Source organism: Plecotus auritus (assembly GCF_963455305.1).
Source record: "Plecotus auritus genome assembly, chromosome: 7".
Lineage (NCBI taxonomy): Eukaryota > Metazoa > Chordata > Mammalia > Chiroptera > Vespertilionidae > Plecotus > Plecotus auritus.
The window spans coordinates 936250-1205036 of NC_137774.1; the positions used below are offsets into that span (position 1 = coordinate 936250).

General features: G+C 67.4%; 9 protein-coding genes across 23 annotated transcripts in view; 4 read left to right on the forward strand and 5 right to left on the reverse strand.

Moving 5' to 3' along the window:
• The first annotated feature begins 33161 nt into the window (after nt 1–33161).
• Nucleotides 33162–57606, forward strand: SLC38A10 (solute carrier family 38 member 10). Of its 2 annotated transcripts, XM_080681972.1 has the most exons (17): nt 33168–33570; nt 36517–36634; nt 40248–40293; nt 40891–40984; nt 41151–41294; nt 42368–42492; nt 44404–44506; nt 45184–45366; nt 46135–46246; nt 46727–46833; nt 48876–49038; nt 52253–52420; nt 52738–53151; nt 53633–53755; nt 54219–54242; nt 55725–55895; nt 56084–57606. In XM_080681972.1, the coding sequence occupies exons 1-17, from the start codon at nt 33472–33474 to the stop codon at nt 57097–57099; spliced, it is 3210 nt and encodes a 1069-aa protein (XP_080538098.1). In that variant the 5' UTR covers nt 33168–33471; the 3' UTR covers nt 57100–57606. The 2 variants fall into 2 exon arrangements, with proteins under 2 accessions (XP_080538099.1, XP_080538098.1); XM_080681973.1 differs by lacking the exon at nt 54219–54242 and having other exon boundaries at nt 33162–33570.
• Nucleotides 57607–59851: 2245 nt separating this feature from the next.
• On the reverse strand, nt 59852–60761 carry NDUFAF8 (NADH:ubiquinone oxidoreductase complex assembly factor 8). The gene is made up of 3 exons (XM_080681140.1): nt 60643–60761; nt 60406–60516; nt 59852–59970 (listed from the first exon to the last, which is right to left on the reverse strand). Exons 1-3 carry the CDS (start codon nt 60724–60726, stop codon nt 59941–59943), a joined length of 225 nt encoding a protein of 74 aa, XP_080537266.1. The 5' UTR covers nt 60727–60761; the 3' UTR covers nt 59852–59940.
• Nucleotides 60762–61001: 240 nt separating this feature from the next.
• TEPSIN (TEPSIN adaptor related protein complex 4 accessory protein) lies at nt 61002–68758 on the forward strand. 2 transcript variants are annotated; one of them, XM_080680120.1, is made up of 13 exons: nt 61002–61122; nt 61953–62025; nt 62280–62371; nt 62531–62624; nt 63932–63999; nt 64122–64200; nt 64296–64367; nt 64614–64817; nt 65469–65643; nt 65748–65861; nt 65981–66059; nt 66224–66358; nt 67180–68757. In XM_080680120.1, exons 1-13 carry the CDS (start codon nt 61075–61077, stop codon nt 67723–67725), a joined length of 1779 nt encoding a protein of 592 aa, XP_080536246.1. In that variant the 5' UTR covers nt 61002–61074; the 3' UTR covers nt 67726–68757. The 2 variants fall into 2 exon arrangements, with proteins under 2 accessions (XP_080536246.1, XP_080536245.1); XM_080680119.1 differs by lacking the exon at nt 61002–61122 and having other exon boundaries at nt 61681–62025; nt 67180–68758.
• A 1818-nt stretch (nt 68759–70576) lies between these two features.
• CEP131 (centrosomal protein 131) lies at nt 70577–85862 on the forward strand. Of its 2 annotated transcripts, none has more exons than XM_080681178.1 (26): nt 70577–70709; nt 72030–72231; nt 72738–72847; nt 73275–73389; nt 73605–73732; nt 75574–75681; nt 76175–76330; nt 77419–77536; nt 77912–78028; nt 78435–78564; nt 78815–78909; nt 79320–79499; nt 79907–80080; nt 80291–80416; nt 80827–80952; nt 82115–82231; nt 82437–82539; nt 82942–83143; nt 83422–83529; nt 83617–83734; nt 83848–83922; nt 84587–84729; nt 84811–84988; nt 85117–85313; nt 85540–85600; nt 85673–85862. In XM_080681178.1, the coding sequence occupies exons 2-26, from the start codon at nt 72046–72048 to the stop codon at nt 85745–85747; spliced, it is 3246 nt and encodes a 1081-aa protein (XP_080537304.1). In that variant the 5' UTR covers nt 70577–70709; nt 72030–72045; the 3' UTR covers nt 85748–85862. The 2 variants fall into 2 exon arrangements, with proteins under 2 accessions (XP_080537304.1, XP_080537303.1); XM_080681177.1 differs by having other exon boundaries at nt 70589–70724.
• Nucleotides 85863–87789: 1927 nt separating this feature from the next.
• On the reverse strand, nt 87790–88678 carry PVALEF (parvalbumin like EF-hand containing; the record flags this gene model as incomplete). Its single annotated transcript, XM_080680865.1, has 3 exons — nt 88461–88678; nt 88234–88369; nt 87790–87988 (listed from the first exon to the last, which is right to left on the reverse strand). Exons 1-3 carry the CDS (start codon nt 88564–88566, stop codon nt 87790–87792), a joined length of 441 nt encoding a protein of 146 aa, XP_080536991.1. The 5' UTR covers nt 88567–88678.
• A 5543-nt stretch (nt 88679–94221) lies between these two features.
• Nucleotides 94222–118459, forward strand: AATK (apoptosis associated tyrosine kinase). Of its 4 annotated transcripts, none has more exons than XM_080682002.1 (14): nt 94222–94874; nt 103882–103989; nt 106157–106301; nt 108126–108205; nt 108496–108614; nt 109197–109284; nt 109900–110033; nt 111172–111256; nt 111743–111864; nt 112578–112727; nt 113034–115539; nt 115673–115811; nt 116026–116217; nt 117058–118453. In XM_080682002.1, the coding sequence occupies exons 3-14, from the start codon at nt 106277–106279 to the stop codon at nt 117087–117089; spliced, it is 3672 nt and encodes a 1223-aa protein (XP_080538128.1). In that variant the 5' UTR covers nt 94222–94874; nt 103882–103989; nt 106157–106276; the 3' UTR covers nt 117090–118453. The 4 variants fall into 4 exon arrangements, with proteins under 4 accessions (XP_080538128.1, XP_080538127.1, XP_080538130.1 ...); XM_080682001.1 differs by having other exon boundaries at nt 94223–94874; nt 117049–118459; XM_080682003.1 differs by having other exon boundaries at nt 94672–94874; nt 103882–104015; nt 117049–118459.
• Nucleotides 118460–118950: 491 nt separating this feature from the next.
• On the reverse strand, nt 118951–163836 carry BAIAP2 (BAR/IMD domain containing adaptor protein 2). 6 transcript variants are annotated; one of them, XM_080677210.1, is made up of 15 exons: nt 163650–163835; nt 153880–153955; nt 152843–152929; nt 139783–139844; nt 139414–139485; nt 138776–138913; nt 129464–129616; nt 127809–128033; nt 127457–127658; nt 126863–127064; nt 126561–126629; nt 125823–125985; nt 124871–124905; nt 122798–122842; nt 118951–119315 (listed from the first exon to the last, which is right to left on the reverse strand). In XM_080677210.1, the coding sequence occupies exons 1-14, from the start codon at nt 163701–163703 to the stop codon at nt 122815–122817; spliced, it is 1566 nt and encodes a 521-aa protein (XP_080533336.1). In that variant the 5' UTR covers nt 163704–163835; the 3' UTR covers nt 118951–119315; nt 122798–122814. The 6 variants fall into 6 exon arrangements, with proteins under 6 accessions (XP_080533336.1, XP_080533339.1, XP_080533334.1 ...); XM_080677213.1 differs by having other exon boundaries at nt 118952–119315; nt 127457–127538; nt 163650–163836; XM_080677211.1 differs by lacking the exon at nt 118951–119315 and adding an exon at nt 122432–122505.
• A 10924-nt stretch (nt 163837–174760) lies between these two features.
• On the reverse strand, nt 174761–180725 carry CHMP6 (charged multivesicular body protein 6). 3 transcript variants are annotated; one of them, XR_013961067.1, is made up of 9 exons: nt 180582–180725; nt 178654–178763; nt 178478–178565; nt 177932–178018; nt 176940–177005; nt 176640–176720; nt 176085–176136; nt 175354–175604; nt 174761–175107 (listed from the first exon to the last, which is right to left on the reverse strand). XR_013961067.1 is itself a non-coding variant. In XM_080677687.1 (8 exons), exons 1-8 carry the CDS (start codon nt 180642–180644, stop codon nt 175549–175551), a joined length of 603 nt encoding a protein of 200 aa, XP_080533813.1. In that variant the 5' UTR covers nt 180645–180725; the 3' UTR covers nt 174764–175548. The 3 variants fall into 3 exon arrangements, 2 of the variants coding, with proteins under 2 accessions (XP_080533813.1, XP_080533814.1); XM_080677687.1 differs by having other exon boundaries at nt 174764–175604; XM_080677688.1 differs by lacking the exon at nt 180582–180725 and adding an exon at nt 179517–179610 and having other exon boundaries at nt 174764–175604.
• A 2212-nt stretch (nt 180726–182937) lies between these two features.
• Nucleotides 182938–268787, reverse strand: part of RPTOR (regulatory associated protein of MTOR complex 1) — a 97931-nt gene continuing 12081 nt past the window's right edge. The window contains exons 2-35 of one of the 2 annotated variants that reach the window (XM_080677685.1): nt 249951–250053; nt 246640–246722; nt 230957–231115; nt 229646–229792; nt 228635–228810; nt 224519–224578; nt 212898–212998; nt 212405–212549; nt 211051–211126; nt 209267–209368; nt 206747–206830; nt 204784–204894; nt 204400–204474; nt 201779–201844; nt 201396–201587; nt 200984–201124; nt 200577–200694; nt 199719–199859; nt 199333–199491; nt 199005–199123; nt 198212–198315; nt 197616–197799; nt 197042–197149; nt 193672–193777; nt 193370–193484; nt 193115–193239; nt 192268–192372; nt 190868–190915; nt 187493–187599; nt 186685–186812; nt 186160–186246; nt 185473–185589; nt 185236–185365; nt 182938–184682 (exon numbers count right to left, since the gene is read on the reverse strand). In XM_080677685.1, coding sequence (XP_080533811.1) covers nt 184614–184682; nt 185236–185365; nt 185473–185589; nt 186160–186246; nt 186685–186812; nt 187493–187599; nt 190868–190915; nt 192268–192372; nt 193115–193239; nt 193370–193484; nt 193672–193777; nt 197042–197149; nt 197616–197799; nt 198212–198315; nt 199005–199123; nt 199333–199491; nt 199719–199859; nt 200577–200694; nt 200984–201124; nt 201396–201587; nt 201779–201844; nt 204400–204474; nt 204784–204894; nt 206747–206830; nt 209267–209368; nt 211051–211126; nt 212405–212549; nt 212898–212998; nt 224519–224578; nt 228635–228810; nt 229646–229792; nt 230957–231115; nt 246640–246722; nt 249951–250053 — 3891 coding nt within the window. In that variant the 3' untranslated portion in view covers nt 182938–184613. The remainder of the gene's footprint in view (nt 184683–185235; nt 185366–185472; nt 185590–186159; nt 186247–186684; nt 186813–187492; nt 187600–190867; nt 190916–192267; nt 192373–193114; nt 193240–193369; nt 193485–193671; nt 193778–197041; nt 197150–197615; nt 197800–198211; nt 198316–199004; nt 199124–199332; nt 199492–199718; nt 199860–200576; nt 200695–200983; nt 201125–201395; nt 201588–201778; nt 201845–204399; nt 204475–204783; nt 204895–206746; nt 206831–209266; nt 209369–211050; nt 211127–212404; nt 212550–212897; nt 212999–224518; nt 224579–228634; nt 228811–229645; nt 229793–230956; nt 231116–246639; nt 246723–249950; nt 250054–268787) is intronic. The other variant, XM_080677686.1, reaches the window with a different exon arrangement.

Sequence of the window (268787 nt, forward strand, 5' to 3'; positions counted from 1 at the left end):
TGGTCTGGGTGCGTGTGGGATACAGCCCATCCATGTGTCTCTCTCACATCGATGTTTGTTCCTGTCTCTCCCCCTCCCTTCCACTCTATAAATCCATGGAAAATATCTAGAGTGAGGATTAACGACAACAAATCAGCATCCAAACGGTTCCCGTCACAAAGACACAGGGCTTCCCACTTCTATTTCCCCTGAGCTCTCCCCACTGACCCCCCCACCCCCCCACACTCACACCCCCCCACACACACCCCTCATACACCCCCACACACTCACACACCCCACACACACCCCTCATACATCACCCCCACACTCACACACACCACACCCCCACACACACACTCACACCCACACCTCATACACCACCCCCACACTCACACACCCCCACACACACCCCTCATACACCACCCCCACACTCACACACACCCCTCCACACACACCCCTCATACACCACCCCCACACTCACACACACACCCCCACACACACCCCTCATACACCACCCCCACACTCACACACACCACACCCCCCCCACACACTCACACCCACACCTCATACACACACCCCCACACTCACACACACCACACCCCCCCACACACACCCCTCATACACCCCCACACACTCACACACACACCCCCACACACACCCCTCATACACCACCCCCACACTCACACACACCCCCACACACACACCCCTCATACACCACCCCCACACTCACACACACCACACACCCCCCACACACTCACACCCACACCTCATACACACATCCCTACACTCACACACCCTCACACACACCCCACACTCACACACACACACCCTCACACACATGCCCTCACACACACACCCACACACCTACACACCCTCACACACACACACACACCCACCTACCCTCATACATACACACACACCCTCACACACACACTCACACACACCCCCCACACACCCTCATACACACACACACCCTCATACACACACACACACCCTCATACACACACACCCCACACACACCCTCACACACACACCCTCATACACACACACACCCCACACACCCTCATACACACACACCCTCATACATACACACACACCCTCATACACACACACACACCCTCATACATACACACACACCCTCATACACACACACACCCTCATACACACACACACACCCTCACACACACACTCACACACACTCCCTCACACCCACACCCCCCACACACCCTCATACACACACACACACCCTCATACATACACACACACCCTCATACACACACACACCCTCACACACACACACACCCTCACACACACACACACCCTCATACACACACACACCCTCACACACCCTCACACACACACACACACACACCCTCATATACACACACACACCCTCACACACACACTCACACACACCCCCTCACACCCACACCCCCCACACACCCTCATACACACACACACCCTCATACATACACACACACCCTCATACACACACACACCCTCACACACACACACACCCTCATACACACACACACCCTCACACACCCTCACACACACACACACACCCTCATATACACACACACACCCTCACACACACACACACACACACCCTCACACCCACACCCTCACACACACACACACCCTCACACACACACACACCCTCATACACACACATACACACACACACACACACACACACAGCCCGGGTGAGGTCACGGGCCCTCCCTGACTGGCGGGTGTTGCCGGCTGCCCCTGCTGGAGCCCAGGCCTCCGGGTCTGGTGTCACCTCTTCCTGGTCTCTGCTCTTGGCTGCCGTCTGTGTGTTTCCCTGGGTGGATGTATCCGGTCCTTTCCTGTTCTAAAGGCCCTCACGGGCCCGGCGGGGGCTGCTGTGGCCCAGGGCGTGGGTTCATTCACATCACTGTTTCTCTCTCTCTCTCTCTCTCCCTTCTCTCTAAAATCAATGAAAATATTTAAAAACATATTACAGAAATAATGCAATGTCACCGTCGTCTTCCGGCGAGTGGTTTTCCTACGGCCTGGCCCCGTGGCCTCTGACCTCGGGGTTCCTTTTAAATAACGCGACTCGGAAAACGATGGGCCTCGTTCCCACGTTGCTTCCCTTCCCTTCCCTTCCCTTCAGAGTTCTCGGTGTGAGCACCCCGCTCGCCCCGCCAAGGCTCAGCTGTGTCTGTGCTTCTCCACGGCCCCCTCTGGGGTATTTTCTATTTCAGTGTCCGAATGTTTTACATCCCAAAATACCTAGCTGACTTTTGGAAAGTGTTTTTCCCCCAAATATATTTTTATTCATTTCAGAGAGGAAGAGAGAGAGAGAGAGAGAGAGAGAGAGAGAAACATCGATGAGAGAGAATCTCATCATTGGGCCTCCTGCACGCCCAAACCGGGGCGCGTGCCCTGACGGGGAATCGAACCCGGGACCCTTCAGTCCACGGGCCCAGGCTCTGGACAGTTTTTAAATTGAATTTTTAAAATATATATATATATATATATATATATATATTTTTTAAATATATTTTATTGATATTTTACAGAGAGAGGAAGGGAGAGGGATAGAGAGCTAGAAACATCGATGAGAGAGAAACATCGATCAGCTGCCTCCTGCACACCTCCCACTGGGGATGTGCCCACAACCAAGGTACATGCCCTTGACCGGAATCGAACCCGGGACCCTTCAGTCCGCAGGCTGACGCTCTATCCACTGAGCCAAACCGGTTTTGGCTAAATTTAATTTTTTTTTTCCTCCTAAATATGTAAATACGATATCCTTGTGAAAATGTGTAGGACACATAAACGCATGAGGAGGACGGAAAACCCCCAGCCTCTGATCCCAAATGCCTGGCTCTCTGACTGCAGACAGGCCCTCGCTTCCGGGACGCGTGGGAACTCGCATTCTGGCGCGACCACCTCCTGGTTTCCCCCAAATGTTTGCCTCCACGTAACCAGGGAGGCGTGTTGTTCTTTCCAGCTCACCATATCCGCTTCCCCGCCATCCGCAGGCCGACCACTGAGCCGAGGCTACATGTTCTGGGGTTTTGTCACCCCGGCTCCCTGCGCGCCCATTTCTGTACTAGTTGGGGGGGGGGTATTAGTCAGCTGTTGCCCCAGCGATGCTGCATAACAAACACCCCGATGTCCCGCGGCAACAGCAATCGCGGCTCTGCACGCTCGGGCTGCGGGTCGGGAGGAGGCGAAGCGGGCTCGCGGACACCCAGGGCGCGGCGCCGCCCCTCGCCGCCCGCCCATTGGCCAAGACGCGCACCGCCCGCGTCTCCGCGCAAACCCATTGGCCCGCTCCCGCGGTCCAGACAAAGGGAACGGTGGCGGCGGGCGGTGATTGGGCGGGGCGAGGGCGGGGCAGAGGCGGGGCGGAGGGAGGCGGGCGGAGCGCGGGGAAGGAGGAGCGCAGCACCCCGGGCAGGGGCGCAGGCGGGAGGACCTCGGGGCGCGAGGTCGGTGGGGGCGGGGACGGAGGGGGGGCCGTGAGCTGCGGAAAGACTTGGGCGCGGGGCGGAGCCGGGGCGGAGCGCCTCCACGGGGGCGAACGCGGCGCCCCTGGAGGGCGGTGGCCGCGGGGCGCGGGGAGCCCCGCCAGCCCCTCCGCCCAACACCCCTCCCGCCCGGGGGCTCCAGCCCGGACCTCCGGCCGCCGCCTCGTTTTCCCCGAGGGCTCCGCGTCCGGTCCGTCTCCGCATCTCGGCGGGAACGTGGGAAGGTGGGAGCCCGGCCCAAGAAGAACCGCTCCTGGGCCTGAACCTGCAGCCGTACCGCAGCCGGGCGTCGGGACGCGCCGCTCTCCAGCGTCGGAGCCCCCAGACCGGTCTGCGGCCGCGGGGAGCCTCCGCGCTCCCTCGCCCGGGGAGGAGGCGAGGGCCTTGGCGCTGGAAAAAAGGTCGCGGCGCCGGGACTGGAAGCTTCTCGCGCTCCCTGCAGAGTTGGCTCGGCGGGGTGCATCGCCTGGGAGGGAGGGACGCAGCGTGGGGCGACCGGCCGGGCGGGAGTGGCTTCTGGGGGTCCCCACGCCAGCGGTGGGCCCTCCAGGCAGCCCTCGGAGCGCCGCCAGGTACGTGTTTTCCTTGTTTCCCGCGCGCCCGGAGCGCACTCGGTTTAGGGAGCAAATAAAAACCCGGCTGGTGTGTACGAGCCTTTCCCTGCAAACGTGTCTGTCTGCGGGGCTCCGGGAGCGCCGCGGGGCTGGGTAGACACCGGCCGGGTGCGCCCGCAGTCCCGGCGGCAGGTCGGTCCCACTCCACCTCGGGGCTGGGCGCGGAAGGAGGGCGCCTTTGGAAAAGGTGGTCCCTTTTCTCCTGGTTCTTTCACTTCTTCCCAGAGACCGTGCGCCCTGCCTAGGCCCGCCGCCGGGCCGGTGGGGCTTTGTTCCTCTCCGCCTCTCCCACCCCAACCCCTGGGAAACCGCTCTGGCGGGGGGGGGGGGGGGTTAGAGGGAGCTCAGAATGGGGAGACCCCACCTTGGCCCCATGCTGACTTGCAGCTCCCCCTTGTCCAGTAGTAACCCCTCGCAGCCCCAGGAACTGGGGGCTTGAGGATTAGGGGACGCCCAGGGGTTCTGCTTTTCTGAGGGGTGAGGGGGAGGACCGGCAGCCGGCCTGGGGTGGGCTCCCTCCCCTCCCCCATGCCCACTTCAAACAAAAGAAGACTCCTTGGGGAGTGTTTTTGGGGGAGAAATCGGAATGTGAACCTGTAGGGTTCCCCCTTCCCCCCCCCCCCGCCCTTAGGACGGGACTGAGTCTTTACAACAAAGGGGAGAGGATTGGAGAGGGTCGGAGGAAAGGGCGCGTTTTTACTTGGGGGGGGGGGCTTTAGGAGAGGGGTACACTTTGGCTTTCTCCCAGATGGAGGGGCCTTAGGTAACCTTACGCTCGGTCGTGTTTGGAGACTTTTCCCAAAATGAGGAGCCTCCTCCTGGGGACGTTGGAGGTCTGGCCTCCGGGCGGTGGGGAGAGAAGGAACCCCCCTGGAGCGAACGGACTCCTTGCCCTGGGGGAAGATTGAACACGAAGGGGCCTGAGAGTTCAAAGGGAAAGTAATTTTGTGTCCTTTCCTCCCCCCTCCCCCAATAAGTTGGAACAAAGAGCCGAGAGGGAAAGAGCCGAATGGGGAGGCGGCTGGAACTGAGCGCGCTGTTTCTGGAAAGGGCCTCACCCCGCTTCCCGCGCAGCCCCCACATGTTCCCCGTGGAGTTTGGGCTGGAAAGGAAAGAAGGCCCGCCCAGAGGGGGTTCTGTCCAGGCGCCCAGCCTCTGGGACCCTCTCCACTCGCTCCAAGGTCAACCGGCCGGGGGAGAAGGGCGCCCGGGGGAGAAGGGCCCTCCCCGGGCAAAGCGCGCCGTTTCGGCTTCCACTTTCCGGGGGACAGGGACGAGGGGTGCGCGGGATCCCTGATGCGCGCCTTCCCGCTCACCTTGCGGGGCGCGCTCGGGCGCAGACCCGCATCCACCGAAGGTCCGGACCCCACTTCTCCCGAAATAACTCCCGCCACCGAGGCCCCGGGTTCCGGTGGAAAAGGCGCCGAAGCCTTACGGGTTCCCGCCTCCCCCGCATTCTGATTGCTCCCTTGTTTCTAGGGGAATTGTGGGTGGCGGACACTAAAGTGAGTTTCCATTTTGGATTTAAAAACACGACGAAGAGTGGCAGCCTCGCTTCTGTCTCCCCTCCCGGAGGACCCCTTTCGAGCGGCGAGCATGGAACCGGCCTCCCGCCGCCTCCGCCTCGCTCTGCGGGGCGCACCCTCCGGCCTGGCCCGCGCCTCCACGGCTCCCTTCGCGGCAATTTCGGGGAAATTTCTCCTCCTCCCGCCGCCCAAGGGCGTGGACGGAAGGCTTGCCCGCGGTGCGCCGGGTTCCGTGCGGATTATGCGGGGCTAAACCCACTGGGGGTCGCCGCCCCTACCCTAGCCCAGCTGTGGGGTGCCGAGCTGGAGAGTGAGCCCTCGGGGCGGGGCGGGGCGGGGGGGGGACAGCGCTGGGCACCAGCCTGGGGCGTCGAGGGCCCCCCCACTGCACTGGGGGAACCCCCACCGATCCTCTCGCCGCTGCCTGGCGGCCCCATCCCCCACCCTCCTCCCTTTGTTCGCCTCTCCGGACACGGAGTTGGAAGTGGCAGGAAAAAAAGAATTAGATGGAAATCAAAGATAAAGGGGTGCGCTGGCCGCCTAGCCAGGCCTGGCCGACACTCCACCGGCGCCTCGTAAATCTTAGGGGCCTGACAAAGGCCATGGCCCCAGGGTACCTGGGGATTTCGGAGCTACTGGGTGACCTCGCTGTCTCCCCAACACCGCTATTCTGAGCGAGGGCAGAGTGTTCTTGGGGTACTCCCCCCCACCCCCACTTCTGGCCAGCGCACGATGCCCCAGCTCCAAGCCTGGAATCAGTTAATTCTCAGGAGTAGATATTGTCGTGGGGGGTGGGTGGGGGGATCTGGACAGTGAGCAACGGGGTGGGGGGGGCAAGACCCCTGTCCGAGGAAGGGGAGCAAGTACCCCCACCCCCTTGTGAACCAAATAAATATCAGGGTGCAGTATTTCCCCTGCCTCAGGAGGGAGAGGTGGGGAGAGCCCAGGAGGCTGGGGGGCGGGCGACTCCTTTGTCTGGCCCAGCCAACGCGCGTCTGGGCCACGGAGCCCGGGCCCTAAGGCCAGAGGAGACCTCGCGCTTCCAGGCACCGTTCCCCGCCCAGGTGCGCAGGCGGCGGCCGGGACCTCGGACCGGATCGGGCTGAGCCACGCTGCCCCCGCGCCGTGGACCGGAGGCGCGCGCGCGCTGGGAATACCGGGGCCCACGTGCGCCGCACCCGGGACTGCGCCCAGCCGCCCGCAGCGCGGAGACAGCCGGATGGGAAGGAAGGAAGGAAGGCCTGCCCGCGGGGGCGGTTGTAAAAAACGCGAACCAATGGACAAAATAGTCACCGCGCTTTGGAACACGGAGAAGAGGTGAGAGAATTTCAACCCTGGTCCTGCGGCCGCGCCTGGCCTCCGGAGAGGAACGGGAATGTGGCCACATGGAACTCCCGCCGCCGCCGGGAGCGAGCGAAGGGTCCCCGGCCGCCGCGGAAAGTAACCTGATCGCCTCCAAGTAGCAGCTCCGAAGGGAGGCTGGAGGCCCAGGTAGTTTCCTTATAACCCGAATTTACAGTGAGCGCGCTCCTTTATGGATATGATAGATTAGATTTCACAACTTAATTCCCCGGAATGGCTCCGTTTAAGGACGCTCCGGCTGATTTTATTACGCCAAGCCAAATTGGATGTTTGTGGTCTTAAGGAAAAGCGATGGTGACATAAAATATATAATTTTTAAAGGAAAAAAACAAAACAGCGGGTTCGACCCCCACCCTCCTTTCTCCATCCCTCCTCCACACCCGGTTCCTCAGTTTGGGGGAAAGACCGAGAATTATTTGTTGATTTCTGTCGGAGAGACAGGAACTCACACCCAGGAGGGGGGCAGCCAGGGGAGCGCCCAGGGCCTGGGCACCTGGAGCCCGCCCCCCCCCCCCCCCCCCCGCCATCTCCCGGGTCCTGTCCTTCATCGCCAGGTACCCACCCTCCCCAAGCCGTGCAGGCCGCCTGCATGTGGGCCATGTACCCCCGAAGGCTTGGGGGCGCTCCCTGCTTCCCCAGATCCTGAAAACGTCCAAGTTCCTCCCAGCACCGGCTCTGGCGCCCGTCAGCCTCCCCTGGCAGCGCACCTGGCTGGAGAAGGGCACAGCCAGGGCCCCGCCGGCCCACCGCGTGGCACCCGCATGGGAAGGGCTGACGGCTGCGCCCCACAGGGCCTGCCCCACGCCCCTCGGTCGGTCGAGGGCTCCGCAGGGTGCAAGAGCTCTCTCCAGCGCCGCTGCCCAGGGGAGTGGGCGTCGGGGCGCAGAACTTTCCAGACCCGGCCTCTGAGCAGCCCCTGCACCTCCCTCCCTGCGTCCTACCCTCTGAGGATGGAGGCTTGGATGGCCCAACGCTGACCTCGCGCTACTGCCCGCTACTGCCCGCGGCTCATTCTGTCACTTCTCATTAAGAGCCGCCTCCTTTCTCCCGACGGCGGGGCGTCCTCTCTCTGCCCCCCAGTTATTAGATGGTTTGCTGAAGCCGGATTTCGCCCCAACCCCTCCCAGAGGATCCTGGGGCCGAAGGCAACCCTCGCTTGGTCCCTTCCCTGTCGGTTGGAACGAGGTGGCGGGGCAGGGCCTTGGCGGAGACCCCGGAGGGAGCCAGGGGCGCACCCCATCCTCCCGGCCGGCCGAGGGGACTGACCGCAGGCCACGCACCCAGAGCGGGCGGCGGCGCCGGGAGAAGGCGCGCGTGCCGTGCACGGCAGCTGTTCTTTCCAGAATGCCTGCTGCTGGGGGAGGGTGACCATTATTTTTGTCGTCGCCACAGCCTCCTGGAAGAATCCTGGCCTGGGGAAGTGTGACAATGGCCCAGCGGTTCCGGGAGGCAAGGCCCCTCCCCTGCTTCTCCAGGGGCGCCTCTGCCCCAGGCTGCTGCGGGGACGGGGAAGGGGGTTGGGGGGTGTACCCCGCAAATCCACCTCCTCCTGGGGTCTCGTCCCAGTTACTTCTGGGAGGGGGCGCAGCGTTCCGAGCCCCAGGGAAGTCAGTAGTTAGCCCCCGCGTCCTGGGGGCCAGGGAGACGGGGCCTTCCCTCCACCCCCGCCTGCACCCCCCAGGCCACCCTCCTGCACCCCACCCCGTCACCACAGTGTCCCTTCCCCAGGAATCCGATCCCTGTTTGCTTATGGGGTCAGCGCTAGCCCAGAGGCAGTTAAAGATTAATGGGCCTGGGGGCGGGGGCCGGGGCTGGGAGGGCGTCCGGCCCAAGTGGTGTCTGCTGGCTTTTTCAGTTTTGGGTCCCTCCCAGGCAGCCGGGTCCCCCACCCCCTGCCCTGTGGCCTCTGCACTGTCTCCGTTGGGTCCTTTGTCCCGTCTGCCCCACCCACAGGGCTGAACCGCGGGCTCAACGGGGCAGCAGCTGTGGGCTCACCTGTTGGCCAGAGAGGAGGCGGGGAGCTGTGGGCAGCAGCGGGGACCAGGCCTCCTGCAGACCCAGGGAGATGAGGGGACTCTGGCCCCCCGGCCCTTCCCCCAGTGGTCCCAGAGCCCCGGGGAAGGGAAAGCAACCTGCGGCTGGTGTGGGCCTCAGCCCTCCCTGAGCCCCCTCCGTGGTCAGGAGGGGCGGGGGCGGGAGGAAGGACCGCGCCCATCCATCACTCAGGAGGCGGGCTCCGAGGGGCAGCCCACAGGACCTTCCCGAAGCTCCTGTCCTGCCCATGAGTTATTTGCATTTAAGCGGTGCCAGGTGCGTGGATGTGACTGCCACGCCGGCCGGCCTGCACAGATGACAGGAATTGAACTTTAGTCCCCAGGCAATTAAGGCGGCTGGGACTGTACTTCATTAATGGTTGTTATGCAATAAAAACGATAAAATGGCCCCTATTTGCGATTTGAAAATGCAATTTATTTTAATTTACGTTGCTAAGTGCTCGTGGGGCTGGATGGGGGGCAGCCGGGCATCCCTGGAAGGAGGGAGCGGGAATGGCCAACGTGAAACCGGACCGGGACAGCGGGGGCGCGGGGGGCGCGGAGGAGCAGGCTGCGGCCTCGGCTGGCGGGAGAGGACTCTCCCTCTGCCCTTTAAAGGGGTGAAAGGTCTCCGGGTCTGGCCCTGGAGCCTGAGCCAGCCGCCCGCAAGCCGGCGAGGCAGGGTGTCCCCCGGGGCTCCGCGACCTTGGGCACAGTGGCTCTCCCAGCCCGCTTCCCGGGCAGCGGGGCGGTTCCTCAGGCCCGGGAGCAGCCTGCCTGCTGCCTCTGGGACCCCCAGTGCCAGGAGGCCTGCCCGGCGGGCCCCTCTCCTGCCTGCATGCATGGATTCTTCCGTGGGGGGCGGGGGGGGCACATCCTGTCCAGGTGCGGTGCACCCAACCAGGACCCAGGCCGGAGGGTCCGGCCTCGCAGATGAGGGCAGAGCGGAGCCCAGCTCACGGAGGCCCGGGGCGGTCTGGAGCCCTCTGGAAGGGGTGGGGCCTGCCTTCGCACAAAACGGGGAGCGAAACTGGGCGGAGGACCCGGGCTGGGGCCTGAGGCGGACACCCACCATCTTCCCCAGGCGGCCCTGGGCCTCCACCACCAGCTCCCGACACCGAGAGCCTGAGCCAGGCACCCCGCTCAGAAGTCCACCCTCGGCACTCAGAACCAGGGCTCCAACCTGTCACCCCCCACGACATACACACACAATCACACACATGCACACACTCACACACATGCACACACTCACACACACACTCACACACGTGCACACACATACACGCACATACATACACACTCACACACATGCACACACTCACATACATACACACTCACACACATGCACACGCTCACATACATTCACACACATACACTCACACACATACACATACACTCACATACAATTACACACATGCACACGCTCACACACATGCACACTCACACATTCACACACGCTCACACAATTATACTCACATACACATTCACACACAGACATACACTCACAAATACACACTCACATGCACACTCATACAGACACATACATACACATTCACACACATACACATTCACACACAGACATACACTCACAATTACTCACATGCACACTCATACAGACACATACATACACATTCACACTCATACACACACATACACATTCACACATACATACACTCACACAATTACACACATACACTCACAATTATACACTCACAATTACACACTCACATACACACACACTCACATGCACACACATGCACACACATACACACTCTCACACACATACACACACACACACACACACACACTTAGGAGACGCTGCGGCGCCAGGAGGACAGGCTGACGCGCACTGCCCCCTCCTGCCACTCGCCCGCTGTCGGGGTGGGTAGAGGCGGGTGGGGGGCGTCCTCATTCCTCTGTCCTCTCCTCCAGCCTCCTGAGCACCGTGGGGTCTCCCTGCCCCCTTCCAGCCTCCGCTTCCCTCTCCCTTCTGGTGCCTCCGCGTGCTGAGTTAATTGGCAGACTTTCCCAGAAGTAAACTTGGGTGGAAATTAATAATTTCCCCGGCCGTGCACTCATTACTGATCAGCCAGCTGGGAGGGGGTCTGGGGCAGAAGGACCCCTGCACCCTCAGCAAGAACAAGGTCTTGGGGGTCTGGGGCCCCCGTTGGGCTGGCGGAGGCTCAGGACGCTGCACCCCCCGGAGCGGGAGGCATGGCACCGTGTGGCGGGGTCCCCAGCAGCCCTTGGCCGAAAGCAGCTGCTCTGCGGCTCCTGGCTCCTCGGCTGGGCCTTGGGCACCTTGTGAAAGATACAGCTGGGCAGGGTTCTCACCCGCCGAGTGGCCTGGGGGTGTGGGTGTGGCCAGATGGATCTGACCCAGGCAGCCCGAACTCCACCCTGAGGCCCACCCTGAGGCCGGGATGGGCTGCAGGGAGGCAAGGGGGGTGCTCTTCACCCAGGGGCGTGTGTTGAATGGATGATGGATGATGGATGGATGGTTGGTGGATGGATGGATGGATGATGAGGTTTCCTAGGAGCAAAGATGGTTTCCTAGGCCCATGGATGCTTCAGGCTGCCTGTTGGCCGCTGGCCTCACAGGCCCCACCCAGACATTGTCCTTGGAGAGCCAGAGGTCAGAGCCCACCCCGAGGGGGACAGACGAGGGCTGGGGAGGGGAGAGAGGGGTCCCTGGCCTCCTTCTGCAGTGACCAAGCTCACAAGGGACATGAGAAAGACCCCTCCCCCAATGAGGGCAGGGACATGTAGGGGGCCCAAGGATGCACCCCCCCTCCAATCCAGCCGGCTCTGCATCTCCAGGAGGTCAAATGTGACCAGAATGAAGCAGGGGGCTGGGTCCGATGAGGGGGGGGGCACAGGTGAAGACGGGGCTGTGGAAGGAGGGCAGGCCCATGTCCTGGGGGACAGGTTCCCAGACGGTAGCCACCCCTGGACACGGCCTCTGCACCCCCGGCACCTTGGCCACCCTCTGTCCACCCAGAGCAGCGCTGACCTCTGCAGCCTCGGTGGCTGTGTGGGCCCGCGTTCCAGCACCAGGGCCTGCCTCACGCTTTGTCCGAAGGCTGCGGGGCCCTGGGGCAGGAAGGGCGGGGAGAAGGAAGAGAAAGTCTGGCTCCGGTGGCACCTGTCCCGCCTTAGCACCTTGGGTCCCCACAGTGAAGACGAGGCACAGAGAAGTCAAGTAACTTGCCCAAGGCCACACAGCAGGATTCGAACCAGGTCTGCTGATTGGGAAGCCTGTCTCTGTCCGTGACAGGACCCAGTCCTCCCCGCAGGTCACAGGACAGGCCCCGCCCCATGGCCTGCGCCAGGCCGCTGGCCCTGCTTCCCGGGCTCGGCTGGCTGGGTTGGCTCGGCAGGGCACGGGGGAAGCTCCATCTGAGGGCATCGTGCATTTCGCTGCTTGCGCCCACAGGGTGCCCCTGGGGAGGCCCAGGGCGGCCGACGCGTGAGGCCCCAGCTCATGAGGCAGAGTCTGAGGGAACCCCACGGCCTCAGCCCCGCCCTCAAAGCAGGTGCTCCCCACCCTGCGCTGTGGAGGACCCGGGATCCGGGTTCCAGGCCTGGGCGAGCCAGCTGCTGTGCCAACCTGGGACAGAGCCAGGCCGGCTCCGACGCCCTGGCCCCCGAGGCCTGTGTGGGTGTGGGAGGGAGGCCTGGGCCCGCACACCTGTCCCGCCCTGGGCCCTGGGGTGGGGTTTCCCGTGGGCGCTGGAGCCGGGTCAGCTTTCTCGCCTCATGGGGCAGGGCACATGGGCTCCCGCCAGCGTGAATCACCACGTGGCCTGCGGGCTCCTGACGGGTGGGAGGGGACCAGGCTGGGAGCACCCTTGCTGGGCCGGGGGCAGGGGCAGTGCCCATCCACTCAGCACCTTCCTCCCTCTCATGCAGGTCCAGTGGCCCAGGCCCTCAGGCCCCTCCCTGTGAGGTGGGAAAGCAGATGAGGGGAGGGCGCTTCCCGAACCTGAGCTGTCGGGGCCTGACCGGCCCCAGAGCCGGTCCGGTCATTCATTCACTCAACCCGTCCCGTCAGTCCCCGGCTCCTTCCCCCGATCTCGTCCAAGCGTTAATGTCTGCGAAATCACAGGTGCCATGTGTCAGTTTAGTTTTTCTTTTATTTTAAAAGTATATTCTTTTTTAAAAAATATATTTTATTGATTTTTTACAGAGAGGAAGGGAGAGGGATAGAGAGCTAGAAACATCGATGAGAGAGAAACATCGATCAGCTGCCTCCTGCACACCACCCACTGGGGATGTGCCTGCAACCAAGGTACATGCCCTTGACTGGAATCGAACCCGGGACCCTTCAGTCTGCAGGCCGACGCTGTATCCACTGAGCCAAACCAGCTAGGGCTAAAAGTATATTCTTATTGATGTCAGAGAGGAAGGAAGAGGGAGAGAGAAATAGAAACATCCATGAGGAGAGAGAATCATGGATCGGCTGCCTCCTGCACGCCCCCTCCTGGGGATGGAGCCCGCCACCCGGGCCTGTGCCCCGACCTGGAATCGAACTGTGACCTCCTGGTTCCTAGATCGACGCTCAGCCCCTGAGCCGCTGCGCCGGGCTCCGGGCTCCGGGCGGTGAGGGGGGGCGGTTCCCTCACACACGCTGAAGGAACCGATGCCTTCGGCCAAGTGTGCCAGGCCCTCTGTGGCTCCCGCCCCGCCCAGCAGCCCGAGGAACCGCAGCCCCTCCTCGGAAACTCGGACCCCGGGGGCCGTCTGGGAGGGCCTCTCCCGAGGGCGCCCGGAGCAGCAGGCGCGGAGGCAGGACCCCGGGGTGGGGACTGACCAAAAAAAAAGGAAGGGAATTCTGACATTATGTCTGGAAGGACGTGGATGAACGTGAGGTTTCCTGTGCTCAGCGCAAGAATCCAGCCCAGAAAGAGTGTGTGATTTATCTCAGTTTCATGAATACCCAGAACAGGCAGATCCCGGAGACAGAAAGTAGCCGAGGGGTCAGGGCAGAGCGGGGAGGAGTGGGGGGGGCAGGAGGGAGGGGGGGTTATTGCCCAATGGGGACAGCGTTTCTATTCTGAGCGGACGGAAATTTTGGAAATGGTGGTGGTGGTGGTGGTGGTTGCACAACGAGAGGACGGAAGCCACTGGATTTCACACTTACGCGTGGTTCCGCAGCTGGTTTTCTGGGATGTGCATTTCACCCTGATCAATGACTTGAAAGATGGGAGGGGCTGCGTGGAGGGGCCCCCTGGGGTGTCCCCACCCCACCTCCTTGGTAGCTCCCCTGCTCGGCAGGCCCAGCCTGACGGGAGATAAAAGCGACTCCCTCCACCTTCTTACGCGAAGACGGACGGGGCGGATGGGGAGGCCCCGACCCAAATAAGGTTTGGGGGGTCATCTGCGGGGTTTTGCACGCGTCGCTGCCCGGTGGCCACGGGGTTGCGTGTCACCTGCCGAGTTCCGGGGCTGTGCCGTCCTCTCTGCTCTCGGCCTCGTGGTGTCTCTCTTTCCCCCACGGGAAACGTGCGGGCTGGCCGTGGCCTTGGCCGCCGCCGTGTGTGTGAGCGGCGGGGGACACGCACCGGCTCTGGGGGCTGCTGAACAGCGGCTCCCCCGCGGCCTCCCCGATGCCTGGCCCTCGGGGCGAGCGCCCGTGGTCGCTGGCTTTGTTCTGTCACAGAGCTCCACGCTGAGTCCTGGGGGCAGAGCAAAGGCCTAGCTTGAACCGCCCCGCCATTTCCAAGCTGCTCTGCCTCAGGGCGGCTGCCTAGTGGCCGAGCCTGGCTGTCCTCCTCTGAGGCAGGGGTAACAGTGGCTTCCCAGGAGGGCGGTGAGCGTGAGTGTGGGGGAGCCCTGTTAGCGAGGCGCCTAATGCCCGTATGCTCTCACGGGGTCCCCGGTGGCCCCGCCGGTGCGGTCAGCTGTGGGGGTGTCGCCCCTGCACCCCAAGGCTGCTGGCTCCATTCCTGGTCAGGGCACACGCCGGGGTTGCAGGCTCAGCCCCTGGAGGCAGCCGCCGATGATTCACTCTCCCATCCATGTTTCTCTCCCTCTTCCTTCCTCTCGCTCTCAAAACTGATTTTAAAAAATCTTTTTTTAAAAAAAGGGGGTTACAGCCCTGACCGGTTTGGCTCAGTGGGTAGAGCGTCAGCCTGCGGACTGAAGGGTCCCGGGTTCGATTCCGGTCAAGGGCATGTACCTTGGTTGCGGGCACATCCCCAGTAGGGGGTGTGCAGGAGGCAGCTGATCGATGTTTCTCTCTCATGGATGTTTCTAACTCTCTATCCCTCTCCCGTCCTCTCTGTAAGAAATCAATAAAATATATTTTTTAAAAAAGGGGGGGTTACAGGTGAGGTGTCTCTGTAGTGGGTTGAATGGTACCTCGCCCCCCCAAAAAAAGGCAGTCCCCCTGGAAGCTGTGAACGTGGCCTGCCGTGGACACATCATTGCCCTCAAGGCCTAGCTCAAGGCCACCAGGGGCCACCAGGCTCCGGAAGGTCAGAGCTTCCGGCGCCCCCCCCCCCCACACGCACACCCCTCATCCACACCCAGAACTCACACTTGTCGTCGGCTTTGTCCCCTCCCCCAGAGCTGCGGGCTTCCTTCTGAGGGCTGTGTCCGTCCGACCGGCCAGCAGTGTGCACAGTGCCAGCGGGGACCTCGGGCCGAGCCAGGGGTTGGATGTCCCAGCCCCTTAGCCATGGGCCCCGGCATGTCTGGGGGACTCTGTGGACGTCAGCCTCCCTGCCGACTAACTGGGGACACCCTAGCTCCCTTGAGGGGTGTTGGAATCACTCCGCTCATTTGCCAAGAGGCCTGGGTGGGAGCCGTTGTGTGTCCTTATTCCTGTGGGCACACATTTCCGGAAGGAGCGAAGGCCCAGGGCCACGGGATGGATGGTCAGGGCGGAGGGAGGATGGGGACTCCCTGGGCCCCCGGGCCTGGGCCGACCTCTGCTGACCTGGCTCTGGCCCCCGTGCCCTGGCCGACCCTCTGGGGCCGGGGTGCGCCGTCTTGCAAAGGGCTGGTGCCTTCGAGCTCTGCCCCCCAGAGTGGGGTGGGGGCCACAGAGAGAGGAGGAGTTCCCACCGTGTCCCCCACTTGCCCTGACGGTCCTCACCCCCAACAGGAAACAGGTCTGGCAGTGGCAGCCTCGGCCTGGGCACCCGGGTTCGAGCTCCGGGCTCCCGGCCCGCCGGCCCCGCGGGTGTGGAACCGATTTATTCGGTAGCTTTGCCGCTGATTAGTTGCAGGTGAGTGGATGGCACGTGGTTTGTGTTGTAACAATATTTTGGGACAATTAGATTGAAACCACATTGTTCGAGGCTGCTGGCGGCTTGCCGCAGCACTGCACTCCGCATGCCCCTGCGGCTCCCGGCTGGCCGGCCACCCCACCTCCTCAGCCCGGCCTGAAAGGCAAGGGGCTGGGGCCCCTTCTGCAGGGGCCTCCCAGCCTCACCCCCACTCAGGCTCCCCGCTGGCCTCCTGCTGACCTCAGCCTCCAGCTGTTTCCAGAAACAGCTGCTTGGAGCCTTTCCCGGGCAGGTGTGTGTGTGGGGGGGTTCCTGGGGCCCAGACAGGGAGAGCCAGGCTGGAGAGCCACCCATTCCCCCCAACAGCATCTCTGCACCTCCCTGTCCCTACCCAGCAGGGAGTTCACTAAGCACCCCATCCTGCCCCAGCCCACAGCACCCCCAGACTGCATGCTCCTGGAGAGGGGGCCAGACCTGTGACCGGATGGGAGGAAACAGCCAAGTCAGTCGGCCTGGCTGCTGGGTGGGAGGGTCTGGCCCCCCCTCCCCAATCCCCACCCCCTCACGGGCAGGGGAGACAGGATGCAGGTCATCCCCGCACTGAGGGTCCATGCTCCCTCCCTGCTCCATCTGGAAATGGGGCTCAGGGTCCATCCTGTAAAGGATGGGGGCTGAGAGGGGGCCCTCGGTCCAGGCCCAGGTCAAGAAGGGGGTCGTGGACAAGGCCCGAGCACAACGGGGTGCACAATGGCACCCAAGACCCGCCCCCGCCCTGGGAACAGCCAGCAGCAGCCTGGGAAGGTCACGGAGAGTCTGGGGCTCGTGGGGGATGGGAAAACGGGGTGCAGGGGTGGTGCCTCCTGGGGTAGCAGCCTTAGGGGCTTTGCAGAGGAGCTGGGGTCACACTTCAGGCAACAGCCCTGCCTCAGGGCACCTGGGACAGCCCCCGGGGGTGGGGGCCGCAGCACCCTCACAGCCCCACAGCGCAGGGCTCCTGGGGACCTGGGGGCCGTGGTGGTGGCCAGGCTCAGCCGGCGCCCCCCCCCCCCACGCCCACACACACACCTCATCCACCACCCAGAACCCCATCGCGCGGGGCAGGAAGGGAGGGAGGCGCGTCGAGGCCACCGGGCCTGGTAGACAAGGGCTGAGGCTCGACTTTCCTTCCGATTCCAAAGCGATGCTGTGGGGGCCGCTCGCCTCCCCAGTCCCTCTCCCGGCCGGGCTGTCAATCACAGTGCCTGCTCCAATCAGGGGCGGGCGCGGAGTCCAGGCTGGCCAATCGGAGCAGGCGACGTTTGACCACGTGACGCGGGTCTTCCCTGGGTGGGACTCGGGCCCCCAGCAGAGGGCGCAGGGCGCGGAGGGGTGGGGCGGGCGCGCAGGGGCCTGACCTGCTCCAGCCTAGACCCCCCTCTGCACCGCGGGTTTCGGGGCGTCACGCAGGAGAGAGGAGGTGCGCAGGCTGCCGACGGCACGAGAGGACTTGCCAGGAGCGGGGCGGTCCCCACCAGACCCTGGACGCTGGTGAGAAGGGCAAGGGGCCTCCCCACCGGCAGAGGGGAGCTCCCGGGTGGGGCGGGGCCCACGCTCGGGTGTGAGAGGTGCCCGAGGGTAGACCCTGGAAGGACCCGCAAAGGAAGTCCTTCCCAGGATCCGCTGGGACCCCTAAGGCTCACCCCCTAAGGCTCACATGCCACCCTCCCCCCCCGCCCCCCCCCCCCCCCCGCAAGTGTCTGTTTCTGTAGAAACAGAAGCACGGGGCCGGGAACGGGAGCGAAATGGAGATGTCAGAGGAAGGAACCCACCGCCCCGGGTCGCAGGGGTGCAGCGGGGATGTGCCCGGCAGGGCGTGAGGGGCCGCGGTGGGCCCGCCCGCATCCCCTGGTGGTCGGGTGCCGGCTCCCCGCTGCCTGGGTGCCCTGCGGGAGTGAGGTCAGGAGACCTCCTCGCGCCTCAGCATCCTCATCTGCAAGCCGGTCCCCCAGCCTCCTCTGCCAACACCTTGCTCACTTCCTGCCATCTCACCCCAGTCCCCCTGCCCCTTGCCCTGCATCACCCGGAGGCCTCCTTGTTTTTTAATCTTTATTGTGGCAAATATTGCATGTCCCCTTTATTCTCCCGTTGACGTCAGCTTACAGCCCGCCCCGCCCCGGGCCTCCACCGCCTGTTATCTGTGTCCACATATGCATTAAAGTTCTTTGGTTGATCTCGTCCCATCCACCCACCCACCCCTTTTTACAAAATACTAGAGGCCCCATGCACGAAGTTCGTGAAAGGGGCTCGGCCCTTGCAGCCCCGGCTTCGTCCGGAAGGTCGTGCGGAAGGACATCCGGTCTAATTAGCATATTATGCTTTTATTATTACAGATAGATTTGTTTTCATTGATTTCTCTCTGAAATCAATAAAAATACATTTTTTAAAAAGACGTGGGGGGGGGGGAAGAGAGAGAGAGAGAATCATTGATCAGCTGCCTCCTGCATGCCCCCTCCTGGGGATCGAGCCAGCCACCCCGGCATGTGCCCTGACCTGGAATTGAACCCTGACCTCCTGGTTCACAGGTGGACGCTCAACCACTGAGCCACGCGGGCCGGGCGGGAGGCCTCTTCTTTGATAGGAAGGTGCAGTCTGCGTTCCCTTTCAGCTGGAGTCGCTGCAGGGCTTCTGGGTCAGCCCTCCCCCCCCCCCCGACCCCCCCAGCTGGGTGCCCAGCCCCTCAGCCAGCTGCCTGGTGGCTCCCATCTCACCCGGGTCCAGCCTGGCGCCTCGGGCAACCCCCCGAGGGGCTCTTGTGGTTCCTTCCCCTCCGCTGCCACTCACATCCCTCGTCCGTGAGCGAGGCTGGAGGTGACCATGGCCACAGGGGTGTTGGGGAACACAGCGAGTGCTGGGGAGAAACGGGAGTGGATTTGGGGCTCACTGGTCAGGGCTGACACCCTGGGGGGCCTCCCTCCAGCACCCTGTCTCTGGGCCCCAGCCACCTGCCCGTGGGCTCACCTGTGGGTGCCCACAGTTTACCTTGTAACTTCCAGGCGCCCGGGCCTGGCGTGAGCCCTGTGGTCAGAGGGTGAGGCAGAAACAGGCAGAGGTGCCCAGACGGCAGGCCAGGACCCGGGACGTGGGCGCCGGTGTCCCAGGTGGGCAGAGAAGTTGGTCTCTACACGGCTTTCCCAGAGGTGGCCCGAGGGAGGGGTGGGGTTTGTGAGCCTCATGTGTGCTCCGTCGCTTTAGAAACACCTGTAAAAGAAGAGGTGCACACCCGAGGGCCGGTGTCTGGGGACCAGAGCCATCACAGCAGTTTGAAAGGAAACTGTGATGAGGCCTCAAAACCGGGAACAGAAATTTTTTCATGATAAAAGCATCATTATCAACACATGTCAAAAGGCAGCGGACTGAGGAGGGAAATGCATGTTTCAACCACAGAGTGACGGCCGCACGGCTTCCGGTGCCACTGGGTGAACGGGCCGGCGGAGCCAGGGGGTCCCGGCACGCCCATGGCAGGGGCGGGGGTGTGGCGGTCCGAGTTAGCCGCGGAGCCGTGTGGCAGCGGCAGCGGCAGAGAAACACGCCAGACCCAGCTGGGCCACTCGTGGGCACGGCTCACACACAGCCTTACACGTGAGGGCTCATCGCAGCTTTCTCCGTTACCAGCCCCAAACGGGGGCAGCCCGAATGGGCCAGCACAGGGCCGGTACACGCAGGGCGCCCAGACGGCAGACGCCACCCAGACGGCAGACGCCACCCGGCCTCTGAGTCTCAGGGTCCTGGGCCGAGCGAGGAAGCCAGGACATCCCGTGTGACTCGGTTTCTGGGAACTTCTAGAAAAGGCAAACTCGCTGCAGGGACGCACAGCGGGTCTGGCTGCGGGGCTGAGGTCGGGCGGGAGGCTGAGCAGAGGGCCCACGGGAGCTTCCCGGTGCCGGGAGTTCTGTGTCTCCGTTGCGGGGGTGATGCCGAAACTCAGTGACCTGCACGCGCAAAATGGGTGCTTTATTGTCGCTGAGTCATAGCTTTAAAAAATAGATTTTAGCCCTGGCTGGTGTGGCTCAGTGGATAGAGCGTCGGCCTGTGGACTCAAGGGTCCCGGGTTCGATTCCGGTCAAGGGCATGTACCGTGGTTGCGGGCACATCCCCAGTAGGGGGTGTGCAGGAGGCAGCTGATCTATTTTTTTGACTCTCTCTCCCTCTCCCTTCCTCTCTGTAAAAAGTCAATAAAAGATATTAAAAAAAAAAAATAGATTTTATCGCCCTGACCAGCTTGGCTCAGTGGATAGAGCCTCGGCCTGCGGACTGAGGGGTCCCGGGTTCGATTCCGGTCAAGGGCACGTACCTTGGTTGCGGGCACATCCCCAGTGGGAGGTGTGCGGGAGGCAGCTGATCGATGTTTCTCTCTTGTCGATGTTCCTAACTCTATTCTTCTCTGTAAAAAATCAATAAAATATATTTTTTAAAAAAATAGATTTTATGACCTCCCATTTCTTGATTTCAGATAGAGACACGGATTCGGTGTTCCAGGCTCTCGGCCTCACTGGGTGCTCCTCGGACGTGCCCTGATGGGGACCGAGCCCACAGCCGTCCCCTTAGGATGACTCTAACCGACGACGACGGAACTGCCCGGCCAGGGCTCTTGGTCCGAAAGCCGATTAAACAGAACCCGGCGCGACGCCCCGGTCACTTACCAGGTGACAAAGGCCAGCAGGAGCGGCGGCCTCCAGCCTGGCCACGTGCGCCGGAAAGCGGGCGCTGCTCTGCGTGGCGGGGACGGTGCGGGCGCCGTTTGCGGGCGGCTGGCAGTAGCCATCACAGCCCGACGTGTGGGTGCCTTCCCACCCGGCAGTTCCTTTTGTAGGAACTTGGTCCTCCAGACACGCTTGCCTCGGGCACACGGAGCGAGGAGCCGGAAGAGCCAGCTGCCCCCGCGGGACCCTGGCTAGATGCGTGGAAACGGACCAGCCGTCCCCGGGGTCCGGGACGGTCCCGGGATCAGCACTGGAAATCCGGGTGGGTCTTGGGCAGCCCCAGGCCCCGCAGACCGAATGGCCGGCTGCCCTGAACACACAGGCACAGACTGCCAGGGAGGGCCAGGGAGACAGAAGAAGTGGCAAACGTGGAGGGCGTCCCTCAGGGAGGGAGGGAGGGAGGCCGCACACCCACAGGGCAGGTGGCAGGGAGCCATTCGCAGCTGCTGCCTGTAGAGGCGGGGGCGGGAGGGCCGGGGGGGGGGGGCGGGGGGGCGCTGCTGTCTCTCTATATCCCTCTGGGCCATCGGATTCTTTCACTTGGTGTGCGCATGGATTTTAGGGTGAAAGGTATGTTTTCTAGCCCAGCCAGCGTGGCTCAGTGGTTGAGTGTTGACCTATGAACCAGGAGGTCAAGGTTCAATTCCTGGCCAGGGCACATGCCCGGGTTGCGGGCTCCGCCCCCAGCAGGGGGCGTGCGGGAGGCGGCTGATGGATGGTTCTCATCACTGGTGTTTCTTTTTGTTGTTGTTAATCCTCACCCGGCGATATTTTCCCGTGGATCTTTCTGGAGAGAGTGGAAGAGCGAGGACAAGACATAGAGAAACATCGATGGGAGAGAAACACATCGATGGGTTGCCTCCTGCACGAGCCCCAACTAGGGCCGGGCTGGGGTGGGGGAGCCTGCAACCGGGGTACGTGCCCTTGACCGGAATCGAACCTGGGACCCTTTGGTCCGCGGGCCGCTGCTCTATCCACTGAGCCAAACCAGCTAGGGTCCATCATCACTAACGTTTCTCTCTCTCTCTCCCTCTCCCTTCCTCTCTGAAATCAATAAAATTTTTTTTAAAAGAAATATATATATTTCCTAAAGGAAATGTGACCTTGGTCTGCAGTCAAAGGCAGGTGGGGTGGGGGGGGGGGAACCCTGCGTTATGGTCACAAGGAGGCGGATGCTGGTAGAGGGGCCCAGGGCAGGGCAGGAGGACAGGACCTGGAGGGCGTCTCAGGACAATGGTCTAGGTGACCCGGATGGACCCCGGGCAGGTGTGTCTGTGGTCATCTGAGTGGCCGTCAGTCCTCCTCCTCCCCCGGAGGTGGCCCTTCCCGAAGATGGGTGCTCCTTGGACGTGCCCAGGACCCGCCTTCCGGAACCTGCCCCAGCCCCCCTGGCTGCCTCTGAACCCCTCACCATTAGCCGGCAGCCCCCCTTTCCTGCCGCAGCCTAAAAAAAACGAACAGCCCGGAATTGTTACGCAAATTGATGAGTGGGGCCCTCGCAGGCTAATTCCTGAGTCTTAATGAGTGGGAAGATGAGGTTTTTATTCATCACTGGGGCTTTTAAAATTACAGTAAAGTGGCCCACTTTATAAAGAAAAAATCAATAGCGAAAAGAAAACAGGAGTATGTAAATGGACAGAGTGACAAAAAGCAGGCCAATTACCCCCCAAAATGAGCCACAGTTATGGCTCCATTAACTCAATTATATTTTCAAAAGGATTTCTTCCATGCACCCCCGCCCCAACATGCCTGTAATTTTTACATCAACTTCAAGCCATTTAGTTGCATTAAATTATTTTGTGGGAGAGAGAGAGGTGTGTTTGGGAAGAGGGAGCCTCGGTCTTGTCCGGCCCCACTGGGGAACCCGGGCTGAGGTGGGGGGACCGGGGAGGGGGACCCCTCCCCAGGTGCCGGTGCCAGAAGCAGCCAGGTCTGCAAGCCCTTGGCCCGGTGGTCCCAGGTCCCAGGTCCCCTGTGCCCTGAACTTTCATTCCCGGACGGCTCCCGGCTCTGCATCCCCCAGTGGGCGGCCTTGTCCCCGCCAGGCCCCCAGGTGGGCACCTAACTTTGCTGGCTTCCTGACTTTCCTCTTTGTCTTGTTAAACAGTTAATTTTCTGGAGAAGTGGGCAAATGAAGTTGCATTGAAAACACCACCACCTCCGCGTGGCTCAGGGGCTGAGCGTCGACCTAGGAACCAGGAGGTCACAGTTCGATCCCTGGTCAGGGCACAGGCCCGGGTTGTGGGCTGGATCCCCAGGGTGGGGCATGCAGGAGGCAGCCAGTCCAGGATTCTCTCTCATCACTGAGGTTTCTCCCTCTCTTCCTCTCCCTTCCTCTCTGGAATCAATAAAAACATATTTTTTTAAAAAAATACCACCAGCAACGTTGGGGACTAAGTGGGGGTGTGCAGGCCAGGCCGGTGGGCGGGTCCTGAGCCGGGCAAGCTTTCAGCCTGGGGTCGCCTTAGGGTTGCACACACGGCCTGCCTGTGTCTGCGCTTCCCCCGGTTCTTAGACTGCCGGCTCGAGGCCCCGGGGCTGTAACCTGCTTTTCCTCCTCGGTGGCGCCCAGGGGGCCCAGCTGCCCTACATAACCGGGCTGTCCCGGCCTCCCAGGGAGGCGGTGCATGTCGAGGATGTGAGTGGAGAAGAGGAGGAGGAGGAAGAAGGCTGGGCACGGAGGGGCAGTCAGACGGCATCGCGGGGCAGGTGGCCAGGTCGCCGGGCCAGGTCGCCGGGCCAGGTCGCCGGGCCAGGTCGCCGGAGGGAGAATCTAAACCCAGCCAGTGGTGGGCAGGTGGGCGGGAGAGGCTCAGGCTGAGCAGTGGGGGTGGGTGGCCCTGAGGGGAAGGTGGGGGGACCGTGTGTGTGCACGTGAGAGACAGGACACCCAACTCTCTCTGCTTAAAGCTCCCAGACCCGGAAGTGTGAGCGCACAGGTGGTGGTGGGGCTGCTTGCGAACTCATCGTCCCCCCCATTTAGGGTGAGGTCGTGGGGCTTTGGCAACAGGCGGGCAATCCCAGGCCAGGGCAGTGGGTGCAAGGGCTGGGCCCAGCAAGGCCTGGGATCCTGGGAGAGGGAGACAGCTTCGGGGGGGTGGGCGGGGAGGGAGGGTTGGAAAGGCAGCTGGCGGCTGAGGGCAGCAGGCCGAGGGCAGTTGGGCAGGGCGGGGTCCAGAGGCCTCAGCTTGGGGGAGCAAGGGGGTGACGGACTGCCCGGTGCAAAGAGAGCTCCGTGATGCTGTGAGAACACCCAGCCTGCCCCGCACTCCCTCCCTGCCCTGCACCCCTAGGTGCCCACGGTCCAGGGGATCTGGGCAAGGAGGGACCCCCCTCCCCGGGACAGCAGCCTATCAGTCACCTGCCTGTCCGCTGTCGGCTCACGAGCCGGCCTGCCCTGCCAGCAAGTGGCCTCTCGCCCATGCGCTGAAAGAGGCTTTGTTCCACAGAGGCACGGACACCCATCACCAGGTCAGCCAGCTGGTCAGGGTCAGGCCCAAGGGCGGCTCCCCAGGGCCAGCGGTGTGGGCAGCCAGCGGCCCAGGCAGGGCCTGGCGTGAGGCCTGAATTCAGGGCCACCTCCCCCTTCTCAGCCCCTCAGCCCCGCTCGGCCTGGGGATCCGGAAGGAGCTGCCTTTGTCCCAGGATTGGCTGCGGTGGCATTGCCCCTCCTGTGGCCCCTGGGGAGGAGCCTGGGGCCCGGTGTCCCTGGGGCCCTGCTCTCGGCCGCTCTCTGTCACCTGCAGGGCAGGGAGCACCTGGCCAGGGGCCTGGGCAGCACAGCCTCTGCGCCTGGGGAGGGTGGCGGGGACCGGCTGGGTGCAGGCGACAGGCACCGGGAGCTGTCCCTCCGGGACCCAGCCGTCCAGCCCGCCCTGCGCACAGCCTCCGCCCTCTGCCCTCCGCCCTCCGCTCTGCCTGGCCTTCCTCTCTCGGTCTCTCCCTCGTGTCTCTCACAGCCTGTGGATATCTCCCATCTCTGCACCCTTCCCACCTGCCCGCCCCAGCCGGTCCTCCACGGTGGTCCGTCTGCTGGCGGGAGAGACTGCCCGGAGGCCCAGGCCCTGTTGATTGTGTCCCTGGCAGCCTGGATGCTGGGTCCCCGAGCAGCGCCCCGCCTGCTGGCCTTAGTCTCTAGCCAGGGGTCCTCAAACTACAGCCCGCGGGCCACAGGCGGCCCGCCGAGGACCTCGATCCTGCCCGCCGGGGGCCGCTGCCTGTCCTGCTTAACAGCCGACGCGTCCCGGGCCCGCAGTGCGCATAGGAATTTGTTCATAGTTTTGTGTGTTTTTTAAACTATAGTCCGGCCCTCCAACGGTCTGAGGGACAGGGAACTGGCCCCCCGTTTAAAAAGTTTGAGGACCCCTGCTAGGCTCTGTCTCCTCACCGCCCAGGCCCCCGATTCCAGGCACCTGTGCCTCCCACGGCTCTGTGGGCGCCTGGCTCCGAGGGCCCGGGCTGTTCGCACCTGTTCCGGTCGGTCCCACACGGACACGTGCGGTTCTCCGGCGCCTCCTCCCCATCCTGTTCCGAGGGGTGTTCAGGGCCTCGGGACCAGCCCCTCCTCCGTTTCTCTGGGTTTTCCCTGGAGAACAGACGCCTGACCCCCAAGGGGTGGGAGCAGGGACCCTCAGGTGGCGGGGGCTCTGCTGCCAGGGGGCCTAGAGGCCAGAGGGGGCCAGATGGACGGCCCAAGGCTGGGAGTCCCCAGGGGCCGTGAGAGGGTTTCCAGAGGTGGGGAGGTGGGAGGTGCCCCTGAGCGGGGCCCAGGCAGTCGGTGAACCACAGGGCCCTGCCCTTCTCCTCGGGCAGCAGCCGCAAGCGGGGTGTCCAGGCCACCCTGCCCCAGCCCAGGGCTGCAGGACCTGCAGGTAGCGGGGTCACTGTGGCGGGTGCTGCCCCACGCACCTCGGCCCCCCGGCTGGCTCACCCCTGTACCAGCTCCCCACGGGCCAGGAGGGCCTCCTGGAGGGCTCCGGCCGCCAGACACGGAGGTCCAAGCCCAAGGTCACCGCCAGTGCTCACTGCAGGAAGGGAGAGGGTGAGCGGGAGGTTACATGTGGAGGGAGGAGGGAAATAAAAAGAGATCACATTTTTAAAAGGTGCTCGAGCTGTCTGCTGACACCATCTCTGGTCTCCGTCCGTTTTATAGCCTCGTCCTGCCGGCGCAGGGGTGCGGGGGTGTGGGGGTGTGGGGGCTCGAGAGCCAGCCCCCAAGGCAGCCTTTGGGGCCCCCCACTCCTCCCCCTGCCTGGCTTCTGCTCACTCGGGGCTGTACAGGTGGTGAGTGCCCAGCCCCTGGCGGGGGGCGGGGGAGGGCACCCTTTGCAGGTAGAACCCCGAGGGCGGGGGGTGGGGGGGAGCCTGGCCCCGCCGGCAGCCCTGTCACTGCCATCCATCCCCCGACAGGCCCATTTCCCCGGGTTCACGGGGCCTTCCCAGCAGGAAGCGCGCTCTGCTCTGCTGCCTGGCCTTTGTTCCCAGCCTCCGCTCCGCCCGCCTCTGCAGGGCCGCGCCTCCTCCGTCCAGTGTCCAGGACCCGCCGAGGACATTCCAGGGGCCCCCCTCTGTCCGCTCCGCATGGGTCCCCGTGTCCAGCGGCCCTGCCCCCCATCCCCTCCAGGCAGGGACCAGGCTTGCCTCTGCCTCGGACACGGGAAGGCTAGTCTAGGGGTAATTCCAATTTCCAGGCCGGCCGAGGGGCCCCCCTGGCCACAGCCCCGCTGGCACCTGCACAGCCCCCCTGGGCCGGGGGGAGGATGACTGGGCGGCACCTGGGGGGAGGGCCTGTCCCTCAGCGGGGCGGGGGGGGGGCGGGCTGCTGCAATAATTGTTTCTTTCTGCGCTACCGCGGCTTTTTTTGTTGTTGTTGTTTTTTAATATATTTTATTGATTTTTTACAGAGAGGAAGGGAGAGGGATAGAGAGCTAGAAACATCGATGGGAGAGAAACATCGATCAGCTGCCTCCTGCACACCCCGCACTGGGGATGTGCCCGCAACTGAGGTACATGCCCTTGACCGGAATCGAACCCGGGACCCCTCAGTCCGCAGGCCGACGCTCTATCCACTGAGCCACACCGGTTTCGGCCGGCAGCTTTTGTTTTGAATTCTCCCCTGATGTTGGGGCTGAGCCCTCCTCGCACACCTGGGGGCAGGTGGGGCCTCAGCGGCGCCTCCTGAAATAACGAAAACCTTTGCGTGCAGCCGGCCAGCTCTCCTGTTCTGACGTGGCCCAGAGCACGTTTAGGGGACTTAGAGGACGTGGCCCGGGAATTCAGCTCAAGGCCACCTGGGCCCCACCTCTGCCAGGCGCTGGCCCCCATCCTCCCAAGGAGCATTCTGGGAACCTGGGGCCGTGGTGGCTTCCTCTGTGCCCCCAGGTTCTGCGAGTGGCGGGGGGGGGGTGGGGGGAGGGGGGGTTGGCTGCTGGGCAGAGGCCTGGCTTTGAGGTGGGGGCTCCGAGGCGGGGCTGCAGGGGAGGGGGAGCCGCGGATCCTGTGTTTCGGGGGTTGGGCTGAGGCATGAGATGGTGTGGAGCTGCGGCTGTGCGCTTTGTTTTTTTTTTTTTTCTTTTTTTAAAAATATATTTTATTGATATTTTACAGAGAGGAAGGGAGAGGGATAGAGAGAGCTAGAAACATCGATGAGAGAGAAACATCGATCAGCTGCCTCCTGCACACCTCCTACTGGGGAAGTGCCCGCAACCACGGTACATGCCCTTGACCAGAGTCGAACCCGGGACCCTTCAGTCCGCAGGCCGACGCTCTATCCACTGAGCCAAACCGGTTTCAGCCGCTTTGGTTTTTAATATATTTTTGTTGATGTCAGAGAGGAAGGGAGAGGGAGAGAGAGAAACATCAATGAGAGAGAATCATGGGTCGGCTGCGTCCTGCACGCCCCTTACTGGGGATGGAGCCCACAACCCGGGCCTGTGCCCTGACCGGGAATCGAACCCTGACCTCCTGGGTCCTAGGTCGACCCTGAGCTGCGCTGCTGTGCACTCTGAACCGTCTCCCGCTGCACCAGGCCGGTGGCCGCCCCACTCCTGCCCGCGTGGAGGGAGGCGGGGGGGGGGGGGGCCCTCTTCTCCTGGGCACGTCCGCCAGCTGGCGGCATCGGGCATGGGCAGGCCCACGGGGCTGTGTGGCAGGCTGGACGGAGCCCTGAGCCAGGGGTCGGGGTGGCCTGGCCGCCCTGCCTGGTGACCCTGCTCTCCAGCACGGCTGACCCTGGAGCCTCAGCCTGTCCTCACCGAGGCGGGCCCCCTGCCGACAGCCCGGTCAGGTGCAGGCAGTGGGGGCCCCCCTCCCGCTACCCCAGGAGGGTGGTGACAGCTGGGGGAGCCTGGGCTGGGAATCCAAGTGTGGGTGGCCCTGCTGGGGGCCGGGCCTGAGGCTCAGCGTTCCCGTAGCCCGGCATTCCACGCCCCCTCCTGCGCTATCTGAAAACTCCGCCTGTGTCTCAGCCCCCGAACCACAGCGATAACAGCACCAGCCCGCGCCCGCACACCTGCCGCTCCCCACACGGCCGCTCCCCTCCGTCCCCCTCTCGGCAGGGACTGTGACCGCGGGGCCCAGCGCCTGACCTGCGGAGGGGAGGTGGGCGGTGCTGGTCGGGAAGGGGGTCCCGGGGTCACCCCCGCTGTGCACCAGGCCCTCCCTCGGCGGGCCCCTCATTTCCCTCCAGGGCTGCGAGGGGGTGAGGCCACCGAGCTCAGATGCAGACGTTTGTGTGTCCCTCGGGTTGCGGGGGGGGGGGGGTGGCGGGGAGGGAGGTGTCTCTCACAGGCTCCTCCTCCGACGGGGAGATGGAGACTGAGGCTGCCACCCCTGCCCCTGGCCCCTCGCAGCCCCGGCCCCTCCCCCGTACCAGCCCCGGCCCCTCCCCAGGGAGAGCCGTCTCCCCTCCCACCTGTGCTCCCGGGCTCCATCGGACGAGGCTGTCAGGGGCCTAATGCCAGGCTCCCTCTGCCGGGCCTCTGGCCTCCGCACAGCTGTGGAGGCTGTCTGCCTGCCCCTCGGCCCAGGCATGCCCGCCCCTGCCGCCGCCGCATTCCTGCATTCCTCCCCCAGGCCGGCTGCTGCCCCCCTCGGGGTGGGGCGACCAGGGCGCAGGGGCCCAAGGGCTGCAGCTGCTGGATGGGGAGCCTGGATCCCGCCCAGCTGTGGCTCCCCCGCCCCCCGGGACTCCCAGCTGTGTCTGCCCCCCTCCACCGCCTGCTGTAGCCCGGGCCCCAAACCTGGCAAACAGGAATCAGTGACAGGCTCCCTCGGGGTCTGCTGGGGCCGCCTGCAGGGGCTCTGAGAGTGAGGGAGGGGCACGGCTTCCTGAGGTGGGGCCCTCTGACCTCCAGGGTCGCCCTGTCCCCTGCGGGTCACAGCTCTCCGGGGAGCCTGGGCAGGGCCCATGGGGATCATGGTGTCTGGACCAGCCCTGTTCGGGGCACAGCTCTGAGGGGAGACAAGAGCCCCCTCTGTGTCCTGGGGGGTCTCCCGGCTGTGGGGGCGGGCGCAGGGCGGGCTGTGCGGGCCAGGGTCTCAGCTCGGCTTCGCCCCAAACCGCCCGGCTGAGCTACACAGAGGCGGCCCTGGGTCTGCCTGGCTGCCGGGCCCAGTATCCTGGCTGAGGAGGCAGGAGCCGCGTGACCTGATGGCTGGGGGTCGGGTGCCGGGGCGGCCAGGGCCAGTGCGTGGCCTGCTCGGGGTGCATCGGGAGGATGAAGCCGGGCGGGGCGGTGCTCAGCAATGGCCGCACCGCTCCTGCGCCTGGTCCCGCTGGCGAACGTCCGGGTCCTGCCGTGGGGACCCCCCCCCCCCCCCCGGGCCCTGGGAATCTGCGCTGAGGCGGTGGGGAAGGGGCCGGCCGGGCCTGTGCTCGTGGCCCTGTGTCTGCACCTGCCGCTCTGGGGAACACGCAGAGAGCAGCCTTCCGTCTGCTGGAGTGCTTGGCCCCTTCTAATTGCGGGAGGATCATGAGACTCAGGCAGTTCCCTCCCGGCGGCCACGATGGTCAGGGACATCGGGAAGGTCACACCGTCCCTGCAGCTCGTCCAGGTTCCTCTCTGATGGGTCTGGGGACACACTTCCCATGTGGCTGCTGGGCAGGGCCTGGCTGCTGGCTCCCCACTCAGCCCGGGGGAAGGGGTTGCCCCGGTGGGGACCAGGTCTGCAGAGGCCACCCCAGACCCCCAGCGCTCGCACACAGGCCGCCTGGGGTTGGGTCCGAGTCTATGAGAGTGATGGTTGTGTCCAGCTCCCAGAGCCGGGACCCCAGCATCTAGCCCAGCCGTGGGCAAACTCCGGCCCGCGGGCCGGATCCGGCCTGTTCGGCTGTTCCATCCGGCCCGCAGAGCCAAAAGAGCGGAGGGTTCTCTTGCTCTCCCCTCCGCTCCTTTACTTTGAATTTATATTAGTTCACACAAACACTCCATCCATGCTTTTGTTCCGGCCCTCCGGTCCAGTTTAAGAACCCATGGTGGCCCTCGAGTCAAAACGTTTGCCCACCCCTGATCTAGCCCCTTTTCTCCCCGACGGTGCACAGCTGTGGTCTCCAGTGACCTAATGAGAAGTTGCTGTCTTTATTTATATTTAGACTAGAGGCCTGGTGCACGAAATTCATGCAAGAGCAGCCCTTCCTTCCCCCGGCTGCCAGCAGGCACCTAGGACTCGGGACCCGGACTTCCCTCACAGCCCTGGCTTCATCCAGAAAGCTGTCCGGTCTAATTAGCATATTACCCTTTTATTATTATAGATACGTTTTTATTGATTTCGGAGAGGAAGGGAGAGGGAGAGAGAGATAGAAACATCCACGATGAGAGAGAATCATTGATTGGCTGCCTCCTGCACGCTCCACACTGAGGGATCGAGCCCGCGACACGGGCATGTGCCCGACTGGGAATCGAACCATGACCTCCTGGTTCCGTGGTCGGCAAACTGCGGCTCGCGAGCCACAGGCGGCTCTTTGGCCCCTGAAATGTGGCTCTTCCACAAAATACCACGGCCTGGGCGAGTCTGTTTTGAAGAAGTGGCGTTAGAAGAAGTTTAAGTTTAAAAAATTCGGCTCTCAAAAGAAATTTCAGTCGTTGTCCTGTGGATATTTGGCTCTGTGGACGAATGAGTTTGCCGACCACTGTCCTGGTTCATAGGTCAATGCTCAAGCACTGAGCCACGCCGGCGGGGCAGGCCTAACACGTTTCATTTCCAAGTACCTCCCCGCTACCCAGTCATTCGCCACAGAGATGTAACTTTCCGGCGGGAAGGCCGGCTCCCAGGTGACAGGGAGCCCTCGTGGGCTGCGGGGCGAACTGAGGCCGAGCAGCACCTGCCAGCGTTCGTGGACACACGGGTCACCTCCGTGGTGTTTCTGCTAAAGGAACATAATTTTTTTTAATATATTTTATTGATTTTTTACAGAGAGGAAAGGAGAGGGATAGAGAGTTAGAAACATCGATGAGAGAGAAACATCGATCAGCTGCCTCCTGCACACCTCCCACTGGGGATGTGCCTGCAACCAAGGTACATGCCCTTGACCGGAATCGAACCCGGGACCTTTCAGTCCGCAGGCCGACGCTCTATCCACTGAGCCAAACCGGTTCCGGCTAAAGGAACATAATTTGAATCTCATCATGAGTATGGTTGGCAGAATAATGCCACCCCCCAAAGAGGTGTCCCCCTCAACTCCTGGACCCTGTGAGCCTATTACCTTACATGGCAAAAGGGACTTTGCAGCCCTAACTGGTTTGGCTCAGTGGATAGAGCGTCGGCCTGCGGACTGAAGGGTCCCGGGTTCGATTCCGGTCAAGGGCATGTACCTTGGTTGCAGGCACATCCCTGGTGGCAGGTGTGCAGGAGGCAGCCGATCGATGTTTCTCTCCCATCGATGTTTCTGACTTTCTATCCTTCTCCCTTCCTCTCTGTAAAAAATCAATAAAAAATGTATTTTTTAAAAAAGGGACTTTGCAGATGTGATTAAGGTACAGACCTTGCGATGGGGAGATTATCCCGGATCATCCGCATGGGCTCAGTCTAATCACATGAATTCTGAAAATGCGAAAAGTTTTCCTGGCTGGGTCGCCGAGGCGTTCACTTGGGGGCGCCTCCCCCCACCCCCCATCCCTGCTGCTGGCTTTGAAGTTGCAGGAAGGGGGCCATGAGCCAGGGAAAACGGCAGCCCCTAGAAGCCGGGAAGGGGAAGGGACCGCAGTTTACAACTGGCAAGAAAACGCTGCCCGAAGGGACCACGGTCTGCCCACGGTGACGATGGATGGGTGCTGGCGAAGCTGCTAACTTTGCAGTGATTTGTTAGGACAGAATGAAGAACTAGTCTCCCCGGGAGACATCCGACAAACCCAGACGGAGGGACACCCCGTTAGTTATCACGCACATGGAATGCATAAGAGCGGAGACAAACTGCTAATTAGAAACATGGGCAAGTGTGAACACGCATGTCACCCACTAGGACTGCCCCAACGGCATGGTTCAGGGGTTGAGCGTCCACCTAGGAACCAGGGGGCCACGGTTGGATTCCCAGTCAGGGCACATGCCTGGGTTGCGGCTCCAGCCCCAGTGTGGGACGTGCAGGAGGCGGTGGGTCCATGATTCTCTGTCATCATGGACGTTTCTATCTCCCCCTCCCTCTCCCTTCCTCTCTGAAGTCAATTAAAAAATGTTTAAACAAACAAAAACCAGCAGCTAATCCGTCCAGAAAGCAGCCGGTGCACGGAAGGACCAAGAGCAGACAGTTAAGGCCCCGCCCGCGCGCCCACACTGATTGACTGCTGTCCTCGGGTGCAATTGCTCAACTGAACGCCTGAAACCCAGCTTTTCCCCGGGAGGCGCGGCGCGGCCATTTTCCTCTTGCCCTCCACTTTCCTTCCCGAGGGGGGCTCTGCGGGCGAGTCCCTAGTGCCCCAGCCGCTGCAAAGCGGGGTTCAGCGGCGCGGCTCTGCGGGAGGCCAGCCCACGGCGAGCAAAGGTGCTCAGCTCCACGGCCGCCTGGCCCCGCCTTCAGACCCGCCCCCGTGACAGTGCCTGACCCTCATTGGCTCGAAATCCCCTAGCCCCGCCCCAAAGGCCACGCCCCCGCAGAACCGTTATCCCTTGCAGGCCCCGCCCATTCCTGCTCTTCTTGGTCTCGCTCAGTGTCGTCACTTCCGGGAGGAGGAGTCTACGGAAGGCGGAAGTGTGCGCCCGCGGGCAGCCCAGAAGCCGGGCTGAGGTGTGTGCCTAGTTGGCAGCTGGCGTCTCTTCCGGGTCTGGGCGCGGGGACGCGGAGGCGGTCGGCGGGAGTGAGTGAGCCAGAGACGCTGTCATGAGGCGGCCGCGGGGCCTGGCGGTGTCTGCAGGCTAACGGCCCCCGCCGCCTTCCCGCGAGGCCGCCTCCTCCAGGCAGCCGCCCGTGCCTGTCAGGGCCTCGCGCCCCGTGGTGGTCCCGGCGCCTCACACCCGGGCTCCCGGGCCCCCAGATCCCGCGCTATGACCGCGGCCGCCGCCTCCAACTGGGGGCTGATCATGAACATAGTGAACAGCATAGTAGGGGTCAGCGTCCTCACCATGCCCTTCTGCTTCAAACAGGTGAGTCCGGCGGGCGGTGGTCGCCGCCCTCTGCCCCGGGCCGTGCGCCCCGGGCCCGGTGGGGGTTTGCGGGCGGGATCCCAGGGAATTCCCTCCGTGGGAAGCTCGCGCGGTATTGGCGTCGGCAGCAAGCTCCGCGCGTCTAGTAACTCCAGCCCGAGCGCAAGGTGTAGCAAAGCAAAACGATCGTCCTTCCGGAACGGACCGTGACCAAGGGGCCGGTGCTCCTTTCGTTGCTATTTTTTAAAACTCCGACCCTCCCGCACTTGCATTCAGCAGCGGGCTCGCCAAGCCCCCGAGGCCGTGGAACGAGGCGGGGCGCCGGCCGCAGGTGGTTACCAAGTTCGCCAGGTGGAACACGTCCGGTCTGCGCAGCTCGCCGCAGGCAACTGAAAAACCCTGAAATATTAAAAAAATCAGTATCATGCCAATCTTAAATACCCCAGGAGAGCAAGTCACCATTTCTGACCTGTGGCTCCATTTAGCTGCTGTTTAAATCATCCCCAAATAAACAGGCCGAGGTGTGTGTGTGCGTGTGCGTGTGCGTGTGCGTGTGCGAGTGCGGGGCTGCTGCTCCCCCTGCCCACTGGAGACAGCCTGGGGGTGGAGGGTCTTGTGTGATACATCCCGTAGGTGGTAGAAAAAATTAAATAAGATGGACATCTTGGAATTGGAATGGGCCCCAGCTGTTTAATTTTAGAGTAAACAGACACGTTGCGTTTTTCATCCTTCGTGTCGTTTGGATTAAAAGAAAAGTTTTAATCTGGGGATTTTTGGATCCCCCACCTGCAGCCCTCCAGCCTGTCGGGGCGAGAGCACGTCTGATGTGGCCGGCGGGCATGTTGGCAGGAGCTGGTGGTGTGCGGGCAGTTGTGGGAAGCCCGGCTGGCGGCTCCTGGCAACCCCCCCCCCCCCCCCCCCCCCCGCAACATCTGTATGGGGTATTGCGCATCCCTGGTGGCTGGCCAGCGCTGGGTGTTTCTGGGAGGACTACATGTCCCAGGATGCATTGCAACTTGCCTGGCACAGAACTGCATCCTGGGTGGTGTAGTTGGCTGGTCGGGATGTGCAGGTCGCGTGCTGCCAGCCTTTATGCCACCGTGGCTGCCCACGGACTTGCGTGTGGGCCGTGTGGGGGCGCAAGGCCCCTGGCAGAGCATTTAAACACAGTGAGACTGGCTTACTCAGCAAGAGCCCAATGCTCAGTGGTGGAGGTTACCTGGGCGCCACAGACAGGACCGTCACCTGTCCCGAGGGCCTGGGGTCACCTGTCCCGAGGGCCTGGCCGAGTTAACAGCGTCCCCTCCCAAGGGGGCCCCTGGCTGGAGCATAGTGGGAGGCAAGTGGGCAGTTATGGGGGGGTGTCATTTTAGTGTGTGACATCCATGTCATTTTTATAAAGTTCATTTATTTTTTTGGTTTGGTTGATTTTAGGAATTTTGGTACTTTTTAAAAAATTACATTTTATTGAGATACTAGAGGATTCGTGCACCGGTGGGGTCCCTCAGCCTGGCCTGGGGGGATCGGGCCAAAAACGACTCTCTGACATCCCCTGAGGGGTCCCAGGTTGTGAGAGGGCACAGACCAGGCTGAGGGACCCCACTGGTGCATGGATCCATGCACTGGGCTGGTTTCGGCCGAATCCCCGCAGGCCAGGCCAAGGGACCCCACTGGTTTCCGTTTCTATGCCTGTGCATTGAGCATCTGCCCCCTGGTGGTCAGTGCACATCATAGCTACTGGTCGAACGGTTGCTTAGGCTTTTATATAGATAGATATTGTGCAAACCAAAAAAGTGCACAATTTTAGATGCACTCTTTTTAAAAATATATTTTTATTGATTTCAGAGAGGAAGGTAAAAGGAAAGAGAGAAACATCAGCGATGAGAGAGAGTCACTGATCGGCTGCCTCCTGCATGCCCCCTACTGGGGGTCGAGCTCGCAACCCGGGCCTGTGGCCTTGACTGGAATTGAACCTGGGACCCCTCCGTCTGCCAGGCCAGTGCTCTATCCACTGAGCCAGACCAGCCAGGGCTTAGATGCAGTCTTGAGGAATTTCCATAGAGTGAACAAGCACGTGTCACTAGCTCCCAAGTGAGGGAGCACGGCCTTGCCAGCACCCCTCCAACCACTGCCTCCCTGTGAAGGGTCGCCTGTTTCTGAGTCCATGGCAGTAGAATTGTGTCACGTGCTGTCTGGCTAGGCGTTCCCCTGAATGGATGTACCGCTGTCTGTTTATCCCTTTGCCGCTGCTCGGCACCCCGGGCGCTTCCTGTCGGGAACTCTGTGCACACACGCAGAGGCACGGACTCTGTGTCCGCGTTCACGGGGCATTCGCCTCCGAGGAAAGAGCCGGAGCGTCGGTCATGTGTGCACTCAGCTCCAGGAGCCGCCAGGAGGACATTCGGGTTGTTTCCTCGGTCTTTGGGTTTCAGATAACCCTGCCGTAAACGTGGGCACACGGGTGTTTGCACGAACACGTGTTTCCATTCCTCCTGGGTGAATCCCTAGGAGCGCAGTTGCTAGGTCAGGCGGTGGGTGTCTGTCTAACTCACGAGAAAGGCGTAATTGTCATCGCTAATCTCTTCCTTCCACAGTCTGTTTACCGCGTGGCTGCTGATCCGGGTGGCGGAAGGTGGCCCGCAGTGGGGGGTGTGGAGGACTGAGAGCGCGTGGGGTGTGCATTCGGACTCGGAGGGGCTGGGAGGGGGTGGCCCCTGGTGCTCTTTCAGGATCACACACAGAACTTAGGTCCCTGGACACGGTGTGGGGCCCACACCAGGGACTGGCCCTTTCAGTGCTGGCCGGGCAGGGAACGGAGCAGGCCCTGCGCCCACGGGCACAGGCTGGGCCGCCCGCAGAGGGGCTTTGGGGCGCCGAGAGGTGTGCAGTGTGTGCACTGAGGCCTGCGGCAGCTTCCTTTCGTCAGCGTCTCTCTTTCCCCTCCAGTGCGGCATCGTCCTGGGGGCCCTGCTCCTGGCGTTCTGCGCCTGGATGACGCACCAGTCCTGCATGTTCTTGGTGAAAGCCGCCAGCCTGAGCAAGCGGAGGAGCTACGCGGGCCTGGGTGAGGTGCAGCGCCTCCTTCAGGGCACAGGGCTCTTTGGGGGGGGGCCTTATGCCTTCACGTATTCACTTTTTTCCCACTTCCGTTTTGTTAATCCTCACCTAAGGATGTTCTTCCATTGGTATTTAGAGAGAGCAGGAGGGGGGGGGGCGAGACAGAGAGAAACATGGATGTGAGAGAGACATCGATTGCTTGTCTCTGCATGCGCCCGGGGCTGGGGATTGAGCCTGCATCTCAGGTGCATGCCCTCAACCGGAATCGAATCCGGTGCTTTTCAGTCTGGGGGCCGACGCTTTATCCACGGAGCCAAACTGGCCAGGGCCCTTCCACTTGATTATTTGTAATCTATATATTTGTATTGATTTCAGGGAGGAAGGGAGAGGGAGAGATAGAAACATCAATGATGAGAGAGAATCATGGATCGGATGAGAATCATGTAATCCTGCACACCCCCTACTGGGGATCGAGCTCACAACCCGGGCGTGTGCCCTTGACCAGAATCGAATCCAAGACCCTTCAGTCCGCAGGCCAACGCTCTGTCCACTGAGCCAAACCAGCCAGGGCGTCTACTTGATTGTGAAAGTGTGCCTTCAACAGCAGTTATTTTTTAATTTATTGCAGTTTTAAAAAACTGTTATTATAGTCATACTACAGGCCCGGTGCACGAAATTTGTGTCACTGATCGGCTGCCTCCTGCATGCCCCCTACTGGGGGTCGAGCTCGCAACCTGGGCATGTGGCCTTGACTGGAATTGAACCTGGGCCCCCCTCCGTCTGCAGGCCAGTGCTCTATCCACTGAGCCAGACCAGCCAGGGCTTAGATGCAGTCTTGATGAATTTCCATAAAGTGAACAAGCACATGTCACTAGCTCCCAAGTTAGGGAGCACGCCCTTGCCAGCACCCCTCCAACCACTGCCTCCCAGCCTGCACCCTCTCCAGCCCTCCCCTCCCCTCCCCTCCCCTCCCATCTGCAGGCCACGGGTTAGCACCCAGCCTGCACCCTCTCCAATCTGGGACATCCCTCTCACAATCCGGGACTGCTGGCTCCTAACCACTTGCCTGCCTGCATGTCTGATTGTCCCTAACCCGCTTCTGCCTGCCAGCCTGATCGCCCCCTAATCGCTCCCCTGCCAGCCTGATTGACACCTAACTGCTCCCCTGCTGGCCTGATTGCCCCCAACTGCCCTCCCCTGCTGGCCTGGTCTCCCCCAACTGCCCTCCCCTGCCGGCCATTTTGTGACAATGTGAGGGTGGCCATCTTGTGAGGGCGTGAGGGTCAATTTGCATATTACCGCTTTATTAGATAGGATACTTAGAAATTGAGGTGACACGAAAGGGTCTGGGGCACAGTCTCCCGCCCCCTGGTTTTTCTGTCTCCCCTCTAACCACCAAGTTCAGGCAGAGCCGGCAGCCCCCACCTCTCTGCGGACTTGCTCACTGCCGGCCCTGGTCCAGAGCGTCCTCGGAGCTGCCCGACAGCGCCCGCTCCTGCCCCTCCATGAGTGCCCGGGACATGCTCCCGCGCAGGCCTGTGGCGGGGCCACGGCGCCGTCTGCACCGCCTCTGTGCTCCCGGTGCTGTCGGCTGCAGTTCCCTTTCCTGTGGTCCTTTCCTTCCTCCCCGGCTTCCAGCGGCACTTCTGCTTCCTTCCTTCCTGCTTCCTTTCCGTCTGGAATGTTGGCGGGCAGTTCGGCTCGGGGACCGAGCTGAGGCCGCATTCTCTGCGCCCACCTCAGACCCTCGGGCTCTGTTCTGTGCCTGGGAAAGCCAGGAGGGAGCTGGCCCTGTGTGTGCCTGGGAACCTCCTGGCACCCGGATGAAAGCCCTGGTCCCCCCGCCCCGCCCCCCTCCGCTTGGCCCAGTGTGACCGGGACGCGGGGCCCTCCCGGGAGGCCCGCCCTGGCCCTGGGCTCCCAGCTGTCTCCGTGGAGAGGAAACGGGGCAGAGTTCCAGGGGACAGACAAGGTGACCAGCGGGACCCCGGCCCCAGCCTCGGTTTCCTTCCCGTCTGCCGCTGAGCATGGGCACCAGGTGCCGGTGGGCCCTGACCTCGGGCCTCACGGCCCCGCCTCTTCCTTTCTGAGGCGGCTGGAGCTGTCAGCCTGTCGTCGTCGGAGTCACCGAGCTAGTGAAATGCACCGGCTGCCCGTGACCCACAGGGAGACGAGCCTCGCCTGGGGTGAACTGTGCTCCAGCGGCCCTTCCTTCACCCGCACGGCCGGGGCCTGTGGGGTCACCCTTTTCTCCCCCCGAGGGCCTCTGGGCAGCGGGTTCCCGTGGCCAGTGCCCAGGAAGTGCCTGGCTGTGCCTGAACGAGGCAGGTGACCCTGGCTGGGCATGGCTGCCTGGTGATTCTTGGAAAGCCCCGAGAAGGCCAACCGGTTTGGCGAGATGTGAGCCCCGGGAAGGCAGGTTGCCTGTGGGCCTCCACGCGGCTGCCGGGCTCCTACCTGGGAGCCACAGCCCAGTTCCCACCGCCAGGAGCAAGGAGATGGGAGCCCACCATGGCCTCCTGTACGTCTTGGGCACCAAGCAGGCGGGCTCCTGCAGCGTCCCCGGGCCGGCCTGCAGCGTCCCCTGCCCGTGGTCACGGCTCAGTCATGGCCCCGCTCAGAAACGGAGAGACCAGACAGGGAACTCAAAAGCCCGGAGCCCGGGCCTGTGGTTTGAGCTGTGAAAACTGGGTGTGCTGGTCTGGGGGGACCAGGCCCCCGGCACCTCTCTCTGCCCGCAGCTTCTACTCCAGGCCGGCCTCCCTCCTGGTCTGGGGGGACCAGGCCCCCGGCACCTCTCTCCCTGCCCGCAGCTTCTACTCCAGGCCGGCTTCCCCCCCTGGTCTGGGGGGACCAGGCCCCCGGCACCTCTCTCCCTGCCCGCAGCTTCTACTCCAGGCCGGCCTCCTCCCTGGTCTGGGGGGACCAGGTCCCCGGCACCTCTCTCCCTGCCCGCAGCTTCTACTCCAGGCCGGCCTCCCCCCCTGGTCTGGGGGGACCAGGCCCCCGGCACCTCTCCCTGCCCGCAGCTTCTACTCCAGGCCGGCCTCCCCCCTGGTCTGGGGGGACCAGGCCCCCGGCACCTCTCTCCCTGCCCGCAGCTTCTACTCCAGGCCGGCCTCCCCCCCTGGTCTGGGGGGACCAGGCCCCCGGCACCTCTCCCTGCCCGCAGCTTCTACTCCAGGCCGGCCTCCCCCCTGGTCTGGGGGGACCAGGTCCCCGGCACCTCTCTCCCTGCCCGCAGCTTCTACTCCAGGCAGGCCTCCCCCCTGGTCTGGGGGGACCAGGCCCCCGGCACCTCTCCCTGCCCGTAGCTTCTACTCCAGGCCGGCCTCCCCCCCAGCAGGCCCCCCTCCTGCCGGCCGTGCGGGGCAGTCACGGCGCAGGACCCTTCATTCTTTTTTGAATGAAAAACCAACCTGCTTGTCTTCCCGGGCTTTGTTCTTGTTTTATGTGGTTTCCGTTTGTCCGTCACAGAGCTGACAAAAGCGTGGGACCAACATAGAAACGTGTCCCCGTACACACGCCCGGGAAAGGCCAGGCCAGGGGGCGTGGCCACACTGCCGTTCCCTGACCTGCCCCTCAGGCCGCGGGGCTGAGCACGCTCCTCTCTTCCGCAGCGTTTCACGCCTACGGGAAGGCCGGGAAGATGCTGGTGGAGACCAGGTAGGCGCCCCTTCGCGGGCTGCTCTGCCCCCCGCCCCCGCGGCTGACGGGAAGAAGCGCGTGCTCGGGCCCGCGTGGCCGGGGACTCGTACCGTGTTCCTGATCTGCTGCTTGCTAAGGACTTGAAAGTTCAGCTTATTGCACTTTAGAACGGGTCGCGTCAGGGTTGAAGGCCTTATTTACAAAGGAAAATTAGAAAATGGGAAACTCGGGACACAGCGCAGGGCCGCTCCTGGGGCTGGGTCCGGGCCCTGCGCACGGCGGCCTCGAGTGGCGTGAATTGGAAATGTCCTGTTTTCTCCCTTTGGAGCACAATGTAAGAGGCGGGGGACCGCACTCCCAGGCTCGCAGCCGGGGCAGCCTTTCCGGAGCCGCTGCTCCCCGCTCGCCCGGCTGCAGGCGCTTCTGTGGCGGCGGAGGCACTGGCGCCTGTGTGTTCCAGGGGCTGCACGGATGGGCCCGGGCCCCTCACGTGCGAGACCGCATCGTCCACGCGGCCCGGCCTTCGGGTGGCGGGTCGGCCCACGGCTGGGGCGCTCCAACCTGACTCGCGGGGAGCACCCCGAGGCCGCCCTGCGAACCAGATCCCTCTCGCAGCATGATCGGGCTGATGCTGGGGACCTGCATCGCTTTCTACGTCGTCATCGGCGACCTGGGCTCCACCTTCTTTGCCCGGCTGTTCGGCTTTCAGGTGGGGCCCTCTTGGGGTCTGCGGACTCGGCTGCTGGTGCGACACCCCGGGAGTCCCCGTCCCCGGTCCCTGACCTGCGGGAACGGGAGGGCGCAGGTCCTGGCGCTCGGGCGGGCAGCACGGGGCTTCCCAGGTGGCGCCTGCCCAGCGTCGCGCTCGCCCGCAGGTGACCGGCTCCTTCCGCGCGCTGCTGCTCTTCACGGTGTCGCTGTGCATCGTGCTGCCGCTGAGCCTGCAGCGCAACATGATGGCCTCCATCCAGTCCTTCAGCGCCATGGCGCTCCTCTTCTACGCCGCCTTCATGTTCGTGGTGAGTGCCGGGCGCCCGCTGCCTCCACGTGACGGGAAGGCAGCTGGGAGCTGGGAGGGGAGGGGAGGGCTAACCTGTGGCCTGCAGCTGGGAGCTGGGAGGGGAGGGCTAACCCGTGGCCTGCAGCTGGGAGCTGGGAGGGGAGGGGAGGGCTAACCTGTGGCCCCGCAGCTGGGAGCTGGGAGGGGAGGGGAGGGCTAACCTGTGGCCCCGCAGCTGGGAGGGGAGGGGAGGGGAGGGGAGGGCTAACCCGTGGCCTGCAGCTGGGAGGGGAGGGGAGGGGAGGGGAGGGGAGGGCTAACCTGTGGCCTGCAGCTGGGAGGGGAGGGGAGGGGAGGGCTAACCCCGTGGCCTGCAGCTGGGACCTGGGAGGGGAGGGGAGGGCTAACCCGTGGCCTGCAGCTGGGAGGGGAGGGGAGGAGAGGGGAGGGGAGGGAAGGGGAGGGCTAACCCCGTGGCCTGCAGCTGGGAGGGGAGGGGAGGGGAGGGGAGGGCTAACCCCGTGGCCTGCAGCTGGGACCTGGGAGGGGAGGGGGAGGCTATGCTTCACATAGGCCAGTTTCAGGTGGGTGTGGTCAGGGGCCCAGGTCTGGCGTTCGGTCACAGGGATGTGTTCCAAGTGGGCATTTCTAGTGACTGGATGGCAGAACCCGCGTGCAGTGGGAACGCAGGACATCGGTTCTTGCTGAGTGGGTGCCCCGGGCCTGGGCCTGACCTGCCCGTCCACCGGCAAGGTCAGAGTTAGGGTCAGGGGGCGCTTTCCGGGAGCAGGACCCGGAGGTCTCTCCTTAGAGGGCCGAGCCCCGGTGCGCGTTCTCCGCGGGCCTTGGCCATGAGCGCCCGCTCGTGGCGGCACCCACTGCTCCCCCCGGGGCTGGGGAAGGGCCCGCCCAGTCTGGGGGCATCCTGCCTCTGAGGCCGTGGAGTGGGCACAGGTAGCCGCATGCCTCACTGCTCACTGCCTGGCTCGGGCCCTGCAGCGGGTGCTCCCCCGGCCTCGCGGCCCCGGCGCCCGCGGGCGGAGACCCGGAGGGACTGACTGGTCCCTGCGCCTCTCTCTCCTGCTCCTGCAGATCCTGCTGTCCTCGCTCAAGCACGGCCTCTTCGGCGGGCAGTGGCTGCGGCGGGTCAGCTACGTGCGCTGGGAGGGCGTCTTCCGTTGCGTCCCCATCTTTGGCATGTCCTTTGCCTGTCAGTCGTAAGTGCCACCTGCGCCGGGGCCCGGGCTGCGTCCTGTGTGTCCGGGGGGGCGGTCGGTGCTGGGCGCGGGCCTCCTCCGTTTCCTGAAAGGCCTGGCTCAGGCTCCGTGTCCAGGCCTGTTCCATTGCGACCTTTGCCCACACCCCCCCCCCCCCCCCCCCGAGGGAGTGGCTGTGTTTTCATGCATCTTGTATGTGAGGAAGCTGGCTTGTTCCTCATGCTGACAGCATGGCTGGTGAGAGCACCGGTTTGCCAAGTCCCCGAGGGGAGCTGGCTGTGGGGACACGGAGCCGCCAGCCCATCGGATCCGCAGCGTCCCAGCATTTTGCCAGAAGTTAGCTGCTTGCGTGAGAATATCGAAAAGGAAGTTGCACAAACATTGCCTGCGGGCTGCCTCTGGGCGCTGTGCTGTCAGGCCTGTGTGCTTGTGTGCATGCGCATGTACGCGTGTGAGCGTGTGTATGTGTGCATGCACATGTGGGCATGTGTGCGTGTGTCGGCATCAGCGTGTGCCCTCCCCTGGCGCGGAGCTCTGAGCGCAGACCGGGCGGTTCCCCAAACCCCAGCAGCACTGCCTTCGCCGGCGATGGCGAGAGCCAGTCACCCCCTCAGAGGCGTGAATGCGGCGCGGACGGGAAAAGGCCATCGGTGCGCAGCGCTGGCAGAGCGCCCCCCATCGCTCTCGTGGGCGCGGTGGTGCCAATTGCAAGCCGGCGTGACACAGACGCGCTCCTCCTGGGCGCACACCCACGCGAGCCCGTCCCGCTCCCCGCCTGGTCTCTCCTGGCAGCTGCTCCCACTGCACCCCCCCCTGCTGCTCAGCCCCCGCCGCTGCCGGTGACGCCGCTGGTGCCCGGCTGCCTGTTCTTCCCCCCCCCCCCTCCCCCCGGTCTCATGTTTGCTTTCTTTTTCGTTTTGTTCCGTTAATCCTCAGCGGAGGACATTTTCCCGTTGTTTTTTTTTTTAGAAAGAGTGAAAGGGGAGGGGGGGAGAGAAAGAACACATCAACGTGAGAGAAACACATCGATCAGCTGCCTCCTGCACGTGCCCTGACTGGAGCTGGGGCTGAACCTGCACCCCGGGCCTGTGCCCTGACCAGGACTTGAACCGTGACCTCCTGGTCAGAGGTCGATGCTCAAGCACGGAGCCCTGCGTCCCCTCGCTTCGTAAGGCGGCTGGGGTTTGGCTCCCCTGGCGGCTGAGCTAGTCACCGATCACCAGGGACGTTCTGTCCTGACGCGCCCCCGCCCCGCTCCTCGGGCCTGTGACCCGTGCACACGGGCCACGCTGCCTCGGCCGTGTGGGAGCCCCACGGGGACCCCAGCAGCCGGGACCGGAGCCGCCGGCCCTCAGCACGGCATCCCTCTTGCTTTCTAGTCTGGACGCCCCCAGCCCAGCTCCTCCTCCGGGGCAGCCCCCAGACCTTGTCCTCGCCCCCCTTTCCACCTCTCCAGGAGAGCCTGGTGGACGCGCCCGCCCCACCCAGCGGCCGGGGACAGACACCGCTCCTCTGTCTCCCGCCTCCTGCCGCGCGGCTCCGAGTGCGGCCGAGGCGCAGAGATGGCGGGCGTCCAGGCGGCTTGTGTTTGTTTAACTTTCCAGTCTTTGGACAGCAGCGCTCTGACCCGCTTCCTGCTTCCCCTGTAAACCCGGGGCCCCGCCCAGCCCGCGCCCCCTGAGCCTCCCGCCCCCGCTCAGGCACCACGCCGTTCACTCGGGCACTTACCCTGCTCCCCGGAGGGAGTGGGGAGCCCCGGGCACGTGCCCAGGCCCCTCCCTGGGCTGCAGCCTCTCGGCTCTAAGTTCCCTGGTGGCGCGGGGGGTGGGAGGGCGGAGCTGGGGACCGGGTGCGTCCCAGGAGGCCCGCCTGTCCCTGGGACCTGCATGTGGAGCTGCCTGTCCCCCGCAGCCAGGTTCTGCCCACCTACGACAGCCTGGACGAGCCCTCGGTGAAGACCATGAGCTCCATCTTCGCCTCCTCCCTCCACGTGGTCACCGCCTTCTACGTCATGGTAAGGTCTGCATGCCCACCCCTGCCCGTGTCCCAGGCGGTGGCCGTGCAGGAGGGACGCCCCTCCCTCCAGCTCCTCGCGGGCCCCTGGCAGGGACGGTCTGGGCCCCGTGTAGGTCCGAGCCCAGAGGCCACGGGCAGACCTCCTCAGCTCACCCGGCCACTGAGAGCCGCTCGCCGGCAGCCAGGGGCGTGGATGGCGCTGCGGGGCGCGCTGTCCCCACAGAAGGGGGTGTGGGCAGGAGGGGCTGCACCAGTCAGGGACCAGCCCCCGCGATGCCCCTGTGGCTCCGTTACATCGCAGGGAGCTGTGAACGCGCCCTTCTGGCTCGATGCCCTGAACTTGGTGGTTTCGGCATTCTAGTCGTGTTTACAAATGGTCCGTGCAGGCGCCGCCCACCGGGCGTCTCCGCCTGGGGACATGGCTTACCCCCCGGTGCCTGGCTGGGGTTTCCAACCCCAGGAAGAGCTGCCTCCGCGTGCAGGGGGCGTGGGCCCGGGCCCCTGCCTTCCACGCAAGAGCTCCCTTTCCTCGGCGCCCCGTTGCCGTCAGGAAAGGGCGTGAGGGACACTCACCGTCGTGTCCGCCTTTCTGTGGAGGAGGGCCTTTCCGCGCACGCGGCGGGGGGGGTGGGGGGGTCTGGCTGCGGCTGCTGCAGGCGCCCTCTGTCCCCGCAGGTGGGCTTCTTCGGCTACGTGAGCTTCGCCGAGGCCATCGCGGGCAACGTGCTGATGCACTTCCCCTCCAACCTGGTCACCCAGATGGTCCGCGCCGGCTTCATGATGTCGGTGGCCGTGGGCTTCCCCATGATGATCCTGCCCTGCAGACAGGCCCTGAACACGCTGCTGTTCGAGCAGCAGGTGAGCCGCGTGCGGGGACGAACGGGGCGGCGGGGGAGTGGGGGTGTTCCTTCTTAGTGCGCTCTGTCCTGGGGGCGGCGCTCGCTTTGTATTTTCCTGCTGCCCCCAGAGAAGCTTCATTAACGAGCTGTTTCAGTGGGCACTGAACACCAGCTTTGGAGGAGAGAGACGGCGCCACACCGCAGGGACCGACGACGTGGGGTCAGGCCCAGGGCCCGTCCGTCACGCGCATTCTCCAGCCCCAGGGCAGCAGTGGGGGCGGGCTCGGCCCGGGTGGGCACTGGGCTGCACCGGGGCCTCGCGCGGTTGTGGACTGAGCATTTTAACAGTTTGACAAAGGACGCCTGAGCCGTCAGCACCCTCAGACCCTGTGCTCACACACGAGGAAACGCGGCATGGGGCGCAGGGGCGCTGGGGCGGGGGACACCACCTCCTTTCTTCCCGCACTGCTGCCGGTCGCGAGGTTCGGGTCCTGAGCTGAGCCCCCGGGGCGTCACGGAGCCGCGTCTGTGTGTCCTCCTCCCGTGCGGAGGGCTCTGTCCGGCTGCCGTGGCTGCTCTAAGGGGAAGCTAGGCCTTGCCACTGGCCTCTCACCCGCAGCTGTAGCTCTGACATCCACGCCTGGCCGCGGCTGCCCGTGCCTCCCGGGCCGGGTTGCGGGTTCCCGTCGCAGCTGCTTGGCCGCAGTGTGGGGGGGAGCCTCCGTGCTCGCCCCCAGGATGGCGGTGGGAAAGCGCCTCAAACCTTCTCCTGTCCCCTCCCTCGCAGCAAAAGGACGGGACCTTCGCCGCCGGAGGCTACATGCCGCCCCTGCGGTTCAAAGCGCTCACCTTGTCTGTCGTGTTTGGGACCATGGTTGGTGGCATCATGATCCCCAATGGTAAGTGGAGGGCCGCTCTGGTCCCCCCTCCACCCACACGACCCTGTCCCGTCCTCATCCTGCCGTGACCCATGGCACTCCGTGGCACCGGTCTCAGGGTCTGCTGCCCCGTCTCGGGGTCCCCCACTTGTGTCTGGAAAGCAGCTCCTCCCTCTCCTCCCTGTTGCCCGATTCAGGTGGTGCCTCCCCAGGGGAAGGGAGGCCCTGAGCTGGGCCCTGCGTCAGGCGCCCGCCCCTGCGGACGGACAAGCTAGTGTCGTCGGAACCCAGGGGACGGAGTGTGTTAGGGAGGGAACGAGGCACAGAGCGGGGAGCCGCCCGAGACGCGACAGTGGGCAGAGCGGCCTGTGGGCACCAAGGGTGAGGCCTGGCTAGGCCGCTGTGCCAGGCTGGCCGGGGCGCGGCGCGGGCTGGAGGCTCCCGTTGGGTTCCTCCAGGAGCCCGTTGTCACCCCGTCCCGTCCCGTCCCTCTGTCCCCAGTGGAGACGATCCTGGGCCTCACGGGCGCCACCATGGGGAGCCTCATCTGCTTCATCTGCCCGGCGCTCATCTACCGGAAGGTGCACAGGGACTCGCTCTTCTCCCAGGTGAGCCGCCTGCGCCGGCGGCGGAGAGGAGGGCGCTGGTGGCCTGCGGAGCTGCTGCTGCTCAGGGCACAGGTGCCGGGTCCCGTGGTCCCGAGGCCCGGGGTGGGCCAGGGTGTGGGGCCACCCCGGGCACGGCAGGTGCGGGGCACACACTGCGTCTCAGCCCTGGGTGCTCGGCAGCGACGCCGTGGCCAGCGCGGTCCCCGTGGCTGCTCCTGGCTGTGTGGTCAGCACTCGCTGGGAGCGGTGCGGTCAGGCTGACGCTGCGATGTTCAGGTTCACACGTTCTTGCTGACTTTCCCATCTCGTTTCTCCTCCTGGGGAAGGAATGCTGCCCCCTGTGGTGGGAGACTTTCTCCTAGTCCTGCCTCTTACCTGCAGCTGTTAGGAGGGACGGACAGGTGGAAGGGGGTTATATCTTGTTAAAGGGACCCTTTTTCTCGGGGTGCCCCCTTCTATGGAAACGCTCCTCTCCTCGGAGGCACCGTGTAGCCGGCCCAGCTTGGCGTGGGTCTGTTCTGGCACAGTGCGCTTTTCTCGGCCTGTTCCTCTCGGTCTCTCTGTCTCTCCCTGGAAGGCGTCTCTTACGACAGCGTACGGTTGTCTTTGTCTTGTTCCATCCGGTCTGTTAACAGGCGTGTTTAAGACTACTTACAGTTGATGTAATTACTGATTGGGGGGCGTGAAAGCTCCGTCTTACTCTTTGTTTCTCATTTGTCCCATCTGTTCTTGCTTATTTTTTCCCTCTTTGCTGTCTTTTGGATAAATCAAGCATTTTAAGTATTTGTTCTTTTTTTTAATTTTTTAATCCTCACATGATGATATTTCTTTATTGAGTTTTAGAGCGAGTGGAAGGGAGGGGGAGAAACAGAGAGAGAGAAACAGCGATGTGAGAGAGACACATCGATTGGTTGGTTGCCTCCCACATGTGCCCCAACCTGGGGCCGGGGATGAGCCTGCAACTAAGGTACGTGTCCTTGACCGGAGTTGAACCCGGGACCCTTCAGTCCACGGGCTGATGCTCTACCCGCTGAGCCAGACTGGCCAGGGCTCCAGCGTGTGCTCCTCATTCGCCTGCTGGCTGGTGTGTGCACGCCGCCCTCCCTTCCACGCGGCTGTTTAACGGGAAGCCTTGGCTCATTGGCGTGGATGGCAAATGAGTTGTTTACTTCTTCCCAGACCAGGCACGGGCCCAGGCCTCTTGACTCCACGCGCCTGCCTCTGGCCTGGGTGCTGCTGTGTACTTTAATCTTCATGTACTTCAGGCTCCCAGGACATCATGGTTCCAGGGAGTCAATATTGACTCCCATGATCCGTGCGGTTTCCTCGTTTCCCATCCTTGGCGCTGCCTCCCGCGGGCCTGCTGGTGTGTGGGCGCTGCCCGCAAGCACGGCCGGGGCTGGGAGGGGCTCCCACGTGGCGGACAGGACAGGACAGGACAGACGGCGCTGTGCGCGCTTTGGTGCGGTTGGACCTCGCTGGCGCTGGGGATGGATTTGGAGTCAATGTCTGTAAGCCCTCCCCGACCTGGCGTGGCCTCAGGACGCCCAAGGCAGGGACGGGGTGGCCTCCGCAGGCCCCTGTCCGAGTGCGCCCGCGGGCCCAACTGTGACTCTGGGCCTGGTCTTCCCTGGTGGTGGTTTGTAGGCAACAGCTGCCTTTCAAGTGTTAGCTCATCTCAGCTCCTTCCCTGGCGCCGGCTCCGTGGGGCGAGCCTCTGCCTCCTGACCCGGAGGACAGGGTCTAGTCTTTGCCGGCTGAGCCTGACGCCAGCTTCCAGCTTGGTGCACTGACGGGTGTGTGCCTCGCAAGCCCGCACGTGTGCGCACAGAGCCGCACTGACCTCTCTCTGCCAGCGCGGGCAGAGCCAGAGGCCCTGCCTGGGGGGGCGGGGCTCCGTCGTGGGCGGGGCTCCATCGTGGGCGGGGCTGCCTGCGGGCCCTGCCTGGTTCCCAGCCTTAGCTGCAGGCCCCCCTCTCCTCTGGCTCCCCTCTCGCGCCCCTTTTCCAACCGCTCTTGCTCCAGGGCCTCTGTCTCCCCAGGTGGTGCTCTGGGTCGGCCTGGGCATCCTGGTGGTCAGCACTCTCACCACCTTGTCCATGAGCGAGGAGGCCCCTGTGGACGTGGGCCTGGCGAAGGAAGCCCCCGGCGGTCGGCTTGCGGAGCCTGAGGGTGCGGTGAAGGCGGAGGTGGCCCAGCTCCCAGGTACGTGTCCCGCGGTCCACCATGGCTCAGCCCCCAGCCCCCGGGAGTGCCCTGCAGGACACGGTGGGGCGGTGAGAATGCGGGTGCCTGTCCCACCCAGGCTGGCTCGTCTGTTGGGTGCTGGAGAGGGCGGGCAGCCCTGTGTGCAGGGACAGGTGGCCGGTGGGACAGCAGGGCCGTGACCTCCAGGCCCCACTCGGGCGCTCACAGGTGATGGTTCGTGGGTGTCACTCAGTTTGCTGGGTCTGAGGCTGTAAATTTCAGCCAGGTTTCACCGGGTCAGCCAGTGGCGGGAGCGCCTGTGCTCCTGTCCTGTTCACCAGCTGTCCTGGTCAGCCCGCCTGCTGGTGGGGCGATGACCTCACGCCTCCCTCCGCGGCGGCCACCTTGCAGGCCCGGCACCGTGGGAGTGCAGGAAGGGTGGTTCTGACCTCCTTCAGGGCCTCCCCACCGCGGTGACTGACAGAAGAGAAGGTGGCTGGAGAGGCCGGCAGGAGGCGCGGTGGCCTCGGACTTGTTGCCGCCTCCGCCTCCATTGGGGACCTGCCTGGGCTTGGAAAGGCCCCTGCGGGGGGGGGGGGGGGGGGGCTCTGGGCCTTGAGGTGTGGCGAGCGCCCTTCCGCCAGAGGATCCCCTCGGTGGGTTTCCTGCAGAGACAACCCTGGGATGAGGCTCACGGCAGAAACAGCCACGTGCAGGAGCTCGGGGCGCCCGTGGCCGCTGCAGGAGTCAGGGGTTTGAGGAGGGAGGGTGTGAAGCCCGCCCTGTGGGCGCCCTCGGGTCCCTTGCTCCCTGACTGCTGGGGACGCCGCGGTAGGCCTGGCCGCGGGCACTGGTTCTGAGCTGTGCGTGTGCCCGGGCGAGTTTCTGGGCGTGAGTCAGCAGGGCAGCCGCGAGCAGCTGCGTCCGGTCGGGGCGGGCGCTGCCTCACCTGGAGCCAGCGCCACATCTGGTTCCCATCTGCTCCCGAGGCCGAAGCGAAACACATGGCCCTCGAGCCCCAGCCAGTGTTTAGCGCGTTCTCCGCTTCTCGCCGTCCTCCCCGCAGCTGACGGGCTGCCTCGCCCGAGCCAGCGGGCCTGCGGGCCTGCGCCGCTCCCTGGTCCTGACGTCTCAGTGGTAAACGGTCCCGACTTCCCAAGAGTCCTCGCGGGCCCTGAAGTGGCGAGGGGGGCCTGCCCTGGGCGACAGTGACCTGCACAGGGCCCAGCACTCGGGGAGCACTTCTGTGTCCGTGGTGTGGGAGCGGGTGGGGGAGGGGCGCAGGCAGGCGCAGGCTTTGAAACACAGCGTGCCCCTCTCCTTCTCCAGCGCCTGCACCCCGTATGCAGTGCTGGGGAGCAGCCTTGGGCTACAGCCCTGTACACCTTGTCCCCTTCCCGCAGTAGGGGTGGGAGTGGGTGGGGGGACAGGCCTGCTCCCGCTCCAGAACTACACTGCTCGCCGGGAAGTGTCTGCAGGTACCCGGCCACCGGCCTGCTGTCTCGGGAGCTCCGGCCTGGAGCACCTCAGGGGGCGAGTGCGTCCCTTGTCACCAGCTTCTCAGTGTGCAGGAGGCTGCCGACCCCCCGGATGCCCCAGGCAGGTTGGACCCCACAGCCTGGCCCAATGAGGCGTGAGCTCGGAATTTCCTAGGACTGGCTGCCCTGGCCAGTGCTTGCTGATGAGTCTTGCTTTGGTACTTGGAAGTCGTGACCTTGAGGATGAGTGACTTGGGCAGTGACCTTGAAGACCAGTGAGGTGCTGACCTTTGGGAGGCCGGGTTTTGCGCCAGTGCGGGGCACCCCCTGCTGGCCGCTCTTGAGTCCCGCGGTCTGCCCGCCTGGCGGGAGCAAGTGGGGCGCAGAGCCCGCTCCCCTGCAGCCCGGTCCACACCATTGTCCCTGCGCCCCGGCAGCAGCCAGCGGCCACACGGGCACTTCCTGTCTTCTGCAGCCGGCGGCCACGTCGGAGCCAGGCCAGGCGGAGCGCGGGCTGTGTGCGTTCCCTGTCTGGGTGTTATGTCAGTGTTCCCGTGGCCACAGGCGCTGCTGGCACTGTCCCCAGCGAGGAGCTGGGCTCGGCCTTAGAGACGGTGACCGTGGCCAAGGGCAGCCTGGGAGCGTGGAGTCCAGGCCTGAGGAGGTCGCGCAGGCTCCGGGCCCTCCACGCTGCGGTCACCGCCCAGCCGGGGGGCCGCGTGGAGCTCGCCTCCGTCCCACCCGTGGCTCCTGGTTTTGTGCCCTCTGAGAAGCGACCGCCCAGTGGCGACGCGGCCGTGACCGAGTGGGCTTTCTCCTGGGTGGTTGTACCCCATCTCCTGACGTGCAGTCTCTGGGCGACCCCTGATTTACGGGCGCTCGCGGGCACGTGGGGCGTCTGCAGGGGGTAATCACGTGGCAGCTGGGGACGCCAGGAGGCAGGACCCATCCGAGCAGGTGCTCCCCCTGCATCCCCGCTCGGGCCTCGGGCCTTGGTCTCCCCTTCCAGAGGGAGCTGAGGTGGCTGCTGGCTCGGGGTGAAATGTCCTGAAGCCCCCCGCCCCCACTGTCCGTGGTACGACTGCCTGACACACAGAAGTGTTTGTTCGTTTGATACGGAGATGGTTTCCTTCTAGGCTCCCTCTGGCCCAGCTCTGTGGGACCCTGGGTGAGGGGACCTGGGTGAGGGGACCCTGGGTGAGGGGACCCTGGGTGAGGGGACCTGGGTGAGGGGACCCTGGGTGAGGGGACCTGGGTGAGGGGACCTGGGTGGTGAGCGGAGGTGTGTGTGGGTGGTGGCTGCGGGATGCACCGCGGGAGGGGGCGGAGCAGCTCCCCGCTGTGGGCCTCGCTCTGCCCCTGCCCCCGCCTCGCACCGTCAGTAGTCAGAGCCAGCAGGGCCACAAGTCACCTCCCCAGGGCAGAAGCCCCCCTTGTTCTGCGGCAGCCCAGCCCCCAGCCCCTCAGCTGGCGGGTCCGTGCTGCCACCTGGTGGTCGCGGCCAGTGCTGCATGGAGCGCTGCTCCTCTGCGCCGGGTCAGGTGGGAGTTTCATCCTGACGGTGTTTTGTTACCAAAACCCTCGGACAAGGAGTTTCCCCGCGCTGCATCCCTGCCAGTGACTGGTCAGGAACGACTGCTCCGCCCTGCCACTGCCCTGGGCATGGGACTCCACTCCAGGGAAGCCCGCTGGCTCGTGCCGACTGGGGGCAGCCACGTGGACGCGCCGCTCAGCAAGCCGCTCTGTGCCTACAGGCCAGGACCCGGCTGCGGCCGCGGCCGCGGACACCCGAGACAAGCCGAAGCCGCCGCGGGAGAAAGACGAGCTGGAGCAGGCCCAGATTAAGGGCCCCGTGGACATGCCCCCGAGGGAGGGCGCCAAGGAGAAGCAGGAGGAGGCGCAGCTGGATCGGCCCGGGCAAGGTGGGCCTGGCGGGCAGGCGGGCGCAGGGTGCCGGGGGAGGGGACTCCCAGGGCCTCGGGTCTTCCCCTCAGCCCTGCCCACGCCTCGTCCTTCCTGCCCCCTTCCTCCTCTGGGTCAGGTGCCTGCTCTGCCCGCCCAGAGCAGCTGGTTGGCCACTACCCGTCTGTCATCTCTGGAAACATCCTGTCCCCACAGCAGCCAGAGCTGAGGCGGCCTCGCTGGCCTGGCCTGCCATCGGCACCGGCCCTCAATCCACAGCCCTGGGACGGGGCCCCTCCCCCCCCCCCACTCCGACACGCCCTCCGTGTCTTCCCAGGCGTGGCGGTGCCCATGGGGGAGGCCCATCGCCACGAGCCCCCTGTCCCGCATGACAAGGTGGTGGTGGACCAAGGTCAAGACCGAGAAGGAGAGGCGGCAAAGGAACGAGCATCCCAGCACGTGGACGACGAGGTTCCTGGGGGCAAGGGCCACGTGGCACCCCCTCTGCCGGACTCAGGAAGAGAGCGGGGGGCCCCGGTCGTGGAGCCCGAGGGGGATCTTCCTAAAGGTCCCCAGAAGGTTCCAGAAGGAAATGGTCCGCGGGCTGTGGAGCCCGTGAAGGAAGACCAGGAGCCGGTGGCCAGGGATCTGCACCCAGGGCCCCAGGCAGTGCCCCCCGAGGGGCAGGACGCCCTGGGGGCAGGGCCCGCGGACAGAGCGGACGGCGTCCCCGTACCGGACCACACCGCAGGTAAGCCGAGAGCGAGCCCGGAGGGAGCGGGCTTGCCTGGAAGGACCCAGGAGTGGGCGTGGGAATGGCCGGCCTGGCCTGTCCGGTTCCCTCCTCGCGAGGCAGGTGTGCGGGAGCAGCCCTCGGCAGCTGCAGGGAGCCTGGAGGCCTGGCAGCCACTGCGACCCTGTCACATGTTCGCCAGGCCACCAGCGCCAGGCCTGCGCTGCTCCTGTGTCCTGTGCACGGGGTGCGCGAGCGCCTGGCGGTGCCGGGTGGTCACACACCAGCTCAGCAGCCTGACGGCTCGTGCGTGTTCGGCGGTCAGGCGGTCCGCGCCGGCTCGCAGCCCCGGCCAGGAGATTGTTGAATATGTTTTATGACTTCCCTGGTAACCGCGGCCGAACGTAGACTGCTGGGGCGGGGGGAGTGCATCTGCCGCCTCTGTCCCTCCTCTGCCTTCCTTCCGCGTGTGCTGGAAGCCTGTCTCCACTGCGTGCAGGTGGGAAGCCCGTCCCCCCGGCCGCGCAGCCGGCAGAGCCCCGAGGGCAGAGGAGCTCGGAAGGCCAGCCTGGGGAGCATGCGGAGGGCCCAGCCGGGGACCCCGCCGGCAGCAAGCTGGAGGGTGAGGGCCCGACTTCCTCGCTGCACGCCCCGGCCCCGGGGACACCTGCTCTCCTTGCAGACCCCGAGCGGCGGGAGAAGCCGGGGTTGTCTGGGGGTCTTTGCAGGGGCCTTGGCCTCGGCGCCTCTCAGTGTCCTGCCGACCGAAGGCTGAGCCAGTGCCCGCCCCGCTCTCTCTGGCACCGCCACGGCCCGGGACCACTCTTTCTCCCGCCTCTCACAAAGCCAGCGCCTGCCGTGTGGCTCTCGGGACCCCTGCAGTGACCCTCAGAGTCCACATGCGGGGCCTGGCTCCCTGGGGTGACCTTCCCGGCCCCGCGCTGCTTGGCCTCTGGGCTTAGTCTCCCTGCGTCCTGGCGCCTCAGCACCCACCTCCGCTGTGGTTCTTGGACTCTCCCTCCGAGGAGACACTTCTCACGGCTCCTCTCTGCCTCTCTCCCTCTGCCTCTCAACGGGACGAGCAGCTGAGATCAAAAAGCTAGTAGCAGGTACGGGTGCAGACGTGTGTCCCAGCGAAGGCGCAAGGGTCGGGGTGAGCCCAGGGCTGCACGGGCACGCGGTCCCGTGACGGCCCGGCACAGAGCACGTGGGCAGAGCCCGGACGCTGCACACACAACCGACCTCCAGCCCTAGTTGGGGTCCCTGATGCCCCAACTTACCCCCTTCTCGCACAAATGCCCTGAGATGGCTCCCCAGTCTTAGAGGACCTGCCTCGGGGGAGAGGGTTGTGTAACTTGTGCCGTGTGCATGGCCTGTGTTCATACGTTCTGCACGTGTGTCAGCATCGGCAGCTCTCACCCATCTGCGGGGTGGTCCCCATGGGCTGGGGGTGGGGCACAGCATGTCCCCTCCGCTCTGCCTCATGTCTGTCCCGTGTGTGGCCCTCCCGGCGTCGGTGCAGGGCTGGTTCTCTGGGAGCCAGTGTGGCAGTGGGGCCAGCACCGCCAGAACCTGTCTGGGACCCCGTGGGGCCAGCCTTGTACACCAAGCAGCACATGGTCATGAGCCCAGGGTGCCGAGTGACAGGTGGCCGTGGGTCCTTGTGCTTCCCTCCCCCAAAGGGAGTGTGGTTCCTGACCCCACCCATGGCCGTGGCTTTGATTAGGCAGATGTCCCGGTGCCCTGGGGTGTCTGGGTGGGCGCCCGCTGAGGGTCCGTCCTCCCCGTGGGCGGCCTTAGCCTGTTCCTCACAGGCCGCTGCCTGCACACCCCTGCGCCCCCTCCAGTGGGAGGCCCCCGCAGTCCCTGGGAGAAGGCTGACCGGCACGGGCAGGCAGGCATTGCCGGGTGTTGGCCCTCCCACTGCAAACACGCCTCTTCCTTCGTGTGAGCTTGCCCACCGGGCAGCCCTGCCCAGTCCCGTCTGCCGAGCGTCTAAAGCCACACGGGCCGTGACCGCTCCGCACACGGGCCGCCCAGGGAGCCGCTCGCCCCGCCCGTGCTGGAGGCCCCGCCCGAGCTGGAGGTCGGAGGGAAGGGGCTCCCTACCCCGTGGAGGCTACAGTTGCAGGTGCCCAGTCTCGGCCTCCCCTGGACACCCCTGCCGCGTAGCCCCCGCAGCTGGCCAAGCTCCTGGCGGCGCCTGCGGCCTGTGCTGGGTGGGGCCGAGGCAGTGGGACTCTGCGTGGTGGCCTGTCCCACAGAGAGAGGCAGTTCTGTTGTTTTCAAATTTCTCACCTGGAGGAACTGTCCCGCAGGCACCAGCATTCTTCCCCAGTTTTCCAGCTTCACCACCTAGCCCAGGTGACACGGTGCCGCCGGGCCGGGGCCCCGGGGGCAAGTTGGGGTGCCTGGGCTCCGCCGGGGTGTCCGAGCCCCAGGCCGTGCCCGGAACGGCCCTGGCAGCCCCTCTGCCCCTGCGCCTCCTGGACCAGCAGGGGACGGCGCGCCCGAGGGCATCCTGGGAGGGCCCCGCAGCGCCTGGCAGCCTGGCCTCGGCCGGCACAGGCTCAGGCGGTGTGTCCCCCCAGACGCCGGCCGCGTGGAGAGGCTGGACCACGAGGTCCTGCTGCAGGTGATCAGGGAGCAGCAGGTGCAGCAGAAGCGCCTCCTGGACCAGCAGGAGAAGCTGCTGGCGGTGATCGAGGAGCAGCACAAGGAGATGCACCAGCAGCGGCCGGACGGCGAGGACGGCGAGGACGGCAAGTGGGGGGGGGGCTGAGGGGAGGCTGCTGGGGAGGGGCTGCGGCACACATGAGCGTGTCTCCTGCTTCGTGGGGTTGGTGGCCCGAGGCCTGCTGGGCACGTGTTGGTGGCAAGTTCCGTTCTTTCAGTCCCAGCATCAGTGCTTCTGCTCGCTCCCTGGCTGAACCAGTCCCTTCACTTACAGTGGACGCGCCGGCCGAGCCTGGGGTGGCCGCACCCAGGAGTAAGGAGCAGGAGGCCCATGACGGGGGGACAGTGGCGCACCCCCCCCTGAAGCCTTTGGAACCTGAGCTCAGGGCTCCCGGGCAGCCCCCTGCTCCGCCCCAGGGACACAGCCAGCGTTCCCTGCAGGAGCCCAAGGGGGCTGCAGGCAGAGCCCCCGCCGGTCCTCCGGGCGGTGTGGACACAGAGCCGAGGAAAGACCAGCTTGGCGCTGAGCCCCATGCAGCAGGTGTGCAGGAGGGGGCCCCAGAGCCCCATCTCGCCGGGGCCCCCAGGAGCCCAGAGAAGCCTGATGCCGGGGACGCCCCTGGACAGGGTCCGGACATTCCTGGTGGAGGCTCTCAGGAGAGGAACAAATCCCACAAGGAGGCGGCAGCCGCTGGTGCCCCGGTTCCGGAAGTGGCAGGCGCCCTGGGAGCCGGGGCAGGGGCTGGGCACCCTCCAGTGCAGCCCCAGCAAGTGAGCCAGGACCGGGGAGCTGCAGGCCCGCCCAGCAGGTCGGAGGGAGCAGGCCCCGGGGCCCCGGCTGGGTTACATCAGCCGGAACACCGAGCTGTCTCCGCCAGGGCCCAGGGAGGCCACCCAGAGGCAAAAAAGGAGGCCCTGGGCGGGGACCACGTGCCTGCCCCCAGGCAGGACGCCGCCATCCAGGCGCCCGAGCAGAAGCCAGACCCTGAGCTCGGGCCCCAACAGGCCGTGCCCGGGGCTCAGAAGCTGGACAATGTCAAACCGAACCGAGACCTGAAAGTGCAGGTTGGCGCCGACCTCAGGAGGAGACGGCGGGACGTGGCTCCTGTGGACGAGGGACCGGTCCCCAACGAGGGGGTCGTCATCCACTTTGACCCCCTGCCTGATGTGCGGGTCGGCGACCTCCGCAGCGCCCTGGACGCCCAGCTCCGCCAGGCCGCGGGGGGCGCCCTGCGGGTGGCCCACAGCCGCCAGCTCAAAGAGCTGCCCCGGGCCCCGGAGGAGGCCTGAAGCTCGCAGTGGCTGCCTGCTCCCGGTCTGCTGGCCTCTCCGGCCGCGGCCAGGCCACCGGGGAGCCGGGAGCCGGTTCTGGAGGCCGTGCTCGAGGGTGGTCTGAAGGTTCCACCTGACCTGCGTCCGCTTCCAGTGGCCTCTGCCATCACAACGCAGCTGAACTTGTCAGGTGACCGAGCTCACTGCGGCCCCCTCCGTGTTCTGAGACGGGGTCCGTGCAGCTGTGGGTCTGAGTGAGGGCTGGTCCGTCCAGTGCTGACCTGTCCCAGGCCCGGCTGCCGGCCCAGCCCTGGCCGCAGATCGGGCCTCGGAATTTGGTCCCACGTCCCGAGTTGTAGGAAATCTTAATGAACGTTCTGCCTTGACCACGAGGGCTGCTGCCTGTCTGAGGGGCCCGAGAGCAGCCGAGTGTACCCCCGCCCGCCACACGGCTCTGCTCCCGCGCTCCTTGTCCCCCACGTAACCGTGGGCTTTAAAAATAAAACCATTCCAGTCTGGTTGGTGAAGCGGTGTTGGGCGAGCTACCTGGAGGAAGGTGTGCGGACCGTAAAGGGCCCTCACGGGGTCGTGGAGGGAGACCGACCGGACCTGCACCGGGGCCTGTGGCAGTCGGGGCTGCTGCCGGAGCCTGTGGGCCCAGTGCCCGGCGTGCGGTCGCACACGCCGCCCAGGATGGGGCCTCCGCGCCAACAGCAGCCACTGGTGGGCGCCCTTCTCCTGGGGCTGCCAGGCTCGGCCGTCCCCGCTGGAGCCCGCTCACCTGTCGGGTTTTCAAGGAGCAGAAAAGCCCCTGGAGCCGCCAGCAGGTGGACCCGCTGTCCCATGAGCCCAGGGCCCTCACCGCTTTGTGGCGTGTGGGCATCCGGACCCCCCTCTGGGGCGGGGGTGCTCCAGCTCGAGCCTGCTGAGCGGGACCCGGCTGCCCTGGCCTCAGCAATGTTAGCAATGTTTTGTCCTCACGTGAGGATCTTTTTTTTTTTAAAATATATTTTATTGATTTTTTTACAGAGAGGAAGGGAGAGGCATAGAGAGTTAGAAACATCGATGAGAGAGAAACATCCATCAGCTGCCTCCTGCACAACCCCCACTGGGGATGTGCCCGCAACCAAGGTACATGCCCTTGACCGGAATCGAACCCGGGACCCTTCAGTCCGCAGGCCGACGCTCTATCCACTGAGCCACACCGGTGAGGGCCTCACGTGAGGACCTTGTTTCCATTGCTTTTCAGAGAACGTGGAAAGGGGGGCTGGGGGCGGGGAGGGAGGGAGGGAGGAAGGGAGGGGGGGGAGAGAGAGAGACACGTCAAAGACACATTGCTTGGTTGTGCCCGATGGGGGCGGGGAGTGAACTACCACCCAGATACATGCCCTCGCCCGGGAATTGAGCCCTTGACCTTTCGGTGCGCGGGCAGACGCTCTAACCACAGAGCCACACCAGCCAGGGCCGTTTTTACATGTTTATAGTTAGTTCTGTGCACTGGGCAGCTTGGCGACTACACATGAGTAAGAGGAATGGAATTTCCCGAGGCCGGGCTGACTCCTCCGGAGCCCTGGGTCTGGGGGAGTCCGGTGCCTGCTGCTCATGCCTGGGGAAGCGCCTCTGGACACCTTGTGAGGCCGCCAGAGCGGAGGCTGGTGCTTGGGGTGCGCCCGGCCGGTCAGCAGAGCGAGCCCGCTGTGGCCTGGGATGAGGCCCAGTGGGGAAGCTTCATCTGCCACCTGGAGGGGAGCTGGACAGGGTGGCAGGAGGGAGCACCAGGTGGGACAGGTGTGCCCAGTGGAGATGCCAAAAGCCGTCGGAGGTCAGAGTGGAGGGAGGAAGGGTCAGGGAGAAGTGCATGCCCCGGGCGGGACACCCCCTCCCAGCAGGAATGTCTCCCTCACCCCGGCGGGGGCAGGGGGCCACCGGTTTCTGTCCTGAGAGCCAGTGGTTGCTGTGAAACGACTACCCAGCAGCCCAGCTCAGAGAGGGCCGGCCGCCCCACAGAGCTACCAGGGACCGTCTCACCAAGATGGACACTCGCTCTGAGACCTGGAGGTTTCACCACTTGGGGAGAGTCGGGCTAATTCTGAGTTTTAAGAGGAGACAGAGGTGCAGGCCCCAGTTCTGGGGCTCAGGGACGCCAGGGCGGTGAAGCCCAAGGACCGTGACCTTTGTGCCCCTGGAGGGGGCTCCCAGCGATGGTGCCCAGGAGCTGCGGGCTGAGGCCCTGGGGGGCCTGTGTGTGTGGTTCTCAGGACAGGGCCCGGCTCCCATGCCCATCCCATGGAGACTGCGCTGGGCACGGGGCAGCCCCACACGTGGGTGGGTGGGGGAGGGGCGCCTGCAGGCTCGCTGGTCTGGAAGCTGCTGGGCTCCTACACCCCCTGGCTCAGCCTTCCTGCCCTCCGCGAAGACCCCAGCCCCGCAGGCCAAGCACCTGCGTGGGGCTGGCTGGGCTCCCCCTCCCGCTGTCGGTCTCGCAGCTTTGGCTCCTCCTGTAAACCCACAGGTAAGTCCAGAGGCGTGTGAGGTTCAGGTGACATTTTATTGGTGGGAATTCTCTAAAAAACGAGACCCCGGAGGCAGCGCGTCCCGCAGCCCACGCGGCCGGCGGGTTCCTGGGGGCGAGGCCAGGCCCTGCGCACCCCTGCGCGCAGCACCAAGACCCGGCGTGACCCGATGGGCCTCGGGCTGGTTCCCCGCGCCCGTTCTAACGCCCCGTGTGCGCGACGTGGGCCAGACCGCCCCCCCCCCCCCCCCCCCCCCCGTCCACGGCTCCTCCGGCGGGGCGGGCCCAGTCCCTTCGCCCCGAGGGCTTTGGGTGTTCCAGGCGCTGGCTCTGCGCCCTCGTCCGGCCTAGGGGCCTCCCTTCAGGGTCTCCTTGGCCTGGAAGATGAAGTGTCTTGTCTGAACCCGCTGTTCCCAAGTCAGACGTGGCTCCAAAGTAACGCCACCAGGAAAACGCCATCTTCCCGCAAGTGCCTCACAGAGAAGGGGGCCCGGGCCCCCGCTAGGACGCAGCGGGGCCGGGACGCGGGGTGTGGGGGTTCTGGGTTGAGCACCCCCCCCGCACCCCCCACCCTGACGACGGCACCACGGGGTTCACAAGGCGCTTTCACACGCCCCGTCACGCTCCCCACCTGCCGGGCACACGGGCTCGTGGCGGCGGGGTCGCGCGGGCAGGGTCGGCCTGCAGCGTCGGAAGCACCAGCGTGTGCCCGACACCGACCGCGGGAGAAGGAAGGGAGGCCAGCGGGACACTCCCCCGAGGCGAGGCGGGGCGGGTCTGGGCGAGGGCCGGGAGGGGGCGCGTCCACCTACCGCGGCGGCGAAGCAGCGCCGCAGGGCCTCGAACTCCTGCGCGCAGAGGTCCTTCCTCAGGCGGCCGCCCGGGGCCGTGGACGCCTGCACGCAGCGGCCGTAGGCGGCGGCCTGGGGACGGGTGGCGCGGGACAGGGTCGCGGCGGCCTCGGGGTCCGTGGGTCCCATGTAGCCCCCCCCCCCCGCCCCGCCTCCTGCCCCGTCCCGCAGGTGCTGCCCCGACCCGCGGCTCCTCACCTCAGCCCCACAGGCCGCCAGGCGCTCGGGGAAGGCGCGGAGGCGGCATCGCACGCGCCCCCACACCGCTCCGTTCCCTGACATGAGCACCTCTTCCTGGTACCCGTGGGCGCCGCCATTTTGGGTCCGTCCCCTTCCGGGAAACCACCCCTTGATAGGTTAACGCTTCCGTCCATCACTTTCTTCTGCTTTCTAATAGGTCAGGTTTCAGCCCTCGCCTCTGTCTCTCCGGAACCGCGATCTCCAGGAGCCCTATAATTGGCTGGTGGGCTGTCTGTCATTAATATGGGACTTCGGATTGGTTAAGGCTCAACTTGTTGACCTAGGTCCGCCTCAGGGCCCGCCCCCCGCGAGCGATTGGCCAACGGACCAGACCCGCGCGGTGATTGGAAGGGCTGGGAACGGGGGTAGGGCCGGAAGGTGACCTGCATCATGGCCGCCGCGCCGCTGCTGCGAGACCGGCTGAGCTTCCTGCACCGGGTGAGTGCGGGTGGCCCGACCCCGCTGCGCGCCGCCTCCCCCGCCTCGCCCTGGGCCACAGCCATCCGCCTCCCGGCCGGGGTCCCCGCGCCCCGGCCCCTCCCGGGCTCCGCGCCCCCCGCCGGCCCCCTCCCTCGCCCCCTGGTGTCGGTGGTGGGTGCACACAACCTGGAGTGACAGTCGGGCACGTGTGACGCTAGGCGGCTGCCTTGGCGCTGGGGTGTGCGGCCCGCACTGTGCCGAGTGTCCCTGAGGCCTGTGCCGCCTCCCGGCGAGGCGCGTTGGCGAGGCGCGTTGGGAACGGGCTCCGGTTCGCACCCCACGCTGGGGAGGCGGCGCGTCACGTGCACTTGTCCGGTTGCGCTGACAAACACACACAGGGGGGCCGGGTCCTCCTGGCCGCTTATCCCCGTGGGTCCGTTCCCTGAAGTCCAGCCGTGGGTGCGTCAGGCTGGGGGGTCGTGTCTCACTGCCCATCTGCTCCGGGAAGACGGACCGCGCCCGCCTGCCCGTCCTCCGCCGGGAAAGGGCTCAGCTCTGCTCTCGGCTTTGCCAGTCGGTACGCAGGTGTGACAGGGCCCCAGCCCCGCTGTCAGCGGAGAGGCCTGGGGGCCGTCACTGCCCGACCTGAGCCGAAGGAAGGGCGCCTCTCCGTGGCTCCCGCCAGCTGCCCGCAGCCAGTGGGACCATTGCTGTCCCCTCGGTCCCACAACGGGATGCGTGGACGCCGGTGCCCCCAGGAGCCCCTCAGGGATGGCCGGCCCCTTCGGTGGCCCCGTGGGCCCATCCGCGCAGCACCCACTCATGGCCCAGCTCTCGCTGCCTTCCAGCTCCCGATTCTCCTGAAGGGAACGTCCGACGACGACGTGCCGTGCCCCGGCTACCTGTTCGAGGAGATCGCCAGTATCCTCCCCGTGTCCCTGCGCAGGGCCCTGGGCTTCTGCCCTCGGGGTCCCGGGCCCTTTCACCGGAGCAACCAGGTGTGGGCGGGGCCTGGGAGCCACGTTACTGATGACAGGAGCCCCGGAGGCCCCAGGTGCCCGATGCTCCTGAAACCCGGGCCTGGGGTGGGGGCCTGCAGGGAGGACACCCTAAGAGGTTCGGTGACAGGGAGGCCGCGGTCAGCTCGCTCCTTCCCTAACCCGAGCGCCTTCCAGAAATCTCCCACGAGTCGCTGGGCAGCAGCCAGTGCCTCCTGGAGTACCTCCTGAACCGTCTGCACAGCGGCTCTGGCCGCGTGAAGCTCAAGGTGAGGCCGGGAGCGGCCGCAGACCCTCCGGGGTCAGGTCAGGTCAGGGCCTGAGCTCACACCGTGGGTGGTGAGGCGGGAGGGGCGGGGGGCAGCCGGGGGTGCCCCTGGGCCTGGCTCCGCCCCACGTGACCCCGCCCCACGTGACCGTCCCCCCAGGTGCTGAAGATCATGCTGCACCTGTGTGGCCACGGCTCCCCCTCCTTCCTGCTCATCCTCAAGAGCAACCCAGCCTTCATCCAGGAAGCGGCAGGTACCAGCCCGGGGGGAGTCCCTTAGCCCGGGCGGCCCCCACCCCTCGGAGCCCCCTCAGCCTTGCTCCCACCTGGGCCCTCTGCCCCCAGCGTCTGCTTCCTCCACCTGTGGGGTCCTCGTCTCCAGTGTCCGTGCCTCAGGGCCCGCAGCGGCTGCTCTCGCTAGTCAACGACCGTTCCTGTCGGTGCGCTGCTAGGCCGCACCGTCCCGGCTGTCTGTCTGTCTGTCCCAGTGCCCGGCAGGCACCCTCTGCTCGGCCAGCGCACAGCCTCCCGCCCATCCACAGGCTCTCTCCTCCCCAGGGCAGTTCCCGGGGTGAGGCAGAGGAAGCATAGTAAGCCTTGGGGGGCGAGGAGGGGGGGGGGGGGACCTGTGAGGCTTCCCCAGAGGGTCTGGCCTGTCCTGATCCGGCGCCAGGTGGGTCTGGGTGGAGCCACCCTCACCGCCCCGCACCCCCCAGCTGGGTGGTTGTGGGTCTCCCTGACAAGGACTGTGGGCACGTGGCCTGAGATCTTCCCCTCAGTGGGTGGGAGTCCTGGCCCAGGTCAGTCTCGGGGGTGCACCGCCCCCGGGTCCCCATGGGCCCTGAAGGAGTCTTTGGAAGGGCCTGCCCTTCAGGCAAGAACCACCTCACCAGGCCGCCCCCAGAGGGCAGCACCGTGGCTCCATGTGCTTGTGGGAGACCCTCCGCTACCACGGCCTGTGGGCACCCACACCCCAGTTGCCCCTAGGCTCGGCCCCCAGGGTGATGGTGGCAGAGGGGTTTGTGTGGGGCTGTCGCCCTCGGGGACGGGGATGTGGTGGTGCTGGGGTGGGAGGGACCCTGGGGAGAACGGCGAGCTCACACAGCAGGGAGAGCCGGCGCCTGGCCTGGCAGCGGGCCCAGGTTGGGGCGGGGCCCAGGGAGCCTTTCAGGGCGCCTTTGGGTTTCACCCTAAAGTCCCTGGGCATCTCTGAGGGGTTTAATTGGACGAGAACCCGTTCCTGTCACCTCGGGAGGGAGAGCGGGTTGAGGGAGGCGCTTAGGTGGCAGGTGAGGAGCGCAGGCGGGAGGCGGCGGAGGCCTCGCCGCTGTGGGTGGTGAGGGCCGAGGGGCTGCGGCCCTGAGGGGGAGCGGGCCCTCGCCAGGCTCCAGGGTACAGGAGCGACTTTGACCCGGAAGTGAAGTCACACGGGGGCCTGGAGGTCGGACCTGTGTTTCAGAAACTCACCTGGTGGGGGCTGGGCGGGAGGGCGCGCTCACCCGCTGGGGGTCCAGCCGGGATCTGGGGCAGCGCCCGCTCAGCCCGCCCTCCTGCCCTGCAGGGTTCACGGGGCCCCCGGACCCTCTCCACGGGAACAGCTTGTACCAGAAAGTACGGGCGGCCGCCCAGGTAAGCCCAGGACCAGCTCCCCGGGGACCCCAGCGGCTCTCCTGCTGGGTGGCCCTCAGAGGTGGGGGGCGGGAGCACAGTCAGATGTGTGGCCACACTGAGCGCCCTCACCTCCTGTCTAGGACTTGGGGAGCACCTTGTTCTCGGACACCTTGTCCCCCCCTCCCCCGTCCCAGCCTCCCAGGGCCCTGCCTCCCGCAGGTATGCAGCCCTGTCCAGCCCGTCACGGGGTTCCCCTGGGGTGGGGCCCAGGGGCCTCCTCTCCAACTATCAGGGTGACTCGGGTCCTCCCGCAGGCATGGGCTCCCAGTCCCGGGCCCAGAGCGCCCTCCAGGGCTTCGGCTACAGCAAGGAGCTTTGTCCCACGGGTGAGTGCTGGGCTCTGGGTGCGGGCATGGCGGCTGGGACGGGGCCTTAGGGCAGGAAGGGCCGGTGCTGACAAACGGGCACGCCTCCCAGCGCGGACGCGGGAGGGGGCGGGAGGTCCACAGCGGGGCCACAGGAGCGCGGGGCTCCGGCTGAGTCCAGCCGCCGTGCTGACCGGTGGTCACAGCTCGGTCCCTGGAGTGGGGGGGCTGCTGGGGCCGGCGCCATCTCCCGGTCGCTCTGTGCAGGTTCCACGGGGGAAGCCTTCCTCACCACCCTCCAGAAGGCCGCGGAGGTGGTGGCCAGCGCCGTGCGCCTTGGGCCCGAGGGCCCCGGCTCCCAGGGGCCCCTGCTGCAGGGGGACGCCTACCAGCCTGCCGTGACGCCTTCCGCCAGCCACGGCCACCTCGCCCCTGGGAGCCCACGCCCTGGGGCCCTCCCGGGTGCCCGAGGTATCGGGTCTGTCTTTCCCCGTCCGTGGGCTCCTTCCTGCCACCTGCCGGGCTGAGCGGAGCGGGGTTCCAGCTGAGGGAGGGGAGAGGAGGGCAGCCCGCCCCCCCCCCCCCCCCCAACACACTGCTGTGGCTCGGCCGGCCACCAATGGCTTCCCGCAGGCGCTGCTGCCCGGCGTGGGCTCAGGGTGTGGCACGGCCCTGGGTGGGCGGGGCTGCTGAGGCCGAGGCCCTGACTCCTGGGTGCAGGGCCCGACGTGGCCTGGGCCAGAGCCCTTCCGTCCCCGCGCCCGTCTGGGTGGCTCTGCCCGACGGCCCTCAGCCAGGGCTGGCTTCTGGCCCGTGCGTCCGGGGGGCTGGGCAGTGGCACAGGTTGACCGAAGGACGATGTGCTGTGAGACAGGAGGGGGTGTCCCCGAGTGATGAGGGTCTCCCCGAGCTTCTGGAGCTGCGGTGCCCAGCGCTGCCACGTCTCCCTGACCTGAGCCCCAGGCCGGTGTGTCCATCCTACCTCTGTGTGAGGGAGCACCCTGTCCACACCTTGGGGCGCCCTCTCTGGTCCCCTAGGTCCCCCAGTCTTGGGGTCCCCGGGAGGTGGGTGTGAGGCCAGTCTGAGCCCCCGGGCCTCACCCGTGATCCCCTTTCTTCCAGCCGCGAGCCACCAGCCAGGACAGGCGGGCGGGGGCTGGGACGAGCTGGACGGCAGCCCCGGCTCTCAGGGTTCTGGCCAGGAGAACGGCCGGAGCAGGGCCTCGGGCTCGGGGACCTGGTCGGGCAGTGACAGCCCCTCGGGGGCCAGCGGGGCGCCCAGCGACCAGGCTGAGAGGTGAGCCAGCCCTCGGCCCCTCCATGCATTCACTATCGGGGTCCCGCCCAGCGGGGCGTGATCTGGAAGGGCTGGCCCTTTGCCCACCCGCTGTGCCCCTGCAGGGTGGAGGCCATGGCCCTGAGCGACTGCCAGCAGGAGCTGAGCCTGGTCCAGGTGGTGACACAGGGGCCACGCCCCTTCCTGAGCCGAGAGGAGGCTCAGCGCTTCATCAAAGAGTGAGCCCCAGACCAAGGCTCCCTGCCCCCCCCCCGTCCCCTCCCTCCCCGCTCCCCCCTGAGGGAAGGGCCTGGCCGCCGTGCCTGCCCACCTGTCCTGCCCGGTGCCCCTCCCGCAGGTGTGGGGTGCTCAACTGCGAGGTGGTGCTGGAGCTGCTGACCCGCCGCCTGGGCAGGCCCGGCGAGCATGCGCAGATGGTGAGGTGTGGGTGGGTGGGCGGGCAGGCACGGTGACCCCCTTCCTGGGGTCTGCCCCGGGAGGGGGAGGGGGGGTGAGCACAGGGGGGCGGTGGGGCTGCCAGGAGGTCCTGGGGACTCGGCCTTCCGGGGGGAGCCTGCTGACCCCCCTCCCGTCCCCGCAGAGAGCCCTGGGCGCCATCGCCGCCCTGGGGTGCACGGACCTGCTCTCCCAGGAGCACGTGCTGCTCCTCGCCCGGCCGTGCCTGCAGGAGCTCAGCGCCGGCAGCCCTGGGCCCGTGACCAGCAAGGCCACCAAGGTGGGCGGCGCCGGGCCCAGAGGAGTGGGTGTGGGGACCCCCATCCCTCCAGTCTTTTCCAGACAGGCCCCTCCCTTCCCTGCCGCTTGCTGCCCTGGACAGGCCGTGCCCTAGAGCAGCTTGGGGCCTCCCTGCCCACGCTCACCCGCCTTACTGCCCAGCACCTCTGCCCTGGGGGTGGCTTCCTCTCCCCTGGTTCAGCTCCTGTGCCGCCTCCTCTAGGAAGCCCTCCTTGATTGCTCGGTGGATCTCTTCCACTTTCTCCACCTCGTGTTACAGTTCACGGGCCTGTGCTTGGCTCCCCAGTGGGCAGCCCCTCCCTGCTAGCGCCCAATTGGGGGGCCGCCTGGGCTCTCACTGGCCCCCGGCCCCCGCAGCCGGGCCCGCACCTCCCCTGCCTGTTGGCATCCCTCCGCTTCGTCCCGCTTCCTCTGTGGCCTTTGGAAGTTCAGATCCTTAGTCTCCAGTCCCCGAATTGTCCTTCATCAAAGCATCGGCCAGGCTGCGATGGCTGAAGGCACGCTCTTCCCCTGGGGCCCCTGCCTGTGCCGCTGGTCACGGCGGGTCTGCCGGCAGGGAAGCTGTTCACAGGCGTCTGTGGGCACCTGGTGTGCCCGGGGTGTAAGCAGCTCGAGGCCCGGCAGCCCTCCGGGGCTGGGGAGGCAGCGCAGAGCCGGCTCGTAGAGGGCCGACCCGTAGCCCGCTCCGCCCAGCGGGCCCTGCCCCAGGCAGTGCTGGAGGAAGGGCCGGAGAGGGCGGTGTGCCCTCTAGGGGCCCCCGGACCCCTGGGCCCTCACCCGTTCCCTCTCTCCCGCGCCCAGATCCTGAGGCATTTAGAGGCCTCCTGCCGACAGCACGCCGCCCGGAGGCCGCTGGCTGAGCCCCGCCCCGCCGCCCCCCGTGGGGGCCCGGCTGACCTGCTGACGGACGCTGTGCCTCTCGCCGGGGGCCCCGAGTTCCTCCAGCCTCTGAGTTCAGCCCTGCCCTTCCCCAGGGGCCCCGCAGCCCCTCCCGCCCTGGGTGGGCGCCCCCTCCCAGCCCTCGGGGGCGCCAGGAAGGCCGAGCCCCGACTGGCAGGTTCCAGAGATCAGGAGGCCAGACCCGAGCAGGGCCGGTCGGGCTCGGACGCTCTGAATGGAGGACCGGAATCCGGCCCAGGCCCCAGCGGCTGCCCGAGGGGCCCGGGGCCCAGCAGCGGCCACAAGTCCTTGTTTGCTGGCATGGAGCTGGTGGCCTGCCCCCGCGCGGTGCAGGCTGGGGCTGGTGCCCAGGAGCCCCCACAGCCCCCTTGGACGTCGTCACACAGGGTGGCAGCCCCAGAGCCTCCTGGCTCAGAGCCGTCGGCTTTCGCCTTCTTGAACTCATGACCCGACAGTGACAGCGCACGGTCCCCTCCGCCCTCAACCCCGGGGTCTGCGTCGGCCTCTCCCTCACCCTGAGGCCTCAGTCCGGGAGCAGCCCAGCCAGGTGAGCGCGGCGTGGACAAGCCGTCCAGGAATGAGCAGGAGCCACGAACTAGCCAGAGCCACGTGGAGGCGGGGAAGCAGCTGGCAGGACTCGCAGAGTGGGGGTGCACAGAGCCCCTCGGTGTCTGCAGGCCCAGGGGCTGAGCTCCGGTGAAGGTTGGCAGCCGGTGGGCCCTGGGCTGCTGGGCCTCCTGCCTCCCCGCCATCCGGTCTGGCGACCTGAGCACTGTCCGTCCGCACAGATGCCGTCGGGCCCCTCCGTGGGGAGAGGGGCCCCGCGGTCTCCCTGGAGGGGTGGGAAGGAGGGGGGTGGTGATTGAGCGCAGAGGCCAGACCCTCCCGAGCTGTCTCGGGGGGACGTGTCAGGAGGGGGCCAGGTGCAGACAGCCGGGCTGGGACAGTTGGACCCTGGGCTGCCTCGGTTCTCCCCTCCTCCCAGAGGCTGGCTCTCCGGCTTGAACTCCTGTGGCCGCAGGGAGGCGGGCTCAGAAAGAAGGGTTTGTGTGGCTTTGGAACCACTGCTTGGATCTCTGTGTTTGAGCTCAAAGCCCGCCCTCTGCAGGAGGCCATGGGCAGCCGCACCCCCAGCCCCCACCTGGGCCAGCCCCCACCTGGACCAGCCCCCACCTGGGCCAGCCCCCTACCTGGGCCAGCCCCCACCTGGGCCAGCCCCCACCTGGGCCAGCCCCCACCTGGGCCAGCCCCCACCTGGGCCAGCCCCCTACCTGGGCCAGCCCCCACCTGGGCCAGCCCCCTACCTGGGCCAGCCCCCACCTGGGCCAGCCCCCCACCTGGGCCAGCCCCCACCTGGGCCAGCCCCCTACCTGGGCCAGCCCCCCACCTGGGCCAGCCCCCTGTGTGACCCATGGGCGGGCGCCCTCCGCAGTGGCTGCTTCCTGCAGACTGTGCAGGGCGGCCTCCCGGGGAACTTCCTAAATAAACCGGCTGTCTCACCAAGTGCTTTTCCTTCTTGCGTGTGTGCGTGTGTGCGTGTGTGCGTGTGCGTGTGTGCGTGTGCGTGTGCGTGTGCGTGTGTGTGTGTGTGTGTGTGTGTGTGTTCATGCACTAGCCTTACTAAGGGGCACACTCGGAGGACTCCCCACGTTAGGGACAGCCATTATTTCTTTCTTAAATGTTTTGAAGAACTCCCCAGTAGAACTATCTGATCCTATAATTTTCTTAATTGCAAAGTTTTTAACTTTGAAATTCACTTTCTTAAGTAGATCTAGGACTGTTTGGGTCATATATTTCTTTGTGAATTTCACTTGTGTCTTTTAAGGAATCCATTTCATGAAAGTTGTCAAATTGTCCTTTTAATTTATGTTCCATCCTTCATTTCTGATATTGACAATGTTTTCCTCTCTTTTTCTTAGTCTGATTAGAAGTTTATTAAGATTGAACTTTTCAAAGAACTAACTTCTGCTTTTATTATTCTGTAGCTTTTGTGTTTCTACTTCATTGGTTTCTGCTCTTACTACCTTCAGTGGTTATATTTTTCTAGTTCTTCAAGGTGGAAGCTTAGATGATTTTTTGAGAACTTTATTATGTTCTAACATAAAGCATTTTCATGCTGTAAATTTTCTTCTCTGCTGCTTTGCCTGCATCCCAGGAACTCGGATTTATTTTTATTCAGTTCAGGATAGTTTCTAGCTCACTTTGAGACCTCCTTTTTGTCCAGTGGGTTATTTAAAGGTATGCCTGCCTGCTATTAATTGATACAGTAATTTAGCATTTTGTATGACTTACATTTTATTGTCAAAAATTTCAGATTTTTGCTAACGTGTTTTATGGCCCAGACTATAAGCCTGTGTTGGGGAATGGTCCATGTGCACTTGATCTAGAACAGCCGTGGGCAAACTATGGCCCTCGGGCCGGATCCGGCTGTTCTATCTGGTTCTCTTGCTCTCCCCTCCGCTCTTTTACTTTGAATTTATATTAGTTCACACAAACACTCCATCCATGCTTTTGTTCCGGCCCTCTGGTCCAGTTTCAGAACCCATTGTGGCCCTCGAGTCAAAAAGTTTGCCCACCCCTGATCTAGAACATAGATGAAAAAAAAATTCTTAAATACTAGCAAAAAGAAAAAAAAATTATCAGAAAGAACCCAGCAATATACAGAAAGAGTGTAAGTGGGTAATACATCACGGTAAGTAGGATTTATCGTGGGTGTGGAAGGCTGGTTTAACACCTGAAATCAGTGTAATTCGCCATATTTGCACACTAATGGAAAAACATGCAGAAAGAGCGAGAGACAAAATCCCACATCCATTCAGGAGAAGAAACTCAGCAAAACTAGAAATATAAAAATTTCCGGGGTTGTGTGGGAGCCGGGGGCGGCGTGGGTGCCCCACAGGTTGGCGGGACCCCTGACTCCACGCCGCCCTCGCCCGCCCGCCCTGTCCCCCCCTGTCCCCCCCTGTCCCCTGCCCCCCCGTTCCTGCCCAGGTTCCGCCCACACCATTCGAGGCCCCGCCCACGCCAGCCGCGTCCAATCGGCAGCCCGCTGCCACGGTGGAGCCCCCCCCCGCAGGTCTCTGCGGCTCCTCCCCGGCTTCAACTTCCCGAAAGACAGCCGAGCGGCCCAATGAACTCTCACGACGGCCGGAGCGGCCAACTGGGGGGCCAATCCGGGAGCGGCGCGGGCAGGAAAGGCGGGACTTGGTGAGGCCCAGGAGGAGGTGCCGGGCTGTTTGCTGGTTGCTAGCTGCCGCCGCTCGTCCACCACTCGGCTGCTTCATTGTCACCTCGGGCCTCGGTGCCGGCGCCGGGGCGGGGGGCGCGAGGTCGTCGGCCCAAAGCCCGGGCCCCGCGCGTCCCAGCCAGGCGGACCCGCGCATCCCTCGCCTCGGGCCCCGCAGGCCCCGCGCCCGGGCCGCCTCGCGCAGGTGAGGAATGTGCAGGTGAGAGGCCCCTGCACCGCGAGGGGGGCCCAACCCAGGGCCCAGGGCCGCTTTCGGCCTCCCGGTCCGCAGGCTCGGGTCCCGCCCCCGTGAGCCCAACCCCAGGGAGACGGGAGCCGCTGGGTGAGAGGCTGGCGGGGCCCTGGGTCAGCCCGGCCCGAGCGGCAGGCGGAGGCCCCAGACCCCAGACCCCCGACCCCCGACCCCCGACCCCCGCTCTACGCGAGGCCCCCTTCGGGAGCAGGCGAGATCCGGCCTGGGGGCTCCCGCGGGGAGGCTGCGGTTCCGTCCCAGAGCCCGCTCGCCGCCGCCGAGTGGCCGGGCAGGGGGCAACCTGCGTCCAGCGGGCGAGGCCGGTCCGGCCCAGGGAGAGGGGGTGTTTCACCCGCACAACCGGAAACGCAGACCTGGGGCCGCGGGCCTGGTGATGGCAGGGCCGGGGCTGCAGCACTGACCGTGGGGACCGTGGGTGTGTGCCCGCCAGAGCCCTCGGGCTCACTCCCCTGGGGTCTCCCTGGTGCCCGCTCGCCCACGGAGCTCCAGGCCAGCAGCCGGGGCCACAGGGCCCTGTCCTCACGGGGCTGCTGCTCTTCTGAGGGCTCAGACGGTGCACAGACCCCTGCGTGGCCAGGAGCCGGGCCCAGGGGCAGCAAGCTAGAGCAGGAGAGGGAGGGGCCTGTGACACCCCAGGGAGGGGCCCCAGGCCGAGGGCTGCAGGCCGAGGTCCCCGAGTCCCTGTCCTCCGGCCGCAGGGAGGCTGGTGGCTGAAGCAGAGGAAGGGGCAGAGGGGGCGTGAGGAGGCCACGCGCTGGGGGTCAGCTCTGAGGGGGGAGGCGTTTGGACTCTGTTCTCTGTGCCTGGGGGCCATCAGAGGTTTTTTTATTTTTTAAATGTATTTTTATTGATGTCAGAGAGGAAGAGAGAGGGAGCAAGAGAGAGAAACATCCATGATGAGAGAGAATCACGGATCGGCTGCCTCCTGCACGCTCCCAACCTGGGGATCGAGCCCGCAGCCCGTGCACGTGCCCTGACCGGGAATCAAACTGTGACCTCCTGGTTCATAGGTTGACGCTCAGCCACGGAGCCACGCCGGCCGGGCCCAGCGGGTTTTAAGGCCAGAGGAGGCCCTGTCCCCGGAGGCCAGTCCTGATCTGGGCCTGGTTTCGGGGAGGAGGGGACCGCCGCCTTCCCAGGGAGCTTGGGGGCAGCAGGCCAATGCCCCAGGCCCCCCGGAGCCTGGCCAGAGGCGGCGTGCAGGGACCCGGTTCTGTCGGGGGCTCACTGCACTTCTCCTCACCTGCCCAGGGCCCTCTCGTCCACCATGAAAGGCTCCCAGGCCACCAGCAGCCCCCCCGGGCCCCCCGAGGGCAGCCTGGAAGGCTTGGACCTGAGTCTGACGGGGCTCCCTCCACCCATGTCCCGACGCCCCAACAGCGCCTCTGCCGCCAAGCCTTTCGCCCGCTCCGTCTCCATGGCCACAGGCAGCGAGCCCAAGAGGAAGGCGCTGGTGAGTGCAGAGCTGGGGCGTCCGGGGTGCCGGGCCTCGCACCTCACGGGGAGTGGCCATCGGGGGGCATCGGACGCTGGGTGAGCCCCGCACCTCAGCAGCACCTCACGCCCATTGCCCCACCCTGCCCTGTGGCCTCCTGGAGAGCAGGAAGGACCGGGGCTCAAACTTACAGAGGGCGAGTTCTCTTCCTCCATCAACGCTGGGATTTGTTTAAATGGGCAAGCCGCGGGCTGGCCTGCGGGGCAGGGGACGGGCTCCTGGAGGCCTTGGGGAGCTGGCTGGCGGGCTCGCTGGCTGTGAGCTCCAGGTGCCTCCACGGGGGGGGGGGGGGGGGGGGGGGGGCGCCTCCCCCTTCTTTCCAGAAGGGAGGCTGATGGAGGCCCCGCTGCTCCTGCCGCCCCCCTCGCCCCCTCACCTCTCCCTCCTACATCTGCTCTGCGCGGCCCAGCACGGGGTGAACGGGGAACCGGGGCCACGAGGTCGGTGGTGTCCCCTCTTTGCAGGAGGCCACGGGGCCCGGGAGCTCCAGGGCCATCAACAACCTTCGCAGGTCCAGCAGCACCACGCAGGTCCACCAGCCACAGGCCAAGCAGGCGTGGGCCGGCCCCCTCAGGTAACCTCTGACCCCTCGGGCAACCTCTGACCCCCTCTGGTCACCCCCACTTGCTCCTGTCCTGCCTCTGTCAGCCCCTCTTCCGGCCTCACCAGTGTGGGCACTGGCCGGACAGTGGGGCCTGAGGTGCCCTTCATTCGGGGCCAGTCCTGGGGGCAGGCAGGTCGAGTCTGGACTGTCGTCCCTGCGTGTGGAGGTGTGGGCTCAGGGCCGCCGTCCCCTGCCTACTCGCCCCTCTTCCGGCGGCGCTTTTCCGGGGGGGGGGGGGGTCGTGGCCCCGGGCAGGGCCTGGCCACTTCCAGGCTCGGCTGTCAGATCAGGAGCCAGAAACGTCACCTGAGCCCAGGCTCGGGGACAGAGCTCCCCGCTGGTGACCGCCGTCCCCGCTGTGCTCCTGACTGTCCCTGCTTGCTGTCCTCTGACCCAGGACGGCGGAGCCCCCCGACTTCCTGATGCTCTTCGAGAGCAGCCCCGGAGGGAACAGGGGGCCGGCCAGTGTGAGCAGTGCCTCCAGCGAGAAGGGGGCCACGTGGAACGTGCTGGTGAGAGCGGGCGGCTGGGGGGCCCCGGGAGCACGCCCGGCTCCCGCTCGGTTCTGCTGCCCCTGTGGGGGGAGGGGGTGCGCAGCCCTGACCACCGCAGCTTCACATCTGGAGCGGGGCAGGAGCTTCCCCCGGGTCAGCCCGCTGGGTTGTGGGTGAGGCCGTGGGGGCAGGGACGGGCCGGGTGTCAGCCACGTGTCTGCGTTCACCGCCAGGACGACCAGGCCCGGGCCCTCCCCTCGCCGCCCGACGCCCGGAGTCCCTGTGCCCTGGACGCGCCGGCGGGCCCACGGAGGAGAGAGGGCACCGTTTCCCTGGCACCCAACTTCACTGCCAACAACAGGTGCGCCTTCCCCTCCGCAGGTGCCCACCTACATGGGGCAGGTGCTTCGTCTTGTTTGTGGCCAGACCAGAGCGCTCTGGAGCACGTGCAGAAGTGAGTGAGTGAAGGAGGGAGAGAGAGAGAGCATGAACGAGCGAAGGAGTGAGGGAGTGAGTGAATAAATGAGTGAGTGAATGAGTGAATGAGAGGGAGTGAGTGAAGGAGTAAGTGAATGAGTGAGTGAATGTGAGTGAGTGAATGTGAGTGAGTGAATGAATGAGTGAGTGAATGAATGAGTGAATGTGAGTGAGTGAGTGAATGAATGAGTGAGTGAATGTGAGTGAGTGAGTGAATGAATGAGTGAGTGAAGGAGTGAGTGAATGTGAGTGAGTGAATGTGAGTGAATGAATGAGTGAGTGAATGAATGAGTGAGTGAATGAATGAGTGAAGGAGTGAGTGAAGGAGTGAGTGAATGAGTGAGGGAGTGAATGTGAGTGAGTGAATGAATGAGTGAGTGAATGAATGAGTGAGTGAATGTGAGTGAGTGAATGAATGAGTGAGTGAATGAATGAGTGAGTGAAGGAGTGAGTGAGTGAATGAGTGAGTGAATGTGAGTGAGTGAATGTGAGTGAATGAATGAGTGAGTGAATGAGTGAGTGAAGGAGTGAGTGAATGTGAGTGAATGTGAGTGAGTGAATGAATGAGTGAGTGAAGGAGTGAGTGAATGAATGAGTGAGTGAATGTGAGTGAATGAATGAGTGAGTGAATGAATGAGTGAGTGAAGGAGTGAATGAATGTGAGTGAGTGAATGTGAGTGAGTGAATGAATGAGTGAGTGAATGAATGAGTGAGTGAAGGAGTGAGTGAATGTGAGTGAATGAATGAGTGAATGTGAGTGAATGAATGAGTGAGTGAATGTGAGTGAATGTGAGTGAGTGAATGTGAGTGAATGAATGAGTGAGTGAATGAATGAGTGAATGAATGAGTGAAGGAGTGAGTGAAGGAGTGAGTGAATGAGTGAGGGAGTGAATGTGAGTGAGTGAATGAATGAGTGAGTGAATGAATGAGTGAGTGAATGTGAGTGAGTGAATGTGAGTGAGTGAATGTGAGTGAATGAATGAGTGAGTGAAGGAGTGAGTGAATGTGAGTGAATGAATGAGTGAGTGAATGAATGAGTGAATGATTGAGTGAATGAATGAATGAGTGAGTGAATGAATGAGTGAATGATTGAGTGAATGAATGAGTGAAGGAGTGAATGAATGAGTGAGTGAGTGAATGAGTGAATGAATGTGAGTGAGTGAAGGAGTGAGTGAATGAATGTGAGTGAGTGAACGAGTGAGTGAGTGAATGAGTGAGTGAAGGAGTGAATGAATGAGTGAAGGAGTGAATGAATGAGTGAGTGAGTGAATGAATGAGTGAGTGAATGTGAGTGAGTGAATGAATGAGTGAATGAGTGAGTGAATGAGTGAGTGAGTGAGTGAATGAATGAGTGAGTGAATGAATGAGTGAGTGAATGAATGAGTGAATGATTGAGTGAATGAAGGAATGAGTGAGTGAATGAATGAGTGAGTGAATGAATGAGTGAGTGAATGAATGAGTGAATGAAAGAATGATTGAGTGAATGAATGAGTGAGTGAATGAATGAGTGAAGGAGTGAGTGAGTGACTGGCTCTCTCCCCGAGGCCCCCCCCCCCAGGGGCTGCAGGGCGTGTCTTGCACAGGCAGGCTCTGCACTGGCCCCAGGCGCGCAGACGGGCATGCGGCTGGGGGGCTTCCCCCCCCCCCCAGGAGGCCAGGCCCGGGAGGGAGGGGCACACACGGGCCGGGGCCTCGGGGACCTGACCCACCCCCCGTCTCCCGCAGGAGCAACAAGGCGGCCGTGGGCAACTGCGTCACCACCATGGTGCACAACAACCACGCCCCCGCGGACACGGCGCCCAAGAGCTCCAACCGCACGGCGCCCTCCCTCAAGTGAGCGCCCGTGGGAGCCGCCCGGGCTGCACCGTCACCCCGAGCGCTGGAGGGGGGACACGGCCGGGCCTGCTGGGCTCACGGCTCACGAGCGGGGTCCCTCTGAGGAAGCCTCAGCCACCCCGTGTGCTCAGTCAGGGCTGCCGTGGTGTCCTGGCCCCTTCCCGCTCTGGGATCGGTGACTTTTGAGGCCCTTTTGCCTTTTCAGTGAACTGTGTGCCGCGGACGGCACTGGGGAGGCGGGTGGCTGGGGAGGGAGCAGGGCCGAGGCCGAGGCGGGTGGCTGGGGAGGGAGCAGGGCCGAGGCCGAGGCGGGTGGCTGGGGAGGGAGCAGGGCCGAGGCCGAGGCGGGTGGCTGGGGAGGGAGCAGGGCCGAGGCCGAGGCGGGTGGCTGGGGAGGGAGCAGGGCCGAGGCCGAGGCGGGCAGAGGGCGCTCAGGTGGTGAGCGGGCTGGGTCGGCGCCATGAGCCTGCCTTCCTCTGCCTCCTGTCAGCAACCTGGTCAAGGCGGCCACCCGGGAGGGCGAGGGCAGCGGCTGCGGGAAGCCCCCGAAGAACGCGGCCGGCAGCAACCACGCGGCCCGGAACAACGCGGGGGCCGCCGGGGGCCTGCTCAGGCGGCGGGAGGTGACGGAGGAGGAGGCCGAGAGGTAACCAGGCTCCGGCGATGGGACTGCCCACCCCAGGGCTGGAAAGACACACACGGTCCTATTGCGTTCTCCCGATCGGGAGGGACGCGGGCCGCAGCCGAGGGGTCCTGGGGGCGGAGACATTCTAGCAGCGATCCCCCGCCCGCCGTCCGCTCTGCGACTTTAATGGAAACCGTCCAATCACGTACTCAGAACCCACAGGCTTTGTAGCGCCTGAAGGAAACTCCAGGAAGGCGTTAAGGTTGAGTGGGAATAAGACTTAGAACTAAAAGCCCAGCAGGAACCTCTGGGGCAGTGCTGGGCCGGCCGGCGGGGTGGGGGCTCCTGCTGGGGCCTGGCTGTGTGTCCCTCTAGGTCAGGAGCCACCAGTGACAGACCCTCCCTGGCTGGGCGGTCACCGCCTGCTGTCCCCTAGAGCAGGGGTGGGGACGTCCGGCTCATGGGCCGTACAAGGGCCTCGAAGTCATTCTGTCTGGTCCTGCCAAGGCAACCCCAGGTGCAAGTCGAAACTCAGGGCTCCTTCCCCCGCCCCTGCCCCTGCCCCTGCCCCTGCCCCTGCCCCTGCCCCTGCCCCTGGGAGCTTTTCTCAGCAGCATTAACCTCCCCAAAGTGACTTGTGTGACTCGTGTGAAGCGAATGATGTTACAAACATCCAAACAGCTCTCGGCAGGAAGGCCGCCCTCCCCCGCCTTAGCGCGTGGGGACCGGGCCCTGGACGCAGGGGCAGGAGAGGCACTGGGTGAAGTCAGAGCTCTGCACACCCCCACCTGCCTGCCCCTTGGTGAGGCCCCTTGGCGGGGGGCACCTGTGAGTGGGGGGGCCCTGTGTGCATGTCCCCAGCAGGTGACCGCCCATCCTGGGTGCTTTGCTTGCGCCCTGGCCGAGGCTGAGGCTTCTTGTTTAATCAGCTCCACTGAGTAATTTCTGCACCACGTAGATCTGGCGATTGTGAGTGGAGTCTGTGCGGGTGGGGCCCTCGGCCGCCTGAGCAGAGGCCGCCACTTCTCGGCCCCACTGGGCCTTGGGGGCCCGGGAGGCTGTTGCTCTGCCGCCTGCCCCTTGGGGGTCCTGAGTCCACTCTCTGCCAGGTTTATCCACCAGGTGAACCAGGCCGCCATCACCATCCAGCGCTGGTACCGGCACCAGGCCCAGCGGCGCCGAGCCCAAGCCGCCAGCCTGGGGCACCTGCTGGCATCCAAGCTCGAGGTCGGTGTGGGTGTGAGCCATGCCGGGGGCGGGCGGGAACCAGGGGCCTCAGCTACGTAAGCGACCGGGTTTCTGGGGTCGCAGGACTGGAACTGGACTGGCTGTGGCCCACCCATCGGGGCCCCGCCCCCCTGCCCTGAGCCGCTCCCTCGCTCCCTCGGTGGGCAGGGCCTGGGTCGGCAGGGCCTGGGTGTCGGGCTGAGAGGTCCAAATGGGTTTCTGGTTCGGGGGCTGCTCCGTGACGCAGAGCCGTCCCCTCGCCCGAAAGAGCCACCGAGAGGGTAGGCTTGTCTCCTGTCTGCAGAAATCCAGGGGGGTCTGCGGGGTCTGGGGTGCCGTGGGCGCTCACACCCCGGCCGGCCACGCCCTTCCCAGGGCCAGCAGAAGCGGCAGGCAGAGGGCGACCTGCTGGACCTGCACCGGCAGCGGGAGGCGGCCCGGAGGAAGGCCCGCGAGGAGAAGGCGCGCCAGGCCAGACGGGCGGCCATCCAGGTGCGGGCCGAGGGCCTGAGAGGGACGTACGGGGGGGGGGGGGGGGGGGAGGGAGGGGGGCCGGGACTCGCCTTGGGGGAGGGGGGCCGGGACGCGCCTCGGGGGAGGGGGGGCCGGGACGCGCCTCGGGGGAGGGGGGCCGGGACGCGCCTGGGGGGAGGGGGCCGGGACGCGCCTCGGGGGAGGGGGGCCGGGACGCGCCTGGGGGGGGAGGGGGGCCGGGACGCGCCTGGGGGGAGGGGGCCGGGACACGCCTGGGGGCGGGGGAGGGGGCCGGGACACGCCTCGGGGGAGGGGGGCCGGGACGCGCCTCGGGGGAGGGGGCTGGGACACACCTCGGGCAGCCGGCTGCGGAGGGCGAGGGCCCGCTGTCCTGCGGGCGAGGCACTCACGGGCCGCCCCACAGGAGCTGCAGCAGAAGCGAGCCCAGAAGTCCGGCCCCGGGACCCAGGAGGCGGGGAAGCCCCGGTCGGCCCAGGACCCGCCCCTGCGGCCAGGAGACAGCGCTCAGCAGACCCCCAAGGCCAACAACACGGGTGAGCGGGAGAGCCCGCAGCCCTGCCCCTGCCTCCTCCGCCTGCCGCTCTGTCCCGGGGGGCGCCGGTCCCTGGAGTGAGCTCCCACCCCCGTGGAGGGGGGCCTCCCTGTGCAGCACCCAGGCCCTGCTCCTCCCCTCCCGCCCCCCTTTCCGAGCCGGACCCATGGGACCCCACAGAGCAGAGGCCTCCACGCCTGGCCTCTTCCCAGGGCTCCCCCGGGGTGCCGACGCCCTGTTCTGCTTCGCAGGGGCCAGCTTCCGGACCCCGGGCCCCGAGGACCCCTGCCAGCCTGTCCCCGACACCTCCCCAGAGACCCGGAGGCCCCCGGACGACCAGCCACAGGTGTGGCCACAGCCCTTCCCGCCGGCCTGCCCCGCCCCTCCCCTGCCCTCCCCTCCCCTGCCCTGCCCCGCCCCTCCCCGCCCCTGTCCCCTGCCCTCCCCTGCCCCTCTACAGCCATGGTTGCTCAGCCAGGAACGGGTGCTCCACCACAGGGATGGGGTCCCCGGTGGCTTGGGGTCCTGCGGGGTGGGCACCGATGCCCTGGGGTGGGGCCACAAAGCTGGAAGCTCAGAGGTGAGGTGGTGGCCAGGCCCCCACACCCCCCGCTCGGCCGCCCTGCTGTCGCCCTGGAGGCGGGTCGGGCACGCCCGGTCCTCGTGGCTGAGGGAGGGCCCAGCCTCGCCCACGGTTCCCGGGTGGTGTGGGCCTCTTAGGGCCCCGCTAGCTTCTTCCCCCACCATCTGCCTCAGGACGCCAGTGCCCAGGACGTGGCTGGGGGGGCCCTGGAGACGGGCGGCCCCGGGAGCAGGGCCCAGTGCAGGGTGACTCTGGACGAGCTGCTGGACACGCTGAGGCTGCTGGAGGAGGCGCCGGAGCCGCTGCCCCGCCCCAGGGCCTACCGCAAGGACAGATACGCCTGGAGCGACGAGGTGACCGGCGCCTTCCCCTGGCGCCTTCCCCTGGTGCCGTGTCACTCGTGGGGGCAGGGAAGCCCACTGGGTCCCCTCCTGCTCTCCCTGGTCCCTAATGAGGACCAGGTGGGGCCTTGGCGACCCCGTCACCCAGGGCATCTGAGGCTTAGGGCCCCCGAGTGACCTGGGGTGGGGGGGGGCACTGTCTCCGCCAGCCATGCCCCGTGAGGGCCTGAGCCGCCCGAGGGCCCTCCTTCCCACCAGGCCCGGCTGCCCTCACCTCCCGCCATGCCCTGCCCCCCTCCCCTCCCCTCCCGCCATGCCCTGCCCCCCTCCCCTCCCCTCCCGCCATGCCATGCCCTGCCCTGTCCGCTCCTGCCCGGGGCCTAGGAGCTCCTGGAAGGCCAGCCGAGCCCCTCCCGCAGGAGGACGATGCCAGCTCCCTGACGGCCGACAACCTGGAGAAGTTCGGGAAGCTGAGTGCGCCCGCCGGGCCCCCGGAGGACGGGACGCTGCTGTCCGAGGCCAAGCTGCAGAGCATCATGTGCTTCCTGGACGAGATGGAGCAGTCGGGGCGGGAGCGGCTGGCGGACCCCCAGGTGTGCGGGCCCCCCGGGTGTGCGGGCCGCCCGGGTGTGCGGGTCCCCCCGGGTGTGCGGGCCCCCCGGGTGTGCGGGTCCCCCGGGTGTGCGGGCCCCCCGGGTGTGCGGGCCCCCCGGGTGTGCGGACCCCCAGGTGTGCGGGTCCCCAGGCAGGACGGGCGGCAGATCTCCCCCGGGACCGGACCTCCTGACCCAGCGCATCCTCAGGGGCTCGCGCTGGAGGAGGGGCCACGGCGCCTGGAGTCTGCGTCCGAGGCGAGCGCGTCTGTGATGCGGCTGAAGCTGGAGGTGGAGGAGAAGAAGCAGGCGATGGCGCTGCTACAGCGGGCGCTGGTAAGCACCCGTCACCCCCGCCCTGCCCCCACCGCCATCACTCCCCACCGTCCTCAGCCCCCACGCCCCCACCGCCATCACTCCCCACCGTCCTCAGCCCCCACGCCCCCACCGCCATCACTCCCCCACTGTCCTCAGCCCTCACCGCCATCACTCCCCCGCCACCGTCCTCAGCCCTCACCGCCATCAGTCCCCACCGCCCTCACCGCCATCACTCCCCACCGCCATCACTCCCCCCCCACCGTCCTCAGCCCTCACGCCCCCACCGCCCATTGCTTGTTGCCACCGGTCCCCACTGGCGCGTCCTGCATGGGCCGTCGCCGCCTCTGTCCCAGGTTGCCCTCTGGACGTGGTCTGAGTGCCCCCCCGAGTGGTCCTTATTTTCTGGGTCCCCCTCCCCGCACCCCCAGGCGCAGCAGCGGGACCTCACCATCCGGCGGGTCAAGGAGACGGAGAAGGAGCTGGGCCGGCAGCTGCGGCAGCAGAGGGAGCACTATGAGGCCACCATCCAGCGGCACCTGTCCTTCATCGACCAGGTGAGGCCGCCGGAGCCGGCACGGCGGTGTCAGGGCCCTGGGGTCAGGGTCAGGGTCAGGGTCAGGGACAGGGACTGGGTCAGGGTCAGGGACAGGGACAAGGACTGGGTCAGGGACAGGGACTGGGTCAGGGTCAGGGACAGGGACTGGGTCAGGGTCAGGGACAGGGACTGGGTCAGGGTCAGGGACAGGGACAGGCTCAGGGTCAGGGACAGGGTCAGGGTCAGGGACTGGGTCAGGGACAGGGACAGGGTCAGGGACTGGGTCAGGGTCAGGGACAGGGTCAGGGACAGGGACAGGAACAGGACTGAGTCAGGGACAGGGACTGGGACAGGGTCAGGGACAGGGACAGGGACAGGGTCAGGGACTGGGTCAGGGTCAGGGACAGGGTCAGGGACAGGGACAGGAACAGGACTGAGTCAGGGACTGGGTCAGGGACAGGTTCAGGGACAGGGACAGGGTCAGGGACAGGGTCAGGGTCAGGGTCTCCGGGAGCTTAGGCCCACGGCCTTCCGGGCGGGTGTGTCTCCCTCCTCTGGAAGTGGCCAGTGTCTCCCCCGCGGGGAGAAGGTGTCCACTGCTTGATGGGCTAGTCCAGCGGTCGGCAAACTCATTAGTCAATGGAGCCGCAGTTTGCCGACCACTGCGCTAGTCCCAGGCTCACAGCCCTGCCCTCTGGCCCAGCATGGCGGGTGGCGGCAGGGTCAGGTGGGCAGGGCACCTGCTGGGCCGCTCAGGACCGACGGGGTGCGGGGTGGGGGGGTGTCTGCAGGAGACATGACCCCACCTGAGCGCCCGCCGCGCCGCCCTGAGCTGCCCTGTGCTTTCTGGGCCGGTGAGTCCTGGGCGGCTGCGCCTGGTGGCAGCTGGAGGCCGTGAGGGCTGCGAGCTCCCAGCTCACCCTGCACTCAGCGCGCCTCTGCCGGGTCCGTGCTGGGCAGACGCGAGGTCTGTGAGGCTCCACTCAGCTCGGGGGCCGTGGTGGCTGGGGGCGTGGAGGGCGGTGACAGCTGTGGCCCCTTGACCTTGACCACAGGGCCTCAGCGGGGGTGGCCCAGCCCCGGCTGGTGTGCTGGCCCCCAGGCAGGGGGAGAGGCACCATGCAGGTGTCGGGGGTCACGCGGGCGGGGCCTCACCTGGGCGCCCCTCCCGCCCGATGCAGCTGATCGAAGACAAGAAGACCCTGGGGGAGAAGTGCGCGGCCGTGGTGGCCGAGCTGAAGCAGGGGGAGCAGAGGCGCCAGGAGAGGGAGGCCCAGATGCGGGAGCAGCACGCGCTGGTGAGCGGCCCCGGCGCCCGTCTGCAGACCACACCGCCGAGCCTCTGCCCGGCCTCAGAGCCGTCACGGGGCTGGTGCCGGACCTCGTGCTGGGAGTGTGCGGTGCCCGCCCCAGAGCCCGCGCCAAAGCCCACCCACCCGGTGCGGGCGTGCCGGCTGTCCCGCCTCCCGCAGCTCCTGCCCACGCCCGTCTTCTTGCCGCTAGGAGATCAAGAAGCTCAAAGAGCTGATGAGCGCGACGGAGAAGGTGCGCAGGGAGAAGTGGATGAACGAGAAGACCCGGAAGATCAAGGAGATCACGGTCAGAGGTGGGTGGCGGCTGAGTGAGGACGGGGGTGGCAGCTCACGGCTCGGGGAGGGGGCGCAGGCTCAGGCGGTGCGGCCCACGGAGGCGCTGTGGGCGCTCGGGTGGGGTCAGTTCTCCTGCCAGCTGTCACGTGCCTCCTCCCCTTAGAGAGCGGGTCCCAGTGCACCCTCTCCCCAGGGCTCCCTCCTCCCAGGAGCTGGGGTACTGCCAGGGCCCCCCACTGGCCAGAGTGACGGGGGTGCTGGCGGGACTAGCCCTGGCATCACAGGGGTGAGGACTGAGGGTCCCTGCAGCGCTGATGGGGAGGGCAGGGCCAAGGTCGGGGTCCCTGCAGCACTGGTGGTGAGCAGGGCCAAGGTCGGGGTCCCTGCAGCGCTGTGCTCCTGACCCCCTTCCCCCCCAGGCCTGGAGCCCGAGATCCAGAAGCTGATCGCCAAGCACAAGCAGGAGGTGAAGAAGCTGCGCAGCCTGCACGCGACCGAGCTGCTGCAGGCGGACGAGCGGGCGGCCCAGCGCTACGGGCGCCAGGCGGAGGCGCTGCGGGAGCAGCTGGAGCAGGAGAAGGAGGCGCTGGCCCAGCAGGAGCGTGCGCGCACCCAGCAGCGGTGGGTGTCCCCCTCCCGGCGCCCCACAGGGCACAGGGGCCATGGTCCGAGCAGAGCTGGAGTGTGCCTGGAGCCTAGAGGGGGTTCAGGACCCCCAGAGTGAAAACGGGGACCCAGAGCTGAGCCGCGGCCCCGCACATGTGCCGGGAGGAGGGCGGCAGCCACACCAGCCGGTGCTGAGGGACCGCGCCCCGGGCGGCAGCTGGTGGCCGGGACGGTGGGTGCTGAGCGGGGCTCCCCTGCCCCGGCCGCGTCCCCAGCAGTTCCTTCCTCCGCAGCTTCGAGCAGCAGCTGGAGCAGGAGCAGCGGGACCTGCAGCAGCTGCGCCGGCGGCTCTACAGCGAGGTGGCTGAGGAGAAGGAGCGGCTGGGCCAGCAGGCCGCCAGGTGCTGGGGTGCCCGCCGTCCACCCGCCCCCCCCGCCCCCCGCTTGCCCCCCCTCCCGCCCGCGCACTGACCTCCGCGGGCCTGCAGGCAGCGAGCGGAGCTGGAGGACCTGCGGCAGCAGCTGGAGGAGAGCAGTGCGGCCAGGGCCCGGGCCCTGCGGGCCGAGCTGGACAAGGGGCGGGAGGAGCTGGAGCAGCGGCACCAGGTCTGTCTCCCGTCCACGCCAGCCCCGCGGGGAGCCCTGCTGGGGGCGAAGGGAGAGCCTGCAGGGCGCAGGGGCACGGCAGCCGGGGCTGCTCACATGGCCACCGCCCGCAGATGGAGCTGCAGGCCCTGAAGGACCAGCTGGAGGCGGAGCGGCGGCTGTGGGAGGCCAACTGCGCCAGGAAGGAGGTGGGCGGGGCGGCCGGCCCGTTCCCCCCCCCCCCCCCCCCCCCCCCCCGCGTCAGGGTGGGTCTGCCTCTGGGGCCTCCCCTGGGCCCGGTCCTGGATTCCCGCCTGGCGGTTCACCCTGAGCTCTGCCCAGCGCTGCCCCAGCTGCTCCCCCAAGTGCCTGGAGCACCAGCGGGGCTGCGGCAGGTCCAGGTGACCCCGAGGGGAGCGCTCCTCTCCCTCCCTCCCCAGGTTAACAGCCACTCAGCCAGCTGCGGGGTGCAACTGCCCGCTGCCCTGGTGACCCCCCAGGGTGGCCAAGCGGCCCCGGTCCTGCTCCCACAGCCGCCCAGAGGCTCCCTGAGCCTGGGAGCTGGCAGGTCAAAGGGCACCGTGTTAAACTTGCCGAGTGTCCAGATGTCCAGTGCCCTCCCTCGTCTGAGAGGCCGCCCCCCTGATACCCTCACACCAGTCGTGGGGCGCCTGGCCACCCTCAGCCCCAGACGAGGCCCTGTCATGTGTCCGGCCCCCTGCCGGCACCCACTGCGCCCCTCGGTCCCCCACTGGGTCCCAGTGACTGGCCCCTCCCCTGAGGACGGATGGGGCCTGGGGCGGGTGGCCCCATCCGGCCCTGGGCCTCCTCCCACCATCCTGGCTGTGCCCTCAGAGCCCTGCCTCCCCACAGGAAGCATGGCTGCTGAGCCGGGAGCGGGAGCTGAAGGAGGAGATCCGGAGAGGCCGCGACAAGGACATCGAGCTGGTCATCCACCGGCTGGAGGCCGACATGACACAGGCCAGGGAGGAGAGCGAGAGGGCCGCCGAGAGCCGGTGAGCCTGGCCCCGGGCGGGGACGGCACCGTGCGCCGTGCAGGGCCTGGGTGGCCTGACGGGCCCGCGCCTCCTCTGCAGTGTCAAGCGGCTCCGCGACAAGCACGAGGCGGAGCTGGCAGAGCTGGCGCAGGCGGAGCGGAGGCTGCAGGACCAGTGCGCCCAGCTGAGGGGGCGGCTGGCGGAGGCCGAGGGCGAGGGCGCGCGCCTGCAGGGCCTGGTGCGCCAGAAGGACAAGGCCCTGGCCGAAGTGAAGGCGGTGAGCGGCCCGGTGGGCGGCCCAGTGGGCGGGTGGCCTGGCCCTCGCCGCCTCCGCAGGCTCCCATCCCCCTCGGGCTCCCATCCACGGGCACGGGCTCACGCGCCCCTGCCATCCCCGCCACCCAGGTGAACGAGCAGCTGGCGGGCGAGCGGAGCGGCCTGGCCCAGGTGCTACGCCAGGAGTTCGCCGACCGGCTGGCCGCCTCCGAGGAGGAAAAGCGGCAGGTCAGGGCTGAGCTGGCCGAGCTGCGGGCGCAGCAGCGGCTGGAGCTGGAGCAGCTGCGGCGGGAGAAGCAGGCGGAGCTGGAGGATGTGCACGCCAGGTGGGTGCTGGCCTGAGGGTCCGGGAGGCGGCAGGGAGGGGGTCGCAGCTCCAGACAAGGAAGAAGCCAGGCGTCCCTGGGGGCCAGGCAGGCGCCCCCTGTGCGTCTCCAGGGGGATCTCCCATCCCCGCCTGGGAGGGCTGGAGGCTCCAGGAGGTGAAGAGTGAGGCCCCCACAGCCTAGGGCCCCATCGTCCCCCTGGACCACCTGCCCCGTCTGCCCACAGGGTGAAGGCGGCCCTGGCCAAGAAGGAGGAGGCCGTGAGCAGCCTCCAGAAGCAGCACCAGGTGGGTCCGTGGGGGGGGGGGGAAGGGGGGGGCGGGGGGGGGGGGCCGGTCTGACCACAGTGTGTGTTGCAGGCCGCGATGAAGCGGGCCGACCACCTGGAGGAGCTGCTGGAGCAGCGCAGGCGGCCACTGCCCAGCGCCAAGTGACACCCCGCCCCCCCAGGCCCGAGACCGGACGGGCAGCAGCTGGCGGGGCCTGGCGGGAGGTGGACCCGCCCTCCTTCCCTCGGCCCCGTTGTGACAGTAAAGGGCTGTTTCTTAATTCTGTGTCCCCTGCCTGTCTCTCCTGGGTGCTGGGGCTGCGGGCCCCAAGGCCCCTCCGCAGAGCGGTCTGGGGCGGGGACCCCAGGTTCCCTGCCTGCCCTGCCACCCTGGCTCAGATCCGCCTTCCCAGCCTGGCCCCGGCTCGGCACCCGCCCACATGCGCCCTCACCTCCCCACCCCCACCCCCTGGAAGGAGCTCCGAGCCTCCTCCCCACCCACCAGGTGCCCAGACACTGTGGGGGGGGGGCGAGCCCGCGGCGGGTGGGGGGAGGGGCGGGAGGGCAGCGGACGGGGCTCTCGGGAGGCTTCTGCTCCCCTTCTGCTGGCCGTCTGGACGCCGCCCCGGCCGCGGGTGTGGGGCCCAGGCCGCTGGCCAGGAGCTCCCTCCTGCTCGCACGGTGTGGGGGACCCACTGTTGCGGGGTGGCTGCGGCCGCCTGTGGAGGGGGAGCCACGCCTCACTGTCAGGGGCCCTGGGGACTCTGCTCTTGCTGGTTGAGTCCCGGCAGAAGTCGCCCTCCGGCCCGGCCGGCGGCCAGTGGTCGAGTGGGGAACTATGAACTGTGGGTCACGTCCGAGTCCCGGTCAGGGCACATGCCGGACTGCGGGCTCCGTGCCCCGTGGGGGACGTGATGTCTCTCTGTCTCTCTCTCTCTGAAATCAGTAAGAACCTATTTTCTTCAGAAGCCGCCCTCAGGCCCGCTGCCACCGGGACACGGGGCCGAGTGGGCTCCTTGGGGGCCTCCCCCCTTGGGGTCTCGGGGCCTGGTGTCCTCTGCGCAGAGGGCTTGTCCTCCTGGCCGGACGGGTCCAGTGAGTGATGGGCAGGCGGGGCGCTGGGAGGGGCCGAGCTCGGCCTTGGGCTCCGCCGTGAAGGGGTCAGGGAGACAAAATGGGCGAAGGGGCCCCAGCACAGGAGAGAGGCCGGGAGGGGCTGCGGCCTCCAGGGTGCTGAGGCCACCGAGGCGGCTGACAGGTGGCGAGTGGGGGTGGGGCAGAGGCCGAGGCAGGCGGGCGGGGCTCTTAGGAAGAACTTGGGGAGAAGGGGGAGCAGGAGGAGGTGCAGGGAACCGACCCTGGACATGTCCAACCCAGAGAGCGTGGCCCAGGGCGCACGCCGGGGTCCCCTCGGCCACCCCTGGGGCTGCAGGTGCCCGAGTGGTGCTCACGCAGCCGCTCTGGACCCTGGTGGCCCAGGGACTGGCCAGAGCCCCTGCCCCCCCACCCCCCCGCACGCAGCGCCCCACACACAGGCACGTCCCGAGTCGTTCACTTAACGCTGGTTTATTCCACCCCTCGGCCTTCTCGGCGGGCACACGCGGACCCGCTGTCCCTCAGGGCCCTCGCTGGCCGGGTGGGCGTGGGGCTACTTCTTCTTCGGAATTTTCTCCTTTTTGACCAGGTCAGAGAATTCTAGAGCCGGAGACAGATTTCTATAGATAACCCCTGCCTTGTGCCCCCCCAGAGCCCTGCAGGCCCGCCAGGAGGTGTGCCCCCTTTATGAGCAGGGACCGCACAGCCGGCAGCGGGGGCGGGGGCAGGATGACAGACCTCAGGGTGCCGTGGAGCCTCCGGGAAGGCCTGCTGCCCCACAAGTGCCAGTTCTCACACGGCAGCCCCCACCCCACACCCACTGCCTAGGGCTGCAGCCCTCCCCAGCCCACCTCCCTCCCGGGTCCCCACCTCCCTCCTGGGTCCACCTCTGATGTCCCCCCACCCCCACCCCCCTGACCTCCCACTGACCCTCGGCCGGAGGCTGCCCAGGTGACCTTCCCCAAAGCCAGCTCAGTGGCCCCCTCACAGCCAGCATCTCTGAGACTCCGTTTCCCCGTCTGTGATTGGGGGGGGGGGGGTGCCCATCACAGATGGCTGTGAGCTTGGGGGGACGGGTCAGCGCCTGGCAGCGGGGAGCCACTCAGCTCTGCCTCAGAGGGATGGACCGAGGGACCCGGGTGGGGCCCGGAGGGGGCGGGGCAGGAGGCCCCGAGAGACGCGCCCCCGCTGCCCACCTTCGAAGTCGATCCTCCCGTCGCCGTCGGTGTCGGCCGCCTGGATCATGGCCTCGGCCTCCTCGTCCGTCAGCGGGGCGGCGGGCCCGCTGCTGGGGATGGTGGACAGGACGTACCTGGGCCGGGCGGGCTCCGGTCAGAGCCGGGGCGTCCGCCATGCCCCACAGTTTACAAAGTGCCCATTTTACGGGGCGGGGACTGAGGCCCAGCCGGAGCCGGGTCTGGTGCTGTCCCTGTGGCCCCGCCTCCCGGTAGGTTGGGTGGGGCCCACGGAGGGTGCCGGGTCTGCTGGGTGGGCGTGGTGGCAAGGACAGGCAGGGGCCCAGGGCCCAGCACCCACGGCCGCACGGGGGGCTGTTACTTGATCTCGTTCCACTCGATGAAGCCGCTCTTGTCCTTGTCCAGCATCTGGAAGGCCTTGCGGATGGCGCCCTCCAGCTGCCCCGAGGCCTGGGACTTCTGCATGTGCTCGAAGAACTTGACGTAGTTGAAGGCGCCTGCAGGACCAGGCAAGGTCAGCGGGTGGCCGCGCCTGGCCGGGCCCGAGGGGGACCTGGCGGGTGGGCGGGTGCCGTGGGCGGGCCGTACCGTGGTGCCTCACGTCCGAGGGCAGCAGGCCTATGTCTTTGTCTGACAGGGACGTGCCCATGGCCAAGGCCACCTTCTTCATCTGGGAGGAGAAGTCCTCGTCCATGGCGGCCCTGCAGGGAGGGGCCGGCTCAGCGCGGGCACAGCAGGGGGGCGCTCCGCAGGGACCCGGCCGCTGCCGGCTCCTGCCCCCCGAGTGGCCCCAGGCGCCCGACCAGACCCCCAGCTGCCCTCGGGGCCCTGGCCTTGCGGAGGCCTCTGTGCCAGGCCCCGAGGAAGACGAGTCTGTGTCCCCGCCTCTTGCCGGCCACGGTGAGGTGCTCCCCCATTTCACAGAAGAAGAGACCGAGGGTCCGAGTGGTAGGTGATGCATACAGTTCCTTCTCTCTGCTCAGGGGTGGCCGTGGCAACGTCTGCTCCCTCCGTGCTCCCGGGCTGTCCTTCAAGGCCCAGCAAGCCGCCTCCTCCGGGAAGCCTCCCTGGTGACCTGCAGCCCCACTTCCTCCAGCCAAGCTCAGGCCCAGGGCTTGGCCTCTCGCTCCCGGACCCTAGGTCAGGGGGTCCTGGTCATCTTGGCTGGACGCTGACTCTGTGGGGTGTGCTGGGCCCGGGCCCATCTGGAGCTGGGCTGAGGGAGGCCCAGAGCTCCCCATCGAGCAGGGTGACCCGCCCCCTGTCCAGGCCCTCAGAAGGGCCGGCTGGAGATGCATCTGCTCACAGCCTCGGCGAGGTGTGCATGTCCCTGTCCCATTTCATGCAGCGTCACCGAGGCAGGACCCCCCCTGAAGCAGGCCCCCCGAGGCAGGCCCCCCCTGAAGCAGGCCCCCCAGGCAGGCTCCCTGAAGCAGGCCCCCCAAGCAGGCTCCCCGAGGCAGCCCCCCCAGACAGGCCCCCCGAGGCAGCCCCCAGACAGGCCCCCTGAGGCAGCCCCCAGGCAGGGCCCCCGAGGCAGGCCCCCCAAGGCTGGCAGGAATCCCAGCCGGCGGGCGGGGTCTGGGCACAGGCAGGGCCGGGACCAGGCTGTCCTGTGCCCCTCCCGGCGGAGCCCTATGAGCTGTGGGGCGCTCGGGTTGCTGTCCCCAGGGGGGGGTTGGGTTCTGGGGCTCGTGGCAAAGCAGCTATTTCAGAGGCTCCTTGGCCCTCTCGAAAGTTCACGGGTGTGGAGCCTTCTGGAACATGCTCCCGCCCGGGGCAGCCCTGTGGCCTGCGGGTCATTGGGGCCTGGGCCTGGCTGGTCCTCGCCCCCCACTCAGCACCTGGGGTCCCGAGGTCGGTGAGCAGGTCTCCGCCCTCCCCTCTGACCCGACTCACAGCCATGCCCCCCGCCCCCTCCCGCACAGGCCTCGGGCCCACCCCTTGCAGACCCGGCCACCAGCTGCCTTCAAGCTGGGCTCCCGCGGGGCTGCCCCGTCCTCCTCCTTGTCCTGCCTTCTCTGGACTCCTGGGCCCCCGCAGACCCCAGGGCCTCCCCTTGTCCTGTGGGAGGACAGCGCCCCAAGAGCGTGGTGAGCCGCGTGGGGCAGCCACCCCCCTCCCCCACACAGGGCTCACCTCTGCCCGCTTCCCTCGCGGCTCTGGGAGGCTGTCAGCTGGGGGCCTTTATACCTGCGGCCGCCCGGCCTCCTGACAGCTTGGGGCTGCAGCTGTCCCCCACCCCTCCCGGCCTGGCACTCGCTGCCCCCAGGGGCTCGCTGGCACTTGCACATCCACACCGCTGGGCAGGCTGGCCATTGGCAGTGCCTGGCCTCCCGGAGCCTGGAGTCGGGTGGAGAGCAGACAGGGTTTCTGTCTGTCGCAAGAGGTCCACCTGCCTGTGGCCTCGCGGGGTGAGGGGGGTCATGGTCCCCGAGGTGGTGGCTGGGCCCACCAAGGTCACTGGGGGTGCAGGGGGCCTGTGCCCGGGTCACTGGGGGCCGGGGGTCCTCTCCCCCCAGCAGGTCCTGTGTTTGTCACTGCAGACGGCGCTCTGATGTGTGTCTGTCCAGGGGACCGTGCCTCCCAAGAGGGGTGACCAGGACGAGCATCAGAAGAGTCCATGTGCCTGCACCTTCTTCTCCCAGAGGGTTACCCCAAAGCCCCCCAGCCCAGCGGTGCCCCAGCCGGGCAGGGCGGCCACCCCCCTGCACGCCTCACACAGTGGCCTCGTCCTGGCAGCACGGACACCCACGTGTCCCCACGGGGGACGTTCTCGGCGTGTGCGTGCCGCCCGCGTGCCACATGGAGGACAGCAGTTACAAAGGCCCCGCTGCCCCGTGTGCCCCGCTCCACCACGGGAGCATCGGGAGAGGCGACAGCTGGTGCCTGCCGGGCTGGAGCACGGGCCACTGGGCGCTGGGGTTTGTGGGCGCAGAGCAGGCTCGATCTGGGGCGACGGAGACATCCGGAGGAGACGGCCGTCGGCTGCACTGAGTGCGTGAAATGCCACCGGACTCTCCACCGAACCATGGCATTCACGTGATGTCACAGAAAGACAAACGCGTAGAGTGAGAATCGGCGCTTTTAATAAAGCGTGAATTAAACACGATCGTAAAGAGGCCAGCGGCTCGGGAGGGTCTGCAGGGGGACGCCCCGCCCGGCTGGTGAGGGAGGGAGGCTGTCCTGTCCTCCAGCCCGGGGAGCGGGGAGGGGGGAGGGGGGAGCGCCTAGAGCCAGCACCTGCCCCGAGATGACAGACGGCCGGTCCCTGGGCTGCCCCTGCGTTCCAGCTCTGTCCACAGCGGCAGCCCCTCCTCGCCCGCAGCCCCTCCTCTCCCACAGCCCCTCCTCGCCCGCAGCCCCTCCTTGCCCGCAGCCCCTCCTCGCCCGCAGCCCCTCCTCGCCCACAGCCATGGCCCCTGCGCGGGGCTGAGCTGTCTTTAGGGGCATGGACCACCAGAGCACAGGGCCTCTGTTGTCCCGTCCAGGAGGCTCAGGTGCGGCCCTCAGGGTGGGGCACTGGGCCGAAGGCAGGGGGCGGCTCTCCTGGCCACCCCCCCCAACCCCCATTCAGCCGGCACCCCAGCAGGGGCAGCCCAGTCCTGCCCGGCCGGAGCACAGACGCAGGGAACTCGCTTCTCCCCGCAGCCATTTCCATTCAAGGTCGAAGCTCCCCCAGGCCACCCCCCCCCCCAGATCATGGGGTGTCTCCTGGGGGGCTAGGGGGCCCTGGCCAGGCCAGCTTGGAGCCCCGACACCTTCCCTCTCCTGGGGAGGCTCTACCCCGCCTTCTGAGGTCTCCTTGGCAAGTGTGGGTGCCCCCTGACCCCCACCCTGCGGGCACAGCTGCGGAGGCTGGCTTGTCCGGGAGGGGCTGCCTCCGGCCAGTTGGGGTCCGGGACAGCCTTCCCCTTCCAGCACCCCACCCCCCACACATGGGGGGGTGCGATGTGCCTACACAGGGCACCTGTGGGGCGAGTCCTGGCCAGCAGGGGGGTCCCTGGGCCCCGTGACGCCCACGGGGGTGCCTGGTGTGTGTGGGCTGAACCTGGGGTGCTGCTCCCCTCCCCACGGCCTGCCCGTGTCCTTCACCATGGAGTGGGGTGAATGGTGACCCCAAAGTACATGTATGTCTATGTCCCTACTCCCGCCGTCCTGTGGATGGGCCTTGTTTTGCTGACGGGACCAAGTTAAGATGAGGCCGAACTGGATTGTGTTATGGTGGCCCTAAAGCCGACGGCTGGTCCCCCCCAAGGAGAGGCCCCGAGAAGCCAGGCGCCATGCAGGTGCCCAGGCTCCCGTGGCTCAGCTGCTCCCGTGGCTCAGCTGCTCCCCGTGGCTCAGCTACTCCCCATGGCTCAGCTACTCCCCATGGCTCAGCTACTCCCCATGGCTCAGCTGCTCCCCGTGGCTCAGCTACTCCCCATGGCTCAGCTACTCCCCGTGGCTCAGCTGCTCCCCGCGGCTCAGCTGCTCCCCGCGGCTCAGCTGCTCCCCGCGGCTCAGCTGCTCCCGTGGCTCAGCTGCTCCCCGTGGCTCAGCTGCTCCCGTGGCTCAGCTGCTCCGGCGCAGGCCCGGGTTCCAATGGGGAATTCTGCTCGTGCCGGCTGCTCCCCATGATCTCTGGCCTGAGATGCTGCGTTCAAGTGGAACCCTGGTATTAAAATAGCCTCGGCCCCCAAATTGTCTGGCAGCTTCACTGTGGTTCACACCACGAAGCTCACAGTCTGGTCGGCCGCGGTGGTGTTTGTTCCAGTTGTTTTATTCTCTTATTTATTAATCTTCACCCGAGGCGACGCTTAGAGGGAGGGAGTGAGGGGGGGAGAGAAACATGGACGTGAGAGAGGAACACCCACCCACACACGCCCTGACCCGGAAGCCAGTCGGCAACCTGTCGGTGCACCCCAGCCGGGCAAGTGGCTGTTTTCAGAGTTTGTTGTGCAGCCACAGCCTCTGTCTAATTCCTCACCCCCCTGCGCCCCTCCCTGGGGGACAATCTACTTCCCGTGTGGGGTTCAAATGGCCCCGGACCCTCACATCCGTGGAGCCCTACGTGGGTAGCCTCGTGTCCGGAGCGTGTCCTTCTATGGACCGGGAATATTCCGTGTGCGGGTCCACTCACCGTCCCTTCCCAGTCACTCACGTCACCAGAGTCCGGGGTGCCCCCCCCCGCCCCCCCCGCCCTGCAGTGGGAGGCCTCTCCCCCGTTCTGCTCATGCCTCGGGCTTTCCTGGGTCTCTCGGCCCAGTGACCCCCTCTGTAGATGCCGCTCCAGCGAGCACCCCTAGGGTCGTGGTGACACAGGTGTGTGGCGCCCTGACCCCCACTGTTGGGCTGGTCCCCTGCGGGGCCTGTGGAGGGCTCTGGGGTGTCTGGCCTGCCCCCCTGTTCAGGGGGAGGGACACATCGCCAGGGACCTCTTACAGTCCTGGAATCAGCAGAGGCCAGCACAGTGGGATCCCCAAGGTGGGCTGGCCAGTGGTCACCCCCAGACTGGCAGGTCCCTCCTGCCCACCCTCACGCCTGCATGCCCCGCTCACAGGCGGTTGCTCTCCCGCCCACCCTGACAGCCGGGCCAGTCCCCTGCCCCTTCTCAGAGGCCGTCTCCGTGTGGGCTGGGCCGCAGGGGGCTGCCAGCCCGCCCCACTGGGGGTGCCCCTGGGCCACAGCCTGGGGTCTGAGCACCTGCCCTGCCAGGACCTCCCTCTGGCGGCAGCCACACAGCACCCGCAAGAAGGACCCTGGGTCCCCCTCCTCCGCAGGCCTGGGGGGGGGCACCCACAGCAGGGGACCCCTAATGTCTGGAGGAAAAAGGATGCTCTCTCTCAGGGCCTGACGGGCCTCACCGTCCCTGCCCATGACCTTGATCCCTGTCCGCAGAGCCTGGCCGGCCTTCCCTTCCCCCGCCCCAGCCGGCCCTGCCAAAGCTCCTCGCTCGTCTGGCCAGGAATGAATGGAGGGATGGGTGAGGGGGTGACCCAAGTAACAGCCAACTTAAACCTGGCGACACCGTCACCCCGGCTCCCGCGGTGGGAGGGGCCTCGGTTCCGGCAGCTCCGGGCAAGATGGCGCGGCGGGGCCGGGCGCGCGGGGCGGGGGACGGGCCCTCGGTGCTCGGTGCCCCGCGCGGCGCCTGCCCTGCCCCAGCCGGTGCCCGCGGGGCGGCTCCTTCCCGCGGCTGCCTGGTGGTCGCAGCGCGGCGCCGCCCAGAGGGCCCGGGGGCCAGACCCACGCGGCCCCCAGACCTGCCGTGCAGGCCCCACGCCGGCCTGACCCCGCGCGTGGGCCCCGCGCGTCCCCGCCACCTTGCGCGCGCTTTCACGTTCCTGCCACGGGGCCCACCCGCCAGTGCCGCACGTCCTGGGGAGAGGCCCCCTCCGTGTCCGCGCAGCCCCCCGCCGTGTCCCCAAGCTCATCCGGCGTCTCCGTGACCCCACGCCTCCTCGGCCCCACCCCCGACTCCGGCTCGCCCATCCTCCATCTCTGCCCCCCGACCCCCCCCCCCCCCCCCGCCTCAGTGCCTCCCAGCCTGCGGGTCCCCCCTGCGCGCATCTCTGTGACCTGAACCCCCGCACTGCCGCCCCTCCCCCACAGCTCCGCGCCCCCCTCCGCCTGCGGGTCCCCCTCCGCGCGGCTCGTGCCCCCCCAGCCAGAGAGGAGCCCCCCCACCCCAGCGCGCGCGCTCCCGCCGGTGTTTTCGGGCTGCACCAGCCCCAAGCCCGGCGCGCGGCGGCCCGGACGGAGGTGCCTGCTGCTGTCGCCGCGGCTCCCACCCGCACCCCGGCGGCCCCGCACCCCGTGAGCCGTGAGCCGGGGCTGCGCTGGGGGCGCTCGGCGGGCTGCGCGCGGCACCTGCGGCTGTGGGCGCCGGGCGATGGCGCGGAGCGGGCCGGGGCCGCGGGCGCTCTGAACGCAGCGCCGGGAGCCGCGCGCTGGCCCTGGCCATGTCGTCCTCCTTCTTTAACCCCAGCTTCGCCTTCAGCTCGCACTTCGACCCCGGTGAGTGCGCGCAGCACCCCTCTGCCAGGCCCGCCTGCTGCCCGCCGCGCCCCGACCACCGGCGGTCCTGCCCGCGGCCCCCACTGCGGACATGATGCTTCCCAGCCCGGCTCCTGTTTTGCATGGAAATTAACCCTTTCCCCACCCCAGCGGGCGGGAAGGACTGGCTCCAGGGCTGGACCCCCTGTGGGCCTGAGGTCCGGCCTTGGGCAGGCCTGGGCCCCCCAGTGGGTGGGCGGCAGAGGTGCCCCCTCCCTTGTCTCTGTGGCCGGTTCTGGCTCAGCTAACTGGGGCAGGAGGCCTGCATTTGCCCCAGGTGTCCCGAGGAGAGGGTGCCAGGGCCGGGCCGGGCCTCCTGGGAGAAGTGGGAGTGCCCCTGGGGCCTAGGCCACCAGGCCCCTTCGTGGCCCAAGGTCCTGGCTGGAGGCTCCCGCCCAGGGCAGGAGCCGGCCAGGAGCTCTGCCCGCCCCCCCCCACCCCCACCCCGGCAGCTGTGTGCGGAGGTGGGAGCCGTGGGCACATCCGTGGGACAGAGCCCTCGGGGCCGAGGCTCAGAAGAGATGGGCCTCAGGGGGTGCCCGGGTCCCGGGGCAGTGGGGAGGCTGCGGGGGGCAGGGGGGGGGCGGGTGCTGTCAGCTAGCTGCCGGGACCTTGGCCCAGGCCCCTCCCCTGCCAGGCTGGTGGCCCTGGCGGTGTGTTTACCCGGGGATGCCTGGCCTCCTGGCAGTGGTGGGCAGCTGGGTGGGCAGAGTGCGCCTGTGCCTGTCCCGCCAGCTCCAGCCCTTCCCTGGGTGGGAGGTGACCCCTGCCCCGGGCTGGGGCCCTGGGGCCCGAAGTCCCACCCACAGGTCACGGGGCCGTGGCACCAGCTAATTCGGCCAGAACAAGGCTGGACACATGGGACGGGCCCTCCTGGAGTGGGGCCAGGCCTGTGGTGATGCTCGGCGTCCCCTGGGCATGGCCCCTGGGAGGCACTGGCCCCTGGGGGGGGGGGAGCGGGCGGCAGGGTGTCTGCTGGGCTGGGGTGGGGGGCATGCTCTCGGATTTTCCCAGGGACTCGCAGGCTTGGAGAACAGTCACCCGCCAGGCCCAGGCGGAAGCTCTGGGCAGGCGGTGGGGGGGCCGCTGAGCGTCCCAGGCCCAGACAGCCCTTGGGGACGGGCCAGGGTGCTCCAGGCAGGAGGGTCCCGCCTCAGGGTGGGGGTGCCGGCACTGACCGCAGGCTGTGGGCCCCCCTCCCGGCCCTGCCCTGTATGACATGGTTACCCGCTCCTCACACCGGGTGTGGGGCTCGAGCCCGCCCCCACCGCGGAGACCACAGCCCTGCCTCTTGCACGTGTGGGTGCACCGCTGTGGGCGGGGTGAGGACAGTGGTGAACGATGTTCAGGGAACAGCTGGAGGCCAGGGCCCCTCCTCTCCGCAGGTCCACCACTTCGTGGGGGGGGGCGCTCTGGGTGGGGAGCTGTGTGACCGGTTGGGGATACAGGGCTCCTGGGGGCTCCCACGTGGGCCTTGGGGTGGAGGAGAGGTGGGGTCCCCAGCCCGCCACCCCCTGGGGTCCCACAGCCCAGTCTTACCTCCCGGAGCCTCCGTTTTCTCATCTGTAAAATGGGAGGGCAGTGCCGGCCCTCGGTCCTGGGGCGGCAGGTAAGTGTCTGGTGGAACGACGCTCAGTAAACAGAGACTGCTGTTTTGAGGGGGGCCGGTGCTTAGGGACAAGGCTCAGTGGCTCCGTGGCTTCCCCATCCCCAAGGCAGGGAGCGCTGGCTCTTGGGAGGTCTGCCCGCGTCTGTGGGGGACCCTGCTGGGGCTCCACCCCACTCCGAGGGCAGGGTGTGGGGCTGTTTGTTTCTGTGGTTGCTCCATAGTCAGGGGTAGACAGAGGGGCCGGCCCCAGGCGGGGGGTGGGGGTCGGGGGGTCATCGCCGTTGCCCACCCGCTGTGGGCTCTCTGGTGGCCCCGGAGAGGTGGCGGCCATGGCGGCAGTTTCGCTGAGAGTGAGGGGGCTGACTCGGAGGCTCTGGCTCCTCGACCAAGTGCGGCCTGAGGACTGGGGGGCCGGGGGCCAGGCGGCCAGCAAGCTCCGGGGCATGGGGAGCATCGGGGCGGCCTCCTCGGGGCCCGGCCCTCCCCCAGGACGCAGCCCCGGCCTCAGCGCGGCAGCATTCCGGCAGCCTGGGGTCAGCTGTCACAGGGTGACCCTCACTCGGCTGTGGCCGGCCTGGCCCTGCTCCTCCAGGTGGGGGTGCAGTGCCTTGTCTGGCCCGGGGACAGGGGCTCCCACCCTCCATCCGGCAGCCCTGCCCAGCTGGCCTCAGGCGGGCCGCGGGGAGGGCCGCGCATCCATGTGTGCACGCGTGGGCAGGGCGGCCTGGGGCCCAGACCTGGGCTCTGCCGTCACCACCCTGCCTTGGGGAGTCCGCTAGGGGTGGGGGAGCCCCTGGGAGGGTCCCATAGGGCCCACTCTCTGCTCCCACCAACTCGGAATTCTTAACGAGTGTGAACGAGGGCCCCATGGTCCTGCTGGGGCCACTGTCCCGCCTCCGGGCCCAGCCGGGCTCCAGGCCCCTGGTGCAGGGAGCTTCCCGCCTGCGTTTGCTGCCGGGGCTGCGGGGGAGGGGGGGGGAGCCCTGCGGCCGGAGGGGGTCCACCTTGTTTACCGGGAGCTGCCTGATCCTTTGGCAGGAGGCAGGCGTCTCCGAGAGGCCGTTCCTGGCCCCGGGAAGGATGGGCCTCCCAGGCCCGGGACTGGCACTGGGGCTCCGTGGCAGGGCCAGGCCCCCTCCTCCCAGGCTCTCAACGGGAACGTTGCTGCCGCGACTGAGGCCAGCCCTGGCCTGGGACAGAGCCTGAGGCAGAACCCTGCGCCCCCTGCCTGGTCCCCCCAGCGCTCCCCCGTCCTCACAGCGCCCCCGTCCCCCCAGCGCCTCCCATCCCCCCAGCGCCCCCCATCCCCCCAGCGCCCCAGCAAGGGGTGAGGAGGTCTGGAGGGTCTGCGGTGGGGGCTGTGGGCACAGTCTCCCACACAGGTGCCCCCCAGACCCCACTCACCTGCTGGGGTGGAGCCTGGGCGGGGGGGGGGGGGGGTCTGGCTGCAACTCTGCCCAGAGCCGGGGTCTGAGCAGGGAGGGTCGGCCTTGGCTTCCCCACGGGCTGAGGTCAGGGCCAGAGGCATGGGGTCAGCGGGCACTGGGGCAGCCGCAGTCCAGCTCCTGGGTGGGGGTGTCCTGCAGATGTGGCCTTCGTCCGGGGAGGCCCGGGGAGGCCGTGTGTCTGAGCACACGCGTGTGGGGCACGTGCCCTCGGCTGTGCTCATGCCCCCACCGCAGACAGTCAGGGCTGATGAGTCCCCACGCCGCCGTCCAGGGAGAGGGGAGGGGACGGGCTGAGCCTGGTCCTGCCGGGGAGGCGCCCAGGCCGACCCCCTGTCTCTGCCAGCGGGGGGTGCCCTGGCCCTGCTGGGGACTCTGTTCCTCCCTCGGGCAACCCTTTGCCAAGAAACTGCCCCACAGGCCCCCTCGCGCTGGGTCTGCCCTGTGGATGGCTCGTGGGGGGCGTGGCCGCCCCTCCTGCCCCCCCATGCCCCCCAGAACCCTGCCACTTGCTTCACTGGGGTGTCAGGGAGACGCTGGGCTCCGGCTGTCCTGGCGCTCGGGCACTCACTCCGTGCATGCCGCGGGTTGCACAGTTCCTTCCTGTACGAGATCCTGTTTGCGCCACCGGGCACAGGCGGGGGGGCGGGGCGGGGCGGGGCCAGGATGTCTTCAGAGGCCCCGCGAGGCCCGGCCAGGCCTGTGGTGACCCCGAGCCCCTCAGGTCGTGCTGGCCCCCAGCACGGGGTGGCCGGGCTCCCTGACTGGGCCAGGGTGGGGGCCCCTACCGTGTCCTCGTGTCCTGGCTGCTCTCGCTGGACCCACAGGCCGGGGCTGGGCGGGCACCGTGTCTTCCCTGAAGGTGGCACAGTGCGTGGTGTCGTGTGAGTACCTCCCCGGGGCGCAGGGCTGGGAGGAGGTGACAGCCTCCGGGGCCGCAGAGCCTGTGGCCAGCCTGGGACCAGGTGCGTTAGAAGGTGGAGGCACAGGGTGGGTGCTGGGCACCCAGAGGGCAGAGCTGGGGGTTCAGCTGGGTGCAGACTGGGTGGGCCAGTGCGGACCCCGTGGGGGCATTCTAAGCAGTTCAGCCTTGGGGGCACCTGAGCCCTGCATGGGGGTGGGCACTGAGCCCTGGGGGCTGTGGGCACTGACTGAGCCCTGGGGGCTGAGGGCACTGAGCCCTGGGGGCTGAGGGCACTGAGCCCTGGGGGCTGTGGGCACTGACTGAGCCCTGGGGGCTGAGGGCACTGAGCCCTGGGGGCTGTGGGCACTGACTGAGCCCTGGGGGCTGTGGGCACTGAGCCCTGGGGGCTGAGGGCACTGAGCCCTGGGGGCTGTGGGCACTGAGCCCTGGGGGCTGTGGGCACTGAGCCCTGGGGGCTGTGGGCACTGAGCCCTGGGGGCTGTGGGCACTGAGCCCTGGGGGCTGTGGGCACAGGCTGTGTGTGCGGGGGGAACTGCGTGTGGACGGGGCCCTGGCCCATGGGCTGCCCTGACCTGCAGGAAAGAGCGTGCTGTGAAATTCAAGGGCCTTGACCAGTGTCTGACTGTGACAGCACTTAGTTTATTTATTTACCTGTAATGCTAGAGGCCCGATGCACCAAATTCGTGCAAGGGGCTCGGCCCTCACTGCCCCGGCTTTGTCCGGAAGGGTGTCCGGAAGGTCGTACAGCTGTCCAGTCTAATTAGCATATTATGCTTTTATTGTTATAGATTACTAGAGGCCTGGTGCATGAAATTCGTGCACGGGGGGAGGGGTGTCCCTCAGCCCAGCCTGCACCCTGTCCAATCTGGGACCCCTCGAGGGATGTCCGACTGCCTGTTTAGGCCTGATCCCACCGGGCATCCCCTCACAATCCAGGACTGCTGGCTCCCAACTGCTTGCCTGCGTGCCTTCCTGATTGCCCCTAACCGCTTCTGCCTGCCAGCCTGATCACCCCCTAACCACTCCCCTGCCAGCCTGTTTGCCCCTAACTGCCCTCCCCTGCAGGCCTGGGTCCCCCCCCCAACTGCTCTCCCCTGCAGGCCTGGGTCCCCCCCAACTTCCTTTCCTGCAGGCCTGGTTGCCCCCAACTTCCTTCCTCTGCTGGCTTGGTCACCCCTAACTGCCCTCCCCTGCAGGCTTGATCGCCCCCAACTGCCCACCCTTGCAGGCCTGGTCCCTCCCAACTGCCCTCCCTTGCTGTCCATCTTGTGTCCACATGGGGGCAGGATCTTTGACCACATGGGGGCAGCCATCTTTAGTGTTGGAGTGATGGTCAATCTGCATATTACTCTTTTATTAGATAGGATAGAGGCCTGGTGCACGGATGGGGGCCAGCTGGTTTGCCCTGAAGGGAGTCCCGGATCAGGGCGGGGGTTCCCTTGGGGCGTGGGGTGGCCTGGGTGAGGGGCCTGTGGTGGTTTGCAGGCTGGCCACGCCCCCTGGCTACCCAAGCGGAGGCCCTGGGATCTGGGGTTTATTTATCTTGTACAATTGAAACTTTGTAGCCTGGAGTGGAGCCAAGCCTTCTGCTCGCTCCGTGGCGGCAGCCATTTCTGTTGGGATTTATGTATCTTCTATAATTGAAACTTTGTAGCCTTTAGCGGAGGCCTGGGCCGGCAAGGGTGTGTGGAAAGCTTGGCTTTTTCCATCACCGGGGGCAACCCTAGCCTCCTGCTCTCTCCAGCTCCGTGGCTGCCGCCATTTCTGTTTGCATTTATGTATCTTCTATCATTGAAACTTTGTAGCCTTGAGTGGAGGCCTAGGCCGGCCAGGGCTGCAGAAGCTTGGCTTCCTCCATCGCCCAGGGCAACCCTAGCCTCCCTCCTGCTCTCTGTGGCCGTAGCCATCTTGGTTGGGTTTATTTGCATATTCGCTCCTGATTGGCTGGTGGGTGTGGCTTGTGGCGTGGCTTGTGGGTGTAGCAGAGTGGTTAATTTGCATATTGCTCTTTTATTAGATAGGATTATAGACTAGTGGCCCGGTGCATGAAATTTGTGCATGGGGGGGAGGGTACCCCTCAGCCCGGCCTGCACCCTCTCCAATCTGGGACCCCTCAGGGGATAACGGCAGTCGGACATCCCTCTCACAGTCCAGAACTGCTGGCTCCTAACTGCTCGCCTGCCAGCCTGATTGCCCCTAACTTCTTCTGCCTGCCTGCCTGATTGTCCCTAACTGCTTCCCTGCTGGCTTTATTGCCCCTCACCACCTCTGCCTCGGCCCTGCATCCGGGATCCAGGATTCCCTCTTCCAGCCGACCACAGGCACCCAGGATCCGGGCTTCCCTCCCTCTGGTCAGCCATAGGCACCCAGGCCAGCTGCAGCCACAGGGGGTGGTGGGCAGGTGGCTTCACCTGGGCTGCAGCCGCAAGTGCTGGCGCCCAGGACCACGGGGTGGGAGGCTTCTCCATCTTCCCTGGGATGCAGTGTGGGCGACTTCTCCGCTGGCTGCGGCCTGGGATCACAGGGCAGGCGGCTTCCTCGTCTCCCGGGCTGCACCCAGCCTCAGGCGCTGGGACCCGGTTTCTCCGACCCCCACATGCCCAGAGCGGCGGGGGGCTGGTAGCGTAGCGGAGTGACAGTGATTTGCACGTTTCTCTTTTATTAGTGTGGATATCTTTATTGATTTCAGAGAGGAAGGGAGAGGGAGATAGAAACACGACGGATGAGAGAGACTCATGGATCAGCTGCCTCCTGCTCACCCCGCACTGGGGATGGAGCCCGCAACCCGGGCCTGTGCCCTGACCGGAATCCAACCGTGACCCGGTTCCTAGGTCGACGCTCAACCCCTGAGCCGCGCCGGCCGGGCTGCTGGAAGCGTTTTAAAATCCAGGTGGAGTCCGTGTAACGTGGGCGTGAGCGCTGGAACGTCATCTGCGCGATGGCATCTCGTGCCGCCACCAGCACGCTCTAGCTCTGGAACGGGCTCAGCGCCCCAGAAGGCCGTGCGGGCCCTTGCAGTCACCCCACCCGGGCCCTGCGCCTGCCTGCGGCTGTGGCCTCCGTGCACCTGCTGGTTCTGGACGCGCCTCGGTCAGGCTGTCTCCGCACCCTCACCCACACTCGGGCCGATGGCTCCCTTCCTCTGCAGGCGGCAGGCTGCGGCCCAGCCAGGAGGCTGGGGAAACGGAGGCGCGGGGTTGAGGCTGGAGGGGCCTGAGTGGCCCGCCCTCCTCCCTCCCAATAGCCTCTGACCGCCCTCCCCCTTCCACCCCCCCCCCGCCGCCGCGCCCCTCCCCGCTGTCCTGGGCTGGGAGTCGTCGGGGGGGGGGGGGGGGGAAGGGGGATCTTTAGCTTCCACATGTGAGCGAGACGTGTGGTGTGTGCTCTGACTCCCTCAGGACGGCCCGCTGGGCCCCTCCGCGTGGCAGGTGGCGAGTCCCACCCTCTCGAGGCCGGGCAGTTCCCCGTGGGCGGCCAGGCCTCCCTCTCCGCGCGTCCCCGACGGGCGTGGGCTGCGCCCTGGTCTTGGCTGTTGCAAAGAGCGCGCCGTGACCGTGGGGTGCACGGGTCCTTTCCGACCAGGGGGGGGCTTCTCCTGAGAAACGCCCAGAAGTGGGGGCGGCCCTCTGGACAGGGAGCAGGCCTGGGGGCGCGGGGGCTCCGTCACAGGCTGGAGGCCTGGCATTGGGCTTAGAGGGAAGGGCTGAGGGGGCAGCATTACCGGCGTGGACTGCCCACCCTCCCCAGGGCCCTGCAGGCAGTTCCCAGCTGCCCCCTGGGGGACAGGGCGCCTCTATTTTTGTTTTCCCTGGAGCCGCCACACAGGCCGCAGGCCCCCAGCGAGCAGGAGGGTGAAAACCTTCGCGGCGCTGCCGTTTCATTGTTCCCCGCTGTTACCATTCAGCCTCCTCGTTGCTGGGTCTGCATACGGGCCTGGAGGGATCAGCGTTGGGAGCTGAGAGGTTGGGGTCTCGTGGGCAGAGCTGGGGGCCAGCAGGCAGAGAGAGCCGGCGGGTGGGGCGCACAGGGGCGCTGGCCCTCCTCTGTCTAGGGGACGCCTCGCCGCAGAGGGCCAAGCTTCCCCGAAGCCCGGGCTCAACTGGGAGCCCTAATTTGGGGGCCGTGCTTGGGGGGGGGGGGCCTGTCGTGCTGTCCTGGGCACCTTGGTTTCCCCACCCAGTGAGGGTGAGCCACGAGGGGGCTCCTGTGGACCAGGGACTGCGGGAGGGCCCCCCTGTCTGCAGGGTGCCCTTGGTGGTTGGTTCAGCAAGGGGGCGACTGGAAGTGCCCCGCCCACACAGTGCCACCTTCTGGGGACAGCGGGGTCCCCCTGCCTCAGAGCCGGACAGGCCTTATGCCCCACAGCCCTGGCCCCAGCCTGGCAAGTGGCCAGCGGCCAGCGCTACAGTGGCCCCACTTAGGGGGGCTAGGCCCCCCCGCCCCCTTGGGGTCTCAGCCTTTCCCAGTGACACCCCCGGAGCTTCGGTAACGATCCCCCCGGGAAGGCTCCGAGGGGAGGAGGGGTGACCAGAGTCTGAGAGAGACGTGGAGGGGTCCCCCACAGCCCCCGGACCCTGACCTCGTGGAGGGGTGTCTGCGAACCCCCTCAATGGGGAAGTGTGCCCAAGATGAGGCCAGAGTGGCCCCCAGTGGTTGGCGGAGGGACTGCAGGCTCGGGCCCTTGTGGCTGCCTGGAGTGTCCTGGTGGGGGGTCCTGGAGCAGGGGTGGGGGTGCTGAGGCCGTACCATGAATTGGGGGCTGGGGAGCCATGGGCAGGGGTGTGGCTGGCCCCTGAGCACATCTAGGGGGAGCGGGGGCATGGTGGGTAGTGGGGGCTGGGGGTAGTGGGGGCCGGTGGGGAGTGGGTGTTGGAGGGAAGTGGGGAGTGGGCGGGGAATGGGGGCCGGTGGGGAGTGGGGGCCGGGGGGGGGGGAAGTGGGGGCCGGGGGGCCGGCCGCAGAGGCCGCCTGACGCTCCCTCCCTTGCAGACGGCGCCCCGCTCGGCGAGCTCTCCTGGCCGTCCTCCCTGGCCGTGGTGGCCGTGTCCCTGTCGGGCCTCCTCACCGTCGTCGCCCTCATGCTGGCCTGCCTGTGCTGTAAGAAGGGCGGCATCGGGTTCAAGGTGAGGCCGGGGGTCCCTGGGGCTGTGGCCCGGGTCCCGGGTCTCCTGGCCACCGGGGGGCCCTCTGAGCCCGGGCGGGCGGAGGCCACAGTGCCTCCCCTGGGGCTGCTGCCAGGGGCCCGGCCCTCAGGACCCCCCGCCTCCCTCATCCGGGTCCCTCACGGGTCTGGGCCTCAGGCTGCCCCCCCCAGCTCAGGGCCAGGCCTCGGGGGCTGTTCACAGGGCAGCCCGCTGGACGGGGAGCAGGCCTGGGGGCGCGGGGGCTCCGTCACGGGCTGGAGGCCTGGCATCGGGCTTAGAGGGAAGGGCTGTGTGGCTGACATCAGGGCCAAGGCGGGGGCTGAGGGGGCAGCATTACCGGCGTGGACTGCCCACCCTCCCCAGGGCCCTGCACCCCAGGGCTGAGCCTCCGAAGAACAGTGGCTGAGGGCGCCCCTAGGGGTGTGGTCCCCCAGCTTGCAAGCCCTTGGCTGCCCACAGCGGCCCCTCGAGCAGCAGCGGCTCTGAACTGGGAGCCGAGACCCCCAACCAGCGGCATGTGGGCCGCTCCTGCTGACCCAGCAAACAGCCGCCGCCCGCGGCCGCCCCGCCCCGGCCGAGGGTCAGATTCCTGGGCCTGGCGAGCTCTGGGGGGGGGGGGGGGGGCATCCGTGGCCCAGCACAGCACCCTGTGGGTCTCCATGCCAGTGCCCACACCCCGGCCGTTTTAGAGGAACAGTGTGTTTCTCACCCCCCCCCCCGCCCTGTGTCACCTCATGGGTGGGGGGGGGGTGCGGGCGCCTACCCGGGGAGGACAATGAACAAGGACTCGCCTGTGACAAAGCCCACAGTGGACAGCGGGCAGTTTGCCATCCTCTCCGACCCCTCGGAGCCCGGGGCCCCGTCTGCCCGGCCCTGAGCAGCAGGACTGAGTCCCCGACCCGCCAGGCAATGCTGGGGTTTCCTGGAAGACCCTGGGGCCAGAGCTAGGAGATTCTGGGGGCCAGAGGTGGGGCGGGGCCAGGGGTATAAGTCACCCCTCCTTGTTCGCTGTGAGAACCGGGCCCCAAACAAGGGCCCCCTCACGTCCTGGGACCATGGCGCCAGGACATTCCAGCGCCCACGTTCCCAGGGGGCGGGCGGGCTGCACCGCGGTGCCACGGGGAGCTGTGCTGGGGGCAGGGGCTGGGCAGGATGCTCACACTGCCCTACCTGCTCGCCCGCTGGGCTGGCGTCGTCCGGGGGGCCTCCGGGGGGCGCCGGCAGGTAAAGGGCTGGGCCGGGGCCCGACCCCGACGGTGGGTGGGCGGCTGTGCCCTCTTAGAGCTCCGTCCCCTGGGCACAGACCGGACGGCCTGTGGGGACTGGCAGGGCCCCTGCCTCCCTCTTGCCGCTGAGAAGGTGGAGGCCCCGAGAGAGGAGGGTCACACGGCGGGCGGGCGGGGAGCCCAGGCCTCCTGGCTCCCCCCCACACCCATCCCCTCGGAAGCCCCAGCAGCCTCGGGCCTCGGTTTCCCCGGCGGGGCAGGGCTTGTTGGCAGGCAGCAGGCAGACTTTGCCTTCAGGCTGCGCCCTGGCCCCGGGGGAGGGCGTGTTCCCCAGACAGACAGGTGTGGCCGCGCCTTTCAGACCCCAGCCCGGCTGCCACTGCACCCCAGCTCCTAAGGAGGCGGGAGCGGATCGGCCTGCGGGCTGAAGGTCGGGTGGCCCGCTGGCCGAGGGCTGGGGTGGAGGCGGGTGAGGGCCTGGGGGGAAGCTGGGTGGGGTCCCTGCCCCCAAAAGTCAGGAAGGCTCTTTGTCTGGGAGGCAGGGGTGGGGCGTTTAGCAGCTCCTCCACGGGGCAGAGGGGGTGATGGGGCTCAAGGCCCACCATTGACCAACACGGAACAGACACCAGCCTCCTGGGCAGCTGGTGCCCCGGGCCAGAGGGTCTGTGGGTCTGTCTGCCCAGGAGCCAGGAGATGGGTGAGGGATGCCAGCCGGGGGGACGGGGAGGAGTGTTGGGGCTTCACCCCCAGCTCAGGGGAGGTGGGAGCTCGGCTGGGAAGAGAGGCTTTTCGGAGCCTGCCCTGCCCTGCCCCTGCCCTGCCCCCTGCCCCTGCCCCGGAGCTCACCGCGGCCCCCATGTCCCTGTGCCCCCCCCCCGCCCCCTCCCCGCCCAGGAGTTGGAGAATGCCGAGGGGGAAGAGTACTCCGCCAACCTCTCGGCACAGGGGTCCCCGGCGGCCGCTCAGCACGGGCCCGACGTGTACGTCCTCCCGCTGGCCGAGGTCTCGCTGCCCATGGCCAAGCAGCCGGGGCGATCAGGTGAGTGAGCCCAGGGTGGCGGGCAGGGGGTGCCGCAGAATGAGGCTTGGGGCTCAGGAGCCGTGATCCTGGGGAGAGGGGGGGAGTGCCCCCTTCTGGGGCGACCTGGGGCGCTGGGAGCAGGCTGGGGAACAGCCCTCGGCCCAACGGGGCTCAGCCCCACCTGGGGCTGCTGTGCTGGGGGCAGGGCCTAGGATGGGCCGCCGTGTGCCGGGAGGAGGGGTTAGGGTTAGCGTCCCAGGGTGCCTGACCCAGACCCCCCTGGCGCCAGCGGCCACGCGGGGACGTGGGCTCCGTGGTGTCCCGGGGGCAGGGCACACCCCCTCAGGGCGGAGGAGCTCTCGGGGCTCCCCCTGTGGGTGGCCCGTGAATGAACCTTTCACTCAGGCGCGGGGTGGGGGGCAGGCTAGCCCCCCTGCTTCTGTTCCCGGCCCTGCGGGGCCCTGACCAGATGCTGCCCCTGCAGCCCGCCTTCACCGTGGGCGGGGGGGGGGGACCCGAGGCTCTGGTCTGATCCTAGAGCAGAGGAGCTGCCAGCCCCAGGGCCCGGGCCCAGAGGCGTCCCCTGCACCCCCAACCTCCTGGCCAGCGTCTCCACGGCCCCAGGCGGGCAGGGACAAGGGCGTCCGTGCAAAGGGCCACCTCACACATCCGCGGTCGGCCCCAGCCTCCCTGATGACCCTGGGTCGCCGAGCCTGCACCAGGGCGCTGGCCTGGGCAGCTGGGGGAAGCCGGGGGCCACCCAGGGGCCACGCCCCCGGCCTTGGCCTGTCACCCCCCTGACTGTGTGCCTGACTCGGAGAATCTTTGAGGCTCAGTGTTTCCTGCCGTCGTCATGGTGATGCCCTGGCTGGGGCCCCACCTGCCCGGGAGCCTCCTGGACCCCCTCCCTCCGCACCCCTGGGGGCCGCGGGCCCTGTGGGTCCCACAAGGTGGCAGGACGCCCTTCGCCCTTTGGAAATGCGGAACAGACGCAGGTTTATTGCTCAGAGCGCCTGGCCTGGCAGGCACCTGGGCCGCGGCGAGGTCACATCCGGGAGAGGCCGCCCAGCTGCCGCCTCCCCTGTGGAGGAGGGTGCGCGCCCTTCCTCGTGGGGTGTAGAGCTCAGCGACAGGGAACCCCACGGCCCGAATGGCCAGTCGTCGGAAACAGCCAAGGGTGGGGCCGGGGCCGGGGTCGCTCTCCTGCTGGGGAGACCCCAGCCAGAGAGGCCAGCAGGCCGGGGTGCAGGGGTGGAGCCCTGGGACTCAGAGCCCCTAGCGGGCTCAGCATCAAGGTCAGCATTCCCCGGGCCCTCGGGGCAGTTGGCGTGGGAGCAGAATTCGGGGAATCCCCTGGGCCTGGAGGGCGTGAGCGGCCCCCACAGCCTGGCCCCTCCCCGCCCGCCCCCGCTGACCTCGCCAGCTGGCCTGCAGGAGAATGAGCCCCTGTGTCCCCTGAAGCAGCCCCAACAAAGGAGCCTTTGGCGAGCCTGGCGCTGGACTGCCAGCCTGTGGCAGGGGCGAGGGGACCGGTCGGTCCGTGTCCTCCTTCCCGTGGGGCCCCAGCCCCGGGCCGGCTCCAGGCACTGCTGTCCCCGGCCTGAGCCGGCCCTGTGGCCCGGGGCACAGCCTTCCCAGACCCACCCAGAAAGATGCCCCATGCACCCTGCGGGCCCACGACTCCCCTGGGCTGTGGCGCCCGGCTCCTGATGGCAGCCCCCAGGGGTGGCTCCCCAGAACCGGCCCGCAGGGCAGCCCCTCGAGAGGCGAGGTGAGGGGGACGGGCGGCGGCGGTGGCGCAGGCGGAACTGGGGCCCCTGAGCCCTCGCCCGCCTGTTACAGTGCAGCTGCTCCAGTCCACGGCCCTGGGCCGGCACAGCCTGCTGTACCTGGAGGAGATCGGCCACGGCTGGTTCGGGAAGGTGAGCTGCCTGCTGGGGTGGGGAGGGGTCGGCATGGAGGGCGGGTGGGGGGGCAGGTGGAGACTGCTTTTCCTGGGAGCTGCCCCAGCCCTGGGGTCCCCTCTCTCTAGGTCCCCCCGCTGGGCCCCTTCCTGGGGAGCTGGGGTCTGCAGCCTGGGCGGTGTGTGCTGCCCGGGAGGTGCCAGCCGCTCCCTGACCCCCAGCCTGGGCGGGGCAAGCAGGTCCCCTCCTCCCCGCCTGGCCGCCCAGACCGGGTCCGATGTGTAAACGAGGCGGCGGTGCACCCGCAGGTGTTCCTGGGGGAGGTGCACTCGGGGCTCAGCAGCGCCCAGGTGGTGGTGAAGGAGCTGACGGCCAGCGCCAGCGTGCAGGAGCAGATGCACTTCCTGGAGGAGGCGCAGCCCTACCGGTGGGTGGCGCCGGGCCGGGCGGGGGCTGGAGGCGGGGGCTGCACTGGGCGCCGGGACCCTGTCATGCAAGGCAAGCTCTGTGCTCTGCCCCTCCCCTCCTCCTGTCCCCCTCCCCTCCTCCTGTCCCCCTCCCCCCTCCTGTCCCCCTCCCCACCCTTCCTGTCCCCCTCCCCACCCTTCCTGTCCCCCTCCCCACTCCTGTCCCCCTCCCCCCTCCTGTCCCCCTCCCCACCCTTCCTGTCCCCCTCCCCCCTCCTGTCCCCCTCCCCCCTTCCTGTCCCCCTCCCCCCTCCTGTCCCCCTCCCCCCTCCTGTCCCCCTCCCCCCTCCTGTCCCCCTCCCCACCCTTCCTGTCCCCCTCCCCACCCTTCCTGTCCCCCTCCCCTCCTCCTGTCCCCCTCCCCCCTCCTGTCCCCCTCCCCACCCTTCCTGTCCCCCTCCCCCTTCCTGTCCCCCTCCCCCTCCTCCTGTCCCCCTCCCCCCTCCTGTCCCCCTCCCCACCCTTCCTGTCCCCCTCCCCACTCCAGTCCCCCTCCCTGCCTGCCCGCCCGCCCACCGGTCATCAGCCTGTCGGCTCCACAGGGCCCTGCAGCACAGCAACCTACTCCAGTGCCTGGCCCAGTGCGCGGAGGTGACGCCCTACCTGCTGGTGATGGAGTTCTGCCCCATGGTGAGTGCCCGCCTCCCCCGGGACCCCCGCCTGCCCCCTCCCCCAGCTCCTCTCCAGGAAGGAGGGTGGGCCCCGTATCCCCGCAGAGAGGACTGCTGAGCCGGGGACCCCTCTCCCCACTCTGTGGGCCTCCCATCTCCCCTAAAGCAAGGGGCCTGCCCCCACTCCTAGAGGCCCCTCCCCCAAGCCCCTCCCCGCAGGCACCCCTCCGAGCCACCCCGAGGAACCCTGGGCAGACACAGGCCCGAGGCACGCAGCCCCGCTGTCTGCCTTCTGGGCTTCTGGCCACAGCCCTGCCCCAGGGGAGCGCGGCCTCCCAGCTGGTGGTGCCAGCAGGTCGGAGCTGCCCTGACACGTGGGCCACCTGCCTGGTTCTGTCCTGGCCCACATCCCGCTCACGTGGCCCGTCGGCCGCCCACCAGCGGGTCCAGTGGTCCGAACTCAGAGAGTGGCCTGGGGGGCCCACGGGGCTGCCGGGGGCTGGCCTGGGGGAGTGCCCCTGCCTGCGGGTTTGCCCAGCAGGCCCTGCGGGGGTGGGGGGGGCGGGGGGGGGCGGGGGGGGCTTGCACAGGCACCCACTCCCGCCGGCGGTGACGGTGCGGCCCCTCTTGGCAGGGGGACCTCAAGGGCTACCTGCGGAGCTGCCGGGTGGCGGAGCCCCTGGCGCCGGACCCTCTGACGCTGCAGCGCCTGGCCTGCGAGGTAGCCTGCGGCCTCCTGCACCTGCATCGCAGCAACTACGTGCACAGGTGAGGGGCCGGGCCCCAGAGCTCTTGGGGGCCCGTGGGAGGGCGGCGTCCATGCGGCGTCCGGGGACCACTGGGCAGTAGTTTTACTGAACAGAGAGCAAGGGGCAGGGGGGCCAGACCCCGGCTCTGCAGGACGGCGAGGTGGGCGGCCGAAGCGCTGTCGGCCTGAGCTTGTCCTCTGCCCCAGAGGCGGGCCGTGCCCCCCGGGTCCCCGCCGGCCCCCCGCTCTCCCTCAGGCCGGGGAGGGAGGCTCAGTCCTGCTTCCTGGCCCCTGGGGGGAGGGGGACAGACGGGCCGGGGTGCCCCGCGCAGGGGACGCGCCTGAAGAAGTGGCGATGACGCGGCCTGGACGAGACGGGCCGTCCTCCCCAACAAGATCCTGGTGCTGAGTGATGACTCGCAACTCCAGCATCAGTGATTTTGTTGAAGAGGGCAGCTGCCAGCCTCCCACCTGCCCGCGTGCCCACTCGCCCTCATGCCCGCAGCACAGGCCCGTCCCTGGCCCCTGGACGCGGCCCCCCCGACAAACTCCCCACGGCCCTGCGCCCAGACACCCTGCGGCAGGCAGGCAGGGGAGGCGCGGCAGCTGAGGCTGCTGCTGGGCTGGAGGAGGGCTGGGGGAACCCCGTTGCTGCAGGCAGGCACCCCGCACCCTGCCCCGCCCAGACCCCGTGTGGGCAGGGCAGGGCCCCGGGACACTCAGGAGCTCAGCTTCCCCAGTGATGAGCTGAGGGCCACGGCGTGGTGGGCGGGAGGACAGACCACAGAGTCCCGGCTGGCTGGCCCCCAAGAGACGAGGGATGGAAGGGTCAGCAGGCTGATGACCCAGAAGAAGTGGGGGTGCAGGATGAGGTAAGGGGAGTGAGCGCTGGCCATGCCTGCACTGAGCGCCCGGCCTGTTCTCCATCTCCCTGGGCCTCACGGTCCTCGTCCACTTACTTGGCAGCGCGTGTGGCCGGGTCCCTACGGACCCCCCGAAATGCCCGGTGCTGGGCAGGGGCGGGGCTCTGGGCAGGGGAAGGCGCCGCCTCTTGGACACCCTCCCTGCCCATCACGGAGCAGAGCCAGGACGCAGCCCCCTCGGCGGCCTGCAAGCCCCCGCTGGGCACAGCGGGCTGACCCCGCCTTCCACCCCCAGTGACCTGGCTCTGAGGAACTGCCTGCTCACGGCCGACCTGACAGTGAAGATCGGAGACTACGGCCTGTCCCACGGCAAATACAGAGTGAGCCGCCGGGCTGGGCTGGGCCCAGGGGCTGGGGGGGCTGAAGGGGTGGGGCCCTGGGGCTGGGGGGGCCGAAGGGGTGGGGCCCAGGGGCTGGGGGAGCCGCAGGGTGGGGCCCAGGGGCTTGGGGGGCCGCGGGGTGGGGCCCAGGGGCTGGGGGGGCCACGGGGTGGGGCCCAGGGGCTGGGGGAGCCGCGGGGTGGGGCCCAGGGGCTTGGGGGGCCGAAGGGGCGGGGCCCTGGGGCTGGGGGGGCTGAAGGGGCGGGGCCCAGGGGCTGGGGGGGGCCGCGGGGTGGGGCTCAGGGGCTGGGGGTGCCGCGGGGTGGGGCCCAGGGGCTGGGGGTGCCGAAGGGGTGGGGCCCAGGGGATGGAGGGGCTGAAGGGGCCAGGCCCAGGGGCTGGGGGGGCCGCGGGGTGGGGCCCAGGGGCTGGGGGGCCGCGGGCGGGGCCGGCGCCTGCCGGGCGGTGACTGCCCTCCGCCGGCAGGAGGACTACCTTGTGACCGCGGACCAGCTGTGGGTGCCGCTGCGCTGGATCGCCCCTGAGCTGGTGGACGAGGTGCATGGCAACCTGCTGGTGGTGGACCAGACCCAGGCCAGCAACGTGTGGTGAGTGCCCCCACCCCCCGCCCCGCCATCAGACTCACGGCCGCTCTGCCCGGAGCCTGGTGTCCGGGGAGGACACAGGACCGATCCACCTGCCACCCGTGTGGTGCCCTGTGCTGGGGAGCGGGCTGGCCGCTCAGAGGCCTGTGTGTGAGGACGTGCCGCACTCGGCCCCAGGGGAGGTCAGGAGCGCACACCCCCTGTCCCCGGATGGTGGCCCCTGGCTTCTCTGTTGCCAAATCTGCTTGGTCCCTCAGCCTCTGGGGCAGCCCGTCCCCAGGAGCTGGTGAAGCTGCTGCCCCCGGAAGGAACCCCGTGGCTTTCTCCCGGGCCTCCATGTTCCCCGGCCCCCCTCCCCCACACCCCATGCTGAGCAGAGGCGTCCCTAGACGCCCCTCCCTCAGCCTTGGCGCAGTCTGTCCCTCCCTCTGCCTCTGCCAGTGACCAGCAGGACCGGAGCTCTGCCAGGGCAGCCCCCGTGCGGGCGGCGTCTGGTCTTGGGCGTGGAAAGGGAACGAACGAATGAACACACGGTGGACGGGGCTCGGTCAAGGCGAGGCTGGCTTGTATTGGCCCAGGCGCCCTGGACCGGGGCGTGGGCCTGGCCCGCAGGCCCTGCCGCTGGCTGAGGGAGAACCCTCCGGAGGGCGCCCCAAGCGCCTGGGGATGCCGGACTGCCCACCGCACGGCGTCCGCTGACGGCCGTCCCTCCGCAGGTCCCTGGGCGTGACCATCTGGGAGCTCTTCGAGCTGGGCGCGCAGCCCTACCCGCAGCACTCGGACCGGCAGGTGCTGGCCTACGCCATCCGCGAGCAGCAGCTCAAGCTGCCCAAGCCGCGGCTGCCGCTGGCGCTGTCCGACCGCTGGTGAGCCCCCGGGACGCCGGCCGGGAGGAGGCATCCAGGCCCGGGGTGGTAGCTCCTGACCACCTGGGTTTCCGGCTCCTCCTCGCTCCCCTCTGGCCGGCGGGGACCTCTGCGTCCCACCCTGGGCCCAAGGACAACGGCCTGTACCCAAAGCACAGCCCGTTGCTGGTTCCACTTAAACGGGGGGGAGGGGGATCCTTTAACTGCCCGCACGTGTGAGGAGGGGACCCCAGACCCTGACCCCAGGGCAGGTGGGCTCGCTGCTGGGGGCCGGGGGGCGGGGCTGAGCGGGCCCTCCCCCCGCAGGTACGAGGTGATGCAGTTTTGCTGGCTGCAGCCGGAGCAGCGGCCCACGGCCGAGGAGGTGCACCTGCTGCTGTCCTACCTGAGCGCCAGGGCCGCCACGGAGGCCGAGGAGGAAGAGTTCGAGCAGCGCTGGCGCTCCCTGCGGCCCCGCGGGGGCAGCGCTGGCGGGCCGGGCGCTGGGGGCCTGGCGCTGGGGAGCGCGGGCGAGCTGACCACGGCCTCGTCCTTCCCGCTGCTGGAGCAGTTCTCGGGCGACGGCTTCCACGCCGACGGGGACGACGTGCTGACCGTGACCGAGACCAGCTGCGGCCTCAACTTCGAGTACAAGTGGGAGGCGGGCCACGGCGCGGACGCCTTCTCGCCGCCAGGGGGCACGCTGAGCCCGGGGTGCCCCACGCGCCTCCAGGAGCCCTGCGCCCCCGAGGGCGCGCCCCCCGGCGTGGTGCCCGTTCTCAGCGCGCACAGCCCCTCCGTGGGCAGCGAGTACTTCATCCGCCTGGAGGAGCCCACGCCCGCCGCCGGCCATGACCCCGACTGCACTGGCTGTGCCCCGAGCTCCCCGGGCCCTGATCCTGAGGATACGGACGGCGTGGCCGCCTCGCTGGCTCTGGAGCCGCCCCTGGGCCAGACGCTTTCCACCGATGGCCCCTGGGGCCATTCTGACCACCAGCCACGCAGGAACCCCACGCAGGACCCGCCCTCGCCCTCACCCTCGCCCGGGGGCCTGATGCTGGTGGAGGCCGGAGTGGAGGATGCTGACTGGGGTGTGGCCACTGTCTGCCCGCCCGTCTTTGGGGACCCCCTGGGAGCATCCACCTCGGGAACATCAGGACCCTGGCTGCCCGACAGCGGGCGAGCCCCCGCCTCCTGGGTCCCAGGCTGCACAGGGGGCCGCACGGACGGCAGCCACGTGGATGGCTGTCCTGGCAGGAAGGGTGCCTTCGAGGCTGTCCCTGAGCTGGGCCACCCCCTGGCCCCCGCGACCCCCAGAGAGCCTCCTCTGGGGCCAGAGGGGGCCTGCTTTGGCCAGGAGCCAGGCTGCTGCCTGGACCTCCCCCATCTGTGTCCTGCTGAGGTCACACACCCCTGGACAGAGGCAGCTGTGAGTGGGGGCCACAGCCCCCAGACAGAGCCCAGGTGTGCCGAGGAGGCCGAGGGCCCTGCTGCACCCCAATTGCCCCTTCCGTCCATCCCGACCCCATCCCTAGAGGGAGCCCTGCTTCCCACGGAGGAGGCCAGCGCCCCCACGGCCCTGCCTGCTTCCCCCACGCCTGCCAGCAGCCAGGCAGCTGCCACGGAGCCAGCCCACACGTGGGACGGAGGCGGCAGCTCGCTGGAGCTGGAGGCCCCGGGCAGCGAGGACGAAGACACCACCGAGGCCACGTCCGGCGTTTTCACCGACGTGTCCAGCGACGGCCCTCAGGCCGAGAAGCTGGACTCGACGCCGGCCATCCGCTCCCTGCAGAAGCAGGTGGGCACGCCCGACTCGCTGGACTCGCTGGACATCCCGTCCTCGGCCAGCGACGGCGGCTGTGAGGCGTGCAGCCCGCCGGCCGAGGGCAGCTCTGGGGGGCAGCCCCGGGCCCTGGACAGCGGCTACGACACGGAGAACTACGAGTCCCCCGAGTTTGTGCTCAAGGACGCCCACGAGCCGGGGGAGCCGGAGGCTTTCGGGCGGCGGGCCCCGGAGGGCGAGCGGCCTGGCCAGGAGACTCCGCTCCCAGCCTCCCTCAGCGAGAAGACCCCGTACCGCGACTCGGCCTACTTCTCGGACCTGGACACGGACCCCGAGCCCCCGTCGGGGTCTGAGAAGGAGGCGGGCGGTGTCCCGGCCCCTGGGCCAGAGCTGGACCTGGGGAGTCCCCAGAGCCCGGGGCTGCGGCCAGCACGGCCGTCTGAGCCCTGGGTGCCTGGGGAGGCGCAAAGCCCCGGCCCCAGAGAGGCGTCACCACTGCCACTTCGGGGGGACTCTTCCCCTGGGCCAAGCGCCTGCCCCACTGGCCCCAGGCAGGAGGCGCCCTGCCCCCAAGGCCCAGCCCAGGTGCCGCCCGTGCCCGGTCCTGGGCGTTCCAAGGTCTTCCTGCTGACCCCGGTCCCGCGAAGCTCCGAGAGCCACCGCCCCGAGCTCCCGGAGGCCCGCGGACTGCTGCCCGCCCTGCAGGAAAGGACAGGGGCCCGGGGCGCCCCCAGAACCCCGCTCTGCCTGGCCCTGGCGGGACTCCCCGCAGCCCCGGAGGGCCGGCTGGAGGACGAGGAAGAGGACAGCGAGGACAGCGACGAGTCGGACGAGGAGCTCCGCTGCTACAGCGTCCAGGAGCCGAGCGAGGAGAGCGAGGAGGAGGCGCCGCCCGTGCCCGTGGTGGTGGCCGAGAGCCAGAGCGCGCGCCGCCTGCGCAGCCTGCTCAAGATGCCCGGCCTGCTGCCCGCGGCCTTCTGCGAGGACCTGGAGCGCAAGAAGAAGGCCGTGTCCTTCTTCGACGACGTCACCGTCTACCTGTTCGACCAGGTGGGCGGCGGCCGGGGCTCCGCGCGAGGGCGGGCGGGGAGCGGGGGGCGGAGGGGCCGGGCGGCGGCGGGAGGAGAGCCGAGGGCGTGGCCGCTACTGGCGGCCCACGTCACCTGCTGCCCTGACCCCGCAGGAAAGCCCCACCCGGGAGCTCGGGGAGCCCTTCCCCGGAGCCAAGGAGTCGCCCGCCGCCTTCCTGCCGGGTAGTCCCAGCGCCCCCAGCCGGCTGCGGCCGCCGGAAGGCTCCCCGATCCGCTTGACAGGCCCCGAGGGTGAGCTGGGGGCGGGGCCTGCATGGGCGGGGCCTTTGGGTCGTGGGCGTGGTCTGAGGGGGCGGGGCCTATGGGATGGCATCGTGTGGTGGGCGGGGCCCGCAGGGCGGGGCCAGGGTCCTGCGACCTCACGGGTGGATGGGGGCGGGGCGAGGCCTGTGACGTCACCTAGGGAAGCCCCACAGTGACCTCAGTGACCGCGGGCGTTTTGCAGGCGGGGCGCTCCCCTGGGATGGCGGCTTCCTGCTGACGCCAGTCGGGGAGCCCGCCCCGGCCGCCCCCGCCGCGCCCCCCAAGCCGGCCGCGCCCGGCCCCTTCTCGCGCTTCACTGTCTCACCCACGCCCGCGCCTGCCTCCCGCTTCTCCATCACGCACGTCTCCGACTCGGACGCCGGCTCCGTGGGAGGTGAGGCTGCGGCGGGGCCGGCGGGACGGGATGCCGGATCGCGACAGTGAAGTGGGCGATCAGGAGGGGCACCTACTGGGTGCCAGGCTGCGCACTCATCCTTATGTGCAAGCTCAGGGTTCAGGCGGGGAAACTGAGGCTCCGAGGGCCGGGTCGCGCGCAGGTGTGCGTCTTGGCCCCCTTGGCAGGCCTCGCCTCCCTGTCCTCTGGCCTGAGCCTGGACGCTGCCTGGCCCTCTGGCCTCGCTGTCTTCTCATTTTTCCTCAGGGGCAGGCTGGACACTGAGTGCCCCTACCCTGCCCTCTGCTGCCCTTAGTCCCCCCAAACCTGCCTGCGGCTCAGGGCCTGGCGCATCTCAGGTCTGACGGCCGCTGCCCAGCGCCCAGGGTGGTGGCTCAGTGCCTGGTGGGGCCCACACAGGGCCGGGCTCACCCCTCCCTCGTGCGGGCCGCCCCGCCAGCCTCAGCCCTGGCGACTCATCCCTGCCCGGTGCCTCCCCGCCACGTCTGCCCGTTCCCTGAAGGCCCACCACCTCCACTCACACCCCCGGGCACCTTGTTCCCCAGCAGTCCCAGCCCTCTCCCCGCGGCCTCGGCGCGTCGCTGTCCCTGGGCACACGAAGGAGCCCCCGCTCGCCAGCCCAGGCCTCAGTTTCCCCACCGGGGGATAGGCCCTGACCCGGGTGCTGGCGACTCAGTGGGAGGAGAAATGGGTGTGGCTCCCACCTAGACGGGCCGACAGTGAGCGGGCTGGGCAGTGGCCCCGAGCCAGGAGGGCAAGTGGGAGGGGCGGTCCTCAGCACCTCTCTGACCTCGGGCCCCTGTTGGCCAGGCCCTGCAGGAGGTGCTGGGGTCAGCTGTGAGGAAGCGTGAGGCCGGGGCAGCCCCCTCAGAGCCCCTGCTAGTCCTGCTCTGGGCGGCAGCGAGGATGGGACGCAGCGCGAGGATGGGACCACGTGAGGACCGGCGATGGTCGGCAGCAGCTTCAGCACCTCCGTGCCCCGCAGCACCCTGGACAGTGGGGCGGCCGTGCCCCAGGGAGGCCCCACAGCCCCTGCCCCTCTGTCCTGGCTTCCGCTGTCGGACTGCTTGGCCTCGGAGTGCAGGGGACCTGCTGGCGGCTGGGGGCGGTGGTCAGGGGCTCACACCCAGCTCACTGACCCCTGAAGGGCGTTGCAGGATGCTGGGTCCCACGCCAGGCGAGGGATCGGCACAGCCGCTGGGACAGCCTCTCCCTGTGCCCTTGGCCCCTTCTGCCGGCTTCTGGGCTTGCTCAGTGCAGAGAGGAGCCCGGGCTCGGGGGCCGCCCCACTCACCTCAAAGTCTGCGGCTGTATTGTCCCTGCACCGACTCGGCCAGACCCCTGGCTCTCCCTCCCAGCAGGGTCTGGGCTGACTCCCGCCTCGGGGTCCCCCTGCTGGAGCCAAGGGGGCAGCTTGAAAGATGGGGGGCTTCTGGCCCCACCCCTGCCCTTGGCCCCACTCTAGAGGTGCCCTCTGAGGGCACAGCCCAGCCCTGCCCAGCTGCCAGAAGACAGTGGGGGCTCCCCCACGGTCCGGGTCGGGGGCCCTGCCGGCAGGGACGGGGACTGGGGTGCGGCTGGGCGGGGCGGGCAGCACGGAGTATTTTTGTACCTGCTGTTGTTCAGCAAATGAGCCGATGGAGGATTTGCAGGTGGTGTTGCCAAAGAGAGGGCTGTGCTGGCTGGGAGTGTGGGTGGGGCCGCGTTCGGTTTCTGTTAGTCGGAGGCGGAGGGTGCGGGTGCAGCGACTTTGTTCCCTGTTTGTTTTTACGAGAAATCGAGCCGCGGAAAAGCCTTCAGGCTCCGCGTGTTTCGTTGGCAGGAGGGCGTCGCTGTCAGGACACAGTCCCTCCTGACCAGGCGGGGCCGGCCCCTCTGCCCTTTGTCCTGCCCCCCACTGGGCCCTGCCTGAGGAGGATGAGGAAGGGCCACAGACCCCCCAGGAAGCCAGGAAGCCCCCCTCCAACCCCGTCAGGGGAGCCCTCCCTCAGCACAAGGGCAGTGGTGATCTGGGAGGCAGCCCCCCTTTCTCCAGCCCCGCCCTCTGCTCCTGGCTTGGGCGAGGGAGGCTGCAGGTGGCTGGGGCTCCTGCCTCGAGGGCCTGGGTGGAGCGGCTCTGCCGGGGAAAGTTGAGGAGGACAAGGACAGGACGGCTGTCACAGCCCAGGCCACCATGCTGTACTTCAGCCACAAATGTCTAATAAAGTTTCTAAAACCTGGTACTTCAGCTGAAATATGGAAGTAGCTGGGGCAGGGATGGGGGCAGGGATGGGGGCAGGGATGGGGGCAGGGATGGGGGCAGGGCCCACCCCACCCAGGAGTCCTGTGCAGGACCCCCCAATGGCACCCAGCTCGGGAACCCAGGCCACGGCGCCCACCCCCCGCCCCCCGCTCTCAGGGACAGGGAGGAGAGAGGTGGGAAGGGGCTGGGCAGGGAGGGACTGGGGTGGGGGCCCAGCAGAGCCCCAGCCAAGGGCCTGCCAGGAAGGTTGGTGCCAGTGAGAGTCCCCACCAGTCCCTCCCCTGCACCCAGGCCCCGCCCCCCTGCGTCCATGCCCCGCCCCTAGGCCTCCCCTGAGCCCAGGCCCCGCCCCCCTGCATCCATGCCCCGCCCCTAGGCCTCCCCTGAGCCCAGGCCCCGCCCCCAGGCCTCCCCTGAGCCCAGGCCCCGCCCCCAGGCCCCCTGCCCGCCAGGCCACAGATCACAGCAGGCACAGGTGGAGCAGTTGTTTATTGATCAGACACCTAGGAGCAGGCGGGGACGGGGCTCCCCGCAGCCACGGCTGGTGGACTGTCCTTCCCTCACCCTGGGCTCTGGGCCCTCGGCCCTGCCAGCAGGCCCGGCTCAGCCAGCCCCTCAGCCCGGTCAGCGCCCGGCCAGCGCCCGGCCTCAGGCGCAGCGGGTCCAGGAGGGGTGTGCGGAAGTCTCTCTGGAAGCGGCCAGGGAAGTCGGAACCCAGGCTCCCAGGTGGGCGGGGAGGGCCCGGGCGGCCTGTGCTGAGGGGTGTCAGCTGAGGAGGGGGGCAGACCTGTCGTTGGTCACTGTCGGCTTCAGCTGGACACTGGCAAAGGGGTTCCTGTGGAGGAGAGGACGGCGTTAGTGTGGGGGTGCTGTGAGCCGGGGCGCCTGAGACAAACGGCACCAACTGGACCCCGGGGCCTCCGTCTCCCCACCTGTAAAAGGAGGACTCGGGAGGCTCAGAGCCAGGTTGGGGGGAGGGGTGGAGGCTGTGGGAGGGCGGGAGGGTGCCACCTGCAGGCCGGCTAACCCAGGGCACCCCTTTCCACCCCCCCCCCACCCACCCACCCACCCACGGGAGCTGTCAGCCCCCAGGGCAGGGCGGGTTGGGGGAGCCACTTTGCCCTCCACACCTGCCCTGGGGCCGGGACCCAGTTCCTTCTCAGTCCCCAGCGGGCCTGCCCCCCGAGTCTGGGGAGGTGCCCACAGGCCCAGCGGCCCAGCCCCTGCCGGAGGACACAGCCCAGCAGCCCACACGCCGGCCATGCATCCCGGGCCCAGGTGGCCTGCGACGGCCCCGCGCTGAGCGGACGGACACAGGCGCACGCACACGGGCTCCCCAGAGAAACCACCTCCCAGCGAGGCGGCAGCCACCTGTCACCCCGGGGCACCCCCTTCCCGCATGCCGAGGCCACAGCTGACGGACAGATGGGCTGGCCAGACAAGAGGCTGAGATGGAACAGAGGAACGGGGGGGGGGGGGGGGGCGGCGCCCGCCGGGTCCTCAGGACGCCTGTGCTTGGCGCCCACGGAGGCTCGGACGCAGGCGGCAGCCGGTGACAGACGATGGCACGTGGGACACAGGCTGGATGGACAGGACCACACTCCGCGAAGCACTCGGCTCTGCAGCCGTTACCTGGGCGGAGGGGCCTCTGGCTCCGCGGGCCGGCGTCCGCGCCGTGGGGCGGTGGGCTTGGCGGGCGCTGTCCAGGATGCCGGGCGCCGGCAGGAGGGCACCGCCTGGGCACTTGTGTCTTCTAAACAACTACTCTGGGGACTGACTCTGAAGGAGCACCCGCCCACGGCCCTCAGCGCCCACGAGGCCGCCTCCCCACGTGGGGCCTCGCGCTCCTCACTCGGGCCCCTTCGGCCTGCGTGGCGCTGGCCTCCGGTGGCGCTGGCCCCGGGCAGGGGCCGCGTGCTGGCTCCCAGGCCAGTCTGCCCCTGGACGCAGGGCACCGGAGGCCCGTGCCCGGCTGCCACCTCCACTGGACGGGTTCCCCAGGAGGGCTCCCCACCTTCGGCTGCCCCCAAGGTCAGGGTGGGGGTCCGGGGGGGCCTGGAATTGGGGCAGGTCTGTCCACTGACAGTCTCAGCCGAGCAGAGGAGGGAGGGCGGCTCCCGTGGGACCACCCTGTGGGCAGCGGCCAGGAGGGTGTGGGCACACACAGCTCTCTCCCCTGACCCCTTCTCACCGAGGGTCAGAGACAACAGCGTCGTCAGCCACGGCCGTGGCGGCGGGGGGAGGGGGCTACAGGGCCAGAAAGGCCCCACTGTGAGGGCATCTGGCCTCTGACCCCGCGCCCCTGACCCGCTCCCCAAACAGTGTGGCCGTGGCCCCCATGCCTGTCCACACTGCAGGCGCCGTCGTCGCAAACACTCCCAGCCCCTGAGCGGCTCCTCCCACAGCTCCTCACAGCCCCCCCCCCCCCCCCCCCCCGCACCGGGCAGACCCCAGGCGGACACACCCCACCTCTCAGCACAGAGGGAGGGCACAGCCCCCAGGCACCTATCACTTTCTGGAAGGTTCTTCCTTCCGGGAAAGAACCTGCTCGTGAGCTACCCTGGGAGGGAGCCTGTGGCCCGGGCAGCAGCCGAGGTCAGCACTGAGGTGACAGGTCGGCAGGCGTGGGACCCAAGGCCACTGCGGACTCGGGTCCTGCAGGGCTGGTCACGGCCCGGGCAGCACCAGCACGCGGGCAGACAGCGACCCGCACACAGCACCGGCCGGAACGCGGCCCGGAGGCACCGCCCCGCACAGGGAACCGTCCAGGCTGACCCCGGCGGGGCTCCAGGGCACACTGGCCCTCCCGAGCTGGACGCCGCACGGCCGGCGCGCCTTTTCCACGGGGAAAGGGTTCCCGCTCCGGGCGCAGAGCAGGCCTCGGGTCCCCAGGGCGATGGCAGGGTAGGCTCAGAGCGCAAGGGCCCAGTGGCCAGGGGTGGCCCTTAGGGGCCCCCACACCACAGCACCTGCCCCCTCCAGCCCCAATTCCAGCCTCAGGGACCGGACAAGGCCGGGGTGTTGGGGATCCCCTGGAATTAATGGTGCCCTGGGTCCATGGGGGAACCGGCAGTGGCCGTTCTGAGGACCGCCCTGTCCCGACCCAGACAGCTTCTCTGGTGCGGGAGCAGGCCACGCAGGGACGAGGCACAGGCCTCCGTTTCCTCCCGACCTGTCTCGTCTCGTCTCCAAACCCAGGTGGCTCTCCAGAGCTGCGGGACCTGGGCCTTCTGGAATCTTCCCGCCCCTCCCGCCCTGACCTTGGCCAAGCTGGGAGGCTCCTCGCCCGCCCCGAGACTCAGGAGCCGGGTGACTGCGCTGGTGGCCCGTGCCAGGTGCACCCACTGCACCCTGTGCCCACGGGGCCCGGGGTCTGCCCTGCACCCAGGGGCGGGGTCCCCCAGCCCCAGCCGCCCGGGGCCCCCAGAGGCGAGGATGCTCGGCCCCGCCAGCTTGGAGGGACCCCAGGCAGCACAGCCCTGGCGGGACAGGCCGGCCACCCCGAGGGCTGGACACGGCACCACAGGCCGGAAAGGAGGTGGAGGCCCGGGGCGACGGCGCGGGGCCGTCAAAGGCATTTCTACCATTTTCCCACACTTCAGGGGCACCTGTCTCCAGAACTTTCCAGAAATCAGGCTGCAGCTCACCAACGCAAAGGCAGCGGCCGAGGGAGCCCAGGTCCGCTGGGGTCTGGCTGCCCATCGGATGGCGTTGCCAGGACGCCCGTGGGGTCAGGTGACCTCCGTCCTCGATAAAGGACCAGGATGTGCGCACAGGGCCCCCCTCAGTGTCTTGGGGTGGGGGTGGGGCCAGGTGGGCAGGGCCAGGCCGGGCCAAGGGGCTGAGTTGGGGGGCGGGGTGTGGCCTACAGCGGCTCCTGCTTCCCCCTGCTTGGGGCACTGGTCCCACCCTGGCCTCCCAACCCCCTCGGGGCTGCAATACTCACCAACACCTGGGGGTCTCAGGCAGGCCCAGACCCACGCCCACAGGGCCCCCGAGGGAACCCTCGGCCAGAGCAGCCCCATCTGATCACCAGGGAAACCCTGATTGTGGCCGAAGCACCAGCAGAGCAGGAGAAACCCAGACAGAGGGCAGGCCAGCCCGCACCCGGCAGAGGGGGTTCCCCGGGGCAGAGGGGCCCCGACAGCGGAAATCCTCGAGCCCAGGAGCGGCCGCAGGGAAGCGAAGGCCTGGAGCCCCGAGCGAGCATGCTGGCTACCCCGCGGCCCCGCCCTGACCGCCAGGCAGAGGCCGGAGGAGGGTCTGCCAGGCCGCTGCGGACGCAGACCGACCAGCGCGAGGACACCGGACACTTACTAACTCGAGACGGCGGCTCAAAATCTGGCCACTTCCACATCGGGGCTGCAAGGGAACACAAGGCCGTTTGCTGCGGGTGCGGGTGGGGGTGCGGGTGGGGGTCCGGCAGAGACGGGCGCCCGGGGGCGGGAGCACGGGGCCGGCCCCGTGGCCCAGGCCCCCGGGTGGCGGCGTGGGCCCCTGTGGGGCTGCAAAGAGGTGCCACACCCAACTCGATGCAATAAATAAAACTTTTATTCAAACCACTGCAGTACAGGGCACAATTCAGATTTAAAAAAAAAAAAAAAAAAAAAAGACGGGAACACGTCTGGAGCACGTCACATCTTCATACGAGCCGGCGGCGTGTCCACATTCATCCACGCGGGGAGTCCCCTGGAGTTGAGGGCTGTTCGCCAAGGCAGGATCAGCACGGAGGTTTTACAGGCCCACGGTCTGGCTTTTTTTGCATTTTCCTTAAATATAAAACGGTCTGTGTCTTGGGCGGCTTCTGTCGCCAACGCTACTGGCCACGTCCTAGTCCGCGGGAGGCTCTTGCTAAGTCACGCCGCCGTTAAAGGAGCGTCCGCGGCGCCCGGGCTCCGCGGCGGGAAGGGCCGGGGCCGGGGGCCGCCCCTCGCTTGCTCCCCGGCTTCAGCGTGTGAGGAGGCAATACCAGTAGCCACTGAGTCCAGCGTGTCTCTTTCTGAAGCCAGCAAGACACACAAAAAGACGGAGCGTTTAGGGAGGACGGGGCAGGGGCGCCTGCTTCCCCGGGGTGGCAGGCGTGCGGGCGAGCACCCGGAGCCGCCCTCGGTGCCTCTGCCCTGCGCCGCCGGGTGGCCGAGACGCCCTCACCAGGCCGGTTCAAGGACCGGTTTCTGGGACGTGGGGCGGGGGGGGGGGGGGGTGTCCCTGGGGGTCTTTGGCATGTCCGCGTGCGGCCAGGCGGCGCCTGCTCCCGACCCCTCCCGCCAGGGCGCTGGGTGCGGGCGCCACGCCGGGGAGGGACGCCGCGCTCTGGGCTCTGTACACCGTCCAGCAGAGTCCGTGGGAAGGGAGCCCTCAGGCGCCCGGTCCGAGTGGCCACGGCCTCCCTCACGGGCGCCGGCGTCCTCGGAGGCCGCGCGTGGCCCTCCCTGGGTGGCCCTCCCCGGGTGGCCCGGGACGGCGCCAGGGGCCGGAGCCGGGGAGCCCGCCTCCCCTGTCTGACAGGTGCCCCGTGCGCGGCGTCAGATGCAGAAGTAACAGTAGCACACCGAGTCCATGCATATCTTTTTCTGGTTTTGTTTTCAGGGAAAAAAAGTCCTTTTCCTGTTTTCGGTTGTTTTTTTTTTTTTGCTTTTTTTGCTTTTTTTTTTTAAAGGTTTTTCTTTTTCTTCAAACGTCAGAGCTGGCTCACGCTGAGCCTTTGAAAGAGCGGCGAGTTGCGGCCTCGGCAGGTGGGGCGGCGCCAGGACACGCTCACGCTGCCAGCGGGCGGGCCACGCGTGGCGCGTCCCCGGGAGCAGAGGTGGGGCAGCACCATGGACCCTGGGGATCTCAGAGTCGGGGTCACCAACCAAAAAGGCGAGAGGGGCAGGTGGGGAAGAAAACGACCCAAAACCAAACCGACGAACGCCGAGAGGAAACGATGGAGGCCAGAGTGGGGGCGGCTCCTGCGCGGCAGCGCCGTGGTCAGCGTCCTCACACTGTGGACACCAGCGTGCCGCTGCCGCTGTGAACAAAGCAAGCACAGCTGCCGGCCGCGCCTCCACGCCGCCTCCCCGCGGCTCCGCGCCTGGGGCGCGTCGGTGCCGGTGCCGAGTGGACCCGGAGGCCCGGGAGGAAGGGTGGGGCCCGCAGCAGAGAGCAGGAGCGCGGGTGGCTGGGGGCCGGTCCACAGAGGCAGCTCTGGGAGGCCCTCCCACTCGGCGATGCCCGGGACTCGGCCGCAGCCTCGGGCAGGGCGTCCTGCCTAAGGGTCTGATGGGGCACAGAACCTGGGCCCCAGGCCCTGCTTCCCTGACCCCATGGTCTCCAGCCGGGCGCCCCGGGAGGGGCCAGCCCCCCTGCCCCCCCGCCCCCCGTTCCCCAGCACAGCTCGGAGCCCCTCACCTGCTCACGGCCCGCGCCCCGTAGTCGTCCAGACCCTGGGGAGGAAAGAGACAGTCAGGCTGGGTCCCGGGCACGGCTGGCTGGGCCGGCGCCCTCCTGACCAGGGGGCGGAGGGGGGTGCTGCCTACAGCTGAGGATGCAGAGGGCGCAGAAGGCCCCCTACCAGCAGAGTCACAGGGAGGCCCCCCTCTCTCCAGCGGCCGACTCACGGCACACCCCACCCAGTCACCCGATGACCCCGTCCGCCCGAATCCCGTGGCAGGAGCAGCTGAGCCGGTGGGGTTGGGCTACCTGGCAGCCTCCCCAGAATTCCAGGCCCGGACCAGTGAGGTGTGGGGGGACACGGGGCCGACAGGCTCGAGGAGGGGCCTCCAGCAAGCCTGGTCCCAGGCCTGGGCCACAGCTTCCCACCGCCACCAGCCCAGCAGCCTCTCCCCAAGGCCCCCCATCCCGCCCAGGAGTGCAGGAGCCACGCCTGCACCTGGACAGACTGCACGTCCCTCTCCCAGGCAGGGCTCCGGTCACCGGTCCTCCCTGACGCCCTCCCTGTCCTGAGGCGTCTGGACGGGCTCAGGGCCCGACCCCACGCCCGGCCTGTGACCCAGCACCAGGCCTTCCGGAGGAGCCCACAGGGGCTGCGGCCCAGGCGGCCCCCCCAGCCCCGCGCCCTCCCGCCCAGCCCCGCGCCCTCCCGCCCCAGCCCCGCGCCCTCCCCCCCCAGCCCCGCGCCCTCCCCGCCCAGCCCCGCGCCCTCCCGCCCCAGCCCCGCGCCCTCCCCCGCCAGCCCCGCGCCCTCCCGCCCAGCCCCGCGCCCTCCCCCCCAGCCCCGCGCCCTCCCCCGCAGCCCCGCGCCCTCCCCCGCAGCCCCGCGCCCTCCCCCCCCAGCCCCGCGCCCTCCCCCCCCAGCCCCGCGTGTCCCTCCCCCCCAGCCCTGCACCGCCCTGGCGCTCACCTGAGAGAAGGCGGGCACGGCCATGCTGTAGGGCCTCTGCTTGAAGGTGCTGGCCGTCTGGGGGGGGAAGCCGCGGGAGGATGGGCCGTAGTCGGGCGGCGGGAGGGCCAGGTCGTCCTTGTCCAGGAGGTTGCCCGTGCTGCTGCTCTTGCCCGGCTGCAGGCTGCGGGCACGGACGGTGCTCAGGGACGTGCCAGCCCGGGCTCTGCCCTCGAAGAGGCGGTGACCAGGGGCGGCCCTCGGCGGCCTGGGTGGACCCCTCCCCCGGAACTGGGCACAAAGGTGTGCCAGGAGGACGCTCAGAGGTGAGCTGGGGTGTCGACCCAGGAACCAGAAGATGCCATGCCGGTCCGGGCACAGGCCGGGGCGAGGGCTGATCCCGGTGGGGGGCGTGCAGGAGGCAGCCCATCGGCGATGCTCTCATCGTTGATGTTTCTTTCTAGCCCCCCCCTCCCTCCTTCTCTAAGACGATACAGACGTGTTAAAAGGTAAGTAAAACTGAGGAAGACGGTGCCGGGGCTGACGCTGCGGGAACGGCAGCAGGGGCCCTGGGTCCAGCAGGGCGAGAGGCCCGCCGACAGGTCAGCACACACGGCCGCCCACGCACACGGCCGCCTCCCCCCGAAGCGCCTCCGGCCACGTGCCCCGGGCCAAGGCCATGCAGCACCTGGGCCCGGGGAGCCCAGCCAAGCTCTGTGCACCAGCACCCCTCCGCAGCCTGGGAGCGTGCTCACTCACCTCATGTGCACCCTGTCTCCCCCATCGCTGTCCAGCACCCGCGTGTAGGAGAAGGGGAACCAGCCCCGCCTGCAACAGAAGGCCCAGGTGAGAGGGGGGCTCAGGGGAGAGGGGGGCCCAGGTGAGAGAGGGGGGCCCCGGGGAGAGGGGGGTCCAGGGGAGGGGGGGCCCAGGGGAGAGGGGGGCACAGGAGAGGGGGGTTCAGGGGAGAGGGGGGCCCAGGAGAGGGGGGTTCAGGGGAGAGGGGGGCCCAGGGTCAGGGACGATCCACACCCCCAAGGGCCGGGGCCGCCCGCCCTCACATCTTGGTCTTCTCGCTCTCGCCGTAGTGCCAGCCGTCGCGGGCCTCGGGCACCAGCAGGGTGATAAGGTCGCCCTCCTTGAAGCTCAGCAGGGTGCTGTTGTCGCCCGCCGCGTGCGAGAAAATGGCCTTCACCCGCATGCGGCCATTGCGCTCCAGGCCGGCCGCCATGGAGCTGGAGCGGGGCAGCGTCTTGTTCTCAGCTGCGGCGACAAGGGGTGTGAGGGGCGCTCGGCCCGAGGAGGGCCCAGGGCTGTCCCCTCCCGTCGGCTCGGCCCCCGTGGGCCTGGGCGCTGGGATGTGGCGGCTCCGAGCTGCCACCCTTCGTGGGGCAGGGCCTCGGCCCCCACCGGCTGGTCAGGAGGCTGGCCTCGGCCCCCCCACCTCCCCGGGCGGGAGCTGCCCCATTGCCCACGGGGCCTCCTTGGCACCCGCCCTGCTCTGGGCACTCTCACTCGCCGGACGGACTGGGAGCCCCGAGAAGCCCCAGGGACGGAGTCTCCAAGGGGCCCAGGGTGCGGCACACGCGTGTAAGCCTTGGGACCCCCGCTCCCCTCCGCCGTGGGGTGGTCCGGGCGGCCCCGGGAGCCCTTACTGGTGGCGTAGCTGTTCTTGGGGGCCACGCTCTTGCGCACGGGCAGGGTGTTGGAGTAGGAGTCGCTCATCTTGGCCTGAGGCTGCGAAGAAGACGAGGACTTGGGCTGGGCCCCCTTGCGGTCCGCCCAGGGGCTGTAGTCCTCGCTGTCGGGGCCCGAGACGCCATTCATGATGGGCGCGTTCTCCTGGGCGGACAGCCGCTGTGGGAAGAGGCGGCAGGGGCGGGGGTTGCCGGGGGGCCAGGCCGAGCGGGGCAGCGTGGAGAGCCCCGGCCGCGGCAGGGGTGCTGACCGCTGGGGGGGGGGGGCGCCATCCCACACCCACAGGCCTTCCGGGCGCTGGGCACTCACCCCCACAAACGGGGCCAGCTCGGGGGGCACCGGCAGGGGCTTGGCCCCCGGGATGGGGTCCGAGATGACCAGGCTGGACTTGGAGGCCGACAGGGCGCCGGGCAGGATGGCGCCGTTGCTGCTCGCCAGCTGCTGCAGCAGCTGCACCGCGCGGTCCGGGATCTTGTTGGGGTCGGCGCAGGCCTGTTGCCAAAGCGGCAGCTTCTGCGCCAGCAGCTCTTTGCCCTGAAGCGGGAAGCGGGTGGGTGGGTCAGGGCGTCCCAGGAGCCTCCCCGCACTCACCCCGCACGCAGCCCAGCCCCGCTGGGCACGGGAGGCCCCACCCACACCCCACCCCAGGGGCGCACCTGGCCGGGCTGCGCCTGCCCTCCACCAAGGGGCCACCTGAGTCCCCGATCTGAGGGCGGGCGGGTCTGCTCCAGGGAGCCGGGCAGAGGGACCGCCAGGGATGAGAGCAGCCAAGGCCTGGCCGGGCAGGGGCCTCCCTGGGCCCGAGGAAGGAGGCGTGGACAGTGGCCCACACGGGTGGCCATGGAATGGGTCCCTCCTCGTGGACAAACCGCCAGATGCTCGGAGCGGCCACCCCCACAGACCGAGCCTGGAAGCCTCGCAGGGCAGGGCTGTGGGAGGGGCCGGCGGGTGGGAGCCGGGAGGGTGCGGAGCCGTGTGGCCCCCCCAGCCGGCCGTGAGACCAGGGGCCAGGGCAGCAGGCCAGGCTGGCAAAGAGGTTTGTGTGTTTACACACCACCTGGGGCCACTCCCACGAGCAGTGGCCGAAACGGGAAGTGTTACATCTGGCTCTGGTGGAGACCCACGGCTGACGGACTGGGGTGCTGGGGAGACAGGCCCGCGGGGACCTGGCACCATGGGCACCCCAGGTCAGGGCACTCCGCTGTCAGCTGGGATGGCCAGCGCCGCCCCGGGCGATGGAGCCCCGTTGCCATGGGGTCAGAGGCCAGGCCCAGGGCAGTGCCTGTGCTCTCGAACCCGCCCGGAGGGGAGCCGGGTCAGTGCCTGGGACGTCAGGTGTCACCTCTGGGAAACGGGTGCCCCACACGGCTGATCGCCACACGGCTGGCCGCCACCAGAGGGCGCAGGTGCCCGCTGCAGCCGCCTGGAGCCCCGCGGGCAGAGCAGCCAGCCCGGCACACACTGTGTGGCTGGAGGCCGCGCCCGCTCCCACAGGACGGAGGCCTGGCACTGTCCCTGCTTCTCACCCAGGACGCTGCCCTGGGCAGCCAGGGCCTCTCCGTTAGGGAGGGCGCGTCTCCTGGGGGGCCAGGCCAGGGGGCCAAAGCCGAGTCTCAGATCAAGCACACGTGTGAGCGTGTGGGCGCGGACCCCACTGGCCAGCTCTAAGCTCCCAGAGGGTTCCAGAAGGCTCCAGCTCCTGCCTGTGCACTATGGGGACCAGGGCCTTCCGGGGAGCCTGGGTCCCTGGGGGCTAAGCCGGGCTCCACAGGGGCTCCTGGCAGTGTGGGCCCTCCAAGGAGCTGACCCCTCCGAGCCGGTCAGCGACACCGTCCTCAGGACGCACCTCAGCCTCCGGCCTGGCCGCTGTCCTTAGGGCCCCTCCCTCCAGGGGCCCGAAAGTGCCCGTGAAGGCACAACGGCCCCGAACACCAGGGCTGGGGCCGGCGCAGCTCACAGCTCACCTTGGAGTGGTAGGCGGCCGAGTTCTTGGCCACGGCGCACTGCTTCTCCACCAGGAAGCAGAACCTGCGCCTCTCCTCCGTCAGCGCCGTCTTGTAGCCGTCGGACACGTAGTTCTCCAGGTCCCCCTGCTTGCTGCTGATGGCGTCGATGTACTGGGAGGGAGAGGGGGGGGGCCCCGGTAAGCCGGCAGGACGATGCCCACTTACTCCCCTGAGGGCAGCCCACAGGCCTGTGGGACACTCAGCCGCCTGCCCCGCGCCTTTGCCCACGCTGACCCCTGTGGCTGGGGGTTCCACCTCCAGCAGGGGGCCCAGCGCAGGTGGCCCCAGGGGGTCAGGCTCATCTCTGGGGGCCTCTTCCCAAGACGGGGGGGGGGGCACCGTTTGCCCAGATCTGGTGTCTGGCCAGCCCCTCCCTGAGGCCACGGCCCCAATGTCCACGCCGCTGCTCCGTCCTCCTGGCTCGCTGGGCATCCGGGCCCGAGCGTGTGGATGTTTCCAGAACCTCTGACTCAGCTCAAACGGGAGGCACTCGGGGCAGGCCAAGCCCCGGGGCGGCGCTTCTTCTTTAAAATGTATTTTTGTTGATTTCACAGAGAGAAAGGGAGAGCTAGACACATCCATGATGACAGAGAACCACTGACCGGCTGTCTCCTGCACGCCCCCTACTGAGGATCAAACTCACACCCTGGCCCTGACCAGGAACCGTGACCCCCTGGCTCATAGGTCGCTGCTCCACCACTGAGCCACACGGGCCGGCTGGCAGCTCCACCTCAGATGACCGCAGGCTGAGGGGAGGGCCTGGGTGTCAGCTTGTGGAGGGGATGAAGCGAGGTCTCCCGTGGGAGCAGGGAGCCACGCCCCCTCACCCCTGGGAGGAGGACGCCCTGGGGCGGGCGGGAGGGGCCGAGGAGCGCTGCACAGGGTGAGGACTGGGAATGACCGGCCACAGACCTTGCCCTTTGCAGCTGGCCGCGTGCCAGCCCCAGTGCCGCCTGAGAGGCTGAGAAGCTGCTGGGACAGACACGGCAGCCTCGCAAAGCCACCGCTGGACCCGGGCCCCGGCCCCCCAGCCCCAGATCTTGGGGTGGGTCCAACTCTGCAGCCTGACCCCCAGCTCTGGCTCCCTCCTGGATGCGGTCGGTCGGGGCGGCCCCTCTGGGCGGCCTGATGGACGCCCACTCGCCACGACGGGCGCTACCGAAACCCCACACGAGACACCTCAACCGGACCGGGTCCTCAGACCAACCACCAGCGTCCAGAACCACCAGGCCTGAGACTGGTCGACGGCCCAAGGCTGGGGGGCAGCGAGCTGATGTCCAGAGGGGACAGGGCGTCCGTTTGGGGAGATAAGTTCTGAACTTGAAAATGGTTAAGTTACACATTGAGTCTTTTAACCAAACGTGACGTCATCAAAGAAACGGCACCAGCAAACCCTGCCCACGGAGGCCACGGACAGAGGACCCAGCGCTTTGTGAGTGAGTGACAGGGAGGAAGAGGAAGGGGACTCTGGATGGGAAGTGCGGGCTGAGGTCACACACTGCCCGCCCACAGGTGGGACTGCCGGCCCCGCCCACTGGAAGTGGGACACGGCTCCTGGCCAGCACATTGGTGCAGGCCTTGGCCATGTGACTGGCTTTGGCCAATGGGATTGGAGTAGAAGTTACAGTCTCGCAGCCCCAAGGCCCATGTGCCTCTGTGCCCTGGGAGCACCCCCTCCCCGTGTCCCCTCTGAGCCCCACTGTCCCCTCTGAACCCCACTGTCCCCTCTGAGCCCCACTGTCCCCTCTGAACCCCACTGTCCTCTCTGAGCCCCACTGTCCCCTCTGAGCCCCACTGTCCCCTCTGAACCCCACTGTCCCCTCTGAACCCCACTGTCCTCTCTGAACCCCACTGTCCCCTCTGAACACCACTGTCCCCTCTGAGCCCCACTGTCCCCTCTGAGCCCCACTGTCCCCTCTGAACCCCACTGTCCCCTCTGAACCCCACTGTCCCCTCTGAGCCCCACTGTCCCCTCTGAGCCCCACTGTCCCCTCTGAACCCGGCAGCCACACTCGCGGGGCCGTGCTGGCGGATTGCCGGGTGGACCGGGCGGCAGTGTGGGGCTGGGCACCTCCTGCGGGTCCTGATTCCGAGCCTCCGAAACCAGCCGCCCAGGAGGCTCAGCCAGCGCTGGGAGGGAGCGTGACTAATTCACACCCAGCCCGAGGGGGCGGCACAGGAGGCAGCGCTGGGTGCTGGGCCCCAACGTTCTGGTTTCAGGCTGGAAACGCTGTAACGGGCCGCACGGCTGGGGGCGGTGTCCTGGGAGGCAGAGCGCCATGCACACCTGTGGGGTCTGCAGGCCCCCCCCCGCCCCCCGCCGGGTGCCTGTGCGAGGCTGCCCCAGCGGCTTCTGCAGAACGGGCCCTTCCCCAGCAGCCCAGCCCTCCGGCAGGTGCAAGCCGGGCCACCAGGGGGCAGCCTCCCCCGCCCGATCCAGCACCTTCCGCCAGCTCTGAGTCAGCGCGGGTAGGTGGTGCCGAGCCCAGGTGGGCGACTGGAGGGGGAGCAGGGAGCAGGCTGTTCCTGCCGCCGCCGCAGTAGCGCTCAGCTGGAGGGGCGAGGCCCAGCCTCCGGGAGTGGGCCCGGCCTGACCCTCTGCCAGCGCGAGTGAGCCGCACCCCGCACCCAGCCCGTCACCGGAACTTGGGACCCCCCCCCGCCCCCCCACTGCCCTGCAGACCACCCAGCTTTCCATACTAAACTCCCTGGGGAGGGCAGCTTAAATGGGCCTCAAAATAGCTACCCCACCCCCAGACCAAGGCCTGGGCCTCTGGGAGCCAGGCCTGGCCCCTCCTCGAATGTGCCCGAGGGGCCCCAGGCCTCCAGCAGGGGCGCCCTGCCCCCTCCCCCTCCCTTCCCCTCCCTTCCCCTCCCCCCTCCCTTCCCTGCTCCTCCACCTCCTCCTCCTCCTCCTCCTCCTCCACATCCCAAGCAGCTCAGCTCAAAGTACTTCTCCTCTGGTTACGAAATGTGTGCCCCCCCCGCCCTGCCCCCCAGAAACTCCCCTGCACAGGCTCCTCCAGGGAGAAGGGAGCCTGCAGATCCGGGCCCTGGAGGCAATGGGCAAGGCGTGCTGGGGCGGGGGGCGCTCCTTAGATGGCACCTGGCTCCGTGGTGGACAGGGCGCCCACCGAGGGGACTGTCCACTCCCTGAAGCCCCGATGAGAGGGCCCACGAGGGCTGGTGAGGACAGGAGGGCAGCGGCCCAGGGGCTGGGAACAGGCTCCGGGCAGAGGGTTGGGGGGAAGGGCCCGCTCAGGGGGGCATGTGCGGGAAGGGGGACCACCCCAGCTCGGGCGGAGGCCCAGGGGCTGGGAACAGGCTCCGGGCAGAGGGTTGGGGGGAAGGGCCCGCCCAGGGAGGCTGCCCGACCAAAGGAGTGCCATCGGGGTGGAGCAGCAAAGGCAGCCTTGACCGTCACCCAGGACGCGGCGTAACGGGGACGCGGGCCCCCTGGGTGCATCGCGGGGTGCGCCGCTGAGAACAGCTCCTTCCGGCCTCGGCGCCGCGGGCAGGGCTGGTTTCTGGGTTTCCAGGCTGCGCTCGCTGCTCCCCAGTCCCCGGAGGAGGAGGAGCAGAGCAGCCTGCACTGGACCAGGCCCAGGGCTGGCCTCATTAGCGGGGCAGGCAGCCCCCAGGGCGGGGGCGGGGCGGCGTCTTATTTTTACGTTTCCATTTATTCAGAGGCAGGTCTCCAGGGGGAACCAGGAGCTCGGTGGGGGGGCAGCTCAGGCAGCGGCCGCGGGGCCAGCGAGCGAGTGTCTGTCTTCCCAGGGCTGTCTCCTGGGGCACAGGCGGGAGAAATACTGCCCCCCCCCCCCCCCCGCCATGGGCCTGCGGTGTGGCCGCCCAGCTGGGGCGTGAGGACGGGAGCGCCCCCTTCCCCCGGGGCCCTGGGTGTCCAGCGGCCGGGGCAGAGCCCTGGGCAAAGGCCACGTGGCCGCCACGCTGTCGAGGAACAGCGGCTGGCCTGGCCTCCTTTCCCGGACGCCAAGGCGCGCGGGGAGAGACCAGGGCTTCCCGGCAGCTCCTGGGATCTAGGTCACGCGTGGAGCCTCCCCGGGACACCAGGGGCATGTGCCCACCGCGGGCTCCAGGCCACGGTGGCCCCGCTGTGGGCAGGACACCCCGCAAGCAGTGTCTGAGCGCTGGACAAGTGCACGGAGCGCGAGGCCTGGCCCTGCACCTCCGAGGGCTTGGCAGCGGGCGCTGAACAGGGCCGGGCCCCTCCCGGCTGCGCCTGTTCCCGGCTCAGCGGGTGCTATGGCGACGGTGCTATAGAAACACCCCGCTGAAAGCGTGCGAGACCCACGGCTGCTCCCACTTAGTCACTCGGGGCTGAGCAGCCTGTAATCCGAGGAGACAAAAGTGATCAGAACAGGCTCTTCCTCCAAAGCCAGGGTGACGCGGGGGGAGGGGCTCCCAGAACCAGGTGCCTGTGCACCGTCCACCTCAGCCCCTGCGGCAGCCGCCCCCCCCCCCCACCACGGTTCTCAGAACCCGCACGCGGCCCCTTCACTCATGAACGCACGGAATCCAGCCGCTGCCCCAGGTGACCCTCCAGGGACAGCGCGGGAGCCCCAGGCCGCACCCGGTCCCTGGAACCTGCTGGCTGCAGATGGCTTCCCTGGAGCCTGGGCCAGGCTGGGCCCCTCCCGGCTCTGGCGGGCCTGGCACTCCCACCACGAACGGGAAGCCGGCCTGGGTCAGCGGGGGAAGCCCCGAGCCGCGGGCTGGGCCGTGGTTCCATGGGTCGGAGCCCCTGGAAAAGTCTCATTTAAACACAAGAGCCCAGGGCAAGAGGCGGCGGGGACTGAGCAGGGCCGGCCACTTGGCTGAAGGAGGACGGTTGCCGGACACGCTCGGGGGGAAGTGGGGGCCTCCCTGGCGGCTTCAGGGACCCACGAGCCCGGGTACCGGTGTCCCGGGGAAGGGCCCGCAGCTGTCACGGGCTGGCAAGGGATCCGGGACCATCAGACCCAGCTGCCCACACCCCCTGAGAATGCTGGCCAGTGTGTGCCCGCGTCCCCACGCCCAGCACTGCACAGAGGCCCGGGGGGAGCCCACCGAGCCGGCCGGGCACTGACAAAGGCTCGAGGTCCACAGACCAACACCCCCCCCCCCCCACAAGCCAGGGGACTCGGGGACCATAGGCACCTGAGCCACCGCCCTGGGAGCTGCCAGGGACTGGGTCACCCCTCAAGGATCCCCACTGTCCGGGCCTGGGGTCTGCTCCGAGACCTGGAGAAGGTCAGAGGTCACGCTCACGCCTGCTCGGCCGGGTGGCCTCTGCGGGTGCTGAACCCATGGGGTCTCGGGTCCTCATGGAAGCGGAGGGGCTGGGCCCCTGCGTCCAGGAGGCCCCCACCTGCCGGGCAGCCCCGCCTCCCACGGCCACGGGGGTTCAGCAGGTGCCAAAGCCACACCCGACTTCAAAGACTTAGTAGAAAAAAAAAAAGACGCACAATGTTTCCTTCACATTCCTGCAACGTCACGTGCTGGAAAACCACCCCGAGCGTTCAGCTAACCGAGCACTTCCCTAAAGCCAGCTTCCCGTTCCTGCCCGAGTTCCCCGGCCGCTTCAGGGAGGCCTGTCCCAGCTCTAAAGGCCGAAGAGGCGCCCTCACCGGTGTGGCTCAGTGGATAGAGCGTCGGCCTGCGGACTGAAGGGTCCCGGGTTCGATTCCGGTCAAGGGCATGTACCTTGGTTGTGGGCACATCCCCAGTAGGGGGTGTGCAGGAGGCAGCTGATCGGTGTTTCTCTCTCATCGATGTTTCTAACTCTCTCTCCCTCTCCCTTCCTCTCTGTGAAAAATCAATAAAATATATTAAAAAAAAAAAAGGCCGAAGAGGCTCCACGTTACTCCAGCGCCAGGGAAGGAGGCACCGGCCACACTCCTGCACCCATGGGGGGCGGGGGGGGGGGTGAGATGGACACAGCTTGGTCCTGGGGCACACAGGGGCCGAGTCCCCACAGGCCGAGGCCCCTCTGGACACGGAGGACCTGGCACGGTCCGAGGTCTCTGGTTCCTCGCACTCCGTCCCCTCCGAGGCCCCTGCCCGGCCCGTGCCCAGAGGGCCCCCAGCGCAGGGCGCGTCCCAAGCCTGTGGACCGCAGGGCGCAGGCCCCGCCACCAGCGCCTCCTCAAAAGCCACGTGGTAACGGGACCAGCCTCTGCCATTATCCTCCTTGACGATCTAAATTACGGTTATTTGGATTCTGCTTGTTAATTACACACCCCTGAAATAGAAGCCGCCACGCCCCTCAGGTCGCCCGGGACGCACGCGCCTGCCGGAGCCCAGGAGCCCGGGGAGCCGAGGCCAACGGGCTTGCGTGGCCGCTGCCAACTGCCCACGGCCGGTCGGGCAGCACCGTGGCAGGCACCCCGCCCCCAGGATCTCAAACCGGGGCCAGCCGGGCTGCCTGTCACTGCTGCCACCACCCCCTGGCAGCCCTCCTCTCAGAGAGGGACGGGGAAGGGGGAGGGGCGCCAGGCCTGGCCGTGCCCCCCCCCAACACCCGGCCGCTCCAGGCCCCTGGCAGCCCCAGCCCCAGGTGGTGGTCCCCCCCCCTTCCCCAGCAGGACTCTGCCTCCTCCAGCAGCTCCAAGGGCTGGGCTGCCTGCAACCCTAACAGACACCCCAGTCAGGCTGCAGCACAGCACCCCCACCATCGAGGGGACCCCGCGTGGCTGAGACCCCAGGACCAAAGGGACAGGGTCACCGGCCAAGGGACGTCCTCCCTGAACTGTCCCCGTGGTCTCCTCCGTGATGCCCGGAGGGTGGGCAGCCCTGGGCGGGAGGGCGGGCGGCGCACACCCACCTCCTGGGAGAACCCGCGTCCCAGTTAGCGCCCAGGAGCCTCTGCGTGCCAGTCCCCGACCTACAACTGGAACCGGCTCTGTCCGTGGCAGTCCCACAGCACAGCCTCCGGCGCCAGCCGCTCTCCACAGCGGCCGCTCTGACCCAGCCCCGCTCCCGGGAGCCGTGCTGGCGGACAGACGGACAGAGCGACAGAGGGACACCCCGGGTCTTGCTCTCTCTGTGGCAGAGTCTGACCAACTTCACCACCCTTCCCACCCCCCTGCCCCCTCACGGCAGCGGCCGTCTCTCTGGGTGCGGCCTGTCCTCTGCAGCGCGGGCCGCTGGGCTGGCCCCTGGCCCCAGTGCATGAGCCTGGGTGGTGCCCGGGAGTCCCGGGGCCTGGAGGGCAGAGCGGGCAGGGCCTGTGCTGCCTGATGTTGGGGTTCTAGGCACCTCATGGGTTCTGAGGTGGCCTCGCCATCCTCTCTGAGTTTCACACTCACAAAGCTCAGGGGGGGCTGGGGGGGCAGGTGGGCCAGGGCTCAGGGGGGCTGGGGGGGACAGGTGGGCCAGGGGACAGGTGGACCAGGGCTCAGGGGGGCTGGGAGGGCAGGTGGGCCAGGGCTCAGGGGGGGCTGGGGGGGCAGGTTGGCCAGGGCTCAGGGGGGGCTGGAGGGAGCAGGTGGGCCAGGGCTCCAGACACACCAGGTGACCCCAACGCTGGGCTCTCATGAGAGACCACCACCTCTGCTGAGCTTGAGCAAGCCACGCCCACAGCCATGTGCCCCAGCCCCCTCCGGGGCGCCACCCTGTGTGGTCAGACATGGGGGTGCCTCCGCCTCCACCAAGGGGAGCCTGCGGGCGCTTGGCCACACAGGGACCTCACCCTCCCTGACAGCTCTCGGACACTGCTGCCCCCAGAAGCAGCAGCTCGGGAGACGGCACAGGCGCTGACCGGGACAGCCGCCTCCTGCCCCTGCCTGGCCTGTCCTCAAGCCAGCCCCAGGGCAAGCCTGGCTGGGGGCGCTATTTTCCTCCCGGACAGTGGGGGCGCTGTTCCCGGGCCCAGGCTTCCAGGAAGCAACGTGGCAAAGCATCCCGGTGGGTGGGTGGGTGGGACACCTCACGGCCGCTCCCAGGGGTGTAGGCGGGAATGACTCCAGGGCTGCACCCCAGGCTGCGTGGCCAGGCCTCAGGCGTGACGGGTCACGATGGTCCACAGACCGTGGACGCGGGAAACACGGGAAGTGTGCTCAGAGGGGGGCGGGGCTGTGTCCTTGCAACGCTAACACACACAGGACGCGTGCGAGGCTGCCGGCTGCGGCGGAACAGGGGCGGGTGCTGGGGGGTGGGATGACTGCCCCCACCAGCGCTCGGCTGCTTCCACAAGGGGTTGACCCTCATCTGCTGTTGCCACACACACACACACACACGTGCACAGAGGCACCGCACACATGCACATACACACTCACACACAGACACACATGTACACATACGTGCATGTGCCCGGTCAGCAGTGGGGGTGCATGCAGCTGGCCCGACGCCAGCAGGAAGGTGGGCTCTGAGCTGAGGGCGGACCGAGTGCCACCCCCCCCCCCGCCCGCCCAGGAGCCCCCTACGCTGACGGGCGGGGAGCGTTTTGGGGACATTTCCTTGACAAACGAGCGGGGTCCCGTGTTCCAGTCCCTCCTGATCTGGGTCACGTGTGACCTTGGAGAGCAGGTGGCGGCCTGTCTGTGTGGAGTGGCCGGGGGCGTCGAATCAGGGTATTGGGGCCAGGCCCCTCCGGGTCCTGCTGCCCTACATCCTGGCCCGCTCAGCACTCGGGCCTGCGACCTGGCGAGAGGCGGAGTGACAGGACACGGCCGCCCCGCCCCCGCCCGCCAGTGCCATCTGCCTCACCCTGCAGGGCGGCCGCGTGCCCAGAGCCCGGCCCAGTGGGTGCGAGCGCACCGACTGGAGTACCGGTCAGGGTCGCTCTCCGGGCCGAGTGCAGAGGACAGGCTGACGCGAGGGCCTCTGCTCAGGCCCCAGCGCGGCCGAGAACGGGGCCACCGGCCCCCCACCAGCCCCAGGACACAGACGCGCGCCCCGAAACCTGTGCGTGCCGCGGGCAGCAGGCGGGGCCTCCCTCACGGCCCACTAAGGGCGAGCGGTGTGCGGAGGGAGTCACCCCGGCTCCCGGCGCGCCCACCGTCCCTCCCGCCATCCCTCCCGCCGTCCCTCCCGCCGTCCGTCCCGCCGTCCCTCCCGCGTCCCTCCCGCCCTGCCTCCTGCCGTGCCGTCCCTCTGTCCGTCCCTCCCGCCGTCCCTCCCGCCGTCCCTCCCGCCGTCCCTCCCGCCATCCGTCCCGCAGTGCCTCCCGCCGTCCGTCCCTCCCGCCGTCCGTCCCGCCGTCCCTCCCGCCCTGCCTCCCGCCGTCCGTCCCGCCGTCCCTCTGTCCGTCCCTCCGGCCGAGCCCACCTGCAGCTCCTTGTCCGAGTACTTGTGGGGGTTCTTGCTGCCCTGGCTCTTCTTGCGCAGCTTCTTCAGCTCGGCCTGGCTCTTGTCCAGCGCGTCCCCGCGGCTCCGCTGTTCCGCCTGGTACTTCTTCAGCGCGGCCTGCGGCGACGGGCACGCTGGCGTGAGCCGCCCGCCCGCCCTCCCTCGGCTCCCGGAGACCAAGGTCCGGCCGCGGCCGGCGACGGGCACGCTGGCGTGAGCCGCCCTCCCGCCCTCCCTCCCTCGGCTCCCGGAGACCATGGTCAGGCCGGGGCCGGCGACGAGCCCCAGGGACTCGGTCACAGCGGGTGAGGGGGAGTGGGTGCGGGTTCCAGGAAGCGGCGCCACCACGCCACCATCTTTACTCACAGCCCCCGGAGCGGGCAGCGGGGTTCACCCTGGGGACCCTGTGATGTCTCGATGGGCAGGAACGTCGGGGGAGCCGCCGGATGGGGCGCTCAGAGGGACCGCTCAGTGCCGGAGGGAGCGGGCAGCGGGGTTCACCATGGGGACCCCGTGACGTCTCAATGGGCAGGAACGTCGGGGGAGCCGCCGGATGGGGCGCTCAGAGGGACCGCTCAGTCAGGAGGGAGCAGGCAGGTGTGGGCGGGGCTACTTACACTCAGGTACCTGGAGTCCAGCTCCACCTTCTGCTCCAGCTGAGTGAGCAGCTCGCTGTGAAAGGACTTCAGCTGGAGAGAGAACCGCACCGTCAGCTCAGACTGCAGGCGGGGCGCACGCAGTAGGGCGGGGAAGAGCTCCCAAGTGCAGGCGGGGAGCACACAGTAGGGCGGGGAAGGAGGCAGGGTCCCGCTCCTGGGACAGGCGGGAGGCGACCCCACGGGAAAGAGGAGCCACCTGATCCCAGAGCTGATGTCCCCGCAGGCACAGGTAGGCCCCGCGGAGCCAGGAGGCTCTGGGTGGGAGCTGGACAGAAGCCCGGGCGTCAGACCACCTGGCCGTGCCCAGGCCGCGGGGCTGACACTCACCGTTTCTTCCAGCTGGTTCTGGATCTGCCGGTGGACCTCGGCCATCTGGAAGAGGACGTCTCCTGCACACAGGAAGGCCGGGGAGAAAAACGGCGATCAGGATTCTCAGCCAACGTCCCCGTCACCCCCACGTGGCTGAGAAGTGGGGCGCCAGACCCAAGGGCCACCGGCTGGCGGGCAGGCAGCGAAGGGTGCACCAGGGCCTCCGGGGACCCGGGACACCCGCCGTCTCCCAGCATTCCCCAGGACAGCGAAGCGATGGGGCCTGGGCGCTCCCTGTGCTTTTGCGGGAGGAGGGGGGACACGGGGGTGTCGCACGAAGGGGCAACTGTCCTTGGAGGCCCTGCCAGCCTGGACGTCGGGGGGCTCGGGCAGGAAGGACCCGCCATGGCCGCAGCGGAAGCGCTGGCGCGGTCGAGGCCGCGTTCATCGGTGGCAGGAATTTGCCGAGGACCTTCCCGGTGGCGGGCGCTGCACGTGCCGCGGACACAGCCGGCGGCCACTCCCCGGCACGCGTCCCCGAGTGCTGCCCGCGCCCGATGTCCTCCCTGCTCGTGGCCGGGCCATCTGAGGCCGCGACTCAGGGTCCTTGGGGGCAGCCGCGGGGACCATCTCCAGCCCTTTAGGCGAAGCTCCCGGCCCCGCAGCAAGCCCTGTGGGCTGGCACGGCCCTCCCAGGCCCACCGCCACCCTCGATGGGCCACGCCCGGGTCACGGCCCTCCCGGAAGTGGGGCTGGGCCTGGGAGGCCAGCTGCTCCCGTCACCTGCCCTGCCACTGGCTGCTGACACGCCGCCCTGCCGGCCGGCCACGGGCACACAGCGCACCGTGGAGGGGCCCCCGCCACCCGGCCCGGCCGCCACCCCAGCAGCAGGACCAGCGCCCACCCTGCGGGGCCCACCCTGCGGGGCCCCAGCTCTGCCTCCTGAGCACCCGAGATTGGCCCCAGCCATCCAGGCCCCGCCCGCTGTTGGGGCCTGAGTTCCCCTCCTTCCCCGGGCACTGCTGGGCGTGCTCCCAAGAGTCTGGCTCCGTGACGGACGCACAGACTTCAGTTGAGGGAGGCGAGGAGGGGAGCAGGGTGCCTGCGAGGAGCTCGGACCCTCCCGGTAGCTGGGCCGGGCCCGCCTCTGCCGCGGTTCCCTGTGGCCCGGCCAGGGCTGAAACCACACACCGAGGGGGCCGGGCTGGGGCTGACCAGCCCGCAGGAGAGGATGCCAGCCTCACCCGTGCCTCCCGCCTCCCCAGCCTGAACCAGAGGTCCGTGCTGTCAGGGAACCGGCCAGGACAGCCAGGAGCGGAGGGCAGGCTGCCTCTCTCATGCCCAGCCCTGCACCCTGGGGGGGAGAATTCCATCCCGTCAGCTCCCCTGGGGGACCGAGGCCCCGGGCACTGCCCACGGCCTTAACGTGCTGCGCTCCGAGTGGCTGTGAGCACGTGGGGTGGGTGGCACACAACTCAGCCACTCAGGTCAGCTCCCGAGCCCAGGGGGGCAGCTCTGGGGGCCCTGCTTCTCCCCGGGATCAGGAAGCTGCCTGGAGATGTCTGTGTCCCTGACACGGGTCTCCCTGGGCCGGCTCCGACGCCCCCACACCGCTTTGTCACACCAGGGCCGGGGGTGGCCCCAGAGCACACGTGGGACAAACCGTGTCAGAAACACAGGGGCACCGCAGATGAGGTCACGTGCTCGCGGATGCAGGCAGGGTCACGCTGGACCGTCTCCCCGCCCCAGGCTCTGGGGGAAGGGAAGGCTCCGGAGGTGCGAGCCGGGCGCAGGGGCGAGGCTGAGAGGCTGGTGCTCCGACGGGAGCCGGTCCAGATGGAGGCGACCGCTCACGGCCAGGCCTCGGCTCACGGCCCGCCTCCTGCCGCCCAAGTCGGGCTCCGTGCCCCGTGCCGGGCCCTGCCTGTTGGCACCTTACGCTCTCCCGGGAGAGGGAGGGGGATGACGGGCGGGTGGGGGAGCGAGGCTGAGCGGAGCGGCAGGGAGCTGTGGGTCCGCTGAGCCTCCGAGGGGGCCTCCGTTTCCTGGCGGCGAGCGCCCAGGTTTCCAGTCCCTGAGAGCCAAGCGGCACTGCCAGCGGGCAGAGGGGCCCAGGGGAGGCCGGCCGCCCGCCCGCCGGCCCCCCCCCCCCCCCCCGCACCTTTTCTTGCACAGCCCGCTCCCTGCTGAGTCCCGACCTGCAGGTCGAGCCCCCGTGGCAGTGGCGGTGGGTGGTTCTGTTCTACACACCACCCCCCTCACCCCGCACAGCCCACATCTTCTCGGAAGCGGCGAGCAAACGCGCTCCCCCCTCGGGTTGCCTTGGCAACGCGCACGCACTGTTTTGGCTGCGGGTGCCCCGGTACTACGGCATTTCTGCTTGGAGGCTGCGTGGAACTTTGCGAAGTTTGGGATCATGTGTTTATACCTTGGCGTGTGGAGTGAAAGGATTGTGTTGGATAAGCCTGGGGTTAGAATGCCAGAAACACACACAAACACAGGCGTGGGCCAGGCCCCGGGAGGGGGACGGCTGCCCAGCCCAGGGCCTGGGGGCCGGCCGGAGGCCAGGCCATGGGGGCGGGCGCGGCGGGAGAGGAGGCAGGGACCCTTCAGTTGCTCCGTGAGCCCCAGGCCAGCTGAGTGCTGACCCCCCTCCCTCCTGAGCTCCACAGGCCCCAGGGAGCCTGCCCCCTCCCCCGCGCAGGCAGAGGCTCTGGGTGGGTGTGAGGCTGTCCCAGCCACACCCGGATCCATCAAAGGCCCAGGGATCAGAGGCTGAGTCACCCAGGCCCTGCTCTGGGGCTTAAAGGGACAGAACGGCCTCCTCCCAGCTCAGCCTCCGCAGCCCTCGGACCCACCCGGCCCCGGCCCGTCGCCCGCCTGGCCTCCCGCCTGGCCTCCCAGGGCGGCCACCTTTGCTGCTTCCCTGAGATGCACGTGCACACACTTTCCTGTTCATCCATCCGAGTGCAGGGACCCCGAGCCCCCTCCGCACAGCACCCCCACCCTGGGTGAGCGGGCTGAGTCCTTACCCCTCAGCCACCCAGCCGGGCCAGCCCCACCGCACCCGCCTCTCTCTGCGCTGACGCCCCTGTATCCTGTCGGCTGAACGCTGCTTCGTCAGCACCTGAGACAGGGAACCAGCCTCTGGCAACACCTCTGGGAGCCGGCCTCCAGCCTCTTCACTTACTTTTTAAAATACATTCTTACCGGTTTCAGAGAGGGAGGGAGAGGGAGGGAGAGAAACGTCAGTGATGGGAGAGAATCCTGGACTGGACGCTTCCTGAACACCCCCCACTGGGGATGGAGTCCGCAACCCGGGCCTGTGCCCTGACTGGGAACTGACCCGTGACCTCCTGGTTCCTAGGGCGACGCTCAGCCCCTGAGCCAGGCGGCCGGGCCCTTCTGCCTGGGAGAGCCCCCACACGCTGGGCCGCTCACAGCGCTGACGTGTCTAGAGATCCAGGCTGACTTTTTTCCAGAAAAGACAACATGTTCTTGTTTTTTGTTTTGCTTTGTTTTGTTAATCCTCAGCAAAGGATGCTTTTTCCACTGCTTCTCAGAAAGTGGAAGGAAGGGAGGGAGGGCGGGGGGAGGGAGGAGAGGAGGGAGGGATGAGGAAGGGAGAGAGTGGAAGGGGGAGGGAAGGGAGGGAGAGAGGGAGGGAGGGAGGGAGGGGGAGAGGGAGGGAGGGAGGAAGGAAGGGGAGGGAGGGGAGAGAGGGAGGGAGGGAGGAGGGAGAGGGAGGGGGGACGGAGGAATGGGGAAGAAAAGGAGGGGAGAGCCGAAACCAGTTTGGCTCAGTGGATAGAGCATCGGCCTGCGGACTGAAGGGTCCCGGGTTCGATTCCGGTCAAGGGCATGTACCTTGGTTGCGGGCACATCCCCAGTAGGGGGTGTGCAGGAGGCAGCTGATCGATGTTTCTCTCTCATCGATGTTTCTAACTCTCTATCCCTCTCCCTTCCTCTCTGTTAAAAATCAATAAAATATATTTAAGAAAATATACGTATCAATAAAATATATTAAAAAAAAAAAAGGAGGGGAGAGGGAGGAATGAGGAAGGGAGGGAGGGAGAGATGTGAGAGAGACACATTGATTGGTTGCCTCCTGCACGTGCCCCAACCGAGGGCGGGGAGTGAACCCACACCCAGGTAGGTGCCCCTGACCAGGCATCGAACCGGTGACCCTTTGGTGCGCGAGCCAACGCTCTCACCGCTGGACCACCGGCCGGGCGGTGTGCTCTGCGCTCTGTGCTCTGCCCTGACAGGCCGGCAGGGAGCTCGAACCAGGAGACGCTGAGCAAGACGGGGAGACCGCCCTGGGGGTTGGGCGCTCCCAGCCCCAGCAGCCCCATCTGCATCGTGAAAATGGGGGCAGAGCAGCGGCCCCGGAGGCCCCTCAGGGCCCTCACGCTGGACCCCGAGCCCTGAGGGAGCAGTGACCGCACCTCCTGGGTCAGAGTTAAGACCCGTCTTTTAAACAGAGCACGTTCCTGCCGGCGAGCACAGGCCTGAGGGTCGGCGACGCTCCTGGGACGGCACGGAGCCGAGCCGCATGCACCGTGGGGCGCACGGGGGGTGGGGGGGGGGAGGGAGGGTGGACAGCGCGGACGAGCACGAAGGGGCTGCTCCCACGTGCGTCCTCCTCCCGCCCGGTGAACGTGCGGGACTGGGAAGGTGTCAGGGGCCAGGCGCCCGGCAGCCTGCACGTGCTGGGCGTCCTGCCACGGGGTAAAGGCCTCCCCGCGCCACGGCCGGCGCTGCCCGTGCACCAGGGTTTCCGGCTCGCTTTCCCAGGGAGGCCGGTACCGGGTGCGGGTCTGACCCCTGGCCTGGCAGGGCTCACGAGGAGGCAACCAATCAACGCCTCTCTTTCGTCGATGTTTCTCTCTCCCCTCCTCCCCTCCTTCCCGCGCTCGCTAAGTACCCGTGGGGAACATCCTCGGGTGAGGATTAACAGATACGTAAGTGGCCCCCTCGAGCCCTCCCCGTGCCAGCACAGGGGACAGTCCCCCGTCCTCACAGAGCCCCCGGCCCCGCGCCCCCGTCAGGAAGGGGCTCAGCTTGGAACCCAGGCTCATGGCTCCTCCTCGCCTCCCCCCCCCCCCTCCCGGCAGGAAGCCCGTCACCGGGCAGCGGCCTGCATTCGGGGCGAGCTCCAGCCACACCTCGCTGTCCCCCAAGGACGATCCTCCCCAGGAGCCCCTAGAGCCAGGGGTGGGCAAACTTTTTGATTCGAGGGCCACAATGGGTTCTTAAACTGGACCGGAGGGCCGGAACAAAAGCATGGATGGAGTGTTTGTGTGAACGAATATAAATTCAAAGTAAAGGAGTGGAGGGGAGAGCAAGCGAACCCTCCGCTCTTTCGGCTCCGCGGGCCGGATAGAACAGCCGAACGGGCCGGATCCGGCCTGCGGGCCGTAGTTTGCCCATGGCTGCCCTAGACTCAAACTTTTTAAACAGGGGGCCAGTTCACTGTCCCTCAGACCGTGGGAGGGCCGGACTATAGTTTAAAAAAAAAAACTATGAACAAATTCCTACGTGCACTGCGGGCCCGGGACGCGTCGGCTGCTAAGCAGGACAGGCAGCGGCACCCGGCGGGCCGGATCCATGTCCTCGGCGGGCCGCATGTGTCCCGCGGGCCGTGGTTTGAGGACCCCTGCCCTAGACCGCCAGGACCTGTGGACTCGCTGAGCCACCACAAGAACACGCAGACCCAGGTAGGGCGCTGACTGGTCCCCGGACCCAGGCTCCATCCGGCAGAGCGCTGGTCAGGGCGGCAAGGCGGGCGCTGGGGAGGCCTCAGGGGGACACCCCCGCCCGGGCCGCCCGCCCCACCCTCCCTGTGCTCGGCGGAGGGTGCAGCCGGGACGGATGAGGTTGCCCGCTGCCCCTGGCTGGCCGCGACCTTAGTGCCCCCATCACGCTGAGCCTGAGGACAGAGCCTCCCGCTGACAGACGCCACCCGGGGAGGCAGGGACAGCGTGGTCTATTCCTGGGGTCCAGTGACCACCCTGCACCGGCCACTAACGGTGGGGGCCCAGGGTGTCCTGGATTGGGGGGCGGGGGGACGGCGGGGAAGGGCGTGAAGGTCAAGCAGCCGGCCACGGGGCGCCATCTGCCCCCAAGGCCGTGGCCATTGTGGGACCTCGGGGTTGGGGACGTGGAGGCCGAGTCAGGCGCCGGGGGCGACCTGGCACGGCTCCCCCTGCACCGTCTCACTGCACCTCAGCTCGCTGCCCGGGAGCCCAGGCTCTGGCGGACGGGACGCTGGCCTGTTCCTCGCGCGGGGGCCCAGGCGGACGGTGGCCGAACGCCAGGGGTTGTTGGGGCCACACCCTCACCGGTGACTCAGTGCGAGCCCAGCCGGTTTCAGGCTCCCGGTCGCCCTCCCGCCAGCGCGTGCCCCGCCCCGAGGCCGGGCCCAGCAGGAGCTCCGGCTCTGCTCCCTCCATGCAGGCGCCAGCCTGCGAGCTCACACACGCCCGGTCGCGAACAGCGGCCTCTTCAAAGGCCGAGCGCACAGCAGAGCGTGGGAGCCGGGAGGGTGACCCGCAGCCGCCAGGGCGGGCCAGACCCCAGGGCGAGGCCCCACGGAGGCTCCCGACGGACCATCGGCCACGCGTGGATGAGGCAGAGGGCGCAGAGAAGGCTGTGCCCCGCCCACTGCCACGACTGGGCCGCCTTCCTGCAAAGTCCAGAACATTCCAGAAGGCTGTGTAACCGTAGCCTCCCTGCAAAGTCAGGGTCGGCCAGGGTCAGCACGGACCCTCCTGCACGTGACGCGTGGTGCCCGCAGCGCCGAGTCAGCTGCCCAGCTGCCCACATTTGCACAGAGGCCCCTCCGCCCCCCTCCCGGCCCCGCTGGCCCCGCAGTCACTGCGAGGAGCCCGGGATGGGCTGCGGGTGGGACGGGCTCCGGGGTGCAGCCTGGGGCACCACAGATGCGGGGACAGGACCTCGCCTGTGCCAGTGGTGTCCGCGGATGGCACCCTGGGGGGAGTAGCCCCCGGAGGGGCCCCCCAGGAGCCAACGCGGGGAGAAACCAGCAGGCACACGGACGGGGACCGGGATGAGCACACGTGTGCTTCCAGCCCACAGCACGCCCGGGGCCGGCTGACCGAGGCGGGACAGCGAGGGAACCACAACCGGGGACGCCGGGGCGACCTGACAGGCGCAGGCTGGAGAGGACGCGGGCCTGCCCTGGGCCCCCTCGGTGACGGGCCCCCGAGTTCTTCACACTGTTCTCTGTTTCTGCCTGAATCAAACGCCCAAAAACCGAAAGCTCAGCCCGGCCGGCGTGGCTCGGGGGCTGAGCGTCGACCTAGGAACCAGGAGGTCACAGGTCGGTTCCCCGTCACGCCACAGGCCCGGGTTGCGGGCTTGATCCCCAGCGTGGGGCGTGCAGGAGGCAGCCGGTCCACGATTCTCTCTCATCACGGATGTTTCTCTCTCTCCCTCTCCCTTCCTCTGAAGCCAATAAAAATGTAAAACAAAAACAAAAAACCGGAGGAGAGCCTGGGGGCGTGGCCACTGCGGAGCACCCGGGGGAGACGGACACTGACCCCCACCCTGTGCAGGGCAGCCTCTGCCGCCAGGACTCTGCCCTCAGGGCAGAGAGAGGCCCCCCCCCCCCATCTCGGACCATTCCGGAACACCCTCAGCTCCCTGCCATGCTCCCGCCAGGCCGATGGCATTTCTGAGGGCCTGGGGTCAGGAGGATGGGGGTGGGGGTGCCGCCCTCCGCCCTGCAGCCTCCAGGCCCGGCCTGGCCACCCGCCCAGCACAGAGGCCGGCCTGGGTCCCTCAGGGGACACAGCCCCGCAGGCGCCTGGACCACGCGCAGAGCGGCCGCGAGCTCGTCCATCCTGCTCTGCGCCCCGGGGCAGGCGGGTCCGCACCCGGTGGGGACTGGCCCGAGCCTGGACGCGCTGACCGCCCAAGCAGGGACGGCGAGGACAGGGCTGGCAGAGCCGTGCAGGCGTGGAGGCAGCAGGGGTGCGGCCGCAGGCCCTCCACGTAGATCGCGGAACACGTCTGAGACTGAACTCAGGGGCTGGCAGCTGCTGGCGGGGTCAGCAGAGCTGTGGAAGGTTCCAGAACTCGGAACTCGGGCAGTCCACGCTCCTAACTAAGCCGCCTGCACATCAAAGCGAGGCTGAGCCGCACGGGCCGCCCCAGCGTGGCCCACGCACCGCGGGGAACAGAGGCGGGAGGAGGCCCTTCGGCGAGGCCGCAGCGCAGGCGACGGAAGACCAAAGGCAGCCAGCCACTCGCTGCCCCGCGGGAGGGCGGCCGGGCAGCGGCCACAGCGCACGGCCGGCTCTGAGCTCCGCGGGGAACTGCACGCTGGAGTCTCTCGCTCTGCGGCGTGGGCCCCCCCCACCCCGAGCACCCACGGCCTCAGTGTGGGGAGGGCGGGCTCGGAGGACCGCGGGCAGGAGCCGCTGCTAAAGCAGCTTCCAGCCTGGACCGGGAGGACAAGGCAGGAAGGGCCGCAGTAACAGGGAGGGGAGGGGTCGGGACAGGAAGGAGGATGAACGCAGTGGCCAGGGAGCCTGCCCCGTGGCCCGAGGGGCCCACCCCAGGGCCCGGGCGGGACGGGCGGGTGGGCAGGGCCGTGTGGCTGGGCATCAGGCGGAGTCGGGAAAGCAATCTCTGGTCAGAAGGCCTGGCCGGCCGGGGACACGGTCAGTGTCGGGGGGTCGCCCCTGGTGCTGCCTCCCAGGCCCGGCCACTCCCTGAGGGCCCTGGTCACCCGACAGCAGGGACGTGCCCTCACTCCCGTCCCGGAAGAGGAAGTGAGCAGGAAGGAGCCCTCTCGGGGCCACAGGCGGGAGGCAGGAGGGGACGGGGACGCCCCGGGGACGGAGGTCACCGCACGACAGGGTCAGCTCGACCTCCGCACCACGTGGACTTCACGCGCTCAACCCGCGGCCAGAAACCCGGGGAGCAGAGGCCCGGGAAGCGGGAGCCAGGAGGGAGAGGGGCCCTCGCTTCCTGGTGAGACGTCAGCGCAGACGTGAGCACAGCAGGAAGCGCGCCCGCGGGAACACGGCTCTTCAGGGGCCACGGCACCTCCAGACGCAGGCCCCGCCAGGCCCAGCTCACAGCCGGGGGGCGGAGGGGGACCGGCTCACAGCCGGGGGGCGGAGGGGGACCAGCTCACAGCCGGGGGGCAAAGGGGGACCAGCTCACAGCCGGGGGGGCAAAGGGGGCCCAGCTCACAGCCGGGGGGCGGAGGGGGCCCAGCTCACAGCCGGGGGGCGGAGGGGGCCCAGCTCACAGCCGGGGGGCAAAGGGGGACCAGCTCACAGCCGGGGGGGCAAAGGGGGCCCAGCTCACAGCCGGGGGGCGGAGGGGGCCCAGCTCACAGCCGGGGGGCAAAGGGGGACCAGCTCACAGCCGGGGGGGCAAAGGGGGACCAGCTCACAGCCGGGGGGCGGAGGGGGCCCGGCTCACAGCCGGGGGGCGGAGGGGGACCGGCTCACAGCCGGGGGGCGGAGGGGGACCGGCTCACAGCCGGTGGGGGCGGAGGGGGACCAGCACAGGCCGGGGCAGGGCCCAGGCGGAGCAGCAGCAGCAGCAGAGGCCACGGCCCAGGAAAGGAACCACCAAGTGCTTCCTACGCGCTGACCCCGACGCCTGAACCAGTGCCGTTTCCACAGGGAGACGGGCCACAGTGACCCCCTGACCCCGATGCCTGAACCAGTGCCGTTTCCACAGGGAGACCGGCCACAGTGACCCCGACCCCGACGCCTGAACTCCGGCCCGGAGCCAAGGGGGGCAGCTCCGAAGGGACCACAGACCTCGCCTTTCTGGGCGGTGGCTGTGCGGGCAGGCAGCTAGGACAGACACCCCGAGTCTCAGCCAAGTGACCACAGTCCACCCCACGGTGACCCAGACGCTGTCCGGTTTCTGTCTCTCCTCCCTCCCCTCGGGGAGCCCGGCTGGTCGGGGTGGGTGGCCCACGGGGTGGGTGGCCCCGCAGAGGGTGGGCGGGCCTGCGGGCAGGCTCACACGCAGGTGACATGGGCACGGGAAGAGAAGGGGCAGGCCAAGCCTCACGCGCTCCCGTCCCCGGGGGGACACAGGGCCAGGGCAGCCCCGGGGCCACGTGGAGGCAGCCTGGCAGGGCAGCCCCGGCCGGGAGTCTGGACGCTGCAGAGACGTGGGAGCCGCTCACGGACGGCGGGTGAGACCGCGAGGGGCACGGGCGCCCTGCGGGGTGCTGCGAGCTCTAGGAGACGGTGGGGACCTCACACGGCTGGGTTGTGCCAGGAGCCCCGGACTGCACCGGCTCCCGGGCAAGCTGTCACGGGAATGGTCTCAACAGGAGGGAAGTTCAGCTCCTGCCACTGGGATACCGAGGCAGGTGCTGGCCTCACCCCGACCCCTGACCCCTGACCTCTGACCCGGGCTCCTGAGGCCCTTGGACGGTCTGGGCGACGGGGTCCTCTGTCCTACCGCAGGGATGCTGGTGGCTCCTGGAAGGGGCTGGGCACCAGGAGCCGAGCGTGATGAGCAGTGGGCACTCAGCCCACCCCGTCCTCCGGGGAGAGCGGGGGCCACAGGTGACCGTGCCCCGAGGAAGCCCCACGCCGATCCCTAAGGCCTGGGCTCTGGGGGGGAGGGGCGTAGGAGGGGGAGGAGGTCCTGTGCTGGGAACCTCCCCCTGGACCCCCTGCTCGTGTCCGTCACCGCAGCCTTTAAAACAGACGGGAAACGCAGGTCAGCGCCCCTCACTGCTCGGAGCCGTTCAGGCAAACGATCACCCCCAGGAAGCGGTGGTGGGGCCACGACCTACAGCCAAACAGGACAGGCGGCGGGGCTGGGGCCCACCCTCGCCACGGCCGCTGCAGGGGGCAGGTGTGCGGGCGGGTGGGGCCCCGGCACGGCCTGAGCGAGCCGGGGAGCCCCCTTGGTGTCAGCGCTCTCAGGAGGGGCCACAGGCGTCCTTGCCTGGCATCGCCGGGCCACCTCTCAGACACAGTGTGGGTGACGGCCCCCCCCCGCTCCCGAGCCAGGAGGGATTTCAGGCTGACATCCTGCCCCCCAGGAGGCCACGGCCAGGAAGTTCTGGGACCTCACCACCTTCCAGACACGCCTGCCAAACGCGGCCCCTCCGTGTGCGGTGGCCACGGGGAGGGACATGCCTGGGGCTGCCACGTCCCTCAGCAGCATGGGTTGAACCCCGACAGGTGCCCCTTTCGCAGACACACGGGCGACACACGGGGACTCCCCCGCACCGACTCCCCGGGGGGCGGGGCCAGGCCCTGGCGGCAGGAGCGGGCGGGAGGCCTGGAGCCCCGGTCCGGACCACTGAGGCCGGAGTCTGGAGCAGCTGGTCCACAGCCCAGGGAGCCCAGACCCGCCCCACCCAGCTGGACCCGCAGGCCTGACCTGCCCTCGGCCCCTCCACGCCCTCCCGGGGCCCAGGGCAGGGCAGCGCTGCGCCCACAGAGGCCAGAGCCGCCTCCCCGCCCCCCAGGCCCGGAGGAAGGCCCGCCATCCCCCGAGCAGGGCCCGCGGCCGCGTGGGGAGCCTGCCCTGGCATCGCTCTGCCCGCCACGTCCCACACGGCCTCCTGCGGCCCCTCGGGCAGGCCCCACCGTGTCTGTCAACACGCAGCTGTGTCTTCGGGTTGGTGGCGTGGCATCGGGGCGCCGCCGCGGCTTGGCCAGGCGACCACCACAGGACACGGCGCCCCCGGCAGCCTGCGGAGCGGCACTGGCCTCCGCGCCCCCAAACAAGGGCGTGGCCGAGCCCCTGCCAACCCCCAGGGCGTAGACCCACTTCCGGGGCAGGACAGGAGCCGACGGGAGCTGACCCCTGAATGACGTTCCCCTTCGTCCCCACCCGAGGGCTCCCCAGCCTGAAGCCACCGGGAGGGACAGCAGGGGTCAGGACTCCCACGCCTCCCTCCACACGTCCACGTCTCCCCCCGCGCTCCCACGCCTCACCCCGCGCTCCCACGCCTCCCCCGGTGCACCCCGACCAAAAAAGCGACGCGAGCTCTTCGCAGAGAACCTGCGGATCACGGCCCAGGAGTGGAGAGAACCCGCCACGTACGCCTCTCCGGACGCCTCTCCGGACGTGCTCACCGCAGCAAACAGACCTGGGCCCGCCTACCCGGGGCCTCACCCGTCACTCACTTTCACACCAGAAAGGGTTCCAGACACTCAGGGCGCATCTGAGTCCACGAGGCGCCTCCCTTCCGCCTGCGCACCTGCTCCTGGACGTGCGCTGCCCCCACCCGTCCGGCCCCGCCCTGGGCCCTCACCCCGTCCGGCCCCGCCCTGGGCCCTCACCCCGTCCGGCCCCGCCCTGGGCCCTCACCCCGTCCGGCCCCGCCCTGGGCCCTCACCCCGTCCGGCCCCCGCCCTGGGCCCTCACCCCGTCCGGCCCCCGCCCTCGGCCCCCACCCCGTCCGGCCCCGCCCTGGGCCCTCACCCCGTCCGGCCCCCGCCCTGGGCCCTCACCCCGTCCGGCCCCCGCCCTGGGCCCTCACCCCGTCCGGCCCCCGCCCTGGGCCCTCACCCCGTCCGGCCCCGCCCTGGGCCCTCACCCCGTCCGGCCCCGCCCTGGGCCCTCACCCCGTCCGGCCCCGCCCTGGGCCCTCACCCCGTCCGGCCCCGCCCTGGGCCCTCACCCCGTCCGGCCCCCGCCCTGGGCCCCCACCCCGTCCGGGCCCCGCCCTGGGCCCTCACCCCGTCCGGCCCCCGCCCTGGGCCCTCACCCCGTCCGGCCCCCGCCCTGGGCCCTCACCCCGTCCGGCCCCCGCCCTGGGCCCAGCCTTGTTGGGACAGAGCCCCCGTGTGAGCGCCCACAGCCCCCGGCTGCCCGGTGACCCCTCCAGCGGGCGTGCAGCTCACAGCCTGCCAGCTCCGAGGGTCCTGTCGTTGTAGACAATCTCCCTTCGTTCAACAGGAAGAAGCTGGTCCCACCTCACAGAAAGCCCGGCCCCCACCCGCCCGCGCCTGCGGTGTGGGGTGCACGCCTGCGGTGTGGGGTGCACGCCTGCGGTGTGGGGTGCACGCCTGGGGTGTGGGGTGCACGCCTGCGGTGTGGGGCTTACCGAGTTCCTTGGAGCCCTGGCTCTCGCTGGCGAGCTCCCCCATCTTCACGAGGGCGTCGAAATAGCCCTTGGCGGCGTAGGTCACACCTGGGGGAGGGGGAGAGCAGTGAGTTCACTCTGGGACAAGCAGACCACGGCCAGCCCTCCCGAGACACGCTCCAGTCCAGGCTGGACCCCAGCTTCTCGGTGATGTCCCCCCCACTTGAGGGGTCCCCTGGAACACAGGTGTGTCCAGGTGCAGAGCCCGAGTCCCAGCGCCGGGGCCACTCCAGCACGGGAACCTGGCAGGGCGGGGGACGGGGGGGCGCCTCGTGAGACAGGCTCAGGGAGCTCAGCCAGGAAGCCGCTGCCCCGGCCCCCGCTCCGGAGCCAGCCTTGCAGCTGAAGTGCCTCGGGCTCTCCAAGCGGCTGGGGTTACCCCGCCCGCAGGAGGGGTCACCGTGGGCCTGACTTCTAGGCGGGAAGCTCGGCCGAGTCCACGCCCAGCTCCTGCTGTCCGGCCGCGCTCCCTCCTGGGGCCCCTTGGAGGCCTGGGTGCCCCTCAGCGGAGGCGCCGGAGGGCCCAGGCCCGGCTCCCGGGGGCACCACCACATCTCCAACCCGTTCCCCAAGGAATGCCCTCGGGCTCCCACCGGCACTCATCAAATCATCCGGGCGCCGTGGCGGCTCGCACCCCGCAGGCCGCCATGGGTCTGCTGCTGCGGGAGGTGGGGGCTCCTTAGTACCGATAGAACAGGCCGAGCTGGGCGGGCACAGGCTGGCACCGGAAGGCGGCGGGCGGCGAGGTGCCGGTGGGCCCGGGCCAGCCCAGGAAACAGGCCGAGGGAGGGGCCTGCGGTTCGCATCGGCCCTGGGAGCCTCGGGACCAGGTGGGACCCCAGGGGGGACGGGAGGGCCCGGAGGGAAAGCCCGGCTCACATCAAAGGGCCGGAAGCAGGCCTGGGAGGCGGGCACCCCCTGGTCTGAGCCCCATCCTCTGGCTCCCAGACAGACCTCACGGACCTGGACGCGCCCACACATCACCGGCCGCCCCTTACCTGCCAGCGCCTTCTCGTAGTTCTTGCCCATGGCGATGAAGTTGCGCAGGCTGGGGTTGAACTGCTCCATGATGGTCTGCGGGAGAGAGAGCGCGTCAGGGCCTGGACCACCACGGGGCGAAATGGGGGCTGCCTCCCCTCTCAGGGCCACAGCCAGGCTTCCGGGGTCCAGGCCCCCACCCGCCCCCGCCGCAATGCCCTTGAACGCCCTTGGGCAAATAGCTTTTTCGGCATCCGTACAACGGGGACGGGGACAGAACCCGCTACGCGGCCTGTGGCGAGTGGATACGCTGAGACGCGGGCCGCGGGGCCGCCTGGCAGGGCTGAGTCAGCGAGCGGGGACTCTCGGGCGGCCTCAGATGCTCAGCGGCACGCAGATGCTCAGCGCCTGGGCCCCCTCCCACCGCGGACTTCACTCACCCGTCAATGACCCCGGCCTGACTCACGACGCCCCACGAGGAGCAGGTCTGCGCGCCTGCAGACGGGCGTCTCGGTGCCAATGCCCGCGGTTCTCAGACCGGAGGAATGAGTGAGGTTTCCCCTCGAAGCCAATCCGTGTTTTCCTTCGGAGGCGCACACCACAGCCAGGCGGGTCCCCCGGGGAGTCCTCACCGACTGCCGACGGACCCCCCGGCGCGGCGGGAGGAACTTCCAAAGAGACCGCCAGGCTGCCGTGTCCACACGGGGAGGGGACCGCGGGCACCAGCCAGCGACACGGGTCCCGAGTGACGGCGGCGGCCAGGCCAGCCCGGGTCACCAGGCGGCCCGCCCACACCCTCCCCATGACACCTGGGGACGGAGCCAGTTTCACTTCCTCGGCTCAGCGCTGAGCTCACGCACCATGAATGTGGGAGCGGGTGGGCGGGATGGGCACTGGGGTGCCAGCCAGGCCACCTGAGCAGGGCAGGGCTCCACTCCGCGGAGAAGGGGGGCCAGGACCCGCCGGCACACAGGTGCCGCTATCTCCGGAGGCTGATGCCAGAGAGGGCGTCCCTGCTCCCAGGCCGCGGGCCATCCTCCTCCAGCCCAGGCCCGAGGGCGGGCGGGGCAGTGGGTGGCCACTTCCCGTCTGCGGATTTCCTGGGTCCACGGCTACTTGCTTGGGGGGGACCTGGTGGCCGAGGAAGGCTGAGCCCCTCCAGGGCCTCTCAGAGCCCAATCCCTAGCTATTTGAGGGTTCACGCAGACGCATTTGCGCTCAAACTGGGCCCAAACCCCTCAGAGGCCGCGAGGGGGTGCCTGCCGCCCCTGACCCACCGCCCCTCCCAGCGCCGGCCCTGCAGCCACCCAGCGAGGGCAGGAACCAGCTCCCCCGCCCTCACGCAGAGGGGCCCCCGCCGTCACCACGCTGCCTTCTCGAAGTGATGGGACAGCGTATCTTTTCGGGGACCCCTGCTCAGAGGGAGCCAAGATTCGGGTGCGCAAACCCCTGCCCGCACGAGGCCGCTGTTCACTGGCGACGGGAAAGGGAGTCTCTCGTTATGGACACTGAGGGGCGGACACAAATAAAAGCAGGGCCGGGGGCTCCAGGGACACGGCCCGGGAGGAGCCCCTGAGCAGCCGGCCGGGCAGGACCCCACACCGCAGGCCGGGCACCGTCCACGGGCTGTGGGCGCCCAGGGCCTCGAGGTGCCGGCCTCGTGCCTGTCACAAAACTCGGGGGCCCTGGAGAACCACAGGGGACCCCGCTCTGGACCAGCCCGCCGCCAGGACCCGGTCCTGCGTGAACCACAGCCTGCGCCCTGCAGCTGCACCCCACCTGTCCCGGCCCCGTGTCCCGGCCCCCACAGGCCTGGCCGCCTGGCCGGCTCCCGGCTGCTCCCTGGACGTCACGGTCCGCCTGGACCGCAAGGGCAGAGGGCAGCTGCGGGGGGCCTGCCTCTCCCCTTGTTTACTCCTCAGCTGGGTTCCAGCGAGGGCCCCTCTCCGGCCACTTCCGGCAGCAAACAAAGAACAAAGGTGCCTGCCCGCTGGCCCGCAGGAAGGGAGGGCCGCCCTCTGCCGCCCTCGGCCCCAGGCAGCGGGAGGGCCCTCCACACCCGCCGGATCCTCCTGTTCTCAGCCTGCGTCTCGGCCATTTCCCCAAAGGACAGAGAGGGTGGACAGAGAGGGCGGCTAGGGGCCTGCCGCTGGTTCCTGCCTCCCCTGGGCTGGCGCAGCCGGCCCACCCCTCACCATGCGGGCTCCCGTAGCGCCGCCCGGCACGGGGCTGGCAGCCCAGGGCCAGGGCCCAACGGGCAGCTCACCGGCCCTGGGCTCCCGAGGAGCCACCTTCCAGCCCCAGCAGAATGGGGTGAGGCGGAGGCGGCCCCAGCTCCTGCCCGTCTCCAGGAGGCCGACCCCTGTCCCCTCTTCCCCGGAGAGCAGGGCCGGTCCCACCTGCTCACTCCAAGGGTCCTGGTGCCCAACTGCCCCGACCCCCTCCCACCCCTGGGGTGCCTGGGCTGGGTAGGCAGGCACCGGCTCTAGAGCAGGCACCCAAGGGCCCGGGGTGCTCTGGCCCAGACCCCGCTGGGAGGTGGGAGCCTTCCCCCTGGGGGGCCTCCCACTGCAGCCCCCACACGAGCAGGAAGCAGCTGGGGCTCTGGGCAGAGGGCGGTCTGACCCTCCCTACAACCTGGGACATCTGCCCGGCCGGCGTGGCTCAGTGGTTGAGCGTTGACCTATGAGCCGGGAGCTCACGGTTCGATTCCCGGTCGGTCAGGGCACATGCCCACGTGGCGGGCTCGATCCCCAGCGGGAGGCGTGCAGGAGGCGGCCGGTCAATGGTTCTGTCTCATCATGGATGTCTCTCTCTCTCCCTCTCCCTTCCTCTCGGACATCAACAAGAACTAAATAAACAAACAAAACCTGGCACCGGCCCGGGGCCCTGCCTAAGGGGACGAACCCGCCCCCAGGAGCTCAGTGGCGCTGGGAGGGCTTCCTGGGGGAGGCGGACCTGGAGCTGCTTCACTAGGTGAGAGCCGGGGACACACCAAGAGGCTGAAACATCAGGCTCCCCTCCCGCACTCCCCACGAGACCCCCAGGGCCATGAGCCCCACAGGCCCCCTTGGGCCACAAGGACCCCTCCCCCCACTCGCATGGCAGCCGGGCGGCCTCCAGCTGGGACAAGGGTCAAGGCCACACCAGCTCCAGGGAGGCCACGCGGCGCAGCCTCCGGGGAGGGGCACGGAGCAGCTCTCTGCAAGGGGCCCAGGCTCGGGACGGAGACGCCGGGACTGTGCTGGGCGGACGTGCGGTGGGGCTGTGGTCTCCGCCTCAGCTCCCCGAGAAGCCGCCACGGCATCACGACCAAGTGGCAGCCTGTGTGGCAGTCTCTGCCACGGTGCCCGGCATCCCGAGTCCCACAGGGAGGAGCGAAGGTGGGCACCCTGAGTCTCCGGTCACCGTGCTGGCCTGCGCCAGGGCCCGGGGTGCCTGGGAGAAGGGCTGAGGGTGGGCGGGGTGGACACCAGGACGAAAGACAAAATGAAATGGGGCCAACCCCACCCCGGCTTTCTCTCAGGCCCCCCCAAGTCTGATCCCCCCTGAAAGAGGTTCTGGGGCAGGGAAGCCCCAAGCCGGCTCCTGCTGGGGGCCGGGGCCAGAGCGCGCTGGGCGGGGCCGGCCCCACCGGGAGCCACCCCCACAGGAACCGGACAAACACCATCGGACCAGAAGCCCAGAGCAGCGGGGTCTAAACACAGGCCCCGCCAGCCGGCCACTTCCTTCCTGTCCGGAGGCCGGCCCTGCGCATCCTGAGCTTCGGGGCAGCCCCCGAGGGACCACAGCCGCCCTCCAGCGAGCAGCCACATGTGTCCCCGCCACCCAGGCCCGCCCCGGGGACGCGAGCCGGCCGACCCTGGGCCGTCCCTCCTGGAGCGTAGGGGCCTGGTCCCTGGCCCTGCTCTCACCGCTGACAACAAACCACGACGACAAACCAGCCCCGGTTACTGCTGTCCAACGGGGCGGGGCGTTCCCAGGCCACTGACCCGTGCCGTCCCCGGGCGGCTCCGGCCCGAGTTTCAGGGCTAGGCCCCCGCTGGGTGAGCAACGCCCGCTGAGCAAGCTGGGCCCGTGGCCTCGGGCTGCCCCATGTCCACACCCTCCCCGCTGGGCCCTCGGCCTCAGGCCTGCCCCACCTCCACACCCTCCCGGCTGGGCAGGCGGCCACCGATGGGAGCACAGGCCATGGGCACGGCAGTTACACGGACCTCAGCCTGGGCTCCCACAGCCACCCTCACCCCGGGAGCACCCCACCGCCCAGCCAGCCTTAGAGAAGCCGCAGCGAAAGCACGTGCCCGGCCCTGGCTAGTGTGGCTCAGTGGCTAGCGCGTCGGCCTGCGGACCACAGGGTCTCCCAGGTTTGATTCTGGTCCCAAGGGCACGTGCTTTGGTTGCGGGCTCCTCCCGGCACCTCCGCCCTCTCTCTCAGGCCTGCAGGCCAGGACTCCTCCCGCGGGCTGACCACAGCCCAGTAGGAGGGCCTGTCCAGGGCACCTCTCAGCCTCCAGCCAGCAAGGCCTGGACGCCCAGGGCAGGACAGACCACGGCCTGAGCGCTGTGGGTCCCTGGACCACGAAGGACCTGCCTCGGTGGGAGGGGACAGGAGGGCACAGACGGAGGGGCAGACGAGGCCGCTTCCTACAGAGGCTGTGCGGGCAGATCTGACCTCACTGGCTCCGGGGGACGCAGACAGCCCGCTGGACGGAACGCTAGCCCCGGGGCCGGCACCCCCGTTCCAACGTCAAGATGCCTATTCCAGCCACAGCACCGACGCCCAGGAAACCCCAGGGCATCGCGCAGGCCCCCCGGGCGACTGCCCCCCCCCCCCGCCCCGTGCGCGGGCAAGGAAAGCCTGCAGGCCAGGTCCACAGACCCCTCAGCAGCTCGGGGGGCGGCGGGGGGTGGGGGGCCGGGGCCCTAGCTGTCGTCGGAAAACCTTCTCCCATCGAGAAACAAGAAGGCGCCAGAGACAGAAAGGGCAGGACAGGCACCCAGGAGCTTGAAAGCGACTCGGGGCCCCCTCAGGGAGCGCCCACGGGCACCTGGCCGGGGCACCTGCTCTGGCAGCGGGAGCCGGGCGGAGCGCAGAGCCAGGCTCTGTGCGCAGACAAGTTTTGGGGAACCCGGCCCACCGGTTCACGCACATCTCACACGTGACGAAAACCTGCCGAGGGCGCCCACGGAACCGCTCCGGCAGCAGGTACGCACCCCGACGGGAGGCACCCGCTCGGAGCAGCCGCGTTTCCTCCCAGGGGTCCCTGTGTCCCAGCGTCTCAGGGAACGGGTCACGGCACCCAGCCCAGCAGCTCACGCTCGCTGCCCCCAAGGGGGTGGCAGGGCCGCCGGTGCTGTCTCCCAGCCCAGGACGTGGCACTGGCTGCACCAGGTGGCTCCGGGGGAGGGGGAGGAGGAGGAGGGGGAGGGGGAGGAGGAGGAGAAGGAGGAGGGGGAGGGGGAGGGGGAGGAGGAGGGACCAAAGGCAGGGGCAAGGGCTGGAGCCAAGTGGAGGCCCCAAGGCCTCACGCTGTCCACTGGGCACCTGCACGGCGCAGAGCCTCTGCCCGCTGCCCCCGCCCCCCCCCCCTCCCCGAGGTTTCCCAGGTCACCTCTCGGGGACGGGACTCCGTCTCCCATCCGCCCTGCCTCCCCCACAGCCACGCTCCTCACAGGCTGCCTGCGGGCCGGGTGGGGGTGGTGAGTGGCAGGGCCAGTGCGGCCCGCCCCCCCGCCTGGTCCCTCGGAGACGCTCCCGGGCTCCCAGCGCAGGACCCAGACCCGCAAGCGGGAGGAGTGCCAGCCGGGCCTTGGGCTCCCTGCCGGCCTGCCCTGCCCTGCTGGGGAGGGGGTGGGCCCTCCTGCCCCGCGGCCGGTCCTCCCGTCTGGGCAGCCCCCCAGCACGGCCACACCGGGTGGCGTAGGGGGGACTGTGCGGGCCTCAGGGGCTTCAGTGCAAACGAGGCGGCAGCGACTACCCGCCCCCCCGCACCCCCCCCCCCCCCCGCCTGGGCCAGCGCGGGCACGGCTCCGACCTCTGACCTCGAGCCTCAGGTGCACGCGGCCCGTCACGGGAGCCGACGGACGGAAGCCCCAGCTCTGCACACGCGCTCCAGTGGGACCCACCGGGATGCGGTGCAGGCCAGGCCTCCAGGCCCAGCGCCCGCACAGCCACGCCCGGCCCAGCGCCCGCCGCCCGCCCGTTCCCTTCAGCAGAAAGCACCGCACCAGCCGCACGTGGGGCCTGCGCTCTCGGGGACGCGGCTGGGCCGGAGCTGCTGAAGCCGGGCAGCTCGGACCCAGGGCAGCGGGAAACCCCCTCGCTGCCTGCCGGCTGCTCCGCGAGCGAGGGGAGCGGCGCGGCTGCGGAGACTGTGCTGGGGAGGCCACCGCACGGCCGCTCGAGAGGAGGGACAGCAGGCCCCACGTCTATGGGAAGACGGTCCCCCAACGGGGGGGGAGCACCCCTGAAAATAGCTGTGCAGCAAAGCCAGCCAAGTGCCCGGCCGTGTGGCTCAGGGGGTGAGGGCCGACCCAGGAGCCAGGAGGTCAAGTTCGGTTACCGGTCAGGGCACAGGCCCGGGTTGCGGGCTCGATTCCCACCCAGTGCGGCGCGTGCAGGAGGCAGCCGGTCCACCACGCTCTCTCATCGTCGATGTCTCCTTCCCTTCCTCTCCCCGAAATCAATAAAAGTATTTTTTAAGAAGCAAACAAAGCACCACCCGCACACTCACAAATGCACGCGTGCTCCTGCGCACACACGTACGTGGCCAGCTGACGCACTCGTGCACACGCACTCACACACATGCACACACGCGCTCACATTCATGCGCACACGCACGCACTCACGTGCACTCAGAGGGGGCGCAGCGCTGCGACGTCTCCCCTCCTCAGCCAAGCAGGCTCCGGCGGCTCCGCCCGGCAGGCATTTCCGTTGCCAAGGAAGTGCCTATCAGAGTCGGTTCACCACGTCCAACCCTGTCCGCCCCGACGCCAGGCTTCTGACGGCCGCCAGTAGTCTGAAGTGACTACGTGGGCATGGGGAGGGCGGAGGTGTCAGAGGTCAGCCGCACAGGACCTGGAGGCCCCGTGCTCCCCACCACTCCCTCAAACACCCACCTGGAGGAGTGGGTGGGGTGTGGCGGGGGAGTGGGCAGGGCTGGGCGGCGGGCTCCCTGCTGCTGCCAGCGCCCACACCACGGAGCACCAGCCCTTCCCAGCTGCACGGGGTGGAGGGGGGGGGGGCCAAGCCCAACCCCCTTGGCCGCAGAGACGCACTGGCACCCTCTCCTTCTCGAGGGGCCGCAGCCAGGCCAGCTCCCCACCAAAGCCGGAGTGAGGACCACCTCTGCTGAGCAGCCGGCCCACAGGCAGGACACCTGGGAGGCACCCCCAGGCTTCCCTAGGGACTCCCCTCCTCCTCCAGCTGCCTCCCGGCATAGAGGACACCCAGAGCCGCCCCCTCAGGTCACCAGGGGGCTGGGAGCCAGGGCTTCTCCTGGGACAGGGACCCTGAGCGGGACCCTCACCTGCCGGGCCCTCCCCAGACCACCCGGAGCCAAGATCAGCTGCCCAGGCCCCTCCCTCATGCGGGACTGCGCCTCATTCTGAGCAGTAGACACCCCAACTCCCTCCCCCGCTCTGTCCCGGGCCCAGGCAATCCCCGGGGCTGCCCTGAGACCAGGTGTGCGGCTGCCTGCGCCCCGTCCCTGGAGGGGCTGAGGCCAGTTCTCAGGGGACCTGGGAAGGCAGGCTGCTCCTTCCCCTTCGCCTTCCACGAACCCCCCAGGACACGGCCCGCGGGCGCTGGGCACAGGAGCGAGGGCAGCCTCTGCAGGTTACAGACTCCGCCGGGAGGAACACACCGTACCCTTCATTCTCGGGTTGTAATCGGCAAGGCCAAGGGTGAGCGCCCCTGCCCTCCTCGCCAAGGCAAATGCCAAGCAGGCTGCAGGCGAGGGGAAGCCGGGGCCAAAGCAAACGGCAGGGCAGCAGCTCGGGGGGGACGCTGAGCCGGGCCACAGCCCGGCCGCTCGCCTGCAGGCTGTCCGCGGGCAGGACGGAGGGCCCGCCCGACTGGCCCGGGCCGCACGCACGTGGCTCTGGCTGTGTCCTGGCCGTGCCTCCATGTGGGCTGGTTTCTACCAAAGCTGCCCAACCTGTACCGGTTCTGCCGGAGACCTGGCGTTCCCCAGCGACAAAGCAGACACGCACGGGCGCACGGCACACCAGCACAGACCCCGCCTGCCCACGGGCTCCGAGTCAACCGACCCAACACGGCGCCTGTGGCCTGGGGGCCCCGAGCCCTGGGGCTGCCTCCGGAGGACTCCGAGCCCCCAACGCTCCGTCCTCATGGCTTTCTGCCGACAGAGCTCACTTCAGACTCCAGACACACCCCAGCCCGTGGGCAGCTGCTGAGCCCGCCCGCCCGCCCGCCACCCGCCCTGCCCACCCGCCCAGGCACCTTTCATTAAGGACCACCGTGGGGACTCCCCAGCCATGCCACCGCCCCTCGTCACCCTCGCCACAAAAGTTCCCATTTGGCCGTTTCCATGCAGAAGCCGGGAAAGTGTGTGGGGGTGGGGAGCTCTGCCCGCACTTCCCTCCACCCCTGCACTGGGCGCCAGCCGTCAGGGAACTGACAGCAACGACTGAATAAACCTCCTCCCCGCAGATCTGCAGAGCAGACACAGCACCCCAAGGCCGCTCCTTCCGCCGCTGCCCCGCAGCCCGCGCCTGGTCACAGTCCCCGCGGCCCCAGGACCCTGCCCCGCGGCCTCACCGCAACTTCGGACGCTCCTGGGCGCTGTCAGAGCGGTGGGCCCGCTGGGCTCCAGGTGCAGGCGAAGGCCCCCCACCCCCATCACCCCACCCCCGTGTCCAGCGCCCAGACGGAGGGAAGCCGCGGTGGTTGGACACAATCAAAAACTGTTGCTCGGCCGGCGCCGGAACCCACTTGGCGGCCGTGCACATAGCAGCCACCGGTCCCCGGGCCCACACTTCACCTTCGCACCGTTTCCGAATGAGGCGCCGCTGGGTCAGGGCCGCGCACCGCCCCGGGCAACCGCTCCTGCGAGAGGCGGCCAGGCTGCGGCCACCTGGACACCCTGGCCGGCCCGCGCCCCCCTCCGCGGGTCTGAGCCCACTGGCAGGTCTGTTTGGTGCGGGCGGGGTGGGGTCTGGGCCGAGGAGGAGGGTGCTGAAGGGGCAGGAACCCCAGGGCACACACGGGCGGGAAGGGGGGGGGGCCCGGGCTTCCCGGCGACTTCCCGAGGAGGATGCGGATCCGAACGGACTCCACACACATCCGAGGAAGAGGCGGGCGCACCGGCCTCCTTCACAATTAGTCCTCTCTGTCCGCGGTTACGTAAGACGATGGGTTCTCGGCCACCCTCCAACCTGCCCCTGCGACCCCACCTGGGCCCCGGCCGCCGGGGCCCCGGACGGAGTTGTGGGGAGGAAAAGCCTGTTGAGGAAAAGTGCCCAGAGCCTTGCGTAACCGCGCCTGGAGGGCCACCGCGCCGGCCGGGCAGGGCGCCTAGCAGCGCGGCCGCGGGCACCGCAGCTCCGGGAACCCGGCCGCCCCCGGCTGCCGCAGCCCCGGCCCGCGCCCCTCTCCACTCCGTCCTGGGCGCGCGGGGGCAGCGCGGGGCAGCGCGGGCTGGCGAGGGGGCGCCCGCGCACACCTGTGACCGGCGGGCGACCGGGTCCCTGCGGCTGCGCCGCGAAGACCCCCGATGGCCCGGGGCCGCCGGGTCGGGCCCAAGCGCGCGGGCGGCGGGGGTCTCACCTTGTAGACATTTTCCGTCAGCCGGTGCATCTCCTCCGAGCGCGACAGCGACATGGTGCTGGTCCGGCTGCACCACGGACCCGAGCGGGGGCGCAGGGGACGGCGGCGGGGGCGGCGGGGGCGGCGACCCGGGCGGGACGAGCAGAAACAGGCAGCGCGCGAATCCTGAGCGGGAGCGCGGCGAGCAGCCGGCGGCCGCTTTTATAGGCGCGCAGGCCCCGCCCCCCTTCCGCCCCCCAGCGTCCGCCCCCGCCGCACCCAGAACACCACCCCCGGCCGTCCGCCCCCGGCCAGCCCGCCGCTGCTAGGCAACCGGCAGGCCCCGCCCCCGCGCGCCCTTTCCATTGGTGGGCTCCGGAGCCGGGGGAAGGGGGCGGGAGAAGGGGCGGGGCATGAGGGGGGGGGGGACCGGCGCCGGGCAGCGATTGGCCGGAGGCACTGTCGATCGCGGGGGAGGAGGCGGAGGCGCGGCGCGGGCTGGGGCGCTGGGAACAGCCTTGGGGGGGCCGGGCAACAGCCTGGCTGGGGGCGGGGGGGCGGGGGAGGCGAGGGCGGGATGGCGCAGGAAGAAGGGGGCAGGAGGTGGGGGTGGGTGCGGGGGGCGCCGCGGCCGAGGAGCGTGGGGGCGGTACTTCGCGAAGTGGCGACTCGGGGGGCCGGGCAGGGCATCGTCCCTGGCCGCTCGGACGCCGCCGTGCGGGCTGGTGAAGGATGGGGAGGGGTGGGCGCGCTGCCCGCGGGTCCGTCCCGACCCGGCACCTCCGTAGGTAGGTCCGGGAGGCGGCGGCGATTACCGGGCGGCCCTTCTGGGGAGCGGGGACCCCGAGGAAGGGAGGACCCGGCGGAGGGAAGACTGTGTCTGAGATTCTGGAGTGGGTGCCGAGGAGGACTCCGGGGAGGGGGCTGGAGGGAGGGGCGGGGAAGGGGGAGAGGATCCTGCAGGGGGTTGGAGGGGGACCCTGGAGGTGGAAGAGGGTCCTCGTCGGGGGGACTTCCCTTGCGGAGGGGGTCGGGGCGGTAGACGAACAGGAACCTGGGAGAGGGGACCTTCCTCGACGGGTCGGGTCGGGTCAGAGCCGCCGGGGCCTGAAGGAGCCCCGGGAGGTTGCGCCGAGCAGCGGACCTGCTGGGCTCCCAGGACGAGTCTTTGCAGGAACATGTACACGAGTGAGACCAGCGCAGCGGCTGTGGAACACGAGGTCCGAGCGTGTCCCGTCCAGCCAGCGCCCCGTCCCTGGGCGGTCCCCGTTCATCCCGTCAGCAGCAGGCGCCCGGGGAGACGGGAGACCCACCGGGCAGCTCCGGACCCGAAGGACAGCGAGGGGCTGAGACGGGCCCTGAGTCACAGCGTCTGTGGCGGAAGGGACCTCGCTGAGATTCCTAAGGACGGACGGACGGAGGGACGGGGCTCGGACCCCCAGCCTGAGTCTCCCCGCGGTTAAATTTCCTTCCGGCTATTGGCCAGGCCGGCTTCTCTGTATTTATTGCTCCCGAGGTTTAGGTGGACCCGGTGTCCACAGTTGCTGGGTTCTGCTGGGTGTGAGGGTTCTGAGAGATGATTGGGCCCGTTCTGAGAGTGATGATTGGGCCGGTTCTGAGAGTGATTATTGGGCCGGTTCTGAGAGTGATCGGGCCGGTTCTGAGAGTGATTGGGCCCGTTCTGAGAGTGATGATTGGGCCGGTTCTGAGAGTGATCGGGCCGGTTCTGAGAGTGATCGGGCCGGTTCTGAGAGTGATTATTGGGCCGGTTCTGAGAGTGATTGGGCCGGTTCTGAGAGTGATGATCGGGCTGGTTCTGAGAGTGATTGGGCTGCTGGCCTCTCCCCTTCCCCGCCAGCAGCACAGCCTGCACCCACTTCCATCCGAGCCACCCTGGCGCGGCCCCTGGACCTGCAAGGGGTGGCGGGCTGAGGTGGGGCAAGAGGGGGGCACCTGGCCCAGAGTGAAGTGGGGGGCTGGACCAGTGCATGACCGGGGGGGCTGGTTACTGGGAGGGGCATCGGCCTCCCACAGCAGAGGGAGGAGAGGGGCCCTCCCAGCCCTGTGCCACCCTCTCGAAGGTCCAACTTCTTTTTAAAAATGTGTTTTTACTGATTTCAGAGAGGAAGGGAGAGGGAGAGGGAGAAACATCAATGAGAGAGAGTCATGGACCGGCTGCCTCCTGCACACCCCACACTGGGGATGGAGCCCACAACCCGGCCTGTGCCCTGACCTGGAATCGAACCCTGACCTCCTGGTTCCTAGGTCGATGCTCAGCCCCTGAGCCACGCTGCCGGCCGGGCGGGTTAGAAGGTCCTGCTCTGACACCTCCTTCGCCCAGCTGGAGGCTCACACTTGGTAGCCACGGAGGTAGGAGACCTGGGAAGACCCAGCCTGCCCACCGGGTGGGCCAGCGGCTCAGCGGCCTGTCCTGGGCCTGGGCCCGCCCCTCCACCGGGCTGGGAGGGGTCCGCTGCGAGGGAAGCCATCAGGCAGAGAGCGTTCGCGGACGTGGGGAGCACGGCGGCGCCCGAGCGGGAGATGCGGGGCTGCCAGCAGGCACAGGGCAGGACCCGGCATGGAGGACCAGGCTGAGCGCCACAGCCCTGCCGGCTGGCCGGCCTCCTGAGCCAGTGCCTCCAGGGAGGTCCCCAGGGCGGGAGGAGGGGTCCGAGCCCGGCCAGGAGATCACCACGTCCCGTGAGGCCTCTCCTACGTCCCTGGAAGCCCCTGCAGGGGTGCAGTGTCCGGGGTGCGGCCCAGTAAGTACCAAGGGTCAGGGTCAGGCAAAGGGATGGGGGTGGCCGCCGCCCTCACGGCTCCCAGGGGTCAGGAGGGCGCGCTGGGAGGCACCCACATGGTCCCGTCACCTCGCCTCTGAGTGTGTTGGGGGCCGTGGGAATCTAGTGATGGGCCTGGAGGCTGGCAGTGGGAGCAGCCGAGAAATCATTGCCCAGCCTTGGGGTCTGGCCACCCCTCCCCGAGACCAGCCAGAGGAAGGCACTTCACTACGGGGTGTGGCCTCCCCCCCAAAGGACCCGTGGGAAGGCCAGCTCCGGGGGGCGAGGGGGCCAGCCCCAGGACCCGCCTGCCCTGTCCTCGCCCCGGGGGTTCCTCCTGCGCCCGGGGTCGGGGGGGGGTATGGAGGAGCAGCGGGTCCAGAGCCCCTGAGAAGCGGGCAGTGGGCTTCCCTGTCGCTTCCGGTTGCCAGGCCGCCGGGGCCCAGGAGGGGTGTTGCCGGGGAGGATGGTCAGCACCCCAGCTCCGAGCCGGAGGGTCCCCTGCCCCGGGTGCTGGCCGGCCCTCGCACAGGCGGCGAGCTGAGCGGGGGAGGGAGGGATGGGGGTGTCCGGAGCAGGAGTCTGACTGCCAGGAGCCACCCTCCGTGACCCTGTGGCTGTGGGGAGGCAGGGGGGCACCAGGCGAGGCTGGAGGGGTGAACGCAGCTCCCGTCGGCGTATTTTTAGCCGAGCGAGTTATGTAAGCGGCTCCGTCTCAGCGTCACGCAGGGAGGGGTCTCGGGTGTAATTACAGGATGACAGCCTGGCGTCTCCACAAGCTGTTCCCGGGAGGTGGGCGCGGGCGCGGGGTTTGTGAATTTCTGCTCCACAGAAGCGACAGGCGACCGCGTAGCCAGGCCTTGGGCCGACTCCTCCCCCGCGCCCTCTGCTCTATGCCCTCTGCCCTCTGCCCCGCCTGGCTGAGCCCGGGGAATTCTGTGCCTGTGAACAGGGCCTCCCCCCTGGCAGCCGCCCTTCCAGGGGCGGGAGCCGCCCAGTCCGAGCTCTTCCCCGCTGCCCCCTGGTTGGGGCGCTGGTCCTGGGTCACCAGAAGTCCCAGAGCGGGAGAGACGGGGCGGCCGGCCAGGGACGGGCTGGGGCGGGCCGCGCCTTGCCCATCCTCCGCCTTGCCCATCCTCTGCCTCGCCGCTTCCTCCCTCCAGGCCAGGTGTTCCGGGCAGCAGGCGGCCAGGTCACCTGGGAAAACTCTCCAGATTGTGTCCTGAGTACTGTTTCCCGCTCCACTCCGGCCGGCCCACATTCCTTGGCCTCTGTTATCAGCCGGTTATCAGCTCAGCGCAGAGGCGCCTGGCCGGGCAGGCGGGAGTCTGGCTCCTGAGGCAGGGGGTCACCTCAGCCCCCAGCAGCTGCCGACTCCCGAGGCAGGGGGTCACCTCAGCCCCCAGCAGCTGCCGCTTTGTCCCACGTGAAAGGCTGCGGGGGAGAGTGGGTGCAGAACGGAGGGGTTGCCGTTACCAGGAGCCGGTCACTGGGACACCCTGGCATCGAGGCCCCTTCGGGGCTGGGGCAGGTTTCTGAGCCGCTCGGGGCCACCTGTAAGGGGAGCCGACGGGTCCTGCCTCAGCCGAGCGTAGGGAGGACGCAGGTGCAAACGGCAGGAAAGGCCCCAAGGACTCCCTGGCGCTGGCGTGTGGCCGCGGTATCTCAGCGACGCCAGGGGCCCCTACAGCGCGCCGGTGCTGCGTGGGAAGGCACACGGGCCTGGCCAGCGCGGCTCAGTGGTTGAGCGTCGATCTGTGAACCAGGTTGGATTCCCGGTCAGGGCACAGGCCCGGGTTGCGGGCTCCATCCCCAGTGGGGGGGTGTGCAGGAGGCAGCGGATCCATGATTCTCTCTCATCATGGATGTTTCTCTCTCTCCCTCTCCCTTCCTCTCTGAAATCAACAAAAATATACTTAAAAAAGAAACGCACACGGGAGACCCTGCCCTTACGTGTGGGCTCTGCGTGGAGAACTCTTCCAGGGAGACGGGGGAGGGGGACGCTGACAAGAACGCCTCCGCCAGGGGAGCCCGGTCACGTGCACAGTGTGAGCCGAGTGAGCATGCAGCCTCGGTGTAGAGACGGGCACCTCCCTCCATGGGTTCCCCCCAAAACCATCATCCCGGCCTAACCCTGCCGAGCAGGTCCCAACAGTAGGACGCCCAGCACAATCCCCACCCAGCACTTGGCGCTGTCAAGGTCACCCCAAAACAAGGGACTCTGAGACCCTCACAGCCCAGAGGAGCCTGCGGGAGGAGGTGTGGTGACTGTCCTGGGGGACCCGGAGCAGAAAAGCTGGACTTGAGTTTGCAACAATGTATCAGCTGGGGGACTAGTTCAGGTAACAATGTTACCAACATGGGAACAGGGTGCGGGGAGACGTTACCAATAGGGGAGCCAAGGAAAGATGTTACCAATCCCGGAAGCTGGTGCTGGGACTGGGTGCCTTTGCAACTGTTAAGTGCATTTAAAACCGCCCTAAATGCGGTTTATTAAAAGCAGGGCGCTAGAGCCTTGGACACAAGCCTCTCCTTGGCCTAGAGGTCTGAAGGCCAGTGCCCGTCCACCCCGAACCTGGTCCCTGTGGGGTCAGCAGGTGGGGAAATCGCCTGTTCCCACAAGCAGCACAGGGCCTGCCGGGCTGCCGTGCAGCTGCGGGCGTGTGGGTTCCCATCTGAAGGGCTGCCCGTCCCGGCGAGGCCACGGGGCACAGGCCGGCTGCCCGCCCAGATCCGGGCTCTTCCCTCCTCGTTCTGTCCACACCTGCCCCCCCCCCCCCCCGGACCTAAACCCAGCTCAAGGGCTTTTCTGTGACCAAGATGCTGCCCCGGCGCCCGCCCGCCCTCTGCTCGCCGCCCCCCCCCCCATGTCCCCTCCCTTTCACTCTCCTCCGCCCCAGGGGCCCTTTGCCTCAGCAACTTATTCCCGAGCCCTTTCTTGGACGCCTGTGACTTTCTAAATCCACGTTCTCTTAGAAAATGTTGGTGCCCGGCCAGCGTGGCTCAGGGGCTGAGCGTCGACCTCTGAACCAGGAGGTCAGGGTTCGATTCCCGGTCAGGGCACAGGCCCGGGTTGCGGGCTCGATCCCCAGTGGGGGGCATGCAGGAGGCAGCCGATCAGTGGTTCTCTCATCATTGACGTTTCTCTCTCCCCCTCTCCCTTCCTCTCTCAATCAATAAACCCACATTAAAAACAAAACGTTGCCCCCAGGATGATTCAGCCTGTGCCTCCAGTGCCCTGCGCCGTGTCCCGCCCTCATGGGGGGGGGTGGGGGCGTGACTGCGGGGGCTGAGCCGGCCGAGCCGGAGAATCGGAGGCGGGGGGAGGGGGGGGTTGGGGGGGTGGGGGGAGTGGTGCCAAGCAGGACTCCGAGGCTCCTGCAGGGGAGGGTGGAGGGCGGAGAGGGGTGAAGGCCTGGCCTCCCTCAGGCCTTTCCGGGCTGTGGACCGGCCTCCCCCTCTTAGGAGGTGGCCTAGAAAGTTCTAGAACTTCCCTCCTGGCCAGGCTGGGAGGGGCCCCGGGGGGCCTCCTAGGTGGGGCGGTGGAGGAGGTTCCCCAGCAGCAGCTCCTTACATAAGCCGCCTCCAGAGACTGCAGGGCCGTGGGAGGCGGCGTGGGGGCAGCAGGGACGCCAAGCAGCCTCGCTCTGCGTTTCTCCCGATTACATCTCAGTGTCACCTGTGGCTGCCGGCTCCCCCACCTGCTGTGAGAGGCGTGGCCTGACCGCACATTTCAGTAGCCGGGCAGGTGGGCAGGTGCAGGCGGCCCTGGGCCTCCGCCCGGCCCGGGTGGGGCTGGGAGGGCCTGGCCATCCGGCCTTGGGCTGCAGGTCTGGAGCTGGGCCGGGGGGCTGGAGGGGCTGGAGGGGCAGGCTGGGTGTCAGGCCCAAGCTCAGGGGCCAAGGCCCAATTTGGGGGGTGGGGTTGGGGGGAGGGAGCTGAAGGTAGGCAAGAGCCCAGGTACCAGCTTGCACACAAACCGAGCTTGGGGGGGGGTGGTTCTCCAGGGAGGGCACCCCGAGGCCTGGAGGTGCGGAGCGGAGGGGTGAGCCGCGTGCCCAAGGCCAGGTGCGGGTGGCGAGCGGTGCCCAGCGCCGTGCCCAGCGTGGCCGCCCCCCAGAGGAGGCCAGCGCCCTGGCTCACGGACTAGATCCGCGTCTCCTGCCCTGGCAACGCCACTGGGTGTTCCTATCGCCGCCCTCAACGGCTCCCGCCGCCCTCAACGGCTCCCGCCGCCCTCAATGGGTCCGAGAGTTTTGGAGCCGAAAGGAAATCTGTTCCCTGGAACCTGAACCTGGAGGGCAGACACCCCAGCACGCCAGCCTGGGGGCCACTGGGGCCTTCCGCTGTTGGGGTCCTCCCGACAGGACACGCGGGACCACAGACCGTGCCCGCCGCCAGCCTTCGCTCCAGACGCCGCCGAGCGCCGCGCCCAGCACAGATGGTCTCAGCCGGCGCTGCTTCTAATTCAGTGCGGAGGCCCCGCGCCGTCTCTTTTTATTCCGTGTTTATTTAAAGCCACATCTTCAAGTGTCGGCTTCAGCCCTGAAATCTCACTTTTTCTTGCTGCAGATCCCAAAGCCCCACTGGGAACCCCTAGCTCCCCAAGCGGGGGAACCCCTAGCTCCCCAGGGGGGACCAAGGTCCCTGGGTCTGGGTCTGCGCCCACCCTGCCCGGGGGACAGCGCCATGGGGGCCCAGTCCCTGTGCCCAGGCCACAAGTGGAAGGCGAGTCGGGGCCCCCACCCTGACCGGGGTGGGGTCTAATGCAGGGGCCCCTCCGGGTCCAGGTGTGTCCCCTGGAGGCAAGACGGGGCAGTGCCCGCCTGGCCAGGGCTCAGGTCTCCCGGTGCCTTGTCTTCTCGCGCTTGGCTCTGCTGGGACGTCTGCCTGTGACCACGTGCACCTCGTGTGTGGCGTGGGGGGAGGGGGCTCAGGACACACGTGGCCCAGCACCCACCTGCCTCACCCCTTCCCGCACTCTCCCAGAATGTGCTAGAAGGGCTGGTGAGGCTGCACAGGGGGAGGTGCCGCTGGCTGAGGCCAGGCTAGGGACATCCTGGGGCGTGCGGTGGGGAACCCCAGGGCCGGGCCTGTGGGGAGCAGTGAGGCCCCCGAGCAACCCTGGGGCGGGGGCGCAGGGTCGGCAGGGACTGGGTGCGGGCTCCCGCCGTGGACGAGGCAGGCAGCTGGGAGCCGCATTCCCACGCAGCGCTGCCCGCTCCCCATCCCGCGTCCCCCGGAAAGTGAGAGCATTTCAGCGCGAGCCTGGGAACGTCACGCCATCAGCTCGTCTCTGCTCGGGGCTGGGCAGCCGCACCCAGGAGGTTTGTGGGAAACTCGAGCTGCCCCCCTCGCCCCCCCCCCCTGCCATGGCGTCCAAGTGCAGGGAGGGTCCCTGTGGGGAAACAGGTGCTGGGGCAGACGGGCCCTCCCAGCCCGCGTGGCCGACCTCTGCGCCTGCAGACCCTGGCGGTGGGCGGCGGGCGGCGGCTGCCATTCCCCCCAGGTTTGCATGCTTCTCCGCAGGCCCCTCGCTGTGGCCCGCGGGGACCCAGCGCCTTCACCTGCCCCAGGAAAGTAAGACCAGGCCCCCGGAGACCAGGCTGCCGGCTGGGCCTCAGCCGCGGCTGCACTGCGATGGGGCCGGTGGGAAGAACAGCCCCCCATCAGCGTCCTCTCCCACCTGCCGGCCCGGCCCCAGAAACCGCGAGGCCCCGGCGCCCAGGAGCGGCCTGAAGGGGGTGGCGCCTGGGGAGCCGGGACGCTCCTGCCTGGCCCGGCGGTGAGGCTGGGCGGACGCTCTGGGACAGAGTGGAGGAGGCCTCACCGGCTGCCCCAGACGCTCTGGGTGGGAGCGGGGACTGGCCGCGCCGAGACGGACCCTGTGGCCAGGTGGCGGCCCGGAGCCAGGGAGCCGGCTCAGCAACCTGCCCACAGGACGGGGGGCGGACCCCACGCAGGAGGCTCTGGGGGGCAGTCGCACCCACTCAGACCTCTTCCCATGGGGGGCGGCTGCACCTGCCGGCCGGGGCCACCCGTCCCATCCTCAGGCCGCTGCTGCCTGCACCCGGGCCCTGGGGCCGCTGCTGCCACCGCCTCGCTGCCCATCTTGCCCCCCCCCCCGCCCCCCGTCCCTGCTCCGAGGGCCCCGCCTCCCTCTGCCCTGGGCATACCCAGGAGGGGATCGGAGGCCCCAGGGCTGACTGAGGGCTCCTGCAGAGGGTTCTAGACTCTGGAAACGTCTGGAGGCCCCTTCTCCTCCGAGCCCAGCCCTCCCGAGGCCGCTCACCAAGGGCGCCTGTGCCCCCCGCCCCCCCAGGGCTGCCGGAACCAAAGGCCTGACATCCGTCTCGCGCCTCCTCGTGGCCTGTGGATCCCGCCGAGCGCTGTGGGCGCCACCTCATCGCTGCGTTTCCTTCGCCCGACTTCTAGCAGCTGAACCCCGGCTGGCGCAGGCACGGTCTGCTCTGAATGCAGCCGGTGGGGGGGTGCTGAGCTTGATTCTGAAATCGACGTCTTCCACCGAATTTGGGGCATTTCAGCCACTGACCCTTCGGGTGCTTTGCTCTGCTCCCATCTCCACGCCCTGGGGCTCTGGCACCAGCTGGACGGTCCGCCGCCCCCGCCCGCCTCCTCGGCATCTCCTTCCTGACACGTCCAGGCCCGACAGGCGCCTCGTTCTGTGCGGCTTCTGCTCCGCAGCCGAGACGTTTCCTTCCGCGTGCGGCACCCACTGGGTGACAGCGACACCCCACCCGTCGCCCTGGGAAACTGGTCTCGTCACCATCCTTGCGCCTCGACTCGGGGCTGTGAACGCGACACTGGCTTTGGGTGACTCTCTGGGGAGCCATGTGTCCCTGTTGGCTGCGCACCCGTCAGTTCAGACTCGGGGGTTCAGTGGCCACCGCCTGTGCTGTCCCCGCAGAGCAGCCGTGGGCAAACGACGGCCCGCGGGCCGGATCCGGCTGTTCTATCCGGTTCTCTTGCTCTCCCCTCCGCTCCTTTACTTTGAATTTATATTAGTTCACACAAACACTCCATCCATGCTTTTGTTCCGGCCCTCCGGTCCAGTTTAAGAACCCATGGTGGCCCTCGAGTCAAAAAGTTTGCCCACCCCTGCCGCAGAGCCGGGTCCCGTCCCCGTTCCCTGCGCCCCCTCCCCCGCCCCCTTGCAGAGGGGAGTCCCTCTTGCTGGGAAGATGGTCGGACCGGAGTCCCGGGCCCAGCGCTGCGCCGAGGTCTTCCCCGTGGTGGGGGGCGCCCACTCGCCTGCAGCTGCGGCTCTGGTCCCACCGAGGCCTCGCAGCCGCTGTCCCTTTCAGCCGGCGGGTGGGGCAGCCCGCTCCCGTTTTGGTGACCCCAGAGAGGCCACCGAGGGCTGGGCCACGGATGACCCGCACCCCGCAGGCCTTCACCCACACAGGCCGCAGGGGCCGAGGGCACGGGCCTGGGAGCCATCCGGGGGTCCGGCAGCCTCTTAGTGGAGAGCAGGGGTTCCCTCTGGACACCGCCCTTGAAATACGGGGCCCACGACCTGTGCAGACAGACGTGTGCTCACGGAGTCCTCAGACTACAGCGCAGCTCAGGCTAAATGCTGATCCGGGTCAGTGGGGCGGGCAAGATGGCGAGGGGCAGGACAGCACGGACAGGTACCGCGGGCACACGCCGTGCCCTGGCCTTGCACACACCGATGTGGCCGGGGTGACAGGAGCGCGGAGCACGCCGGGGGCTGAGCACCTCACACGCCCACCGCGCCCCTTTTCACAGGAGCCGCGGGCACTCGGGCAGCACTGCTCCCAGGACAGGCCGAGGGCAGCCGCGCCCCCGGTCCTGGGAGGCAGCGGGAAAGGATGGGGTGCGCTCTGCTGGTGGGGTCAGAGAGGCTGGGGCCAAGTTCTGTGCCCCCCCGAGCAGGCCAGCCAACCCCTCCCGGCCTCCCGGGCCCAGAAACCAGGCTGCAGAGGGACAGGGCCCGGGGGCTGCTCTGCCTTTTGGGTGGGGACGCCCTCCTGAGTCCTGGGGACGGGTGGCAGCTGCCACCACCACGAGCAGGGGGCACAGCCAGGCACGGGCGATGCGGTTCCTGCAAACCCTGAGCCAGCAGGCAGAGCCCCCTGCTGGCAGAGGCATGCACTGCACCTGCGGGTCCCTTCACACGAGCACCCGAGTGCCCAGCTCCTTTCCAGACCCCAGCCCTGGCGTCCACACGGGGTCCCCTCGGTGGGTGCCCCTCCTGCTCCTCACTGCTTCCTGCCTGCTCTCTGGGGCCTCGGGCGTCCTGCCCCGCGCCCGAGAACAATCTTCCACCTGCCCAGTCCCAGCCCCGCTGTGGCGCTGCCCTCAGTGAGTGCCGTGAGGGGCGAGAAACACCGGCGGGCGGGGCAGCTCTAGCCCACCCTGGCGCCCCCAGACCCCAGGCCACGAGGCGGCAGGTGTGCGGGACCAACTTTAATGGGGTGCCGCGTGTGGGGCTGGGAGCGAGACCCAGCGAGACTGTCGCTCCACATGAACGTGAGTCCAACAGTGCGGGGTGGACGGGCGGGCAGCCCTGGGTCCCCGCAGGTTCCCAGCCCCGGGGAGTCCCACGGGCACCCATCCCGTCAGCACCCCGGGGAAGCCCGGCAGGCTGTCCGGCTGCACCTGCTGTGACGTCCTTTCTCAGCAGGCCCGCAGGTGACGAGGGGTGGCCGGGGCCCCTGGAGCCCTCGGTCCAGCAGGGACGCGCCCCGGCCTCCCCCCCAAACGCAGACACAGAAGCGTGCTTCCGCCTGGCCCACAGGCAGCCGGCGGCCGGGAGGCCTGGACAGGTGCCTGCCTCCTCGCCGAAGCCCCCGCCAGGGAACGGAGCAGGGAGTGACGGGGGCAGGGCCAGGCGAGGGACCAGCACCAGGCGAGGTGGCCGGCACGGCCCTGGAGCCACAGCTGCGGAAGCCGCGTTTGGCCGGAAGGTTTGTTGCCACTTAATCCAGAAACGAGCGCAAGGCAGCGACTCCTGCCTGGAGAGGCGCGTGGAGGCTCCCGGACAGCGAGGCCGCGTGCACCCGCCGTCAGCACCGCGCCCGGCCGGTCAGGGCTGGCCACGCACCCGGACTCCCTGTGGGTCAGTCCCGGGGTCCCTGCAGGCCACCAGGAGGCTGTTAGGAGGCGGCCACCAGGTCCGCCTGCCTGGGCCTGGCCCTGATGGCGGCTTTCTCTGTGGAGGAAACAGAGAGGTGTTTGCTCGGAGAGAGGACCTGGCGGACACTTCCAGAGGACAGAGGAGCCGGGGCCCAGGGCTGCAGCTCCTGCAAGAGCCCGCACAGCTCCCAGGACGGGGACGAGGATGGCGACGGCGGCGAGTCAGAGGGGCCAGCGTGGCACGAGGGGAGCAGGCCCTGGGCGGGCGGCCCTCTCGCAGCCCGGAGGACAGAGCTCCCAGGCGCCGGGCGGAGGAGCAGGCGCGGGGCCGGCAGAGAACATGGACGGCGTGCTCGCTGATGCCCGGGGCCGCCCAGGCCCGACATTTAGAGCACACTGGCCTGGAGGCTGCTCCGCTGAGCCGGCCTCTTCGGCTCCTCCCTCAGGACCCGCCTCTCCCACGGGGTTAGCTCTCCAGGTCCCCCGCCAGGGCCAGGGTGAGGCCGGCGCCACGGAGCCGGGGAGTGGCCCCGCGGACCCAACAGGGAGCAGGTACCTGGCTTCTCCGGAAGGGGCTCCGAGGGGACCTCTGGGAGCTCGATCTGTTCCTGTGGGAGACGGAGACGAGGGAAGGGCTGAGACCAGCCCAGGACTGCCTCCACGCCTCGGGAGAGAAGGTCCCGGCGCCGCGTGCTGACTGGGCCCTGGGTCCCGGCACCGCGTGATCACTGGGCCCTGGGTCCCGGCACCGCGTGATCACTGGGCCCTGGGTCCCGGCACCGCGTGATCACTGGGCCCTGGGTCCCGGCGCCGCGTGCTGACTGGGCCCTGGGTCCCGGCGCCGCGTGCTGACTGGGCCCTGGGTCCCGGCGCCGCGTGCTGACTGGGCCCTGGGTCCCGGCGCCGCGTGCTGACTGGGCCCTGGGTCCCGGCGCCGCGTGCTGACTGGGCCCTGGGTCCCGGCGCCGCGTGATCACTGGGCCCTGGGTCCCGGCGCCGCGTGATCACTGGGCCCTGGGTCCCGGCGCCGCGTGATCACTGGGCCCTGGGTCCCGGCGCCGCGTGATCACTGGGCCCTGGGTCCCGGCGCCGCGTGCTGACGGGCTCTTACCTGCGTGATGGCGTCCAGCTCCTCCAGAATGGCAGCCTCGTCCTCCTGAGTGAAGCTCCCGGCCAGCAGCTCGTCTATTTGCTGCAGGAGGAGGGGCCGAGGTGGAGGGGGGGCTGGCAGGCGGGGAAGCCGCCCGTGGGGGGCAGCCCCGACTCAGACCCTCCCCCAGAAGAGGGGCCACCACAGGCAGGGGCGGCGGGACCCCAGGGTGGCCCTCGGACAGTCACCGAGATGGCAGCTGTCCTCGGGGCTGTGGGAGGCGGGAGGCGGGAGGCGGGCCCCACGGACACGGACACCTACCCGCTGGTACTCCACGGCCTCCTGCGTCTCGTCCAGCACCCGCTCCACCTCCTCGATGGACATCACCTGCAGGGACGGCGGGAGGGGAGTCTCCTGAGGCCCTTAGGATCCTCCGGCAGGAAGGCCGCCTGGGTCCCCGGGATCCGAGCCCCCCCCCGCCGCCCGCCCTGCCCCCGGTTCCTGTTCGAATGCAGCCGGCCCAGAGGACACACCGCCTTCCCAGAATCCTCACCCACGCCGACCCCGCCGCCCTTCTCACTAGACCCGGCACCCAAAGCCGCCCTAGCAGTTTCCGTAAAAATGAGTAAAAAGCGCAGTGTTTTCTCTGGGCAGCGGCCTCAAAGCAGCACAGCCTCACCCGCCTCAGAAAAGCACCAGCCCTGGCCGGGGTGGCTCAGTGGGCAGAGCGTCGGCCTGTGGACTGAAGGGTTCCGGGTTCGATTCCGGCCAGGGCACAGGCCCGGGTTGGGGGCTCGATCCCCAGTGTGGGGCGTGCAGGAGGCAGTCGGTCCATGGTTCTCTCTCCTCATGGATGTTTCTGTCTCTCTCTCCCTTCCTCTCTGACATCAATAAAAACATACTTTTTAAAAAAGAAACGCAGCATAACCTGGCTCTCCCTCCCCCCGCCCCACCCCGTCCACTCACAGGAGGGAGGGCAGGGTTGCCACACAGCCTTTCCGGCCTCCCCCTCACCAGCCACGCCCCCTGCTTCTGAGGTGAGGCTGGTTTACCTTCTCCGGGAAGCCGTCCTGCTAGCTCACCCCCGCCCGACCCCCCCCCCCCCCCCGTCACGTTAGCACCTGTGGCCCGAGCACCAGTGTGCGCTCACCACCCCGCTCTCAGAGGGCACCCGGGTCTGCCTGCCTTGCCAGACCTCCCCTCCCCTCCCCTCCAGCACCAACACCCGGTGGCTGGCCTGGTGCAGGTGTGGCCTCAGCGCCGTGTGGGGCGAGGCCCCTCCACTGACCTCTCCGCTCGGCCCGGGGACCCACCTGGTGCATCTTATTCAGACACTCGTTTCCGAACTTGAGTCCCTCGATCACCTTCATCTCGATCTGAGTGAACTCGATGCTCTGGACCTGAGGGAAACCCGCCCGCCTGTCAGACGCCTCCGCCTCCTCGACAGGATCAGGGCGAAGCGCCCCCTCTGGCTGGCTGTGCCCCCGCCCCCCTTTCCTGCCCTCCCAGCTCCGGGCTGCAGTGGCCGAGGGGCCGCCCGCCGCTCACCAGCGGCTCTGGCAGCGGACAGAACGCAATGCTTAGCGCCTACTGCCAGGGACACCGCACCCCCCCACACACACCAGAGTGGCCCAGCCCCCAACCACGGCCCTGCGAGAGCCACCAGCCCCCAGCCCGCCCTCAAGCCCATCAGGCTCCCGAGAGAGGTCCCTTCCAGGCCCCGGCCTGACTCCTGAGCGGGCTGAGCCCTCAGAGAAAGGGAGGGCGCGTGTCAGCCCCAAAGGGGTACCCCCGCAGCCCGCCGGCCCCCCAGGCCCTGCCGGCCCCCAGCGGCCCCCCCCCCCCCCGCCCTGGCCCACCATGGTCTCCAGGCTGGCGATCTGGTTTTCTGTCTTGTCCAGCAGCTGCTCCCGGTACCGCTTCTTCCTGAGCAGCAGCTTGGCCCGCCTGCAGAGGAGCCGGCAGTGACCCAGGGCCCCGCCTCGGGCCCCAGCCCCCCCCCCCCCCCCCCCCGCCTGCCGGCCGGGGCACTCACTCCTTCCGGCCCTCCCGCAGGAGCTGCCGGGCCACCTCCCGCTCGCGCTCCAGCTGCTGCGTGACCCTCCTCTGGTACTGCCTCAGCTTGTCCCGCTGCTGCTTCAGTTGCTGCCGAGAGCAGGTCTGCGTGAACGCTGGCCCCGCTGTGCCGGCCCTCGGAAGCGCCCCCTCGGCCTCCCTGGGGGCTCAGGGCAGTGTCCAGCGACACTCCTGGCCATCAGGATGGGGTGGCCCGGGAGCCTAGTGGGGAGGCGGCCCCCACCTGCCGGCCGGCCGTGCCCACGTGCTGCTCTGAGCCACCACCGCGGGCACCGAATGCCAACTGCGAGGAAAGCGGGGGCTCTGGGCCGGGTGGGGGGCTGCAGTGCCTCGCAGGCTGACGGTCCCCCTCCCCCAGCAGCGGCCTGCCCTCCTGCTCCCGGGGGCTGAGGTTCCCTGCTCTGGTCACTGATGCGTCCGAGTGGACAACACGTGACCTTGCCGAGCACCGAGGGCCCCTGCGCAGCCCAGGAAGGAGGCCCGGTCACTGGTGCACCTGGACCCGCCCTTCCGTGGCCTAGGCCTTCACGTTCCCACCCAAGGCCATGGCCAGGGGCGCTGCGGACACCGCAGACGTGGGCATCGCCCTGAGCCCGTGAGTCGGGGGATGCGCGTCTCCAAGGCTCACAGGGTGAGGAACCACCGCCCGCGGCGCCCGCCCCCCCTCCGCTCTGTCTGAAGGGAGCTCCCTCCCGGTCTCTAGGGCCTGTGGTGGGCGGGGACTGGCTACCATGGTGGGCGGGGACTGGTTACCATGGTGGGCGGGGACTGGCTACCATGGTGGGCGGGGACTGGCTACCATGGTGGGCGGGGACTGGCTACCATGGGCGGTGCTTGCTCTTCCCAGCTCCGGCCGCCTCCCTCCCAGGCCGCAGGTCCCCGCCCCTAACCCGGCCGTCCTCCGCGCGGGCAGGGTCGCCAGAGCGGGGCGCTGGGTAAAAAAAGGGGTCTCAGCGGAAATTCCTCACTGCCTTTGCATCCTAGGAAAACACCAGGCAATGATGTGCAGACTGTGTGCAAATAAAATCCCTGGTCCCTGCGGGGACCCCCAACAAGGTGACCCCGGCAGGTGACAGGCCTTGAGGCCAGTCCTGAGAGCGAGGAGAGGGGCTCGGGCTTCCTGCTCGGCCAGAGCCGGTCCTTCTCCCTCGGGAAGCAAAGAGGGAGCGGCAACCTGCGGGCAGGGCGGCGGGCAGGGCGGCCCCGCGGTCCTTCAGGACCGACCACCGCTCGGCGGCCCGTTTCTCCGCGACCACCACACCCGCGGCCGCCGGTGCCTCCGATAAGAACCGTTTGTAACTCGCGGTTCCGGAAGCCCCGGAAGAAGAACGCGTCCCTGGCATCCCCTCGTCTCCCGGGACAAAAGCCACATCTTGGGGCAGGAAGCTTAGGACAGCAAGAGAGCGCGAGCCGCGCCGCTCTCTCCGGGACCGACCCCGCTGCTCGGCCCAGAAACGCCGGTTCTGCGCCCACGTTTCCCGGGCCGCATCGCAGGGTTCTTCCCACGGAAACACCTCCCACCCCGAGCGCCCCGGAAGCCGGAGCGCATCGCCGTACCCATGGCAACGGGAGGCCCCGGAAGCAGATCCCCAGGACCCGCTCGCGTCCCGGTGCCTGGGGGACGGCGCCGGCCTCCGCACCGGAGCGAGGGCCCCGCGGGGGCGAGCCCGTCCCGGACCCGGTGGCCTCGGGCGCCTCGCGCGCTGGTCCCCGGGCGCAGACCAGGCCTCCCCGACGGCTCCACCCGCTTGGCGCCCGCGGGAGGAGCCGCCCCACGAGCGTGGACTCTGGGACAGGGCGCGACCGCGCACCGAGGCCCCTCCCCGGCCGACCCCGGCCTCGCGCGGCCCCGAGGCGGCGCCGGCGGCCCCCGCGCGCCCGGCTTACCAGGATGGCCTTGTCCTGCTCCGTGACGCGGCTCTGCTTCTTGCGGCCGAACAGGTTGCCCATCGCGCCGGCCGCGCCCCCGCCTCCCTCCCGCCCGCCGCCGATCCCGTCGCTCGGTCGCGCCGTCGCCCCGCGGACGCGTCCCAGCCCCGCCCCCGACGGCGGCCGCGCGGGGCCAGCGCAGCGGAGCGCGACAGCGCCCCCTGCCGCCCTCACGGGGAGCGGCGCGCTGACCCGCTGAGGGCCGGGAGGTTGCAGGTGCGTCCCCACCTGTGCGCACGGGACTGCGCGCCCGCCCGGCTCCTCAGGTGGGATCCTGGCAGGCGGGGTCCTGCCGGTGAACCGGGCGCACGGCCTGACCTCCGAGGCCAGCGCACGGAAGGCCACAGCCACCAAGCCAGAGGACGCAGCAGCGCGGGAGAGGCCAGCGTGGAGGGCGCGCCGCCCAGCACCCCTGCCCGCCCCGCGGCTGGGCCACCAGCTCGCGTCACAGGGGCCAGCGAGGCGCCCTGTCTGCCGACTCTGCCTCACTTGCGGCTCCTTCCTCAGCAGGTGACGCAGCCATGGTTTAGGCACTTGGGGGGACCTCACACCTAGAACCTACCACAGGGGACCCCTTCTCCCCTCCCCTCCGCTGGGCGACAGGCCATGACTCTCCATGAAGGTCCTCATTCACCAGATCTGGGTTTTTTGTTAATGATGAAGGTGTGGGGGTGTGGAGGGGGTGGCCCGCCCCCTGAGCTGGCCCAGGCCCCCCTCTCGCCGGGCGGCTGGGGGTTTGCAGGGATCTCTGGGGCCCTGGGTTGGGGAGGCATCACCCCTCAGTCTCCGTCTCCACGTGCCCCTCCTCATAAGGACACAGCCAGGCGGACCACCTCATTCCAACTTGAGCTCTAGAAGACCTCTCTCCAAATAAGGTCACCCCTGAGGTGCGGGGGGGGGTGCGTCCACATGAATTGGGGACACACACACTTTCAACGCCAAGGTTGTCACTGCATATAACCAGCCGGTGGCTTGGCCTACCTGTGAATCGAGGGACCTGCCGAGGGGACACCCGGCGGCAGAGGGCTAAGGGCTGGGACACGTCTTTAGGGGCCAGAGAGCCCAGCTGACCGGGGCCGGGAGGCAGCAGAGGTCGGCGGGCGTCCACCTCCCCGGAAGCCTCCCGCTGGACGCCAGGCCAGGCTGTGGCGGCCCCCAAAGTGGCCACGCGGTGGCGCTGCAGGACCGGATGGCAGACACGGAGGGGCGGTAACAACCCACCCCAAACGCAGCGCTCAGAACGGCTTCGCGGCCCCAGGGTCAGTCGTCACCACAGCCGGGGACCCTCTCCCCAGCTGGACGGGCCCCTAGACTCTCCACAGCCCATCCTGACCCTTGAGGCCAGGCCCCTGAGGTGCAAGCCAGGGGGCAGGGCCTAACGACGCCCCTCCCCATGGGACAGGCGGGCCCTTGCCACCCCAGCTCCTCCTGGCTGAGGCCCCGGGGCCTCCGGGTTCTGCCTGGAGGGCATCTAAGCCCCAGGATGGCCACGTCCGACCTGGAGCAGTGGCTGTGCGGGGCCACCCACGGCCCATGTGGAGTGCCCTGGAGGCCTGGGGCTCAGTGTCACCACAGCGTCCTCGGGAGGCCGAGGGGCCGAGCCCCGGGGAGGGGAGGGGATGAGATGGCTGTCACTGCTGCCAGGAGGCGTGGGGGGACCCGGAGGCCGGAGGCGGAAAGCCCTCTCTCCCTGAGCTGCTGGAAGGAGCTCCCTGCCCTGGTGTCAGCCCCGGGGCCTCCACACGACCCTGGAGGTGCCGGCCACGCAGGCCGGGGATTGGGGCAAGCACAGGGCTGCATGTGGTCCAGTCCCGCCCTTCCTCCGAGTGCCCTGGTCCCAGCCCGCCTGGCCCCGCTCTGCCCCCCACTGCCCTGCCGTTGGCTGCCCCTCGTCCCTCAGCCGGGACAGCTCCTGTCCACCCCAAGGACCCCTCGCCTCAGCAGCACCGACCAGGCACGGAGGGGGTGGGCTTCCCAGTGGGCACAGCGGAGTGATGGGCGACCTCCCGCCTGGGGTCACTGGTGTGGCGGGCGCGCCCCTGCACCACAGCCAGGGCATCCAAACCCTAACCCCTCCCAGCCCCTCCCACGGCAGGCAGCACAGCCACTTCCTGGGCCGCCCAGCCCCTCCCACGGCAGGCAGCACAGCCATTTCCTGTCACGGGGGCCACAGAGCCTGTGCCCGGGCCTCAAGAAGCCACCGCCTGAAGGTGTGGTGGCCCAGGACCAGCCCGGCCCCACGCCCCGCCCCCCGGAACTGCTCACGCCCACGTGGCCCACGTGCCGTTTTCCCAAAGGAGGAGCGCCCGTCCCGCACGATTTCATCAGCGTTTATTGTCCGTCACCGAGCTCCCGGCCACACTGAGTCCTGAGTCCGTCCGTCCCTCCGATGTATCCGGTAAAATAAATAGGGGGTGAGCCTTAGGGCGGGCTCCTGTGCCTGGTAGCCTCATGATTGAGTTTCCGCGTCACATCTGTGGACAGCCTCGCGTGGGGCAGCTCATAGTTCTCTCAAAGCAAACAGACCCGCACGCCGCCCGGAACCTGGAGGGACCCGCTCCGTGCGTCAGACACTCCCTCAGCGTCTGGGTGGAGCTCGGCCTCCGGGAGGTCGGGGGTCAGCACTGGGGCACCCCGCGGACGCAGCGTGGGGAGTGGGACTTCTGTCCCAGAACCACCTCCTGGCGGGAGCAGGCAGGGCTGCGGGCAGGACCCCCCTGCGCCCAGCCCGTCCGGCCCCAGTGCAGACCCCGGCCCAGCACACCGGGCTACACTGCAGGCCGGCTCCGCCTGCTGAAGGCGCCCTTGGCGGAGGCCGAGCGCCGCGCCTGCAGCCAGGAGGCCTCGGCGTGCGCTGGCGCTCACGCACACTCACACGATTATTGGCCTCTTGCTGGCAGGATGAGTGAAGCCCCCCCACTCCTCTGTGAATAACCCTGATTCCCAAGTGCGTTTCAAACATCATCATCGAGGTTGTTTTGAGTTCCGGGTGCTGTCTCAGCACACCCCCCGGGCCCTCCATCGGCCGCGGCCACCACTCCCCTGCCATGCGCTCATACACGCATGTCTGCACACGCCTGTGCACTCGCACATCTGCACATGACTGTGCACTTGTACACACGTGTGCACACAGGCCTGTGCACTCTCACACACACACACGCGATAAAGTGAGCAGCGAGGAGCTCTTGTGCGTTATAGCTGCACAGTGTGGGGACAGGGACTGCAGACGAGATGTCGTCTAACCAGACACTCTCAGGCCTCCAGCTGTGCCTCCCTGCGTGCACGTGTGTGACACGTGTGCGAGCACAGGCAGGAAGATCATGGACCTGGGCGCTGCCCTTCGGGGAAACATAGGCCTGTGGCCTCAGGCAGTGGCTGAGTCACCAAAGACCCGCCTCCTGCCCAAGGCCGCAGGCCCCTTCTCTAAGGGACCTTGGTAACGGGCCCAAGCTCGAACCCAAGGCCGCGCCTGTGCCGGAGGGTGGCTGCGTTGTGGGGGTGGATTGAGCCCGGGGGTTGGCGGGAGGCCCGGGTGCCAGCTTCTCCGTCTCCTCGGTGCTGGTCTCGAACCCCCGCCCTCGCGCTGTGCACAGCAGAGGCCCCGGCCGGCTGGGCACCTCCCGCTGGTGCGTGGCGGGCGGTACCGGCCCAGGGGCCACCGGGCGGCCGAGCCTGGGGAAGCCGTCCGCCTCGGAGCCGGTGGAGCCCAGGCCCGGGTCCGTGGAAGATAAAACGAGTGTTTCCGCTTCAAAACCCTCGGGAGGAACACGGGAGGGGCGGTGCGGCGCCCTCGGCCCCAGGCCGCGTCTCAGCAGGGAAGTGACCATGACATCACACGGTCATGCCGTCACGCCGCAGGAGGAACTTCATGGGCCACGGCGCGACAGCGAGGACAGACAGGCAGACAGCGCAGCCGGAGCCTCGGCAGCCAGGTCAGGACCGGTCCGGGCAGCGGCCCCTCTGTACATGCGGCCTGGCCCGCGGGCGCCGCTATCTGACACGCTTCTCCACGGAGTACACGGACATGTAGTAGTCGTTGCTGCCCACGGCCAGGTGAGGCTGCGAGGAGAGGGGGCGGGTGAGTGGTGAGCGGTGCGGGCCCCGGGGAGGCAGGTGCAGAGGTGGCGGGCCGGGGCTTTCAGCAGAGCCGTGCCCCCCCGCCCCCAGCTGGAACCTGCAAGGGCCTGGTCCCTGAACCTCTCGGGTTGCCCCAGGGATGCTCTGGGGACCCAAGGTCGTGCCTTTCGGCAGAGCCGCCTGCTAGCCTGTGACTGTGGATGCCTGCACACAGGACAGGCATCGGGTCACGTGTGTGTATGTGTATGTGTATGCGTGCATGCGGTTCCCCAGAAGACTCCTCGGGGGACTTCCTCCAGGGGTGACATTAGTGCAGGTCAGAGGTGGCGGGAGGGCGGGTGGCTCACATGACTGCAGCTGGGCCTTCCCCGAGGACAGGGGTAGGGGTGCTGCCTCAGGGGGAGGGCGGTGCGGGGCCACGGCCCTGGACCCGGCGGGCGGAGGCCCAGGAAGGTGGGGGCGTGGCTGCAGCCCACCCGCTCGCTGCTGGCCCTCGGGTGCCCCGGTCCCTGCCCCGCCGGGCGTGGGGACAGACCCAGTGCGGGTGGAAGGCCAAGCAGCTGATGGCGCCGACGCGCTGGCCCATGAAGCCATCGTAGTACTTGATGCTGTTGATGAGCTCCCCGGTCCCGCTGTAGACGGCGGTGAACTGGTTCACGGAGCCGCTGCAGGGGCAGAGGGGGGCTGTCAGCACCTGCTCCGGGGCGGGGCCGGGAGGGCGGGGTCTGCAGGGCGGGGTCCAGCCGCGAGCAGCCGGGGGCCGGGCACCTACCAGGCGATGAGGTTGGCCTGGGGGTGGATGTCCAGGGCCGTGAGCCCCTTCACGATCTGCAGCACGCTCACGGACTCCGGCATCCGCGGGTCGAAGAAGCGCACGTCCCCGTTCACGCTGCCGAGAGGGGGTCGCGGTGAGGGAGGCCGGCCCGCCGGCCCCGGGACGGGCACGCAGAGGCCATGTGGAGCCTCCTAGGCCCTGTGAGGCCCACCCACGGCCCCGGCCGCAGGACCTCCACGGAGCAGCGAGGCCGCCGCAGGGCAGAGCGTGGGAGCGAACGCCTGCTTCGTGTCCTGTCCCCGAGAAGGGACGGTGCTGCAGGGACACTGGGGGGCGGCCGCTCTCCTGCCCGGCCCGGCCCCGCTCTGTGTTTACTGTCACAGGGAGACAGCGGCTCCTTAAGAAGAGAGCGGCGGCTGTGACAGTAATTACATCTCCTGTCCCTTTAAGGGCAAATGAACGTTCGCTGCTCTCAGCACAGGAGGGTCCGGCGGCCGAACCTGGTTTAACGGGTGGATGACTGGCTCGGGCAGGGACCCCTCAGCCAGGCGCCGGCAGAGGCCCTGTGCCCACCCGCTCCCTGCACCCGCCCCCTCCTCCCCGGGAGGGGACCCCACCGCGGCTGGTGGACACCCAGGACGTTTCCCAGCGGGAAGCGCTGTCTCGCAGCTGCCCAGCCGTTACCTGACGCTCACGATGTGGCCCTCGGGGCGCTTCTGCAGGCAGGCCTTCACCACCCAGGCCGTGTGCTCCCGGAACGTCATGACGCGGCTGCGGGCAGAGCGGGGGACGCGGGTCAGAGCCCCAGGCAGGCAAGCAGGGGACGCGGGACCAGGTGCAATGTGTGCTGTCACCTACCAGCCCCCGGCCTCGGGACGGTGGAGGACAGCGGACACCAGCTCCTCAGCACCCACACAGGTGCCCTCACCTGCCCGCCTGCCCCGCCCGCGCCCATGCACGTGGTCCCGACGCCACGGTTGCTCACGTGTGACCCAGAGGGGTGGGCAGCAGCCTGCCTGGGGACCTGAGTTCGGGAGGCAGCACCTGGCCTGGACCTGGCCCCACCTTCCCGTGGCCCGTCCACGCTCACAGGGCGTGAGGCCTCTGTGGAGGGCCCGCACCTCTGGGCTCCCTTTGGGCCCAGCAGCCTGGCAGAGATGTGACCTTGGGCCCCAGCGGCACGGGGTGGGTCGGGCGCAGCCGCATTACCATTCGCTGAGGGCCATCCTCCGGTCGTAGACGCGGACAGAGCCGTCCCCGAGGCCGGCCACGATGAGGGACCGCTGGGAGTCGCAGGACAGGCTGGTCACGCAGCTGTCGGCGCCCGTGGGGATGTCCTAGGGCGAGACCGTGACCACAGAGACCGTGAGCCACCCAGGCCAGGGACTGCGCCTGCTCCACCTGGGGCACCTGCAGGGCCGCTGGGGCCTGAATGACAGGCCGGGGCGCACCAGGGCCCAGCCGGGAGACATGCCGAGACCCGGTCCCCAGGCCACAGCGGGCCAACAGGCTGTAATGACCGGCTTTCCGAGCCAATTAAACTCTCGGTGGCTCCCGCCTTCCTGGAAAGACAGACGAGCCCGTGGGGCAGTGGGAGCTGTCGGCTGCTCTGGGGCTCTCTGGAACGCCTGCCGTCAGGGAGGGCCTAGGGGAGCTCCCAGCCCCCACAGCTCCTGGGCTGTCAGTGCAGGAAGAGCAGAGAGAGCGGGGGCGGGGGGGGGGCGGAGCCTCAGCCCTGGGGGTCTGGGCCGTCACCTGCCGGGAGGGCTCAGGCAATCCATGCACTCCTGTCCCTTTGCTGAAAGGGACAGCACAGGACCCAGCCATCAGTCACAACTAGGAGCGTCCGCCCGCTCTGACCTCCCTGGCCGGCGCCGTCATCGTGTCTGGGACCGGGCAGGGCGCCGCCACGTGACCCGATCCAGACGCCAGCGGGTCTGAGGCTCCCAGTGCCCCCCCCCCCCCCCCCCCCCCGTCACTGACATGTCACAGCGGCTCAGTGAGCCCGAGCGGGTACCTGCACTTTCATCTCGCGGTCCGTGTCCCAGATGCGCACGATCCGCACGTCCCCCGAGCTCATGAGGAGGCCGGTCTCCTGCTCCCAGTCCACCACCATCCCGGCTCCTGGGGACGGCACGCCTCACCTGGGAGCCTGCTCTGGGCGCACGCCGCCCGGCACCCAGGACCCAGACCCACGCAAGCTCGAGCCGGGGCTCCCCGTGCACCGAGTCCTGGGCGGGGCAACAGTGCGGGGAGCCCCCGCCTCCCTGCCGGCCCGGCACTGCCGGAGGGACAGGGCCTCCGCGGACCCTGTCCAGCACCCCTGGCTCGGCCGCTGGGAGCTCGGGGCCTGCAGTGCTTCCCGAGCCTGGCCGGGCACCGAGGCTGGGAGCCGCCTTCCCACGCCGACAGGACAGCGGCCGAGTGGCTGCAGCGCTGGGACCTCCGGGAGGACGCGATTTAGGACAAGGTTTAATGTGCTGTCATCAGCCCTCACCCGGGGGGTTTCCCCGTTGACAGAGAGAGAGAGAGAGAGAGAGGGAGAGAGAGACAGAGAGACAGAGAGAGAGAGGGAGAGAGAGACAGAGAGACAGAGAGAGAGAGGGAGAAGGAGAGAGACAGAGAGAGAGAGGGGGAGAGAGGGAGAGGGAGAGAGAGAAAGAGGGAGAGAGAGACAGAGAGAGAGAAAGAGAGAGAGAGAGAGAGAGACAGGGAGAGAGAGAGAGGGAGGGAGAAGGAGAGAGACAGAGAGAGACAGAGAGGGGGAGAGAGGGAGAGAGAGAGAAAGAGGGAGAGAGAGACAGAGAGAGAGAGAAAGAGAGAGAGAGAGAGAGACAGGGAGAGAGAGAGAGGGAGGGAGGGAGGGAGAGAGAGAGAGAGAGAGACAGGGAGAGAGAGAGAGGGAGGGAGGGAGAGAGAGGAAGAGAGAGACAGAGAGAGAGAGAGAGGGGAAGAGAGAGACAGAGAGAGAGAGAGAGAGGGGGGGGGGGAGAAACAGAGAGGGAGAGAGAGAGGGAGAGAGGGAGACAGAGAGAGGGAGAGAGGGAGAGAGAGAGAGAGAGAGAGAGAGAGAGAGAGAGACAGAGAGAGAGAGAGAGAGAGGGGGGGGAGAGACAGAGAGGGAGAGAGACAGAGAGAGAGGGTGAGAGGGAGAGAGAGGGAGAGAGACAGAGAGGAAGAGAGAGACAGAGAGAGGGAGAGAGGGAGAGAGAGAGACAGAGAGAGAGAGAGACAGAGACAGAGACTCTGACCAGGGGTCTCCTGCAGCGCCCTGAGAGGCCCGGGATCGAACCTGCAACCGAGGTTCGTGCCCTTGACTGGGATCGACCCCTCGACCCTTTGGCCCGGGCTGACTCTGACCACTGGGCTCGCTGGGGCAGAGTAAGATTTACTTCCCATGTTTTAGCGCAGAGCGAGCCCGGAGAAACCCTTGTCCCCGCCCAGGTCTCACCGTTGCTAACGCTTTGCTCTTTTTGTTTTTTTTTTTGAGAAGGGACGTTTTAGACGCAGGGAGGCCTCCCCTGGCGGCTCCGTCCTGGGACGAACCTCCCTCAGGCGGGCACCTCCGGGTGTCACTCCCGGGGTCACCTGGGACCGGCCCCGCTGCGGAAAGCCCCTCAGACACCACAGCCGCCAGGGGTCCTGCCCCTCCCCCCCAGGCTGCAGTCGCGGGTCCTGCTGCCCGGACGGGACGCAGCCGCTGGCCCGCCCGCCGAGACCCCCGTCCTGCGTCCTGCCTTCCAGACGGTGGGCGGAGAGTGTCTCCCCTGACGGGACCCTGTCCTTCCTCTGAGCGGGCCCAGCGGCCCCGCTTCCCTCTGGGGCGAGCAGCAGAGGCCCTGCCACCTCCAGGCTCCCCCCTCCCTCTCTCCCTCAGCTGTTTCACCGTAAGAGCTTCTCACAAACCCGACACGGTGAGTCCCAGGGTCTACAGGTGCTTCTTGTTCTCTTTCAGGGACACTCGGGGCCCCCACGTGGACCCCGCCAGCCCCATGTGGACCCGCCAGCCCCACGTGGACCCCGCCAGCCCCATGTGTACCCGCCAGCCCCACGCTGTGCTGCGTGCCCGTGGAGAATGAGCCACTACCAGGCGTCCTCAAACTACGGCCCGCGGGCCACATGCGGCCCGCCAAGGACATGTATCCGGCCCGCCGGGTGCCGCTGCCTGTCCTGCTTAGCAGCCGACGCGTCCCGGGCCCGCAGTGCGCATAGGAATTTGTTCATAGTTTTTTTTTTTAAACTATAGTCCGGCCCTCCAACGGCCTGAGGGACAGTGACCTGGCCCCGGTTTAAAAAGTCTGAGGACCCCTGCGACTGAACAGACAAGGACAAACGGTCGCTGGGAGGCTGGCCAGGCTCTGGCCCTGAACAGGAACCCTGCGTCGCCCAGGGGGGGCCGTTGGCTGGAGCACCGGCTCTGCACCAAGAGGTCGCCGCCCGGCCCCTGGCCGGACACAGCGGGCAGCCAGGCCGTCACTCTCTCTGAGAACCGACAGGCGCACCCTGGGAGGAGACCGACTTGGGGCCTGGCTCGGTGAGGCCCCGCCTCTTTGTAAGTCACCTGCGTGGTGAGACCCGGGGAGACACGTAACAAACAGGGCGGCACGGCGTCCGGCACCGCTACAAAGGTGCCAGTGACAGACAGCGCGAGAGCCAGTGTCCCAGTGGGACCTGCCCGACAGCAGCGCCGCCCGTGTGGGTGTCGCTGTCCCCGCCCTGGCCCACAGCACCCCTCGCCTGTCGCCGAGCCAGCGCCGCCCCCCCCAGGCTATCCTCTGCCCTCAGCCCCCGCTGCTGCCTGCACTCTGGCGCTCAGCAGGCCGCCGTGCGCACTTCTCCGACGGAACCGATGCTGCCAAGGCCCTGCCTGAGAGTCTCCTGGGAAACACTGTCCGAAGGTTTTGGTGGGAAACAGCCTTGCTCTGGGGCCTCTGCTCCGACAAACGGAGCGAGCTCCCTGGGCCTGCGGCCTGAGGGACTGGGGAGGCGGCCGGGACCCCTCGCCAGCAGATGGCGACCTGCTCTTCCCAATCCTGGGCCAGTGGGCGTGGCTCGGAGAGGACAGAATGCAGACCCTCCAGGAGCGCGGGGTGAGCGCAAAGCGGGGTGAGATTCGGAGCCGCTGGGCTGGAGCGCCCACCCGCGGAGGGAGGGGGCGCCGGAGGGCGGCCCTTGGAGGCTCCCTCCGCGGCGGGGATTCGGTCAGGGCTCCGCGCTCCCTGACGCACCCCGGGGCGGGTGCTCTCTGGCTGGCGTCCTTGTATTGGACGGATCTGTGCGGATGGAGCGAGGGAGAACCCAGCCCTGACCCTCTGCTGCCCTGAAGGGACCAGCGCCAGCAGAAGAGGGCAGCGCCCACCAGCCTGGCGGCCCCGGGGGCAGGGGCACTCACCTCCCTGCTTACTGTGGTCAAGATAGATGGAGACCTTTCGGGCCAGACCTGCGAGGAGACAGGGACGTGGTCTGATGGAAGGCGAGCGGCCAGGCGCACTGACCCAGCCAGACTGACGACGGCTCAGAACACCAGGCAGCGGGGGAGGGGAGGGGCGGGAGGTGCAGGTGGAGCGGCGGCCTCGCCGCACCTGCTGGCTGGGCGAGCGTTCACCTGACAGATGCCCACTCGGTCGGCGGTGCTGTGCACCGAGAGACGGGCCCTAACACGGCACCGCACGTCCGTGTGCTCCGTCTTGGAAATGCCTACGTGCAGGTGGGTGGCGGGAGGGGCGTCCAGAGGCGGGGAGACGTGGGGACGTTTCGGGGAGGTTAGTGGCCAAAGTGGCAGGAGCTGCCCGGCGGGGCACCGGAGACCAGAGACGGCGCTGGGTGGTCTTAGAAACAAGGCGAGGCCGAGACAGGGCCTGCAATGCTGCCGTCACCGCCAGCTCCCGCCAGGCCTGCAGGGGCCCCGGCAACAGGGAAATGGCTGTGGTGGGTGGGGTGTCCGGCTGACAGTTTGTTTCTGAAGAGCATGGCTTTGTTTTAGACACACGCCAGTGCCGCCGGCCTGGAGCTGTCCCTGCTGGCAGCCAGGTCCCTCCCTCCCGAGTCGCCTGAAGGCGCTCAGACAGGGTGCGGGGAGCAGAGAAGCCTCTGGCAGCAGCAGCACCGGGCAAGGGAGGGAGACAGGGCCCCGGATCCCAGACCCTGACAGCCTGAACCCAACCCAAGCCGTCACTGCTGCGGGGCACAGCGAGCCGTGAGCTGAGGCCTCGGGACCCTTGCGATCCCTGACCTGGTTCCTGGAGGACAGCAGGCAGGCGGCCCGTCACCCACTGGGCACGGCCGGGCTCCCCCACCCGATAAGCAGCGTGCAGAGCTGTGCCTGCAGGGTCACGGCCAGTGCACCCTCAGCACAGGGCAGGGCCAGGCCAGCGCACCCTCAGCACAGGGCAGGGCCAGGCCAGCGCACCCTCAGCACAGGGGGGCCAGGCCAGCGCACCCTCAGCACAGGGGGCCAGGCCAGCACAGGGCAGGGCCAGGCCAGCACCCGGCTCCAGCCCAGACATAGGCACCCACTGGCAATCCCTGCGCACTCACCCCACAAAGGGGGTTAATTTGGGTGCAAAGAGCACAGAACGCAGTCCCCCAGCCCCGTCAGCAGCATCTCTTTTCCCAGCAACACCCCTGCAAGCCAGGGATGAGGCTGAGGACAGGGGCGCGCAGGCCAGGGACGCCCCAGGTCAGAGGTCAGCTCGACGGCCTGTGCACAGCCGCCTCTCCCAGGTAGAAGCGCTTTTGTGGAGACGGGGAAGCCGGCCGGCTCACGATTCCAGGATTGGCCTTGACACTGACCTCGGTTTGTCGGCAGCATGTCCGAGAGGCCCTGCCACGCGGTCACCATTTCTGGATTCTTTTCCAAATCAGCAAAGTTCTTCCAGACTCTGATGGCGCCGTCATCTAGGGGAGAGGAGGGAAGGCGGTCAGCACGCAGGGCTCCTTGGCCCGAGGAGGAGGCACGGAGATGCCCCTCGCCTCGCGGAGGCCTGGGGGGTGGGGGGGCGCGGCCACCAGCAGGCTGTCCCTGGGGCGCACCCCCCGAGGGGCCTGGGACTTTGAAGGAGCGCTCAGTGACCAGCCCTCTGTCCCAGGGAGGACGCCCACACCCTCCCCATGCCTCCGCGGCTCCCCACGACCTCTGTCGTCTGGGGTGGAGGTGCTGGTAGACGGGCAGCGGCTCCTAGGCCAGAAGCAGAGCCGTGTCTGAAGTGCTGCGGGAGGTGATGGGTCGCCAGGTGGCTCAGGGGCAAACCAGGGTTCCAGGGTGAGGCCGAAGTGCCGGCATCTCAGACCAAACGGGAGAGTGTGGGACCCGCCGCCGGTGGGGGCTGTGGCTGGAGGGGCCGTGAGGGTCGCCGCCAGGCAGAGGGCCGCTGGCGACCGGTCTCCCTCCACCTCGCCTCACGGGCTTCGCGGAGGCTGCGTGGACAGAGGCTCCGGCGCCTTTCCTGGGCGGGGACGAGCGGGTCCCCGAGGCCGACACCGTCCCAGGCCCTGCCGGCACTGGTCACGGCTGCCCCGCCGCCTGTGAGGAGCCCTCGCCCTCAGAGGCCTCCCAACTCCTGAGGGCAGCGGCCTTCCTGTGACCCAGGACACCCTCCGCCAGCGGGAACGCCCGGCCCGGCCGCGGGCACGCGCTCACCTGTGGCCGTGAGCAGCAGCGAGCAGTCCTGGCCGTTTAGGTACTCCATGGCCGTGACCCGCGTGTACCGAGGGTTCCCGTTGTGGAAGTAGTCCAGCTTCTCCCCTTTCTCCCAGTCCCAGAAGCTCCAGGGGCAAGAGAGGGACAGCGATGAAGCCGGGGACGCCGCCTCACGCCCGCCAGGACGGCCGTCGTGGCCGCACCGCCCCCCCCCCCCCGCACCGCCCCGCACCGGTGTCATGTGCACACACTCACCAGATGCTGTCCTTGTCCGCGACGGCCACGCAGGGCGTGAAGGGGTGGAACTTGACCACGGAGGGGACCCCGGGGTTCCTGTTCAGGAAGATCTGATCGTCCAGCCGCGTGATGCCTGCGCAAGGGACGCACGGCGGCCTCAGCCACAGCCGGACGCGGGCCTGCACCCGGACCCGGGCCGGGGCGGGCCACTCCCCCTCCGAAACGTCAAAGGCGGGAGCCGCGCTCGTGGGGGCAGGCACCCCGGGCCGCGTGGGCTCGGGCCGGGCCTCCAAGCCCCTCCTGGGCGTCGGCCGCCTCACCCCTCTGGATGAGCTGCTGCGCCTGCCTCCGCACACGGCTGTTGCGCAGAAACCGCCACTCCCGCTCCTTGCGGATCTGACTCTCCAGGTCGTGCTCCTCCGGGATCTGCAAGAGCAACACCCGCCGTCAAACGCCGACGGCGAACGAGGCCCCGCTCCCCACGCCGCACACAGGCTGGGCCGGCCCCTGCAGCCCTCCGGGCACCCCTCGGGAGGCAGCGGGCCCTGGTCCCCCTCGGGAGGCCGGCCGTGGCAGCGTCAGGAGGACCGAGCGCGGACCCGGAGTCCGAGCCGAGCACGGAGGGCCGGCCCAGCCCGAACTCGCTTCGCAGCCGCGTCTCTAGCCCGTGCCTCCCGGGTCCCCTTTCCTTAGGAAGGCCCCGCTTCTGTATTTTGTTCTCTTACTAAAGGAACCAGCGCCTCGCCCGGGCCCCCGAGGTTTCCTTCCCGACGGTTCATGGTCCCCATTCAGGGCTGACTCGCTCTGGCTTGTTCCCGCAGGTGTGAGGGGCTGCGGCCCACCGTCCCCCGCCGTCCCCCCGCCCCCCGAACACAGTGTCCTAGTTGAGAATCGACAGCCCTCTGCTCCAGGCCGAATCCCGGCGCTGTGTCCCACTGGCCGGTGGCGCCTGCCACCACGCCACGTGTCCCGATCGCCTGGGCTGCGCGGCGAGCCTCACAACGAGACCGTGAGCCCAACCACGACCCGCGTCACCTGTCTGGGCTATTCTGGTCTCTTCGCTTCCCCCCGCACCTGAGACCAGGCTGTCGGTTTCTAAAAGCCTGTTGGGGCTTCGATTGAGACCGTATTGATTTACAACATCAATTCAGGGAAAACACTGCTGAGTCTTTCAACCACGAACAGGGTCTCCATTGATTTCGGGCTGATTTCTTACGGTGTCCGCACTTTTCAGCATTTGGATCTGGCACGCGCTGTTCTTTGGGGTTTGTATCTAACTAACGGTGTGATTTCACACAGAAGCACAGCGACTTCTGTGTAGGACGCGGCGCCCCGCACCCTGGGACACTCCCTTCCTGCAGCAACACGATGCCGAGTGCCTGGGGTCCGTGCACACGACAGTGCCATCTGCACGGGTCTGCCCCCCCCCCCCCCAACCAGCCCTCCGCGGCTCCCGCCTGGCCGCGGGGTGTGGCCGCAGCGGTGGCTGCCTGCTCCTGCTCCTGCTCCTGCTCCTGCTGAAACCGGGACAGGCCCCCAGGCGCCCTGCGAGGGGAGCCCCGCCCACCCGCCTGCCCGGCTGTTACTGGGAATGGACCCGAGTCCTGCCCCTCCTCGCCCTGCAGCTCCGGAGGCACCGCTTCCTCTGCCCTGCTGGCAGTCATCACGGGAGCGTTGAACACGCTGGGCACCGGCCTTCCCGGGACAGAGGCCTGGTCACCGGCGTTGACCGTGTCCCATTTGCTGCGCTGCTTTGCTAATTACGTGAGGACTCGGGACCGGTGTTAGGAGGGACACTGGCTTGTAGTGATTTACTCTCGCTACGCCTTTGACAGGTGTGGTCCCAGGGGGCGGCTCCAGTGTGGGACAGGGCATGAGGCTGGCACTGCCAGGGACAAGGCCCACAGCACGAGGGGCTGAGCACAAATCCTGAACCCTGCGTAATCAGAGCCAAGATCCACGCGTCTGCTTTAAAGCACACGACAGGCCGTGCCTAACGTGCTTTCTGCAGCAGGTGTGAGCTCTGGGAGGTGCATGGGGGGGAGGTGTGAGGTCTGGGAGGCGGGTGGGGGGGAGGTGTGAGCTCTGGGAGGCACGTGGGGGGAGGTGTGAGGTCTGGGAGGCACGTGGGGGGGAGGTGTGAGGTCTGGGAGGCACGTGGGGGGGAGGTGTGAGGTCTGGGAGGCGGGTGGGGGGGAGGTGTGAGCTCTGGGAGGCACGTGGGGGGAGGTGTGAGGTCTGGGAGGCACGTGGGGGGAGGTGTGAGGTCTGGGAGGCACGTGGGGGGAGGTGTGAGCTCTGGGAGACGTGGGGGGGAGGTGTGAGCTCTGGGTGGAGAGGTGTGAGCTCTGGGAGGTGCGTGGGGGGGAGGTGTGAGGTCTGGGAGGCGCGTGGGGGGAGGTGTGAGGTCTGGGAGGTGGGTGGGGGGAGGTGTGAGCTCTGGGAGGCGCGTGGGGGGGAGGTGTGAGGTCTGGGAGGCGTGTGGGGGGAGGTGTGAGCTCTGGGAGACGTGTGGGGGGAGGTGTGAGCTCTGGGAGGCGGGTGGGGGGGAGGTGTGAGCTCTGGGAGGCACGTAGGGGGGAGGTGTGAGCTCTGGGAGGCACGTAGGGGGGAGGTGTGAGCTCTGGGAGGCACGTAGGGGGGAGGTGTGAGCTCTGGGAGGCACGTGGGGGGGAGGTGTGAGGTCTGGGAGGCGTGTGGGGGGAAGTGTGAGGTCTGGGAGGCAGTTGGGGGGGAGGTGTGAGCTCTGGGAGGTAGGTGGGGGGGGTGGTGTGAGGTCTGGGAGGTGCGTGGGGGGGAGGTGTGAGCTCTGGGAGGCGGTTGGGGGGGAGGTGTGAGCTCTGGGAGGTAGGTGGGGGGGTGGTGTGAGGTCTGGGAGGTGCGTGGGGGGTGGTCTCATCCATCGAGGGGGGGCCCTGTCTGGACGCAGCTCTTCTCGGCCACTCGGACCCAGGAGGCGGCCCTGAGACGTGAGGAAACTCCACAAACGCGGTCGCTCCCGCCTGTGCCTGGGGACCGGCCTCGCTAACCGGTGTCAGGTGACGGGGCTGCGGACAGCTCTGCCTGCTGAGCACACCGGTCCTTAGACCGAGGCCGTCAGGGGAGGGGGTGTCTTCATTCTGAGGGGGATGCCGGCCTTGAGCTATTTCTAGTTCCCACGTGACACAGGCCGTGGAAAAGCCCCCCCGCGCGTCACCGCACACACGTGCCGTGGGACAGCTAGTTAAGCCCACAGGAGCACAGCACACCTGTGCGTACACCTGGGACAGCAGGAGAACGAGAAAACAGACGAGGGAACACGCTCTTAGCACCGATCCCCAGTGAACGTAACAGGAAACCGCGAGGTCCTGACGCTCCCAGGTCGGCTGCACCCGGAGCTGCAGACACAGCAGCGTCGCGCGGCCTCTACGCCGCCCGAAGCCCGGGCACCGGCTGTTTCCACGGGCGTGACAGCCCCGGGACAACCTGTGTGCACGTGACAGTGACACCCGCTGCCCCGGGGGCCGGTCCTGAGAGGACACTTCCTGCCTGACCTCATGCCCACGCTCCGTGGCCACACGGCGCATCGGGCCAGGCACCGGCCACTGGCCACCCCGCCCACGGGACCCAGACCGCTGGGCGCAGACAGAACACTAAGGCGGGCGGCTTCCTGCCCGTCGGACAGGGACGGCCGCGCCCCGGCCCGCGCACCTTCATGACGGGCTGCGCGAAGTACCGGGCGCTCCAGTCACAGAAGCCCGTCTGCATCGCGGCCGAGATGAAGCTCTTGTGTCCGGTGTCGTCCGGGTCATCGGCGGGCTTCCAGGCGCGGGGGGAAGAGAGACAAGTGAGCCCGTGCCCGCCGTTTCTCTGCACCTCGGAGCCGCTCAGACCAGACAGAGGCAGGTCCGGCTGCTGTGTCCGTAAGCCTGGGGCTGAGCGGGGGGTGGGGCCAAGTGTGGGGGATGGGGCCGAGCAGGGGCAGGGCTGAGTGGGGGGCGGGGCGAGCGGGGGACAGGGCTGAGTGACAAATCGGGCTGTAGGAGCCAGCATTAGGGAGGCCACCTGGGTCTGTGCTCCAGGAACCCTGTCGCCCGGGGCCGTGGGGGGGCCTGGGCTGTCCCTGTCCTGAGTGGTTGGATAGCCCCTGGGCGCCTGGTCACCGACCCCCATAGGCCTCGGCCGCTCGGTGCGGGGCTGCGCTCAGACCGGCCCCGCGTCCCCGAGGCGTGAACTGATTAGCAGTTGGAGTGCGTGAGCCAGGGCCACAGCGCCGCCGGCGCACCTGGTCGGGGCCCTTGTCGAACATCTTCCGTGTGCGCGGGAACTGGTGCGAGTGGGGCGTGTACTGTGCCCCCGTGGGCCCGGCGGTGCCCAGCCGGCCCGCGGGCAGCTCACGGCTGCCTGGCTGCTTGGCCACATCGTTGGTGGGGCTGGAGCTGCTGGCGCTGGACGTTGGGGGGGAGCCCCTGCCATTGGGGAGAAGAAACCCGGCGTCACCTAGACCCCCATGGACGCCAAACACCAGCCGCTTCTGCCGCACCCTCCCCCTCCCCCACCCCCCATCAGCGACTCCATCAACTGCTGGTGCTGAGCGGGGAGCCAGCAGGCCCTGGGGACCCACTGAGCCAGCGGGAGGCAGGCCCGCCTGCTGGCCACGATGGGACGCAGAAGCCGCCCCACAAGCCTCGGAGCGAGGGCCACAGAGGCCAGGCCCAGGCCCCTCTGCTGCGGTTTGTGCTGCGAAGGCGGGCAGGATCGCAGGGAGGGCCAGGTCGGAGCGGTGCAGGCGCGAAGGAGCGGGGAGGGAGGCGAGGACACGCGGCAGCAGGGGGACGAGCCAGCGTCCTGGGACCGAGGACGCGCCGGAGCCGCACTCACCCCGCGTGCTGGATGTGGACGCCCTTGTTGGTGGGGCTGGCGGGCGCCGACTGGGTGAGGGAGGATGCGCTGAGGATGCGCTGAGGCCGGGCGTTCATGGTGGCCTGGAAGAGCAAAGGGACCAGGGACGCACCGTCAGCTGGGGACAAGCTGAGGCCGCGGGCGGACGCGGGCTGGGGCCTTCCGAGCCGCCTCAGCGGGAAAGGCCTTTAGGCGAGGAGACGCCGCACCGATGCGGGTACCAGAGGGAACGCCCACCGTCACCTTCCAGATGAGAGGCCCCCTCCTGCTTTTCTAGAAACTTCCCTGGAGGGCAGCGGGGCCCGGGGCTGGCCTCCTTGCCATGCGGGCAGCAGGGCTGAGGGGGAGGAAGCTCCGTGAGCTGGGGGCCGAGCTGGGGGCCGAGCTGGGGGCCGAGGGCCGCAGCACCCGCGGGTCTGGCACCGCACCCGCGAGAGGACTATGCCCGCCGGTCCTGGCACTCGGAGAGGGAGCCGAAGAAACGGAAGATGGAGGTGCCCCCCAATGGGAGACGGAGAGCGGAACGAGAAGGGCTTTCCAGGTCCCGCTCCAGCCAGGAGGGTGGAGTAAGCAGGTCAGGCGCGAGGGCGGCCACGGGGCCCGGGACGGAGCGGGCAGGGACAGTGCCGATTCGGCAGGCAGGGGCGGGAAACGCCCGATGCCCATCGGAAGCTCACGTGGGTGTCGGGGTACGGAGACGTGTCTGAGCCGAGGACAGGCCTGGCCTGTGGGGGCCTGCGGGGCCTGGGCCTGGGGGGACGAGCACACGCACCTTGTAGGCGATGCTGTTGAGCACCTTCATGGCCAGGTCCGACACGTCGGGGTAGGGGTCGGCTGCCAGGTGCAGCAGCACGCGCCATATCTGCGTGTACACGCTGTTGAAGGAGACGCCTGCGGGGAGGGGAGGCGGGTCAGGAGCAGGGGCTGTCTCCTGGGGGCAGGGCCTCGGCGAGACCGCTGCTCCGGGCCGTGATGGAGCGACGGGAGGTTCCGGCAGCCTCCCTCGCGATGAAGCGACGCGTGTCACCAGCTCCAGGCTGGGTGACGGCACTCTCTCACGCCCCGGCCGGCGGCCAGGCCCTCTGGGCTGCGGGGCTCACCTATGAGGGAGTTGAGCGCCGAGTAGGAGCTGACCCTGCGCATCTTGTCGATGGTCTCGAAGGACAAGATGTACTCCTCGTTCTCAGGGCTGCCCAGCGTGCTGCTGGCGCTGCTGCTGGCGCTCAGGTTCCCGGGGGAGAAGGCCACGGCGCCACCCGCTGCCGGCACACGGAGGGCATCAGTCTGGGCGCCCAGACCCCCTTTTGGTCCCACCCTTAACGGCATGATTGACACCCGTGGGGCCACTGCCCTCCCAAGGAGACCCAGCTGGGGGGACCCAGGCGGGGGAGGGGGCTGTGCAGGCCACACGTCTATGGCAGAGAAGGGGTGCCCCCTGACTCCTCGGCACCCCCCCCGCCCCCCAGGGCCCGGCTCCGCCTCTCACCTTCCTCCGTGAGGCTCAGGTTCTGCAAGGACTTGTTCAGGCTCCGGGCGGTGGTGACGGCGCGGATGTTGCCGTAGGAGCTCACCGAGCGCAGCCGGGGGGCACAGGGGCTGTCGCGCACGGGGGTCAGGCTCCCGCTCTCTGGGGGAAGGGGAGACCGCGTTCACCGCGGGCGTCGGGGGAGCCGTGCGAAAGCCCCCCCGGGCCCATGCGTGCGGTGAGGGTCTGACACAGGCAGCCAGGCAGCTGCCCCAAGTCACGCGCAGGGAGCAGAGGTGACCCACGCGTGTGGTTTCGTGAGCAGGCCCTGTGGCCGCACCAGGCGCCCCGTGAGGTGGCGCTGGCAGGACCCCGGCTGCCCTCTGGTGGCGCACGGCTGTTTCCACGGGGCACGGGCACCCCTTGGGCCCCTCCCTGACGCACCGACAGCGGCAATGCCGTCGCTTCACTACGGATCACGAGCCCTCTTCCTGGCAGGCAGGGATGGCAGAGCTCTGGGGGGCGGGGGGTGCGGGGGGGGCGACCGGGACAATGAGACAACTTTGGTAAAAGGCCGATGTGAGAGGAGGTGCTGCCGAACGTGCCTTAGAGCCAGGACCCAGCCCTATGACGGCATCGTCACCGCAGGGGCCGCGTGCGCTGAGCCCCCGGCCTGTCCTTCCCACGAGTCTCGTCCGGAAGGGCGAGGGGACGAGGCGGGGCGTCAGAGCAGCCCGTCCGTCCGCCCTTTCTGCCTGGTCGCGCCTGGGAAGGGGAACCAGCCCCGCAGAGCCGCGTCCGGGGGGCGAGGGCGTGACACCTGCGCCAGCTTCTGGCAGAACTGAGGGCCGCGGGCTGGGCGCTGTGCGGTGGGCGTACCTGTGGTGGCGGGGGAGGGCAGCGGGTAGTTCTTCTCCTCCTCCATGAACTGCAGGGCCACGGAGCAGAAGTTGCTCTCGTACTGAACCACCAGGTGCGTCAGCGCCACCACCAGCTCCTGGGAGGGAGGCGCGGTCACAGCCCCGCGAGCAGCAGCGACCCCTGACCGCCGGGCTGGAGGCGCGTCGCGTGGAGAAGAGGGCGATGACAGAGCCCCGCACTTGGACCGGCAGCGGGGACGCCGGCCTCTGGGGCCCTCGGCGGGCCGGGCGGGGCGGGCGGGGCCTGGTAAAGGCCTGGAGGAAGCAGGCACACGCACACCTGGGGGCAGCGCGTCCCGGAGGGCCAGCCGCGGGAGCTGAGCGCTCACGGCTGTGGACAGGGTCACGGTCAGGCCAGGCACGCACCTTCCGTACCACGGGGCTCCCGTCGCTGATCAGCTGGGCCAGCATCATGGCCACGTTGTGGTCGATGGTGGTGGAGTGATCGGTCCTCTCGGCAGAGTTGCCCACAAAGGTGCCGAGGGCAAAGACGGCCGCGCAGCGCACCTGCGGGAGGCACAGGTCACCGCCCGCCCGACCCGCTGGGGAAGGCAGGGGCCTTGTGGCCTGGCTTGGGGGCTGTGCCCGTGAGGGAAAGGGGGTTCTGGGGACAGGCTGTGGGGAGACAGCCGTGGGGGGACGGGCCGTGGGGTCGCAGCTTCCGGATGCCAGACGCACCCTAGGGGGAACAGCCCCATTGGAGGTGCTGTCCCAGTGGCGCCCCTTCACCCACACGTCCGGCAGGACCAGCAGCGCCACGGGCCCCGGGCGGACCCACCTCGGGAACAGGGTCCGAGAGGAGGCTGCAGAGCTTCTCCTGGGCGCTGTCCCGCACCCCACACCACCTGGCCGAGTCGAAGTTCTGCCAGATGCGCCCCAGGCAGATGGCCACCCACTGGCGCAGCAGGGGGTGGGGGTCGTTGAGCTGCTCCAGGCAGATGGCGATCAGGTTTCCCTGCAGGCAGGCTTCCTGTGGCGGCAGGGGACAGCGTGGGCCACACGCCCAGGGTCGCGGCCCTCACCTTTCTCAGAAGTCTCGGTACGTCCCACCCGTTTCAATGCCCCTGCGGATGGCTGGTGGAATGTGGGGCTCCGCCTCCACCCCCAGCGTGGCGGCCCCGAGCGTGGCAGCAGGAGGCGGGGGCGGCCCGGGACACCCACCTGGCCCGTGTTGTAGTTGTTGACGATCACGGCGAGGATGAAGGCCGTCATGGTCCTGTGCTCGGCCTGGAAACAGAGGCCACGCTAGCCGTGCACCTTCCCGGGAGCTTGCACCCCGCGCCCCGCACCCCGCAGAGGTGCCACTCAGACCACGAGCGGCCGGCGTTCCTGTCCCTGAGCCTGCAGCGCCGAACAGCCCTTTGGAGGGTCTGCCAACCACAGGCCGCAGGGCACAGCTGCTCCCCGCGGTGCAGCCACAGGACGGGCACAGCCCACGGTTTCCGCTCCCCCACGGCCCCGCTGCCCCGCGTCAGGCACAGGAGTAAGGAGGCCTGGCTCTGTCCTGTTTCTGCCTCGCCCTCTCCCTGGGCGTCTGCTGGACAGTCCAACTTGACTCTGTCCCCCGGCCGCGGGCTCAGGGGTTGAGCGTTGACCTATGAACCAGGAGGTCAGGGTTTAATTCCCGGTCAGGGCGCGTGCCCGGGTTGTGGGCTCGATCCCCAGTGTGGGGCGTGCAGGAGGCAGCCAATCGATGATTCTCTCATCACTGATGTTTCTCTCTGTCTTCCGTCCTCTCTGAAGTCAGTGAAAACATATTTAAAATAAAACTCTCCCGTCCTCCCTCGGTGCTGATGCGGGAGGGGCCTGACTACCCATGTGCGCGGGGCCTGAGGCTGCCTCCGGCATTGGCACTGAGCCCTCGCCTCCCGGGTGAAGATGGCCCCGAGCCCTGCCTCCTGCCCGGCCCGCGGGTGGCCGGCGACTGTCCATCACTTTCACAGCCACCGTGTTTGCCGTGTCCTCGCCTCCTGCCGCCTCCTGCCACCGACTCCCCTCTGGGTCCACTTCCTCCTGATCCGAGGCCTAGAAGGCTCTTCGGTGGGGGCCGCGCCCGGTACCGACGGTCTCTGAAGATGCGCTGGCTTCACCCTCACTCTGGTGACGCTTTAGCGGGACAGAGGGCTGGGGAGACCCGTCCGTGCCGTGGCCCGTGGGCTGCCGCGGAGTCGTGCTCGCTCCTGCACACCACCTTCCTCCGCCCGTCCTTCCGCCCCGACAGCCCGCACCTTCCTCGTGGCCGTGCCGCGCGGACTTGTCCGGTTAACCTCCTCCAGCGTCCGGGCCCTTCCGGCCTGAAAACTCGCTTCCTCGAGTGGAAACGGCGCCACCCCCGGCTCGCACTCGCCCGTGCTTTCCGCCCGGCCGTCCGCTTCGAGCGGGCACCGCCTCCCCCTGCGTGACCACTCTCCGCGCGTCCCCTGTGCAGCCTGATGACAGGTTCTGCCCCCGAACCTGCCTGCTCACTACGAGGGCCTTGCTGGTCAGCCGGAGGGTGAGAGCAAGGACGGAGCACGTGGCTCCTCACCCAGGAACCAAGTTCCCGAGCGCCCACGCGATGGCTCACTTTTGGACACGCCACGCTGTGTCCCGACCGCTGTGAGCGCGCTGGCCCAGGCTGACGGCCTGCTGCCCTGCTCCCCTGCCTGGGTCGTGGGCTGTGGTCGCAGCGGCGTTTCTGGCGGATCTCCCGGGCCGGCTGGAGGGCCCGCGGGCGGGTCTGCCTGCGCTTCCCAGGCCCGGAGATTTCAATGACCCGGCGGCTTCCGTTCAGGCCTGGGCAGGTGGCTCCACTCACCTGGGAGCGGAAATGCAGCCCCACCCGTGCTCCGCCCGCTGGTCTCTCAGGGGCCTCCAACACTGCCCAGCAGGGAGCGGCGAGGAGTGGGGCGGGGGCTCCCCACGGGCTCCTGGCTTTAAGCGGGGTGTCAGTTTCTGAGCCGTCACCAGCTCCGGCCCACGCCCTCTGCCATCTCAGGGGTGCCAGGGCCCGGGACGTCCCTGCGGCCGCCTGCCTCCTCTCCGTGCTGCCCGCTCGGCTCCTTCCCTGCCCCTCACTGCTGTCCTCACGGGCCCGGAGCAACGGGGAGTCACTTCCAAAACGCACAGAGGCTGTCGACCGGCCCACGAGCCGCCTCAGCGCCACTGAAAACACGCACTACTGCCTCTCACAGACCCGCCTGCAACGCTCGGGCGTCTCAAACCTCCTTCGTTTAGAAACCCAGCCAGAGGGTGAAGCCACGCACAACCCCTTCCCACAGCGAAGGCCCGGGGGCTGCGTGGGGACAGACCGTGTGTCCACAGGAGTCACACACGCGCTGCTCACACGCCACCGAGAGTTAACGATTCAACGCAATGCAACCGACTTGGAACTTAAGCTTCGCTCCGATTCCCGGGGCACGTCGGCGCCTCCCTCGAAGGTGAGCCGTCAGCACGGGTGCGTGCTGATGCTGAGCTAACTCAGCTCACAGGCACGAGGGAGGGCAGGTCCCACATGGCAGAGGCCTGCCCCGGACAGTCACACAGGCCACCCACACCACCCTGCACGCCAAGGCCCAGCATGGCCTCTCGGGAGGGGCTGGGCAGCTAGCATGACGGCGCCACGTCCCGGGCGCTGGGAGTAAAGCGGAGGCGGTAGCACTAGCGCGGCTCCCGGAGCGCGGCCCACAGCTGGGTGGCGACGGGCGGGGCACCTTCTCCTGAGCCCTCGACGAGGTGCCCGCAGCCAGACAGGCGAGAGCGACCCACACCGCGGCTCCATCCCTGCAGCGCAGGGGCCTTACCGGCATGTAGGGGTCGGCCAGCACCGAGAGGAAGTACTTGTGGCCGCTGTCCTTCACCAGGTCGGCTTGGCAGGACTGCGGGGAGAGGACGGAGGGTGAGCGAGACGGCTGGGAGGGTGAGCGAGACGGCTGGGAGGGCTCTCCGCGGCTCGAGGTGCGAAGGGCAGACGCTGCTTGCACATGCTCCCCAGGGTGGCGGGGCGAGGCATGCCCTCACATGCTCTCAGGAAGCTGCTCCTGGTACCTGAGGGTCGGGGGGGGGGGGCCCGGCCGCAGGACCAGCTCCCTTGCAGGCCCCCCTGCCCCTGCCCCCCCCCACGTCCTCCCACGGTGGCCCCGCCCACGCTCAGCAGCCACGCCCTCGGGGAGGACGCGGTGACTCACACTGTCCACGGCCAGAATCTTGGCCCAGATGAAGACCAGCAGGGGCCGCAGCTCGCGTGCCGAGCTCTGCAGCAGCTTGAGCACGTAGGGGAAGATGCCCACGGACAGGGCCTGCGGGGGAGTCCGTGTCAGCGGGGGGCTGGTGGCCGGGAGCGGGGCGCCCTGGGGCTGAGGCTGAGGCGTGGCTTCGGCAGATGGGCCGTGGCATGGGGACGGCGGTGACTCGCCCACAGCACGGGGCTCCCTCGATTCCTGGTCCAACTTCCTGTCTGGAAGCTGCCAGCCGGGGGAAGGCCCCGTGCCCTCCACGACCCCGTGATCCTCAGGTATGGAGGCGCCGGGCCCTCCACGACCCCGTGACCCTCAGGTATGGAGGCGCCGGGCCCTCCACGACTGTCCGCCAGCCCCACAGCACACGGACACGGAGCAGGGCCTTCAGACAAAGGCACCCGAAGGGGCAACGTCGGGGCTTCCGGGCCCTGAACCCAGCAGTGAAGCACCTTTGGGGGAGGGGGTCCTTCCTGCTCTCAGGCGGGGCCGCCAGGGGGAAGATGGCCCCTTAGTGAGGAGGACAAGGGCAAAGCCCGGCTGTGTCCTTCCACCGGTTTTGTGCTGACTTATCGCAAGTGTGCTGGACTCCAGTCAGGTGCCCCCGGGGACAGGTGCCCCCTCTTGGACAGGTGCCCCCCCCGGGGATAGGTGCCCACCCGGGGATAGGTGCCCCCCCGGGACAGGTGCCCCCCCCGGGGATAGGTGCCCCCTCTTGGACAGGTGCCCCCCTGGGTCAGGTGCCCCCTCTCGGACAGGTGTCCCCCTGGGGATAGGTGCCACCCTAGGATAGGTCCCCCCCCGGGACAGGTGCCCCCTCCTGGGGCGGGACACTGGCCATTGGTCGCAGCAGGGCTGTGTCCCCATTGAAGGCCACGTCTAATGAGGACGGCCTGCAGGCCTCACCTCAGGGCCACATGTGTGCCTTCAATGCCTTGCTTTTGCAGCAAGCCACACCCTCCCTTGGCCTCGCTCAGCTCCCAAGGCCAGTTAGTCTGTGGGAGTGAGCCCCGCGAACGGAAACCTCTGAGATCTACCCACACCTGTCTCCCTGCTGCTTCCTGCGGTGACCGCGCGGCGCTGACAGGTGCGCAGACCCTGCCGTGGGCGCCGGGGGGCCACCCTGTGCGGGCCGGACTGTCCCTCCCAATCCCCTCGCCTTCAGGGACTAGGGCTCAGCCTCCCGCGGTGACATTACGTAAGGAGGAAACGTAAATAGCCACACACGGCGGTCAGAGAACGCGGCTCCCCCGCGGCAGCCGTCCCGCCCACTCAGCCGGCGAGCACGGTGCAGCCCCCCTACTTCACTGAGCGCGGGGTTTACCTCGGCCAGCGGGCCCCCCACGCAGGCCCGCCACCCTACGGCACGGGCAGCCTATGGCCCAGAATCCTCAGCTGCCTGGTTGCAGCAGCCGTGACGTTTCAAACTGTCCCGCTCCTGCCGTTTGCCAACAGAAGCAGACGGGCCCCGCGCTGCCGGACAGGCAGGCCCGGCTCCTCCCCCCGCAGAGGCCCTCCCAGCAGCTCTCTGCTCCCGGTCTGTGGAAACACTGCTCCTTGGCTCGGAGGCTGCCCGTCCCTCCTGTTCTCCCGGCCGGCCCCTCCTCTGCAGGGCCGCTGGGAGGGGGCTCAGCAGCCGAGAGGGGACGCGGGGACGAGGGCTCCTGGGAAACGTGCCGTGTGGCTGGAGCGGGCGGGCGGCTGAGCCGCTCCTGGAGAGCCACACGCGGGCGCACTCTCCGCGCTGCGAGTGACACCCAATAACAGCAGGTGGGACAAGGGGCGGATCCAAACCCCCCACGGCGGCAACAGGCCCACCGCGCCCTCCCAGGGCCTCATGGGCCACTGGCCACGCCCACGTCACCCTCAACCACAGGGAGGTCACTTCTGACTGTGACCCGCAGCAGACACGCACCAGGCTCACCGCCCAGGGGCCCAGGTCCAAGAACCGCCCCAGCAGGTCCAGGGCTCTCAGCCGGTGCACCTGGCTCAGCAGCACCTGTGGGGAGAGGAGGAGGTGTCATGGCGGCACCACCGCAAGGCCGTGCAGGTGCGAGGCCGGTCCCTCGGGTCAGCCCTGCGTCCTGCACCGTGGCCCACGCGGGGGCTGCTGTCCCCGCTGCTCCGCTCAGAGGCCACAGCCACAGGTCACACCCAGGGGTCACACCCACAGGTCCATCCACAGGTCACACCCGCAGGTCACACAGGTATACCCGCAGGTCACACAGGTACACCCGCAGGTTACAGCTGCAGGTCACACCCACAGGTATACCCAGAGGCCACAGCCACAGGTCCACCCGCAGGTCACACAGGTACACACACAGGTCACACCCACAGGTACACCCGCAGGTCACACAGGTACACCCGCAGGTACACCCGCAGGTCACACAGGTACACCCACAGGTCCATCCACAGGTCCATCCACAGGTACACCCACAGGTACACCCACAGGTTACACAGGTACACCCACAGGTCACACAGGTACACCCACAGGTACACCCACAGGTACACCTGCAGGTCACACAGGTACACCCACAGGTACACCTGCAGGTCACACAGGTACATCCATAGGTACACCCGCAGGTCACACAGGTACATCCATAGGTACACCCGCAGGTCACACAGGTACACCCACAGGTCCATCCACAGGTCACACCCACAGGTCACACAGGTACACCCGCAGGTACACCCGCAGGTCACACAGGTACACCCGCAGGTACACCCGCAGGTACACCCGCAGGTCACACAGGTACACCCGCAGGTCACACAGGTCCACCCACAGGTCCATCCACAGGTCACACCCTCAGGTACACCCGCAGGTACGCCCGCAGGTCGCAGCCGCAGGTCACACCCACGGGTCACACGGTACCCAGGAGGCACGGGAACGAACACTGGAGCTGCGTTTCGGGGTGTTCCGTGCCGGCACTTGGAAACCTGCTCTCGATGGAGGGCCCGAGCCTTCCCTCACGGGGACGCACGGCTTGGGAAAGGGGCCCAGGACGAGGGGCTCTTACGGTAGGACTGGCTTTTGTTTGTGCTGATACGCAGCATGCTAAGCGCCAGGCCTGTTTGCCTTCCTTCCCGTTTAGCCCGTGCATCCGATGGCACCGATACGCTGGCGGCACCAGTGACCGACCGGTCGGACGGGAAGCAGAGTGTCAGTCACCGGCGACTGACATGGCACTTAACGTGTTAAAAAAATCCCGTTTCAGATTGCCCTGGACCTGCGGGAAGTAGAGGCGAACGCTGGGGAGCCCAACGGGCGCGGGGGACAAATTCCACGACGTGCGCCCCTCGGTCACTCAGGCTCTCGGCGCCGCCGCCTCGGTCTCCGAGCCCGGGTTCCCGTGCGGCCCCGTGGAGTCACGCAGATGCCCGCTTCCTGGTCGCAGGCCCCTCCCTTCTCCGGCATCAGCGAGGGCTCTCCGGGCCGCCGTCCCCGGGAGCGCAGACGGAACGGAGCGTGAACCCATCGACAGGCCATTCCCAACGGGCTGCTCGCCCGGCTCAAGAAGCGGCTCCACACGCCCGCGCCGCGCCGCACCGCACCGGCCCCGCTGAACTGCACCGGCCCCGCTGCTGACACGCCAGGGAGGCCAGGGCGAGGGCCACCGGCTCCCCCCGCGCCACCGGCCGCGGGCAGCACTCGCCCAGCGGGAAGCCGGGGCCCGCGGTGGGCAGCTTCTGGGTCTGCTGCTATTGCTCTGCTCGCTGTGCGGTCACAGCTCACCCTGCGGACGCGGGCGGCCGGGAGCGGAGCGTGCTGCCTCTGCGTTCTCGTCTGTCACAGAGGCGGTCCACCCCAGAGGCCGCAGAGGCGCCTCGGTGACATCACACCCGGCTGCTGGGCTGCGTCTGACTGGTCCCCGCGTCCCTTCTCTGACGCTCCGCGGACTCGGCCACATCCAGCCCCGGGGGGGCCGAGGCTCCGCTGCAGGTGCCTTCAGGGCCCGCGGGCGACACGGGCAGAGAGGCCGTGCCCGGGGGCGGCGTGTCCACGTGGTGACAGTGAGCGTCGGGCCCAGGGAGGGGTGGTGTCCCTCACCACCGGCCAGCACCGGAGGAAGGAAGTGCAGTGCGCCACGCCCTCAGGCCGGCGGAGGAGACTCGCGCTCCCGCTTCACGGAGGCCACAGTGGGCTGGCGTCCCATCAGCCCCCGAGAAGGCAGGGAGCAACGGGGTGAGGACTACAACCCACACCAGTGCTCCCTGGAGGCGGGAGAAGCCCGAGGGAACAGACGCTCACTGAGCTCCCACGACGTCTGACACGCCGTGACCCGACACGCCCGTGTGACCGTTCCCAACCCCGCGGGGCCGGGCGCAGCCCCCGCGAGAGGGCCGGTCCCACAGCCGCTCGGGCGCCCGGGAGGCACTGTCCCAGGAGACTGCGGGTCTCCAGCTCCTCCCGCGGCTGCACCTGAGCCAGAGGCCTCACCTGCAGGACAATGGGGAGCTGCTCGGGGGGGCTCCTGTTCTCCACGCCCATCGTCAGCCACACCTGGAAGGCGGTCAGCTGCTCAGCAAAGAACGGACTGTGCTGTGGTCAGGCAGAGGGATGGCAGTTAGGGACCCGCCTTCCTTTATTCCACACGCCCCGCACCCCCTTCAATTCAGTCCCCGCGCCACACGGCCGCCGCCAGCCCGTGGGAGAGCTGGGGGGGGCCGAGCAGAGCGGGAGAGACGGGGTCAGCCCGGGGCGCTGCGGTGGAGCCGGGGCCTTGTGCAGACTGGACGCGGGCAGGGAGGCGCCGAGCCCGGGAGGGGGCCGTGAACTGAGGCGGACGCTGCGGGGGAAGGTGGGGGGATTCACAGGTCTGACCCCATGCCTCCCACGGAGGGCCTGCGCCCAGAGCACCGGGCCCGGGCAGAGTGTGCCCCGTGCGGTCCGCAGAGAATCCGCCACCTCAGGGCCAGCTCAATCACGCCATCAAAGGTGAGGGCAGACGGGGCTGGAACGGAGCCCCCAAAGCGATGCCCTGTTTCTGAGTGTGAGTTATTCACAAACGGGCTTAAAAAGATAGCCTCGCTAAGAGCGCCTCCCCCAGCGGGCCCTGGCTCTGGGAGGGGTCGGCAGGGAGAATGTGGGGTCTCCCCTGCCCCTCCGGGCCCTTCTCCCTGAGGGAGCCCACGTCATCGCGGGAGAAGTGGCTCCGCGCAGGGACCTGAGCATTCCGGACCGTCCCGGCAGGCAGGGCGGCAGGGCCCCGCGGGGGAGCGTGCCGTGGGGCTGCGTGTGTGTCTGGGCAGGAGCTGGCACTCCGGGCGCCCAGCACCGGCTCAGGCTCCTGAGAGCGGCCGCGTGCATCGGACGACGGGCATACAAGGCCAGCAATTCACAGGGAAATCACTGGGACAAGGAAGCGACTTTAACAGAGGTGCTACACAAAGGCACTTGTGACCAATATACAGAGAAAGAAAGAGCAAACAGAAGTGAGATGTAAAAAGATACTATCTGCAGCCACTCGGAGGGGCTGGGGTGCACTGGAGGCCGGTCAGCAGAGGGGCGGGCGGGCCGGTGGCCGTGAAGAGGTCAGGGGACGAACGTCCAGTTTAAACAACGAGCCTCGTGGTGGTCACTTCAAAACGCCGGTGCCTATCGGGCCATGTGCTGCCCCCGGAGGAGTCGGCAGCGTGACAGGGAGGTGCGTGCCGGCCGCACCCCGAACCAGCTCCGGTCAGTGAGAAACCGGGGCCAGGAGAGGGTCCACTAGGGCCACGGAGAACGGCCCTGCGGACCATGTCCACGGCGAGGGCCACACCACAGGACAGGACAGCAGCTCAGGAAACTCCCTTTCACATGAACCCCAGTCGCCAGCGGGGGTGCCGGCGAGGAGAGCAGATACGACAGCACGCCTCAGCAGGCGGTGCTTCCCAGGGCTGACCGCCCCGTCTAACGCCGGCCCCGGCGGACACACATCTTCCTTTATTTTTTGGTTAATCCTCACCCAAGGGTGTTTCCCCGCAGAAGTTTAGAGTGGAGGGAGGAGGACAGAGAGACACATCCACGTGAGACAGGACGGCCGCCTCCTGCACGCACACACCCGACTCTGGGGGGCTCTATCCTCTGACCCCACTGGCCAGGGACAGACACACGTCTTTAAGCTCTAAGTGCAGGCGGGGGCAGGGCACCGTGAGTCCCGTCACCACCCCTCGGGCACTCTGCGGCCAGGTCAGAGGAGCGGCCCGCGGCGGGCCCCGCAGGGTGCCCAGGGGGCTCACCCGGAACGCCGTGCCCTCCTCGATGATGGTGGGCAGCTGGGAGAGGCAGATGTCCACGGCGAGGTCCCAGGCTTGCCTGGGGAGAGAGCAGAGGACACCAGGGCGTCACCGACCGGCTCCCGCCAGGACCCAGGGCGGAGCAGGCAGCGCCGGGCCCCGGGGAAGGCCGAGGAGCTAAAGCCGTTTTGCCCGTGAGCTCTTTCCTCCTCCAGCTGAAACAGAAGAGGCCTGGGAACCACGGAGCCACCGTCCCACCGTCTGAAGCAGCGTCCGCCCGGCTCGAGCGTCCCCGGCGCGGCCTGCCCACCGAGAGGGCGGCTGCGGCCGGGCAGTGGCGGCGTCACACACCAGCACCGTGAAACGCGGGCCAGGCCACGCGCCTCCTTAGGGACAGGCCCGTGTGAGGCTGGGACAAAGGCGGTCTGGCTGTGGCCCCCACCGACCCCAAAGGCCCGCCATGGTGCCCACGGAGTCCGGGCTGGCTTGCCAACACGGTCGGGCCCATCTCCCGGGCCCAGGCAACCGCTCCGGGCCTCGCCGCCTGGCTCCACCTCCCCGCGGGCTCCCCTGGGAGCCGAGACGGCAGGGGGCTCGGTGGGGTCGCCGGCGGGGGGACAGAGGGACGCTCCCGCCGCCTCCCTTCCCCCACGGCCCGGCCCACGTGGCTCGGTCCTGCCCTCTGGCTCCCCTCCACCTCGGTCCCTCCCCGTCCCCCCAGGGCAGCCGGTGCTCCGATGGACCCCCCCGGAAGACGTGCCACCCAGACCGGGCTGGGCTTTCGGGACAGGCCAGCGTGGCAGCCGCTCGCGTGGAGCCGTTGGCGCAGGGCTCGGAGGGCGCAGGTCATGACCGCCGACAACTGCACGGGCCCCCAACGGGACGGGCTGAGCTGGGACGTGAAGGGGAGGACGCCCTGATAACCGCGCATCAAAAACGGAGCCGGAGCCGCGCGAGCCGGCCTTCCTTAGCGCCGCCCCGCCACGTGTACGCGTGCTGCTCCGTGCCCGCCTCGTGTTTGCTGCGTGTGGATCCCTTCCTCCTGCTAAGCCCCCCCGCACCACACCCGCCGACATCAGCCTGGGGCCAGCGTTCAGCCCCAGGCCGCGCTGACTACCTGGGCGGCCCCGGGACCGCAAGCTCCGGTCCGTTCACGGGGCGGAGGGCCTCCGCCGTTGGAAGGTTTCGTCACGGCACGGGCTCCGCAGAGCCCACCAGTCGCCCGGCCTGGGGGCAGCAGCTGGGAAAACTGGGCACGGGTGGGCACGACCCTCTTGGATGCAGCTGAGCGCCCGGACCACCCGAGCCGGGGGGCCATCAGCCCCGGGGCCCCGAACAGGCGGAGCGGGAGACTCACCACATGGCGTGCATGTAGGTGGGGGGCAGGCGCGGGCTGCTGACCGGGGTGCAGTTGTAGGAGCGCATGATCCTCTCCGCCAGCAGGAAGTTGCGGAACAGGCTGGCCACCAGCAGGTCCTGCCGGAAGAGCTTCTGGAAGAGGTCTGAGGGCGGGACACGCGGCTCCCGTCAGGGACACACGCCCAGCGCTCCGGCCAGAGGCCACCTACTTCCTCCCACTGAGCCAAGACCGAGCCCCGGCCGCTGCGTCAGGCCGCGTGGACACGGCCAGCGACAGGGAGGACACTGGCGACGGTCAGAGCAGGGGCACGCACAGCTCCCTCCCCAGCGCAGCCCTGACCACCCCCCCCCCCCCCGAACCCCCGGTGCCTGCCCTGCTGTCCCCCGCCAGCTCTCCTGCCTGTGAGAACCCTTTCTTCCCTCGGACCCCTCTCGTGGCCCAGGCCGTGGCCCGGCTCAGCAGCCCCAGCCGCTGACCGCAGCAGCCTCACCCCGAGGGAGCACGTTCCACGCGATGGTGTCCGTGATGGCCGTGAAGATCCAGTTCAGCTCGCCCAGCGGCGTCCTCCGGTCATTCAGCCGGCCGGGGATCCTAGGAGACACGTGCGTTTCCATTAGTGACGGCGGACAGTCAGGGCAGCGGACAGTCAAGGAGGCAGACAGTCAAGGAGGCAGACAGTCAGGGAGGCAGACAGTCAGGGCTGCGGACAGTCACGGCTGCGGACAGTCAGGGCGGCGGACAGTCAAGGCGGCGGACAGTCAGGGCGGCGGACAGTCAGGGCTGCGGACAGTCACGGCTGCGGACAGTCAGGGCGGCGGACAGTCAGGGCTGTGGACAGTCAGGGCTGTGGACAGTCAGGGCGGCGGACAGTCACGGCTGCGGACAGTCAGGGCGGCGGACAGTCAGGGCTGTGGACAGTCAGGGCTGTGGACAGTCAGGGCGGCGGACAGTCAGGGCGGCGGACAGTCAGGGCTGTGGACAGTCAGGGCTGTGGACAGTCACGGCGGCGGACAGTCAGGGCGGCGGACAGTCACGGCTGCGGCCAGTCACGGCTGTGGACAGTCACTGCGGCGGACAGTCAGGGCGGCGGACAGTCAGGGCGGCGGACAGTCAGGGCTGCGGACAGTCAGGGCGGCGGACAGTCACGGCTGCGGACAGTCAGGGCAACGGACAGTCAGGGCGGCGGACAGTCACGACGGCGGACAGTCAGGGCGGTGGACAGTCACGGCTGCGGACAGTCAGGGCGGCGGACAGTCACGGCTGCGGACAGTCACGGCGGCGGACAGTCAGGGCGGCGGACAGTCACGACGGCGGACAGTCAGGGAGGCGGACAGTCACGGCTGCGGACAGTCAGGGCTGTGGACAGTCACGGCGGCGGACAGTCAGGGCGGCGGACAGTCACGGCTGCGGACAGTCAGGGCAACGGACAGTCACGACGGCGGACAGTCACGGCTGCGGACAGTCAGGGCAACGGACAGTCACGACGGCGGACAGTCCGGGCTGCGGACAGTCAGGGCAGCGGACAGTCAGGGCGGCGGACAGTCAGGGCAGCGGACAGTCAGGGCGGCGGACAGTCAGGGCGGCGGACAGTCAGGGCTGCGGACACAGGTGACAGAGACCGGCAGCCTCAGCCCCAGGCAGAGCGGCCACCCACAGGGAGGGTCCCCTGGCCTTGTGGAGACTCGAACTTCACAGCGAGAACTCGCCCGCCTCCCGCTTCCTCCCCATCCACGTCTAAACAAAAGCGGCTTCTTGGTGCCCCGGACGTGGGGACACACCCAGTGGCCACGCGGCCGCTCCTGTGGTTTCCACGTCGGGACGAGCCGTGCACTGGGCCCCACGGGCAGCTGTGCCACATTGGATTCCGCGTCCCTGCCCCGCCCGCGGCTCCGGCCTGCGCGCCGCACCAACGCCGGAGCCGAGCACAGACGCTGGCGCTCTAAGGTCCACTGACCTGCCGTTCGCTTGGCAAATACCCTGAGCGCCCGCAGCTCGCCCGGCGCCATCCCGGCACCGACGGGGCGGCCAGCAGCAAAGGCACGGACGCGGTGGGGCTCACGGTGAGGGGGGGACCTGGCGGGCACGTCGGCAGAGCAGCAGGGCCACCCGCGGTGTGGGAGCCCCGCCCGCCGCACAGCAAGCTCGTTGCGGCCCTGCAACCCCAGAAAACCGTCCTCCTCCCACGGCGAGTCCCCAGGAAGTGGCTGGAGCGAGAGTGGAGCTCTGTTTATAAGGTTTCACAGACTGAGGTCCTGCCCGCCAGCGACCGCCAGGGTCCGTCCTGAACCCGACGGGAAGCCGGACACGCACGGGAACAGGGACGGGTCAGAAACGGCCTGTCACCCACACGGGAAAAGCGGTGCCGAGGGAGCAGCCCCGCTCCCAGGCGGCTGTGGGGGCGTTTCCACGGCCCGGGGCGACTGCTCTCGACGCAAGGAGACGCAGGACCAACACGACACGGTCGCCGTCACGCAGCGCGAGCAAGGACACGGTCGGCAGGAAAGACCTCGGTGTGACGCTCAGGGGATGCTCGTCGTCTGCACTGTGGGCCTGGCTCGGCCTCGGCCTCCTGCTGCGGAGCCCCGAGGCCGCGGAGGGGCGGGCGGTGACAGACGGCGCTCCTGAGGACAGACGCCTGGCCGAGGTCTGACTCCAGACCTGCAGGAGCACAGCCCGAGCTGCTCCCGGCCTGACCCGGGGGAGGGGCCGCTGTGCGTTCAGGCGTGCTGTGAGTTCTGACCTGTGACAACTGGCGGATAAATGCACACGGAGCCCCCCGCCCCTCGTGAAGGTCCACTGGCCTTCCCTGAGCTCCGGGAAGCGTGGGCAGCCCGCCACCGCCGCCTCGCGGACCTGGGCCGCTCACACTGCGCAGTCACAGGCACGTTAACTCCCTCCAGCAGTGGCGTTTGTCCCCCCGTCTGTACCAGAGCCTGAGGAACGTCCCGGCCCCCGGAGCCGCCGCGCCCGAGGCTGAGGCCGCAGGAACGGGCCGCGTGGACTGCTGGACACAGGGCCCAGGGCGGCAGAGACAGAGGCCGGTCTCGCCCAGCTGTGCGGGCCTGGCCGCTCCGGCACCTCTGCCTGCCGCTTTCCAAGCAAACAATACAAATCCCTGAAACTACTCCAGTGATAAGAAGGTAAGACAACTGTCCCAAATGCCATCATCTACGAAGGCCGGACACCCGTGGCAACCGACCACCCCTCCAGGTGTCTGAGCACAGGCAGGTCATTTTAAATGCGTCCACGTAACCCTGTGCAGGGGGTGCTGTGTCCCTGTTACAGCCTTCCCAGCCCAGCCGGCTGGCTCAGGGCCGAGCGTCCACCTATGACCCAGGAGGTCAGGGTTCGGTTCCCGGTCAGGGCACAGGCCCGGGTTGTGGGCTCCATCCCCACCGTGGGGCGTGCAGGAGGCAGCCGGTCCATGATTCTCTCATCATTGACGTTTCTATTTCTCCCTCTCCCTTCCTCTCTGAAATCAATAAAAAAATATATTAAAAAAAAAAAAAACTGCAAAAAACCCCAAAACAAAACCTCACAAATACGCTGAGAGAAAAGCCTCGAAGGGCTGCACCCACACCAACCGTGATGCTTGCCTGGCAGGGATACGGTGACCCCAATTCTACAGCTTCTCTGCTCTTAGCAACGTACCTGTGGCTGTGCTGTTTGGTAAGAGGGAGGCCACAGCCCGTTTTCCCGAAAAGGGGAGCTCTTTTACACGACGTCACGTTATAAAGTCCCGTCCTCTCACACCCAGGTCGCAGGAAGCACAAGGCGTGCCCGCTCCGCGGCCTCAGGGGCTTTCTGCCGCGGCTGCGCAGAGCCTGGGCCGGCCCCTGACCAACGCCAACGGCTCGTGGGAACCTCCACGCTGGGAAGCGGGGCGGACCTGGGGACGTCTGTAAAATGACCTCTCCCAGCGGAACCTGACGGGCATGTAATCGGTCAGACAGAGCCACACGCAGAGCAGTGTGTGCTCCCTGCGGGCAGCGGCCGGGGAGCCAGCATCTCCATGGGCCCTGGGAGGTGCCTACATTGTGCCTGCGCGCTCGCAGTCGGCACCAGCCCTCACGTCCAGGCGGGGGAGGCAGGCCGAGGGGCGGCTGGGACGCCACCGCCAGCACATTTCCTGAGACGTCGCTTCACTGGCTGGCTTCTCCGGGACCAACCCGGCCACACGTGTATCTCTGCTTCTCTGGCCTCTCGCTCAAGAGCGTGCAGAACCGGCTCCCGTGTCCTCGGAGCCGTCGCTGCCTGCCTCTCGGGTCTCAGGGGAGGACAGTCGTGACGTGCGACACGGTGTGGGCGCTGCTGCTAGCACGGAGGGGCCTCTCCTCCCGCTGCCGGGGCCGGGACTGCGCCTGCCTGCGTGGGAGAAGGCCGGGAGGAAGGCCGCGAGGGGCCTGGCAGGAAATGCAGCCGCATCTGCGTGAGCAGGAAAGCGGCTCAGGTTCTCATCACTGACTCAGATGCTCCGAGCAGCACGGTGACGCCCACAGGGCTGCTGGCCGGGCCTGAGTAAGCAGCATCCGGCGTGTCCCGGGCTCCCTCCTGGCGGTGGCAGGTGAGGTGACTCGCCCGCCTCCCGCGGAGACAGCCAGACAGGCTGTGGGGAACCTTTTTGATGTCAGGGCAGGGCCGGCCAGGCCGGAGGGGGAAGCCCAGCCTTGAACCTGGCGGTCCTGAGCAGGACTGAGAGGCGGAGCGGCGGCCGGCGGCTCCTGGCGGGAGGGCAGGGAAGGGAGGGGCTGCCGAGGAGACGGGCTCTGAGCCAGGACCGGGCGTGAGCTGGAAACAACGCAGACCTCAGGCCTCCAATCACCCCGAGGCTCGGCACCGTGTCCACGTTCAGTTTGCAGCCTTCAGTCCAAGCCAAATGGGCCTTCCCGGGCACGGAAGCCAGCAGACACAGCGGCAGGAGAGAGGACGCGGAACGGCGAGGTCAGGGCTGTTGCCGCGATTGCACTGGAGATGCTCGCGGAATTACAGAAGAGCTGGGGATGCTGGCAGAGCTGGGAGCTCGAGGTCTGCAAACCCAGGGGTTCAGAGCCGATGAATACTGCGAATGAAGGAACCAGCACAGAGCGCTGGGGAGGAAGGGGAGGACTCAGGGATGCAGCAGGGGCAGCACGAGGGGAGAGAAGGCGGGACGTGGACAGGCAGTGCAGGTCCCAAAGGACCCGAAGGGGGGGAGCACTGGCCCAGGGGGCAGTGGCCGATGAAAAACCGCCAGGCACCGTGGCCTGGTCAGCTCGAGCTGCCATGCCGCAACGCCCAGACTGAAACTTATTTCTCAGAGTTCTGGAGACCAGAGGCCAAGGTCAGGTGCCGGCAAGGTCAGGGTCTGCCGAGGGCTCTGCCCAGCGTGCCGACGGCTGCCTTCTCGCCGGGCTGTCTCCCCCCCGGCTGTGCTGTCACGTGAGGGGCGGGACCACACGCAGGAGAGGATGACCCCGGTGCTCGGGGCACCGATGACAACTGACAGATGCACACGCAGGGCGTGTGTCCAGGCTCCTGCGGACACAAGTCCTAGCAAGAAACGCTTTTCACCTGGTGACACGTACAACCACAGGTCAACACACACAGTCACATACAGAACCCGAGAGCAGCGTGCTCCTGGGAAACACGGCACGTTCTGTCCTGCCGAGGCTGCGCAGACAGACCCGCGACCTGAAAGGCTCCGCGTGAAGGAAGCCCAGGTGCCTCTCCAGGACACCCCCAGCGGATGTGGGGCGAGCACAGCCTGAGGCGAGTGGCAGGACCGCAGGACCGCACTCAGCAGCGGGCGATGTTTACAGTCCACGCCGGCCGCCATCGCCTGCCGACGGGCACACGGGCCGTTGGTGCGCAGCCTCGGCCCTGGGCCGCTCTCCGCCTGCAGCTGCCCCCACAGAACAAACTGCTCATCTTCGCTTGCAGGGCACACGCAGAAAAATGTGTTTTTAAATTCGGAAGGAAAAGGAGTGATGATTTCCACGGCTCACTGGTGAGCAGGAGTTAAATCGCCACCGGAGCTAATCCGCCTCCTCCTGACGTTACCGCAGAATGATGAACTGCGCCCGTCCCCGAGCCAGACACCCCCAGGCGGGACGGAGCCAGGGGCTGCACAGAGGATTCCAGGGAGACCAGGATCAGAGGAGTTCAACGCGTCTGACACAGGAAGACAGACTGTTAACTGGGGCGGGTTCCAGGACCCCGCAGAAGTCAGTCCGAGCGCAGGGTCTGGAGCATCGCCCTGCGGATTTTCTGTGGGTCTCCTGGCGTCGGACCATTTCCCGGAGCACGGTCCCGGGGCCCAGCGGGGAGCTCCTCCGGCAGAGCCCCCGAGAAGCTGGAGCCCTGCGCTCAGGAACGGCACCCGGCGGTTCCGGATAGATCCGCCGGGAGGTGGAACGCCCCCGGTGTCGCAGCTGTGGGAACAGCCTCTGTGGCCTTTGTTCTGATGACAAAGGGGATGCGGGCCTGTGCAGGGAATGACCCGTGCGCAGGCGCCGGGCCCCTGAACCCGGGCTCTCCCTCCCTCGGCCACAAGGACAGCTCTGAGCTGAGCCCTCACACTGGCTCATCAGGACGAGCCGGGCGGCCGGCAATGGGGGGTGTGTCCAACACAACGGGCCCTTCCCTGGGGACAGCGACGCCGGGCTGGGCGCACAGGCCTGGGCCAAGCCCTGCTCCAGCTGCCCTCTGGGGACTGGCCCGGTTCCCTGTTTTTCTGTCACTTGCAAAGGCCCCAGCCAGGACTAGGAGAGCTCCAGGGCAAAGCCTGGCGCACACAGCAGGTGCCCATCGTGGTAGCTGTGACCATTCCCCCCGAGTCTCCGCCACAAGAACCACAGACGATTGCTCTCCACTCCCTGCTGGTACCAGCTCCACAGTCAGCCCACACCAGGCCCAGGCCCTGCCGCTCTGGCCACCCGCTCGCTGCCTCCCAGGCCCTGAGCTATTGGAGAGGTGCTGTTTACACAATAGATGGCAATTATGAATAATTCCTGGCCGCCCTGCGCCTGCAGCCAGAACACTCTGCGCTTGGGTTCCCGGGAGCCGTCTGAGCGCCCCCATATTTCCAGCGCTGCTAAGTGTTTCATTACTTCGTTTCAGAGCTGAGAAACGCCCCTCAATTTCCACGCGTGGGTCTTGCTGCCACTCTCCGTGAGGCTCGGGGAGATAATTAGGATCGGTGCTCAAGGAGGTGCACTGTAATGTACTCCAGACTCCTCAGCTTAATTAGAAAACAGCTTTGAAGAATGCTAAATGACTGCCTCACACACACGCACGCACACGCACACGCACCGTCACAGGGAGCGGGACACGTGGGAGCGTCCTGGGCTAACCCCGGGCTGAGAGCTCACCCGCACCTCCGACAGCTTTGTCAATGCTGCGCCATCACCGTATTTAATCGCTCCAACTATTCACGTTTATATACTTTGAAATATCCCAGGGCTTCTCCAACACCAGCTACTTATGCTCCCTGGCCCTCCGAGGGGCGGGGCAGAGCGGCTGGGGCTGCAGGCCGCCGTTGCCAGGAGTCAGTTCTGCGCCTGGTGGCCCTAACACAGGGGGTGCAGCCCGACCGCCCCGGGGTCGAAGCGGGGCTAAGAGCTGCACATTCCGAGAAGAATCTCCAGAAATGCGAGTAAAGTGGTGAAGTAAGGAGAGGTTTCTCCAGGACCGTCGGAGGCCTGTCCGGCGGCCGGGCCGCGCTGGGCGCAGTCACACCTGCTCCGGGCGTGGCGTCGGAGCCGGCAGGGCCCGGGACAAACCCCACCGTCACAGAAACGAACAGCAGCTTTTCCTTCCCACGGAGAAGCTTGCCAGCGCCGAACGAAGACGGACGCTTCCTGGGAGCGGCTGGAGCGCGTGCCGGCACCTGCCTGGCTGCCCGTGCCGCGTTATGTGGGATTGCCATGGAGTTCTAGAGCCTGGAATCGGTCCCGGCGTAAAAAACACACCCCCGCCCGCTGGCGTCCAGGCTAAGCCCTGCCCGGCTGCTGGGAGCGCCCCAGGCGTGGACCGCGGGGCCCCGAGCCCCTGGCCGCTCTCCGGGGCTGCACCCCGTCTCCACGGGCAGTGCCAGTGGCGGCTCCGGGTCGGCTCCCGCTCTGCACGCCGGGGTCTGCTCTGCGGGGCGCTGTGACGGGTGATCGGCTCCCGCTCTGCACGCCGGGGTCTGCTTTGCGGGTCGCTGAGACGGGTGGCCGGCTCCCGCTCTGCACGCCGGGGTCTGCTCTGCGGGGCGCTGTGACGGGTGGTCGGCTCCCGCTCTGCACGCCGGGGTCTGCTTTGCGGGTCGCTGAGACGGGTGGTCGGCTCCCGCTCTGCACGCCGGGGTCTGCTTTGCGGGTCGCTGAGACGGGTGGCCGGCTCCCGCTCTGCGCGCCGGGGTCTGCTTTGCGGGTCGCTGAGACGGGTGGCCGGCTCCCGCTCTGCACGCCGGGGTCTGCTCTGCGGGGCGCTGTGACGGGTGGCCGGCTCCCGCTCTGCACGCCGGGGTCTGCTCTGCGGGGCGCTGAGACAGGTGGCCGGCTCCCGCTCTGCACGCCGGGGTCTGCTCTGCGGGGCGCTGTGACGGGTGGTCGGCTCCCGCTCTGCACGCCGGGGTCTGCTTTGCGGGTCGCTGAGACGGGTGGCCGGCTCCCGCTCTGCACGCTGGGGTCTGCTCCGCGGGTCGCTGTGACGGGTGGCCGGCACCTCGCTGTGGCCTCAACTCGCCGTCCCCGAACGCTCCCGCTGCAGGACTTGGAGCCTCTTCTCACCGGTGTTGGCCCCCCAATCCTCGCTGGGACAGTCCCTCCAGGCCCTCTGCCCGCTTTGCCACGGGGTGCGCTTCTCTCATGCGGGGCTTCAGTGTCATGCGTTCGGGATACAGGTCCATTGTCAGCTGTGTGAGGTGACACGTCGTCCCCAACTCTGGGGCTTCTGCCCACGCGCTCATGGGTCATTCAGGTGTGAACGTTGTAAGTTCACAATTCACTCGTTGAAGCGCAATTCACCCATTGTCCCTTTTGTGGAGCACGTTCAGGGTAGGAAGGGGCTGCTCACACTTTAAACCGGGAGGTGACAGGACGGAGCTGGCTGTCCTGACCACGGGCTGGGTAAAGGCAGGGCCTGCGCCGAAGGACGCCCCTGCCAGGGACAGGCCACCAGGGGGCCAAGGCGCTGACCGCTGGGCTCCCGGCCAGGAAACCAGAGGAGGGGCCGCGCGGCTCTGCGTGCTCCAGGTCATCGGGAGGCAAAGGTCAGAGCACAGGAAGGCGCACAGGAAGGCTGCGTGTGAGAAGCGCCCTCACCCCGACCAGGTGCGCTGCCAGGACCCCCCTGCACACGGGTTTGCTGAGGAATCACGCGTGTAAGGAACATGCAGGGCTGGGATCGGTGCGTCGTGACTTAGAAATGGAGGGAGATGGAGATGCCAGGACAGCGCCCAGCGACGCCTGGGGGACGGGCGGCTTCCCGGACCCCGAAATCTCAAGAAACCAGCCAGCCAGACGGCCGCGCAGGCAGACCTGGTGTGTTCTCATTTTCTAAAACTCTCCTCCACGTGAAGCTTCCCGAGAACACGCTGTGTGCTCAGCACCTGTGTGTGTGGAAGCTGCGCGGGCCATCTGTCACCAGCCCCGCACCGCTCACGACGCGGAGCTGGCAGGCGCCGCACTGGAGCCGCACGTCCCGGCAGACACTCCTGAGAAGGAAGCAGGGCGACGGGGCGCGCGGCTCTGCACGCCCGGGGGAGCCGCCCGCGACCACCGCTCCTGTCTCGTGGCCGGGTCGGTGCAGGATGGACGCGGCTTTACCGCCGGTCCAGTCACAGCCTGCGGAGCTGCCCCTGCCGGACCCGAACCTGCCGACACAGGCGGCCCTGCCCCCGGAGGCCACGGCGCCTTCCCACAGAGCGGGCGGTCAGCTTGGCCGGCTCTGCGCCGCCCGCAGCAATGCGAGCACAAGGGTCGCCACCCCACTGGCCTGCTGGCCCGGCCCGTGTCAGGCTGGCTGGCTCCCGTCCCCACGGCCCGTCTGCGTGTGCACAGAGCCTGGGAGCACAGATGCGGGCGGGTCACACGCTGCACACGGCCTCTGCGTGCACGTGTGACGTACAGAACTCTACGTTAATGCGCTGCTCACAGGTCTCCGCTTATATTCTGTCGGTTCTCCCTTTTACATGTACTTGCACGTGCATTCTACGTGCCCACATTCTTGTAAAAAACTAAAGAAGGTGGAACAGTCAGTCACTTAGCACGGCTCTTCCCCCCACCGACAAGGACACCCCTTCCCGCCTCTCCGCGGCCCCCAGCGCCTGCTCTGAAGGCCACTCGGCATGCTGCGCGGACTGGCCTCATTTCCCGCTCAGCCGCGTGGCTGCCGGGCCATCCCACGTCCACGCGGGGGCCACACAGTACGCCGCGCGGAGGAATGCACCGCGATGGAGCGCGGGTCCCTGTGGAGGGCGCTTGGGCGTGCGTTCCTGTATGCGGCCCTGGCTCACGGGCAAGGCGCTGTCCAGGGGAGGGACCCAGAGGCCGACGTGCTCGTCCACCGCATTCAGTAAACTCAGTCTCGGCCCTGGCCGGTGTGGCTCAGTGGCTAGAGCGTCGGCCTGTGGACTGAAGGGTCCTGGGTTCGATTCCGGTCAAGGGCACATGCTCTGGTTGTGGGCTCGATCCCCAGGAGAGGTTGTGCAGGAGGCGGCCAATCCATGATTCCCTCTCATCATTGCTGTCTCTCTCTCTCCCTCTCCCTCTCTGAAATGAATTAAAAAAATATTTTAAAAACACTCAGCCCGGCTGTTTTACCACACGATTTTGCATCTGAAGACTTAGAAAGCGAGCTCACCACGCTAGCCTAGAAGCAGCGGGCAGAGCAGCAGGGCTGAGAGCCACCGCCTGCCCGACTCGGGATGTCACAGACGAAGCGAACACACACACAGGAACCAGGTCAAGTGCAGGGTCACGAGATGGCGTGTCAGACCCGAACCGGTTCCCAACCAGAAGCCGACGCGCCGGCCCACTGACCGGAAGGACGGGCAGAGGCCACACAACTCAAATGCACCCGAGTTCACTCCCGGCCCGCACCTGGCATCTGCCTGAGGCAGAACATGGGGGGGCGACCCCGCTCGGACCTGGTGCCGCAGGGAGCAGACGGGTTGCCCGGGGAGTGAACCTTCCTCAGCGCTGGAGGATTTTTATTCTTTTTCTTTCAGGTGGCCCAGCTGAGCGTGTCCGCGGCCAGCGCTGATGTGCCATCCACACACAGCCTCTCCCAGAGAACGGGACATGCCCACAGGAAGCGCCCACAGGACGTGCCCACGGGACGTGCCCACGGGACGTGCCCACAGGAAGTGCTCACAGGAAGTGCTCACAGGAAGCGCCCACAGGACGTGCCCACAGGAAGCGCCCACAGGAAGTGCCCACAGGACGTGCCCACAGGACGTGCCCACAGGAAGCACCCATAGGAAGCGCCCACAGGACGTGCCCACAGGAAGTGCCCACAGGAAGTGCCCGGGGAGAGCCCACAGGAAGTGCTCACAGGAAGTGCCCACAGGACGTGCCCACAGGAAGTGCCCGGGGAGAGCCCACAGGAAGTGCTCACAGGAAGTGCCCACAGGACGTGCCCACAGGAAGTGCCCGGGGAGAGCCCACAGGAAGTGCTCACAGGAAGTGCCCACAGGAAGTGCCCACAGGACGTACCCACAGGAAGTGCCTGCGGAGAGCCCACAGGAAGTGCCCACAGGACGTGCCCACAGGACGTGCCCACAGGAAGTGCTCACAGGAAGTGCCCACAGGACGTGCCCACAGGACATGCCCACAGGAAGTGCCCACAGGACGTGCCCACAGGAAGCGCCCATAGGACGTGCCCACAGGACGTGCCCACAGGAAGTGCCCACAGGACGTGCCCACAGGAAGTGCTCACAGGAAGTGCCCACAGGAAGTGCCCACAGGACATGCCCACAGGAAGCGCCCACAGGACGTGCCCACAGGAAGTGCCCACAGGACGTACCCACAGGAAGTGCCCACAGGAAGTGCCCAGGGAGAGCCCACAGGACGTGCCCACAGGACGTGCCCACAGGAAGTGCCCGGGGAGAGCCCTGACCCAGGCGCAGGCCGGCGCCTCACTCACTTCTCGATCAGGTCCAGCGTGACTCCGGGCACCAGGCTGACGCACTTCTGCATGCAGAACCTGCGGAGAGGACAGTCGGTCACACGCGGACGGACGCGCGACGGGAGAACGCCGCCGCCCCCTCAATGTCCTCACGGGGACAGCCATACGCTGGGCCGAGCCCCGGCATCTCATGTCTCCCCGAAGAGTCCGTGCCCAAGCTTGCTGCTCTCCCTGCCCCTGTCCCATCGGTTCCCTGCCTGGTGCCCCCAGCAGGCCTCGTGGAGGGGAAGTGCTGGCTAAGGCATCGCACCGCTGCGAGCTGGGCGGCTCCTGGCGCGCAGCGGGGACACGGGGCCCCCCGTGGGCCTCCTCCTGCCCCCCCACCCCGGCTCCCAGGCGCCATTCTCCCTGGCCCACTCCCTGTGAGTTTTCTTATTGGCACCTAAGTCGTTGGCATGTTTGGAATTTATCTCGTTGAGGTACAAGGTAGGGTTTTAAATGTCTAATGGTTAGCCGTGTGCCCCAAATCCTATGTATTGAGTAATGCCTTCCTTTTCTAAACAACGGATCTCACACACAGCTTCTGGAAGCTTCTCAGCTCCTCGCCGGGGACGCCCCCCGCCCTCCGGAGCAGCCCTCTACCTGCCACGTGGGCCTGCACACACAGGTCACGGCCTAAAGGCCGCGGTGCGGAACGCTCGTGTTTCTGCTGACAGCTTTCCAACGCATTTACTGGCTTTGTGCAAAGCTGAAATCCAGATCATGCATCAACACTACAATTTGCCTTCTCTTTAGAATGTATGTACCTTCCATCCGTTGCTCATCCAACTGCTAGACTGACTGTGCTCCGGGGAGCGGGGGACTGATCCAAGTTGGCAAGCACGTTGGTGACTCTCCCACTGCATCAGGCCGGGGGGGGGGGGGGGGGGCGCGGCTAGAGAAAACCTCCCTCTTGCAAAGGGAGTTTGCTTCTATTCTTGTAGGTTTTTATTAAAATTCATTTTCAATTTTATCAAATAACTGTCCTCCATTCTCCTATTAAGATGATGAATTATGTTAATCGGCAGCCTAATAGAAAACCAACACGCCTCTGGAATGACGCTCCAGCGCAGAGTTAATTGTTCTCGCTGTGCTGCGGGCTCCCTGCCGCCGATGCTCCATTCTGACCCATCTGCAGTGTGTGTGTGTGTGTGTGTGTGTGTGTGTGTAATGTGTGTGTGCCTCTGTGTGTGTGTGTGCCTCTGTGTGTGTGTGTGTGTGTGTGAGCCTCTGTGTGAGTGTGTGTGAGCCTCTGTGTGTGTGTGTGTGAGCCTCTGTGTGTGTGTGTGTGAGCCTCTGTGTGTGTGTGTGTGTGTGTGTGTGGTGTGTGTGTGTGTGAGCCTGTGTGTGTGTGTGTGGTGTGTGTATGAGCCTGTGTGTGTGTGTGTATGAGCCTGTGTGTGTGTGTGTGTATGAGCCTGTGTGTGTGTGTGAGCCTCTCTGTGTGTGTGTGTGTATGAGCCTCTGTGTGTGTGTGTGTGAGCCTCTGTGTGTGTGTGTGTGTGAGCCTCTGTGTGTGTGTGTGTGTGTGTGAGCCTCTGTGTGTGTGGTGTGTGTGTATGAGCCTCTGTGTGTGTGTGTGTGAGCCTCTGTGTGTGTGTGTGTGAGCCTCTGTGTGTGTGTGTGTGTGTGTGTGTGTGTGTGTGAGCCTCTGTGTGTGTGGTGTGTGTGTATGAGCCTCTGTGTGTGTGTGTGTGTATGAGCCTCTGTGTGTGTGTGTGTGTATGAGCCTCTGTGTGTGTGTGTGTGTATGAGCCTCTGTGTGTGTGTGTGTGTGGTGTGTGTGTGAGCCTCTGTGTGTGTGTGTGTGGTGTGTGTGTGAGCCTCTGTGTGTGTGTGTGTGTATGAGCCTCTGTGTGTGTGTGTGTGTGTGTGAGCCTCTGTGTGTGTGTGTGTGTATGAGCCTCTGTGTGTGTGTGTGTGTGTATGAGCCTCTGTGTGTGTGTGTGTGTGTGTGAGCCTCTGTGTGTGTGTGTGTGTATGAGCCTCTGTGTGTGTGTGTGTGTGTATGAGCCTCTGTGTGTGTGTGTGTGTGTGTATGAGCCTCTGTGTGTGTGTGTGTGTGTGTGGTGTGTGTGTGTGAGCCTCTGTGTGTGTGTATGTGTGTATGAGCCTCTGTGTGTGTGTGTGTATGAGCCTCTGTGTGTGTGTGTGTGTATGAGCCTCTGTGTGTGTGTGTGTGTGTGTATGAGCCTCTGTGTGTGTGTGTGTGTGTGAGCCTCTGTGTGAGCCGCTGTGTCTACCTCCATTTGTGTGTCTGTGTATGTGTTTGCACAGGGGTGTGCCTGTGTGTGTGTGTGCACAGGGGTGTGTCTGTGTGTGTATGTGCACAGGGGTGTGTCTGTGTGTGTATTTGCACAGGGGTGTGTCTGTGTGTGTATTCGCACAGGGGTGTGTCTGTGTGTGTGTGTGCACAGGGGTGTGTCTGTGTGTGTATGTGCACAGGGGTGTGTCTGTGTGTGTGTGTGCACAGGGGTGTGTCTGTGTGTGTGTGCACAGGGGTGTGTCTGTGTGTGTGTCACAGGGGTGTGTGTGTGTGTGTGCACAGGGGTGTGTGTGTGTGTGTGTGTGTGCACAGGGGTGTGTCTGTGTGTGTGTGCACAGGGGTGTGTCTGTGTGTGTGTGCACAGGGGTGTGTCTGTGTGTGTGTGTACAGGGGTGTGTCTGTGTGTGTGTGCACAGGGGTGTGTCTGTGTGTGTGTGTGTGCACAGGGGTGTGTCTGTGGGCGGTGCTTCTGCTGTCCCATGAAGGACCCTCTTTCTCTCCTTCCCGCCGCCCTTCCTCCCACGCTGTGCCCTAGGCCTGCCTCCCCGCAGGCCGGCCCCCTCCCCCGCCCCGCGTGCTGCCCCCTCCGCAGTGGCTACAGCCCTCCCCAGGTTCCCCGGGTTTCTGACGCTGTTGTTGGGGGGCTCCCCGCAGGACCATCAACCCTGCGCTCCCCGTGGCTCCCCAGGTCGGGCTCAGGGAGGCAGCCGGCAGCCGGGCCGCCTGCTGCCATCCTTCCGCAGCGCCACACATCGGGTTGGCACGCCCGCTTTCCAAAGGAGCGCAACGACACCCCCCATTCATCTTAGCTGCGAGCGCGCCGGGAGACGGGCCGAGAGCACACCGTCTGGTTTGGGAGAAAAACGACTTTCCTCAAGGCGGGCGTGGGCAGCGTACAGAACCCGACAGACTCTGGTCACCGGGAGCCATCTTGGGGTTCAGCAAGGGCCAGGCCACGGCTGGGCCACCCTCGGGAGACCTCCAGAGAAACCATTTCACTGACTCCCTGTTAGCCCCATCGCCCCTGCGGCCGGAGCCCGAGCTATGACGTCAGCACAGGGAAAACCTCGGACAACTTGCTTCTCTAACCGTCTGCACTGCTCCCCGCCGAGGCCCAGACCGCTCTGTCCCAGACACGGCAAGGCCGAGGCAGGCGGGTTCACAGCGCAGAGTGGGGGCGAGGGAGGGGGGCGCAGAGCGTGTCCTCCCACAGAGACACCGCATTTTAGAAAATGCTGGAGAACAAACCACCCGCCCCACACGGAGAAGCAGCGAGGGTGTATGTTCCCCAAGGTCATTCTGACGCTCGGCGAGGGTTTGAGATGAGACCACACGACACCCGCCGGCAGGGCCCGCCCCCTGCCCCCTCTTGCTGGGCGAAGCCAGGAACCACTTTCCATGCTGACAGGACACAGCAGCACCGGGCCATTCACATTTAAATTCTTCCGATCCCTCAGGGTGACGGGAAGGTCCCCAGCCTCGGGTCACCCATCGTGTGCCTGGCAGACAACGCGGCTGTGTGCTGCCCCCATCCTGGGACCAGGGCTCCTTCCGGAAGCACCCAGTGCTCCGTGTCCACTTCACATGGGATCCTGCCCCTCACTCGGAGACCTAGAGCCACCCAAGGGCGGGTGCGCTGTGGGTCCTCACACACCGACACTCGTGGGGAGAGGGGGCATTACGGGAAGAGCAAGCAGGTGCTCGTTCAGAGTTACCGAAGGTCTCACTTTCTGACCACCAGAAAGATGGAGGCAAAAGTGAAAAAAATCCCTCGTGAGCCTCGGTGGGACGGGAAGGTGCCCGCAGAGGCGGAGCCGGAGCCCACTTACCAGCGCAGGGCGATTTTGATGGGGGTGGTGAGGCAGGAGGTGAACAGGTCGGCCGGGAGGTCAGGGATCATGGGCAGGAGCTCGCTGGCCTCGCAGGCCGCCAGCTGGATGCAGTTCTTCATGGACGGGGGCAGGGGCATCTGGGCCAGAGGGTGGTTGGGGTTGATGGCTGCGACCTGCAGAGAACAGGAAGGAAGACTGTGACGTGATGTTGTGTCCGACTGGGGAGTCTCTTAACATAGTTCCCTGTTACAGAAGGTCCCCGGCCCCGCCCCTGCCGACCGTCCATCTTACCCCGCCTCCAGCAGGCAGCCCATCGTCCAGCCCCGCCCCCGGTATTCAGACCCGCCCCCAGCGTGCAGCCCCGCCCCGGCGCGTAGCCCCACCCCCCAGGGTGCAGGACTGTCTATGGCACACAGACCCCCCCCACCCCCAGCGTGCAGGACTATGGCACACAGCCCTGCCCCGGTGCGTAGCCCCACCCCCCAGGGTGCAGGACTGTCTATGGCACACAGCCCCCCTCACCCCCAGCGTGCAGGACTATGGCACACAGCCCTGCCCCGGTGCGTAGCCCCACCCCCCAGGGTGCAGGACTGTCTATGGCACACAGCCCCCCTCACCCCCAGCGTGCAGGACTAAGGCACACAGCCCCGCCCCCCCACAGCCCCGCCCTCAGCATGCAGGACTAAGGCACAAAGCCCCGCCCCCAGCATGCAGGACTAAGGCACACAGCCCCGCCCCCAGCATGCAGGACTAAGGCACACAGCCCCGCCCTCAGCATGCAGGACTAAGGCACAAAGCCCCGCCCCCAGCATGCAGGACTAAGGCACAAAGCCCCGCCCCCAGCGTGCAGGACTAAGGCGCACAGCCCCGCCCCCAGCATGCAGGACTAAGGCACACAGCCCCGCCCCCAGCATGCAGGACTAAGGCACACAGCCCCGCCCCCAGCATGCAGGACTAAGGCACACAGCCCGCCCCGGCACGCAGCCCCGCCCCGGCACGCGGCCTCACTTCCAGCTCCTGCTCCCGCTGCAGGGCGAACTGCCGGAAGGACTTGACGATGAGGCCGGCGTTGGAGCAGTCATAGACGAATATCGACGGGCTGCCCATCCACGTCTGCAAGTCGTAGATCGACAGCGGGATGTACTGCGTGTAGTTCTGGAAACGAAACACAGCACATGTGTGACGCACGGCCAGACGGCCACACGGGCTGCCACGGCCTGTCCTGGCCCAGGGCACCCCAGGAGGGCATCGCTGACAGAGCGGGAGCCCTCATAGGGTCACAGACCCAGGTGGCACAGACCGGGAAAGGTGTCAGGGGCTGTCGTGCTTCAAGCGTGCGAGCCTCAGAGCCGCGCCTGACCCAGGAGCCCCGTTTGTGGGGGGGAGGACGGACAAGCGGTGTGAGGCACAGGGCGAGTGCGGCTCACTCGGACAGGACTGACCGTGCTCACCGCAGGGCCGCACCCACAGTCCTGGTCCCAGGTCTGAAGAGCCTCGGGGCAGTGCCGAGAGGTAAGCACCTCCCCACAGAGAAAACGCCACACGCAGTTACGTGTTTTCTAATAAAAAGGTCATGCTAACAACCAAGCCGGGGCCCACCATCGCTGGGGCTGAGCCACACACAGGCCCTCACTGGCCGGGCAGAACCGCACCCTCGGGGGTAGGAGGCGTCCCGGTGCCTCGGGGCAGTCTCTGATGGCGGAATGTGCGTTACAGGACAGCGGGGAATCCTCCAAGGTTGGAAATTAACATGCGTGTCAACTAAGATGTCCAGGGAGAGCAAACCAGTTCCAGCAGGACCCAGTGAAAGTGCAGTGGGCCGGGACCTGGCGGAGCTGTGCTTGAGGAGAAGGCCCAGCGGAGGCCCTTCAGGGAAAGGAAGGAGGGAGTTAACGCTGCTGAAATTCATTGTTTTTAAAAGATCGGGAAGGTGGACAAGTCTCTAGCTAGAGAGAGTGAGAACAGAAAGACGATCCATCAACACGTTTCAGTCAACACGAAGGAACGGAGGGAGCTCTCACCACCGGCCCGACGGGCACCGGAAAGGTAAGGAAATGGCAACCGTTTGTGCCAGTACGTGTAACGAGTCAAATTAGATGGAAAAGGCCTTAAAAACCGCCTTACCGGAAGTGACCCAGAGAGGGACAGGAAGCCAGAGCAGCCCAGCCAGGAGCCCCCCTACGAGGAGCTCAGCGGAGCCGGCCCTGGGGCAGGGCTGGGCCCCGTGTCGGGGACACGCCAGTTCCCAGGCGTGTCCGCCCCCAGCGGGGCTCCCTGAGGCGCCTGGAGCCCTGGGCTCGTGTCTGAGGCTGCGCTCACCTTGTTGAAGACCCAGATCTCCCCGTTCACGGTGGGCCGGGGCACCCCGTGGCCGTTGTAGTGGAAGAGGACCCGCTCCTCCTTGGCGTTGCGGCGCAGCGACGTGCACAGCTTCTTCACCTCATCGACGGTGGGGTCGAGGCTCTGCTTGTACCGCGCCTGTCGTGGGCGAAGATTTAGAAAGTTACTCGGGTTTGCGGGACAGCCAGCCTCCCCCACCCCGAGGCTGCCCTGAGGAGCCGCGTGGCCCAGAAGGTGGCCCGAGTCAGTTTCGGCCAAACGCCCAGCGGCTGTGCACGACCGGCCCACCCGGGAGTTAGATGTCGCCGAGCACCGGGCTCCGTGGTGGCCAGACAGCGCAGCAGGCCCCGCTCCGGCCGGCAGCCGCGTGGATCCGCTGAGTGGAAACGGACGCCGTGATGGGGCTGGGGCACGGCTTCCAAAGCGCTGACTCGGTGCAGAGGGGCACGCCAGCCCCGCAGCCACACCACGGGCCCAGGGAGGCGCCCGCTGAGCGGCTCTGGCTGCGCTGGCCCCGCGTGAAGGCCAGAAAACACGCGTGGCTCCCGGAGGGAACAGGAAGAGGGAGCCCGAGTCACAGAATGACGGTGACAGGGCCGAAAGGGGTCCGGATTCCCATTAATTTCCCTGTGGGTACAAGAGAGCCACCAGCATTCTCATTCCTACCAGGAACGCAACAGGATCACCCTGGAGGGAAGCCCAGTTCACGGACCCCGTGGCTCTCAGCAACCTCCCTAGAGCGCCCCCCGAGGGCCGGCGGCGGCAGCGGCAGGCCTGGCCCATGCTAGCAGCACGGCTGTGACCTCAAACACTGCTGACGCTGAGCAGAGCCGCCCCAAATCAAGGCCCTGCCCCGGGTGTGAGAACAGCCGAACGGTGCAGACACGAGTCCAAGCCACCCACACAGAAGTCTCCCCTGCGGCCTCGACCAGGAGCAGGGCGGGCGGGGGGAGAGGCTTCCAGAGCCCGAGAAGGGGCAGCAGGGCAAAGGGCGCACACAGAACCCGGAGGGCCGGCCGGCTCCCCGCCGCAGCTCCCGGGGTCTGAGTCCACTTCTCGGCCCACACGCCGCTGGCGCTCGGCCTGAGAACGACAGCGCCCCGCTCGCGCCGGCTCCCTGCAGGGAAGTCCAGCCCCCGCCGGCCTGGCAGGGCCTCCCGGGCACATCCTGAACAGGAGGGCTGCTCCCCAGGCCCCGGGCCACATCACTCAGCGAAGGCAGGGAGCCTGGGGGGTCGCCGTTTCTGACCTTGGCTCCATGAAGGTCTCCCTGCGGGGCTGCTGAGATGACAGCCTTGTTCCTCACTGAGGGCCCCGCAAGGACGCGGTAACGGGCTGGCGCGAGAGGCACTGCGGGTATCAGGAATGTGCCTCCTGGGGCTGCATGGGAATTAATTAGTGTTTTTAAGGGCTCTGAAATGAGCAGCAGTAAATTAAATGTCAGCACACCGCCGAGGCTGCGGGGAGCGAGGGGGCCCGGGATAATGGCCCCGCAGCTGAGGGACGGAGTGGCGCAGGAGCTGCGACCTGTCTGGGGATTGATGACCCTGTGCGCCGGGCGGAAACGACACAGCGAGTCTCTCAGACACTGCCTGTGGTGCCGGGCATCGCTCCTTGGGGTCCAGAGCCCAAACGTCATAAAATCTGTGCACGGAATTTCAGGGGCGGAGGCAGAGGAGGATAAAGGAGTGAGCAGGGAGGAGGGGGCAGAGGAGAATAAAGGAGTGAGCAGGGGAGGAGGAGGGAGAGGAGGATAAAGGAGTGAGCAGGGGAGGAGGGAGCAGAGGAGGATAAAGGAGTGAGCAGGGAGGAGGGAGAGGAGAATAAAGGAGTGAGCAGGGGAGGAGGGAGCAGAGGAGAATAAAGGAGTGAGCAGGGAGGAGGGAGAGGAGAATAAAGGAGTGAGCAGGGGAGGAGGAGGGAGCAGAGGAGAATAAAGGAGTGAGCAGGGAGGAGGAGGCAGAGGAGGATAAAGGAGTGAGCAGGGGAGGAGGGAGCAGAGGAGGATAAAGGAGTGAGCAGGGGAGGAGGCAGAGGAGGATAAAGGAGTGAGCAGGGGAGGAGGAGGGAGAGGAGGATAAAGGAGTGAGCAGGGAGGAGGGAGAGGAGAATAAAGGAGTGAGCAGGGGAGGAGGGAGCAGAGGAGGATAAAGGAGTGAGCAGGGGAGGAGGAGGCAGAGGAGAATAAAGGAGTGAGCAGGGAGGAGGGGGCAGAGGAGGATAAAGGAGTGAGCAGGGGAGGAGGAGGCAGAGGAGGATAAAGGAGTGAGCAGGGGAGGAGGAGGCAGAGGAGAATAAAGGAGTGAGCAGGGGAGGAGGGGGCAGAGGAGAATAAAGGAGTGAGCAGGGGAGGAGGGGGCAGAGGAGGATAAAGGAGTGAGCAGGGGAGGAGGAGGGAGCAGAGGAGGATAAAGGAGTGAGCAGGGGAGGAGGGGGCAGAGGAGAATAAAGGAGTGAGCAGGGAGGAGGAGGCAGAGGAGGATAAAGGAGTGAGCAGGGAGGAGGGGGCAGAGGAGGATAAAGGAGTGAGCAGGGGAGGAGGGGGCAGAGGAGGATAAAGGAGTGAGCAGGGGCGGAGGCGGCAGAGGAGAATAAAGGAGTGAGCAGGGAGGAGGGGGCAGAGGAGGATAAAGGAGTGAGCAGGGAGGAGGAGGCAGAGGAGGATAAAGGAGTGAGCAGGGAGGAGGGGGCAGAGGAGGATAAAGGAGTGAGCAGGGAGGAGGAGGCAGAGGAGGATAAAGGAGTGAGCAGGGAGGAGGGGGCAGAGGAGGATAAAGGAGTGAGCAGGGGCGGAGGCGGCAGGGAAGGAGCACAGGAAGCCTGCCCCTGCGTGCTCCCGCCCCAGGATGACCGGGGGTGGGGGGGGGGGGACGGGGCCAGAGCCCTGAGCAGGACCGGGGAGGGGGGGTGGGCGGAACACAGACGGCGCTGCCAGAAACGGAGTTCCAGCCGACCGGGCAGCCCCCCACCGCCGCCCTCCGCAGGAACCTGCTACAGACGCCGTCTGCAGGAGCGCTGGTTTGCGGGCCTAGCTGCAAGGGAGTCTGGGAGGTGGCTCTGGCTCCAGCGCCCTCGGGTGTGCAGACACAGACGCTGAGTGAGCCGCCCAGCACACTCCAGGCCTGCAGAGCCTCTTCCCGTCGTCGATCGGCAGCAGCCTGCCCTTCACAAACACCGGCAGGAAGTGACGCCTGACACTTACAACACGCGCTGAGCACGTTGGAGGCTCTGGCCCAAACACAGAGAAGCTGCGGTCCTCGGACCACAGGACCTGCTCCCCAGTCCCCGGCGGCCGCTCGGCACACCGACCTCGACAGACAGACAGACAGGGCCAGGGAAGTGGGTGGCAGGTGGAGCTGCCGGGGCAGGAACAGAAGAGAAACAACCGTTTGAGGAGCACGGAGCCCCTCACCTTCTCACCTTCCCGTGCACGAGGAAGCCTCAGCCTCCAGCTGCCCCGCCCCCATCAGTGCGGGGATGCTCAGTACAGGGGTGCTCAGTACAGGAGTGCTCAGTGCAGGGGTGCTCAGTACAGGGGTGCTCAGGGCGGGGGTGCTCAGTACAGGGGTGCTCAGTGCAGGGGTGCTCAGTACAGGGGTGCTCAGTGCAGGGGTGCTCAGGGCGGGGGTGCTCAGTGCAGGGGTGCTCAGTGCGGGGGTGCTCAGTGCAGGGGGTGCTCAGTGCAGGGGTGCTCAGTGCAGGGGAGCTCAGTGCAGGGGTGCTCAGTACAGGGGGTGCTCAGTGCAGGGGGTGCTCAGTGCAGGGGAGCTCAGTGCAGGGGTGCTCAGTACGGGGGTGCTCAGTGCGGGGGTGCTCAGTACAGGGGTGCTCAGGGCGGGGGTGCTCAGGGCGGGGGTGCTCAGTGCGGGGGTGCTCAGTACAGGGGTGCTCAGTGCAGGGGGTGCTCAGGGCGGGGGTGCTCAGTGCGGGGGTGCTCAGTACGGGGGTGCTCAGTGCGGGGGTGCTCAGTACAGGGGTGCTCAGGGCGGGGGTGCTCAGTACAGGGGTGCTCAGTACGGGGGTGCTCAGTACAGGGGTGCTCAGTACAGGGGTGCTCAGGGCGGGGGTGCTCAGGGCGGGGGTGCTCAGTACAGGGGTGCTCAGTGCAGGGGTGCTCAGGGCGGGGGTGCTCAGTGCAGGGGGTGCTCAGTGCAGGGGTGCTCAGTACAGGGGGTGCTCAGTGCAGGGGGTGCTCAGTGCAGGGGAGCTCAGTGCAGGGGTGCTCAGTGCAGGGGAGCTCAGTGCAGGGGTGCTCAGTGCAGGGGTGCTCAGGGCGGGGGTGCTCAGTGCAGGGGGTGCTCAGTGCAGGGGAGCTCAGTGCAGGGGTGCTCAGTGCAGGGGTGCTCAGTGCAGGGGTGCTCAGTGCGGGGGTTATCAGTGCAGGGGTGCTCAGTACGGGGGTGCTCAGTACGGGGGTGCTCAGGGCGGGGGTGCTCAGTGCGGGGGTGCTCAGTGCGGGGGTGCTCAGTGCGGGGGTGCTCAGTACAGGGGGTGCTCAGTGCAGGGGGTGCTCAGTACGGGGGTGCTCAGGGCGGGGGTGCTCAGTACGGGGGTGCTCAGTGCAGGGGTGCTCAGTGCAGGGGGTGCTCAGTACGGGGGTGCTCAGTACAGGGGGTGCTCAGTACGGGGGTGCTCAGGGAGGGGGTGCTCAGTGCGGGGGTGCTCAGTACAGGGGGTGCTCAGTACAGGGGTGCTCAGTGCAGGGGGTGCTCAGTGCAGGGGAGCTCAGTGCAGGGGTGCTCAGTGCAGGGGAGCTCAGTGCAGGGGTGCTCAGTGCAGGGGAGCTCAGTGCCGGGGGTGCTCAGTGCCGGGGGTGCTCAGTGCGGGGGTTATCAGTGCAGGGGGTGCTCAGTACGGGGGTGCTCAGTACAGGGGGTGCTCAGTACGGGGGTGCTCAGGGCGGGGGTGCTCAGGGCGGGGGTGCTCAGTGCAGGGGGTGCTCAGTACGGGGGTGCTCAGTGCGGGGGTGCTCAGTGCGGGGGTGCTCAGTGCAGGGGGTGCTCAGTGCAGGGGGTGCTCAGTACGGGGGTGCTCAGTGCAGGGGGTGCTCAGTACAGGGGTGCTCAGTGCAGGGGGTGCTCAGTGCAGGGGGTGCTCAGTACAGGGGTGCTCAGTACAGGGGTGCTCAGTGCAGGGGGTGCTCAGTGCAGGGGGTGCTCAGTACGGGGGTGCTCAGGGCGGGGGTGCTCAGTACAGGGGGTGCTCAGTGCAGGGGGTGCTCAGTACGGGGGTGCTCAGTGCAGGGGGTGCTCAGTGCAGGGGGTGCTCAGTGCAGGGGGTGCTCAGTACGGGGGTGCTCAGTACGGGGGTGCTCAGTGCAGGGGGTGCTCAGTACGGGGGTGCTCAGTACGGGGGTGCTCAGTGCAGGGGGTGCTCAGTGCAGGGGGTGCTCAGTACGGGGGTGCTCAGGGCGGGGGTGCTCAGTACAGGGGGTGCTCAGTGCAGGGGGTGCTCAGGGCGGGGGTGCTCAGTACGGGGGTGCTCAGTGCAGGGGTGCTCAGTGCAGGGGGTGCTCAGTACGGGGGTGCTCAGGGCGGGGGTGCTCAGTGCGGGGGTGCTCAGTACAGGGGGTGCTCAGTACAGGGGTGCTCAGTGCAGGGGTGCTCAGTACAGGGGGTGCTCAGTACAGGGGGTGCTCAGTGCAGGGGTGCTCAGTGCAGGGGGTGCTCAGTACGGGGGTGCTCAGTGCGAGGGTGCTCAGTGCGGGGGTGCTCAGCGCAGGCCACGGCAGGACTGCCCGGCGTGCGGCATGAGGGGTGAGGGAGGGTGCGTCTTTGCTGGCGCTGTGCCTTGTTCTCCTCTGCGCTGCCCCCTGGTGAGTCCTTTTCCAGCAACAGGAGGGGTGACCGCTGCCAGGACGCCGGGTCCCTGGGGACAGAGCCTACGGAGCCACGGCCACCTCCACCCAAAGGCCACAGTCCGCCCCTCGAGCCCCCGTGGAGCCGGAACCCCCCTCACAGCTCAGAGAGGGGGAGGCTGCCTCCGCTTCAGGGAGGCCAGCAGGTGGTCGGACAGGAGCTGGGAAGGCTGGCGTGGACCTGGACCTTGGCCTCCCCACACGGGGCCGGGGCCGGCCGTGCTCGCCGAGGCGGGGCCGGGCCCTGCCTGCACAAGGGCAGGACCTGCTTGGCTTCCCCGGCGTCGGGCTCAGCACAGTCCCGGGAAACTGCGAGGAGGCCTGAGCCAACCCCCATCCACACCCCGCCGCCGGGCTCCGGGCTCGGCCGCAGGAAGCACTGCTTTCACCCACAGCAGCCGGCAAAGCGCCTCCTGGACGGAACCCTCCATCGTGTCTGCTGCCCTGAGCCTCGCAGAAGCGGCTCCCGGCTCGCGCCTCCGGCACGCGGCGTGGCCAGCGTGGGACTGGAGCGGCCGCCTCGCCCACACTCAGCACGCCCTGCGCGGACCTGGACAACAACACTGACTTGCCCGAGGCCCTCTCCTAATCCCGCCTTCAGCGGCTCAGCAGGCGGAGGGGACAAGGCTGTTCCGATCCCCGTCTTTTAAAACACACGTGTTTTTTATTGACTTCCGAGAGGCACATCAGTGATGAGAGAGTCATGGGTCAGCTGCCTCCTGCACGCTGCCCACCGGGGGTGGAGCCCCCAACCCAGGCACGTGCCCGGCTGGGAACTGAACCCTGACCTCCTGGTTCATAGGTCGTTGCTCAACCACGGAGCCACGCCAGCCGGGCTGATACCCATCTTTAATGTCCCCAGCTGGCTGGCTGGAGGGAGAGGGAACGAGGCCTTCTCAAGGTTAGAGCAGGGAGAAGGAGCCATAAAAATACTGTTTTCACACGTTTGGGGAAAGGTAGCTTTTAGGTAACAGCAGTGGCAACATTCCTACCATTTCACACTGAAAGGCAACAGTCACAGCTCCTCCTGGAGGGAGCCACTGGGACCACACAGCCCACGAGCGGTGGCCACGCTAAGACGACAGACGCGGGGCCTGGGGGCGCGCCGACCAGCCGCCTCCGCACTCGCCGGAAGGTCCCTGCAGTGAACGCGTGTCACCTTCACGGTGACTCCTCACTCGGGAGAGGAGCCGGGTCAGGAGCGCTCAGCAGCGTCAGCAGCTCCTGCCCACGGCTCTCCCTGGAGCTGGAGCCTGATGGGGAGCAGCCGGCAAACCACTTAACTCGGGTGACCGGACCCCGAAAGGCAGCCCCATCCAAGAGGGTGCGCTCTGCCGTCAACAGCGGAACTTTCCTTTCAAACACAACAATGGACAGAGAGGGAGGCAGGAGGGCGGGGGAGGAGAAGGACAGAAGGACAGAAGCCTGGGCGGCCGCCCAAGTGCAGGAGGAACACAGCGCTGCCCCTTTGGGGAGCGGAGCCGTCACGCCCCGACCGCGTCCCCTGTGGGCAGGGTGCCGGTCCCGGGGAGGCCGGTGGGCGCCACGAATCGACCGCGGGCGCTTCACGTGAGCAACCCACGGACATAACCACTCCACCATCCAGTCAGGCTCCCCACAGGCGGGTCCTGCAGAGACGTGGCTCCACCCTCTCGTGTCTCATTAGCCGGCTCTCCCCCAACCGCAAGGTCAAGGACTCAGCACATCTAAGTGCTTCTTCAGAGACCAGCTGGGAGGGAGGGAGCAGGGGAGATGGGACGGAGGGGGAGGGAGGCGGGGGGAGAGGGAGAGGGGGAGGGGGAGGAACCCAGAAAGACTGAGGAAGCCACAGCCTCAAGGCCCGGTTTGGAAGGGGTGGGGAGAGGGCAGATCTATCGTCTGTCCACCTACCTACCGGCCTACCCTCTATGCCCACCCTTCCACTTACGGATCGTGCACACCTGTATACCGACCCAACAAGCAGGAGTAGATTATTTTCCCAGAGAAGGGGACAAATGGCCAATAAGCACGTGAAAGATGTCCGACACATTTCGTCATTAAGGAAATGCAGTTTAAAACCATAGAAACACCCACAGGGTGGCTATGATAATAATAATCAATTAAAACTCAGAAAATAACAAGTGTTGGCGAGGCTAGGAAGACATGGGGACAGACGCAGGACCGGAAAGCGTGCAGGCCTCATGAAGGAGCGGAGAGCTACGTCTGACCCAGCAATTCCGCTCCTGGGCACAGACCCGAGAGCACGGAACCGTCCACGAGAAACCACGCACACTGCACACAGCCGGGAGGCGGAAGCAGCCGCCCACCATCGGGATCAGGTGGGTGAGCGGCGCGCACACCGCCCATGGGGTACCACTCAGTTACAAAATAAAAAGGACAGCCGAAACCGGTTTGGCTCAGTGGATAGAGCGTCGGCCTGCGGACTGAAGGGTCCCGGGTTTGATTCCGGTCAGGGGCACATACATTGGTTGCGGGCACATCCCCAGTGGGGGGTGTGCAGGAGGCAGCTGATCGATGTGTCTCTCTCATCGATGTTTCTAGCTCTCTATCCCTCTCCCTTCCTCTCTGTAAAAAATCAATAAAATATATTAAAAAAGAAAAAAAAGACAAAATAAAAAGGACTGAGTTACTGAAACTCGTAACAACATGCCGCCCATGGACGAACCATGGAAATGCTGTGCTCAGAGGGAAGTCAGACCCATGAGGCCACGTGCTCTAAGATTCCGTTTATAATCTTATAACATGATTTTATCTCCGTTTCTTAAAAATCTCCCCACGTGTCACCCTAACGCTCAGGAGGGGTGCTGGCCACGGTGGCTCATGACGTCCCTGGAAGAGGAGGTGCAGGCAAGCGGAAGTGCCGTCCCCCCAACCTGTCACCTGCCCCCTCGATGGCACCTTCTCGCTGGGCTGGGTGTCATCTGACACCTCTTCCAGGCACAGATGGCGAGCAGACGGCAGGCTCTCGGCATCTCCACTTCCACGTCCGCTCTCCGTGCACCCGATCCCGCTTCTGATCCCGCTTCTGACAGCGCAGCGCTTGCTCCGACACCATTCCCACCCGCACGCCCCCCAGCTCTGCGGCCCCCCAGCTCTGCGCCGGCTCCAGGGCAGCTGGGGAAACCGCCCCGCAGGGGAGTCTGGGCCCGCCAGGCGATGGCGCTACCGCTTCAGGCCTCACACCGACTGGTCCTCCTCTGCAGTCTGTGCACACAGAACGAACTCCCGTGAGAGGGACGTGAGAGGCGCGATCCTTGAGGGGCTGGAGAGGGGCAGAGCCAGGCCTCGTTCCTCTAAAAATACGCCCTGCAAGTAGGTCAGGGCAGGAGAGCTGGGAGCAGCCAGCCGGGGAGCGGAGAACGGGCAGGACCCAGGGCCTGCCTGTGCTGGCAACGGCCTTCGCCAGCGCCCCTGGGAGACGGAGGGAGGGGTCTGCCCCAGGCTGCTGCCCTCCTGCTGCGAACACTGCCTCGCGTTCTTCTCTGCTCAAACCCCACGTCCCGGGTTAGCGGTCACCTCCGTTACATCTCTAGGGAGCACAGCCAGAACTCAACAAGTCCAGTCCCTCTGTGGCCGCCAGGCCCTGGCCTCGCCCTCCCCGCACCAGGCCCCTGGTGCACTCCCTGCGGCAGCGGTGGGGGGGGGGGGGACCTGCACAGATGCCAGGGGCTGCCTGCCCAGGACCCTGGGGCACAAGGGGAGGGAGCGGCGTGTGGAGAGCAGACGTGACCAGCCCCTCGAGCACATCGGTGTGGACAGTCTGAGACCAGACCCGGCCGAGCCCCACTCACAGTGCTGGGCTGACCCCCTGCCTGTCATTTACAGTCAGGTCTCCGCCGAGGGAGGCAGAGAGAACCCCCCCCTCCCCAGCGTGGAGTCGGGCGGGAGCTGGTGCAGAATCCGCACTCCGCATCCAGGGGGCGCGCCCGGGCCCCGGCCTCTGGAGACAGTGCGGCGCGAGGCGGGGTGGCTGAGCAGGAGCCGGCTGGCAGGCACGTCCCTCCGAGTCTGCACGGAGCTGTCAGGGGAGCGGCGACGAGAGGGAAGATGAAGTGGGAACATGATTAAGGCGGAGCAGGAAGGCAGATAAAATGCTGCCGCGGACGTTAGCGCTCACGCAGGGGGGCGCCCCCAGCACCGCCACGCGGGTAACCAGCCCTCACAGCATCCGTTTGTCACAAAGACACAGACGAGGAGGGTGGAGCCCCCCGCCCCCCACCCCACAAACGAGGAGGGTGGAGCCCCCCGCCCCCCGCCCCACAAACGAGGAGGGTGGAGCCCCCCGCCCCCCGCCCCACAAACGAGGAGGGTGGAGCCCCCGCAGCGCAGGAAAGGCGGCGGGAGGCGCAGACTGGGGGCAGGATCGGCCTGTGGGCACTTCCCTGTCCCCCTGCAGCCACAGGCCACTGCGGCCTCTGCAGGCCTCTGCAGACACCTGCCGCGGGGAAGGTGTCACCGCGGTCCCTCACCTACCAGCAAGTTGCAAACGCCCCAGGGCCTGTGGCCCCGCCTCTGGTGGGGAGCCCCTCTGGGGAGAGCAGAGGAGCCCGCAGGCTGCGTCTCCCAGGGGCTCCGGCCCTGCCCTGCCCGAGCCCCAGTTTGTCGGAAACGTCCCAGCGAGATCCCCCCACATGCTGGGCTTCATGATCTCTGCCCCCACAGGGAAGACATGTGAGCTGAGGGCGGGCTCCTCCCTGCGAGTCTCAGCGGAAATGGAGACGGCTGGCACCCTCTCCCCATCTCCCACGGAGACTGATGTGCGCACAGCCTCACATTCAGCCAAGGAACTACTTCCCAGCGGCACGCGGGTCAATGGTGTAGAAAGGGCTCCGGCCGCCTGGCAGGGAAACCTGGGCCTGCCAGCCTGGAGCCTCGCGGTTTCCCCAACTCCTTCCCGACCCCAATCACCTTCACCAGAGGGTTTGTGTCACCGAGAGGAAAGGAAGGAGAAGGAGGGGGGGGGGGCGGAGAAAGAGCTGGAAGGAAGGAGAGGGGGGAAGAAAGAGCTGAGAGGAAGGAGGAGAGGGGGGAGGAAAGAGCTGAGAGGAAGGAGGAGAGGGGGGAGGAAAGAGCTGAGAGGAAGGAGGAGCGGGGGGAGGAGGAAAGAGCTGAGAGGAAGGAGGAGAGGGGGAGGAAAGAGCTGGAAGGAAGGAGGAGAGGGGGGAGGAAAGAGCTGAGAGGAAGGAGAGGGGGAGGAAAGAGCTGAGAGGAAGGAGGAGAGGGGGGAGGAAAGAGCTGAGAGGAAGGAGGAGAGGGGGGAGGAAAGAGCAGAGAGGAAGGAGGAGAGGGGGAGGAAAGAGCAGAGAGGAAGGAGGAGAGGGGGGAGGAGGAAAGAGCTGAAGGAAGGAGGAGAGGGGGGAGGAAAGAGCAGAGAGGAAGGAGGAGAGGGGGGAGGAAAGAGCTGAGAGGAAGGAGGAGAGGGGGGTGGAAAGAGCTGAGAGGAAGGAGGAGAGGGGGGAGGAGGAAAGAGCTGAGAGGAAGGAGGAGAGGGAGGAGGAAAGAGCTGGAGGAAGGAGGAGAGGGGGGAGGAAAGAGCTGAGAGGAAGGAGGAGAGGGGGGGAGGAAAGAGCTGAGAGGAAGGAGGAGAGGGGGGAGGAAAGAGCTGAGAGGAAGGAGGAGAGGGGGGAGGAAAGAGCTGAGAGGAAGGAGGAGAGGGGGGAGGAGGAAAGAGCTGAAGGAAGGAGGAGAGGGGGGAGGAGGAAAGAGCTGAGAGGAAGGAGGAGAGGGGGAGGAAAGAGCTGGAAGGAAGGAGGAGAGGAGGAGGAAAGAGCTGAGAGGAAGGAGGAGAGGGGGGAGGAAAGAGCTGAGAGGAAGGAGGAGAGGGGGGTGGAAAGAGCTGAGAGGAAGGAGGAGAGGGGGGAGGAGGAAAGAGCTGAGAGGAAGGAGGAGAGGGAGGAGGAAAGAGCTGGAGGAAGGAGGAGAGGGGGGAGGAAAGAGCTGAGAGGAAGGAGGAGAGGGGGGGAGGAAAGAGCTGAGAGGAAGGAGGAGAGGGGGGAGGAAAGAGCTGAGAGGAAGGAGGAGAGGGGGGAGGAGGAAAGAGCTGAAGGAAGGAGGAGAGGGGGGAGGAAAGAGCTGAGAGGAAGGAGGAGAGGGGGAGGAAAGAGCAGAGAGGAAGGAGGAGAGGGAGGAGGAAAGAGCTGGAGGAAGGAGGAGAGGGGGGAGGAAAGAGCTGAGAGGAAGGAGGAGAGGGGGGGAGGAAAGAGCTGAGAGGAAGGAGGAGAGGGGGGAGGAAAGAGCTGAAAGGAAGGAGGAGAGGGGGGAGGAAAGAGCTGAAGGAAGGAGGAGAGGGGGGAGGAGGAAAGAGCTGAAGGAAGGAGGAGAGGGGGGAGGAAAGAGCTGAGAGGAAGGAGGAGAGGGGGAGGAAAGAGCAGAGAGGAAGGAGGAGAGGGGGGAGGAGGAAAGAGCTGAGAGGAAGGAGGAGAGGGGGGAGGAAAGAGCAGAGAGGAAGGAGGAGAGGGGGGAGGAAAGAGCAGGAAGGAAGGAGGAGAGGGGGGAGGAGGAAAGAGCTGAGAGGAAGGAGGAGAGGGAGGAGGAGGAAAGAGCTGAGAGGAAGGAGGAGAGGAGGAGGAAAGAGCTGAAGGAAGGAGGAGAGGGGGGAGGAAAGAGCTGAAAGGAAGGAGGAGAGGGGGGAGGAGGAAAGGGCTAAAGTGAGAAGAGGGGGGAGGAAAGAGCTGAAGGAAGGAGGAGAGGGAGGAGGAAAGAGCAGGAAGGAAGGAGGAGAGGGGGGAGGAGGAAAGAGCTGAGAGGAAGGAGGAGAGGGAGGAGGAAAGAGCTGAGAGGAAGGAGGAGAGGGGGGAGGAAAGAGCTGAGAGGAAGGAGGAGAGGGGGGAGGAGGAAAGAGCTGAGAGGAAGGAGGAGAGGGGGAGGAAAGAGCTGAGAGGAAGGAGGAGAGGAGGAGGAAAGAGCTGGAAGGAAGGAGGAGAGGGGGAGGAAAGAGCTGAGAGGAAGGAGGAGAGGAGGAGGAAAGAGCTGGAAGGAAGGAGGAGAGGGGGAGGAAAGAGCTGAGAGGAAGGAGGAGAGGGGGGAGGAAAGAGCTGAGAGGAAGGAGGAGAGGGGGGAGGAGGAAAGAGCTGAGAGGAAGGAGGAGAGGGGGAGGAAAGAGCTGAGAGGAAGGAGGAGAGGGAGGAGGAAAGAGCTGAGAGGAAGGAGGAGAGGGGGAGGAAAGAGCTGAGAGGAAGGAGGAGAGGGGGGAGGAGGAAAGAGCTGAGAGGAAGGAGGAGAGGGGGAGGAAAGAGCTGAGAGGAAGGAGGAGAGGGGGAGGAAAGAGCTGAGAGGAAGGAGGAGAGGAGGAGGAAAGAGCAGAGAGGAAGGAGGAGAGGGAGGAGGAAAGAGCTGAAAGGAAGGAGAAGAGGGGGAGGAAAGAGCTGAGAGGAAGGAGGAGAGGGGGGAGGAGGAAAGAGCTGAGAGGAAGGAGGAGAGGGAGGAGGAGGAAAGAGCTGAAGGAAGGAGGAGAGGGGGGAGGAGGAAAGAGCTGAGAGGAAGGAGGAGAGGGGGGAGGAAAGAGCTGAGAGGAAGGAGGAGAGGGAGGAGGAAAGAGCTGAGAGGAAGGAGGAGAGGGGGGAGGAAAGAGCTGAGAGGAAGGAGGAGAGGGGGGAGGAGGAAAGAGCTGAGAGGAAGGAGGAGAGGGAGGAGGAGGAAAGAGCTGAAGGAAGGAGGAGAGGGGGGAGGAGGAAAGAGCTGAGAGGAAGGAGGAGAGGGGGGAGGAAAGAGCTGAGAGGAAGGAGGAGAGGGAGGAGGAAAGAGCTGGAAGGAAGGAGGAGAGGGGGAGGAAAGAGCAGAGAGGAAGGAGGAGAGGGGGGAGGAAAGAGCAGGAAGGAAGGAGGAGAGGGGGAGGAAAGAGCAGAGAGGAAGGAGGAGAGGGGGAGGAAAGAGCAGGAAGGAAGGAGGAGAGGGGGGAGGAGGAAAGAGCTGAGAGGAAGGAGGAGAGGGAGGAGGAAAGAGCTGGAAGGAAGGAGGAGAGGGGGAGGAAAGAGCTGGAAGGAAGGAGGAGAGGGGGAGGAAAGAGCTGAGAGGAAGGAGGAGAGGGAGGAGGAGGAAAGAGCTGAGAGGAAGGAGGAGAGGGGGAGGAAAGAGCTGAGAGGAAGGAGGAGAGGGGGGAGGAGGAAAGGGCTAAAGTGAGAAGAGGGGGGAGGAAAGAGCTGAAGGAAGGAGGAGAGGGAGGAGGAAAGAGCAGGCTGTGGCGATGCTGGCGTGTCCCAGGGCGGACTTCCCCTCTGGGAGGGGACTGAGATGGCAGAAGCACGCCCATCCCCACCCAGGGCGCCTTGGAGCCTGCGAGGGTTTCCGAGGGTCAGCAGCACCTTCTCTCCCGGCCTGGCCTTGTGGGCCTGGCCTTGTGGGTCTCTGTGCAGCGAGTGGCTTTCCAGGGAGCGAGAGCCCCGATGGCTGACTGAGTGAGAAACGTGAGGCACCAGTGGCCCTCGAGGACGCGGATGCGTGGCCACAAGTCACCAGCACTGTGAGCAGCAGGGACTGCGGGCCTCTCCGGCAGGAACCAACTCGCTTCCGGTCCTCGCCCCCCACTCCCTCCCATGTAAGTGATGTACAACGAATCCTGGTGCCAGAGGGTAAATGTTCACAAAGGGAGCCCTCCCGCGTGCTAGGAGCTAGGAGGCTGACCTTGGGGAGTGGAGCCTCGGGCAGGGCCACTGCCCTCCTCATCACACCCCTAGGTGGCGCCAGAGCCGGCCCGTCCCCAGGATGGAGGGAAAGGCACCTCTAGAGACCCCCACCATTTCTCATTGCCTGTTAAAATCCTCAAACCAGCTGACAAGAAAGGCAGAGGGAAATAGGTTGGGGTGGGGGGGATTACAAATAACCTAAAGGCAGTTTGACCCGGCTCTCCCACTCCGTGCCCCTGTCTTACACAGGCGCGTAGAAGGCGGCAGCCACCACACAGGAGGCCCGCGGTGCCACCTTCGAGGCCGGGCCCTGGGTCTCGGACACCGGGCTCTCTCCGTGGAGCTGCAGTGACTGAGGTTACATTCCCTGCCAAAGGCACGCCATCGTTCACGCAACACGGGACATACTTTGGCGAAATAAACAGCAGACGGGCCAGTTCGGGACGCACTGGAGGGGGACGCACTGGGGGGGAATGCTGCAGGGATGGGGGGTCCAGTGGAACTGGGGGGGAATGCTGCAGGGATGGGGGGTCCAGTGGAACTGGGGGGGAATGCTGCAGGGATGGGGGGGGGTCCAGTGGAACTGGGGGGGAATGCTGCAGGGATGGGGGGTCCAGTGGAACTGGGGGGGAATGCTGCAGGGATGGGGGGTCCAGTGGAACTGGGGGGGAATGCTGCAGGGATGGGGGGTCCAGTGGAACTGGGGGGGAATGCTGCAGGGATGGGGGGTCCAGTGGAACTGGGGGGGAATGCTGCAGGGATGGGGGGTCCAGTGGAACTGGGGGGGAATGCTGCAGGGATGGGGGGTCCAGTGGAACTGGGGGGGAATGCTGCAGGGATGGGGGGGTCCAGTGGAACTGGGGGGGAATGCTGCAGGGATGGGGGGTCCAGTGGAACTGGGGGGGAATGCTGCGGGGATGGGGGGTCCAGTGGAACTGGGGGGGAATGCTGCAGGGATGGGGGGTCCAGTGGAACTGGGGGGGAATGCTGCAGGGATGGGGGGTCCAGTGGAACTGGGGGGGAATGCTGCAGGGATGGGGGGGTCCAGTGGAACTGGGGGGGAATGCTGCAGGGATGGGGGGGTCCAGTGGAACTGCGTGGTGATGACGCCAACAGCTCTCGCCTGGGTTCAGACTGACGCCAGGAGCCGCCCCTCCCCGAGAAGGAAAGCAGCAGGGCCTTACCCGGGGCTGCCAGTTCTCGTACTGCTTCTGCAGGTTGGCACCGATGGTTTCCAGGGCTTTCTGGGGACCCATCGACAGAGGATCTGAGGAAGCAAGGAGAGAGGTCTTTACCGGTGCATGTCCTCCCGCACACCCCATCAGAGCCCCCGCACACAGCTCACTTCCAACCAAAGACCACACGGCAGGACTCAGGGTTCATCTGTGCTGAGCAGGTGGCGGAGCGGCTGGGGCGCCCACGTGGGCTCCCGCCTGGCAGAGGAAACTGGTTCGTCCGCGGCACCAGGCCGTTTCACCCCCAGCCTCTCGGTGCCGGCGGCCTGCACCCTGCCCAGCCCGCTCTGGTGCTCAGTCCGGCCTCGGGGTGAAGGCTCAGTGTGCGCCTGTCCACCGACACCGTGCAGGGAGGGCCCGCAGCCCCCCACAGCGCCCCTCCCCCCGCCTATAGCCCCCACCCCCGGCCCACAGGATCGGGGCTGGGGGCACACCGAGGGGCAAGGGCACGCGGCGTCTGGACCCAGACCTCCGCCCTCCTGGGAACAGCCGCCTACACAGCGAGGCTGGGGTCTGCCCACGTCTCAGGGACTGTTCTGGAGCAAGACGCTGCAAGCCAGCAACCACCCCCCCCCCCCCCCCACGGCCGGGCCCGGGAGCTCTCTGCACACTTTTAACGTCTGTTGTGTCTGTGAGCCTTACGTGTTCAGAAGTCAGGTGAGAAATCTTTAACAAGTTTATTTATTCGTTTATTTAAAATAAGAAACCATTACATTTGAACATAAACATTTATTATGAAAAACGGCTATTTTAACAAAGGAGACGAGCACCGTTTCACGTTCTGCCGTTTCTGCCACACCTGCTTCGACAGGTGCCCGCTGGGCCCGCAGCCTGCCTGTGCGCTCCCCCGCCGTGCTCCCCGGGGGGGGGGGGGGGGGGGGGGGCGTCGGGAGGCAACCAGCCCAAGTGTTTTTCCTTCTCTCTCTTCCCCTCCCTCCCTCCCTCCCTCCACTCTCTGAAAAGATCAATGGGAAAATATCCTCGTGTGAAGATTAACAACAACAAAGCCTCTGGGGCCTTCTGAAAATCAGCGAAACATAATAAAACAGGAGCTGCCGAGGGGGGTACGGGGGACAGAAGGGGGCGAGAGACACAACTGGGCCCCTGGCTGGACTGGGCCCCTGGCTGCGGGCCATGCTCCTTGACCTGGGCCTGACCTCCGTCTTCTGCGCAGTCTCAAGGCCACACGTGGCCGCTGCTCTGTGGCGGAGTGGCCCTCCCACAAGCATGTGCTAATTGCCTTAGTAACGAGCACGCCGACAGCCCGCCGCCTCTCCGCAGGGCTCTGAAGGGCTCTGCCACTAATTAGCCGAGTCACCTTGAGGAGGATTTTAATTGAGGAAACACGCAACGGCAAAGGGCCGCTTTGAAACCAGCAGTGGCTTTTACCGGCCCCGTCTCATCACCACGTCGCCTGCCCGCACTGGTAATTAGCAGCGGGTACGGCGAGAGGCACTGCGCCTTCCGGGGCCCCAGGCAGAGCCGGGAGCTCCGGCTGCACTGCCCAGGCCAGCAGCTCTGGCTCAGAGCTTTCTCCACGCTCCAGCAGCGCTAACCACCGAGCAACCCCACCTGCAGGGCAGTGCAGACACCGGGAGCAGGTGACTGCTGGGCAGCGCGGAGGGCCTGGCTGGGACGCCCTGTCCTGCCCACAAACGTCACTGCAGGGAGGTAGGGAGGTGCCCTGCAGCGGCACAGTCCTCGCCTGGGGGACGGGGACACACTAGGCGAGGCCCCGAGAACAAAGGTTCCAGCTGCAGGCACGGAGGGTGTGCCAGGGCCGGGCCAGCACCTTCCTCTTGGCTCGGGGTCACCAGGGCCACACAGCTCGGTGCAGAGGCCGGCACCAGCCCCGCCCCGGCTGCCACGGTGCTGGCGGGCTGGCGCTGCTTCCTGCACATCTGAGCTCCCTGCCACTGAGGGCCCTGTTCCCGGTGCGAGTCTCATCTCCTGGCCACGCCCGGGCACCTGCACAGAACGGCTCCCGGGTCCCTGGGGCACCGCTGAGCTCACCCCCTGGGGGGCCTGCCAGCCCCACGTCCGCCGTGGAAGCCTTTGCCAGTGCTCCGTAAGGCCCAGCGGCGCCCCGGCCCCACCACTTCCACCCAGCCCTCGGCTGCCACCTCTTGCTCAGTGCCCAGCAGCTGCTAAGGGCCCGTGGCTGGAACTCAGGGCCTGCGCCCCCCTGGGCAGCGGCAGCCGTAGCGGGAGGCGCGGGCGCCCCAGGGGCCACGGCACTGTCTGCTGTGTATCCTGCCGTGTGGCTCGTCGCCCCGAACACCTGAAGTGCCACTTCACAAGGAGCCGCCGCGCCCACGTGTGGGCCACGCGCACGCGGTCCACAGACACGAACGGAAAGAAGAACCCGGCTCCTCGCCAGCTGCCCGCCCTGCCCTGAGCAGAGCACGCGTGCCCGGTGAGGTGTGTCTGCAGCCGGGGCAGGACCGCGAGGAGGAGGGCGGGCAGGGGGCAGCGGTCCATGATGTTTCTCTCCCTTCGATGTCTCCTTGTCCCTGCCTTTCCCAAGACCCGGATGCCTGGGGAACGGCTGGTGCCCGCAGCGCGGCAGGAAAAGAGCGGGAGGGGCCGGCAGGGAAGGCCGTCCTCAAAGGATGACAGAGCAAGGCAGAGGCCTCAGCGGCCACGGGGATGACAAAGGATCGGACCGTCAGCCACGGGGTGAGAAGGGCGCCGTGAGCGCCCGGGGAGTAAGCTGAGGCGTGAGGAAGAGGCAGGGCTGGCGCGGTCTCAGCGCACCGCGCCCAAACCACTCACCGGTGACGGAGGGAGCGGGACCTCGCCGCGGAGCCCGCGGGCACCTGCCCGGCCGGTGACAGGCAGCTGTCAGCAACAACGGGCTCCGTCAGCTGCACCCCGACAGGACGCGCGGAGGACGGCACTCCTGCCCCCGAAACCTCGGCTACCACCCCCTAAGGGCGCGGCCGAGGCTCCCCCTCCCTGGGAGTGAGGCACCGCGTGCAGGGGGCGGCCGTCCCCTGTGAACGGTGACGAGGTCCTTTCCGCGCCAGGTGCAGAGCACTCTTAAAGGAGAGAGGACATGACCCAACAGCCAGGATTTCACTCATTTCCCTGAAACACGCTCCACCACAAGCCGCAGATGCGTGCGACCACCAACGTGCAGGTCCAGGACGCCAGAAGGGGCCCGGTCCTCGGCTTTACCGAAACGGCGCCAGCCCCCCGGGACCAGGGCAGGAGGGATGCCCGCCGGCCGGAGCCGCCCAGTGACCCCCAGGACTCACCGATCCAGCACTCCAAGCGCGCACAGGGCGTGGTCTTCACCACATCCGGAGGGTCCACCCCCACGTTCAGGCACAACACTAAGGCGACGCTGACGGTCTTCATCTGAAACACAACGGGAAGGACCAACATCTCAGTCTGAGGCCGTTTTCACATGTTCCTGGAGCCGTGGCGTCCAGCTCCCCCCTCCCCCCACCCCCAGCCTCGCTCCTCGCCCTCCCTGCACGCCAGGCGCTCTCTCTGGCGCAGCTCTGGGAGAGGGTCAGGGTTCGGAGGAAGGTGGGCAGCCATGGGAGAGGGTCAGGGATCGGAGGAAGGGGGGCAGCTCTGGGAGAGGGTCAGGGTTCGGAGGAAGGCGGGCAGCTCTGGGAGAGGGTCAGGGTTCGGAGGAAGGCGGGCAGCTCTGGGAGAGGGCCAGGGTTCGGAGGAAAGGGGGCAGCTCTGGGAGAAGGTCAGGGATCGGAGGAAGGCGGGCAGCTCTGGGAGAGGGTCAGGGTTCGGAGGAAGGCGGGCAGCTCTGGGAGAGGGTCAGGGTTCGGAGGAGGGTGGGCAGCTCTGGGAGAAGGTCAGGGATCGGAGGAAGGCGGGCAGCCATGGGAGAGGGTCAGGGTTCGGAGGAAGGCGGGCAGATGGCAGGCGAGGCTTCTCCGGGACGTTTCCAGAAAGAAGCGCTTGACCAAAAGCATCAACGTTCCAGGGCACGTGTACCTGCTGCCACACCCCCGCACCACCCGTGCACAGACTCACTCGGCAGCCGGAGCCGCTCTGCGCCTGCGAGGGAGGAGGCGCCCTGGCCGGGCCGCTCGCTCCTCTGTGGGTTCCTGTGCGTGTGCTCGCCGGCTCCGGGGCTGCTCATTCTCACGCCCTCCCTCCCTCCGTGTTAAAGGCCCGCCCCGTGGCTGGTTGCAAGCACCGTAGGTCCTCGGGTTATCCGCTCCTACGTGAGTCAGCACCCACCTCCACGAGCGCCTCCATCACCCACGTGGAGCAGACACAGCAGTAATGACGTGACACGGGAAAAAACTTAAAAGGAAGAGAACCACCCCCGGACCTTCACTTGTGGTAAAGAAATAATAAAACACATAAAGCACACGTGTACAGACGTCGAAGTGACGGGACTTCTTTAAATAAACGAATGGGAGATGGCGATGTAACCGCGAGACGACGTACATCAGTCCGACGTGACCCGAGGACGCCTTACTTCCCTGTCTGGTGTTTCCCACCTGGAGTCTCTGACACACCACAGCCTGCGTCCTCACTGAGGAGGCGTCACCAACACCTCCCGCACCTGCTCCCTCCCCAGCTCCGGGGACCAGGGAGCCACCTGCCTGGAGCGCAGCCAGCGATCGGGTCCTCCCCCCTCATTCAGAGATCTGGTCCTCTCCCCTCACTCAGAGATCGGTCCTCCCCCCTCACTCAGAGATCCGGTCCTCCCCCCTCACTCAGTGATGGGTCCTCCCCCCTCACTCAGAGATCGGTCCTCCCCCCTCACTCAGAGATCGGTCCTCCCCCCTCACTCAGAGATCGGTCCTCCCCCCTCACTCAGAGATCGGTCCTCCCCCCTCACTCAGAGATCGGTCCTCCCCCCTCACTCAGAGATCGGTCCTCCCCCCTCATTCAGAGATCTGGTCCTCTCCCCTCACTCAGAGATCGGTCCTCCCCCCTCACTCAGAGATCAGTCCTCCCCCCTCACTCAGAGATCGGTCCTCCCCCCTCATTCAGAGATCGGGTCCTCCCCCCTCACTCAGAGATCGGTCCTCCCCCCTCACTCAGTGATGGGTCCTCCCCCCTCACTCAGAGATCGGGTCCTCCCCCCTCACTCAGAGATCGGTCCTCCCCCCTCACTCAGAGATCGGTCCTCCCCCCTCATTCAGAGATCGGGTCCTCCCCCCTCACTCAGATATCGGTCCTCCCCCCTCACTCAGAGATCGGGTCCTCCCCCCTCACTCAGAGATCGGGTCCTCCCCCCTCACTCAGAGATCGGTCCTCCCCCCTCACTCAGAGATCGGTCCTCCCCCCTCACTCAGAGATCGGTCCTCCCCCCTCACTCAGAGGTCGGTCCTCCCCCTCACTCAGAGATCGGTCCTCCCCCCTCACTCAGAGATCGGGTCCTCCCCCCTCACTCAGAGATCGGTCCTCCCCCCTCACTCAGAGATCGGTCCTCCCCCCTCACTCAGAGATCGGTCCTCCCCCCTCACTCAGAGATCGGTCCTCCCCCCTCACTCAGAGATCGGGTCCTCCCCCCTCATTCACAGATCGGTCCTCCCCCCTCACTCAGAGATCGGTCCTCCCCCCTCACTCAGAGATCGGTCCTCCCCCCTCACTCAGAGATCGGTCCTCCCCCCTCACTCAGAGATCGGTCCTCCCCCCTCACTCAGAGATCGGTCCTCCCCCTCATTCAGAGATCGGTCCTCCCCCCTCACTCAGAGATCGGTCCTCTCCCCTCAATCAGAGATCGGTCCTCCCCCCTCACTCAGAGATCGGTCCTCCTCCCTCACTCAGAGATCGGGTCCTCCCCCCTCACTCAGAGATCGGTCCTCCCCCTCACTCAGAGATCGGTCCTCCCCCCTCACTCAGAGATCGGTCCTCCCCCCTCATTCAGAGATCGGTCCTCCCCCCTCACTCAGAGATCGGTCCTCCCCCCTCACTCAGAGGTCGGTCCTCCCCCCTCACTCAGAGATCGGTCCTCCCCCCTCACTCAGAGATCGGTCCTCCCCCCTCACTCAGAGATCGGTCCTCCCCCCTCATTCAGAGATCGGTCCTCCCCCCTCACTCAGAGGTCGGTCCTCCCCCCTCACTCAGAGATCGGTCCTCCCCCCTCATTCAGAGATCGGTCCTCCCCCCTCACTCAGAGATCGGTCCTCCCCCCTCACTCAGAGATCGGTCCTCCCCCCTCACTCAGAGGTCGGTCCTCCCCCCTCACTCAGAGGTCGGTCCTCCCCCCTCACTCAGAGATCGGTCCTCCCCCCTCACTCAGAGATCGGTCCTCCCCCCTCACTCAGAGATCGGTCCTCCCCCCTCACTCAGAGATCGGTCCTCCCCCCTCACTCAGAGATCGGTCCTCCCCCCTCACTCAGAGATCGGGTCCTCCCCCCTCATTCACAGATCGGTCCTCCCCCCTCACTCAGAGATCGGTCCTCCCCCTCATTCAGAGATCGGTCCTCCCCCCTCACTCAGAGATCGGTCCTCCTCCCTCACTCAGAGATCGGGTCCTCCCCCCTCACTCAGAGATCGGTCCTCCCCCTCACTCAGAGATCGGTCCTCCCCCCTCACTCAGAGATCGGTCCTCCCCCCCTCATTCAGAGATCGGTCCTCCCCCCTCACTCAGAGATCGGTCCTCCCCCCTCACTCAGAGGTCGGTCCTCCCCCCTCACTCAGAGATCGGTCCTCCCCCCTCACTCAGAGATCGGTCCTCCCCCCTCACTCAGAGATCGGTCCTCCCCCCTCACTCAGAGATCGGTCCTCCCCCCTCACTCAGAGGTCGGTCCTCCCCCCTCACTCAGAGATCGGTCCTCCCCCCTCACTCAGAGATCGGTCCTCCCCCCTCACTCAGAGATCGGTCCTCCCCCCTCACTCAGAGATCGGTCCTCCCCCCTCACTCAGAGGTCGGTCCTCCCCCCTCACTCAGAGATCGGTCCTCCCCCCTCACTCAGAGATCGGTCCTCCCCCCTCACTCAGAGATCGGTCCTCCCCCTCACTCAGAGATCGGTCCTCCCCCCTCACTCAGAGATCGGTCCTCCCCCCTCACTCAGAGATCGGTCCTCCCCCCTCACTCAGAGATCGGTCCTCCCCCCTCATTCAGAGATCGGTCCTCCCCCCTCACTCAGAGATCGGTCCTCCCCCCTCACTCAGAGATCGGTCCTCCCCCCTCACTCAGAGATCGGTCCTCCCCCCTCACTCAGAGATCGGTCCTCCCCCCTCACTCAGAGATCGGGTCCTCCCCCCTCACTCAGAGGTCGGTCCTCCCCCTCACTCAGAGGTCGGTCCTCCCCCCTCACTCAGAGGTCGGTCCTCCCCCCTCACTCAGAGGTCGGTCCTCCCCCCTCACTCAGAGGTCGGGTCCTCCCCCCTCACTCAGAGATCGGTCCTCCCCCCTCACTCAGAGATCGGTCCTCCCCCCTCACTCAGAGATCGGTCCTCCCCCCTCACTCAGAGATCGGTCCTCCCCCCTCACTCAGAGATCGGTCCTCCCCCCTCACTCAGAGATCGGTCCTCCCCCCTCACTCAGAGATCGGTCCTCCCCCCTCACTCAGAGATCGGTCCTCCCCCCTCACTCAGAGATCGGTCCTCCTCCCTCACTCAGAGATCGGTCCTCCTCCCTCACTCAGAGATCGGGTCCTCCCCCCTCACTCAGAGGTCGGTCCTCCCCCCTCACTCAGAGGTCGGTCCTCCCCCCTCACTCAGAGGTCGGTCCTCCCCCCCTCACTCAGAGGTCGGTCCTCCCCCCTCACTCAGAGGTCGGTCCTCCCCCCTCAATCAGAGGTCGGGTCCTCCCCCCTCACTCAGAGGTCGGGTCCTCCCCCTCACTCAGAGATCGGTCCTCCCCCCTCATTCAGAGATCGGGTCCTCCCCCTCACTCAGAGATCGGTCCTCCCCCCTCACTCAGAGATCGGTCCTCCCCCCTCACTCAGAGGTCGGTCCTCCCCCCTCACTCAGAGGTCGGGTCCTCCCCCCTCATTCAGAGGTCAGGTCCTCCTCCCTCATTCACGCCCTCAGCGAACGTCTGCTGAGCGAAGGCCAGGTGCACCGTGAGGCACGTCCGTCACTCAGAGGAAAACACCGTGGGAGCGGAGACAGCATCTCAAGCCGGGGCCTTGCAGCTGGAGCCCCAACTCCTGCCCCACCCGCATGAGCCGCTCCCCCTCCTGGGCCTGCTGCTCCCCCCTCCTGGGCCTGCCCGCTCCCCCCTCCTGGGCCTGTCCACTCCCCCCTCCTGGGCCTGTCCACTCCCCCCTCCTGGGCCTGCCGCTCCCCCCTCCTGGGCCTGCCGCTCCCCCTCCTGGGCCTGCCTGCTCCCCCTTCCTGGGCCTGTCCGCAGCCACTGCTCAGGGCCTCCACGCGGCCCTCACTCCAGACAAAGTACAGTCAGTCCCTCCACCTCCACAGCCGCAGCTAATAGACTTTTAAAAATTCTAGTAAATAAATAATTTCTGATTTGATTGTTAAAGTTCTTGTTTCCGAAGCTCTAAGTCCCTCAGACAGAAATACTAGTGGAAGCGCCAGAGTCACTCTTCTGACCTCGAGCCGGCTCCGCGCCGCCGCCCAACGCACCGAGTGCCGCCGTTTCTCCGTGGCTGCTTCACGGGGCGCAGCGGGGGGCAAGGCTCGGACGGCAGGCGGGACGCGCCACCCCCTGCAGATGAGGCCATGAGAGGGCGCGCTTGCACACACACCTCGCCCGACACCCTGAACTACACCTTTTAAGGAAACAAGAAATGATGTCAAAAATACAGCAACACGTGAACTAGGAAACCGTTTCTGGCCCACGCACTGAGCTACCGACGTAACGCACGAGCGGCAGCCGACGGCCGGCAGAGCCACGCGTGTCCCGCGGCCGCTCCCCTGCGAACGTCCAGGCGAGGTGAGCTTTAAACCCTCCGCTGTGCCCTGAAGTGTCTTTCCCGTATTTCATTTTCATTTCTACGGCAACCTCCTTCCAAAAACTCTAGATTAATGTTTTTTAATAATACAGTTAAGCATTAAGAAAACGTAAGGGCCATCCATTTAATTGCCAAAAACTGCATAATAATACATGAAACAACCATTTGGACTCGAACACATTTCCTTTCCAGGGCAACGTGATGGGCGATGACAGTTATGTTCCCGGAAGTTAATTTCAAATCTGCAAGAGCATCATTGAGACGGCAGAACATGAAGCGGCGGCTGAAGTGTGCGGCCGCGGTTAGTCGCCACCTCTCCCGGACAACTCCCCCGCCCAGACAGCTCTGGGCCAGCGAACCTCTCAGAGGGCTCCCAGGGACCGAGACCCGCGGGGAACTAACGGTGTCCCCGATGCCGCCCACAGGCCCAGCCGTGACCCCGGACGCTGGGTGAGGGGCCCGATGGCGTCTCTGCCTTTTCCTGTAACGCCTCCGGGTGCAATGCACCCCTCCCCCCCGACTGACCACTCAGCCCCTTCCTTCCCTAGGAAGGGAAAGAACCACAGCTGTCGCAAAGGGGTAGAGAAAACAGAAGACGACGTATCTGCCTCAGACACGTACACACGGACGCGTCACCTAGGTAACTGGGCCAGATAAAGCCTCCGCGGCGAGCTCTGGTCCTGGGAGCCCAGGGGCGGTGCTGGGCGGAGCACGCGTCTGCAGGCGCACAGCGGCGGGGAACGCTGCGGGTGGAAGGTGAGCCGAGTGGCAGAGAACTGGGCCTCCAAGCAGCCCTTAGACGGGGCACATTCTCGGGGTGCCGGGCCTGGACACAGCCCGCAGAGCCTGTGCGAAGAGGAGGTGTCTGTGGCTATTGCTCCAGATGTGGGTGGAGGACACGGGGAGGAGCCGGCTGACCACACGGGCACGCGGCGCCTCCTCTTCCCCGCACTGGCCTCTGGTGTGTTTTCAAATCTCTGTCACAAACACGGGTCATTCCTATACAGTGTCATCACAACCGCCCAGGGGATTGGTGTGTGCGTGTGCGTGTCCATAACTTCACCGCCTTCTGGAGAGAGGCCTGCTCGGTTCGCTGAAGCTCAGGCCCGTATCCAAGGCAACAGCGGGCGGATGGCGAGGAGAGGGATGCAGGGGAGCGCACGCAGGCGTGCGAGGCAGATGGCGTCCCTGCGGACAGCGCTGCCCCAACCCGGTCACCTCGGTCCCGTGAGCACTGTCCTGGCAAAGCAAGCGAAGCCGCCTGGACCGCTCCCGGCTCCCGCCCGGAGGACACCAGACCCAGCCCTGCGCGAGGCCGCGTCCACACGGGGGGACTCGAGGCCGCTCAGAGTCCTTTCATTTGCTCGGCCACGGGCGGCTGCTTCCCGGCTCCCGTGCAAATTAGAGTCCCAGCATCACCACGGGCTGAGCCGCTTCGCGCTGAGGAAGCTCTCCGTCCTCATTAGCAGCAACGTGTCAGCGGTGCAGGCTTCACAAGCACCGTCCCAGGCAGATGGGACGCAGAGCGCCCGGCGGGGAAGCGCCCGTGCTGGCTGGGCTGTGCGGGGACGGGCATGTGGCGTGGCGGTCTGAGGTCGGAAGCTGGGTTTTCCTCCTCTCCCTCCGGCCGCTGGGGGGGGCCGAGGCTGCGCCAGGCGCATGGTGAGGGGGCGTGTACAACAGACCCTCCTGGGACAGAGGACGGTGGAGGGAGGGCAATGAGCCAGGGAGCTGAGAGTGAAACAGCCGGCCTGCAGGGGCGTGGCCACGGGGAAGGGACAGGAGCAGCAGAAAATGGAAGAGCCCTCAGCTCCACGCCACGGGGGACAGCTGTGCTCCGCTCCACGCCACGGGGGACAGCTGTGCTCAGCGGGAAAGGCACAGGCCATCCCAGGCCCTGCCACGCGCCCACGGGCACCACAGTCACCCCGCGGTCTGTGGTTCCATAGCACTGACCCTCCGCACACTCGGTGACTTCCTACACGTGGCCCTCCCCCCGTGGCAGACGGAGCGACGTGTCTCGGCTCTCCTCCAGCGGAGGGGACAGCCCGGCCTGTGCTCCTCCAGGCAGGTGCCCCCAGGAGCCCGGTTCTGAGCCCCGCTGGGCCGCGCTCCACGGGCCGAGCAGCAGAGGCGCTGGCCGGCGGCAGGGCCTCCAGGATCCCCCCAAGGCCCCGCTGCTCAGCAACTCCAGACCCCCCCCCCCGCCCCCCGCCCGGGTCTCTGTGACGGCAGGGTCTGCCTCGAGGCCCTCTCTTGCCTCAACTGGCCGGGGTGGGTTCTGGCGCCCGGAACTGGGAATTCCAAAGGCTCTTCGTGGGAGGAAACACGGCAGCCAAAATCGTCACGGGATGTGACTGGACGGGCATCGGTCACACCCGACCACCAGCCCCCTCACCGGGGACAGGACACCACGGCTTCAGGGCGCTGGGAGCCCACAGTGGCTTTTACCTCCAGGCTCACAAAGGGCGGGAGGAGGAGCCGAAAGCCCACAGCGAAACCGTCGCTGACCTCACATTCAAGAAGCCCCCGGGCCCTGAGCACCCTCAGTCCGAGGCACCCAAAGCAGCATCTGGGCCGCGGTCCTTGGATTTGAAACTGGTGCTGGCGCTGCCTTTGCTCCCGGGCGGCGGGTCTGGAGCGGAGGCGGTTCAGGGGACCCCCCCAGGAGGGCCAGGTGTGGCCTCGAGAGCCCGCAGCAGGACCAGATGAACGCAGCAGCTGGGGGCCAGCAGGCCGCGGGCTGCCGCGGCTGCCAGCAGCCCTCTCTGCCACCCACCCGAGCATGCGGGCGCAGCAGCCTCATCCTAACAGAATGGAGTCCGCTCTCCGCTCTCCCTCCGGCCCAACGATTCGGAGCAATCCTAATGAGAGCCTGCCCAGGGCCGGCCAAAGGGGGCCAGCGCCACAAACGGGAAATAACAGAGAGCGACATTTCCATTCGTTTCAAAGTCACGCGGCAGAGGCGTCAGCAGGCACCAGTCTCCTCTGAGCGTTATCGCCGCCTGGACCGCGTCTCTCTATCGTCAGGCCCACGGCCCAGCATCTCACAGGACGCGGCCAGCACAGCACACATCCCACCATCTGCCCCAGGCCTCCCACACATCCCACCAGCAGCCCCCAGCCTCCTCGGGGGGAGGGGGGGCATTCAGGCTGGCAAGTGGTGTCCGCAGCCTGCCCGCCCCGCGCACCTCTCCTCCCGGCAGTCTGACGCTATTTTTCCTTCAGCGCCCTGTCTGCTCTGACCGCCCCACATCTCATCAACACGTGGCGCCGTGCGGGACGGAGCGAGGCCTCCTCTGAGAACGCGGTCTGCACACGTGACGGGTTTTCTGCCGAGGCGACCAAGCACAAGGACCCGGCATCCCTGCGGGAGCCGTCCAGCCACTGAGCAGCCCGGAAACGTACTTCTTAAAAGAAGGAAGGGAAGCAAACTGGATGCAGTGTTGTGGGGGAAAAAAAATCCCTTCCTGATACAGTGATCTTAAGGAAAAATCCAATCTGGGCCCATACACACATGTAGATTGGTTTTCTTCTTCTCTTTAAAAACAAAACCAGTTTCAAAAACGACATCCTCAGGAAGCATTTCAATCCCGACTCGAGGCAGGAGCTGCCCGGGAGGCAGGTCCCTCCTCAGGCCTCCGCTCGGTGCCCTGCAGCCACGGCGGCCCGGCCTCCAGACCAGCACCAGGCCCGCCGGCGAGAACCCGCTCTGGGGGCCTCCTGGACTGTGCCTTGTCACCGCTGGAGCCGGGCACTGGGCCTGCGGGTACAGAGGAGGCCCTGGGTGAACGAGGGACAGAGGGACTGTCTCCAGGCCAGGGTCAAGGACCCCCCGCACTCCAGCAGTAAGTCTGGGGCCTCTACAAAGACCAGAGGAAGTGACTGTCCTTCTCGGCCCGGTGCAGGGAGGACGTGAGACGGCCCTCGCACCACTTCACCCGACCCCGGCACCGAGCGCGTGCGTGGCCGTTCCGATCAGCTGCCCAGAGCAGCCGGTCAGCTGCGCCCGCTGTCCCTTGAAGGTGCGTGCAGAGTGCACCTGCAGGTGAGACAGCAGCAGCAGCAGCCACCGGAGACTCCGCATACCCACTTCACGCCTCCCCCAAACGCGCGGGCACCAGAGGACCCGGGTTTGGGGACACCTCCGGGAGTAGGTTCCCCTCCAGCTGAAGGAGGTGCTCCCAGAAACGCTCGGAGGAAAGGCTCGGCTCTCGCCTTGCTGGCAGAGCTGGGAGGGCTCGGAGCGCACCATCAGGCCCCCAGGCCGTGCGGGCAGCACCGTGACCAGCTCCAGGCGCCAGCCGGCGGGACCCTCCTCTGCTCTGGCCGGTGCAGGAGCAGCCCGCCCCAGTGCACCTGCGGGGTGACTGCTGCTCCTCCGACCCCACGGAAAGCGGCCCCACGCGTACGGTCAGTGCACAGCACCCCGTCTTCCTGAGCCCATGTCCAGCGGGGAGGCCGCCTTCCGGTCTCTGCCCCCAGCCCCAGTCCACGTGGGGACACGCAAATGCCACACGTGGGAGGAGCCGGCTCTGCCAGTGAGCTCGCTTGCTGAGCTCGGGGTGTGTCAGGACCTCAGCCCTGAGGACTAAGAAGGGTGCAGGCCGCCCTCGACACCCCAGGCCCGGGGTGAGAGGCTCCTGGCGGTTCTCTCCGGGAGGAGGCGCAGGCGCGGGCCGCGGAGGACACGGCAGCAGAACAGCTCAGCCCAGAAACCCGTTCCTCTCCTCCCGCTGCGCCCTCAGAAGCAATTAGAGCGCCGGCCGTGCTGGGCCCCGCCCATGCCTTGTGCTGAACGAGCGGCTCTCCTCCCTCAGTGACTCCCTCAGGTCCCCCAGCACGCCCACCCCACCTGCCACAGGCGCCGCCAGCTGACCCCGGGCCGACCCCTCTGCCCGCTCCACCTCCTCCACCCGCCCACCCGCTCCGTCGTCTTTCGGAAACAGCTGCCCCCTGCTCACAGCTGCCCCGCCTTTCCGATGAGGCTCCACCTGGCCCCCGCAGCCTGGGGTTTCCCCTCCACGGTACCCAGCCCCCCTGCCCCCCGCCCTGGGGACGCTGCAAACGCCGTTCGCCTCCTCTGGGCATCAGGGTCGACGGTCCCTGCACCTGGAACCCCCTTCGCTCAGCTTCTTCAGGCCCGGGGTGCCCGCCCCCTCTCCGCAGCTGCCTTAGGTTTCTGCTTCGCCGCTGAGTGGTCAGTGCGGTGTGGGTTCCGGAGAACAGAACTATGGTCGCCTGCGGCAAAGCCCTCAACGTAGCCCAACACAGCGCCCCCACCCCCCCCCACCCCGTCAGCAGGAGGCAGGCGACCCGGGACCCGCCGCGCCTCTCAGGAGCGGGGACTCGGCCCTGGGCCGGCCGCCTGGGCACGAGGATGGGCTCTCCCTGGCGCCGGTGCCCACTCAGGAGCTGGGCCAGGGCCTCCGCGGCCAAGGGGAGCTGTGCGGGGCGGGCAAGCGGGCGGTCAGAACACGCCTCAGACAGCTAAGGGGGCACCTGCTTGCCCAAACCTTGTGCTGTTTTCTCTTTTTAGTTCTTTCTCAAAAAGGGGACTTCGGGGCAGAATCCTGGCCACACACGTCACCTGGATCCTGATGTGGCTGCCACCGGGGAGCACCGGGGCGGGAAGGAGCCACCAGCCAGGTCCGTGTGGCCCTCAGTCCAGCAACGCCTGTGACCTGTCTCTCGGGCTCCATCTCAGAGAAAAACGGGCCCGTGCGAAGCTGGCGCCGCAGACGAGCAGGGGCCGGGCAGGAGTTGACGTATGGCTTCCCCGCCGAACCGCACCATTAACCCTGTGCCAGGACCCGAGGACGGATGTCCTCGCAGGCCCTCCGCGCCCTCCATCCGCCGCGGCTCCTCGCCACACTGCACACGGCCGTGATGTATGCGGGAACGCCAGCTCGCGGCCGGCCGAGGACAGGGAACGCGCGTCAGGACGGTATTTAGTGCCGAGTCGGGACTCAGCAGACTGCGCATGCCGCGTAAGAGCAGGCGGATTCGCGATGAGCGTTTTTCACGCCAACTGCAATGTGCCAGCCTCCCGTCACTGCAGTGTTCGCTGACCGGGCATCCCAATACTTCAGCCCATTCGGAAACCACCTCTTGACGTGGGTGGTGAACACACAACACAGCAGACGGACGGTGCACTATGGAACTGGACTCCTGGGACCTGTAATCTTATAGCCAATGCCACCCCAGTAAATCCAATCACAATAAATACATAAACGGAAGCACCCTTTATAAATAAATAAATAAAAACCATGTCCCGATGAAGCACATCTCCGGCGGCCTCTTCACAACTACGGGCTATAAAGCGTCTTATTCCTAAGCTGCAAGTGAACAGCCCTCAATGCAATTCCCTCTGGCCCTGGGCCGCTGTGGCTCAGTGGCTGGGCACTGTCCCATACGCCAGAGGTCACTGGCTCGATTCCTGGTCAAGGGCATACGCCTGAGTTTCGGGCTCCATCCCCAATGGAAGGTGTGCAGGAGGCAGCCAATCAGTGATTCTCTCTCACATCGATGTTCCTCTCTCCCTCTCCCTTCCTCCCTCTCTAAAAATAAACTATTCTTTACACACACACACACACACACACACACACGTATTCTCTTTGCAAACACCTGTCCTTAAGCTGCATGAGTGTTTAAGGCACACGAACCCGGTGTGACATGAGGACGCGTGGTGTCGATGGCACCCCCTGGCGTGCGGGCAGGGCCGGCCCAGCTGCAGCAGCTCCTGCGCTCGGAATCCTGGGACAGACAGACCCTGAGCCTGGAACAGGACAGGACCTCCCACACCCCGCACATCCTTCCCAGCGCGGGGTCCATCCCCCTCCAGCCGCCCCCCCCCCCCCGCTTTCGCTTCCAGTGGCTCCTCACAGCAAAGCCCCCCCCCCCTCCACAAGCGTGAGGAGGGGCGAGGCCCAAGCCCCAGGCGCAGGCGGCTTCTGCTCCGGCCCCCGCTGAAAGGGGGTCAACGCCCTGCCTTGCTCTAAGGGTTTGAGCTCGGGCAGCATCGTTTTCCCCGTTTTTATTTTGTGAATCCTCAGCCGAGGACATTTCCCATCGATTTTAGAGAGAGCTGAGAGAGAGGGAAAGGCAGAGAGACATCCGTGGGAGAAACACATCGATGGGTTGCCTCCTGCAGAAGCCCTGGCCAGGGCCCGGGCCGGGGAGGAGCCTGCCACCGAGGGACGTGCCCTGGGCCAGATCGAACCCGGCCCGCAGCCGACGCTGTCCACTGAGCCGCACCGGCCGGGGCCCGGGCAGCATTGCCGTAAGGCCCCAGCACACCTGAGATCATTTATTTTAACCGCGTTTCCTGACTCGCCGGCTACCAGAGACTTGATCTAATTACGAGCTGAGAACACGGTTCCCATTTCCCCAGGGATAACAAGCGTTTCTAAAAAGGATGAGGGCAGAGCAACCCCCGCAGGCCATGCGCACCCCCGGGAAGAGGCGTGGGGGCTCTGCAGGCTCCACCCCGGGAAGGGACGCCGCGCGGAAATGCAGGGAGGGGCCCAGAGACGCCACCCCACGGCACCGGGCCGTGTCAGCACCGTGACAAGTCCCTCTCCCACGGGACCTCTCCGCGGGGCCTCGGGGGCAGGAAACCCCACAGCGCTTCCCCCGCGAACCCGCTCCTCTTGCAAGGCTGTGATTCCGGAGTCACCGTCGAGTTTAAATGTTTACGGTTTCCCAGTTCTTTTCGTTCCCGGGAGCACTGACCTTCACAGCTCAGACCACCCGGCCTCCAGCCCCGCCCCCACCGCCAGTCCTCTCTCTCTAGTTCTCAGTAAAACCTACGCCACCGAGTCAACGCCACCGAGGGCTGCTGACCGGTCCCCCTTCCAGCCCAGACAGACGCCACATGCGGACACAGAGGGCGCCCCTGCCCGCACACACCGCACGGCCCCCGCAGGCTCCGCGCCAGGCCCAGCGCTGCCGGAACCCACCTCTCGCCGAGGCCCCGTGACGGGGACGGGTGTCTGCTTGGCTGGGCCCTGGTGCCGGGATGGGTCCACCTGCCTGCGCGGCGGGCCGCGTCCAACCAGTTGAAGGCCCGAGCACACGGGAGGGGTCCTCCTCAGGCAGCAGTGAGCCCCGCAGCAGACAAGACAGCCCTTGGCTCGAGGGTCCCGGTCCCGGCCCGCCGCCTGCGGGCCCACCCTCAGCTCTGGGACGTGGCCGCCTCCGTCTCCGCATGAGCCCGCGCACAGCCGCACCGCTGGCTCCGCTCCTCGCGGGCGGTGAGCTTGTTTCCAGGGACAGGAAGCGCCTTGCTGGGACCCCCCCCCCCCCCCCCCCCCCCCGGCGTGGCCGCGACCATCGATCCTGGGAGGCAGGTGGCAACGCCCCTCTTCACAGGGAACCACGTTCAGTCACTACAGACCCCATCACTCTGGGCCACACAGCCTCGGGGTCCAGGCCCCCTGAAGCACGCCCCTGGCCACACGGAAACGCTCACCTCCCGGCGACGCCATGCCCTCGCTCCTGGAGGTTCCACTAGGGTGACACGACAGGGCTGCGTGTCCCAGCGGGGGGCGACTCCGCTGCGCTGGGCCACGGGCTGCTCCCCGACTGTCAACGCCCCCAGACCCCTCAGACGCCAGCCGCAGCCCTTCGGGGCTGGAGGGAGCCGCCAAGCCCCCGAAGGCCCTCCCTTCCCACTCAATCCCTGCTCTTCCCAACTCGCCGAGGGGCCTCTGCCCCTGGCCATGGGGGGCTGGGGCTGGTCTGTGAAGGTCTCCCCAAACACAACAGCCAGGATTTGGTAAGATGCCCAGGCACGCCGGGGCCCCGGGAAACAAGGCCTCAAACACTGAGCTCTCCGCGTCCAGGGCTCCACTCAGAACCGCTAAGCGCTTACCTGAGCTCCTGCGATTGCGGAGAAAATAGAAATATGCAAAGGGTGGGGGCAGGGAACTAGGGGGGAGGCATGCAGGGAGGTGGGAGCCCAGGGCAGGATGGTCAGCGTACCCTGCTCTGCTTGACCACCTTCCACCAGCATGTCATCCTTCCAAGACCGTGTTCAAGGATCTGTCACCTGCACTGTCACCTGTCCCTCCCACTGCGGCCAGCACACCCTCCAGTCTCTGTCCCGGGAGGACCGGCGAGGCTGGGGTGCAGGCAGCCTCCGAGCGCGTGGGCGCCTCAGGGCCCGGCCTGCGGCTCAGCTGCTCCGCTGTCTTCCTCGCAGAGGGCCCCCCTGAAGGCCGGCCGGCCGGCCCCTGTTTCATTAAGGGGAGGCGGGCACCGGTGTGGGGTTCCCCAGACATCCTCCTGGAAGAGGGAAATCAAATCAGGAACGGCCTGCTCTTCGAGGAGCCCCGTCCGCTGAGGAACCGATCCTTTCTCAACCCTGAAAAGTCACCTCCCTCCACGTGCTGGCGCTCTCCAAACTCCGGGCCACCAGCTAATGACACGTGTGGGTCTGTGGGCCTCTTCCTGCCCCGGCCTCGGGACGGAACCTCGAATGGAAATAAAGCGCTGACCACTAAGAACTTCAGACACAACCGCACCGCAAAGCAGCAGCCTGGCCGGTCAGGACGGGGGTGGTGGTGCGGGGGGGGGCACAACCTGCGAGGACGATGACCGCAGACGTCTGAAATCGCTTCACTTTCGCTCGCCGCGGGCAAGCCCAGTGGCTCACACGGGCGGCGGGGGCCTGTGGCTCTGGCCCCCACCCCTGTAGAGAGAAAGGCGGGATCCTCCTCCCCCATCTGTGGGGACCGTGAGCTTCGGGGCAGGGACCGGGGACGGCCATCTCCACCGCTCCTCACCGCCAAGCCGCAACCGACGCCGGGCTCGGCACTCGCTTCCGAGCCGCGTTCACTTTAAAGCGATTTTACAGTGAAGGTGGTTACGAAGAAAGCGCAGAGCCACCGTCCCTCGTGAGCCCGTGCTCCCCGCTGTCGTCCGGACCACTCACCGGCAGCCCCGGGCCCAATGCCCTCACTCAGTCACGCTGTGAGCATCTTCCCATCTTTAAAAGTAAATCAAAATCCAGTTTTTAACTAGGAAAAGTTATTTTCACCCTCAATTAATCTTCCCAGGCACCGGTTACAGTAAATCAATGGCGTGTAAATATCAAGTATCTGAAGGAAAATGCATTGATGTTGGTAATCAAGACCTTCGGTTCGCATCTGTGCTTCTAAAGGAAAAACATCTCAAAGCTGGTTGGTACAGAACTGACATGACGGCCCGGCCAGTGTGGCTCAGTGGTCGAGCATCGGCCAGATGGATGTTTCTCTCTCATCAGTGATGTTTCCATCCTTCTCCCCTCTCCCTTCCTCCCTGAAATAAATTTTAAAAATATGTTTTTAAAAATGAACTGAGCCCTGACCGGTTTGGCTCAGTGGATAGAGCGTCGGCCTGCGGACTGAAGGGTCCCGGGTTCGATTCCGGTCAAGGGCATGTACCTTGGTTGTGGGCACATCCCCAATGGGAGGTGTGCAGGAGGCAGCTGATCGATGTTTCTCTCTCATCGATGTTTCTAACTCTCTGTCCTCTCCCTTCCTCTCTGTAAGAAATCAATAAAAAATAAAAAAAAGGAATTGACATGACAGAGGTGTGTAAAAGCGAAGGCCAGCCTGAGCGCCACGCCCCCCGCTGAGCGCCACGCCCTGCCGCTCCTGCCCAGCCCTGCAGAGATGTGCAAAGCTGACGGACACGCACCCTCGGCGTCCGCTTTCTTCGCTGGACAACACCGGGAGCGTGGTCGGCGGGCACGCACCCGCCTGCGCTGGAACAAACCACCGCAGGGCACTCCTGCGGGCGGACCCCATGGCTGGCTCCCACGTGAACACGGAGCCCACGAGGCAGACACGACGTGCAGCTGCCTCCCCAGGCCGCCCCTTCCCGAGGACAGAGCGAGGAGCGGGAGGAAGGGCACAGGACCACCCACGCGGCAGGCCGTTTCCCGAGCAGCCCCACTGCCACCGGCAGGAAGCCCTCCGCTGGAAACCACGCAGCGAACACACACAGGACACGTTTGAAAACCGAGGTCCGGAAGCTTCCGGGCGGGCCTCAGCCTCCCTCTTCGTTTCCTCGGTGGTCGGGGCAGCCCTGAGCCATCGCCGCGTCCCCTCCCGCCGCACGCCGCCATCCGGCAATGCGAGAAGGAACCCTTTCCCTGCGCCTCACCCCGCACCGGGGGGTCTAGCTAAGTGAGGGCCCACCTCTGGAGAAAGGGGTGCCCACAGGGCAGGCTGGGAGCAGAGCCTCCGCCTCTCTGCTGGTCCCCCGTGCCCCGCGCCCAGCCGCCGCCTTCCGGGGATCCCCCTGACGAAGCACTCACAACAGGGAGGGAACCACACGGACCCGGCCATCCCCCGCAGGCCAGCACCGCTCCCTGGGACTCGGGAGGAGCCATAAGAATTCGTCAGGAATGTTTAACAGTACAAATGACTGCGTATAAAAAGGTAAATACACAAATCCAACCCAAACTGTATCCATCTCACATGGCGGCCATGTGATCATCTGTGCACTTGAGAATGGCAGGAAAGGAACCCCCAGAATTCACTCAAGTGGCCCGCAGCACTATTTCACTATTATTACCATTTTCTCCCATTTTTCAAGTGTTCTATGGAATGGCTTTCTTACGAGTATAAATTTTTAAAAGGCAAAAGTAATAAAACTGCAAGCCACAGACGAAGGAGATTTATGTCCAGGCGCTGAGGCTCCCGGTGCTGCGTGATTCCAGGGGGCGGGGGGTGCAGGGCAGGGGGGACGGGCCTGAGGAGGCGGCGGTCGCAGGCCGGGAGGCAGGCACCGTCCCCCGAGGTCACTCTGCTGTGCAGTTTGAAAAGGTGTGCGTGGTGTCAGCAGCCCCATAACTCCCAACCCTATTACCTGGTGCCACATGGGAATATAAATCTGGGGGGGTAAGTGGGGAGCCGGAAATAAGGAAAGACGGCAACACAGGGAAAGGAATGCCATTCTTTAAAATCATGACTGTTTATATGCAGGTTAATGCGCTATAAATTTTGAACTCCTGTTTTATTGGCCGCATTTTAGTTCCCTAACTCAGTCAATATGGCCTTCCTGTATTTCTAATTTAGCAGAAGTGCGATTCCTATACTTCACCGTTAGTGCCCACGCGAGGTCTCCCCCCGCCGCTGCTCACAGCTGGCGCCCTGCGCTGCAGCCGCCCTGCCCTGCCCTGCCCTGCCCTGCCCTGCGCTGCCCTGCGCTGCCCTGCCCTGCCCTGCGCTGCCCTGCGCTGCCCTGCCCTGCGCTGCCCTGCCCTGCCCTGCGCTGCCCTGCGCTGCCCTGCCCTGCCCTGCCCTGCCCTGCCCTGCCCTGCGCTGCCCTGCCCTGCCCTGCCCTGCGCTGCCCTGCCCTGCCCTGCCCTGCCCTGCGCTGCCCTGCCCTGCCCTGCCCTGCGCTGCCCTGCGCTGCCCTGCCCTGTGCTGCCCTGCCCTGCCCTGCGCTGCCCTGCCCTGCGCTGCCCTGCGCTGCCCTGCCCTGCCCTGCGCTGCCCTGCGCTGCCCTGCGCTGCCCTGCCCTGCCCTGCCCTGCCCTGCGCTGCCCTGCCCTGCCCTGCCCTGCCCTGCGCTGCCCTGCCCTGCCCTGCCCTGCCCTGCCCTGCGCTGCCCTGCGCTGCCCTGCCCTGCGCTGCCCTGCCCTGCCCTGCCCTGCCCTGCCCTGCGCTGCCCTGCCCTGCCCTGCGCTGCCCTGCGCTGCCCTGCCCTGCGCTGCCCTGCCCTGCCCTGCGCTGCCCTGCCCTGCGCTGCCCTGCCCTGCGCTGCCCTGCCCTGCCCTGCGCTGCCCTGCGCTGCCCTGCCCTGCCCTGCCCTGCCCTGCCCTGCCCTGCGCTGCCCTGCGCTGCCCTGCCCTGCGCTGCCCTGCGCTGCCCTGCCCTGCGCTGCCCTGCCCTGCCCTGCGCTGCCCTGCCCTGCGCTGCCCTGCCCTGCGCTGCCCTGCCCTGCCCTGCGCTGCCCTGCCCTGCCCTGCCCTGCGCTGCCCTGGCCGAGAAGAGCAAACAGCTACGGCAACTCACACAGAAAGCTAACACAGCCTCGGCGAAAGCTCCAGGGAGAAAAGAAGGGACTCATGCCCCCATAACAACATACTGCAGTGACTCTCTTCCTTCCTTTCTTTTTTTTTTTTTTTTTTTAATATATTTTATTGATTTTTTACAGAGAGGAAGGGAGAGAGAGAGTTAGAAACATCCATGAGAGAGAAACATCGATCAGCCGCCTCCTGCACACCTCCTACTGAGGATGTGCC

Bases quoted from the DNA above. Each gene is read 5' to 3' on its own strand.
- SLC38A10 (XM_080681972.1), top strand. From the start codon at position 33,472: ATGACCGCGGCCGCCGCCTCCAACTGGGGGCTGATCATGAACATAGTG. The intron at 49,039-52,252 runs GTACGTGTCCCG...CTGTGCCTACAG, and splicing joins GGAGGTGGCCCAGCTCCCAG to GCCAGGACCCGGCTGCGGCC. The intron at 54,243-55,724 runs GTACGGGTGCAG...GTGTCCCCCCAG, and splicing joins GATCAAAAAGCTAGTAGCAG to ACGCCGGCCGCGTGGAGAGG.
- NDUFAF8 (XM_080681140.1), bottom strand. From the start codon at position 60,726: ATGTCAGGGAACGGAGCGGTGTGGGGGCGCGTGCGATGCCGCCTCCGC. The intron at 60,517-60,642 runs GTGAGGAGCCGC...ACCCGTCCCCAG, and splicing joins TGGCGGCCTGTGGGGCTGAG to GCCGCCGCCTACGGCCGCTG. The intron at 59,971-60,405 runs GTAGGTGGACGC...TTCATCTTCCAG, and splicing joins GGCGCTGCTTCGCCGCCGCG to GCCAAGGAGACCCTGAAGGG.
- TEPSIN (XM_080680119.1), top strand. From the start codon at position 61,839: ATGCGTGGACGCCGGTGCCCCCAGGAGCCCCTCAGGGATGGCCGGCCC. The intron at 64,000-64,121 runs GTAAGCCCAGGA...CCTCCTGTCTAG, and splicing joins AAGTACGGGCGGCCGCCCAG to GACTTGGGGAGCACCTTGTT. The intron at 64,368-64,613 runs GTGAGTGCTGGG...CGCTCTGTGCAG, and splicing joins CAAGGAGCTTTGTCCCACGG to GTTCCACGGGGGAAGCCTTC.
- CEP131 (XM_080681177.1), top strand. The intron at 84,730-84,810 runs GTGAGCCTGGCC...CCTCCTCTGCAG, and splicing joins GAGAGGGCCGCCGAGAGCCG to TGTCAAGCGGCTCCGCGACA. The intron at 84,989-85,116 runs GTGAGCGGCCCG...CCCGCCACCCAG, and splicing joins CCCTGGCCGAAGTGAAGGCG to GTGAACGAGCAGCTGGCGGG.
- AATK (XM_080682003.1), top strand. From the start codon at position 94,820: ATGTCGTCCTCCTTCTTTAACCCCAGCTTCGCCTTCAGCTCGCACTTC. The intron at 104,016-106,156 runs GTGAGGCCGGGG...CTCCCCGCCCAG, and splicing joins AGGGCGGCATCGGGTTCAAG to GAGTTGGAGAATGCCGAGGG. The intron at 111,257-111,742 runs GTGAGCCGCCGG...CTCCGCCGGCAG, and splicing joins TGTCCCACGGCAAATACAGA to GAGGACTACCTTGTGACCGC.
- BAIAP2 (XM_080677208.1), bottom strand. From the start codon at position 163,703: ATGTCGCTGTCGCGCTCGGAGGAGATGCACCGGCTGACGGAAAATGTC. The intron at 153,956-163,649 runs GTGAGACCCCCG...TCTCTCCCGCAG, and splicing joins TGACGGAAAATGTCTACAAG to ACCATCATGGAGCAGTTCAA. The intron at 126,630-126,862 runs GTGAGGGCGGGC...CTTCTGTTGCAG, and splicing joins GAGAGCGAGAAGACCAAGAT to GCGGGGCTGGTTCCCCTTCT.
- CHMP6 (XM_080677687.1), bottom strand. From the start codon at position 180,644: ATGGGCAACCTGTTCGGCCGCAAGAAGCAGAGCCGCGTCACGGAGCAG. The intron at 178,566-178,653 runs GTGAGTGCCCCG...GCTCCTCTGCAG, and splicing joins CTGCGGGAGGGCCGGAAGGA to GCGGGCCAAGCTGCTGCTCA. The intron at 176,137-176,639 runs GTAAGAGCCCGT...CGTCTCCCACAG, and splicing joins AGCTGGACGCCATCACGCAG to GAACAGATCGAGCTCCCAGA.